At 38.5% G+C, this 288,358-nt stretch overlaps 1 protein-coding gene and 1 non-coding gene across 41 annotated transcripts; one reads left to right on the top strand and one right to left on the bottom strand.

Moving 5' to 3' along the window:
- Positions 1-47,444: 47,444 nt before the first annotated feature.
- CHL1 (cell adhesion molecule L1 like) lies at positions 47,445-276,687 on the top strand. Of its 40 annotated transcripts, none has more exons than XM_060402854.1 (29): positions 47,445-47,606; positions 87,351-87,424; positions 180,255-180,455; positions 181,830-182,006; positions 186,832-186,937; positions 190,006-190,193; positions 201,770-201,892; positions 202,657-202,827; positions 203,791-203,838; positions 205,921-206,041; positions 211,225-211,409; positions 220,012-220,143; positions 230,562-230,702; positions 231,373-231,484; positions 233,298-233,464; positions 237,798-237,963; positions 244,100-244,224; positions 248,190-248,291; positions 248,465-248,662; positions 250,004-250,074; positions 254,739-254,961; positions 256,733-256,848; positions 257,079-257,283; positions 257,428-257,550; positions 262,482-262,661; positions 265,850-266,011; positions 266,624-266,755; positions 268,586-268,658; positions 273,027-276,687. In XM_060402854.1, the coding sequence occupies exons 4-29, from the start codon at positions 181,916-181,918 to the stop codon at positions 273,241-273,243; spliced, it is 3,678 nt and encodes a 1,225-aa protein (XP_060258837.1). In that variant the 5' UTR covers positions 47,445-47,606; positions 87,351-87,424; positions 180,255-180,455; positions 181,830-181,915; the 3' UTR covers positions 273,244-276,687. The 40 variants fall into 40 exon arrangements, with proteins under 40 accessions (XP_060258837.1, XP_060258838.1, XP_014957815.1 ...); XM_060402855.1 differs by lacking the exon at positions 180,255-180,455 and adding an exon at positions 78,485-78,570; XM_060402861.1 differs by lacking the exon at positions 47,445-47,606 and adding an exon at positions 47,907-47,983.
- LOC114109477 (U6 spliceosomal RNA) lies at positions 135,378-135,480 on the bottom strand. The gene has a single exon (XR_003586161.1). It is a non-coding gene; the product is annotated as a U6 spliceosomal RNA (small nuclear RNA).
- Positions 276,688-288,358: the final 11,671 nt, after the last annotated feature.

Raw genomic sequence — 288,358 nt, 5'->3', positions numbered from 1 at the left:
AAAATAGTATCTCTTAGAGACTAGTGTCTAATTAGTCCTTAGCAGAAATATCTGTGAGGTCCACCTCATTGGCGCCTATGCCCTTATGGCAATTGGCATGGCTTTGGTGGATTAAAGAAAACTATTTCTGGGTGACCAGGAAACTGAAGTTGGTGAAGATATACTGGCAAGCCACACTATTTCAACCTGTGGGTTAATTGTAAAACTCTCTCACCATCAATGTAAAATATTTCTTCAATAAATTCCCACATACAAAGAAACAGGAAAGAGAAGGAAACAGCCTTTTTCAGTCCAGGCAATTTGTTAGCATTGCTCAAGTCTGTGTAAGAATGCAAACTAGTGCTTTTGTGAAATGTCTTCTCTTATATTCAGATCAGTTCTTCCAAATCCTTATGTTCTCTCTGAGCTCATTTAGTTGCACATTGCTTCTGGGAAAAAACCAGGAGAGTTTGTGAACCACATACATTTGTAATCCAAATGACAGCAATTTAGTGTGAAATGTTGGACAAATATTGGCAGGCTGATTATTTACCAAAAGTTAATACTGCTGTTGGATCAAAAGGGGACAATTTATTAATTAAATTGGAAGACAAAGGCTTCATCACCCTGCTATTATTAAAATATGAGTAACCACCTGTTTTCTTGCATTTTGATCTAATCCAAGATTCTCATTAAGAATAACAAAAATATTGTAATCAAGCTGCAACAGAATGGGAACCTGGCTATACGTGCCCTGTTAGTTATCGAATATTTGACTTGGTAAAAGGGTGAAAGCTTACTTTGTGATGGCTTTTTACATACTTAAATGTGAGAAATATTAGCTAAAAATATGTAATTTCTAAAAGCCACTATCTGTCCTTACTTTTAATCCATTTTGACTAAATAGTATAATAAAAATAGCTGATATTTATTCCATACATAGGATAGTCATGTTAAAAACTTGATAGGAATAAATGTATTTAATCTTCAAAACAATTCTATAAAGAGCAGTATTATTACCCTCAGTTTTGCAGATGATGAAACTTAGGCAGTGGTAATTAAGTAAGGTCCCAGGTCACATAGAAGTAATTATCAGAGAAAGAGTTAGAAACACTGCCCATCTGATTCAAAGATTTCACTCTTGACTTCAAGTAAAATTTCATTATGCATTTAACAAATATTTAAAGAGTTCAGCTGCTATTTTCTAAACAAGGCATTGAAAGTGAAAGTCGCTCAGTCATGTCCAACTAACCCCATTTTGTTGCAGCTTGATTTCAATGTTTTTCAATGTTTTTGTTATTCTTAATGAGAATCTTGGATTAGATTAAAATTTGTCCTCTGTCCATGGGGATTCTTAGGCAAGAATACTAGAGTGGGTAGCCATTCCCATCTCCAGGAGATCTTTCCAAGCCAGGGATCGAACCCAGGTCTCCCACACTGCAGGTGGATCCTTTACCATCTGAGCCACCAGGGAAGCCTAAATAGGTATTGCTTCAGGCCAGAATTCTCCATGCCAGAATACGAGCGTGGCTAGCCTATCCCTTCTCCAGCAGATCTTCCTGACCCAAGAATCGAATCGCAGTCTCCTGCATTGCTGGCAGATTCTTTACCAGCTGAGCTACCAGAATGACAGTTGTTAAACTTTATTACTTAAGGAGACTGTTTAAACCAATTTTGTCAGCATAATAGTTTGCTTTTTTAAAACTGTATAGTGTTAGCCACTCAGTCATGTCCGACTCTTTGTGACTCCGTGGTCTATTGCCCTCCAGCGTCCTCTGTCCGCGGAATTCCCAAAGCAGGAATACTGGAGGGTTGCCATCCCCTCCTCCAGGGGATCTTCCCAACAGCGGATCGAACCCGGGTCTCCCTCATTGCAGGAGATTCTTTACTCTCTGAGCCAGCAGGGGAGCCCATTTTTCAAATATTTTAAAGTACTTCTTAAATGATGCCAAACAGCCCTCTTTCCAGCTTCTACCTGTGGTGAGGATAACTCTACTAAGATGATCTCCATCTTCCTTTCCTCCTAGTATTGATATCCTCATGTAATCTCCTCCAGTCAGCCTCAGTGGTACCTATAGCTCTACCCAAAAGAAGTCAGATAAAACGTGATGAAACATCTCTCTGTGGTTTTGTTATGTAGGATTGTAATGTTTGTCTTGTTGCAAGACTTTCTTCCTTACTGCCTTTGAGGAAGCATCCTGCCAGGTTGTGGGTAACCCTATGGCAAAGGCCACGCTGTAGCCTTGACCAACAGTTCATGAAACCAGGGTCCTCAGTCCAGCAGGCTAAAAGAAACTGATTTTTCCAACAAACATGATCTTGGAAGTAGACCCTTCCCCTTTGAGCCTTGACTTAAGACCCCAGTCCTGTTCAGCACTTTCATTATAGTTTGTGAGAGACGCTAAAGCAGAGGGTCCGGTTAAGCTGTGCCCAGACTCCTGACTTACAAAAACTGTGAGATAATAAATGTCTGTTGGTTCAAGCCACTAAATTGGTGGTATAATTGTTATGCAGCAATAGATAACTAGTGAACTACCCATCGTGGTTTGAATGTTAATTCCCCTTTTAGAAGCTTCATGAATAATAATTAAATTATATTAGTATTGTTGGTTTTACTACAATAACAATAGAGACTGCCCTTTATAGACTACCTACATGTCCCAGATGCTTTCACTTCACTATGTTATTTACACAAATTATCTCATTCATCTTCATAACAACCTTATTAGAAAGGCTTTATTATTTTCAGTTTAAGACTCTGAGGCTCAGAGGAGGTAAGTAACTGGCTCAAGGTCACACAGCTAGTGTGTAAGGGAAACACAGTCAAAGCCAAGGAGCCCTGCATTTTTCACTGTGCCATCCTGCTTCCTATTTCATGTGGTTGAAAAAGGTGATTTAATGTTTATTAATTTTATTTCTCTATGGCCAAACATGGTTCTAGGAGTCAGATGGCTACTAGCATATCACAGCCATTTGACAGCATGATGGATTTGGTTTTGGGCTACAGTCTTGGGCGTCTCTAAGAGTTGGACGAGACTGAACACCAACGATTTATTTCTCACCTCTTCCATCCCCTTGCAAGTCTTGTCTATTGTAGACTACTAGAATTTTCTGGACTACAACCACTTTTACCATTTCACATATGATGTATTTTTGAGTTATTATATTTCTCTTTGGCTTCCTCTTAGCATTTTCAAGTTTTTAGAACAAAATTTTATATAAAAAATTTTTATATCCCACTGACAATGTGGTATATTTGCAAACACATAAAATTGAAATACTCTCTGTAATGCTAATAGAAATAAAAGAACATTCCCAAATCACACAGAAAGTCATTTTCCTTTTAAAAATTGACATCCTGTTGACATTGAGTAAAGAACGTGAACATGAATAATATGATTAATAAATTTTATAGGATTAATAGGTATATCTAGATATTTTTAAATTTTAAAAGATACATGACACATATTTTTAAACACAACCAAAAAATGCTGCATATTAGGTCAAAAATAAAAACCACAATAGAGTCTCCAAAGCAGAAAATATATAGCATAAATAATTAAATCAAGAGATAATGAAGTTAGATGGGTAGGAATTAAAGAATAGCCAAGCATCACTCCTTGAAAGACTGTAAGAAGCCACACTTCTAAATAAGCCTTGAAAAGAGAATATAAAATAGAGATATAGATAAATCTTCCTCGACTTACATTGTGGTTCCATCCTGATACACCCCTGGTAAGTCAAAACTAGATAAATCAAAAGAGTATTTAAATACATTCAACCTGTTGAACATCATACTAGCAGCTTATCCTAACTTAGATTGTTGTTATTATTTAGAAGCTAAGTCATATTTGACTCTTTTGTGACCCCGTGGACTGTAGCCCGCTAGGCTCCTTTGTCCATGGAGTTTTCCAGGCAAGAATACTGGAATGGGTTGCCATTTCCATCTTCCGGGGGTCTTCTCAACCCAGGAACTGAACCAGCATCTCCTGCACTGGCAGGATTCTTTACCACTAAGCCACCAGGAAGCCCAGCCTAATGTATGTTTAAAGGACTCAAAACACATTAGCCTATGGTTCAGCAAAATCATCTAAAATAGAGCCTATTTTATACCAAATTGTTGAATATCTCATGGAATTTGTTGAACAATGTACTGAAAGTGAAAAACTAGAATGGTTGTAAATGAGTGGGTTGTTTCCCCCGGTGATCATATGGCTGACTGGGAAATATGGCTCCCTGCCTCTGTCCAGCATCAAGAGGAAGTCTCATATTGCATATTACTAGCCAGGGGAAAGGAGCAAAATTTCAAATACAATTTCTACTGAATTTGTATTGGTTTGCACTACTGTAAAGTCAAAAAATTGGAAGTTGAACCATTGTAAGCTGGAGACTTCCTTATATTGCAAACGGTTTAAAAACATGAAGATTTTCTAAAAACTTTATTTTTTATTGAAATATAGCTGATGAACAATGTTGTGATAGCTTCAAAGGTGACCAGCCATGCATATCATGTATCCATTTTCCCCCAAATCCCCCTCCCACGTAAGGTGCCACAAAACATTGAACAGAGTTCCCTGTATGACACAGTAGGTCCTTGTTGGCTGTCCATTTTAAATACATGTCAATCCCAAATTCTGTCTCTTTCCCCCCATGGTTTCCCCTGGCAACTATAAGTTTGTTCTCCCAGTCTGTGAGTCTATCTCTCTTTTGTAAATAAATTAATTGGTATCACTTCTTTTTGATTCTGCACATAAGGGATGTCATATGATATTTCTCCTTCTCCGTCTGACTTCACTCAGCGTGTTGCTGCAAATGGCATTAAGAAATGTGAAGTTTTAAGAACATCACACTGGGCCCTGAAAATTGAAGCCATGGTGACATCAAGAGAAACACTTACAAACCTAAGAGCAAATGCAAATAATATAAAACAAATTTAAATAAATGAAGCAAGCATACATTTCAAGAAGGTAGAAGAACAACATAGGAAAATCAAATAAATGTGCATATGTGTTTGCTAAGTCACTTCAGTCGTGTCTCAACCCTGTGATCCTATGGACTGTAGCCCTGTAGGCTCCTCTGTCCATGGGATTCTCCAGGCAAGAGTACTGGAGTAGATTACCATGCCTTCTGCCGTGGGATCTTCCTGACCCAGGGATCCAACTCACATCTCTTATGTCTCCAGCATTGGTAGGTGGGTTCTTAACCACTAGTACCATCTGGGAAGCCCTAAATAAATAGGGGGATGTATTAATAAGCATAAAAGCAGAAATTAATTACACTATGTAAAATGGGCTATTCCACAAAGCATCTGCACGTTGACAAGGAAAAAATATCAAGTGCCTTCATCCAGCTATTGAATTTGTTGCTACCATTGGTCAAATTTTCATGAGATTTCAGAATATTGCCATCTTGTATCTTCTACACAAAAGCAAATATGGTAACCTCTCAATTGATATTTTTTGTTATGTTTTAATATCAGCATATGAGAAAAGCCTAGAAAGCAACTGTTCTGTGTATTAATGACTTTTAAACCCTGGGGATTTCTGTTGTTAAAGCTCTTTCTTCATTATCGGCCATGGAAATCAGCATTCCAAAAGAAATTTGAAAATCAATTATTAAGCTTGATAATTATAAATTGGAAAATGAATTTTTTAAAAATTGTTGATATAAAGATGCTTCCGCAAAATACACCGGTGATATTAAATGCGTTTGTGTGTCTGTTTCCTTTCTTTGAGCCTTTTTTCCTCTGGAGGCATTTCACTTTCATATGGAAGTCATATTGTATCTCATCTAGAATATTTGCAGATGATTGTCTTCATTTATCAAGAAGCACATATTTAAATAGTTTGCAGCATTTCGGCTTTCTTCATGAAGCAGAAGTATTCATCATACTAGTTAAGGTTTATATTACCCTGTAGCAAAGCAATTTATCATATCCCTACATCAGCAAATTCTTTGATTATTAAAATTCTCTTGCAGAGGTACACGTAGGAGCATACCAAGCTTCTGTCTAATGAATTTTCTTTATTATTTGACCTGAAGTGCAAGGAAACTAGATATTAAGACGTGTGATTTGAAAACAGCGATAGAAGATGCAGAGCCAGATTTATTTTGTTAGTATCAAGGAATGCCTTACCAGAATTTAACGCAATGCATATGACATGCAAACAACCCTTAAGAAGCACCAGCATGAATCATTTTTTCTCCTTTAGAAATGGTTTTTATTTCCCAAATTCAAGCTTCTCTAACATGGTACTTTTGTGAAGCTCCAAAACCTTCAGTTCAGTTTTCAATAGTAATTATACATTAAATCAGTCAGTTCAGTTGCTCAGTCATGTCCGACTCTTTGTGACCCCATGGACTGCAACACACCAGGCTTCATCACCAACTCCTGGAGCTTGCTCAAACTCATGTCCATCGAGTCAGTGATCCCTTCCAAACATTTCATCCTCTGCCATCCCCTTCTCCTCCTGCCTTTAGTCTTTCTTGCATTATACATTAAGGGGACATGTAATTGACTCAGGTTACTAATGACCACTCTCTTCCAAGTTGTTCAACTATATTTCAGTGAATATTTATTAAGTATTTGTCTATCTATTTAACACTGCGCTGGTTTCCTTTAGAGATGTGAAAAAAGTTTATAGAGTGCTTCTGGCTTCAAGGAGTTTGCTGTTTAGTTGGAGAGTGAAGTTTTCTGTCTAGTTGGATAGCAAAGATTTTCCCATGTAAGCTAGGACATAACCACACAAGGAAGAAAGTAACTGAATGACAAAATGTAATCTAATGGGAAGTTAAGGAAAGAATGATCCAAGAATGCAAAATATCCACTGCCCACAGGGGCATTGGAAATAACCTAAACAATAGCAGATGCAGTCCTTGAGCATGGAGGGTAGGGCAGGAGAGGGGATGAAGGCCTGAGCTGGAAGGAGGAGAACAGCTATAAACTGAAGACCACAATATCCATCTGAAGGAAGTTTCTACAAGTAAGTGATTCTGCTTCATTCAGTTTATTGCCTTTTGAGAATGAGAATCGATATTGCCATGACTGGGATTTTTCAAGATCCACAGGATCTCCTGATTTTTATAGAAAGTTCTCAATTTTAGTCAGTCAACAAAAAGTGAGTCTATAGACAATAAAAAGTGAATATTTTTTTTTACATGATAACCATAGGTAGAGAGAATTTATGATTCTTGAGGCTGGTATTTAGCAAGCTGATCTGAAGGCCCCAACCATGCTCACATCAAGTAGTGTTTATGCCAGAAGGGTCAGGATCTATAAACACTTGTGTAAAAGGGGTGTAAATGTGGTGTGTAGAGGGTTGCTTCTTGGCTTAATAGAGCTTTATCTCCTTTTTCGCTATCCTTTGCACTCACGGTGCCTCTAGAATTTATTGTTGTTGTTCAGTCACTAAGTCATGTCCAGCTCTTTGTGACCCCATGAACTGCAACATACCAGGCTTCTCTGTTCTTCAAACTCATCTCCATTAAGTCAGTGATGCTATCCAACCAACTCATTCTCTGTCACCCTCTTCTCTTGCCCTCAACCTTTCCCAGCATCAGAGTCTTTCCCAGTGAGTCTTTCTCTTTGCATCAGGTGGCCAAAATATTGCAGCTTCAGCATCAGTCCTTCTGGAGAGTATTCAGGGTTGATTTCCTTTAGGATTGACTAGTTTGATCTCCTTGCTGTCCAAGGAACTCTTAAGAGTCTTCTCCAGCACCACAGTTCAAAAGCATCAATTCTTTGGCACTTAGTCTTTTTTATGGTCCAACTAACATCTGTACATGACTACTGGAAAAATCATAGATTTGACTGGATAGAACTTTGTTGGCAAAGTGATGTCTCTGCTTTTTGATATGTTCTCTAGGATATCCCACATCCAAGGTAAGAGAAACCTAAGTAAGACAGTAAGCAGGTGTTATGAGAGGGCATCAGAGGGCAGACATACTGAAACCATGATCACAGAAAACTAGTCAATCTAATCACACAGACCACAGCCTTGTCTAACTCAGTGAAATTAAGCCATGCTGTGTGGGGCCACCCAAGATGGGCGGGTCATGGTGGAGCGGTCTGACAGAATGTGGTCCACTGGAGAAGGGAATGGCAAACCACTTCAGTATTCTTGCCTTAAGAACCCCATGAACAGTATGAAAAGGCAAAATGATAGGATACTGAAAGAGGAACTTCCCAAGTCGGTAGGTGCCCAGTATGCTACTGGAGAAGATGGCTGGATGGCATTACCAACTCCATGGACATGAGTTTGAGTGAACTCTGGGAGTTGGTGATGGACAAGGAGGCCTGTCGTGCTGCAATTCATGGGGTCGCAAAGAGTCAGACACGACTGAGTGACTGAACTGAACTGAACTGAACTGAACTAGGTTTTTTACAGCTTTTCTTCCAAGGAACAAGCATCTTTTAATTTTGTGGCTGTAGTCACTGTCCACAGTGATTTTGGAGCCCAGTGAAATAAAATTTGCAAGTTCCCACTTTTCCTCCATTTATTTGCCCTTGTTATGGGACTAGATGCCATGATCTTAGTTTTTTTGATTGTTGAGTTTTAAGCCAGCTTTCTCATTCTCCTCTTTCACCCTCATCAAGAGGCTGTTTATTTTCTCTTTGCTTTTGGCCATTAGAGTGGTATCATCTGCATTTCTAAGGTTGTTGATATTTCTCCTGGCACTCTTGATTCCAACTTGTGCTTTGTCCAGCCCGAAATTTCACATGACATACTCTACAGAAGTTAATTAAACAGGGTGACAATATACAGCCTTTTTATACTCCTTTCCCAATTTGGAACCAGCCCATTGTTCTGTGTCTGATTCTAACTCTTGTTTATTTATCTTCATACAGGTTTCTCAGGAGACAGGTAAGATGGTCTGGTATTTCCATCTCTAAGAATTTTCCGCAGTTTGTTGTGATTCACACAATCAAAGGCTTTAGCGTAGTTAATGAAGCAGAAGTATATGTTTTTCTGGAATCCCCTTGCCTTTTCTATGATCCAGTGGATGTTGGCAATTTGATCTCTGGTTCCTCTGCCTTTTCTAAACCCAAGTAGATGGTTGCATAAGTGTTTCTAAGTATCCATATCAACAAAAATATAAGGGCAGCGATCATCAACTTCTGCTAAAAACTAGAATCACTTGGGAAGTTTTAAAATATTCTGATGACTTGGATACGCCTCTTATCAATTATATCAGACATTTTTAGGGTGAAGCCCAGCCATTAATATTAAAAGCTTTCCAGATGATTCCAATTATGATCATGTAGAAGAACATGTGATTTAATATCAGCCACTGCACGTAAAAAAATCATCATTTTAAAACCTCACACCTTGTATCAGCACTTTTTGCTACATAACAAATAACCCATCCTATAGCTTAGCATCTTAAAAACCATACTTGTTTGCCATTGAGCTTGGCCCAACCAGCTGGTTCTTCTGCTCATCTCACCTGTGGTCACTGGTGTAGTCCTCTGGCTGAGGGACTAAATATGGACTCTGACATATCTGGCAGTTGGCAAATCACCAGATAAGGGTGCTCATTTCCTTTTTGGCATGTCTAATAGCCTCATTTGGGTTTATTCACAATATGATCTCAGGTTTCCAAAAATAGCTGAAAAGAGTAAGCCCTAATGTACATGTCTTTCTAACTCACCTCTTGTGAGTTAAGAGGACGCATTAACTCATTCTCCTATTAATTGTCTGGACAAAACAAGCCACATCATGAAGCCTGGATTTTATGGATGAAGAAATAAACTCCACCTCGTGATAGGTGGAATGGTAAATAGTGTGCACAGGGGCATGAGAGATTGATAAAGCTGTCTTTTAGAACAATCTACGATACCTCTCAGTCCAACTTAACTAGATTTTCTGGAGGTAGAATGCAGACAGTGACATTTTAAAGAAACACATTAGGTAACTCTGAGGAGCAACCAGGTTGAGAACCAGTGATATTTACAGATTTGTGAATCCTACCCCAGAGATGTTGATTCAATACCTCTGTTGTGGGGAGACTGATAATTCACAGTTTTAACATCCTCCCAGGTGAGGTTGATGCTACAATTTTTGCCTCTACATTTAGAGTATGTTAATATAAGCCACAGTACAAATTTGTATTATTAAAATGGTTTCTAATCACTTGTTTGGATGTCTCTTCCTAGTTTATCAGTTCTACTACAGATTGGAACAGTTGGACCCTCCCTACTCTACACTCTTACCCAGAGGTGTGGGAAAGAATAAGTTCAGGTTAGTTACTCTGTGCTGAGCATCATGGAATCCTTGAATCCATTCCTTCTATAAGCTCTTGCTTTGTTGTTTATAACTCACTGCACAACCCCCTCCTCTATATCTTACCATGAGGTTCTTTTATTCTTGGTAGAGCTGATTCTTACCCCTGTTTCCAGTGTAGGAGCTGGGATCTTGCCTTGTTCCCCAAGTTCAGTGAAAGAACTAAGCCTTCCATTTACTCTTGAAAATCTTCCTGCTCTGTACTGCACAATTCAAGGACACATCCCACCCACTTTATACTGTTCTTGCCTTTTGGGTTTCTTCCAGGCACGTTGATGGTCTCTCTCTGTGCTGGCTATTTCCCATTTCTATCCTTAGACTCATACTTCCTCCTCTGCTCTCTGCCTGTTCAGGGAGCGTGATGGCTTGTGCATGGCATTTCCTGGGCTTTCTTGCTAGCTGGCTTCTTGTACATCTGTGCTCCTCAGAGTAGGGACCTTATACCAGCCACATCACCATCATGTGAGAAGCAGTGTTTGGCTAGGGGCAAGCACTGGTTTCTCTGATATCTCAGTTGGTAAAGAATCCACCTACAACACAGGAAACCCTGGTTTGATTCCTGGGTTGGGAAGATCTGCTAGAGAAGGGATAGGCTACCCACTCCTGTATTCTTGGACTTCCCTTGTGGCACGGCTGATAAAGAATCTGCCTGCAATGCAGGAGACCTGGGTTTGATCCCTTGGTTGGGAAGATCCCCTAGAGGAGGGAAAGGCTCCCCACTCCAGTATTTTGGCCTGAAGAATTCCATGGACTGTATAGTCCATGGGGTTGCAAAGAGTTGGACACGACTGGGAGACTGAACTGAACTGGGCAACTTTCACTTTATATTTCCTAGATAGTATATTCAAAAGCAGAGACATTACTTTGCCGACTAAGGTCCATCTAGTCAAGGCTATGGTTTTTCCAGTGGTCATGTATGGATGTGAGAGTTGGACTGTGAAGAAGGCTGAGCGCTGAAGAATTGATGCTTTTGAACTGTGGTGTTGGAGAAGACTCTTGAGAGTCCCTTGGACTGCAGGGAGATCCAACCAGTCCATTCTGAAGGAGATCAGCCCTGGGATTTCTTTGGAGGGAATGATCCTGAAGCTGAAACTCCAGTACTTTGGCCACCTCATTTTAAGAGTTGACTCATTGGAAAAGACTCTGATGCTGGGAGGGATTGAGGGCAGGAGGAGAAGGGGACGACAGAGGATGAGATGGCTGGATGGCATCACCGACTCGATGGATGTGAATCTGAATGAACTCCGGGAGTTGGTGATGGACAGGGAGGCCTGGTGTGCTGCGGTTCATGGGGTCGCAAAGAGTCGGACACGACTGAACGACTGAACTGAACTGGGCGACTTTCACTTTCACTTTCAGGCACTGGCAGGAGACCTCTACACAGACAGAAAGAGTGGCAGGTTTCTCTTTTCAGTGGTTGCTTCTTTGTCCAGGCTGCATTTTCTGCCAGAGGCTGCATACTGCCATGATTACAGCTCATACATTGCTGCACGGTTGTATCTCACTTTGTCTCCGGCAGCATTATTTCCTCCTCGCCTCACCTGGAGCTCAAGTGTGCTAGTGCTTCCTACTGTTGCTAGACTCTAGGCTTGAGCCACCACTGTCGTTTCCTTCAACCTGTCTACACATCTGCAGATACTTCCTTACATGATTGGACTCTGCTTCCTACTGGAATCTTTATATAATGTCACCTGTAGATTTCTATTTCCTAGCCTTCCTTACCTCGAGCCACTTTACGAAAGACATAGCCCAGACCATGAGGAATAATGGAGTTGGAAGAAATGTGATTTACTTAAATGTCTAGGTTCTTACAAAGGCAGTATCAAGAGCAGGAAGGCGTTTCAGGTCATGACACCAGGAGTTCAGGCCCTTCTTACAGTTCTTGAAATCTCAGTGTATAGACAACTTCTCACATAGTGCACACACACTATATGTATACAAAAACACCTATATGTATTTGTGAGTTCGTGATACATAAGCAGCGGATTGGTGTGTGTGCCAAAAAAAAAAAAAAAAAAAAAAAGCTCTTTTGGCAAAATGAGAAATGAAACCTTGAAACTTTCTTGGCAGCTGCTTTGGATGTCAGAATATATTTGTCAGAGAAACAATAGAATCTGGTTTGAAGAGCTTTTCTGTTTAGGGGGAAAAGTGAGATTAAGCAACAATATAAACCAGTTCATAAACCCAACTGGGTGTTAATGCAGATGGTTTGCTTCCAAGTTCAGTGGTCTTGCCTGTTCAGCAACATCATACTTGGTTTGTAGCTTATTGTTTATGTTTTGGTCCATCTGGGCTACTGTAACAACATACCACAGATTGGATAGTTTATAAACAACAGCAATTTATGTCTTACAGTCCTGCAGGCTGGAAATAGTAGATCAGGAGACAGCATGCCAGGTAAGGGCCCTCTTTCAGATCTCAGACTTATCGTGGTCTAATGTGGTGGGAGGAGGGACGGAGCTTTCTGGGGCCTCTTTTAAGGGCAGTTTTCCCATTCGTGGGGTTTCCCTGGTGGCTCAGCCAGTAAAGAATCCTCCGCCCGCAAAGCAGGAAACCCAGGTTTGATCCCTGGTTCGAGAAGATCCCCTGGAGTAGGAAATGACTATTCACTCCAGTATTCTTACCTGGAAGATTCCAGGGACAGAGGAGCCTGGCAGGCTACAGTCCATGGCATTGCAAAGAGTTGGAAGCAACTGCGTGACTAAGAGGGCACACAATCCCATTCATGAGAGCTCCACCTTGAAGACCTAGGCCGCCCCTGTTACTACCATCACCCTGGGCATTATGCTTGCAACATACAAATTTTAGGAGAACACAAAACATTACATCTGTAGCAGTTTTATTTTTAATCTTTTCTGAATGAAATAACACTTACACAGCAAGGTATTTCTCCCAGAGTAGGTAATCAGTGGTAAAAAATGTCCTTGGCACCACATATAGAGGATGGTCTTGAACATACCCAAATTAACCATTACATGTGTGCTCAGTCATGGCCAATTCTTTGTGATCCCATGGACTGTAGCCCACCAGACTCCTCTGTCCATGGAATTTTCCAGTCAAAAGTACTGGAGTGGATTGCCATTTCTGTCTCCAGGGGATCTTCCTGACTCAGGGATTGAACCTGCGTCTCTTGTGTTGCCTGCATTAGCATGACTTTAGTTTACGGTCTAAGTAAGGAAGAACTGTAGGTGCAGAAACATGGTCTTGTAAAGATTCTGCAGTTAAACAGACAAGACAATTTTTTTTTTCCTAAAAAGCATCACAAATACTTAACAATGATAAAGAGCTTTTCTCCTAAGAATATTGGACAAAGTTTTTGCAATTATAGATCGCATTTCATAGATGGACGATCTGACAGTAAGCAAGGAAACTCTAGCAGCAAAAATGTAGCAGGAAACAAGAAGCAAAAGAAATTACTATCAGCATACCAAGGAATCATAACTCTTATATCCTTGCATATGTTTTTTTCTAAACAATCTATATGTTTTTGTTTTAATTTACCAGGGTCTTTTGGAGAAGGAAATGGCAAACCACTCCAGTATTCTTGCCTGGAAAATCTCATGGATGGTGGAGCCTGGCAGGCTATAGCCCATGGGGTTGCAAAGAGTCAGACATGACAGAGCAACTTCACTTGCTCACCAGGGTCTTTATTTTAGTTTTACTCTGCAAATGTTTTTTATTACAATTTTTTTAAAGTTTGTAATTGTTCTAAAAAAAGAAAATTTACCATCATAACCATCTTTAAGTGTACAGTTCAGTAATGATAAGGATATTCACACTGTTATGCAACCAATCCTTTTAGAACCAATTCATCTTACAAAACTGAAATTCCATACCCACTAAACAACTCTCTATCTCCTCTTGGTGTGTTTTTTAAGTGTGCATGTTGAACACCTTTTTTATTCATATTTTATGTTCTTCAGTGTTTAACTTTATCATTTATTATAAATAACCCATCAGAATTAATGTGGATTTAAAGTAAATATTTCTCTCAACTAAGATACGCTTATTTTACAAATATTTTTTAAACCTGAACTCTGTGAGACACTGTGTCTGCAGTGTCGAGCAAAGCAGATGCATTCCTTCTCATGGTAGGGCAGAATCTGTGATGGAGTGAGGATCAAAACATCCAGAATAATGATAATAATTATACTGACTGACATAACTGTATAAACAATAATAAGAGTAACAGCACCATATCCCCCAGGGTTTGTTTTCTCAAGGGATGTTAAAATTGTGTCTCTTAAATTCACCCCTAAAATTTATAATGGAACACATCAAGGATAGACTTTGGCCGTATATTTTAATAGTAGTCCCACCTGTTCTAGAGAACTGGCCCCACATAACCTCCCATCCTCAGTCATTGGCTTCCTTTGGCAGCTCTGCTTTGCAGAGCTATAGCTACAGAACTTAAATTCTGTCTTGGGCCAGGAGGGGTTGAATTTGCAGACAGACATCAGCTCTGCACAGGCATCTAAAGGAGCCCAAGGATGTCGACACAACCCTGAAATGACTCACCCCGAGAGTGCCCCTAATATCACCACAGATAGTTATTACGTTACTTGTTCAGACCACATTTTATCTGTTGTTGTTGTTGTTCACTTGCCCAGTCATATCAGATTCTTTATGACTCCATGGACTGCAGCACGCCAGGCTTCCCTGTCCTTCACCTTCTCCTGGAGCTTATCTACCTATTTAGAAAGAAAAACAAACACAATACAGTCAACAACAAAACCTGTCCTTCGAGATGCTTTAGAATATAGATGCTGCAGTGAGACCTCTCTTTTCCCATTCTGGCTCTCACCATTACTGTGTGACCTTGGGCAAGTTATTTAACCCCAGTTTACCACCTGGGCTTAAGCTAGTTAACATACATGAAGATTTTAGGATAATTCTTGGTGCACTGTTAAGTAACTGGTACTCTTGTAAGAGTAGCGCAAGTATGTGCTACTGGAAGCTCAGTAACTTGGTGGACTATATAGCAATTTGTGCTTTCCCGGCGGCTCACATGGTAAAGAGTCTGACTGCAGTGAGGGAGACCCAGGTTTGATCTCTGTGTCCAGAAGATCCCCTGGAAAAGGAAATGACAACTCACTCCAGTATTCTTGCCTGAGAAATCTCATGGACAGAGGAGCATGGCGGGCTACAGTCCATAGGATCTCAAAGAGCTGGACGTGATTGACCGACGAACACTTTTACTTTCAAGCTTTCACAGCAATTTGTAGTGGACGCCAAGATATAAATCATCATATTCCCTAAGTCCATGTCATGCCCATCTACACATCATTCTGGTGTCTAAGTTTATATAGCTTTTCATACCACCTAGACAAAACTTCAATGAGTTGAAAGACAAAGCTCTTAGCCAGTAATAATATTCTTGAAACCAAAGAGTTTGAAAGAGACCAGCTGCTATCATAAAGTTTGACTACCGTCGTAGGAAGGGCTTTGGAGGAACCACCTCGTTACTTGTTACCAAGTTCACAGACAATGTATTCCTACAGTTTTTTCTAGTTACCCCAGGGGCTGAGCAAGAGGATTCTTAGGCTTTGCCACTCTAAGTCACTTTCTATAACTATGTTCACAGCATGACACTGTCATCAGACAATTTCATCTGAGTCCAGACATATCATTCATGATTCTCTCTACAAAGGATAATATCCACTATTTCTTCCAGTCAAAGTGCCTTTAATTTTAGTAATCCTTCCCTGGTGGCTCAGAGGTTAAAGCGTCTGTCTCCAATGCGGGAGACCCGGGTTTGATCCCTGGGTCAGGAAGATCCCCTGGAGAAGGAAATGGCAATCCACTCCAGTATTCTTGCCTGGAGAATCCCATGGACAGAGAAGCCTAGTACAGTCCACAGGGTCGCAAAGAGTCGGACATGACTGAGCGACTTCACCTTACCTTACCTCATATAGCAAAAGGGGGTCGTGACACCTGTGACTTTCATATGTACTACTATTTCTGTCTTTAGATCTAAATTTAAAGCTCATTCTTCAGAAAGCCTATGCTAATGCCCCACCTTGATTAGGTCTGGTTAATATCTGTCCCTGTAGCCAGGACCCCAAACCTCTTCACAGTTACAATGAACAGAGTTGCGTTATTCATTTCACTTATATCTTCTCATTCGACTCTAAGCTTCATGAGGGTATTAAGTTGGCTGCTTTTACTGATCTTTTCTGTGTGCAGGATAATTCTAGTTTTGGTCGTATGTGCCAATATCTAAAGCCTAATTTGAACTCCATAAAATGTCAGTATTTTCAAGTTTCTTTCAATTAGTTCTTCCTTTGATTTTTATTACTACCTAATGTTCATAACCCTTATTTCTAGATTCATTGTGATTATGACTAATTTCATGATGCAATATCAACAGAATTCAGGGAACTCTTATAGATTGTTGCCTGAAAAAGCTCCAGTGGTTTTGCTATTACTTTGTAATCTAACATCTTACTCTCTACTGTGGGAATCTTGCTTTGGCAGGATCCAAACAGAATGAACATAAATCCTAATACAATATATTCATGGGACTCATTAGACTCATTAGTCCAGCTCCCTTACCTCACTTAAATATATTACACCTGTTAATTCCTACTAGGTTCTTTCAAGCTTTAAAGTACCCATGAATTCTCACCTAAAACTATATATATTGGTTATATACCACCTCCAAAATTCTTCAAGGTTTATGCCCTAGAACATTTTTACAGGGTAATAATTTCTGCAGACATGAATTTTAAAAACATTTTATCCTCCTCTCTTATGTGCTTTCCAGAAACTTAGATATAGAGTTATTATTATTGTTTTCCTTAGAGAGCTAACCATGACATTATATTTTATGTAACTGTTCTTTTGTTTATTAAAAACAAAGATATCAGCAATAGCATAGCAATTAGCATTTACCAAACACTGTCTCAAATGTTTTTGAGATGTGTATTTTTATGTGTAAATTTCATAATAATTCTATAAAGTATTTATTATTACTCTTATATATACATGAAGAAATTAAACAGCATATAAGCAGATTTATTTAACATGAATAAGTTGGTAAATGAATAAGCATTCAAAACTGTTTCTTTTTGGGTCCACAGTTCACGTACTTTCAGTAAGGGCTACATCAAGTATGTAAAAATTATTTAAAGTTAAACAAACCAACTTTGCCTGAATCCTTTGTAAAAATTCATAAACCACAAAACAGTAGCTTGTTTACTGAGGACAAAAGTGGGGCCAAGTATCAGTGTGACTTCTGTGGTGTCTTTTCACAGAGTGGAAGGTAAAGACAGGGTTTTTAATGCAGTTTTAAGTAGTGCTTGATATAGTCCTATTATATGACATTTATTTCTGTATCTATTTTGAAAGTAGAAGGGTAAGAACTTTGACAACTACAGTTGTCAGGGAAGACAATAGGTTTCCTCTTCCCCCCAGATTGACATGTTAAAATTAGTAATAGGTAAAGAAAATTGATACGCTTGTAACGATATATGGCAACAACCAAGATTAAATTCAGCATTTTGCTAAATGCGAAGAGAAAAACCAGAATTAGGTTCAGAAATCATGGGTAACAAAATATTTATATAGTTGACATTAGAAGTCATAACAGGAGTCTGTTCAGCTGAAAGACTCAGAGAAACCAACCAGAAATAGCTTGGAGCAGTTATTCTTAAGTATGACTGGAATCATCCAGACATTGTTTAAAATGATGGCTTACTGGGCCCCAGCCCTCTCTGTTTCTGATGAAATTGTTCTCTTTCAGAGCCATTGCATAGGGGTATTTTTAAAAAGCTCCCTCAGCCATTCTAATGGCTGCTCGTGTGTTATTCTCTATTGCTACATGGTAACTTCAGAATTTAGCAACTAAGAGCAACAAACGTTTATTATCTCACAGGTGAGGGGAAGGCATCTAGGTGTAGCTGAGCTGGGAATCTCAGGCATAGGTTCTCTCCCAAGACTAATCAGGGTGTCAGCTGAGATTGCAGTCATCTCGAGCCTCAACTGGGGGAGGATCTGCTCCTGAGCCCACTCATGTGCCTGTTGGGTAGTCTCATTGGATTGCCATTTCCTTCTCCATTTCCCATGTAAGTCTCTCCAAAGAGCACCCCACATTATGACAGCTGGTTTCTCTTAGAGTAAAGTGATCAAGAGAGCAAGAGAGAGAGCCAAATGGACCTTACCACTGTGTGTAAACTAATCTTGGAAGCAACATCCCATCACTTATGACGTATTCTATTCTTGAGAACCAAGTGCTTAGGTCTCCCACATCCTTAAGAGGAGGAGATTAAACAAGGAATATCAGGAAGGGGGATCGTTGAGGGTCTTCTTAGAGGTAGCCTAAGACAACCAGGAATGAGAACTGGTTTAAAGAAAGAGAGTTTTATCCTCTCACAAAACAAGCAGCCAGAAAGGGGTTCAGTAGTGAAAATGTTCAGGGCTGCCAAGAGAGGAGCAAAATGGTAGTTAGCTGTTCGCATCTGATAGGAAGAGGAGAGAAAACAAGAAATAAGATCTTTGCCAAACAGGCCTTTCCCTTTCAGTATTTCCTTTCCCATTCATCTTAAGTACCGCTGGAAGATTCTGTTGGTCTCTTGAGCCATAATGGGTCACTTGGTCTGTCCTATTTGGAAGTGCAGGTGAGTGGTAGGTATTTAGCTGCAACTTCGGCGTAGGAGCAGCAGGGGAGCTTGGGTTGACTGTAGATTTGGAGTTCACGTCACTAGTGTCTGTACGCACTGCATACAGTTCTTTCTATCTTACTCTTTACTGTATCTTAATTTACGTTTATAAATCACATTATGAATTCTGCTAGTACGATCAGTTTAATATAAAAACTAGATCTCCTCTGGAGAAGGCAATGGGACTCCACTCCAGTACTCTTGCCTGGAAAATGCCATGGACGGAGGAGCCTGGTAGGCTGCAGTCCATGGGGTCGCGAAGAGTCAGACACGACTGAGTGACTTCACTTTCGCTTTTCACTTTCATGCATTGGAGAAGGAAATGGCAACCCACTCCAGTGTTCTTGCCTGGAGAATCCCAGGGACGGGGGAGCCTGGTGGGCTGCTGTCTGTGGGGTCGCACAGAGTTGGACACGACTAATGCGACTTAGCAGCAGCAGCAGATCTCCTCTGGAGATCTTATTTCCTATAACTTCAAACTTATCACAACATACTCATAGACTGAAAAGTAGCAAACAGCTTTGAGTCACTGAAAGAGTTGTATTCAATTTCATGGAGCTAAATTTACAGAAAACCCCTCAGATCTTCATTTTCAGTTTTATTTATTCCTTTTAAATTCATAGCCATAACAGGATTAATGAATAATGCATTCAACAGCTTGAAAAACACATTTGCCTCAATGTTTCTCCACAGGGTAATCTCAACATCTTAGCATTTCGTAAAAGAACTTTTATAACCTGGCCACAGATTGTGGCCTTTGGCCTTGCTCCCCTTTGCTGTTTCTACATGCTTTTCTCTCCAGCAACTCACATCCTCTTCTCTACCTCCCTGCTTCCTCTGCCTGCAATGCCCTTCTCGACTCATCTTTCAAGGTCTACATCACATCATACAATTTCAAATGCCTACAGGGACTAGGGAAATAATGTAAATGAAGGGAAAATGTGCTGGTAGTTGCATATTAAACACATAGAAATAACACTTGCAACAAGAAATGTGCTTTATTCCATTTTTCTCAACATTTTCTCCATTGTTGATCATTTTTTGGTCTTATTTTGATAAAAAAATGGAATGATCAGCTTAGGCTCATCACTGCCATGCAGGATATAAATATAGTACTATCATATCCTCTATTTCCTTAAAATATTTTTTCCTAGAGTAATTAGAGATCTAGATTTTAATATGAAGTGTGCTATTGTGTGTGTGTATATATGTGTGCTAAGTCGCTTCTATTGTGTCCGACTCTTTTTGACCCTATGGGCTATAGCCCTCCAGGCTTCTCTGTCCATGGGATTCTCCAGGCAAGAATACTAGAGTGGGTAGTCATGCCCTCCTACAGGGGATCTTCCCAACCCAGAGATCAAATATCCTGTGTCGTCTGCATCACAGAGAGATGCTTTATCACTGAGCCCCCCAGGAAGCCCATCCTACTCTGTACTGTGACCTATATGTAAGTTCTCATCTGGACTGGGATATTTGAGGGTCAAATATATATATATATTGATTATATTCCCAGCATACCATGTGGAGTACATCTCATAGTTGAAACTCTAAATACTAGTTGCATTGATACATCTTGAATGGAGAAACAAATTTTTTAAAACAGTAGCTGATATGGAGAGGACACAATCTAATTAGAGAATAAATAAGCTTTGACTTAGAAACAAAATGCTTGAAAGAGAGATTTCCTGGTTGGACAGCTTGGATAGACGATTGGATAGTTGAGGTCATGGGAGTAAAGAGACTGATAGAGATCATGGTTTCCAACTTCTTTTGGTTTCTAAAATGAGATCATGCTTGGCAGAGTCACTGGATCAAAATCTCACCCATCAGCTCAGTCCAAGTACATCTTCTCTACCATCCTTCTAATTTCAGTTCCCATTCAAATGTGGGAATGGAATTGCCTCACCACTTGTTTGCACTGCAGACCATGAAACATACTGGGGATTTTCTGATTTTCTCTTATAATCTATTCCCCACTTTGAAGCCAGGGCGATCCTTTCATAATGCAAATCTGATTATGCCTCTCCTATTTAAAACAGTTTAGTATTTTTCCATTTCATGCAGTATAAAACAAAACTTCATGTTATGGCCCAGAGGACTGTTTTGAATCTGGATTCTTCCTGTGATGCTAAAATCTTCTCAGTCTGTGCTCCAACAAAGCTGCCCTTTTAGTTCTTTTTATTCATCAAGCTCCCCTCACATCAGAGGTTTAACCATTCCATTCCTTCTGCCTGGGCTGATTTTTTGCCTTCTTCACCTTGCTGATTTACTCCCTTGTTTCATATTATCACAGTGCTATGTTACTCCCTCTGGGACAATTTCTCTAAGATCTTTGACCATGGTATATAATCTCCTCTTATGGGCTCTGGTAGCACCTGTTCTCTCCCTCACTGCCTATGTCATTCATATATTCGTCTGATGTTTTGATTAATGTCTCCTTTTCCAACCTCCCTCCCCACTAGACTATAAGCTCCTTGCAGGTAGAGACTGTGTCTGCTTTTCTTCACCATTTAGTCACAGGATTTAGCACAATGTCTAGTGTGTATATTGTGTTCGTGAATGAGTAAATGAATGCATAATCTGATTGATTTAAAACATACGTTTTACTCATCTTGTTATTTCTCCTCATTCAGCAATTTGTATTCTTAGAGGCATGAATAGAGAACAATTGCAAGCGTTGATTGCTGCAAATGTGCTGCTACAGAGTGGGCTACAAAGACAGCCATTTTGTCCTGTCTGGGGATAAATAGGCATAGTTTGAGTAATGGCAATTAGAGCCAGAATTCAGCTAGTGAATCACACTGACCACCACTTGAATAAACCCATGGGTTGAAATCATGTCTGTTCCTCCTTTGGAAGCCTGGGGCCTAATGCTTTTGTTTGCCTGTGTTTTCTCCCTGGCACAGTCTGTGAGCTCAGAATGAAAAGATTATTATCTTTAACCAGCATCTCATATTCTTTGATTTTTATCAAGCTTTTCACATTTTCGTGTCAGGAAAGCTGAAAAGGGTTTATGTCTCAGATTGATTCGATGATATTTTTGCAATCAGTTGACTTTTGAAAAATTACACACTAGAGCTAAAGCAAAAGTAAAGTCTTGTGATAATTTCATAATGCATCCATTCTTTCTCTTCCAAAACAAATTAATGCTGTTATGCATATTTTGACTAAACTGATTTTACAAACAGTAAGATAAAATATGTCGCCTATAAGAGCTAAAACAAGATTCCACCATAAATCTGAAACCTAAAAATTCTGTCAAAACTTGATTATCCAATTGAAGAAAGATGTCTTATTTTTAGGCATTCCTCATAAATTCTACCTCTTAATTTTCCTGCAAGCAGGCTGGTGTATTTCTCTATCAAGCAACTTAAACATATATTTTTATAGACTTTTGGCTCATTATTCAAACCAGACTTAATAAATAGTAGAGGTAGTTGATGCTATCAAACCTTACAGGAATAAATATAAGAACAAAGGGAAAAGAAAGTAATGTGCTTCTGCTGGAAGGAAAGATAGTGGCGAATACTGATTAGGAAAGTGGTCTGGGAGTTGTTGGAGAAAACCTCTAAAGCATGCAGCTTAATGTGCAACCGCAGTGAAAGGGCACAGAGAATGCCGGATCATATGGCTGAGGAAAGACAATATAAATCAGATTTGGCATCATTAATCTAAGCTCGAGTGTTAGTGTCATCTAAACAATTGTTCTCTACTTTGCTCCTGGTCAAGAGAGGCGGAAGAGGAATGCATTTGATGCTGAAATGGCTTAGTAACGAGGCAGCCATAGGAATTTAGTGGTCTGAGGTTGGCAAGTAGGAAAAAAAAGAAGATTCACAGCCCTGCTGGTAAATGGAGACTAAGATGGGTGTCACTGCCCTTTCTTTTCAGATGTGCCACTGCGAGTTAAATAAACAAGAGATATCATCGAGTTCACATTAAACTGAACCCCAGGCCACTTGGGCCAGACTTGATGAGGCATCTTCATTTCATAACACCCTCAGATTTCTACCCTGTCAGTTTAGCCCATCTTTTCCAAGAAAGATGCCTTTCTTTGCTGCCTCCCTTGACAAGTATTTCTGTACATTTGTTGTTAATTCTTTTTTGTCCACCTCTTGAATTACTGGTTTGCTATGAGACCTAAACAAGGTAATAAATGTAAAATAACCAACACAATTCCTCATCCATATTAAGTTCTCTATTATGTTTTATTACCCAAACAACTACCCATTCTTGATTTTTCCTTTGTTTCATTCGAGTCCATTTTACTCTGACCATTCTTCCAGTGTACTGTATTATAGAAGGATAGATTTCTGAGCTGAGAAAAAGCACTTACTAATAAGGAGTACATCAAGGCTGCATATTGTCACCCTGCTTATTTAGCCTATATGCAGAGCACATCATGAGAAACACTGGGCTGGAAGAAGCACAAGCTGGAATTAAGATTGCCGGGAGGAATATCAATAACCTCAGATATGCAGATGACACCACCCTTATGGAAGAAAGTGAAGAGGAACTAAAAAACCTCTTGATGAAAGTGAAAGAAGAGAGTGAAAAAGTTGGCTTAAAGCTCAACATTCAGAAAACTAAGATCATGGCATCTGGTCCCATCACTTCATGGGAAATAGATGGGGAAACAGTGGAAACAGTATCTGACTTTATTTTTGGGGCTCCAAAATCACTGCAGATGGTGATTGCAGCCATGAAATTAAAAAATGCTTACTCCTTGGAAGGAAAATTATGGCCAACATAGATAGCATATTAAAAAGCAGAGAGACATTACTTTGCCAACTAAGGTCTGTCGAATCAAGGCTATGGTTTTTCCAGTGGTTGTGTTTGGATGTGAGAGTTGGACTGTGAAGAAAGCTGAGCACTGAAGAATTGATGCTTTTGAACTGTGGTGTTGGAGAAGACTCTTAAGAGTCCTTTGGACTGCAAGGAGATCCAACCAGTCCATTCTAAAGGAGATCAGTCCTGGGTGTTCTTTGGAAGGACTGATGCTAAAGCTGAAACTCCAATACTTTGGCCACCTCATGCGATGAGTTGGCTCATTGGAAAAGACTCTGATGCTGGGAAGGACTGAGGGCAGGAGGAGAAGGGGACGACAGAGGACGAGATGGCTGGATAGCATCACCGACTCAATGGATGTGAATCTGAGTGAACTCCAGGAGTTGGTGATTGGCAGGGAGGTCTGGCGTGCTGCAATTCATGAGGTCACAAAGAGTCGGACACAACTGAGTGACTGAACTGAGTAACATTATTTGCAGACATGGAAATTGAGTCTCAAGGGGAACAAAATGAGCCTAAGATCACGCAGTTGTGTTTATACAAAGACTTGTCTCTCATTTTCCCCAGTGCCCAGACTGAATCCTTAGCTCAGGTTTTGTGTATGTGAGGTAAAGACACGAGGTTCTCCCTATTCTGTCTTTGAAGTGCCATCCCCATCCCATCGTTCCCATCTGGCCATCTTTATCACAGTCATGCTTACCTCATTTCCATATCGTCCTAGCCTACTTTCCAGCTCGTCTCTCTCTTCTAATCCATCCTACTCTCTACTGAAGGTCACATTTCTGGAACCGTACCATTTCGGCTGTTGCTCAAAGCCTTCATGGATTCCCACTTCTAAATACAAATAAATCTAAACTCCTTTCCCTCTCTTTGAATACTCATTGTCGACTGCCTCTCTTCCTGCTGACACTCTTCAATACATTTCTTAAGTCCAAATGGCACACTGTTCTCAATGTATAATAAACAACCTACCATTGTTCCCATCTACAAGGATTTGCTTAAGTGCCCACCAATGGATTGTATGTTATAAATCAGAGTTGCTGTTCCCAATACCTTGATATCTTATCTCTGCTTGCAAATTGATTTTTTAATGAATTGGTGCAAAGCTCCTTTGAATCCTTCTGATGGCATTACCCTTTTACCTTTGCAAATCTAAGTTGACATTGCTACAGGATGCGATGTAAAAGATTCCCATATTGGATATTGGACTCGTTGTCTTGTCCATACACAGACAAATCCAACAACAAGTCAACATAAATCTTTTTTCAGGTACTTTTAGCACATAAGCTTTTCCTAGCATCTTCATAACTCTTTATGGTTCACAGATGTTATGCAAAATATCACTATGAAGGGTACATTTTTAAAGGATTCATTTGATGTTGGTGCATCTAACACATATGTGCTTAGTTGCTCAGTCATATCCAACTCTGCAAGCCTATGGACTGTAGCCTACCATGCTCCTGTGACCGTGGGATTTTCCAGGTGAGAATACTGAAGTGGGTTGCCATTTGCTACTTCATCTAACATGTATAGACAAATCTAAAATTGTCTTTTAAAGTATTGAAAATATTAAAGTTATTGCTGACAGAGACAATTTCACTCCATCTGAAAGCAAATTTTAAAGGTAAAATTTAAGTTTACAAACTCCTCAAGTGTTATAAAGTGTAGTCCGGAATGGTGGGCTGACATAGGGGATTATTGAGTCTTCTAACCTGAACCAGAGCTGATTCTTCAAGTCTACTGCATGTGATACTCCAAGTGCTAACTTGCCAAGTGAATGGGCTTCAATTGTTCTCAGCTCCAGGCTTATAGAGCAAAAGCCCTAACCTGATGACAAATGAATTCTGAGGTGATAAACTGCAGGACACCTCTTTAAAAATTCAAAGTGTGGTTCTTAACATTTTATGACATTAGTGGAGGCGTGCCACAATCTAAATGTAGACCTTTTGGTCTTCAAAGTGTAGGTTTGAAATAAGGTATACATTTCATTCCTACCAACTTAGCAAAATGTATTTTTATTTTGATATATGACCACAATCTTTGGGGTTGTATTTCACACTGGACTGTAGCAATATCACTAGGATTTTATTAATGTGTTCATTAATTTGATTTATAGCTAATATTGTTCTGGGCTTATTTCTTTAATTTAAGGTGAAATACTGAAGAAATTCTTTCTCCTTATGGATATAACTTTGCATGGCTCTGTACATTTTCTGGAATTGGAATTCCATATTACAAGTTTGGATTACAAATTTTAAGACATTAAAATTAAAATTAAAATTAATTTTAAGACATTATTAAATATTATTTAAATATGTAAGATATAAAGAATCTTGATAGTTCAGGGTATATTTTTTCATGAATCAAATTTAGTAAATTTTATCCAGTTCTAATTTTATTCAGAGATTAGAACCATCCATGAGAGAGAGCAGTGTAGACTCTGGAATCCAAGCCCAGTAATTTTATAGCTATGTTACCTTGGTTGAGTCATGAATTCTCTTTCAGCCTCAGTTTCTCCTTCTAAAAAGTTTGTGAAATCTAAGTATTTGCTACAGTGATTAATTGTATGCTGCACATAACAGATTCTTTAAAATGAGAATTACTAAAATTGTTGTTTTTTTTGGCATGGAATCTCATTCTTTGTTTATCTTCGCTTATCTTTTGTTTTTTCCTGGATTTTAAAAATTCAGTGTATGTTTACTTACTATTCTCCTGTGTACTTGTTTAAATCCTCAAACTTAGAGTAAAAGTTATATTCTTATATTTTATGCTTTCCTTATGATGTCTAAATTATGATAGTGAATGATTACTAAATTCAAAACTTGAAGTGTATTAATAGAAGTGGATCGTAACCTGAGTGCCATGCTCCATATGAAGGATGGATAATTTTAGCACATTTTTTCTCTTCTTTAGAACATGTCACATACTTTACCTGGTTATAGAGGTAGAATTTAAACAAAGCTGAGCAAACTGTTATATAAAAGCTGCCTTAGATCTAAATTGTAACAGGAAGGGCATTTAGGTGAAACAAATCAATCAGAAATTTCCCAAATTTTCTAATAGAATTAGCAAAAAAAGAGTTTCTCTTCCCTCATCTACAAAATATGAAGAATAATATTTAATAAAATTATTTTGATTGGTAGATGAATACTAAAGAACTTAGAAATGCCCTAGCATAAAGTTATCAGTGTGTGTTATAACTGAATATCAGCTATTATTATTGTTGCTACTATTGATATTATCTTCCTTCCAGGATTGCAAAAACAGTTTATAGCTACAAAGGCCATTTTGCTCAAGGAGTATAGAAGGAAAAAATGAAGCAAAAACAAAAAAATTAGGAATGAAGGGACAGCAGGTAAGACATACTGCTTGGATCCATGGATCCATCCATGCCTGAAATCCAGTGTATATTATCAGAATTCCCAAAATTTCCCTTAAAGCTAAATTTCCCTTAAAAAAAAAAGCAAAACAAACAAAAAGCTAAGAGGAGCTTGGTGTTTTCTCTTTTCCATCAAAAGAATACTGAACGATCTTTCCACTATACCATGTAGCAAGCAAGTGAGAAATTTCCTGGCAAATTTAATTAATTAGAAAGATAAATGATATTTAAGACTGGATGTCTCTCTCTCCCTTCCTCCCTCTTTCTCTCTCTATCTCACACACATGTACACAAACATACACATAAGCATATGCAAGATTTCTTTTGCCAGATTTATCCAGAAAATTTCTTCAGTTAAATAACTGACTCTATCTGCATGGTCATAATGAATTAATAATGGAAATAATGCTGAGAAAAGAACATTTAGAATCATTACAGTTGTTCCATCTAATTAGGAACCCTAGAATGACCAATGAGGAGGGCAGTTACTGTCATCGTGACTTGACATAATAGATACCCACACTCAGTGTAAACAAAGCAGAGGAACAGGAGCTTCTTTAAAAAAAACAGAATCAAGCAAACAAAACCAAAACTAACCAAAAATCTAAGACTAAGACAGAATTCCAAATCTTAATATCTCTGCTTTAAACTTATGGAAACAAGTGGTCTTTGGGCATGAAATTGTGATTTGTGTCTTCTGCGTATTGCACAGCTTGGATCATTAAACAACTGAAAATAAGCCTTTATTTTCCCTTTTGTTATTTGAAAACTTCAGAATAAATTAAGCCAAGTAAGCTATGCTCAGACATTTCCTACATGAACAATGTTCTTAATAATTTCTACATGAATGTTACTTTATTCGAATCTGAACTTGTGTTGGGTTTATGGCCACTCACAGGGTTAAAAAAGGAGAGAGAAATGACTTGCTCTTAAGTAATTTCCATGTTAACAATGCACATTGTTTTGACTGGTATTCATACACTCAATGAATTGTTAATTAGAAGGTAGTTTTACTAGTTAAGGAAGGTCCTTAAATAGCAATATTTCTATTCTGTGTTATTTCTCAATAATAATAGTATCTTACTCAACATACATGTAATACCAAAAATTTCTTGTCCAAACACCTCTCTTTGTCATACTTGGACATAGTCTATAATTACCAATATTTAATATAATCTGCAACAATAATATTCTGTAATAGCCAATACTGTAAAAACCTAATACTTCTCAGAATTTATCAGCTAAATTTTCTCCAAAATTACAAAAAATTTGAAGTTAATATTATAAAATATTACAAAGTAAGTCTCATGAAGTAAATAAATGAATACCTATTTTTCCCCCAATGATTCTCATTTTATTACCCAAATAGGCATCAGAGCAGCTTGAAAGGTGTTATAAAATACAACCTTGAATTAATTCTTTCACATAACAAATCAACATGAAGACTGTTTCAGATTATTTGTGAAAAACAAGCTTGCATTTAGCTTGCAGATCCCAGGATAGATAGTGTATTTCCTGTGACACGTTGGAGCTTTAGATTTTCTCTGCTTTCTCCCACTGATCCTCCTTTTCAGCTGTTTCTTCTCATTGCTGCTTTATTTCCTCTCTCTTTTCCTCTCCCTCTCTATATCATTTTCTCTTAAGACAGTTGGTGGCATTTGAAGATGAGATTTAACTATTAGCACAATCTTGCCTTTGCGTGGCTGCCTTTCCCCCAAGGAACTGGTTTTCCTTTGAAATTGGCTTTAGATCTGACAGGGCCTCGGCAGTTTCACATTACTGGTAGCCCAATAGAGAAAATGAAGCCAAGAAATTTGATCAGGTTATCCTAGGGCAAAAGAAAAGGGTGGTTTGGGGAAATGCCTAATTTCCATGATTCATCAGGGATTTGCAAGCTTGATTCTCCTGAGGAAATCAGAGTCTGGTTTTCCATTTATCCATCCGGCTTTTCCAAATTACCAGCTCTAGGTGGTTTTAAAGATAAGGCATTGGAATGGATTCTGAATGTTGAATTTCATTCCTGATATGAGGTTATCTTAAAACATAGGTCAGAATAGCAAGCCCCCATGTCCTGTGGCTCCCTCCAACCACCACCACCAAACAATCTGTATCTTTCTGGGGTCTTCACTAGATTTCCTGTTGGAAAAACTTGGAAGAAATTTAAACACTTCTCAGTGAGGGATATTTAACCAAATTTTAGGAGTCAGGCACCTAGTTTAATTAAGGAGGGATTTTCAGAATCTTATATTCTTTAAATTTTTCTGGTTTCAGAGAGGGGGATATTGAATAACAGGCTGTTTCTTTAAGGAATAAGGAACAAATAAATCTGGCATTCTTTCCTTCATCATTAAATATAGGATGAACTACTGTGCTTAGACTCTCGAGGGTTTGTATTGCACAAAGCCTTTGAAAATGACCAATATCCACCACCATGGTTTTTCTGCTCTGTGTTTCTTAATGCTATATATCTGAAAAATAATAGAGTCAAGAATGCATAATTTAATTTTGTACAGGAATTGGATGTGCTATATTGTAACATAGTTCAGCATTCTTATGACTTTGCAATACAAATATGAGATACTTGTGAAATTCTAGGCAACATCTTTTTCTTCATTTGCACAGTACAAATTTAAATTGGTCATTCTCGTGTCCTCAATGCAGAGAGGAGTTCACCTTTTGAAACTTAGCTTTGTATTACTCAGATAACCAAAGCAAACGTGGGGATGTCACACTAAATGCAGGTGAAGAGGAGGATCCTAATTAGGAACCATCATTCAATGTCATTTCTACATTAGATTAAGGAAAAATCCATTAGAACACTCCATCTTATTTTTCTCAAGAGGTCATGATTCAAGCTACTAACCTCATCAGGAAAAAACAGACATAATCACTCTTTATCCATTTCACCCCAGTTCAAGCTAAATTTAGGTCTCGCTTGCCTGTTGCCAACATATTTTCTAAATCCATTGTAAGCATATCTTCATTTTGAAGAACCTCCTACAATAGCCAGCATATATCTTTGCCTGTATGTGTTTTTGTCAAACTGAGACAGTGTATTGGAAATGTAAAGATTCTTTGGGCCCAGAGACTAATTGTCCTTCTATAGACTGCCCAGAGTACACCCAAGGAAAAGAAGGTTTATAAATTGATCCTTTGCATTTGCTAATCTACGGAGAACACAATGGAAAAAGTGAATTTCAGTCTGTGTTTATGCAAATGTAGTTTTGTTGCTTCAACTAAATTGATTTGGATGACCATACTGAGATTTTTTTTGGTAACTGCATTGATCATAAAATTAGTCTTTTGATAGCGTCAACCTCATGCCCACGGCCACTGCCTCATGCGTAATTTCCTTCTGAACTCAGAAAATATATTACTAATTAATGATCTAGACTTAATAGAAATATTGATTTAGAAATAATGCTGTTTCTTCACTAGTAAAGTGAAGTTCAGAGTACAAACAATTAATAGATAGTTCAAGAAGGAAAATTACTTGACTATTTTGTACTAAAATTGATTTGGTCTGAATTATTTGGATTACTATCTCAGTTATTCAGTTTACTGGGTGTAGATATGATTTAAGTCATGGTATTAAAGTGAATGGTCATGATTTTTAAAATAAATGCCAAATGTTACTTAGCTTAGATAACACCAAATTTCTAATTGTTTGAGAAATGTATATATACATATATTATCAACCAAACAGAAACAGTTTATACAACTAGTGGCTTCCCTGGTGGCTCAGATGATAAAGACTCTGCCTGCAATGTGGAAGACCCAAGTTTGAACCCTGGATGAGGAAGATTCCCTGGAGAAGGGAGTAGCTACCCACTCCAGTATTCTTGTCTAGAGAATTCCATGGATAGAGGAGCCTGGCAGGCCCCAGTTCAGGAGGCTGCAAGGAGTTGGACTCAACTAAATGACTCACACTCACTTTCATAAGTACTGTGAAAAAAAAAAAGTGTTTTGTTTTTTTTTTAAACCAGAATATATTTTGAAAGCTGTATATGTCTGACATCCTAAGTAAGAGGAGAGAAATGATCCAGAGGAAAAAATACAACACAAACTTTGATTTTGTATAGTTCTTCCTTTCCTTTCTCTTTTTGAGTGAGTGAAGTCACTCAGTCGTGTCCGACTCTTTGTGACCCCATGGACTGCAGCCTACCAGGCTTTTCCGTCCATGGGATTTTCCAGGCAAGACTACTGGAGTGGGTTACCATTTCCTTCTCCAGGAGATCTTCCCAACCCAGGGATTGAACCTGGTCTCCTGTATTGGAGGCAGATGCTTTACCATCTGAGCCACCAGGGAAGTCCTTTTCTCTTTTTAATAGATGGTTATCCATCATACGTGAGAACAGGGTGATTGTCTTGGTTGAAATAGACAGTCTTCATTTTTCCATTTGATTTGTGCATCATCTTTGTAGTATATACGTATGCAACATGCACTAAGTAGTAACCACTATGTGTTACAAAGGTGACTAAAATATGAATGATTCTAAAGATGGACTGTATGTAAGCACAGTGGCAGAGACAAAAGTGACTCTATACCACATGCCATCTATTGACAGCTGACAGAGCTGATATGTTTCTGTTTCATAAAATGATTTTGACTACATCCCAGGAAGTACATTAGTGAAATGCTCACAGATAGAAAAACTTCTGTATAGATATGCAGAGGTAATATACTGTATGTTTAAAATCACTGGAACCAGAGCAGGCAGACTCAGATTCAAATGTGTGCTCTGCCACTTTTCAGCTGTGTAACCTTAAGGAAGACATTCAACACTCTAATATCCATTTTTGCATCTGTAAAATGGGTAAATAATTACAGCTATTCAGGATGAATGGGGAGATTAATGAAGTAATATATGGCAAGCATTTTGCATAGGATCTAATATAATAATTATGACAGTAATGGTAATACAAAATGGAGTTCCACTAGTGTAAGTGCTAGAAAGCTTAGAGGGGAATTTCTATGAAATAACTTTGGAGATCAGAAGCAGTCTATTGGAGAATTAAAAGGTACATTCAGTTAAGACAGATCAAGATGATAGTACAGGGATTCTAGGAGCAAGAAATAGAGGAATTAAATGCTGAGTATTAAGAAAACAAGACGTGACTTTGGGGAATAAATGTCAAATTTGAATGAAAGCAAGTATTAGGATAGACAGGCAGAAACATAGTTTGACACACAATTTTCCAGGCTCTTGAACGATAGGTCTAAAAGTATGATTTTTTTTCATGAAGTAGTTGAAAACCCTTGCTGACTTTCGAGCAGATAGTAGGATGGTTTGGAGATGTAGGGAAGTGGATACAGAAGGACAATTTACTGAAGTTCTGACTAAAAGAAATAAGGTCATGGACAAGGTGGCAGCAGAAATGGGGATGAAGGGACAGAAGTGAAAGATAAATTCTGGGATAAACTTAATCGGACTTGGCAAATATATGAGGTGATGCAGGGGGAAGGATCAAGGGTCAAATAATGAATGATTCTTGGTGCCTGCTATAGACTGAATTGTGTCCCTTCTAAAATTCATATGTTGAAGCTTTAACCTTCAATATCTCAGGATATGATTATATTTAGAGATAAGGCATTTAAGGAAGTCATTAGTGTCCTTATAAGAAAAAGAAAATTAAACACACAGAGACTAGGGATGTGCACACATAGAAGAAAGATCAGGTGCAGACATGGTGAGAAATCAGCCATCTGCAAGCTAAGGAGAGAGGTCTCAGAAGAAACCAAACTTATTAACACCTTGTTATTGGAATTCTGGCCTCCAGGCCTATGAGACAATATGTTTCTATTGTTTCAGTGACCCAGTCTGTGATATTTTGTTATGGCAACCCTAGCAAACTAATACAGAGCCATTCACAGAAATAAAGAAAGTAGAAACAGCATTTTTAGATCAACGCAGAGAATTAGTATAAGCAAGGGCATGTTACCATGACTCAGGCTTAGTAAAATATCAATAATAATTATTTTGTAATAATCTGATGGTTATGTTGTAAAGGCTAAAAACATAATGCCATTTCATGGAAAAAATATCTTATGAATGTTATTAGAGCAATCGATGCTTGCTGATATAACAAAATTTTTGTCCCTTTTCCAAAATTCTAGTGACTGTACAGAATAAAATCTGTTCCTCATTCCTATATCTTCACTGTAAGTACTCTAGGTTGGATGTCTCTTCTCTTAAAGTTAATCCAGAGAGCCCAGTTTCTTCTCTCTTGAAGCACAGATGTTTCCTCCTTTGCTTCCAGCCACATAGATGAAGAGAGGGAAAACTTGAAAGATTGTTTTATAGCCATCCTTGAAAGCGGTGCATATTTCTTCCATCCGTATTCCATTGACCAGAGTTCAGTTGAATGATTCCATCCGGATGAAAGAGATCCTGGGAAAACCAATTCAATTGTATACAAGGAACAAAAGGGGGATAGATTAACCTTTGTAGTCTCTGCCTTGTGGCCTATCAAACTGCTATTTTGCAGTTATATGAAATGGAAAAGGAGGAAAGGAATAGTTAATTTGTTATATATTACTATCTGGAGCTTTCCTCGTGGCTCAGTGGTAAAGAATCCACTTGCCAAGCAGGAGACTTCATGTTTGATCCCTGGGTTGAGAAGATCTCCTGAAGAAGGAACTGGCAACCCGCTCCAGTATTCTTGCCTGAGAAATCCCATGGACAGAGGAGCCTGGCAGGTTACAGTCCATGTGATCACAAAGATGTTTGAATAGAGGAATAATTTAATAGTATCCATTTTTAATATTTATTATTTGGCTGCACCAGGTCTTAGTTGCAACATGTGGGATCTTTAGTTGTAAAATGTAGGATTTTTTTTTTCCCAGTTTTTGCATGTGGGATCTAGTTCCCTGACCAAAGATTGAACCTGGGCCCCCTGCATTGAGAACGTGGAGTCTTAGCCACTGGACCAGTAGGCAAGCCCCTGGAATCAATGTTTTAAAATAATTTAAAATCTTATAATTATCCCCTATTCCTGTATGCAGGACCCTTATAAAGGTCAATTATATGGTTTATCCCCATTGCATTGTCCCATGTGGAATAAAGGATGAACTGCATATTATTTCAAAGTTTTTATTTTTGGTACATAATAGGTATTCACCAAATACTTGAGCATTTATTGAAATATAACTTATTTGAAGCAAATGCTTTGGGAACATTTGAATCATTTTATTTTACGAAGATAGATTAATTTTGTTATTTTGTCCCTTGGTTACTTTCAGTGCTATTAAATCAAGGCAAATTTACCATTGAAAAGGCATGTGGTGCTTTGTCACAAGACAAAAAAGATGATGGACCCCAGCTAAGCCATCTCTACTGCTTTAAAATTAGAGAAAAATACCAATGGATTACAATTCTGAGGTACAGTCTTCAGGATGATTTGATTATTCTGCTGAATTATGCTTATATATAAGCATCCTCCCTGTTTTTCCTATCATGAGAAAATATCGATTTAGATGGAAACATCTTATTTGGCTCTACTTTGGTGGTTCTGTTGTTTTGATCAAATACTGTGATTTTAAACACCGAGGAGCTATTTTAAATTGTTTACCTCTCAGAATAGAATATATTTGTTTTTAAATGTGGCCAGTTACTATGATAAGCCAGTACTTACAAAGGGCCTTAATGAAATGGCCACTTGGACAAACTGGACTGTAACCACGTTGATGCATGGAGGGAAGACAAGTCAGCCTTAGAGAATGCATTTCACCTGGCATGAGTTGTTTGTCCTTCTAATAGGAAAGACCCCTTTGTTTTTGGAGGCTTGGCATTGGCCTGGCAAAGTGGTGAGGCTCCTGCCTGTGCTTTCCAGCTCATAGCAGGATGCTCCACTTGTATTCACTTCCTGAGTATCCTGCAAGCAGGACTACTATCAGAGCTACATTTGAGATGAAAGGAATCCCCATTATAGCAGATACTGAAAATCTCCACAGGATATCACTTGGTAAGGATTAGGCTGTTATGAAGGCAGGGAGTGAAGCTCTCCAAACTCAGATACAGAAAGGAACTATTGCTTCTCTAAGATAGTCAAGGTGGTCTGTAAAACATACGGAAGTTCCATTTATTCCAAAGTATTGGAAAATTGGCTGTTTTTTCATGTTTACCATATGCAGATTACATATGTATGTGTTGGATGATAATTCAGTAACTTTATAGGCTCTTTACTTTTCCTAAGATAATTTATATGAACAATGGTATCATTAAACAGTTTTACCATATTCTTCACTTGAAGGGCCTCTGAAATGCTCATAAAGTATAAGGTTCACAAATGCATCTGGTTGTCGGTTACAAGCCTGTGTCTAATTTCCAATTCCCTTTTAAACTTTGAATGTTCACTTTACTGCTTTGACCCTAGAATACCACATATTTTATTGATAGGGTTATTTATTTCTCAAGAAATATGAAATAAACTTATTGAATGTGTTTTGAAGCACTTTTAGTATGTACTATACAATTTACATTTTCCCTTTTTCTCTCTCTCCGTTACTCCTGCTTACTTAGGGAAGCAATGTTTGTTTGTGCTTAAGGCTCGTTATTTTTCTGACCTTATTATGTATTTTTTTTCTGATGTTAACATGCATCATAGATACCCCATTTAACAACACTTTCTGTATCCTTTTACTAAAGTCCAATCTCTGGGGAATCAAAAGCACAAACAAAGCCATCCATCTTAACAAGTATCCAAGATTACACCTACTGATGGAAGTAAGCACAAACTTGGCGATGCTCCCCACAACCAGAATTCCATTTAACTACCAATTCCCAAGGAGGCTAATTCATTTGCCAAAGGATATAGGAACAAAACCATAGTCACCGTTTCAGAGAACATCTTTTATTTTCCCTCTTTGAGATAATTCCAACAAGGGCGTTTTTCACCTTACATTTAAGATCACATGATGGTGAGAAAATTCTATAACTTAAAGGATAGCAGTTTATTATGGTAAGGATAAAATAGAACAAAACAGTTGGGCTTCTACAGCGTTTTACGGGAAACCTCTTCTGACCCCTCTATAAACAATTCCTTTGGTAAAGTCCCCATTTTATGTTGGTTTGCTCTGTCATCAGTGTGGAGTTATGGCTTGAATAAATTCTTGTTGAGGGTTGAAGGTTGGCATGGGAATGCCTTTCTTTTCTAGATGTTATAATGGATGTGTGTAATTCGTCAAGTCTGGAACATATGCCTTGCTTTATTCACTAACTTTCAGAGAAGTTAATGACCAGCTATCACCTTCAAAATCTAGCAACAGAATTTGACATTTAAATACTTTGAGTAAGAATCAGTCAGGAAGGCTTTGCAATTCATCTCTAGTAAACTTGTTATTATCAAAATAAAAATATTTCAATAGCATTTTAAGTTTTTCAAAAGATTATTATTACAGTTCACTAGATATCTTGGTGAGCATTTTATATTTTCACTATATCTAAATTTTGGAGTGGGTTCATGAATTAAAGACATAATTAGGCTTCCAGTTAATATCAGTTTATAGAAATTTTATTTGCAATTTATTTCAGTAGCATTTAGTGGAAAATTGCATTTGGATGTACATTAGATTTATGGTATTTTTATTTGTGTTAGAAACATGGTATCCTCTGAATATTTATTTTATAAAAAAAAAAGTTTAGGAATATAAAACAAACTTTTATTTATTCTATCATGTCCTTGTCTTTAACTGACTCTTAATACTTACCAGTGCCTTGAAAACTTGAAGTTGCCTTATACATGATGCTTTTATAATTTCTGATTTTAGATAATTATGAAAAATTAAAAATATCTTCTGCTTATGATATCCAACTGTTGTATGAAAGAAAAGACATGATAAGATACTGGATGAAATATTGAGAGAAATACGTTTCTTTTGTTCATGATAATTGTATCTGATCCTGGAATAAACATCAGTCTAATTTTGAGAAACAAAAACAAAAGTTGCTCCTAAATGTATTTTTCATTGGATGAAGCAAAGAAAACTTGTTTGTTATCTAAGAATTGTTGTTAAGTACCTTGTGTGTAAGACTTTTGTCAATTAATCAGCCCTAGCTCTTTCCACCAAAACCAGGTCTTAAAGCCTATATAGTACAAAAAACACACTATTTTGAGCAGAGTTGTTTCATACTTCCTCTTAACCAGTTCATTCAAATTTAGATAAAATTTAAGCTCTTTCGTCTTAAAGTGGATTATCTATATATATTCCACTTCGTTTCAAATGCAAATGATTAAGTGTTCTGCATTCTAATCAGTAAACAGCTCTGTGACTAAATCATAATTTAATGATCTCTTCCTAGAGAGATAATGATGCAAAATTTAGATCTGAAAAGAAGATTCTCATTTTTATCTAATTGAGCTGATCTTTCTGTAAAATCTCTGCAGGCTTCTGTAGTTGTGCTAATAATAAATTCTGGATGAAATCTACATAATGAAAGATGCTACATTTTTATTCAGGAAATATAAATAATTGAAACATGTCTTTATGTTTGTATATACATGCGATATGTGCATATCTTTTGTGTGTGTGTGTGTGTGTGCACTGTGTGCTCAGCTGTGTCTGATTCTTTGCACCCCTATGGACTGTAGCCTGCAGGCTGGAGTGGGTTGCCATTTCCTTCTCCAGATCTTCCCAACTCAGGGATCAAACCTGTGTCTCTTGTGTCTTCTACATTGACAGGCAGATTCTTTACCACTGGGCCACATGGGAAGCCCACCATTTTCTCTGTAGTTGGGAGAATTGTCTCAGTTTTATTGGAAGTAAGAGCTAGGGCTTTTAGTGTAAACAGTCACATATACTTTAAGAAAATTGAAAGAAAAAAAAAGTCTTATTTTTACTCACATATTTCCCTTTTCAGATTCTTTATTTCTTCCTAAAGATATTAGTTGCATCTGTTATCATTTCCCTTAAGCCTTAATAACTATTTTAAACACTTCTTGTAAGGCAGTTCTGAGGGTGATAACTCTCTTTAGTTTCTTTTATCGGGAACTATCCTTATCTTGCCTTCATACTGGAAGAACATTTTCGCTGGATCTAGAATTCTAGTTTTGCTTTTTTTTTTTTTTCCTTCAGCATTTTTAATTTGCTATTGTATGTAATGTGTTGCTTTTCTCTCTGTCTTCTTTTAAAGTTCTCTTTTAATATTTATTTATTTATTTTAGCAATTTAATTACTGTGTTGCCTAGGTGGGGCTTTCTTTGTGCTTATTCTATTATGGGGCTGAATTTCTCGAATCTATACATTTCTGGCTTTTATAATATTTGGCAAACTTTTATTACCACTATTTCTTATTCATTATTACACTCCATCTTTCTCGCTTTTAGAGGGACTCCAATTAAACACATATTAAGTATTTTGAAGCTGTATTCATTTTTCCCCCTCCAGTTTTTTCTCTGTCTTTGAGGTTGGAAAATTTCTATTGATGAGGTTGAAAAGTTTCTATTATAGTTCATTGACTATTGTTACCTTCAAACTGTTATTAAGCTAAACGAAAATTTTAAATTTCAGCTATTATACTATTTTCAAATCAAGAATTTCTTTGTTCTCTTTTACAAGATTCTATTCCTCAGTTTATATTTCTTCACTTCATATTAATTTTGTGAATATCTTCTTTTATTTCCTTGAGTATAAATATAAATATAATTGGGTTTTAAATCTGTTGTGACTAAGTCCAGTGTCTATCATCTCAGGATTGATCTCCACTGTTTTTGAGTAGAGTTCACATATGTTTATCAAATATTCAGTAGCTCTGGATTGTTTTTTGAGCATTGTAGAGATTCTGGATTCTGTATGTTCTCCAAATAATACTGATTTCTATTTTTCTTAGAAAGCAGTAAAATGTGGCTGAGATCAAATGAGAGTCCCTTTTGGGTAGATGGTTGAAATCTCAGTTCGGTTCTTTTAGCCTCAACAGAGCTGTTTGGAGACTGTCCTACTAATGCATATTTCAGAGGATTACCAGAGGCTGGGCAGTGTTTATACACAGAATTTGGGACTCTTTTCCTTTGACTTTCTCCTTGATGGGTTTTTCCCTTTCATTTTCCAGTCAGTCTGGGTATGCAAAATCTGTCCTTCTTCTTTAAGCCGGTAAGTCTGTAATTTTTCTTTCCTTATTTTATCCACTTAGTATGGACAGACTGAGTCCTGCCCTCTGGTGAAGAGTTATAAAACAGGACACTTACCCAGTGCCATCTCTTTCCTCCAGTGTTTACCCTTTCCAGTATCTGCTTGTTCAGGGAAACTGTCCAGTGCTTTCAGGCACTATGTTTACATTCTATCCATACATTATAGTTTTTATCTATAAGAGGGTTGGTCCTGAAAGGAACCCTAACTAGAATTCCACAACTTTATATTGGAAAGAATTTCTTATATTACAAATCTTTAAAAACACAATTTTAGAACATTGTTTAATCTTCATAGGGTTGCAGAATAATCTATTAGGTTGAACAACATGAAATCACCATCGTTGCAGGATTGGCATAAGGATAGTTTCATATGATTCAACCTAGTAACTATGTTCTCCTGTATTTATAATTAATTTTATCACTGAATATTTATGGGCATATTGAGTTACCTGTATTTCAAGTTATTTACATGCTATAGAATCATAGAAGCAGAAGTCCTGGGTCCAAGTTTATGGACATCCTTAAACATATTGAGTATAATTGCTGATTTTATTATTTATTAATATAATAATGTGCATGCTAAGTTGTTTCAGTCGAGTCTGACTCTTTGCAACCCCATAGACTATAGCCCACCAGGCTCCTCTGTTCACAGGATTTCCCAGGCAAAAATATGGACTGGGTTGCCATTTCCTTCTCCAGGGGATTTGCATGACCCGGGGAGCAAACCTGCATCTCCTGCGTTGGCAGCCATGTTCCTTACCACTAGCGCCATCAGACACGCCCAGTGTAATAACACATAATGAGTTATATTTTTCTGAAATGGTTGCATGACCTCTAAACTGGCATCTGTCCTAAAATTGGGTAATGCAATTATATTTAAGCTTTACTTTTTTCTTTTGTATTGTTTTTTCATTAGCAAAAATATTATCAAGGGCTTTAACTGGCATTGTGCCTTGTGTTTGTTCGTTATTATCTACATTGCATATATTCATTGTACTTGTCGATTCCTATATATTTTCTCTGGATATTGCACCAGAATATTTTAGGGACCCTGGAATATTTCAGACTTTCATCATCCAAATTTCCTCTTGTATGTATATTTGAGATATTAAAATATACTTAATTTGAGGAAACTTTTAAGATGGCTTCTTTATATGAGATAGGAAAAATTTTTAATGTATTTCACATTTGTATTAGTGTATAGACTAAGCAATAGGAAAACTAAACAAGTCAGTAAATTTTGCTTGTTTGAAGGGAACACGGGCAATATAAGTTATGTAATACTTTTATGTATTATTCATGCCCATAGTTATGTGCCCTTAAGTGTTTTAGTATGAGCTGGCAAAAAACTACCTGAGTGAAAAAGACAGTAAATATCCTGTGTTTTAAGTTATTCAAATTATATAGAGTCATTGAAGTGGAAATCCTGGGTCCAAATTTATGGACATCCTTAAACTTACTGAGTATAATTCTGCTGTGTAGCAGAAGATAGAAGAACTAATGCCCACACACTAAGGCAAATCTCTCATGTCAATACAAACAGGGGATTCAGAATCCTTGCTGTGGGCTTACTGTTCTATGGAATAGAATTTGGAATTCCTTATTGAGTTTGTCTGTTTATCATGTTCTGAAAACGGCATGAAAAAATAGATTGATAAGTCTCATTTAACCCCTGAAAGAAAATAAATCCAATGCAATGACTAAATAATTGTATTATGGTTTCTATTAACACAGTAAAACACGTTATTAACAGCAGTTTGTGCTTTAGACACATCTCTGCTAATTAATTTGTTTATTTTGCAGGAAAAAAAGTCAATTGAAAGTATGAGTTATGGCCCCTAAACACTATACGGGAATACTAATTGGTCTAGGGCTCTCTTTTAAAGAGTGAAAAACATGCCCCCAAAGAATATACTATTATATCATAATTAAAAAAAAAATAAGGCCTCCATACATCTAGATTTATGTCAAATTTTAAGAATGCCTTAAAACGAGGATGACAAATACATATGGAACATGAGAATCACTTTTTGTATAATATTAATGTCAGGCATCATTAATAGATCACTTTGTTCTTTCCTGCTGAATTCAGATATAGGGTGGAATCCTTTAGACAGAGTATTTCAAGGCGTCATTGCCAACCAGATAGGTAATGTCATGGAAAGGAGACTTTTTGCCATGCACATCCCTTTTACTAAACAACTTCAGTCAGTTCAGTTGCTCAGTCGTATTCCGACTCTTTGCCACCCCATGAACTGCAGCATGCCAGGCCTCCCCGTCCATCACCAACTCCCGGAGTATACCCAAAGCCATGTCCATTGAGTCGGTGATACCATCCAACCACCTCATCCTCTGTAATCCCCTTCTCCTTCTGCCCTCAATCTTTCCCAGCATCAGGGTCTTTTCAAATGAGTCAGCTCTTCGCATTAGGTGGCCAAAGTACTAAAGTTCCAGCTTCAGCATCAGTCCTTCCAATGAATATTCAGGGCTGATTTCCTTTAGGATGGAGTGGTTGGATCTCCTTACAGTCCAAGGGACTCTCAAGAGTCTTCTCCCACACCACAGTTCACAAGCATCAATTCTTCGGCGCTCAGCTTTCTTTATAGTCCAACTCTCACATCCATACATGACTACTGGAAAAACCATAACCTTGACCAGACGGACCTTTGTTGACAAAGTAATGTCTCTGCTTTTCAATATGCTGTCCAGGTTGGTCATAATTTTTCTTCCAAAGAATAAGCGTCTTTTAATTTCATGGCTGCAGTCACCATCTGCAGTGATTTTGGAGCCCAGAAAAATAAATTCAGCCACTGTTTCCCCATCTATTTGCCATGAAGTGATGGGACTGGATGTCATGATCTTAGTTTTCTGAATGTTGAGCTTTAAGCCAACTTTTTCACTCTCCGCTTTCACTTTCATCAAGAGGCTCTTTAGTTCTTCTTTACTTTCTGCCATGAGGGTGGTGTCATCTGCATATCTGAGGTTACTTATCTCAAGATAATAATCTTATTTGGGCAGTTATAGTGGGAAAAAAAAAGGATTTTGATCACAAGAAACAGGAAACCAATGCAAATTATTTTATGGAAATTTTTTTCCATTCACCTGGCTACAAATTGAGATTTATTTCAATTTTAGCTTTTAATAAACGGTGAACTTTGAGCTTATTTGAAGATCAAGGTCTTCTAATAAGAATATCAAGTATCTGTCTCTCTCCTTTTCTTTCCCCCATGGTGCTTTCATTCTCAGGCATGCTCTAAGTGTTGATAAGAAGCAGTCTCACTTACATCAGACCTGCTGAGCAATCATCACTTTTTATCCCAGTTGTTCAGAGTAAGTCCAAGATATGTCTTTGGTTGACTCCATTTGAATCTGCCTTTCATTGCTCTGAGCAGAGGGATGGAATATATTGGTTGGTCATGACTGTATCACCTGGACCAGAAGTAGAGAGGAAGCATTGGAATGAGCCTCCACTCAGCCAAATAAACATAGGGGGATTTGTTATTCCCTAGCACTGGTTGAGCCATATTAATGCAGATAAATGCAGGGAAATTTTTTAAAAATGGCAGTATCCACTGTACCTCCATTTTTATTTTACTTTACTGCTCTGAAATTGCTCTGATGATTGAGATAACAGTTGTATTACTTTGGAGAAAGGTTAAATAAATATAATACAGAGACCCCAGAAGACACTGGCTCAAACAAGAGATAAAGTCGGTTCATGGTAATAAGCAGGTTCCTAGATGCTCTTTTGTCATCTTCAATGTAAGACTTTAACCATTGCAGGCTAGCTAGAACGAAAAAGAGCTAAAAGAATCTAGATTATTTTTAAGTCGATGACCTGGAAATTGCCAACTACATTTCTCTTCATGTCCCTTTAGCGAGAACCTCGTCTTTGGTTTACACTTTGTCATGAGAGAAACTGGGAAATACAGTCTTTTAGTAGGTGGTCATGTGCCCAGGAATTAAAAAAGAACAGATTTGAGGGGTGAGGCAGGAGGAGAGGGGGGTAAACATCCTGCCATACATAATGTCTTATATTAAGAAGACCCACTAGTTCTCTCCTTTTTCTCTAACGTGGTTACATTATACAGACAGCAGTAAGACTTACTGGCCAAAACCAACAAGACAGAATAGATGAAAAAGATAAACTAAGTCCTTTACTCCAGCTGAACTATGTTTTCTGTAATGATCAGTCCTTATTCTTGTGCTGCTGCTGCTGCTGCTAAGTCGCTTCAGTCATGTCTGACTCTGTGCAACCCCACAGACGGCAGCCCACCAGGCTCCGCCGTCCCTGGGATTCTCCAGGCAAGAGCACTGGAGTGGGTTGCCATTTCCTTTTCCAATGTATGAAAGTGAAATAGGAAAGTGAAGTCACTCAGTCATGTCTGACTCTTCGTGACCCCATGGACTGCAGCCTACCAGGCTCTTCTGCCCTTGGGATTTTCCAGGCAAGAGTACTGGAGTGGGTTGCCACTGCCTTCTCCAATATTCTTGTGCATCACTCACTATCTCACTATTTAGTATACATTTTGTTTGCTGTAGCAAAATTGGAATAAATTATCTTCCAGAATTGCAGTGGCTTGTCACATTCTAAAATGATACAAGATTAAAAACGAGGAGATTCAAAAAAATATTTTCTAGGCCACTAACTAGTTGTACCACCTTGAGAAAACTTCTGAACCTTACCTACCTCAAGTATAAAAAGAAGCTGTAGGAGAATATGTTAGCTGAGGTCCTTACCAGATTGAAAAGATTTTATACTATGTTTGGAGTACAGATTCAGATGAAATTCTCATCTTCCCCAAATATCAGGCTTTTCCCCCAATAAATGTGAATAAAACTTGGTTGCCTAGGACTTTGGAATGAATCACCAATATGAACGTAAGCCAGCCATAATTGACAGTTAGGTGTTTCTAACTGGAGGACAGGAAATCTTTCTGATCTCCACGAGAAACCAACAAATGCCTTGAAGCCTGAAATTTGACAAGATACAAGCAATGTTTTAGCTATATAAGTAAAGTGTTATTAATGACCATAGAATTATTTAGTCCTATTAAAATCCAATGAAAGTATCTGGTTCCATGACCTCCTAAGGGTGAATCACACATATTAATGATCCACAGCACGAAATACAAGATTTTACCTTTGTATTTGTTCCAGAATTATTGCCCTTTGATTTTTAATACATGTCCTTTTGTTCTCACATTAAAGGACAAGTTAAAGGAGTATCGACTCTGTCATTTTAACTCCTCAGAGTTAATATGGTCCTCTTTTGCTTTATTAATATCTAAGCTGAAGGTGGCTGCTTTGTACTTCCAAGGTTGCCTTTGAGGGTTTATCCCTCAGTGGAAAGATCCTGCTTTCCTTTATTACAGCAGTTGGCTGGAAAACCTCTGTCGATCTGTGACTGTTCTGAACTGCTAGACTGAAATGCCATTTCCAAAACTATAGCTCTTCTGCTAAACAATTTTTCTAGGAATGATGCCATATCACTAGCTACTAGCCTTTGCCAAGAGCCAATATTCCTTCAATGGCCCTACTCTGGGAATGATACCAAATGATGGTTCAGGCCGAGGGTAGGTAGTAAATCAGCAGTAAAAGCTGAAAAATACCCCAGCTTTTAATATCCTTCCTCTTTTTTTCCAGATGACCAGCCTATCTCTCTCACCTTCTGCTTCTATTCATGAAAGAAGTCCTTTTCTCCCTTGCATTTGTGATTTGATAGCTGAAATTTTATTTTCCACGATCTTCCTCAATTGTGAGCAAGAAATTCACACCTTTCAAGGCTAATGCAATCACATTTTCATGTGACATAAGTATCCAGTCTTTCTTCAGCACCCACATGCAAAGGTGTGACGGCTGATAGTTAAGGACTGTTTGTAGAGTGAGAAATGTGCTGAATAGAGTGTCAGACCGGAGGATAGGAGCCAAGAGAGGATTTCAGAGCAGCAGCAGAAGGTATCTTCAGCAAACATCCATTCAGGCTGAAGGCTGGCTGCCTTCTGGTGTTAGGTTCCAGTCTTTCTAGAAGCAGAGGCAGTAGATCTGTAAGTTTCTTGGGATGGGAAAAACTGAATTGGTTGCCTGTCCTTGACAATGTATTAAAAATATGAAATTATCCTTGGAGGTAATAACTATGAAGTGTTTCTTGGAGGTGGAAGTTTAAGTCACTGCCTCCATTTTGAATTCCTTAAAAAACAAACAAATTTTATTTAGTTGGATAAAATACTTTCTTTCTCTCAAATTCTATTTTCCTTTCTTGGTTAATCATTTGCCTGTCTTCCTTCCTCCCTCCTTTCCTTCCTTTTCCCTAGCCTACCTTTTCCCTCTCTCCCTAGCTTCTTTCTTAAAATGTACTTGCCTGGGGTAAAGTTTTTTGTGTACATGAGGACTTAATGTTTGTCCTTAAGCCATAGGATTACTCTTGGGCTATTTCCTAGTTTACATGCAGAATCATATTTTTTTCCCTTTTAAGAAAAACTCATGTTTAAGAACTGACACATCATCTTCTTGTTTCAGGTATTATGCCTTGCTATTCTCTTCTGTATCTTTGGGTAGTTAATTTAAAAGCAAGCAACTAGCCCTGCCTGTTGAATTTTCCACTGTACTCTGGCTCCTAGAACAATGACTGCTAATTAGTAGGTGCTGAACAAACATTTTTTTTTTTTTAAATAGGAATCCAAATGTCAAGCAAACATACCATTAAGCAAAGAAGAGCAATAGGTTTCAGTACTCTGTTGCTCTGACCAGGTTGGAGTTCTGAGTCTTCTGCTCAGCAGATGCTTACAAGAAGGTGAGATACTCAGGAGATCAACTTAGCTTTGTGTCTTCTTGACCTCTGAAATGTTTTCTTACAGATACAGTACTTTCCCTGTCGGAATTTTATTCAATATTTTATCTTTGTTTCTACTTTAGAAAACATGCCATGTGAATAATGACGCCTCAGGCAAAGAAATTACTCCAGCAGTTCAGTTTAAACTCAGGACATATCCTGCCCTCACTTGCATTTGCAATTTGCCACACAGTCAGTAAGAGCCATGCCCACACATGAACTGACAGAATTGGAGCTCCAAGGTTAGCAATTATTAAAATTTAGAAGTCCATTTATTCATTTTCAAAATATTTTATTCAGTTGCTTCTGAAGCAGAATCCTGAGTTGCCTTCCCCTTGCTGCTCACTATAGCGGCATCCAACTCTGAGGGGGGCTCACATCTCTAAATGCCCTCATTGTTCAATGGACAAAACCAGACTGTAAGGTCAATCTCACTGCCTTAGTAGAGTAAAACTTAGAAGTCAATGATTCTCTAACCATCAAAGAGAACTTAAATTCAACAAATTTTTTTAAAAAGTGGTACTGTGTGAAATTTTTGGAAAATACGATTATGGTGAGGGAAAAAATGAAAGGGGTATAAAAAATCACTTTATACTGCAAAGATTGTAACTTTCCCAGATTAATTTTGGAAACTTCAAATAAAAATTGCATTTCTGGGGGGAATTAATAAGGCAACAGAAGTGGCCTTTTGTAGTGGAAATAAGTACCCAAGACTTTTTTCTATTTTATAATTGATTAATTCATTAGTGAATTAATACAGAATAAGTAGGAAAAAATGTTAAGGAACAATGTGATAAAATTATTGATCATAAGTAATAGGACAATTAAAAAATGGTAACAGAAGAAGGTGCATACATTCCAATACCAATAATTTGCCAGTTTACGGAAGTAGCATCATTTCTAAATTAGATAGCAAGCCTCATCACGCCTCTAAATGAGTAATGATAGCAAAAAAAAAAAAGGTCCATGGCACCACACCCCTCCAACATGCAGCTCTGGGAGAAAACCAGACTGGCGACCTGTGTCTGGAATATGTATTGAGTGGAGCTATCAGAAGGCAGACGGACTTTAAAATTTCTCTTTTGCAGATAAAAGGGGCAGATCCTACCTCTTTTAACCATAGACGTAGAAAATGGCGAGCAAAGTTTGGGCTTCGTCCCTTGCTTTTCACCGTGAAATAAAAGTCTTAAGCCTGAAACTCTCGCTGTCCCAAGGGAGCGAGGAAAGGGAGGGGGAATAAGCGGCGTGGGTGTGGGGTGGGTGGGCAGAACCACCGCAGAGAGGAGCTGCGCGAGCCTCCCTCTGCCGGGAGGGTGTGGATCCGAGAGCAAGCCAGAACAGGTCCGCGTCCTCGCGGCCACTGCCGGCGGTGGGAGGGGCGCGGCGGCCTCTCCGCGGGCAGACCCGCGTGCAGATCGGCTGGGAGCTGCCGGCGAGAAACTCCCGTGCATCCGCCGGGAGCTGCCGGCGAGAAACTCCCGTGCATCCGCTGGGAGCTGCTGGACTTCCACGCCCTTCTCCCGCTCCAAGCCAGCCTAAAGGAGCGGTTTCCTCGAAGGAAGGTACAGAACGGATCTGGTACTGGGGGCGACTCAGGTGTGCTGGGGGTGGGAGGTGGGGGCTATGGTTAATGTGCTTCTGTCTTGTTAGCCCCGGGGAGCTCCCCAACTCTGAGCGAGATCGAAGGAGGATAATGGGTTTGCTCCAGCGGGGAGGGATTCAACCCATGGTGGGTCGGTGATGGTGCGTAGTCAGGGCTCCGTCATTGCACAAAGTAGGGTGGTCCGAGGTTCCCTCAGCCTTCAGCCAGTTAGAGACACCCCCTTTCCCAGCCCCGCCCCCTGGTGGCCGAGGCTGGATTCAGGAGGTTCTGGTTGGTGGGAAGGAGTAAAGCGGCTCCTCGAATCCTCCAGCTCCCACTTTCTCCTCTTGGTCACGGGTAGGTAGGTTGACTCTGTCTTTTCTCCAGCCTCCCTTACCTGCATCTCTTGCTACCTTCTGGAGGGGATTCCAGACCCTCCTGGAGATTCCAGCCTCACCCGGGTGGGGGCTGCGAAGTCCAGCTGGGTTTGAGGGTCAGTCCTGGCATGACGCCTCCCTACCCACTACCATCTCTTGGGTCGGAGGGCTCAGTTCTCTCTCCAACACAGCCGCCCCACTGTCATGCTCTCACTCTCAAGGGACGATTACACATGCCGGTGAGGTTTGATACGCGCCGTCAGCTTGAAAAGGGAGATTTTGGACACCTGGGTCGGTGAGGCGGGGGTGGGGGACGAGAAAACCGGGAGGGTTAGGGGCTCCACCTCCCCAGACCACCGAGGGGATGAGGGGGCAGGTCGGGGGCGTGGTTGCCATGGCTCCCTGGTAGCGGAGCTGGGGGAGCTACGAGATGCCAGTCACGGATGGTCCCTTCTTCCTCTTTGTGCCTCTCTCCCTCCCTTCTTTTTTTGAGTGAGAATGTGCGTGGGGGTTGGGGGGAGCAGGGAGAAAGTGATTAATCTGGAGAGCTGGGACTGGAGCCGGGAAGCTGGGGAACACCAGCCAGCCCCTTCATTCCCACTCCGCTTGCTCACTGCGAGCCTCACTTTCTCAGCCGGGGGCAGGACTGAGGAATTTCTGCGAAAAGCCGGGGGCTGAAGAAGCCGCCACCGCGAGGGCTCAGGTACCCACACCCCGAGTCGCATCCTGGGGCGAGCGCGGGGTTGGGTGGTCAGGCTGTCAGCCGAAGGGCGGGCGGCGAAGGGGTAGGAGGTGAGCTACTGAAGGCAGGTGTGTAGTGACACCGGAGGGCGGCAAGGCGCGGAGGAAGACAGGTTCATCCATACGCGAGTGGCGCCGGGGTTCAGCTCCGCCGGGGTGGGGGAGCTCCCAAAGAGCCCCCAGAGCTGGCAAGTGGTGCCAGGCATGCGCGTGCGCGATGGCGCGCTCACGGAACGCCCGAGGTGGGGGGCACGTTTGCGCGTGCGCGCGGAGGTGGGCAACTGGTGAGCCACCTGGGCTCGTGCAAGGCAGAGTCTCTCGCCGCACTGACGTGGGTTCATAGCTCTGAGATGTGTGGTGTCGGACGAGTCATTTACCCCCTGCCTCAGTTTCCCCTTTTAAATAATAGGGATAGTATCAATACCTTCTTTTTTGGGTTTTTGAACAAATGGAGTAAGATAATTCCAGTAAACAGTTTAGCTCAGCGTCTGATGCGTAATCAACACTAAAGTTATGGTTGCTGACCCCGTTTCCTGTTATTATAAATTAATCCTTAATTTAAGTAGATAAGGCGTCTTCTCTTTTCTCTGCGTTTTTACTGAAGGCAAAATACTGATGTCTAATTTTGGAGACCATCGATTGACATTAGTATTACTGTCCAGTTTATCTTCTAAAAGCTTTGATTTCCAGCAGATTGGAAGACATAAATTAACCGACTGGGATGGAGAAAGAAGCTTAGAAAGCTGTTTAGGGAAACTTTTAGTAACAGGAGAACAAAAAATTGACTTTACTGCTTTGTGTGTAAAAATGTCTCCTCTCTCATCTGCTAATGTTGCAGTTGGCTTAATTTCATTATTTTTAGGATGGATCACCCTGTGACTTTCAAAATTTAACTTGGTTCTAGAGTCTAGTGTATAATGGGGATTTCTATTTTACGGACTTAAGTACTGCTGTGGATTTCCCTCCAGTATGGCAGGGCACATAGTGTATAACCGTTTCTCACAAACTCTTGAATGTTGTCAGTGAATAAATGGAAACAAATAGTTATTCCTGGGCAAGTAAGAGTACTGGCTAGGACAGTTCATTAAAATCTCTTTCCAGGCATGTTTCTGTTCTTCACTGCAGAAGTTCGGAACTGTGATGATTAATGTATGTTTTCCAGGTTGTTCTCTGTTGCAGCTTATGGGCCCTTTCCTTTAAAGAAAAGGCTATGGATGTTTATTACTGCTCTTGGTTGTACAGGTGCTCCAACATATCCAGTAATGAGCAAGTTATATATCCCCTTTACCTAATTACAAGTCTGCTAGAATTTGATATTGCACATAATATATTTATTACCTTAAAGTGAATTCATGTCATTAAATGAACTAGTATTAAATTCATTTAAAAAATACTTGCTTTTTAGAATATTGGCATATTTTGATGGCTCTGAAGCAAGTGAAACCAGACAGATGTCACCATCACAAAGCTCCTTATGACTTTTACAAAATAGACCTCACCTAGGAAAATATTTGCTGAATTGGAGCTTGGATTTTATAATTAGCTTCTGAAATCTTTGAAGATTGAAGGTTGTTTGACCCAAATTTGCTTTTCAAAATATTTTAGACAGACTCATTTTTTATGGGGAAATCTAAGTGAAAGTAATGATTTAAGGCAGATTTGAGATTCTACCAATTTTTATCTCATAAAAGAAAATTAAGTAATAGAGGGTGGCTAATGGCATTAGATTTGAAGAAATGAATGTCAGGAAGCCCTGTATCAGTTCATATAGTGGAGTATTGCTTCAAGTTTGACTTTTGCAAGACAACCAACGCCCCCTTCTTCACAGTGAATATGTCATCTTTAAAGGGTACCTTGAGGAATTACTGTGACAGCTTGCCTGAAATTCATGTGATCATTTACATATTCTTTCCCAGGAGCATTGGCATTAAATGTTCCATTTATTGGAAATTATTTTGCCCTTTGATTTATGACAGCCAGCAGTGCATAGAGTCTAATACATTTCAGAAACAAAATTTAGCTTTTTACTATTTTATATTTTTCCTAAAAAAAATCTAAAATCTATAAAGTAAGTCTTAGATTTTGCACGTGGAAAGCTGAAGTTAGCCTGAAGACAAAGGGTAACAGTAAAAAACCAATACAAATCTAGATTTGGGGAGCTAATTGACATGCTAAGGTATAACCTAGAGAGGCTATTTTCAATGATGTACTGTATTATTTGATTCAATCAGTGTTCCTTGTTATTTTTTCAAAACGAGACCAAGAATACTATGTTTTCAATTATGAACATTTTGATTACAGCTTCATTCTAACTAACTAATTCAGTCTGAAGAGAATGCAATTATTATGGTGATTTACATACAATATGCTAAGTTAACACAGCTAATGAGTGAAAGCATAATATTCCTTCTATTCATTCCTGGAAAAATATTGTGCTAAGCATTCTTTCAAAGAAAAGATTACATTATTCTCCAGCATTTATGTCTACCTACAGGTAAATTTTGGCACTGAGCCATTTTCTCTGCTTTTAAAATGAAATCTCTCACATTTCGGTGATCCTGTGCCTCTCCCACTTTTGTGGGGGTGGGGGGAGGGTAGGGAATGGAAACAATTCTCAGTTTAATTAGCTATGGTGATTTCTCCTTTCTCTGCATCTTTATTGGGGGAAAGATTCAGTATTTTCTAATTTTGGAGGCTGGTTAACACCTTAAATGTTACTAATTACTGCAGTTTATTTTATGTGTGTTGCAATAGTGTAGTTGGTTAATTATAGCTTTCTCATTAGCACCACGTAGAGAATAATGAATTAACACATCCCTTTGATCAAAAGAACATCTAAGTTTATCTTCTGAGAATAAAAGTGTTATTGTGTTACTGAAAGTCACTATAATTTTCCCAAGAAACAAATTGGTTGGAATTCTCTAGCACTGGGATAAGAAGCTTGATGAATGAGGGAGTAGAGCAGCGGTTGCTTGGCAACCTAACATTATTCTGCAGTTTCTCCTGGTATATTTATCCAGTAAACTAGAAAATTCTGTTTTGTTAACGAATGTTTTTAGTCAGTGCACAAATAGACCATAACTAATTGAGATTTTATGTATTGTGGATAAAAAAATGCTCTTGCTTACATTCCCATTGTGTTTAGATAATAAAAGTACAAAGAGAAAGAATATTCTGTTTTCAGTTATTAAAATTTTTCTGTAAAAATTTTTACTTAATTTTCACATTAGTTTATTACTACCAAAAATTGCAACTTGTTTACCTCTTTGGAAATCACATTAAGAGTCTGTGTGTGTGTGTGTGTGTGTGTGTGTGTGTGTACATGTGTGTTACAGTTGGGTTTGTGTACAATTTTTCAGTAAGAATCAGAAATAAATTTTGAACTGTGGCGAATTCTTCAAAAGTTGTGGTTTGCTGGTGGAGATGATAATTTGGTAAATTTAGGGAGGCATGAACATTTAGTCCAAGTGATACCAGGAGGTGATAAGAATAATAAATGTCTAATATATAAATGCAGTCTGCTCTTTGACCAGTTTTTTTTTTTTTCCCTTGGTGGTCTTATTACAGTCTCTCTTCAGATGTCTGAGTACATCTCATTTCCTCTATAGTTGTGAAGTAGGAGCTTAGTAAAGCCAGGCATTGCCCATTTTCCAATCCACCTCTCCCTCATTCCAGGGACAACAGTGTACTATTTTCCTGTTTAACCTGTGAAGTTTAGTCTGCATCACATTTCCCCGATAAGATGGCAGAATCTTTTTGAGGCCACATGCTTCATTTTACTTACCTTTTAAACACTACAGGTTCTGTCACAGTGGGAAGCAAACAGGGTGTGGTAGTTATTACATAAATATCACGGCTGTAAGAGTCAGGCTGCCAGGGTTCCCAGTCCGGTTCTGTTAATTCCTCAATGCGTGGTCCTGAGTAAGTCATTTTAACCTCTCTAAAACTGATTTTGTCTATGGAGATGTGGAGCACTATCTATACCCAAACCAGTCAGTCCTAAAGGAAATCAACTCTGAATATTCATTAAACTCCAATATTTTGGCCACATGATGTGAAGGGCCAACTTATTGGAAAGACTGTGATGCTGGGAAGGCAAAAGGAGAAGGGGGTGGCAGAGAATGAGATGATTAGATGGCATCACTGACTCAGTGGGCATGAAACTGAACAAACTCAGGAGATAGTGGAGGACAGAGGAGCCTGGCATGCTGCAGTTCATGAGGCTGCACAGATTTGGACACGGCTTAGTGACTAAACAACAACAAATCCATACCCAGCTCACGTGTGTTATTATGAGTGTTATATGCAGCAATCTAGGTAGACAACTTACTAGAATGCATTAAGCACTCAATAAATTCTGGCTTTTTATTATAATAATTTTTATCATGCTCAGTGTGTGAATGGATAAAAGATAGACATGAGGGTGTCTATGTATATGAATAAGTGTGAACTTATTGGTGGCTCAGCTGGTAAAGAATCTGCTTACAATGCAGGAGACCTGAGTTTGATCCCTGGATTGGGAAGATGCCCTGGAAGAGGGCATGGCAACCCACTCTAGTATTCTTGCCTGGAGAATCCCCATGGACAGAGGAGCCTGGCAGGCAAAGAGTCAGACACAACTGAGCTACTCAGCACAGCATGGCGCAGTACATTATGTTACTATTAAAATCATGGAACTTTGTTGATTACATCAATTAGATGTTCATATGTAGGTAGTGATTGTTTCAGGTTTGAAAAGTCCTGGGTAGTAGTTTTCAGGCTTGACTGAAATGAGAATCATCTAGAGAACTTTTTAAAAACTGCCAACCCAGATAAATTCAGTAAGAATTCTTGGAAGTGGTGACCAGGCATGTGGATTTTTGAAAAAGTCCAGTGAAATAGTAATGCCGGAGTTGAGAACTTGGAGAGGTCTTCTATAACATTGTGCTGGCCTGAGGCATTGACTTACAGTTACCTTGGCATCATGAAATGTGGTTGGAAAAGAAGAAAAGCTCTGACAAAACTCTGAGGTTTTTCTTAGTAATCCCTTTGGTTTATACAGCACTTTATTCTCTGAAGAGCTCAAATGTGCTTTTCATTTACTATATATTATTTCATTTTTCAGCCAAATGTCCCTGTGAAGATGGTAGGAAAAAAGTCATTATCCTGATTTTGCGGATGAATGGAGAGAGCCATGCAGAAACTATGTGATTTGATTAGATTCATACATTTAGAACAATCTAGATAAGAATCCTCGACAAGATTCTTGTCACTTTTGGGTTCCAGATAGTTCTGTTTTAGCTATGAAATTTCAAACGAGGGAGAGAAAGTTATTGTTTTTAGATTAATTAATTGTGTAGGAAAGAGTTGTATAGATGAGAATTTCTATGTTTCTTGATATAATTCTGCATTATAACAGAAAGCAGATTTTTTTTTTTTAAGAGGCACCGTAGTCTATTTAAGATCCAGCCCTATGTCCCTTGGACTGAACCCAGGCTACATATGTGTTTTCTTTGGCCTAAGACGTATTTAGAAAATATTTAAGCCAATATTTTAAAACCAGGGATGTCACATAAAATTCGTATTTCTGACTCATCTTGAGAGATGTGATGATCTTGCAGTGTTGGACTTGAATGCCCTGGTGGCAGAGTGCCATCCAGTGGAACAGGGTAGCATGTTCTCTTGGCAGTGTTAAAGGACCCAGAGTTTTTTATCTCCTCTGGGTGAAAGTTGGCACTCTCTTGTTTTCACTTGATTTTTTTTTCCTTGTGTATAAGTGGTACTCAAATGGGGCAATTGAAGGGAGTTTAAAGAAGAAACCAACCACATCTTTTGGGGCAGAGTTGAGGGAAGCCAACAAGGAAAGGCTACTGAGGCAACCCTGATCTATTACTGCCCTTAGTCTAGAGGGATGACAGGAGAAAGAAGTTACTGAAAGGATGGGAGCCGTAACTCTGGGGAAGGTTGCAGACAGAACCTGTGGTTTTAGAGAAACACAGCCATTGTCAAGTCGCAGGACACTGGTCTCCTCCTACCCCAAGATCTCCTGCTTTTTGCTCCCAGTGGCTGTACCCATCAGCAGGCAGAGGACAAAGGAGCCTGGTCCAAGTGATGTGCTGCAGTTGGTTCCCTCTGCCCAGAGCAGCCTGGAGGAAGGTGGAGAATCAATATGAATCTGGAGAGCTCCTGAAGAATATCCAGCACACCCCCAAAGGCTTCACATTTATGGAACTTGTGTAAGGGGGAAGAAGAAAACCCGAACTGCCAAAAGCTGAACAAAAGGGAAAATCCTGAAATCTGCATTCAAGGCCATCATCTCCACTTTCCGTTTGTTATTCCTTCCTCTGATCCTCCTTCATTGCCCCAGGTGGGCATGCTCATGGCCAGAAGTGGGTTTCAGTAGAAGCTTCAAACTTCAAAACAAACTTGCCCTTTCCCTTAAATTATCTCTGCCTTCCAAGAGAAAGCTGTAAAGCGCAGTGAATAATGCAAACAATGGATTCTAGCTTCTTTGGTAACAGGTTTGCATTTTTAGCAGAGGTTCCTCCCTAACAAAAGCTTTTGCTGTAAGTGGTGATTTTAACTCTAGGAATTACAGATGTACCCAAGATGGAGATAACCTCAGATAATACTCTGATCGCCTAAAGTCATTGTGACCTGGATATTTGGATCTCTGAAGGGCTCCCTCTCTGTGGTGCAGTGTTATCAGGATAAAGAGCATGAGAAACTAGATCAGGGATATATCGGCAGCATCCTGATATGATACATTTGTATTCACCCTGGCTAAGGAACATAGTTTCCAAAGTAATAGAAAGTAAACTGGTGAGAAATTTTTGGAGATTTTTAATGATTTGCTGCTACTAGAGCTGACTGTGAGTTTAGTTTGTGACTGTGTTGAAGACCACTAAACAAAGTGATGTGACAGGGTATCACCTTACTATGGGATGTCTTATATATTGATGTGTTCAAAGAAAAACACATCTCCTGTGCAAAGGTTCAAGTGGAAGACAAGTATTGACTTTTTCTGAGACCCTTGACATTCAACACTTGGAAGGAAAGTTATGACCAACCTAGATAACATATTGAAAAGCAAAGATCTTACTTTGCCAACAAAGGTCCGTCTAGTCAAGGTTATGGTTTTTCCAGTAGTCATGTATGGATGTGAGAGTTGGACTGTGAAGAAAGCTGAGCAACAAAGAATTGATGCTTTTGAACTGTGATGTTGAAGACGACTCTTGAGAGTCCCTTGGACTGCAAGGAGATCCAACCAGTCCATGCTAAAGGAGACCAGTCCTGGGTGTTCATTGGAAGGACTGATGCTGAGGCTGAAACTCCAATACTTTGGCCACTTCATGTGAAGAGTTGACCCTGATGATTGGAAAAGACCCTGATGCTGGGAAGGATTGGGAGCGGGAGAAGAAGGGGATGACAGAGGATGAGATGGCTGGATGGCATCACCGACTCGATGCACATGAGTTTGGGTGAACTCCGGGAGTTGATGATGGACAGGGAGGCCTGGCATGCTGTGATTCATGGGGTTGCAAAGAGTCGGACACAACTAAGTGACTGAACTGACTGAACTGAACTGAAGGTTGAATAGTGGGCTGGGCAGTGGTGAAGCCAGAATGAAAGTGCAGATACCGTCATATGTAACTCAGTTCATAATACACTCTACAGCTTTTAAATTTCCTTCTTTGAAAGAAAAGAGAAATATTGTATAACTGATTTGTTTTTAAAAAGCAAATTCAGAGTTAACATATAAGCTGAGGGAATGCAATGAGTCTAGGGGAAATACTGAAAAATTCACCAGTTTTCTGTCCAAGGTTGAATATAACCCTGCCCAAAGATAAGGAGATTTGATTTTTTTTTATAGCTTCCTTAATTCCAATATACATTGACTGATTAAATGATTAATTTATTGGATGTGCTATGAGACATTCACAGTGACCAATCATTAAAGGCTTTTATTGAGTAACTGCTTTGTGCTAGAGACAGAACTGAGGCTATGCCAGGCAAACAGTCAAATTATCTGTCCCTTACTAAATGTTAATGATGTATTTTATAATCTCTGGATCAGTGTTTGGAGGAAGGTACTGTTATGATAATATTCATTTAATGCTAAGTGTCACAGACATAGGATGTCCTTGTCCAGGGTCACACAGTATGACTTGGAAGTGGCCAAGCCAGTAGTACTCCAACTCAAAAGTATCTAATCTCCAGCCTCAAGCTCTTTAACTACTACACTGTGCTACCTTTGAGTCCAAGAGACCCCTAAACACCCCATCTTAGTCAAGACTACTGTAACAAAGTACCACAGAAGGGGAGGTTTATAAACAATAGAAATTTGTTTCTCACAGTTCTGGGGACTGGAAGCTTGACATCAGGATTCCTGTATAGTCTGGTTCTTATGAAAGCCTTCTTCTGATTTGCAGACTGCTGACTTCTCACTATACCTTCATGGTGAGAATGACAAAAAGAGTTCAAGAGTTCTCCAGTATCCCTTTTATAAGGCCACTAATCACACTCATGAGGGCACCACCCTCATGATCCAATTCCCTTGCAAATGCTACACCTCCAAATAGCTTTTCATTGAGATTAGGGTTTCAACATATGAATTTGGAAGAGACACACATTCAGTTCATTACATACCCATTCTCTTCACTCTTGGACTTCATTTTCCACCTGGGCAATATCCATAGTACCAGCACCCCAGGATTAGCAGGATTCTCTAACTATGGTCTTTGTCAAGGGACATCCAGATTTGCCTCTTCTATGTATTATTTTGTCATAGGGAAAGTAGATAATTAAGGGCTCCTCCTAAAGTATCAAATGATATTGAATGCTAATCCTCAGAGTGGTGGCATTTAAAAAGAGGATTTAAAATTCTTGTTGCAAAGATTTGCTGTGAGACACTCCCATGTGGGAGATACATTGGGAAAGAAAGACATTTGTGTTTTCTGCAAAATCATGTCATAAAAGTGTCTGATGTCTGAGTCCTCCTGAAATGTGTCCTGGGCACTACTATATGTAAAAATCAAACTTCACTTTCACCAAACCTTTTGGTTGCCTTCATTACCATCTTTTATTTCTTGGCAGAAATATTTCTGATACTCTGTAATCTCAATATGCATAGATTTCCCTCACATCTGGGTATTATATGTAACCAATTGCATTACACGGTTGGCATTCCCACAAAGGTGTATCTGCCACTCCAGATTAAGATAGACATAGTTGGCAATGGCAGATGCCATATCCCAGGCTGGCTGTTTTTGAAAATGACACCTATCATAATGGTGACACTGTCTTTATTAGCAGCTGTCAATTAAGATAAGGCTTTGGAGGAAAAAACCAACCCTATTCTAGGCATGGTCAATATATTTGGGAATTTTGAGAGGTATTTGATTTTTGGGGTATGTGGTATTTAGAAAAATGTTAATTTTTTAATATGCAAAATAATAATAGCATTCTTGAACACTGACTCCAAAAGACTTTTTTATGTAATAGGTAGTGGCAGAAATGTGTTTGCTTTCTGCTTTGTCTAGACAGTAGATCCCATTTCCTTGGACTATATGGAATGAATTTGCTATAAGGCTTTTGTTTGATCCATGCCTGCTTCTTTAGAGCATAGCACTTGGCTCCTTAACAAATGCATTTATTTTTGTATTATAAATTCAGAGAATTTGTAAACTTGTTCTCTACAATGCATCTAATGACACAGTGGGGAAATAATTTATTCAATTAAAATACTTAAGGCATTGTACAATGGCAAAGAATTGAAAACATTGTCCTTGGTGGCAAGTAAAGAAAGAAAACCAATAATAATTTTACCATCTACAGACAACACCAGAAGGATTAATAGACTGTTTGGGTTGTTCATTATTGTTCATTAATTTGAGACATATAGTATCTTCCGGAAAGGAGATCTGAGTGAATGGTTAAAAATAGAAAGCCAGAATAAAGGTGTTTAAATTTGACCTTGACCCTGTTTCACATTGTGATCTCCAGCAACTCTCAGTGGAGCTAAATTTCAAAGGGTCTCAAGAGACCTTTTCCCATGCATACAAGTTTCTGCATGTAATTGATTTGGGCTGAATAGATTCTGAACACAATTGATTTGCTTGAAATAGTGCTAAAGGACCAGGAATGAGCAATTCAGGTGAATCTCATGTGAATCAAGTTAAAAAAAAATTGAACTTGACCTTAATTATTATCCCCTCAAAAAAGGAATAACAGTCATCAGAGTGAATACCATTCAATTATATATATAAATTGATATGAGTTGTTTGAATTGGAAATTGACCTCCATACACAAAACCTCCTTTTGAAAACTTGGTTTCTGCCTTCTATTTTCCTGTCTCACAAGCTGTAAACTGAGGATAGAAACATTAACACACCCTCCCAGTGGCAGTTAGAGGATTAATGAGCTAATATTTGTAAAGTGCTTTGAAGATAAAAGTGCCAGCTATTATTATTACTAATAAACCATTTTTCTCCAGTGTAACTTTGGACAGCAGCCATTAAAAACCCATTACTGTATTTAACAGTAAAACAGTCTGCTACAGCCTAGTATTTACTGCCTCAGTTGAGCAAGCATTCCACTTCCTTTGCCCCTCCAAATTCTGAACTGATGAGGAGGGACAGCAAGGTGTGTGTCATCATTTCCCAAGTTTAATAGACTGGATGCTTCTGGGATAGACTCCTTTGATTTTCTCCTCCAAAAACGAGAATGTGACCTTAATGGAAGGATACTTTGGCTGCACATTTGGTTCTGTGTCCTGTGAAAGGAACGGAAGACCTAGTCTTGATTTTTATTCAGCTGGGTTTGCAATGCTTTTAGTATGTTTGAAGATTGCATTCCAATATGTTCTTGGTTATTTAAAACTAGTTCCATAAATGAAACAAGATTATGTGGGTGGCTGTAAGTGTATCCGTGCATGGGGTGGGCAGAAGGGTGTGCACTGTTCACAGCTCAGTCTAAAACTGAGGTGGAAGGAAGACTGAAGTAATTATGCAGCTACTCCAAGTACATACATATTTAAGAGATAAAATTGGAGGCCTTGAATTATACAGAGTAATTTATTATTCTGTAATTAATGTATGCTATTAAATCCTTTCAATCCCAATCTATTTTGACCTGTGTAGATGTCCTAAAATACTGAATGATACATTCAGTATTTAATGGTATTAAACACTCATTTTATCCATACTGTTTTACTACTGCAAATAAGACTGAAAATATAGATCAATGACTATAATGATAGGTATTCATTTGGAGTTTACTCATAGCTACCTCCAGTATTTAAATCCTAGGCTGGTATCTAAAAACAAAAAACAAAAACAGAAACAAAAATCATAGCAACCTAAATCTTATCTCTGCAAAAATTCACCAACTGCAAACATTTTATTATGGAAATACCTGCCTCATTCAGTGACTGTTTACTTTTAATTTAGAACCATCTCAATAAGTTCAGTTGTTTTATTTTAGTGGATGATGAAGTGTAAACTGCAGGTTAGAACAGATGAAGGAAATGTTGCAGATTCATTCACAGACAAAAGAATTCACAGCTAACATCTCTTCAGCAAGGGACAAGGATAGAAAGATTAGAAAAAGACAACCCAGAGATCACGGGTATATGGCTGGTCCTGAGTCAGTAAGAGACCACAATACAGTTTAGGATGAAACAAAGAAACATTTTTATGTATCACCTATAGGAGTACAGATCATTTATCTGAAAATCATCCAAAGCCCTCTTAACTAGTGATACAGCTGCTTAAGAATGTTAAATACAAATACAAAACAGCAATGATAAAACCTCCAAACCTTTTACAAGATATCCTTCTAGAAACAATGCACTGGTAACTATCCAAGGTACTGTTGTTTGCAGATGAGATTTAATATCACCTTCTGCAAGGGAATCATCATTCATTTTTGTGTACTCTTGCTATCACTTAGGGAAACTGTGATTTGTAAGTACCCTCACCATTCCGTTGACTTCTGAAATTCAGTTCATGTTATTTTCACCATTTCTTTTCTGAATTGTGTACTGGGAATTCACCATATGTTTAAGAACTCAGTAGATATGTGTTTTGCATATGAGATTACTGGGGAAATGTACAAGCTGCTTATTGTTTGGAAGAAAAATACCTGGAGGCTTATGTGTAGCTAAGAAGGGCAACAATGAAAACTGATTCAGAAATGTGATTATGTATTAATAGCAGTTTGTAAAATGTGAAGGGGCATTGTCCGATTTATCTACTGCTGCATAGTAAACTAACCCATAACTAAGTTAAAATTTCATTCTATTGAAATCTCATTATTTTGTGAGTGGTTTCTTCAGCTCTACCGCATGACAACTGAGGTCACATGGTGATTTTCAGATGGTGGCTAAGCTGGACTGGGGGCTCCAAGGTGGCTTTGCTTGCATGTGTCCTGCTTTGGCCAGTGGCATTGAGCTCAGCTGGTCTCCTTTTCCTTTTCATGTAGCCACATGATCTTTTCACCGGTCTCTCCAACAGGTTGTTGGACTTTACATGATGGCTCAGGGCTCCGAGAGCTCAACTTAGAAAACTGTCAATTTTGTTGAAGTCCAGCCCTGGAGCAATGCTTTCACTGTAATCCATTGGTCCAAGCTATCAAAGACCAACCCCTTTTCAAAGGGAGGGCTCCTCTAACTACATTGCTGGCGGATGCTAGTAGACAGGAAAGGAAGAAATTTTGTAAAAATCCATGCTCATAATAGAATTATCAATCCTGCTGACACTGTTTCCTCCGTACATGATTGATTAGAAAGTGGAAGAAAATGCGGAACAAGTAGAACCATTCTCTGTCCCAAGTGGACACTCCTTTCTCTTCCTCACTTCCTAAATATCTTAAGTCTTCCTAAATATCTTCCTAAATATCTAAATATCTTCCTAACTATCTTAAGCTCAGGAAGAAACCTGACTTTGAGAAGGGAGTGTGACATGAGGATGAACGTGGGCTCCATGGAAGTACCCATAGTTTTGTCTGGAGAGAGAGGCTAGAGCTGAGAGAAAAGAGGGGTAAGTTGGCCAAGAATAGTTTTGGCCAAAGATTCTTTAGTGGGATGGGCTTTTCTGGGCTTTTGTCCTCTGATGCACTACGTTTATCCTTACTCTTTTCCTTTTACCTTAGAAGTGGTTTGGGCTTGGGAGAACCAGGAGGCTCTTCATCTGAGTCTGAAGGGCCAAGGTGAAACTGGAATGCCAGGAATCAAGGAGACTACTTAGATTGTGCAAACCTCCGACTTGAGGAGGGAAAGAAGAGAGCTGCTCCATTTCCTTCTATTTGTCTATTACAGCCACAGATGGAAAAGGAAGTAGGCTTCTTGGCCTGAAATGATGATTATACATTTGGCGGCAAACCTCCTTTACCTGTACCTTTCAGAAGCATGACTGTAATGAGAAGATGCTAACGGGTAGCAAGGACCATTATTCCTATATCTTCTGCGCTCAGAACAAGAAACAGGCGAAGAAGATACAGCAGGGGAGCTTGCTTGGGATATTTCTTTCTCTTCAGATGTTCACTGAGAGAAGCTAAAGAACAGCTACCGCCATGCCTGATGCAGGTTCAATTTGTGTTCTCATTGCTTCTCTATTTTCTCAAAACGTTCCATCATATTCTTCCTTCTATAGTATGGCATTTTTCTCTAAGTGCTTGGAAACCATGCATGCCATTTTTCTTGTACCTGTGAATCCCAGCCTTCTGATAGAAGTGAGTTGACATGTTTCTCCCGCAGTCTTGCTGAAAAGTACTGCACCATAATTTTCATATTGCAAAAATTATTTCCACAGGCAATGTGCAATATACGTAACCCTAAAATGCTGTGCTATGGTGAATTTAATTCTATCCTGGTAATGCTGTGAATTGTCTTTGAATGAAAGACACTGTATAGGTACATCATTTGATTTGATACTCATAACAGCTAGTTATATACGCAAGGTATGTATTCATCCTGTTCAGAAAACTAAGGAAACTCATTAACTCATATGTGTGAACGCAGGACTGGGACTCAGGTTGTATGATTTTGTCTTAAAGGTCTTTTAATGACAAATCATTTGTGACTGATAAAAGGTTTCCTTATTTAAGAAATACAAATTTTCCGAACAGGTTTCATTTTTCAATGATATAACCTGAAGCCTTATAAATGTTAAATTCTGCTCTCTTGGATATGAGAAAAAAAATGAAACAGATGGCAGAAATTCATGGTAGTTGTAAGCTGAGGTTTCTATAATGAGTTTCTATTTTTAAAAATGATTGGGACTACTGAAAGACAAGCATCCTAGGTTTCCCTGTAGTTTCTTTTGATTTAGCAAAATATATTTTTACTGTAGCTGAGAGTGCCTTTTCTCTCATCTCCCTTTAGCAGTTTGCCATTCTCTGTCCTCTGTATTCTTTCTCTACTTTAAACAACTGTAAAACTTGCTTTAGCTTTCTTCTTGACACACCAAGATTTATTTCTCATGAGCCATTCCGGAAAATTCCTTGTTCAATCTTCTAATCACTAGATCACTGCAACCTTTCTCTCACAGGATTTCTGCCTTTTATTGTCATCCTTCTCCACTAAGACCTAAATGTCACAGTTAAAATCCTCTTTCTCGCTTGTCACTTTGACCACTGTGTCACTTACTTCCTAAAAACTCCCCCTGGCTCCCCACTGCTTTGACCGCCAAGTAACTGTCACACTCGCTTTCCACAGCCAGCCGGACTCAGCCTTCATGATTCCCTGTACTTTGTTGTATCCTTAGAGACCCTCTCCTGTTACTGAACAGCTCGCTGCTCCTGTCTGTCTTCTCAATACATTTTCTGCTCTCCTTTCTTCTGAAAGTTACAGGTCACTCAATAATCTCCAGCTCTAAGACTGTACTCACTGAAATGTAACCATCGTCACGGTTTTTGTCCTATCTTTGTGCCATCCACCATAATTCACGTAAAATTTTAGCTAGTCATTATAAAGACAATGACTTAAAATGGAAGTTTGATTTCATTGCTATCAATGAAACACCACCAGGGGAAATAATGAAAGGTGTGTACAAACGTGAATAGAGTGAAAACAGCCCAAGGTCACTACATTCTAGCAGGATCCTGTTGCCTGCCAAAGGCCTCGTACTTCAGTCCTGTTCCTTCTTTATGAAATAGACTGGTAAGGTTAAAGCGCTGGTAATGATGTATTAGGACCTACTTGAGCCTTTCAGGTTTCTGTAGTCAGAAGGATTAAAAGACACTTACATCAGGCCCAAAGCCACCTTCTAAGATCCTCTTGGTACTGAGAGTACTATTCTAGGACATGCAGCTGAAGTCCAGGAGGGTAAAAATATCCCTAAGAAAAATTCATCACAGTCCTATTCTCTCTTCATTCTGTTTCTGCATTTAGTGTTTATGTGAAAATTTAGGAAGTTCTTACTGTGTGGAAATTATAGCGTTGGATAGACAGATTCCAAGAGGAGTTAGACACAAGTGGTGGCCTGAAGATGCTTACACTTTGTTCTAAATACATGCCCATAAAATGTTACTAATCTGAGTATAGATGCATTTTCTAGTGTCTTACATTCCTGCATTGTTATGAACCTCCAGTCCAATTAAAGAGCTGGGACATGTATGTAAATAAGTGCACTGCAAAATAAAGGATCATAAATGCTGGTGTATGTGTTGGAATGCAATGGACGTATTGCATTGTATTGGAATGTATTGACGATGTGTGGTCTAAATAGAGAAAGATTACTTCCAGCTTCAGTCAATCAGTCAGTTCAGTCGCTCAGTCGTGTCCATCTCTTTGTGACCCCATGAATCGCAGCATGCCAGGCCTCCCTGTCCATCACCAACTCCCAGAGTTTACTCAGACTCATGTCCATCGAGTCGGTGATACCATCCAGCCATCTCATCCTCTGTCGTCCCCTTTTCCTCCTGCTCCCAATCCCTCCCAGCATCAAGGTCTTTTCCAATGAGTCAACTCTTCGTATGAGGTGGCCAAAGTATTGGAGTTTCAGCTTTAGCATCAGTTCTGCCAATGAACACCCAGGACTGATCTCCTTCAGAATGGACTGGTTGGATCTCCTTGCACTACTCAAAGATGTCAGAGAAGAGGCAGAACTTGAAAGGTGAAGAAGAAATTCCATTGCAATTATAATTTTTCTGAAATAGAAAATGTTCAAACCCTATTTAATGAGCATTTGATTTTTAGCAGTATTTATCAGTGTATCATCAACAAAATATACCTCAGCATAGTGTAATCTAGTGCTGTTTGAGAAAACCTGATGTGATAAAGTGCGATTTGCATACTTTTCTCATGTTCTGGAAGGCCTTCCCACCCTAATTTGGAGTAGGCTTAGAGAAAGCCAAGCATAGTTGGAAGATGGTGACTTCACAGCATCTGTGTTTAGGGAGCCAGCCAGATGCCTTCTTGATTGGCAGAGAGGTCAAGGGTATGGGCATTCTGAGCTATTATAGGGCTGTTTGGTGCCAGCGACCTTGTGATGTGGCCAGAGAACCAATAGAAAAACAGCACTGTCATTTTTTTTTTTTCCTTTTGGGTTAATATCTTTGTGTTTCAGAGTACTGCTATTTCTAGGACCTTGTTCTTAGTTAGGCAAGCTCAGATACTGCAGGTATGAACATACTGTGGTCAGTTTTCTATACATAATATGCATGTGAAATGAAAAAACAGAGAGGAAAGGAAATTAATGATAATGAATTCCAATATTGGGATCTGACTATGAGCTCTTAACGATTCTCTAAATTCTTGTTTACATTTTTGTATAAACTTACAACTTTAAGGAATTTTACTTTAAGAAAAAGTACAAAAGTAAACACCCACAGTATTGGTTCGTAATGATATTCTTCCTTCTGACAGCTCTTTGAATAATACACCCTGTATTAATTGCTATGAATTTTTCATCCATACCTAGAAATACACAAAAATTCGGAGTTCTATTTGAAGAAGTGCTTCCATTAGTAGAGTTTATAAAGCAATAGTTACAGTGATGTGAAATATTCTAACTCTTCTGAAGGAACTTCTTATAAAGATTAATTACACACATCTAATAAGTAACAGTGGCAAGGCATAATTTAAAGACTAAAAGTTGAAAATTTAAACACACTTAAGTACATGCACACACACAAACAAATGTGTATATAATTGATCCTTTGTATATCCACCAAACCTCACTTATGTTGCATTCACTCGCTTAGGCTATGCTTTCTCATAAAGCATTCATCAGCGAAGTGAAAACCTCTTAAAATTGTCAGTGGATTCGCCTTTGCCACTGCATGTTTATTGAGGGCAAAAAGTGACATCTATTTCTTGGCCACATACTAGGTGATTAATTATAAAACTGTTCTGTGCATTGAAGCATCTCTCAAAAGCTTTACAACTTGACTTTGACAAAGGTGTCATTGACATCTATTGAATGATTCAATGGTGAAATTTACTTCTGAGTTTGCCATTTTATGATTTCTGAATTTGTTTGACTTTCGGTGTTTCCACTCATTTTTCTTTCATTGACTCCATGAATCAGTCATTTTAATCAAATTTGTCAGCTTCCAGCCTAAACCTTTAAAAATGGGTATAATGCATGTTCTGAGTGGGAATATATGTAGTTGACATATTTTAAACCTAAGAATGTAGGATCTGAGACCTAGCTGCCAGAATATGTGAACAAAATATGAGGTTTAAAAAGCATTGCTGTATTTTAGAGGAGCACTATTGATCAAATGATATTTAAAAACTGTGTCGAATGGTACAGCTTGAGACTGAAGTACTGTGAGAGAAATAGCATTACTGGTATTTGAAATTTGACCCAATGAGGGTGAAATCCATTTTTGCAAGTGTATGGCACAATAATTCAAAATACTACAGTTTTATTTTTCTTTTTGATGTCCCATAATTTCAATTTGGCTTTCCTATATGGCAGTTGGAAAGGTCTCCTTGCTTTTTGTATTATTTTCAGTGTTGTCAGGAGTTTAACTATTTTCGTTCATAAAGTTAATGAGAGTTGTTTATGACATAATATACTAGAGAATGCTCTTATGAATAAAACAATGACCTCTGAACCCTAGAAGTCAGTATATGCTGCTGTTTAGTTGCTAAGTAGTGTCTGACTCTTTCTGACCCCAAGGACTGTAGCCTGCCAGGCTCCTCTGTCCATAGGATTTTCCAGGCAAGAACACTGGAGTGGGTTGCCATTTCCTTTTCCGGGGATTGAACCCATGCCTCCTGCGTTGCAGGCGGGTTCTTTACCACTGAGCCACCTGGGAGCTCTAGTTAGTGTATACCAGACCTGTTTATAAAACACAAAAACAAAACAGAAAATTTTGTACTTATAGACACCGTTAGTAAGATGTGAGGAGAAGCAAATGGCAACCCACTCCAGTGTTCTTGCCTGGAGAATCCCAGGGGCGGGAGAGCCTGGTGGGCTGCTGTCTATGGGGTCGCACAGAGTCGGACATGACTGAAGCGATTTAGCAGCAGCAGCAGCAGTAGTAAGATGTGACTTTGCCAGAAGAATCTTAACATCATATTTACCTTAACAAAACTAATTGTCTATGAGTATTGACAATACATTTGGGAGACTATTTCCTCCACAGGCATGTGCCATTGACCACTCAGGAAACATTGCTGGATGTGACTTTGAAACGGACCAAGTGGACTATACATTTTTGGAAAGGGCTTCTAAATATTCATACCCAGATAACTAGCATTTGACCATTTTCTAGCATTTTCCCAAGTTGGCAGTGGTTTCTGGATGCCACACCCAGACTTCCTTTTTTCAGCAGTGTTGATTAATGAAAATGCCTTGACAGAGGCTCCAAAGCTAACACCGAATTCAGCAGTGCAGAAAGACTCCAAATCATATTCTTCTTCTGTGTCAATATTTTCACTAGGGCAATGTAAGATATTAAATCACCTGAAATTAGTTATGTGCCATTTCAGCAACACTTTGAGCTCAATCTGCTACAAGCTGCTTGTGCTGATTAGCAGTTTAAAAGTCTGCAGAGGAAGGGAATTTTTAGTAGCTTGATTTTTTTTTCCTTTCATTCCTATGTGTATCGAGGGAGGAATTACCTTCTGTACAACTCCTGAATAATTTGATCTGACCAGATTGATGCTGGGAAGTAATAGTATCAGAAAACTTTACCTGTGGGGGTATAGCTATGCTACCAGGTAGAAAACAGAAGAAATAATGTCTTCAAGAAAAGTGTGTGTGTGTGTGTGTGTGTGTGTGTGTGTGTGTGTGTAATTTTGATTTCAAGGAGTCATTCATTCATCAAATATTCATCGAGCTGTTTATAAATCACAGGCACTGTGCTAAGCATTAAGATGAAGACAGATTCCCTGCCTCCCAGAATTTGCCATTACTGAAAATGTCAGCCAATAAATAAGTAAACAATGAAATCATTTACAGGGAAGAAACAAGGAGTGTGATAGAGAAAAATGAGAGGAGGAACCTACTTTAGAAAGGGCTTTCTGAGAAGGTGACTTTCAAACCGAGCCTGAAAGGGAAGAAGGCAAATAGAAGAGCCAGAAGAACAGAGTTCCAGGCAGACGGGCAGGGAGCGGAAAGGCAGGGTAGAAGTCACGAACTGACAGAAGGCTGGGATCAGGAGTGTGGTGAGCATGGGAGAGCTTGGCGCAGGTGAGGTTAGGGCAGACCGTATAAGGCCTTGTAGGTTGTGTGTGAGCATACAGATTTCAAATGCAGTATAGGAACTTCAAAGGACTCCAGCCAGTTAAGCAAATTAAAAATTTTATTAATTAAACATTTTAATACAATTTTTAAAGGTTAATTTCCATTCCTAGCTATTATGAAATATTAGTTATGTTTCCTGTGTTGTACAAACATTTTTGAGCCTATTTTATACCCAAGAGCTTGTACCACCCACTCCCCTGCCCCATGCCCTCCTGCCCCCACAAAACCACCCACACTGGTAACCAGTAGTTTATTCTCTATATCTGTGAGTCTGCTTCTTTTGTGTTAAATTCACTAGTTAGTTGTATTTTTTAGATTCCACATGTAAGTGATATCATACAGGATTTGTCTTTCCATGTCTGACTTCATTTAGCATTATATCCACCAAGTCTATCCATGTTGCTGCACATGGCAAAATTTTGTTATTTTTTATGGCCGAGGAATATTACGTCGTGTATATATACCATATCTTAATCTACTCATCTGTTGATGAACACTTAGATTGTTTCCATATCTTGGCAGTTGTAGATAATGCTGCTATGAATATTGGGGTGCGTGTATGTTTTGAATTAGTGTTTGTTTTTTTCAGATATGTACCCAGGAATGGGATTGTAGGGTCAAATGGAGTTTCTGTCTGTAGTGTTCTGAGAAACTGTCATACTATTTTCCACAGTGGCTGCGCTAATACATTCCCACCAGCAATATACGAGGGTTCTATTTTGTCCTCCATCCTTAACCAGCATGTGTTGTTTGTGTTCTTTTTAATGACAGCCATTCTGACAGGTGTGTGGAGATACCTTATTGTGGTTTTGATTTGCATTTCCCTGTGGTGTTGGAGAAGACTCTTGAGAGTCCCTTGGACTGCAAGGAGATCCAACCAATCCATTCTGAAGGAGATCAGCCCTGGGATTTCTTTGGAAGGAATGATGCCAAACCTGAAACTCCAATACTTTGGCCACCTCCTGCGAAGAGTTGACTCATTGGAAAAGACTCTGATGCTGGGAGGGATTGGAGGCAGGAGGAGAAGAGGTCGACAGAGGATGAGATGGACGTGAGTCTGTGTGAACTCCGGGAGTTGGTGATGGACAGAGAGGCCTGGTGTGCTGTGATTCATGAGGTTGCAAAGAGTCAGACATGACTGAGCGACTGAACTGAACTGAACTGATGATTAGTGATGTTGAAAATCTTTTCATGTACCTATTGGGCATCTGCATTTCCTCCTTGAGAAAAAAAAATGTCTATTCAGTTTTTCAGGCAGATAAAACAACTTGATCTGATTTATGTTTGTAAAAAGAAATTGCTATTTTGTGAAGAGTAGAAATTGGTCCTCTAAAATATGAGTTATCTGCACATTTGTATATTACACAACCTGTATTAGTTTTCTATTGTTGCTCTAAACAGTTACCATTAGTTTTGTTGTTGTTCAGTCACCAAGTCATGTCCAACTCTTTGCAACCCCATGGACTGCAGCACGCCAGGTTTCCCTGTCCATCACCAGCTCCCGGAGTTTGCTCAGACTCATGTCCTTTGAGTCAGTGATGCCATATAACCAACTCATCCTTTGTTATCCCCTTCTTCTCCTGCCTTCAATTCTTTCCCAGCATCAGGGTCTTTTCCAGTGAGTCAGTTCTTTGCATCAGGTGGCCAAAGTACTGAAGTTCCAGCTTCAGCATCAGTCCTTCCAATGAATAGTCAGGACTGATTTCCTTTAGGATTGACTGGTTTGATCTCCTTGCAGTCCAAGGGACTCTCAAGAGTCTTTTTCAGCATCACAGTTGGAAAGGATCAATTTTTCAGAGCTCTGCCTTCTTTATGGTCCAACTCTCACATTTGTACTTGACTACTGAAAAAAGACCATAGCCTTGACTATATGAACCTTCGTTGACAAAGTGATGTCTTTGCTTTTTAATACATCATCTAGGTTTGTCATAGCTTTCCTGCTAAGAAGTTATCATCTTCTAATTTCAGGCTGCAGTCACCATCCACAGTGATTTTAAAGCTGAAGAAGAGGAAATCTGTCATTGCTTCCACCTTTTCCCCCTCTGTTTGCCATGAAGTGATGTGACTGGGTGCCATGATCTTTGTGTTTTAATGCTGAGTTTTAAGCCAGCTTTTTCACTCTCCTCTTTCACCCTCATCAAGAGGCTCTTTAGTTCCTCTTTGCTTTCTGCCATTAAAGCCACCAGTTTAGTGGCTTTAAATTTCTTTTCCTACTGTTCTGAAGGCCTACTGTTCTTTAGACTACAAGTCCTAAAATCAAAATGTCAGTAATGCTGTGTCCCTCTAGAGCCCCTAGAGGAGAATCTGTTTCTTACATTTTTCAGCTTCTAGAGTCCACCTGGTTTGTGTTGAGGTTTCTGTGAAGATGGTCTCAATGTTAGTAAATGAATTACTCCTTTAAAAACTGTTAGAACAGTGACTGGAATGAAGCATTTACTAAAAATGTATTTGCTGCAATTGTGAACATTATTAGATTCAGTAAAGCATCAAAACCCATGTTGGTTACATGCAAAGTTCGGTGGAGAGAAAAGTGCAAAAAATCAGTTGAAAAAACTGAAAAGGACTGTATTAGGTACTAGTTGACTGGGAGATTAAGTTTTTAAACCTTTTATTCATTCTGAATTTAATATTGAGCTCTGAGTGTGTACTAAGTTCTGTGTTAAGTTTAGGAACAATAACAAGCAACTGGATGGGTACCGACACTTAGAGACTGCAGTCTAGCTCAGGAGATACACAATTAATAGATCAATAAAAAGTGCTGTGATGGAAACTGCACAGGGTATCACACTGTCTCTTATTTGATCCTTAAGTTAAACCAAATTGAATATCTTTGAAGCCTGTTAATGAATATAAATTAGAGAACCATCCAATAAAGTAGAGCCTGAATTGATTCTCAAAGGATTTTTTTTTTTAAGATAGCACGTAAACCAAAAGTGAAAGCTGGCTCAAACACAAAATGATTACCTTTCATTTGCACCTGCACACATGCTCATAATGAAACTCACGAACACATACACACACCACCACAGTCTAAGAACTAAACAATGATTATACTTCTCTAATATCTAAAATAGAGAGCAATACTTAAGAATGTATAATGAGGGAGTCAGTGCTTTGCTGTCTTCTTTTAAAAGTGGGGATATTTCTGTGACTTCTTAGAGAAAATTTTTACCCTATGGTGCTTATGATTTATGTCTTTCCCTTCGTTTTCCACAGTTCTTCTTCCTTTCCCCAGGACTTAGCAGAAAATTCAGTAAAGAAAAATAATTTTCTGAGTAGACTTCACATGGGAGAGTTTTGAAAACAGTGTAAGAAGCATGTCTTAGTCCTTGTCAAAATATTGTCTTGCTGGAAATTAAAAAAAAATTTTATGAAAACTGGTTATCAGGTTAATTCATGCCTATTATTTCAGGTAAATACTTTCACTAGGAGTCTTCAGAGGTAAAATTAATATTTATATCCTACAAGCAAGTAGCAGGTGCAGATATTCCCAGGATCTATAGGGAATATAAATGTTACCCATCTCCTCTCTACTCCATGTTCATCTTACTTTTTCTTCAATAGCCACCTATGAATGCTCATCTATTAAAACCAAGCAGGGAGCTGTCTTGTAAATCCTTTTTAATAATTTCTGCCTGTTTTTAGAAAAACTGTATGTTTTTAGAAAAGCCATATGAGAAGAAACATGAGACAGGAAGTGATATATTAGCCCTGAGAAGCTAGATCTGAGGTTGGGATCTAGAATAGCGCAGGTATGTGTGCTCCGTTAGTGATGCTGCTGAGCCGTCGGTACTAGTTCCTTGGACCAGATAGGAGAGCACGGTGCTTTTGAGCTAAATGAGAATAAAAAGAGCAAACCAAACCTCTGTCTTTTCTCTTCCGTTTTTGATTCTTATTGTATGAATATAAGAGCCCAAAGACTCATATCATTTTGAAAGACAATAGGTGATGTGTGGCAAGGTGCTACATGTGTGGGTCCTTGCTGCAGTTTCATGATACCATGTCACTGCAGAAATGTCGTCTGACTTTATTGCCTCGGAGGCTTCCAGCGTTTCAGGCAAATGGCTCTCCTTAGCGCACCTACATTCTTTTCTCCTCCTGGATTTCCCTCTTTTTGTCTCTCCCCACTTTCCGCCATCTTTCTACCCCTTAAAATACGCGTACTCATTGCTCCAGCCTCCTGCTGACAATTTTCGTTGTGATATTTGGACCCTCCTCTGTTTGATTCCAGCAGTGGAGGCAAAGGGGAGAAAACCAGCCGATACTTGTGAGTTTTCAGGTGAGGCTTTCCGGGATGTCCACACCGGCTCCAGGAAAATGGTTGGAAAAAAAAAAAAAAAAAGCATTTCCTTTTTTCTCACTTTTGCTTATTGCAATTAAGTGCCTTTGTGTATTTATCAATCTGCAGATGACTAAGCAGACAGATCCATCCATACATCTGTTTATTTTGGCATGCAGTTAGGGGTAGAGGTGGACAGTGCCTAACTGGATTTCATCTATGACTAGATTGTTGTCAAGATTACAGAATCAAGACTCAGAAGAAGTCAAGACCAAATTTAATGATGTTATTGGAATGTTTAACAATAATATGTCTGTGTTGTGCTGTGCTTAGTCGTGTCCAACTCTGTTGACACAGACTCCTCTGTCCATGGGGATTCTCTGTCCATGGGGATTCTCCAGGCAAGAAAACTGGCGTGGGTTGCCATGCCCTCCTCCAGATGACCTTCCCAACCCAGGGATTGAATCTGGGTCTCCTGCATTGCAGGCAGATTCTTTACCATGAGAATTTCAGTTTACCTGAGTATGTTAGGGAGGCACAGGGGAGAGCTTGAAGAATCACTTTGCCTCTATCTAAGTGGCGGATAGATGGAATTACAGTCAATCCTAAGAGTTGAATAAAGTCCCTAAAAGGCTTACCCCAATCATCAAAAAATTTTTGAACTGTTTTTCTGATTAAACTCCGCAGACTTGTCTATTTATATGTTAAATATTCAAAAAAGTACTCTCACATGAATGTCAGCCTCATTGCTTGTACTGTTACGTAAGTGTAACCACATGTGTAACAGTGGCAATATCTTTAAAACGATTATACCTAAGTGGTTTCTTTATTTCTAGTTGTTTTTGAGGTAAAATAAACCAGATTATAATTTACATAAATTGAATGCCCCACAAGACTACATGTCTTCGTATGGTGTATCTTGTGGTAATGCAATTTTGTAATAGCTCATTAGCCCCTATGAGAGCCCACTGACATAGGATAGCAGTATATTACTATCAAATCTAAGAATATAAGTGACGTCTTTTTCAAGTAGATTTCTAAATCCTCTTATTACATTGATATCAGCTTAATAGCATATTTTAGACTGAAGATAGGCTGTCCTCTGGTTCCTGGTACTTGATTTAATGGTGAATTTGACCATATGTGTATCAGATGTGGAAAGTAATGTCCGTTAAGTGGAGTAAAAATGTTCTTTTAGGGAGGAAAAGAACATGATTTAAATCATTAGGTTCTCATGGGATCTCATTAAGGTTCTCTTTCTTTAATACATTGTGCAGCCTAATAGTTATCAGGAATCCTGCAGAGTCCATTGCTGATAGGTTAGTTTACGCAGGATTAATTGTGTAATTTTGCAGGCAACCAGCACAGTGAACATTGATTTTTGTATTAGCCCTGTGTGTTGTTTCTAAGGAGATTCTGCTTTCTGTTTAGGATGGTGTTACATTTCATTGTTTATTAATTATAATTTCTGCCAACATGGTTTGTATCTGATAAAATTTATGTAAAGTCTGTCCTAATCCTTTTTTCTAATTGTTACTTCCTTCAGAAACTTCATTAATTTTGAGAAATGATGTGTAAAAATGACAGAAAAAAGCATAATTCCCAAAATGTCCACTGACCAGGTCCTTTCCCCTCGTGTCCATTGAAATCTCTCCCTAGAACACAGAAGCAATTCAGTGTCATCTGCTCCAGGTATACTCAGTGAGTGATTCATGCAAGAAATAACCTGCAAATATTACGTTTCTCTAACCAAAAGAAGATGAGGGTCCAAAGTGGAATTGGCTATTCTGAAATTGGTCCATTTTTTAGAATATATAGGTCTCTAGAGCCTAGTATTTCCTAAAATATTTGTGAATATGGGAGGATTAGAGGAAACGATGTTTTGCTTGAATTTTCCAGATAATTAGTTAGCTCTCAGCTACTTGTTCCTTCACTCTTTTGGAATTATAAAATGACTTGAGATTTCTGTGGGATCCTTTTAGCTGGGTTCAAATTGTACCTTGTAATCTTGTATGTGGCTTTGAGAAAACAGAAAATAATGTTGATTGCATGTGATTTTCACCTTAATCTGTTTCATCTTGGACTTGCCAATTAGTTACCTGCGTGTGCCCCTCCTCAGTCCACCATCCTTACTTTCCTTAGATAAAATTTCCTGTCTCCGTTTCACCAAGGGCTCACTAAGGGAAGGAGTTGAACCCTTCTTACTGTTTGCTGCTTTTGTTTTGCTTTGCTTTGAATGGATCCTCCCTCTCCCTGCTACCCCTAATTTCTGCAGTAGTATAAAGCTGCAGGAGCTATACAAAGTAAGTACTTAAAATGTGTGCTGAGTGACCCACTGGCCCCTGTTGGAGGAGACCTCTTGAGCACTATGTTGCCAGGGCTTCAAAAAGAAGCTTGTTTCTGAAGGATCAAAGGGTCTCTTGTAAAATAAATTCAGAGCATTTGGTATATAATGAAGAGAATAAAACTTGTCTTTTAAGTTACTGTATGATGCCCAGATTATGTGAAGAGACTAAGGAAGTGGTGCTTCTCTCGACTTTTGTGTTATCACGTTAAACAGAAATAGATAAAAGCAAACACTTAAAACTGACAAAATCCCAAGTAGGAAGCTATGGTCCACAGCTTGTTCACTGGTTCGTAACAAATCACCAGCTGATGATTTGGGAAAAGAAATAGTTTTCCTCTCACAGGAAAAGATTGAGTTTGTTTTGTGCTATTTTAAACTGTGTAACTTCACAAAGTAAAAACCACTTAAAAAAGAAAACATATAAACTAGGTTATAACATTGTCAAGAAAGGACTAGAATTGGAATCACAATATGATGTTGTACACTTGACCTTTGTCACTTGCTGTGTGTGACATTAAAGAAGTAACTTAGCTCACTGGATTGTATTTTTTCTGATTTAGAAAGGAACTTAAAAAAACTAACACAAAAAATTACTTCAAGGATTAGATTTAAAAAATCATGTAGTGCTATAAAATAATGTAAGATGTCATACTGTTAAGTTAGGTAATTTGCAATAAAATTTGATTAAATAATTACGACATATTTTAGTTCCCTATTTTACTGCTGAAAAATCCTCTTTTTAGGTTGAACTTCATCTTGAATAGTTTGAATGACCCAGATCAGAGGGGTCATTGAGACTGTTGTGCGTGTGTGCTAAGTCGCTTTAGTTGTATCCAATTCTTTGCGACCCCATGGACTGTAGCCCACCAGGGACTCTCCAGGCAAGAATACTTGAGACGGTTGCCATTTCCTCCTCCAGGGGATCTCCCTAACTGGGGATCTCCTGCCATTCCTGCATTGCAGGCAGATTCTTTATAGCTGAGCCACCAGGGGAGCCCTGGAGACTGCTGTAATTGTGTTCGGTATATTTAATGCATGAATATGTGTCTGTATTTCTGAAGTCACCTTTCTCCAGATTTTCAAATATGTTTGTGATTCTAATGGTGTTAAAAAATCTCTTAACTGCATAAAAATCACTAATTTTCATTTCACCTTAATGGTAGTCCTCCTGCTATAGGATTAGATATCTGAAAAGTGATTTTAGTATATTAGTTTATATTTTCTCCGAGTTTTTGTCTAACTGAAATTGTGCTTGTTATACTATCTCCTTTTTCTCAGATTCCCTGGGGGATAAAATCAATGCAGATTGGAGATCCAAATAACTTTCCCCAATATGTATAAAAAGTAAAAAAAAAAATAAATTACCTTGGAGATTTCCCATAATTAAGGCAAATTTTTTTTCTTTCCTTCCTTCTTTCCTTCTTTTTTTTTTTTTTAAAAAAAACACCACCATCATTACCACGATTGCTGTTTTCTCTTCATTTTGCTTTAAATGTCTTACGTCACTGCAGATACACACTTTCATAGAGAACTGAAATGGGCCTAACCCTAGGTGAACAAAGCTTGAAATTTTGCAGAATAGGTTTGCATTAAAATTTTTTCTGAATGTTTATTTTTAACATGTTAAAAAGTTAACGTTAATTGAAGTTTTCAACCAAAAGTGTATCTTTCGACTTTATTTCTTATTCTCTATCACCCCAAATGTATCTCACCCTCAATGTACTGGTCTGATCCTCAACTGTACTTTCACCTTACTTAATCCAATATAAATTTTATTTTAATGAATATTTTTAAAAGAATCACTAATGATTTTTCTCTCTCTTCATGTCAGAAATCTCTTATATTTCTGATTGATTTGCTGATCAGTTTTTGGCAGGAGTGGAAATCATGGCAATCACTGCTGGTTGACCAGAAAGTTATACTGAAAATTCACATATTCATCTCTTTAACTCAGAGATTTTTGACATCTCCTGTGTATCTAGTTCATTGTAAAGGGGCACTGAGGAATCAGGGTCTAGGTCTGCGTATTGGTGGGGTTGTTACAAATTATTAATTTGGTCTTTTGGGTGACACAGTTATGTTTGTATATTATAATGCTTGTACACAGTTCCCTGGAGCCCTTCATACAGAATTATTTTGAGTTGGTCCCCATTAAAAGCATTTTGAGAGTTGCCATTGAATTTGCATAGTTTTTCTGCATTACAGTTAATTAGATTACTATTTTATTATAGAAAATTAGTAGTTTGATAGTTCAAATATCATTTAAAGTATATCAATAAATGATAGCGTATTTTAGTCTTTGAACATCTTATGACATCTCTGTAGCAGTTTTAGATTTTTTTTCAGTTATTAGAATAATTTTTCCATGCTCTGCTACTTATTTATTTACGTAGTTTTAGAAGTTAGGTCTTTGCCCTTTGACCTATTTTGCAGAACAAAGTTTCCATTTGCCAAAGAGTGTATATAAAATAAGATCATCATGTTAGACATTATCTCTGTTTTTTAATTGAAATATAACTTTACTTTGCTGCTTTATTGAGGTATAGTTGACAAACAAAAACTGTTTATATTTAAAGTGTACAACATATGGCTTAATATACATATATATTGTGAAATGATTACATTGTTTTAGGCTCATCTCTTTTTTATCTCTTCTCTGTCTTTATCTCCAGCTTCCCCAGACTTCATATATCTTCCTGACTCTACCCTGTTTCCTTAGACTACTTCTCAGCTGCCTCTTTTGCTTTCCCATACCCATCCTATGCCCTAAAACTTGAATGCAGTTTCTTTCTTTTCAGCTTGATAAATTGGGCCATTTACTTACCTAGTTCAAATAACTATGGAGCCTTTGGGAGAAAAGTATTTTCATTTCTTATCATGTTTATTTTGATGCAAAAAATAATTTATGACTATTAAAAATATGTCTATTCAATTGGATCATCTTTAATCTCTTCTTGCCCCTTCCCCCAACAAAGGCAATGCTCATAATGTGTTTTTTCCAGTGTTATTCCCCAGGTAGCTATAGATATAGATCAGTTTTTGGTAAAACCGAGCTCAAACTCTATAAAATTTTGTTGGTTTCACCTAATGTTATGACATAAGCAGTTTCTCCAGCATTCAATATTCTTTGAAAATACATTTGAAAAATACACAAGCTAGATTTCCAGTTATGTGACTATTGGCCCAAGCATATGAACATAAGAGGATGTTAGGTTATTCAATACAGCAAAATGTTCTTAATGTTATGTATAGCTAAACAGTTTATGGTTTTAGATATTAACTAGTATATATACATAGATGAGTATGCGTATATTTGTGTGTATAGCTATATCACTATTTGAGTATTGATATATATTTTAAAAGCAATTTTTATTTATCAATTTATTTTTTATCGTGCTCCGTCTTCGTTGCTGTGTGCAGACTTTCTCAAGTTGTGGCAAGTGGGGGCCATTCTTCGTTGTGGTGCGTGGGCTTCTCATTGCAGTGGCTTCTCCTGCTGTGGAGCGCAGACTCTAAGGTGCGTGGTCTTCCGTAGTTGCAGCCCATGGGCTCACTAGTTGTGGCTTGTGGGCCTTAGAGTATCGGCTCAAGAGCTGTGGTACATCGCTTAGTTTCTTCACAACATGTGAAATCTTGCCAGACCAGAGATCAAACCCATGTGCCCTACATTGGCAGGTGAATTCTTACCCACTGTACCACCAGGGAAGTCCTTGAATATTGATATATTAATTTGGGAAAGGAATGCACTAAATGTTAATAGTATTTATGTTTGATAGATGATATCTATTTTATATGTATGTACATATGCATATGGAGAAGGCAATGGCACCCCACTCCAGTGCTCTTGCCTGGAAAATCCCATGGATGGAGGAACCTGGTGGGCTGCAGTCCATGGGGTCGCTAAGAGTCGGACACGACTGAGCGACTTCACTTTCACTTTTCACTTTCATGCATTGGAGAAGGAAATGGCAACCCACTCCAGGGTTCTTGCCTGGAGAGTCTCAAGGATGGGGGAGCCTGGTGGGCTTCCGTCTGTGGGGTCGCACAGAGTTGAACATGACTGAAGCGACTTAGCATAGCATATATGCATATACACACATGTATATGTATATATGTATATGCACACACACACACATTAATATTTTACCAAAAATCTCTACAGTGAACATTTATTACATTCATAATAAAGCAAAAAGCTCTACACAGTTATCCACTTAAACCAACTGTCATTTCCTACAAAGCCTTTCTAAAATGAAATTCCTGGATGAAAATGAGTTTTTCATGGATGGAGTAGTAAAACCACTTGAAAATTCACTGGTTCACTGTGGTGGACTAAAATACATACCATACTGAAAATATCTGGGAAAGGTGGACAGAGGATTGAATCTTCATCTTATTTCATAGGGGGTTTAGAGAGTATAGCCTTGGGTGTTCTTTGAGTAAGCTGAGAAGGAAGTGGACAGTCTGAGATTCACAAACCAGTGGTATGAGAACAGTGAAGGCCAGTCAAGGCTTGAAAGCCACGTGAGCAGATACTCTGACCAAAGCAGCAGGTGGAGTGTGGGTCATGCAGGAAATTGGGAATAGCATCCTGGGATTGGATTTGTTTGGACAAGTTCCTTTTGGGGGGACATAGGGCTCCCATTCATGGGCGTGACTTAGCACAGTGCAAGACACAGACAAGTAGTAAATACTTGAATGAATAAACAAAGACCCCTTGTACAATGCTTTGGGACAAAAAGTCCTAATAATAGCTATGTTAACTTCCTGTCCTACCTAAATGTGCCTGAAAGACTCTCAAGCAGTTTTAATTCATTTTTCAGTGTGTCTTTTGATGGTTTGAGATTCCTTTCTTTAATCATGATTTGAAATGTTTGTGTCACTAAGCTTGCAGCTCTAAACAACAAGAGTCTGTTTTAAAAGCATTCTGATGCTGCAGTAATGTCTTTGGCAGTATTAAAGCCTATCAAAATTACAAAGCTACATTCTGGAGAAACCGTTCTGTAACCCTACGAAGTATGTACAATTTTTGTGCCTTAGTTCTTCATCTCTGGAATGAGGACCTTAAAAACAAAATGAGGACCTTAAAAACAAAAAAAAACTGTCTACCTCATAAAGTTGTAAGGATGAAATTAATTCATAAAATATGAAGTGGAACAGTGCCTGGTTTATAGCATGCCCCACGTAAGCATATCTTATTATCATCTCTAAATGGGCCTTATTCTTGCTATTCACTTGGTCAACTGATTTGCTCAGGCTTTTGTCAAAGGAGCTTTGCTTCTCTGATATCTGAGGTTGAGCTTCCCTGGTGGCTCAGACCATAAAGAATCAGCCTGCAGTGCAGGAGACCCAGGTTTCATCCCCGGGTCGGGAAGATGCCCTGGAGAAGGGAATGGCAACTCACTTCATTATTCTTGCTTGGAGAATCCCATGGACAGAGGAGCTTGGTGGGCAACAGTCCACGGGGTCGCACAGAGTTGGACACGACTGAGAGACTGACACTTTTTATGTGAGGTTGTTGATACGTGCATTTTGGAGCATATATAACAGCCAAGTGCTCCTCAACCAGTTGTTTTCAGAATTGCTACTGCCAATTTGTAATGGACATTCCTACTTCCTGGGAAGACAATCTCCAATTGCGTTAGAAAGTACTATAAAATCAGATCTAGATCCTCTTTGAGATTGAAAAGATGATCGACTTGATCTATTCTTAAAACATTGACATTTTTGTTCATTGCTTTCAAAACCATTTTAAACATGTTTTCTATTAATATTTGCATGCATTTGACATATTGAGAAGATGGGGGAATGTGTCTGACCATCACACTCCAAGGTAATAAACAGAAGAACAACAGGTCCAGAAGAGAGACTCTGACCTCTGGGAGGTGGGACTTTTAATTCATATTATTTAGCAAAGCTCCAGCTCTTCCTCTGGTGTCATATGGGGCTTGGGTTCAAGGTTTGTGCTGTGACTACGGAATATAGTTGAATGTGGTTGTTTTGCCACGTTGGCGTTCATGGTTGGAAGAGCACAGAGGGAGTGATGAGGAATCTGTGCCTTGTAGATGCACTCTGAGCCTCAGCTCATGTTCCTCCACCTCAGGATTCTGCTACAACAAAATGCCTTAGATGCTTGGCTATTGCTGCTTAGCTGGGAGTTTTATCAGTAAATGTTACCTTTTTGTATTTTTCCTACTGTTTAATAATGTTGATTCTCAGGTCATCAACAGAAGAAATCACAGCCACGTTTGATTGTAGAGAAGACACGAGTTAAGTAGTTTCCTCAAGGTGACACAGCTCTTAAGTGGCAGACCTCATTCATTCAGACACGTGTATTAATTACTCACTGTGTGTTACCTACTGGCATTGAATCAAATGCCAAAGTACCTGAGTGTAATTGATATCATTGGTCAAATCCAGACCCTTCTAGATCAGCCATCCACAAGGGATTCTTGAGAGGGTTTATTGTTCTCCATGATGTTCTCAAAAATAGTGAGATATAAACCCTCCTTTTTGTGAATAAACTATGAGTCCACTTGCCTTGACCTTTTTGGAAACTGTTTCTCTAACATACATGACCTGTTGTCTTAGTAGAATTCTACTGTGTATGAATTGCTTCCCAACTCATTTCTGAGGGATTGTCCCTCTTGCAAATTTTAATAATCCGAGATTGTAGAAAAGATATTATGTTGACTTTCCTGTATTCTCAAGGTTTTATGTATTTTGATCTATATGTTCTGTGTATTCATCTTTACCTGCAAAACACTTTTTAGTTTTCCTCTTTATGAGTCTCATGATCTCAGCCTCTTCAACATTTTAATTATCCTTCTGTGTACCTTCTTCAGCTCCATTATTGGAGAAGTTTTTTCTTGTAATCATTGACTTTTGAGGCAGAAAGAGTCTCCCAATCACTGTTGACACTGTCATGTTGTAGATGAAGATAATGAGCCTCAAAATGGTTAAGAAACTTTCTATTTATAGGCAATGCTAGTAGCAGAGCTAGGAATAATATTTATTAGGTAGCTCTGGGATATTCTTTGCTGATTTCATCGTATTATGCTATTAACCTCTTTAAGAATGTATGTCTCAAAATGTGGCAGAACATAGATAAATAATTACTATGGAGTCTTTTTATCAAACTCATGGCACTTGATGTGAATGATGTGGTAGGAAAAATAAGCTAGCGGAGAAAGTAGGCCTTGAAGAAACACTGGTTGCACATCTTGACTCTGCCACTCATTCTCATTGTGTGTTTGTACAGACTAACCTATATGAATTTGTTTCATCATCTATAAAATTATGGCCAATGGTACCTAACTTAGAGGGCACTCTGTTACGTGAGATAATACATAAACTGCTTATCACAACATCCAGGGCAAAGTATGTTGTCAACTGATATTAGAAAAAATTCACATATGATCCTTAGTAGGACATCAATAATTGGTTTTAGTAAACAAATACTAAAGCTAGTGGTCAAGAATAGGAACTCTTCTTTTTGAGTATTCTCTCAGAAGTGTTTGTAGGAAGAAATGCAACATTTCTATATTGCTTGTGTAAGGTTTTGCTTATAAAGAACTTCCAAAAGCAAACATTTACTGTTTGTTTTTATTTTCATTTTATTATGCATATTGAAGATGTTCCATTGGGTGTTCATTTTTACTGTACCACCAACTACTGTCTATTTCCTAAAGAATATTATATCACTTCCTTTTAAAAAGATACAATTACACAAAATTGAACCAAGCATCTTGGCATAGATTTTTGAGGGCATAGAACTCCATGATTTGAATCAAGAGCTCATTTATTCATGCCAAGTAAATGTCAATTGATAACAGAAAGATGCATTTTCAATCCCAGTGCCTTAAGAATATGGATCCAAATATTGACTAAAAGCTGAAGTGCTCTTAGTCTATTTTTTGTCACCAGATATTCTCCAATGATTAAAGATTGAAATTAGGCACATTTTAAAAGGAAAAGGAACATCAACGACAGTTCCAAATGCATATACTGCCCCCCACACACATACACGCATACAAAGAAGATGCGTTTTCATTCAGGGTATATTTAATAAGCAACCAGTTTTTGATAATTTGACAGCCAATACACTTGAGTATTAGGGAAGCAAAAATTAATAAAACAAGTGTTTTTCTTGGCTTTGAGGAACTCACAAACTTGTGAAAACACACACAAACACACACACACATTGTACAGAAATCCTCTTCTGTCTCATGAGAATGATGTATGTACATGCCCACACAGGTAGCTTATAGAACAGTTGTCAAGGTTCCTATGCTGCCTCTTAAGATAACATGTGGTTTCCACGTGTTGACTGAGTTTGAGTTGGGGACACCGATCGGGTGTCCTTCCCGATTCCTTTACCTCTCTCCTGGTGATGATGGAGAGCTAAGCTGCCCCTCTGGTCACTGAACATTTTCCAGGTCCAGTCCCTGAGCTCAGTGTTTTGTCCATGTCAGTCCTATCCCTCAACACTGTACTGCAAGGTAGATACCTTTATCCCTTATTTGCCAACAGGACAGTTGGAGTTCTGAAAGTTCCTAGCCTAAGATCACACAGTAAGTGCATGCTCATCTTACTCTTTTTTCATAGTCACTTTACTTTTAGCTCCTCGGGCTCTTTTTCCTTATGCTCCTGTGTCCCTTTTGTCAGACACACTGGTTAATGTGCTCCCTGTTCTATCAGAGTGACATTCATACCTAGGACTGTCGGGTTAAAGAACTGAAGTAACACTAATTTTTGATACATGTAACTTTTATACATTCAATCACTCATTCTTCCAAAATTTATTTTTTAAGCGTCATTGCATTGCCAATCAGTGGTACTGGGATTACAGCAACAATCAAGATTTGCCATTTTGGAACTCAAGATTCACTGTATTAAATATAGAGTAGAAGCAATCAGGAATATTTAGGATAGCCATTGATCTGGTTCATATTATCTAAAATGCAGCTTGAAATTTACATATGATTTGTTGTAAATTCAGTGGGTATGGAGAACTCACCTTAAAAATAACCTAGGATGGTGTCATGTAGAAGCATCGCATGTTATTAAGTAAATTTTTCCCTCCAGCATTGGAAGAATTCACTATTTCTTTTGCTGCGTAACTATGGAGTCATAGGTTTGCTTGTAAAGGCCGTATTGTGTGAAAAACACTATTTTCATAATCTAAATAACCTCAGGGCAGCCAAGTGTCCATATCAGGAAGGCATGTACACCTGAGTTCAGCTGATTCAGAGCTCCTGTTTGACACTTGTCATGGGTTTGCTGTTCACCAGGTGGACCCTGGTCCATTTTTTTATGTGCCTCTTACTTTGAGAAAGTTCTGTTTCTCCCTCCGGTGTGCTTTGTTATTTTTTCCACAAGTGAGTAGAGTTTAACTAGTTTGATTTGCATACACTATAGCTTTTTTGTCATCCTTTTTTTTTTTTTTTTTTGAGTAAAAGCGAACAACCAAGAAGGGCTCAAATGCCTGTATGGCTTTAATATGCTTCTAAATTCTTCAGATTCCCTTTCAGTATTCCTCATTCCTCCCATGACATTTGGTAGGTGTGGTTATTCATATCTCATAGGTAGAAAAACAGGGATTTTGAAAAATAAAGGATCAACTTACCTCTAAGTGTGGAAAGACAGACACTAGTATCTGTATCACTGGTGATAGGAGGAAGGGTAAAGGCTTTAAACAAACAAATTCAAAGATTATATATCCTGCTAAATATAATAAAAGTAGGATGAGAAAGACGCTTTCGACTGCACAGTGTAGTGTGTGTGTGTGCGTGCGTGTCTGCTCAATCACTCAGTCATGTCCAGCTCTTTGTGACTCCAGGGACCGTAGCCCCCCTGGCTCCTCTTTCCATGGCATTTCCCAGGCAAGAATACTGGAATAGATTGCCATTTTCCTCTGCCAGGGAATCTTCCTGACCCAGGGATTGAACCCATGTCTCCTGTGTCTCCTGTATTGGTAGGCTGATTCTTTACCACTGAACCACCTGGGAAGCCCGTGTGTGTGCATACCCTTATAAAATAATCTTTAAGCCTGTACCTCCCACCTATGTATATCCCAGATTTGTACAGATTCATGGTCTGCTAATATTTACCATAAGGAAACAAAAAATCAGACAAATTTAAAAGAATTAGATACAATGAGATAAAAATAGCATATATGCTCATATTTTATTATCAGCATATATGCCTTAATATATGTATTTAATAGGAATTATATGTATACATATGCATATATATGTTCTAGTATTGTTGCATTCTAAAGAATTGTCTTCTCATGCCTTTTTGGAGATCATACACCCACAACGTGAAGGAATGAAAGGAGACCTAATAACACAGAAATAACCCTTTATATACACCAACACCAAACAGACACACACAACACACTCACACACAGTGATTGGATTAGCAGCACAGAACTTAAATCCATGATTAATGTGAGTGCCTTCTCAACCAAAGTTGAATGAAGCAGATGAGAGCTCAGCAGGCATATGCTGCTGCTCTGAGCATACAAATCAGTTTGATCAGTAGCTACAGTCTTCATGCCTAATGCCAAGACACTCTTGAAATTGCTAAGTGAAAGTGTGGATAACTTCAGCATGGTCACTGATCCCTATTGTCTTGGGAGTGACTCATGTAGATTAAAAGGTGAGTCCCATTGGGAAGAGCTACCTACAGGAGCTGTTCAAGATGGGTGGATTTTGAAGAGATGTCTTAAACAGGCTTAATGTAGGAACCTGGCTGTAGAATATATCCAATTTATCACTGCTTGTATAAAGGATATCATCTAACTTTAGTCTCAGTAAATGAGCTAGGGCAATCAGCAAACCTCATTTGGAATCCATACATGAAACATTTCATTTTTTCTTTTCCCCACTAGGTGACTATGGAAACACAGAGCACACTGAATACAACAATGATGGCCTGTTCTTATATTCCTGTATTTAGGGGAAAAGTTTCTATTAGCCTATAGACCTCTATAAATACAGTTATACTCAAGCTATGTGTACCATGAACTTACTGGTTAGGGGCCATGTTAAATGTTGTTTTGGGCTTTGTGAGCCATGCATAAATAGTTCTTTTTGTTATAATGAAAATTATAACAGTAACAGTGTAAGAAGTCAGCTGAAAGGAACTAAAATGAGGCCACTAAACAAAAGTATACAGGGCACAGTCTGTGCAGTGTGTCACTTGGTCAGTTGGAAAGCAGTGAGGACTATTCTCATTCTTGCCAGGATGGAATTTTTCTTTTCAGTGTATTGGTGTCAGTTTTTCTCCGGAGGCATTGCAATCTGCTTATAGCATTTTGGCAACAGCTTTTGGAATAAGGCCAAAAAGATCGTCAAATAATGAACAGAAACAAAGTGTATTGCTCGGATAGCTTAACCATCTTTCTTCTAAGGGCAAAAGATATTGTAGTTTTATAAACTGTTAATTAGTAGTTTCCACCGGAATGAGTTAAAATTACTAAATGAATTTATCTCTTTAGAATGATGCTCATTAAATTAAGACAACTGGTATGACAAAAATCTTTGACTCATTTTGACCGTCCTTATGTTCAGCAGAAAAATCTTAGTTTTTCAAAGATATACTCTTGGGAAGGCATTTGGAAAAAGCTTATAAATAATCTTTTAGAGGTTGGGAGCCAATCCACAAATCATTCGGGAGTTAACAATAAAAAGAGTGTGTGTACTGGTTGAAACAGCTCCTTCATTTCACATGTTGGTTTTTTAAAAGATGGGAGGATTGCTGGGAACACACCTGGGTGAGAGATGGCCTCTTGAACGGAAGGTTTATGTTAACTCTAGTTCATAGAGTTCTGATCTCAGAGAGTGCTTCCTGATAGAGCTCTCATCGTTTCAGTCTGTACAGTTTTATACTGATAGATGGGTCACAGCCTCAGACAAAAGCAAGTGGCTATTGTGAAAAACAGTCCATGGAGGACTGCCAAGAAGAAATTCGCGCAATTGTGGTCTGTTGCAAAACACTTGAGTTTGCGAAAGAAGACACATCAATAATTCTATCAATAAGAAGAGTAATTTTGTGGCTGGTTTTTCCATCTCTGTTTCGTTTATTCATAGATAGAAATCTGAAGACTGTATTTTATTCTCAGCAACAGAGCAATGCTGTTGTTTAGGTATCTGGGAATTTTTTCAAGAGTTAGTGAGGAAGAAAAAATAAATCACCTTCTTAAACATGGAAAAGGTAAAAAAAATACTTAAAAATGGTTTCTTAGATGGGGATTATCTCTAAAATTACAACTTTCTAATCTATCTCTAGGTGCTGTAAACTACAATGACCCTGTGTTAATACCACAGACATCATAGTGGAACTGAAGGGAACTTAATTTACTGGTAAGAATATTGTCTTTAATCAGGTGCCTTATGCATTTTCAAAGCATTGGTCACACAGAGCTAGCCCCTTTGTAATCTGAAGGGCTTTCAGCTTTAGTAACTGTCCCTTGGATTTGGGTCAGTGTGGAATCTGACCTGAGTCCTCCTCTGGAGCTTGTTCAAACTCTTTGTGCAATACCAGGCTGAATTGTAACAAATTTCAAAGGGTTTGGAAGAGTGAGAAAAAAGTCTTCTTTTAAGGGCCAGATACACATAGATCTGGTTATGGGGAGGTTACTTGCCTCTTTTAAACTTCCATTTCCTAGTTCATAAAATTAGAATAATAGTGGTAATTTCCTATAGGTGTGGGTTAAATCAAATTATTTTGGTAATGCATATTAGCACTGTGTTGAGTCCATATGTTATTCAGTTAATTTTAACCTTTACTGTCATTATAAGTTTTTAAAGACAAAGTGATTTGAGACAAAAATAGCATTTTTATTGAAGTATAGTCGATAAATAGCATTATGTAAATATAGTGATGATATTATATATTATTGTAATTATAGTGATTCCCACTTTTTAAAGGTTATACAGGTTATACTACATTTATAGTTATTATGAAGTACTTACGCTAGTCCCCGTGATTTATAATATATCCTTTTAGCTTATATACCTAATAACTTGTTCACCTTAATCCTGTATTCCTTTATTGCCTCTGCCTCTATTTTCTCCCCACTGGTAACCACTAGTCTGTTCTCTGTATCTGTGAGTCTGCTCCTTTTTTATTGTTGTTGTATTCACTAGTTTGTTGTATGAGGAAAAAATGGTATTTTTTTCAATGAAGAATAATACTCTTTCTACTTTTTCAAGAGCACATTTTGTAACCAAGAGCATATGCACTCCTGTAGAATTATTTTTGGGTGCATGCAAAATGTTTCTACATACTGGTTGTATATGGGGACCTTAGTAACTATAAGGAAGGCAGTGTGGAAAAAGATGGGACTCCTTGAGTTTTTGAGTCATTGCTCCTTACCTACTTCCTGGTAACCAGGAGGGGCCTTCTAAATGAATGCAGGGCTATTCCAAGAAGAGGTCTATGGGGAAGCTGTTTGTGTGGTTTGGATAGCCTGTGCCCTCTGTCTCATTCAGATGAGGGATTTTACCCCTCTACTGTAGTGTGTAGATCTTTGGAACTCTGTGCAGTCTTTCTAACTCCAGTGAATCTACTGGTCTATTAGAAGATTAAAAAGCATTTGAGATATATTCCTAGAGAAAACTCTTCTTGAAATCTGATGAATAATCAAATCCTTTGATGATGAGTGGTTATTAGGAGTACATTTATTATGTTAAAACACTTTTATGATTTTATCCCAATGAATTTCTAGATCCTAAGAAATCTAGGTAAATCTTTTCAGAAATTAAAGGATGAAATACAATGTCTAGTGTATTAAATTTTAAAAAAAATGTTGGCACGCTGCCATGAGGAACCTTAACTGTGGTTGTGTCACGATGATATATTAATAATTGTGTCTTTTGACCTCATGGAAAAGGATGGCAACTTATAAAACAACTGCTCACTCATGACATACATTCTTAACTTCATTTTATTGTTATGTTTGTTTTCTTGTGTTCCTCTTGATGATCAATCAAATCATTATTTAATTCTACAAAATAAGTTCCCTGGCTGTCCATCCATTTTAGTGCTTGAGAAATTTAACTATGCAGCTTCCAGGAAGCGCTTAGGGAATTATAGTCCCTAAGGATACACACACAGACAGAAGCATGTACACACATATGCAAACATACTTCAGTGTTAATTTTCTTTTGAGAATCTTTGATTTAGAGAGCCCCTCACAATCTCCCAAGAATTAAAAATATGGGGTGAAATAATCCCCAAGAGACTGATAGGCTATAATATATGAATACTAATTTTGCTCTTATATTATTCAACACTAAAATGTGTCTGAACTTGTTCACAGCACAGTCCACATGTTTTAAGTGTAAAAAAAAAATTGAGCTTGAGTTTGTGCATAGCACATTAACATAGTTTTATTTATATGTTTCAATCATTGCCAATCCTATGTATAATTTATCCAGAGATGATACTATCTTTATATCTTAACAGAAGGATTAAGTAGTTGAATGATAGTGTCTGTATTTTTGCGGAAGGTCACAGTAAAATATGTACTCTGATAAAATGATGTATCACATTGGGTCATGTGCTGAGACTGGTTGCTGGTGCTTATCTCTACACATGGCTCCTCCTACTGATTTATGAATTTGAGTGAATTTTTTTTTTATCGGACTCTAGGCTGCATGTCCTGAGAGGAAGTAAGACAGAGTAGTATATTCCTTTTGCATCTTAGTATCATGCTGTTACTACCTAAGAGAAGATTGATTATAGCCAACCTCCCTTGCTGGTCTGTAAAGCTGTCATGAAGGTATAGATGATGTTCCAGTGAAATCCATGCCTACTCTCAGAAAGCATTTCACATGCTCAGTTATATCAGGGCTTGACTCCCATACTCTGGGGAGGACAAGTTATATCCGTCCTTTCTGAAATATTCTCAGTGCAGTGTGATGCATATACTCCTTTTGGTGGTTAATTTTAAATGTAAGTTTAACCAGGCTAAGGGATTCCCAGATAGCTGATGAAACATTATTTCTAGGTTTGTCTGTGAGGGTATTTCCAGAGGAGATTAGCGTTTGTGTTAGTAGACTGAATGAAGAAGACTGCCCTCACCAACTTGAGTGAGTATCATCCAGTTCACTGAGGGCGTGAATAAAACACAGACAGAGGAGGGTGGACTTGTTCTCTGTTCGAGCTGAGACACCCATCTTCTGCCCTCGGGCATCAGCATTCTTGGTTCTTGGGCCTTTGAAAAGAGTAATAGTGAAGTCGCTCAGTTGTGTCTGACTCTTTGCAGCCTCATGGACTGTAGCCCAACAGGCTCCTCCATCCGTGGAATTTTCCAGGCAAGAGTACTGGAGTGGATTGCCATTTCCTTCTCCAGGGGATCTTCCTGACCCAGGGATTGAACCCAGATCTGCATTGCAGGCAGATGCTTTACCATCTGAGGCACCAGAGAAGCATGGGCCTTTGAAATCATACTGATTATTCCACCAGCATTGCTGGTTCTTCAGTTTGCAGAGAATAGGTCATGGGATTTCTCATCCTCCTTAATCTTGTGAGACAATTCCAGTAGTACCTCTTTCTTTATTCCTGTATACATGCTACTGGTTCTGTTTCTCTGGAGATCTCTGGTGAATACACTGCACAGATGCAACTTGTTTGGCTGATCCTGCATCTGTCTTACTCTAATTCTGTTTTAGGCCTTACACTCAGTTTCAATAATTTGTGTACATATTTGTCTCAGTAATAGGTCTTTGAGGACAGAGTACAGTTCAGATATATATTTGCTTTGTTACCACTAAGCATAGAATGTAGCACCCGCTAGATGCTTTATAAAGATGGGGCCTGGAGAAAAAGGAAAGGAAGAACAGTGGGAGGAAAAGATTCTCCTGATAGTTTACTCCTTGGACACCTTCTGGGCTCAATTTAAATTCTCAGATTGCTTTTCTGCATCCTCTAATGTAGGCAATCATGCTGGTAGTTTCTAGTCTCACTAAAACTTGATTTCTGATTAATTCTCATGTCCCCTTAACTCTCCTTTCTCTAACATCCCCAACTGGCTAAGAGACGCGGGTCTTGTTGGCATTGCCTATGTCTAATTCACTTCAGGACCATTCTGAAATAAAAGTGTGAAGAATTGTTGAATGAGTCTTACCCAAAATGAAAGTCTCTCCTCAAAAGATTTGAAGTTGAAACTGAGTAAAACTGATATCCTGAGAAAGCAGTTCCTCTATTTTGAATAAAGGGCTAAGGTTTCAGTATCTTTTAAAATGGAGGCATTCTGAGATGGTAAGATTCCATTGGATGCTAAAATATTTTGCATGAGGAATGAGAGTTGCATATTTTAAATGGATGATACTAGGCAGGGTCCTTTTTCTCTTTTCCTCCCCATCATATAAGAACACCAAAACTAGCTCCATGCTCTTGTCCCAGAATTAATCATTCCTATCCGTATTTGATGTGTACACCTTTTCAATATTTATGGGCTGTTTTGTTCCTTTATTGTTGTTTAGGCACTCTTGAGACATTCAGAAGCCCCACGTTTCTTCCTTAGCCAAGCACTCCATTCCCTTCATCATTCTCGTGTCTGTTTTTTGGATCGCCTCCAGTTTGCATACATAATTTTGGTATCGAGGTGCCAAAAATATGTTTGTTTCAATGGGAGTCTTATTGAAGTTGCTTTTACTCAAATCACACACACAAATAAATGTCATCTCTAAAGCATGAAAATTCAGTGAGGGCTCCAAAGGGAAACTGAGAAATGCAAATATGTTGTTAAAATGCTACAGGTAGATTCTAAATCACTAGAGAAATGGCATCTCAAAATCAAACAATTGTAGAATGAGCATTATGTGAAGAATTTTCTTTTAAGGCCAAGGTTTGCGATCATTTTGCAGGTTTTGTTGTTACTGCCAGTCCACTGGCCTGTAAGATTTTAACAGGGTTGGGTTTGGTCTTCTTAGCCATTTTCTAATCATTTACTTCTTTTTTCTGTCTTTGCACTTTCAGAAGACAGAGTCTCTTTTCAGTGGGAAAAAAAGTTTCTATTGCTTTTCAGAGAAAAGACCAAAGCAAAATGTCCATAAAAATATTAAAGACAAAGAGACACTGAAACCCACCAAAACGTGGGTGATCTTTTAAATTAATAAATGGACATTGTGGATCTTCTATTGTCATTTAAAAAGGCTTTTCAAGTGGCAGCACAACATACTGCATGAATAAAGTGTCCGGGGACATAAGTAGAACAAGCAAACAAATGATTCAGAGTAAAATCCAATGAATAGAGAAAATTGTGTTCCCTCAACAAAATGCCATTTTTGCCCTAAGGCGATCCATGTTGGGGAAAAATACCATGTATAACATTGACACAAATCTTAAGCATCTCCCCTAAATAGCAGATTATATTGAACTGCAGATGTGTGAAAATATTTCAGGCCTTGGAGAGGAAGCAAACCAATGAAATACATCATTGCTATCACTATCTGGACTGGGGAGGGCGATGGAGCAGGCACTTCTGAGAGCCTGGTGATGAAGCAGGGAATTAGGAAGTAAATCAAAGCCTCTTATCACAGGCTAATATAGCCCATCATAAATGATCCTGCCGTGGAAGGAAGCCTTGTGCACAGAGATCAAAGATTGGAGCCTCCATAGAAACCACAACATTCCCTGCCCCAAAAAGAGCAAGAAAAGGAGTGAAACGGAGAAATGCATTGAAGCTCTCTAAGAACCCTGTACAGTATAATCTCCTTTTCTTAAGGGCAGCATTCACTGTTAGAAAAGTGAAAATGAATATTTTTAATAGTATGATTGAGGTCTGCCTTTAAGATAGTGAGTAGCTGGCACCGTTGTCTTGAGTAACTTTCTTGCAGACAGACTCCAGGAAGTGCTTCCTTATATTTGTGATCTTTCCAAGCCTATTTTAATATTTTCTTCACAACTACAAACAGCAGGTATGTTATATTTTATATTTGAGTGACTATTGTGTACTGACCTTGGGTTTGGTCAAGGATTTCATTCCCTGCTAATTGTTAATTTCTTGTTAACCAGTTAATCAACCCTTATGTGATTTTGGTATTTCGTTCCACATTGTGAATATAGGAAGTTCCTTAACTGTGTACAATATCTCTATACATCATACTCTCCTGTCATCATATTTTACATATTTTATAATGTATTAAACTTGTGTCATGTGTAAGATGACCGTAAAAGAAAATGAATCTTATAAATCACTTTACATTTGTCTAATATAGTATTCTTCATTCATTTGTAGGAAGCAAACTTTTTTAAAAAATTAATTCATTCAACAGTTATTTTTGTTTAACTATTAGGAGACACTTGGCTGAGGATACACCAGAAAACAAACAGGCAGTTTTTACCCTCGTAAATCTTATCTCTGTTATGGTAAACACATATTCATTTGATTATCACGCAAACAACTATGAAATTGCACCTCTGAAAAATGCTAGTTAGGAGAGTTAAATGAGGATTTGACTTAGGGGAGGTCAGAGAAAGCCTCTCTGAGAAACTGAGGCCTAATCAGAGGTAGGAAATAAACCCGGCAAGAGGGAAGTAAGAAGGATCCATTTGATTAGAGAATTTTATCACCATGGATTTATTTTTCTTGGAAGGGAAGTGGTGGTAGAAAATGAGTCCAGGTACAAGGCAGATAACCAACCCACTCCAGTATTTCTGCCTGTAGAATTCCATGGACAGAGGAGGCTGGTGGGCTCCAGTCCATGGGGTTGCAGAGAGTTGAACATGACTGAAGCAACTTAGTACACACGCACAGGCAGAGAATGGTGCAGCGGATAGTAAACTGATGAAGAGCCTAGGTTTGGCTAATTAGCCAACCTCTCTGAACCTCAGGCCTCTGATCGTAATCTTTACGTTACAGAACTGTCTCAGTGAGTGGTCGCTGTCATCATCGTCACCATCTTCATCTTGGGTTCTAGCATTGATTTGTAGTATGATTTTAGGCATATTATTTCGTTACTTTGAGTTTCAACTTCATACTTCTATGAAATGGGAGTGTTGGATTAAGATTGCAAGTTTCCTTCTTGCTCCAACTTTCCATGACTTTTTGGGCAAATCTAAAGCTGGAAATTTCATGCCAGATATGGGAAGTTTGTATGCTGACAGGTTGGGGAAAGTGTTGTTTGGGGGAAGTAAATTTTGAAAAGAAGCCCAGTCTCACCTTTTAGCAACTAATATTTCTATAAGTCACATTTTAGGAGTTTCTATTATCTTAGATTAAATTTTATAGCACATATTTCTTCTGCTAAAAAGCCTTTTGGTGGGACATTTAATTTCCCGTTACGGTTGGTTTCTCAAATCATTCCCTTTGTAATTGTCACATTTTTATAGTCCTGCTTAAAATGAATTTAGTTCTCCAACTAAAAATATCAAGCTGAGTTGGACATGGAAATTCTAGGACTGTAAAATCAAATGATAGAAAAATGAGGCTTCAGGCCAAAGTTTTCAACCACTGTAACATCTAGAAATACCTCCAGAATAGTGTTTTCTTATTTCTTATAAAATGCATAGGAATACGTATAAGATTCTTTTGGTCTAAGCAAAATTCTACAACATTTCTAAATCTAGAAGATGATTTATTTTATATCTTTGTATTTAAGTATTAATACAGAAATATGTGGTTTGATTGGAACATCTTCTTCACTCTGTTTATGTTTCACTTACTTTTGTTTCAGCTTTAAAAAGTTTACTTTAAACTTTATTATATCAAACACTTAACCTTGTTTTCTAGTGCTACAGGTATAAGAAAACTCAGATATATGTTTTTTTCCTACTTGGTATTTTAAAAACTCACTCAGATGTTTTGTGTGATAAATAGGCTAAGTGTTTATGTATATTTTGTCTTAATCTTTAAGGAATACATATTAAACATAGTAAATAGGCCAGGGACTATTGTCCCTAAATTCTGGGTTAAAAAACTGGGATGTTGATGCGTTCAAAGTCAAATGCAGGAACTTTCCTGGCAGTCCAGTAGTTAAGAATTCGCCTTCCAATACAGGGGGTGTGAGTTCCATTCCTGGTTCAAGAGCTAAGATCCCACATGCCTTAGAGTCAAAAAAACAAAAACCAAACAGAAAATAGAAGCAGTGTTGTAACAAATTAAATAAAGACTTTAAAATGGTCCACATCAAAAAAATCTTTTAAAAAAGTCAAATGCATATTTACTGAATAAGAATTAGATCTTCTATCTCCTAGCTTCTAGACTAGCGTGCATTTTACAATTCCTCCCTGATTTTCCAATGTAATAAAGACTCCTCCCAACTTAATAGAAGCATGTAAACCCCAACATGAATTAGGTATGGTTAAATTGGCCAATCATTGTCTGATTGGCCTCAATGATTATAGCATTAAATGATATTTCACGTTGATTTCTTCTGCTACTTTTTTCTTGTGCTATTTCCCGTTTTATTGGCCTTGGTATGGTTATGCTTTTCATTTGTGAATGTCCAATTATCACGCCTTCATGTTGGATGGAAGACTGATCAGCATGGATTAATTAAGGTAGTGAAATAATTACATTTATTATTATATAACTATATAGTAACCAGCATTAGCACGGCCTAATTATCTAGTGGTTATGAGCATGTGCTTAGGAGATTTGATTGAAGTGAGTTTGAATTTGACCTTCAGTACTTACTAATAATGTGAGCTTTTGTAAGTTACTTAATCTCTTTGAGCCTTAGTTTTTTTTTTCCTTTAGTAAAAGGAGATAATAGTACTTACAGAATTTATTTTTTATTAGATACAATTATATAAATGCATTGTATTTTATACATGGCAAAGCCTTGATAATTACTAAAAACATTACTTTTATTGCCTTGACTATAAGACTGTGTACATATTGAATTATGACCCTCCCTTAGCACCATGGTTTATATGATGGGATAGGTAGTGCCAATTTGATGATATTCAACATCTTTCACTAGGGATAAATTGTACTCAAGGGGGAATAACAGAGCTAGTATCAGAGAATAATCCTGCAAACAAGCAAGACAGAAGTATGAGTAAGCAGGATGGCTTAATGCTGTTTGGGTTTCAGAATTCAGAGGCTCCTGGTGCTGCTTCTCCCTCTGCTTTTCATATATGTTTTTGTTTGTAGGCTGATAAATTCCTTTAATTAAGTTCATTTGATTTGTGTTTATGTGACTCATTAATGAATCCAATAATACAATTTCGTAAACATGTTTCTTCATCCTTCAGTTAACATTTATTACTCTTTCGATGCCGTTCAGTCACTTGGTTGTGTCTGACTATTGTGACCCCATGGTCACACGGCAGGCCTCTCTGTACCTCACTTACTCCTGGAGCTTGTCCAAGATCAGACCCATTGAGTCGGTGATACTATCTAACCATCTCATCCTCTGCTGCCCTCTTCTCCTTTTGCCTTCGATCTTTTCCACATCAGGGTCTTTTCCTCTGTTTGCATCAGGTTGCCAAAGTACTGGAGTTCCAGCTTCAGCATCAGTCCTTCAAATGAATATTCACACTTGATTTCCTTTGGGATTGACTGGTTTGATCTCCTTGCTGTCCAAGGGACTCTCAAGAGCCTTCTCCAGCACGACAGTTCAAAAGCATCCATTTTTCAGTGCTCAGCCTTCTGTATGGTCCAACTTTTGTATCCATGCACGACTACTGGAAAGACCATAGCTTTGACTATACAGACTTTTGCCAGCAAAGTGACGTCTCTGCTTTTTCACATGCTGTCTAGGTTTGTCATAGCTTTCCTTCCAAGAAGCAAGTATCTTCTATTTTCATGGCTGCAGTCTCCATCTGCAGTGATTTTGGGAGCCCAAGAAGAGAAAAATCTGTCATTGCTTCCACTTTTTCCCTTTTTATTTGTTATGAAGTGATGGGAACGGATGCCGTGATCTTTTTTTTTTAATGTTGAGCTTTAAGCCAGATTCTTTGCACTCCTCTTCCACCTTCATCAAGAGGCTCTTTAGTTCCTCTTTGCTTTTTGCCATTAGAGTATTATCATCTGCATATCTGAGACTTCTCATTACTATTAACAGTGTTCTATTACCTTTTTATTTACATGGTTATTTTCCTTCTTCCTGTTACTAAAAATCTTACCAGGTGGTGCTAGTGGTAAAGACCCACCTGCCAATGAAGGAGACTAAGGTCAATCCTGGATGGGGAAGATCCCCTGGAGGAGGAAATGGCAACCCACTCCAGTATTCTTGCCCGGGAAATCCCATGGACAGGGCCAGGAAGGTGACAGTCCATGGACTCTCAAAGAGTTGGACACAACTGAAGCAACTTAGCATGCACGTGTTACTAAAAAGTAAATTCCTTTTGGAATTTCAACCCTCTTTCCTCTGGTATTGAAAAATCCGTAATACCTAGTAGACACTCAGGTAATATTGGTTGAGTCCATGGATAAAGGGAGAAAGGAGGGAATTTTGAAAAAATGCTCTCTAATCAAAAGTGTTTCCACATTTTTTTCCTGAATAGAGCTGGTAAAGATGCATATTCAGCATTTATTGAGAACTTAACGTTGAGCTTAGTCACCATGGAAGATGTTGGACATCTTTTGAGATCATTAGTGTCATCTTCATTTTATAAATGAGAAAATCGAGGAACAATGAGATAAAGTTATGGTGGTAGATTCTATAATCTACCCAGATCAGCCTTTGAGAACCAGCTATACCTTCTGTTGGGCTTCCCCGAGAGTTCAGTTGGTAAAGAATCCGCCTGCAATACGGGAGACCCTGGTTTGATTCCGGGGTCGGAAAGATCCCCTGGAGAAGGGATAGGCTACCCACTCCAGTATTCTTGGGCTTCCCTTGTGGTTCAGCTGGAAAAGAATCCACCTGCAGTGTGGGAGACCTTGGTCTGATCCCTGGTTTGGGAAAATCCCCTGGAGAAGGGAAAAGCTACCCACTCCAGTGTTCTGGCCTGGAGTCCATTATTCTGGACTGTACAGTCCATGGGGTCACAAAGAGTCAGACACAAATGAGTGACCTTCACGTTTTTCCAGTTCTATACCTTCTGTTGTTTGGGGTGCTTCCAACAATCAATACTCAGGGTCAGAGTTGCCTCAGATGAAGAGAGTACCCCTTTGTGCAAGGTCATGCCTCCTTTACAGGGGGACATCTACTATCTGATGTAGAGGGATGAAGACCCGGCACGCTTGTGCAAATTAGATCAGCTCTAAGGATCGTGCCCACTTCAGAGCTCCTTGAAGGGTGGGCTGAGGGTTCTCTTTAAGCTGAATCCCAGCTCAGCTTTTCCCTTTGGGTGTTTCAGCTTCCTTCCCTCTCTTCCCCATGCACTGATCTCAGATAGCTCATTCATAGACCAGAATGAGCTTTTCAGGGAAATCAACCTGCTATGGTAACTTCTCAAGATCCCTCCTCAGTAGAGAAGAGGCCTTTCTGAGGAGGTAAAGCTGGATTAAACCTTCAGGCTTGGGAGAAGTATAGCTCTTAAGTCGGAGCAGAGAAAGAACTAGATTTTTTCCTTAGGGTCTTAAAAGTGATTGTTGCAGCTGGAACACAAGGAGCTGGGAGGAGAGAGTCTTGGGAGGGTTGTGGGCCCCAGACTGTGCATGGCCTTGTAAGTCAGAGAAAGAAGCTAGACTTGTATTTTCCATTGTTTCTACCCTTCTTTATGCTTTGGCACCAGCATTCTCTTCCCCCTGTCTCTGGCTGTTCTGCCCTGTAGAGCCCATTTCTGTCCTATGAAATTGTACTTGAATTTGTGTTTTCTTTCAGAATGCTATTTTTAGATAGATCCTTTCATTCTTACCCTTCTCACTGGCTTCCTACTGTAATTATAGTCTCAAAAAGCAGTTGTTTTCTGGGAAAAGGATGTTTTGAGCTATTATCTGTGACTTAGTCAATTGTGTGTAGTTTAAGAGATGTCTTTCTTTATCCACTGAAAAGGCTAGACTTCCAGTTGCTATGATTCAAATGCAATGGGCGATATTTCCTAGAGTTTTGTGTGATTATAAAAACCTTCTTAGACATTTTTAATGATTATAGTTTATACCACATTGATTTACGAATGAGAGGTCATTCAAATGACCTCTAGAATTCAATAACTTCTAGGTCATGAAGAGGCACAGATGGGCATTATGCCATCTTTGTATCTGATAACTGGCAGGTATGTGTGGGTGTGTGTGCACTCTCTGGATAAAAGTGTAAATGCTAAAGGTTTTCATTTATTTTGGGCAAGTGTCATTCCTTGATGGGAGAAACTTAGTATCTGAAATCTCAAATCTGGAAAATGCAGAGCAGGCTTTATTTTCTTGTCTTGTTTTCCCCCAGTATTTCCTGACAACCTAGAACAGTAGTTCGCACCTTTTAGTGCCAATAATAATTACTTGTGGCACTCTTTAGATCTAAGGCTGTCTGGGCAGCTATTCTAACTTTGTAGGTAAAGCTCAGATAGCTGGTTTTTGTTGTTGTTGTTGTTGTGGGGGTTGCTCTTTTCAACTTCTACTCATGATTTTATTGACAAGCAGAGTTGAGAAGCACTGGTCTGTTAAAATACCTAACAGGAAGGTATCTGGGAAGTGAGGGTATTTCTTTTTTTGCCTGGTATCACACTCTCACCTTTAAAAAAAATTTTTCTGGGATCTTTGTTCTCGTTTCCGAAAGGACATTGAATTACCTAGAATTTACAGCATCATTCATCAATGAATGTTTTTGCTTCTTCACTTTCTTTGGGTTTCTGCTTAGAACTAATCATATGTTAGACAAAGTAAGAGTTCCATGCCTTAGTTTGTGCATGTGTGTGCATGACAGAAGAAATGAGAAAGAGAAGCAATATTCATGAATGCAGTTTGAAAAAAAAGATAAAACTTTGATAAGTATTCTATATCCTTGTCTTTTATTAAATCTCTAAATTCATGGCTCCTCTGTCCATAGAATTTTCCAGTCAAGACTACTGGAGTGGGTAGCCATTCCTTTCTCCAGGAGTCTTCCCAACCCAGGGATCGAACCCGGGTCTCCTGCCTTGAAGGCAGATTCTTTACCGTCCGAGCTGCCAGGGAAGCCCAGTGTATACCACCAGAGCATGTAATTTCACCCATTATACAGTAAAGCAGCAGAGCTTCTCCTTTTGAGGGATGTACATTTGTTACACAGTTTTAAGGAAGAAATTCACATGGAGTACAAATGAATGGTGTTCCCTGAAGTTGTACAAGGCGGCGCTGTTGCTTTGCATATAGGGAAGAAGGACTTAGCCCAGTGGTTTTCAACCAGGGGTAATTTTGTCCTCCAGGGGACATCTAGTACTATCTGGAAACATTTTTACATTTTTGGTTGTTACCTTTGGGACAGAGGTAGAGAAATGGGCTGCCACTAAACATTCTGCAACACAGAGAACAACCTCCCATAAAAAAGGAATTATTCTGCCCCAAATGTCATTCACACTGAGGTGGATAAACTCTGACTTAGAGACGTAGCTATCCTGCATCCACAAAATTCCCATGGAAATTTGGAGGTGAGCGCAGGAATCTTATGTATCAAGTGCTGTATTCTCAGTGCCTAGCAGAGCAGTTGGCATACAGTGGTTGCCCAGTTATTTTGGGATTACTGAATGAGTCAACGCTTTGGACTGGACAGCCTTGTATTGCCAGACCTAGAATCTAGGCAAAAGGATTACAAGCAAGAACTGAGTCCTGCCTGTGTCTGTGGTTGTCCTTACATGGAAACTACAGTTCAAGGGAGACTTACTATGTAGGTGATTAAAGATATTTCCATGGATTTTCCATGGTGCCTGGCATTCTCTAATTCATTATTCCTTAAAGTTTTGTCCACCTGGGCTGCTTTAGGGGTTAAGGCTTCATTTCTCCTCTAACATGGGGACATTAGTTTTAATTAGTTATGGGGTGAGTACCACTGATGGAATATAAAATAATCATAGGTAATTTAAGATTAAATAGCAGGCATATGCATCAAACATTTTTCATTTTTAATTCTCTTTCGGTTACTTCAGATTAAGTAAAAAAAAAAAAACCACATAGATTTGTGCTTGTATGAGTTTATAAATTTTAACTTTCTACTATCTCTTTCTCATAAAAAGAGATCAGACTTCAAAATCCAAGATTCAGCTGGTTAAAATGTCTGTGTAGAACTTAATTGTTGAGGTTTCAATGTATCTATTTTTTTATGGAATGTGGTACTTAGGTCCCATTTTATAGTAGTGAGAGAACATTTTATCTTAAAATACTTTCAATTGAAAAGTCAGTTAAAAATAAGTGCAGTAATCCATGCATATGAAAAAAATCATGAACATATCACTTGAATGACTTGAAAAACTTTGAATTTGTTTTTTGTTAATTTGGCATCTCCCCTGGAGGAAGATGGACTCTTGAGAACACCAGGCTGGGTGGTTCCGACAGAGGCAGCATGTTCTGGGGATGTGTTTATATGTCTAAGGGACCAGGTGGGAGAAGTTGATGGAGGCTGGGAGAGGGCAGCCCCCAAAAGAGGGAGCAAGCCCTGGAAGGACACACTGTCCTTTTAAAGGCCAACTATATCAACTTCAAACGTTCAGTTCTTCCCACGAGGCTGTCTGTCAGGGCAGCACCGACATGCCTCCTGGTTTGAGAGGCCTGTAAGAGTAAGAGGGGCTATTGTTTCATGGGGCAGTCAGTCCTACTGTTTTGAGTCATGGAATTCTGAATCATGAGTCATAGATTCTCTTAGTCAGCAGGACCTCAGCTGTCCTTTAATTCAACCATTCCTTTGGGCTTGAAGGCATTTGCATTCCCATTGCCCTAAGTGGTCATTGACCCCTACTTCACCTCCTCTGACACAGGGGCTCCTTCCTGAGGCTTCCAGGCCCATGTCTGTGTAACTCTAAACCTAGAGCTAAGTTTGTATAAGCCTCAAATATCTCTCCCAGGAATTTTCTTTTGTTTCTTCCAGTTCTGCTCTTTAGACCCCACAAAAAAAAAGTCTTATTCCTTTTCTATGACCCTCTTATGTTTGAAGAGAAAACTTATATCTCACTTGAGTCATCTTTTTTCACAGGAAAACATCCCCAGGTCCTTCTACTCTTCTTTCCATGGGATGCTGTCTGTCCCACCTCTCATCATGGGAGCTCACTTCTGAATGAGCTGTTAGTATGAATCCATTAAACTGAAGCACCTAGACCTGTATAAAAATTCCCGAGTGTCTCTTGGGGGAGAAAAGTAAAGTGTGACAATCACATTCTTTATTCTAGATCCATTAATATTATTATTATTATTTTACTATATTCTAGGACTGCCAACGTTTGGGCAATTTTATCACATCATTCTTGAACAGTCTTTTTATTTTTTATTTTTATTTTTTAAATTTTAAAATCTCTGGTCATCCCCATGTACCAGCCCCAAGCATGCTGCATCCTGCATCAGACATAGACTGGCGATTCAATTCACATGATAGTATACATGTTAGAATGTCATTCTCCCAAAGTCCGTTATACACATCTGTGTCTCTTTCCTGTCTTGCATACAGGGTCGTCATTGCCATCTTCCTAAATTCCATATATATGTGTTAGTATACTGTATTGGTGTTTTTCTTTCTGGCTTACTTCACTCTGTATAATCGGCTCCAGTTTCATCCATCTCATCAGAACTGATTCAAATGAATTCTTTTAACGGCTGAGTAATACTCCATTGTGTATATGTACCTCAGCTTTCTTATCCATTCATCTGCTGATGGACATCTAGGTTGTTTCCATGTCCTGGCTATTATAAACAGTGCTGCGATGAACATTGGGGTACATGTGTCTCTTTCAATTCTGGTTTCCTCGGTGTGTATGCCCAGAAGTGGGATTGCTGGGTCATAAGGTAGTTCTATTTGCAATTTTTTAAGGAATCTCCACACCGTTCTCCATAGTGGCTGTACTAGTTTGCATTCCCACCAACAGTGTAGCATTTATTGCTTGCAGATTTTTGGATTTTTAAAGAAAAAGACTATAACTGTGCCACACTGTCTTCATTTTAAACATCTTTTTAATAAAAATATGTGTGATTTGTGTTATGTGCATGTAGGAGGACATAGGAATTGCGGGGAAGTAGACAGCATATTGAAAAGCAGAGACATTACCTTGCCAACAAAGGTCCGTCTAGTCACGGCTATGGTTTTTCCAGTGGTCACGTATGGATGTAAGAGTTGGACTGTGAAGAAAGCTGAGTGCCAAAGAATTGATGCTTTTGAACTGTGGTGTTGGAGAAGACTCTTGAGAGTCCCTTGGACTGCAAGGAGATCCAACCAGTCCATTCTAAAGGAGATCAGCCCTGGGTGTTCTTTGGAAGGAATGATGTTAAAGCTGAAACTCCAGTACTTTGGCCACCTCATGGGAAGAGTTGACTCATTGGAAAAGACCCTGATGCTGGGAGGGATTGGGGGCAGGAGGAGAAGGGGACGACAGAGGATGAGATGGCTGGATGGCATCACCAACTTGATGGACATGAGTTTGAGTGAACTCCAGGAGTTGGTGATGGACAGGGAGGCCTCAGTTCAGTTCACTTCAGTCCCTCAGTTGTGTCCGACTCTTTGCGACCCCATGAATCGCAGCATGGCCTGGCTGCAACCCCAGTTCATGGGGTCTCAGAGAGTCGGACACGACTGAGCGACTGAACTGAACTGAACTGAACTGAAGAGTAAACTGTTCAGTACCAAGAGAAATTAGAAATTTGAAGACATATGAGATATCTGACATCATATGCAAGCTGAGAAGCAAGACATAAGTTTTATTTTTCTTAGCCCGTTTTTACGGAGAAGGCAATGGCACCCCACTCCAGTACTCTTGCCTGGAAAATCCCATGGATGGAGGAGGCTGGTAGGCTGCAGTCCATGGGGTCGCTAAGAGTCGGACATGACTGAGCGATTTCCCTTTCACTTTTCACTTTCATGCATTGGAGAAGGAAATGGCAACCCACTCCAGTGGTCTTGCCTGGAGAATCCCAGGGATGGGGGAGCCTGGTGGGCTGCTGTCTATGGGGTCGCACAGAGTCGGACACGACTGAAGCGACTTAGCAGCAGCAGTAGCAGCAGCCTGTTTTTAAACTTATACATATATATGCACACACACATACATATACATATATGCATACATGCTCAGTCACTTCAGTTATGTCCGACTCTTTGCAACCCTATGGGCTGTAGCCTGCCAGGCTCCTTTGTTCATGGGATTATCTAGGCAGAAATACTGGAGTGAGTTGTCATGCCCTCCTCTAGGGGATCTTCCCAACCCAGGGATCAAACCTGCATCTCCTGCATTGTAGACAGATTCTTTACCACTGAACCACTGGGGAAGCCCTATATGTGTGTGTGTGTGTGTGTGTGTGTGTGTGTGTGTGTATAGTGGTTTAGTTGATAAATGGTGTCCGACTCTTTGTGACCCTATGAACTGTAGCTGGCCGGGCTCCTCTGCTCTGGGATTTCCCAGGCAAGAATACTGGAATGGTTTGCCATTTCCTTCACCAGAGAAGCCCATATATATATATATGCGTATGTGTTATAGAAATAGGAAGTGGCAACCTGCCCCCCCAACATTTATATATATAATAGGAGCATAATTGCTTTACAATGTTGTGTGTATACATAGCTATATGTATACTATATCCCCATCCTTAGCCTGTTTACAGGGAGTTTTTCCTCCAACTTTGGTCCTTGAACCACTTATATCAGCAATATCTTATCAGGGAGGTTTTGCCTGAATATCCCATTTTGCTGTCTCATTCATCATTCCCTGCAATTGCTTTCCCTATTTTATTTCTACTCCTGGCTTTTATTGCTTCCAAGCATTTTATTTATACATTAAACCAATGGATTAAAGCAGGGACATTGTTTTTCACCAGTGTATCCACAGAACTGAGCACACAGCATAATATCTGTCACAATAAGATTTTGTTAATGAATAATTGAATAAATGAGTAAAATAATTTCTTGGGATGTTAATTACATATGTAGATTCCTGGGCTCCACTCTGGACCTGCTGAATTAGAATTTCTGACTGCAGGGCACAGGATTCTAATAATTAATCTGTGTTCTAAAATTTCAGCAGAAGTATTTTTGAATGAGTGCACACAATGTTCAGTACACTAAAAACTGAAAATAAAATACAAGAAATGAATCTTTGGAATGTCATAAAATGGTTCTTCTCTTTTACATTCTTAAAAGACATGAATCTGTACCAAGCCATTAGAAACAACAGTTTCCATCTTATGCTTTAAGTCATTTGCCTATTGCTGACCAATTTGGGATCACTACCTCCCAAACCATAACATATGCTATAAAGTATGCTTGTCATTTAAAGAGGTAAAAAGGACTTAATAAAACCTGTTTTGCTGTATAACAGTGAGCTCAGCCTGGTGCTATGTGATGACCTAATGGAATGGATTGGGATTGCAGTGGGAGGGAGCTTAAAGAGGGAGGGCCTATGTATATACTCATGGCTGATTCATGCTATTGTATGGCAGAAACCAACACAATATTATGAAGCAATTATCCTCCAATTACCAAAAAAAAGAAAAAAAATCCCTTTTTGACTACAATGCCACTATAGCTTGAGGAGTCACTCTTACTTCCTAAATCACATTCTCATGCTATTACGATAACAAAGATCTATACTTATATGGGAACTTGTAGGCTACTGTAACTTACCAGACAGACAGATGGGAAGATCATTTTTAAAAGGTAACTCATTGGCACTGGGGTATAGTTTGTGAAACTTGTTCAAGATTCTGACCTCAAAAATCAATGCATTGGATGGTAGAAATAAAAGAGCTACCTAAAAGCTTCCTATGGAAGGAGACACTCTTATTTTCCTATAAACTTCATTGCTAATAAAATAAGGGGGGAAAGCAGTAAGAAATAAATAAGATTAGGAAACCCAAAATGGTTTTTAAATGAAATTATTTTCCCCAGACATTTTCATGAAGTCTCAGCAGCTTTGCAACCACCAGCTTGTTGGAAATCAGCCTGGTTTTTGACAGTTTGAGAAACCATTCTGTCTGCCCCCTTTTCTACTTATTAAATTAATTGTACTGAGTTTGTTTTTCAGAAATAAATGAGAATCATCTGAAGGATGAGCTAAGCTGTTAAATCCCATGGTGGTTTGGTCGCTTAGTTCTGCCTCCCAGGTCTCTGGACTGGACAAAACCCCTGTTTTTACCCTTGATCATTGTACAAAGAGAAGGTCTGGCATTGCGTAATACAAGCAGAGTGAAACAAAATCGCACACAAAAATTACTCAATGCTGCGATTCACCGAAATATTATCTATTTAACATGATGTTTGCTTAATTTTTACCTCCGAGTAAACTGCTGGGTCTTAAAAAAAGGTAGAAAGAAAAAAGGGGGGGAGGAAGAAAGGAGGAAGAGAGGGAGGGAGGTGAGGGAGGGAGGTAAGGGAGAGGAGAAAGCATTCAGGCTCCTCTGTCCTTCACCATCTCCCAGAGATTGCTCAGATTGGTGTCTGCTGAGTCACTGATGCTATCTGTCTCATCCTTGGTTGCCCTTTTCTCCTTTAGCCTTCATTTCCCCCCAGCATCAGAGTCTTTTCCAATTGGGTAAGGCAATGGCACCCCACTCCAGTACTCTTGCCTGGAAAATCCCATGGACGGAGGAGCCTGGTAGGCTGCAGTCCATGGGGTCGCTAAGAGTCGGACACGACTCAATGACTTCATTTTCACTTTTCACTTTCATGCGTTGGAGAAGGAAATGGCAACCGACTCCAGTGTTCTTGCCTAGAGAATCCTGGGGACAGGGGAGCCTGGCAGGCTTCCGTCTATGGGGTCACGCAGAGTCAGACATGACTGAAGTGACTTAGCAGCAGGCTCTTCACATTAGGTGGCCAAAGTCCTTAATGACAATCCTTAGTGACAGTTTTATATAATCTCATTTAGATATTTCAAAACTATTCCTCCCCATAGTTCAGAATGGTCCTGAAATATGAGGACTGAATAATGTTTAGTCCAAAACATGGTGCAAAGTGAGGGAAATTTGGAAAGTAGATTCTTCTGTCAGTTTCCCTGCTAAATGCTTTGCATGCAAGTAGAATCCAGATGCCCAAGCAGCTAAGTTTCTCAGAAATAGGATTGAGCTGCCCCATCGACCCGCTTCTGTCCACTCTAGTGCCCTGAGACTTGTAGTGATTCATCAAATGAACTCCTCGCCATCTGAAAGAGCTAATTTAGTGTCATCCCCAGGGTGGTGGTATTGATGCATTAAGAGGTTATAGCTCTTGGAGTAGTTAATGAAAAAAAAAAAAAGTACGCAATGGACGTAATGAACATTTAACTGAAAATTTGTCATGTATCCTATGGCTCTGAATTTCAGCAACTTCTTCACTGTACCACTGTGACATGTTTCCTGTTTGTTCTTTTGTTTTCTTTTAAGAAGGAATAATGTTAGAGAAAGGAGATGAGCATTTGTTACCAGAAGCTTCCAGTGATGAAACGTGCTAGACAAGATGTAAGAGGTCCCTTGTTTCCACTTTCATTTGTCACTGCCCCAGATCGCTCCCTCTAGCTAAGATTTATTCACATAATTGATTTATTGAGTCAGCTTCTTAAAGACAACAATTACGTTATGTTTATTTATGCATATATTTGCTTTTATATATCTTACTTTCAGATTTTTACAGACCTTGGAACGTAAAGAACATTCACCCCATCTGTGATGGGTTAGTAGTGGGTGTTGAAAGAGTAATTTTAAGGATGCCAGTTTTTGCTTTGTCCTTAGCTCCATACACTTGCATAAGCTACTTTGATTATATCCATGTGCAGAGTCACAGGGTGGTAGCGCAAAGGGCTAACATTGATTTGAAAAGAATGACCTTTTCCTGTGTGTTCCTGCCCAGGGGTCGGCTTTTCTAAGATGGATAGTGTCCATAGGCTGCACTGTCACTGTAGATGGATTTACAGAAATGCCCTGTAGTTTTTTGTTCTAGTTTCTTTCTCTATTGGATGCGTCAGTCTGGTGCTGTCATTCAGACCTCACTCTAAGGATAACCAATGAGCAGTTAAATGAGTTGAATGATTCTTTTTATGTACTCTATTTAAATGACACTAAACTCATTGCCACATGAATAGGACAGGTGAATTATTTCTTTGTGCACTTTAAAAAAGTCCAAGCAGTAAATGATACTGTTCATAGCCTCCACCTTTATTGCTCTCTTTCCTACACCAGGGAATCATTTTGAAAATGAACTTGTAGAGGTCCTATTTGTATTCTAATGGAAATAAGAACTTGGTAGTATTAATACTAAAATTGCATAGGCTTTTGAATAAACAGATCATGCAGAAAGGGAGAAGTAGTTTTGAAAACAACACTATAAAAGATCAGTGATGAGAATACTGGCAGTTTGCACCTTTGATAACTCAAGACTGTCACACTTTCACAATGTCCCTGACGTGTATCATTTATATATACTATGGAAATATATTGTAGACCTACTGCGTGCCATACATGAAGCCTGCAGAGGCAAATATTCACTTCCTATCTTTGAGATATTCTGAATTGGGGGTTTGGGGACTGCTCATTATCTCAGAATGAATGATACTTGCTCTTTTAACAAAGGGCATTCTGATTAATAAAATAGTCTTGGGCTTGTAGGGAAAATGTGTCATTCTGTTATACAAAGACCTTCTTTCTTTTTTCATAATGGATTATTTGCATAAAAGTCCAGAAAGCTAAGTGAATTAGACATCTACAACTCTGCCTAAACATTTCTTTCCAGTCCTTGCTTCCTGGTTTATGATTCCAAGCGTTTTTGACAGAACTTTGGCTTGGACGTTGGGAAAGGACTACAAGTGAGATACAGACTTTCATCTATTTTTAAAATGAGATATAGATACTTTGTAAATTTACTATTGTGATACTTTTATATCACTTACTGCTTTCTATAACCTAAAGAATAGAGCTTTTTCTCTATCCTCATTTTATAAATAAGGAATTGAGGTTCACACTGAATTTCTTTTAGTCAAAAACTACTGAGTTTCTGAGTTGAAATACAAAATCTGATTGATGTGATCCCCAAGCGCACAAGAAGGATAACATTATGGAAGGAAGGAAGAGGGTAGCTCCTACTCAGAATGTTTCTCAAATTTCTATACAGTAATATATTTTCCCTACATTCATTCAAAACCTTTGTGAGAGAGGTGTGGGAAATACAGTGGCAGGAACATTTAGGTATGCACAATGAAGCAGAGGGTTTAATGAGGTGGAATTTTAAGGTTTTTAAACTTGATGGTTGCTGTAAGGAAAATGAGGTGGTAAATTTGGATAAACATTCCAGGGATCTTCGAGAATAAAAGAGGTTTCTCCTCAGTATTCAAAGTTTTTGAAATCTCTAGTGCCTAGTCAAAATAACAAGCCTGCTAAGGAAAATAAATAAAAATGAATAAGTCATTCCATACAGAGAAATAAATGGTGCCAGCAGGTATTTAAAGGGGGTGGCAGTTCTGGGTCTCTGCACCTCGTCCACTCAGAGCAGATCAGTTTCTCAGTGGCCGTTGTGGAAAAGTCTATAAAATGTGATAAGGTTAGTAACCATGGCCAATGTTGTTGTGCAGCATCCTTGGGTAAGCATAAATGCCTGGAAAAAGAGCCTTCTTTCTTGCATTTTGAAAAATTAGGTGGCCTAGTTGGCACATGTTACCAGCAGCTGTGGCAACAGCAGCAATCTGGTGAGGAGCCGGGTAGGCGCTGACCATGAGGCTCTATCTTCATGACAGGCAGACTGTTTTTCTCAGATTGTAGGTTTCTTTGGGATGTCTTGGAGTTGATGGAACTTATGGAAGAATTAGTCCCTTTCCTGAATATGCAGGCTGGCACAATACCTCTTTATTTGTAAAAATGTTAAGCTCTGGCTTTGGCATCAGTAACATTAGGATAGAGGGTTGCTCTCTGATGGGGTGCAAAACTTCTCCCTCCTTCTCTTCTAGGTTCTTTGGTTGGTCTAATAATTAAATTAACGTGAGACAGACTACAGAAGAAAAACAAACTTAATTTTGGATTCAGGGAGCTCCATAAAAAAGAAAAGAAAGAAAGAAAGAAAAATAGGAAACTCAAGGTCAGTCAGTCACTTGTGGCTTATATACCATCCTGAGTTAAGGAGACAGGAGTAGGAAACTTGGGCTTCAAAAATGTAGAAGCAAATCCATAGGAAGGTGAAAAGAGCATGTTTGGTAATCAGATGTTTGCCTTGTCATGCAGATATGTCTTCGAGATATAAAAATTATCTCTGATAATAGCTCTCTTCTAGGTACAGGCCCTCTATCTAAATTTTTATAGGCAGTTAAAGTGAAAGTGAAGTCGCTCAGTCCTGTCTGACTCTTCGCGACCCCATGGACCGTAGCCTACCAGGATCCTCTGTCCATGGAATTTTCCAGGCAGGAGTACTGGAGTGGGTTGCCATTTAGGCAAAAAGCTTTACCTGAGTCTGCTGGGTCTTAATTGGCTTCAGCTGGAAAAAAATCCACAAGGCGAAATGGCACACTCTGGGGTGGTGGTGTGTGTGGCTCCCCGCTCAGCAGCAACCTATCTCAGAGAAATTGTGTAGGTTTCATGCATTGAGAAGTTAGGATGAGAGATAGTGTGGTTTTCACTTAGAACAAATAAGCTAACAGCACATGGGATAGTCCCGAAATACCTGTGAGCACAGTGCGGCTCCCTGAAGCTCTCAGGTGGGAAGGGAGGTTCTTAAATCAGTGAAGCAACACTTCAGGGTGCTACTCTAGGGCACTCCAAGACACAGTTGTTTACCATTCATATGATCACAACAGTAGTTCTTAGAGCAATAGTTATTAACCAAAGCTGTTCCCTGATTCTCTTAGGGTCCGGTGCTATAGAATGAATATTTGTGACTCGTTGAAAATTGCTAAGCTGAAGCTGAATCTCCAGCGAGATGGTGTTAGGAGGTGGGGCTTTGGGAGGCAATTAGGACTTGAGGGTGGAGTCTTCATGAATGGTATTAGAGCCTCTAAAAGAGCCCCACAGAGCCCTTCACCCCTGAGAGATCCCAGCTAGAAGACTGCCGCCTGTGACGCCGAAGAGGATTCTTACCAGGCACTGAATCTGCCAGCGCCTTCATCTTGGACTACTGCCCAGCCTCCAGAACTGTGAGAAATAAATTTCTGTTGTTTATAAGCCACACAGTTTACGGTACTGTTATGACAGACTGAACAGACTAAGACATCCAGGAAATCATCTCACCTGCCCCCTGACTTGAAATGCTAGGAACTAAGTCTGCGGGAAGCTGGTTGGTGACTAATCATGGGTCTACACCTCCATAGCTTTTACCAGCATAATTTATCCTCATTATTTTTCATATTGGTGAGTCTGCTCCCTTGCCTTCATCTGCTATTTGCGATATGTTTTTCATATTTCACAGTGGTAAGGATCCTAGGCTTTTGTTAGTCTGTGCCCCTTCCCTGTATACATCAGGTTTTAAACAAATACCTATAAAACAGCTGAAAAAAAATAAGTGATACCATTTTTAAGGCAGATTTACTTGGTAGCAAGATCCCTTCTCAAAATTACTCTAAGAAGCTTCATGCTATCATTTCCCTCATGACTTGTGGCTCCAAATATAATGAGAATTTGTTTCTTTGGCCTGGTAGCAACTTCCTTTGCATAAAATTCTAATTAACCACTATGAGGAGATTTAGGCCTTAGGTTGGAATTATTCATTTTCTTCTATTTTCTGTTCACATTTTAGTTTTTATTTACTTCTCCTTAAAATTGTATTCACTTCCTAAGAACTTTTAGTGCTTTCAAGTTTCCAGTGGCTGATATTACCTTAAATTATGAGAATTTAAATTTTTTTAATTTTGCCAAAGGAAAATTTAAATGTATCCCATCTGTAAAGTTTCCCCTCTTGAGAATCTAAAATCACCTTATACATATTATATTCATGATCTTCAGTGATTTAACATTAACACCTAGTTAAGTTCTTTTGTGCATCTCAAAGGCAAGGCCAGCTTCATGTTGATTTTCTCCTTTGAGTTCTATAAAACTCAAGAAAAATGCTAAATACAGTATCACTTGCTGGTAACTTCTGATTTATGAGATATTTTGTTAAAATAGATTTAAAGTATGAAATCTGATAAAACAATAAGAGCAAATTGAACACATTTTCATAAGAAGTTCTAACGATTTTCATAAACATGCTTTTGTCAGTATTCTCATCTCTAACCATGAGTTTGGTCGGTTGCGCTGGTGATGGTCAATTTTAAAAGGGTATATCTTTCCTATGAAGAAAAACTTGTTTGGTTTTTAATCACAGCTGGTAGTTTATTCAATTCATATTTGTTGACATTGTCACGTTTTTTGTTTATTCTTGCTCTAAATGTGTTTTGTCCCAACACCTGTTCAATAGATTTAATTCTCTGCATGCAGATCTTGGTATATTCCACAAGCATCTATGTTTTGTTTTATCTCAAACAGTGAGTCAAACACTAATTTTGCAAAAATGAAGCATAAAATTTTCTAGAAGCCATAGCAGTGATATGAAAAAGTATTTTCAATGATGACGAGTTGGTGCTTTGGATTCAATTTCATAATTAATGGAATTGTTTATACATGTTCCTTTTCCTTTACCCAAGATTGTTATACATGTCATAAATATATGTTGCAAAGTTTAGTAATTATTCAGACACAGCTATGAATTTTAATTTTATTTAGTGGACTGAAAAAAACTAAAAAATAGTATTTGGAGTTTGGCAGGTTTGGATTTAGATGCTGTGTTCATTAGTAGGACTCAGTTTTAGGAAACCATTCACTTTGCTCCTCTTGAAATGTTGTAGAACATAGGGTTTAAAGACAAAAGTGATTAAGGTGGTGGCCAAAAATTGATCTAATTTAGACTTATCTGCTAATGAGTCTTAAAGGAGTATTGAGTGAGATGTTGTGTTTTTATTGCTGTTGTTGCTCTCAAATTGGTAGGTAGAACTCACAGCCCAAATCAGAGATGAGCCTAGTGTTGCTGAAACTTGGCCTTTGTTTACTGGTGCCTGATAGAAACGTGGAGACAGAGTTTTGGGTGGAGTAGGAAAGAGCAGCTTTATTGCTGCACCAAGCAAAGGGGGTCACAGCAGCCTAAAGCCCTCCTAAATGTGTGCCCCACCCTGTAGAGGGTAATGAGGAGTCTGACAGTATTCACAGAGCAGGGTGAGATCAGCTCATGGACATGCTTCTGATTGGCTAGTGGTGAGGGACATGGGAGTCAGCATCATTAATCATCAACCTTCTGCGTCCAGCGGGTCTGGGGTCTGCGTGCTTGTGAGCAGCATACAGTTAACTTCTTCCACCTGTTCTGGGTTTCGGTATCTGCAAAAGGACGTGGCTCAGGATATTGTCTATAGTCCTTGAGTAAGAGCTCAAAGTCTTCACCTTTGTTTAATGGCTGAAGTATTTTGTCTTGTTGACTGTTTTACTTTCTGCATTTTCTCACTTCTCGGATTGAATTTATTCTTTGACTATAAGTGTTTTTTTTTTTTTTAACAGATAAAAGGCAGGTGGAGGACATGGATGGGGAGTCTGTTCTGGGATGGCCTCATAGGGTCCTGCTTGCTCACACGAGGATACCACTCAGGGGTTTCCCAAGAGTTGAAAGAAGAAGCCAGATTACCCTAACCATTTGCTTAGCTGCCCAGTTTGTACACAGAAAGATTTGGGGCCAGGAAGGTGAGAGTGGCTCTTTGAAATGTTCTGGCTTTGTGCCAGAACAAAGATAAGAGGTGATAAGAGGGGATTCTCTTTTCCCTTTGCAATGTCAGGGAAGGAGTCCAGTCAAACATTAGCACAGATTGATGTGCCTGAAAGATGGGAAACTGGCAGTTTGTTCCCTGTTTACCTGAATCAGTGATGACTTCTTATGCTGATGTGAGCAGGGCAGAAGAAAAGTGGAAGGAGAAAGTAGGGTGGGCCAGTAGAGCAGCCCAGACGCTCACCATTGGGCCCAGCAGGGGTACCTGAAATGTCCCGTCTATCAAGCAGACCTGGTATTAAGTATCTGGGCTCCAGCTGTCTTGCTGGTACCTCACCTAGGGGGTTTCTCAGAGCAGCGACAACACGAGCAAGATGCTCTGGGCCCTGCAGTTGTGGGTGGGAGCGGGGAACTGCACAGGAGCTGATCCAGCTGAAGATCAGGCTGTAAGAGTGGGTTCTAATTCCAGGATGCTAGAGAGAGAAGTGGATACAAGAAGCAATGACATTGCTCTCCTCATTCCAACTACTTTCAGCATAGTTCTGGCCAAAAATAGTGAGGAAGGGAGCATTTTAAATCAGCCTGATGCTTAGTGATAAACAGTGACTTGAGTCTTATGGAATAAAACAGCGTAGAATGGTGGGAACGGAGAAGTTGAAAGCAACATTTGAAGGAAAAAAATGAAATCATTTCAGGCTAATGTTCCAACTGGGGTAAGAATCTTTGATCAACCAGTCACAACTGGATTAGAGAGCTCCATGAGGCCTCCTCATGGAGGAGGTTGTGCCCACTAACTTTTTTTTCCCTAGTAATAGGCAGAGTGGTTGATGGGGAGATTATGGAAGACTGCTTACCAAGGAGAAATTGCCATGAGACGAAATACAGGGAATTTGTGAGGGTAGAGAAACTGTTACAATTTTAAATTTTGAATGGACATTGCCATAAATAGAAATCCAGAGAGGCAGAGCTGCAAAGGCTGGTATTTTCATTCTACTGTGGAAATCAGGAAATGTGTGATAATGTTATCTGACAAAGAGATTCAGAGGAGCAATGGAGACAGGAAAGGGAAATCAAAGTGAACATTGATGAATGTGGTTGAGAGTACTGGGTGTTGGGTATGCACTGTGGTTCTTCCTTTCATACATATGCTAGGTTCGAAGCACTCTTATGAAAAGTCATCTTTCATGTTAAGTGAAGATCATGTTTTTGTGACATATCTATTTGGTAGTCATATCTCAAGCTATTAAAAATCACATTGTGATAAAATACTATTTTGATATGTGCTCACTGTGAAATCATGTATAGACATTTTCTGCAACATAGCAAAATTTCAACAGAATAGGGTAAGTGAAATTTTTATATTTGTAAATAATATAGACATAAATAATTTTACCAGTTGCCATAAAAACATTAAATTCTTATACCTATTAATTACTATAAAATTGTCATTTTTTACTTTACCATAATATTGCTACTGTTATTTAAAACATATTATTTTACAAGACTGTATAGCAGTGCCAAAAATATTGGGGAAATTTATTCTTTTCAAAGCATCAGAATGTATTTATTTGTTGCTATAGATGTTTTATTTCTCTGATAACCTTGTTTTTCTGTGAAATTTGTGAGTACTCTTGTACTATTCCAAACTCTAGGGGTAGTGATAAATGTATTTCCAACTCATAAGTTTGTTTTTACTCCTATCGATAACAGTCGTCTTTGTCATTTCTGAATGGACTTTATGGTCTTCTTCAAAGTCTTAGGTATAGTAAGGGATGTATTTTTAATTCATAAATTTCAAGCCTTCTCTCATTTTCCCATGGCACTTTTCCTCTCAGAAACATTTCAAGAAGACAAGCTCCTTTCATTACAAGATACTGTGTTTTGGTTCTGTGGACATAGGAAGATGAGTTAGACACTGATTCTTCCCTCAGGTAGTTAATATCAGAAGTTAGCGGTTTAACCGTGACACTTGAAATTGCAAGAAGCCTAAGGCAAGGGAGACTTTTCATGCTCCTAACTAGAGAGGCTGTGGAGTTGTTCACATTGTGGCAAAGACACTGCAAAATCAGGCAAGAGTTTTCTGAACTAGTTCAAAGTAGCAGTTGGCACATTTTGTGATAAACGTTCCAAAGATGACTGACTGCTGGATTCGTACTGTGACTTGATTCATCTTTATGAGAAGTAAAAACAGGGACGTGGGCCACTAGTATATTCGTGTATAGTCTGGGGAGGCCTCTCTGAAGGGGTGACATCAGATGAGAGATGGGAAGGAAGTGTAGCTATATGAGTATCTGGGAAGGAGCCATTGAAGTGAGAGGAAGAGCATCTGCAAAGACTCTAGAAAAGAGAGTTTGGCATGTATCCTAGGAACAGTGAGGAGATCATAGTAAATCAAATGCTTCCTGGAAGTCCTGTGCATTTTGCAGTCTCTTTGGTATCACTGAGTGTACCAAGCTGGAATTTGCTTAGCAGCTTTTTCATGGCCAAAAAGAGATTGCTTCTCCTGTGACCACGGTTCAGAGTTCCTCATCCAAGAACCTGAATTAGTATGTTTTAGTTTGGCAGCCTTTTTTCCACAAGTATTTAAACTTTTGAATTTCTTGGAGGTAGTGATCACTCCCAAACTTCATTATTTTCTCCTTAGCCCCCATCATCTCCTTTAATCTTATTCAGGAGCTGGGTCTTCTCTGGACCTTTATTGTTTTGCCATTAAGCCTCAGCAATACTCGTTGGAGTTAAAGTCAGCACATTCACGTTATCCCCTTTTGCTTCTCTCTGCTGTTGTCTCTGTGGATGGATGAAATTGTGTATGTTAAGATATTATCAGCTTCATGAGTTTGATGTTAGGTTTATGTTTTCAATTATAATATCCTTCAAAAATTTAGCTAAGCATGATATAAGTATCTTTCATACTTAACAGTTAAATTTTTGAATGCTTCGTATGTTTAAATTATAGTCTGCCTGCCTATATTTAAACTTGAGGTGGCAGGTGGCAGATGAGAATATGCACCGATGTGTCTGCTAACTATTCTTGTCTAGTCTTGCCCATATGGTAGTTTTTCATACTCTACCCAGAGATTCTTTCTGAAATATAAATTTGATCATACCATCTTTCTGCTTAAAATTACTTTCTGTTCCTTAAAATTGCTTTCGTTTATCTTGGATGAAGACCAGCTTTTTACACAGTTTACAAAGTTTCAGTAATGTCAACCTAATTAACTTGCAGGCCCAACGGGGAACACAGCACCCACCCCCCTTCACCAGCTCCCATTCACTGACCTTTACCCTCCTCATTTTCTCCAGGCCTTCCTGACCACAGAGCCTTTGCACATGCTCATCTACCTGTGCCCTCTACACAATCTTGCCTCTTTGCCCAGCTGCACATTCTCCCTGATCTCAATTCAGTTGTCCCTTCATCAGTCATTTTTGCTGGGTGCATCCATCTCCTCCCTCTAAATAGCACTCCTTCCCTCCTCCTTTGCACTTAGCATATTTTCAATCTTATCTTTATTCATATGATTTGTTAATGTCTTTTACCCCATATGAGTATAAGCTCCATGGTAATTGGAACAATATCTTTATTTGCTTATCACTGTGTCCCATGGCTTAGCCCTGGGCTGGGTGTATGGTAGGTAACTGATCAATATTTGTGATACGAAGAATCAAAAATGAATGGGCAAAAATAATGGATGGGTGAAATACATGAATGTCCATAGCAGATCTGCTCAATAAAACTTTCTTCAGTGATAGAAATGTTCTGTATCTGCCTCATCCAATATGTTAGCCTGAAACCACATGTGGCTATCGAGTACTTGAAATGTGACTAGTGTGACTGAGAAACTAAATATTTGATTCTATTTCAGTGTAATTAATGTAAATGTAATCACAACATGTGGCTAGCAACTGCCATTTTGGAAAGAACAAATCTGGACAGAGTACTGTCTCACGTGGCATTTTTGATCCCTATAAAACATATACACATATATTTTGGATACTATTCAGATATATTACTATCCCGATGTAAATGAGTTTGCCTAGGTTAAACCATACTCAAATTAATAGGCAAAACTATTAAGCCAACTAAAGCTGTCTTTAGCAGAATAAATAAACCCACTATTCAAATATGGGACTTCCCAGGTGGCTCATTTTCTCTAGGCCTTCCTGGCTCAGTGGTAAAGAATATGCCTGCCGAGCAGGAGACGCCAGAGATGTGGGTTCAATTCCTGGATCAGGAATATCCCATGGAGGAGGAAATGACAACCCTGGTATTACTGCCTGGAAAATTCAATGGACAGAGAAGCCTGGTGGGCTACAGGCCATGGGCTCATAAAGAGTTGGACACCACGGAGCACACATGCACTGTGGAATGCATTATTCAATTAAGTTAAATGAGGAAAGAACTGATTTTAAAGTTCAACAACTCACAATCTTCTAAATCCAGGCACTGAAAAAAAAATTTCTGGTGAAATTTATTATTACTATTATTATTATTTTTACTCTAGTGTAAAGTAGGCTGACATACACACTACCAATAGCTCCCTTTTACTGTAACAGCTCATTACTTAGTTTTAGATTCCCCTTTACCATGGGTTTCAAATTTTAAATAGAATATTTGTGGCCATTTTTAGGAGTATCTAAGACATTTCTAATTAAAAAAATCTTCTCCCAGTATGGGACATTACAAGCTATAGTGTGCCTCAGTCAATGCACAGTTTTTTCTCTGTTTCTTTTATTTATATGAGGATTTATCCGGTTGCTAATGTGCAAGAAATATTGATATTTACATTTTTATATTTTCTATATAAACCACTGTGATCCTTGTAGCATCTTCGTTTATCATTCTAGTGAACCATAACTTTTCATTGACATTTTTATGAGACAAGCAATATCTCCATTTTCTAACTAAGCGATTTAGATAGTACCTTCTGTTAAAATGGGCTCCAGGCTGGTTTTGCTCACCACTGTACCTTAAGTGTCTAGCATGGCACTGTGCACACAGTAGGTGCTAGATGGGGTCATTCTACATATTTGCTAATAATTAAACTGCCTCTTTTGGGGAGAGCAGGCAGGATAGGGCTTCCCTGGTAGCTCAGCTGGTAAAGAATCTGCCTGCAATGCGAGAGATCTGGTTTCAATCCCTGGGTTGGGAAGATAACCCTGGAGAAGTGAACGGCTACCCACTCCAGAATTCTGGCCTGGAGAATTCCATGGACTATTCCATAGGGTCTCAAAGAGTTGGATACAACTGAATGACCTTCACTTTCCGACAGGATCAGTGAGCCCAAGTTTACTTAGCTATCGAGTGGCCGGGCTGTGCCTGGTTGTTGCTCATTGCATGACTCATTATGTAATATCACATTAATATGCTAAGAATATATTTTGCTATCTTAAAAGAATTTGTTACTTAAACTTACTATTCATTGGTCAGATTGAGAACATAAATCTATCCTGCTAATGTGTATTAAGGCAAGAGTGGGTCCAAATTTGCTTCATCTCCAGCATAAGAAACATATCTTATGAACTGCTGTAGTTGCTGTGTAGAATTAGTATCTGTAGAGAGTGCAGATAGCTTACATGATGTCATAATCAGGGAACAGCAGACACCTGGAGACTATCTGTGTCGCCTTTTTTCCCAATAGTCTATTTTTTTCTGTATTCATAAGACTGTTGAATGGGGGCATTTAATAAACTTAATGTTTTATAATGAGAAAACTATTTCCTGAATTTGAAAAAAGGCCTTTTTTACTATTGAAAAGGGTAGTTCTTAGCCTGAAAGGAACACTTGTATAAAGACAAGCTTACATCAAAGGACGTGTGTGAAATTTAAACATTATTAGCAATGATATAAAGATACTGTTAATTGAATATACATATTGTGTGCCTAGCCATTTTCTAGCATTAAAAATAGCATTTTTAAATGTCATTACTCCCTTTTTATAGTGGAAAAAACCTGAATTTGAAAGTTCAAGAAAGTAATTCAAGTTCTACAAACTAGTAGTCAGAATTGAAGACCTACTGGACGCTGAACTTCATGGTGTGGAGGTTGAGTCTGAATTCTGCCCACTACTGGGCATCTACTCTGGGAAAACCACAATTCCTTAAGATGTCTGTTGCTCAGTATTTATTGAAGCATTATATACAATAGCTAGGACATGGAAGCAACCTAATTGTCCATCAAATGATAATATATGTGGTACATATATACAATGGAGTATTAGCCATAAAAAGAATGAATTTGAGTCAGTTCTAGTGATGTGGATGAACCTAGAGCCTGTTATACAGAGTGAAGTCAAAAGAGACAGATGTTGTATATTAACACATATATATGGAATATAGACAAATGGTACTGATGAACCAGTTTGAAGGACAGCGATAGGAATGCAGACATAGAGAACAGACTTGCAGACAAAGCAGGGGAAGGAGAGAGTGCGATCAACTAAGAGAGTAGCCTTGACACATATACATGACCATATGTAAACTTGATAGCCAATGGGGATTTGCTGCATGACACAGGGAGCCCAACCTGGTGCTCTGTCACAAGCTAGAGAGGTGGGATAGGGTGGGGAGTAGGAGGGAGACTCAGAGGCTGATTCAAATTGTCGCATGGCAGAAATCAACACAACACTGTAAAGCAGTTACCTTCCAATCACAAATTTTTCTTAAAGTCTGGATTTTGGTTCAGTTGTAGAGTATTCCAGAGATTAACTGTAGACATTTTTTTTTTTTTTCATCTTTGGTTGCACTGGGTCTTTGTTGCTGCCTAGGGGTTCTCTTGCTGTGGTCAGCGGGGGCTACTTGGTAGTTGCGTTGTACAGGTTTCTCATTGCAGTGACTTCCCTTGTTGCAGAGCATGGGCTCAGTAGCTATGGCACACGGGCTCAATTGCTCTGCTGCAGGTAGGATCTTCCTGGACCAGGGATTGAACTCATGCCCTGTGCATTGGCAGGTGGATTCTTGACCCCTGGACCACCAGGGAAGTCCCTAGACATGTTTTACATGACTTACTCTGCTTCCATGTTAACCTCATCCAAAAGTTAGAAATAATAATAATACATACCTCACTGGATTGTTTTATTAAGATTAATTTCTTATAAAGTTCTTAGAATAGTCCTGAGCACATAATATGTATTATATAGTGTTTGTCACATATATAGCCATTCAAGGAAATTGTTTATAATGGGTTAAATGCTTATTGATCTTAAAATGTATTAAACATCTGCTTGGAAATTGAAGGTTATTATTTGATACTTCAAGTATTCCCAGTCCTAGAATTAAATGGTAATGTCCACATGCTAGGATCAAAAAGTAATTCTGAAGAAAATTTAAATTTAAAAAGTAAAATGAGGAAATAGGAATTCGTAACTAGTGCCCAGATTGTGAAAGCAGATTTTAATGGTCTCTATTTGTACACACATTATATTAATACACTTAATTTGCCTGTTGGCCAAAGAACATAGCATTCAATCCCATGTAATTTCTCACTCTCTACTACATTAGTATTCATGCATTCCTTTTATGCTTTTAAGACCAAACATTGCTTGAATTTCAAACAACAGTCACTGTGCCTATGATTTTGTTTGTTTTAAAAAATACTATGAACATTATGCAAAAAGTGTTGTTTTGTACTGGAAATTCAAAGAAAATAAATCCTGTGTTTAGATGGCTGTATTTCTAAATGCTGAATTTGCTTACTCTGCTTACTCCATATTTGCCCATTTCCACCTGTTATCTTTGATATGACATTTGAAATTGATGTAGGAAAGGGAACTAACTCAGAAGTCAGTAAAGCTGTGACCCATTCATTTATTACATGATGCAAGTGTTTCACTTTGTTCTTTTAGCATCTTTATTTTCTGTAGCAAAGTTTCACTCCTACTGTCTAGAAATTTTACTTTTGCACATAAAATTATGAATGTTCCAATGTGAGCGTGTATGTTTTACTCCATGTGTCAGAGAAGTGTGTGTTTGTGTAGGTTCATTTGCACACGTGTGTGTGTTGGGAAGAAGTGTGGTTACTTCAGTACTTCCTCAACTCATGACTGAATCTCTTGATCTAATTCAAGGAAGAAATAAAGAGCTCTTCACAATTATAATACTGAGTACTTTATTTATCTTTGTGAAAATTAGTCCAGGAAGCAAATTGAAATTATGAGGCTGTCCCAGACAGAGTTACTTTGCTTAACTTAATGTATTTGCCCAATACCTTCTGTGATTTTAACCTTTCTAGGTGGGCTGCCGTCTCTGGGGTCACACAGAGTTGGACACGACTGAAGTGACTTAGCAGCAGCCGCAGCAGCAGCAGGCATTCTCTCTGGGGATGTCTTCTGTTAAGGCTCACAGGGGGCTCCACTGAAATCATTTACTAGATGTCGAAGTTCCTCCTACAGTCCCCACTGCGCTAACTGGATACTGATCTGGGAGCTGTCATGTTTGGAAAATAGCATGATGCCACGAGTTAATTTCACACCCGTCATGAGATCTTTGCATGAGATCCCAGGGGGCCATTCCGCGTGTCACAGTACTGCAAGCCATTCGTTAGTTGCTTTCAAAGCAATGACCCATGGCTAGGAGATCTTGTCGCAACATATGGCAACACCTGTCACCAGGTTTCGTGATTGGCATAAAATTAACCTGTTTTCCTTTTTGATTTGCTGCTTTTTTTTTTTAACCCTATCTATAAAAAGGATGAGTAGAAATCGCATTTGAAAGCAATTTTCCTGTCAGTTCAAGAAGCGTAATGGTAGATTTGGGATACTGGACCTAAGGAATAGACCATTTGCTTGCAGAAGTACACACATAGTTACTCGATAAAAGGCGTATTTTACAACGTTATAAATGGCAGTCTGCAAATCTCAGACAGGAAGTAATGCTTTAGTATCTGAACTCTATCAAGGATAGGAACAAAGAAAGAAATGTTAGTTTGAGTCTTGTTAAGGAAGAAAAGGCAGGGTGTTTGGTTTCCAGGTAGAAGTTTGCCTTTGGCTTTTAAATTATTTCAAGCAACTTGGAATTACTCTGATTTCTCTGTGTATCTCTTATGCCCAGATCTTCGTATTCTTAAGGGGCTATGCATAAAACAGACCTATATATTAGCAACATTCAGAATTATGATGAGTATCTGAGAAAAAGATAGATCAACGATGTTTGACCTTTTAGATCCTTAGCAATTTTTCAGTTACTTTTAAGGATGAAGACAGGGGAGAAAATAGCCAATCACTTACCTGTGACTTTCCACTTTAGTGAAATAAAAAGAATAGATTTCTCAGTGGAGATTATACCTGGGTCCTTTCACCATCCTACTGTTTTTCTTTTTTAATCTTACATATATCTTGCATATATTTAGCTTCTTAAAATGTTTATTTTCATTGAAGGGGGGTCTATTTGCTATAGCTGGTCTCTTTCCTGATTAACTGTGAGTTTTGATATTCAAATACAATAAATAGCAAAGATAAATTTAGTCCTTTTTCCATTTTTCCCTCTCCAGTTGGGGCTGGTTGCTCTAAATTCTGAAGTGATCCATTTTTTTCCTGACATTTCTTAAATAATCTTCATTACTTAGTGAATTCCCTTTGAAAGTATAAATATTAGTCCTTGTATGGTTTTGGAAATTGATGGCTGCTGTGCTGAAAGGATGGTGACTTGGGATGACGGAAGGAGTAGGGTGAAGAGCTGAGGTAAAACAATAGAGAAAGAGGAAGACGCTGCTAGAGACAAAGGGAGAAGAGGACAGCAGTTGTGAAATAATCTTAAGTAGGGGTTGGGGATTTAAGGCTCTTAGACTTGATTAATAGATGCCGTAAAAATGAAATGCTGAGCCAGGGGGAAAAAATTGAACTTGAGAAGTCCCTTGAAGCTGTGTTAAAGCCTTTACTTGGCAAACAGGTTTTTTGTTTTTTTTTTCCCCTACTGAGTATAAAACCATTGCATAAAAATAGCCTTTTTTTTTTTTTTCACATAGTCCACTTTTTTTTCTAAACCACTGATTATGCTCAGGTTGGGATAAAATCAGATTTCCACTAAACAAAAAGAAAAGATAAATGACAATAGGACTCTACTGGTCTATTTGCCACACATATGGGTGAATGGAATATCTTCACTAAGTCAGTATTAAGGTAAATTTTTTAAATAGACTTCGAAATATTATTGGTAGACTAAAATATTTAATTTCAGCAACAGTGAAGACAATTTAAAAAGATGGGAGATTTTCCAGTATTTTTTTCAAGAGAATGCTGTGTTGACATGGATAATACATAAACTGTTTTCTAACAAAATTTACCTAGAAATTGAAAATCAATCTTAAAAGAAGAAAATAATTGGTGGCGAATCATTTTATCATTAATGGCAAACTGGAGAACCTCCAAAATAGATAAGAAATGTTGATAGTTTCTTCATTACTGGTAAAGCTGGTTGACAACTGTTTTTGGTATATTTACTACATGTAAGCAGAATCTGAGAAATACAACTTTAATCTGTCAAAAGGCAAGCATACAAGAATGGCACAAGAGGCTAGAGTTAGAGGGTAATAAAAACTATCACCTTGACTATAAATGACTAAACTATAACTATAAAATAGTCCAAACTATAACCATAAAATAGTCAACTAAATATTTCTTTGAGGGATCAGTGAAGGATAAAGAAATGAACTACAAGAACTTTCAGGTGTTGGATGGTTAGTTTAATACATACTGTTTTCTCTTGGGTTATAGATGGTAATCTTTTTCCTCACTGGTTTTAGTAGTTAACTATTAGCAAGTGTAGACTTCCCAGGTGGCTCAGTGGTAGAGAATCTGCCTGTCAGGCAGGAGATATGGGTTCGATCCCTGTGTCAGGGAGATCCCCTGGAGAAGGAAATGGCAACCAAGTCCAGTATTCTTGCCGGGAGAATCCCACAGACAGAGGAACCTGGTGGGCTATAGTCCATGGGGTTGCAATAGTCAGACATGACTTAGCAACTAAACAATAACAGTTAGTGCCCCTCCTCCCCGTCACTCATACATGCATGCACACATGTACATGCAAAGATGCACAGGTGTACACAGAGGTGTATACACAGAGACTTCACAGAGATGTACACAGAGACGTACACAGACAGATGTACACAGACACAGACGTACACGGAGATGCGTAGACATATGCACACACGTACACAGATAAACACATATGTAAAATTGTTAGCCAGAAAATTTTCCAGTTAAGAATATCACCTTCTTTAACCTAGTGGTTCTCATCTGAAGTGATTTTGCCTATCAGGGGGCATCTGACAATATCTGGAGAGATGGTTGACTGTCACAATTTGGGAGAAGAGGAAGGGCGTTACTGGTCTCATGGTTCAGATGTCAGTGATTCTCCTCAACATCCTAGAATGAGCGGGGCATCTTTCCACAGCAAGGAAATATCCATTCAAAATTTCAGTAGTGTTCAGGTTATAAAAACTCAACTGTCTTGAGTAACTTAGTCTCCTTATTAATTGTTCAGTATTTTAGAGTTAGTCCTTTTAGAACTTCTACTCCCAAAGAAATTGCCAAGGAGCCTGGGAATTTACATGACTCCATGAGTGCATTTAAAGGGCTCACACCACAGAGCACTGAGTTCCCTGCGCTATAGAGTATGTTCTCATTAGTTATCTTTTATATATTGTAGCAATAGTGCATATATATCAATTCAATCTCCCAATGTGAACCAATTTCTCAAAATAAATATATACACCTATATGTTGATGAAAGAGAAGAGTGAAAAAGTTGGCTTAAAGCTCAACATTCAGAAAATGAAGATCATGGCATCTGGTCCCATCACTTCATAATAGATAGATGGGGAAACAGTAGAAACAGTGTTAGACTTTATTTTTGGGGGCTCCAAAATCACTGCAGACGGTGATTGCAGCCATGAAATTAAAAGATGCTTACTCCTCGGAAGGAAAGTTATGACCAACCTAGATAGCATACTGAAAAGCAGAGATATCACTTTACCAACAGAGGTCCGTCTAGTTAAGGCTGTGGTTTTTCCAGTAGTTGTATATGGATGTGACAGTTGGACTGTGAAGAAAGCTGAGCACTGAAGAATTGCTTTTGAACTGTGGTGTTGGGGAAGACTCTTGAGAGTACCTTGGACTGCAAGGAGATCCAACCAGTCCATCCTAAAGATCAGTCCTGGGTGTTCACTGGAAGGACTGATGCTGAAGCTGAAACTCCAATACTTTGGCCACCTCATGCAGAGTTGACTCACTGGAAAAGACCCTGATGCTGGGAGGGATTGAGGGCAGGAGGAGAAGGGGATGACAGAGGATGAGATGGCTGGATGGCATCACCGACTTGATGGACATGAGTTTGAGTGAACTCCGGGAGTTGGTGATGGACAGGAAGGGCTGGTGTGCTGTATTTCATAGGATCGCAAAGAGTCGGACACGATTGAGTGACTGGACTGAGCTGAACTGATGCATATATACATATCCTTTTGCTTCTGTTTCTCTGAAAAACTCTTACTAATACATACAGGTCTGTTCATCTTAGAAGAGTGGCCCTGATGTCTTCTGGTCCTTTCTTGGTTTTACCATCCTGTCCCGTGATTAGTATTTAATATCTGAATCACACAGTCATGACCAGCATTCCAAATTATGAGGCTGGTAAATAGTGATTCTACTGGTTATTTTGCATGCGAGGGACCAGAATTCCTCTGCTTTTGATTGTCCACCTTAAGTTTCATTAAGTGGTGTGTTGGAGAACACTGGGAACAAAAAGAGCCCACCAAACTGGGCATGCATGGTGAGACTGAATAATGAGGCACTCAGTTATTATAGGGTAATTTAGGCTCCAGGTGGGATTGGCAGACAAAGATCTGGAAGCATTGGCAGCTGCATTCAACACTGACTTGAGGCCACTGGGCCAATTTGATTGTTAACCTAGGGTATAAAAATAGGTGGTAGGAAACAGGACATGCATTCTTATATCTAGATTTATGAATGGATATCTATTTTTGTGGATGGGGGGAATAGTGAAAATTGTTCTTATTGTGTGGGAACTAATGGGACAAACCAGCATAGAAGCTACCTGGTCCTAATGATTATTAAACCATATCTATTAACTACAAAGCCCTTGATAACAGAAGTGATTCACTGCCCAGTATAGTTACATGTATGCAGAGTCCTAGGTAGGTTCAGTGGAAGGACATGAAAAAATGTAAGGGCCCAAAATGACATCAGCTATGCCAACAGCTATATGTGGTGCTGGGCCCCTCTGAGACTTAGCCACCTATCTATCTTATCATTGGAGCCTGTAGTGGTTAATTTTATGTGACAACTTGGCTAAGCACAGTGCCTAGATATTTGGTCAAACATTATTGTAGGTGTTTCTGTGAAGATATTTTTTTGGATGTATCATACATGCTCAGTCACTTAGTCATGTCTGACTCTGCAACCCTATGGACTGTAACCTACCCGGTGCTCTGTCCATGGGATTTCCCAGACAAGAATACTGGAGTAGGTTGCCATTTTCTTCTCCAGGGGATCTTCCCGACACTGAATCCACATCTCCTGCATTGCAGGCGGATTCTTCACCCCTGAGCCATCTGGAAGCCTTTTTGGATTACATGGCATTTAAGTTGGAGACACTGAGTAAAGCAGGTTGGCGTCTGTGATGTGGGTGGGCCTCATGCAGGCAGTTGAAGTCTTTTACAGAATAGAGTCTACCTTATCTAATGCCAAGAAGGATGTCTCCCAGCAAGTCTGCCTGTGGACTCACACTGCACCTCTTTCCTGAGTGTCCAGCCTCTTAGCTTGCTCTGCACATTTAGACTGAAGAAACCCTGCAACTGTGTGAACCAATTCCTCAAAATAAATTTCCATATCTACGACTGTACAAATATATACATATCTTGTTGGTTTTGCTTCTCTGGAAAGCTCTTAGTAATATATAAGTCTGTTCCGTCTTGGTATAGTGGCTCTGTAGTTTTTGGTTCAGCCATTTCTGTGTCCTTAAACAAGAGCCCATGGAAACTTCTGAATCTTTAATTTCCTTATCTTCTGCTTAGTTGTTTTATCCATTATTGAAAATGAAGTATTGAAATTTTTAGCTATTATTGTTTTTTTTAATAGAAAAATTTATTTATTTATTTATTTTTATTTTTTTTTTTAATTTTAGTTTTTTATTTTTTAAATTTTAAAATCTTTAATTCTTACATGCATTCCCAAACATGAACCCCCTCCCACCTCCCTCCCCATAACATCTTTCTGGGTCATCCCCATGCACCAGCCCCAAGCATGCTGCATCCTGCATCAGACATAGACTGGCGATTCAATTCACATGATAGTATACATGTTAGAATGTCATTCTCCCAAATCATCCCACCTCTCCTCTCCTCTGAATCCAAAAGTCCATTATACACATCTGTGTCTCTTTCCCTGTCTTGCATACAGGGTCGTCATTGCCATCTTCCTAAATTCCATATATATGTGTTAGTATACTGTATTGGTGTTTTTCTTTCTGGCTTACTTCACTCTGTATAATCGGCTCCAGTTTCATCCATCTCATCAGAACTGATTCAAATGAATTCTTTTTAACGGCTGAGTAATACTCCATTGTGTATATGTACCACAGCTTTCTTATCCATTCATCTGCTGATGGACATCTAGGTTGTTTCCATGTCCTGGCTATTATAAACAGTGCTGTGATGAACATTGGGGTACATGTGTCTCTTTCAATTCTGGTTTCCTCGGTGTGTATGCCCAGAAGTGGGATTGCTGGGTCATAAGGTAGTTCTATTTGCAATTTTTTAAGGAATCTCCACACTGTTCTCCATAGTGGCTGTTGGTGGGAATGCAAACTAGTACAGCTATTATTGTTGAACTCTCTATTTCTCCCTTCATTGTACCCATTTTTAATCTTGTGTATTTGAGAATGATCTAAGGTAACATTTATTTTCATAATTGTTATATCTTCTGATGGGTTGGCTTGCTGGCATTGTATTTAAAAAAAAGTCCCTCTTTGTCTTTAAAGTAACAATGTTTTTCTTAAAGTCTATTTTGCCTAATGGTAGTATAGCCACCTAAGATCTATTTTGGTTACCTTTTCCAAGGTATTTATTTTTCCTTTTACTTTCAGCCTATAAGCATCTTTGAATCTGAAGTTATGCACTTCTGAACACCATATAGTTGGAAATTTTTCTTTAAATTCTTTTGCCAATCTCTGCTTTGAAATTAGTGTTCAATCCACATACATCTAATGTAATAACTGTTAAAGTAGACTTGACATCTAGCATTTTGCTATTTTTCTACATCTATTTTTTTTTATTTTATTTTATTTTTTTTTTAGTTTTTTATTTTTTAAATTTTAAAATCTTTAATTCTTACATGCATTCCCAAACATGAACCCCCCTCCCACCTCCCTCCCCATAACATCTTTCTGGGTCATCCCCATGCACCAGCCCCAAGCATGCTGCATCCTGCATCAGACATAGACTGGCGATTCAATTCACATGATAGTATACATGTTAGAATGTGATTCTCCCAAATCATCCCACCCTCTCCCTCTCCCTCTGAGTCCAAAAGTCCGTTATACACATCTGTGTCTCTTTCCCTGTCTTGCATACAGGGTCGTCATTGCCATCTTCCTAAATTCCATATATATGTGTTAGTATACTGTATTGGTATTTTTCTTTCTGGCTTACTTCACTCTGTATAATCGGCTCCAGTTTCATCCATCTCATCAGAACTGATTCAAATGAATTCTTTTTAACGGCCGAGTAATATTCCATTGTGTATATGTACCACAGCTTTCTTATCCATTCATCTGCTGATGGACATCTAGGTTGTTTCCATGTCCTGGCTATTATAAACAGTGCTGCGATGAACATTGGGGTACATGTGTCTCTTTCAATTCTGGTTTCCTTGGTGTGTATGCCCAGCAGTGGGATTGCTGGGTCATAAGGTAGTTCTATTTGCAATTTTTTAAGGAATCTCCACACTGTTCTCCATAGTGGCTGTACTAGTTTGCATTCCCACCAACAGTGTAGGAGGGTTCCCTTTTCTCCACACCCTCTCCAGCATTTATAGAAAGCCCACAGATAAATCCACACACATATGGACACCTTATCTTTGACAAAGGAGGCAAGAATATACAATGGAGTAAAGACAATCTCTTTAACAAGTGGTGCTGGGAAAACTGGTCAACCACTTGTAAAAGAATGAAACTAGATCACTTTCTAACACCACACACAAAAATAAACTCAAAATGGATTAAAGATCTAAATGTAAGATCAGAAACTATAAAACTCCTAGAGGAGAACATAGGCAAAACACTCTCAGACATAAATCACAGCAGGATCCTCTATGATCCACCTCCCAGAATGCTGGAAATAAAAGCAAAAATAAACAAATGGGATCTAATTAAAATTAAAAGCTTCTGCACAACAAAGGAAAATATAAGCAAGGTGAAAAGACAGCCTTCTGAATGGGAGAAAATAATAGCAAATGAAGCAACTGACAAACAACTAATCTCAAAAATATACAAGCAACTTCTGCAGCTCAACTCCAGAAAAATAAACGACCCAATCAAAAAATGGGCCAAAGAACTAAATAGACATTTCTCCAAAGAAGACATACGGATGGCTAACAAACACATGAAAAGATGCTCAACATCACTCATTATTAGAGAAATGCAAATCAAAACCACAATGAGGTACCACTTCACACTATTTTTTGTTTTTATCTCTCCTTTAGTAACTTCTATGTTAAATAATTGGCAGTGTACCATTTTACTTCCCTTGTTCTACTTTCTGTATTTTAAATTTCATTTTCTCAGTGGTTGCCTTGAGGATTACAATTAGCATCTGACATAAAACAACTTATTGGGTTAATGCTAATAATATTAATAAGAATTAAAGATCCCAATGCATTCCTGTTCTTTCTTTCTTCTTTTTTTAAAAATGGTAACATCTTTTATTTTTTCTGTTTATTTTTTTATGAAGTATAGTTGCTTTATAATATTGTTAGTTCCTACTATACAGCAAAGTGAATCACCTACATGTATAGATATATCCTCTCTTTTTTAGATTTTCTTCCCATATAGGTCACCACAGAGCACTGAGTGGAGTTCATGCGCTGTGCAGCAGGTTCTCGTTCAGTTCAGTGGCTCAGTCATGTCCGACTGTCTGCGACCCCATGGACGGCAGCACAGCAGGCCTCCCTGTCCATCGCCAACTCCCGGGGTTCACTCAAACTCATGTCCATCGAGTCCGTGATGCCATCCAGCCATCTCATCCTCTGTCGTCCTCTTCTCCTCCTGCCCTCAACCTTTCCCAGCATCAGGGTCTTTTGTAACAAGTCAGTTATTCGCATCAGGCCAAAGGATTAGAGTTTCAGCTTCAGCATCAGTCCTTCCAATGAACACCCAGGACTGATTTCCTTTAGGATGGACTGGTTGGATCTCCTTGCAGTCCAAAGGACTCTCAAGAGTCTTCTCCAACACCACAGTTCAAAAGCTTCAATTCTTTGGTGCTCAGCTTTCTTAAACTCTCACATCCATACATGACCACTGGAAAACCATAGCCTTGACTAGACAGACCTTTGTTGGCAAAGTAATGTCTCTGCTTTTTAATATGCTGTCTAGGTTGGTCATAACTTTGCTTCCAAGGAGCAAGTGTCTTTTAATTTCATGGCTGCAGTCACCATATGCAGTGATTTTGAGCCCCCAAAATAAAGTCTGTAACTGTTTCCACTGTTTCCCCATCTATTTGCCATGAAGTGATGGGACCAGATGCCATGATCTTCGTTTTCTGAATGTTGAGCTTTAAGCCAACTTTTTCACTCTCCTCTTTCACTTTCATCAAGAGGCTTTTAGTTCTTCACTTTCTGCCATAAGGGAGGTGTCATCTGCATATCTGAGGTTACTGATATTTCTCCCAGCAGTCCTGATTCCAGCTTGTGCTTCATCCACACCAGCATTTCTCATGATGTACTCTGCATATAAGTTACGTAAACAGGGTGACAATATACAGCCTTGACATACTTCTTTCGCAATTTGGAAACGGTCTGTTGCTCCATGTCCAGTTCTAACTGTTGCTTCTTAACCTACATACAGATTTCTCAGGAGGCTGGTCAGATGGTCTGGCTTTTCCATCTCTTTAAGAATTTTCCACAGTTTGTCATGATCCAAACAGTCACAGGATTTGACATAGTCAATAAAGCAGAGGTAGATATTTTTTCTGGAACTCTCTTGCTTTTCCAGTGATCCAGTGGATGTTGGCAACTTTATCTCTGGTTTCTCTGCCTTTGCTAAAACCAGTTTGAACACCTGGAAGTTCATGGTTCATGTACTGTTAAAGTCTGGGCTTGGAGAATTTTGAGCATTACTTTGCTAGTGCGTGAGATGAGTGCAACTGTGCAGTAATTTGAGCATTCTTTGGCATTGCCTTTCTTTGATATTGAAATGAAAACTGACCTTTTCCAGTCCTGTGGCCACTGCTGAGTTTTCCAAATTTCCTGACGTATTGAGTGCAGCACTTTCACAGCATCATCTTTTAGGATTTGAAATAGCTCCACTGGAATTCCATCACCTCCACTAGCTTTGTTTGTAGTGATGCTTCCTAGGGCCCACTTGACTTCACATTCCAGGATGTCTGGCTCTAGGTGAGTGATCACACCATCATGATTATCTGGGTCATGAAGATCTTTTTTGTATAGTAGTTCTATGTATTCTTGCCACCTTTTCTTAATATCTTCTGCTTCTTAGGTCCATACCATTTCTGTTCTTTATTGTGCCCATCTTTGCATGAAATGTTTCCTTGCTATCTCTCATTTTCTTGAAGAGATCTCTAGGCTTTCCCATTCTATTGTTTTCCTCTGTTTCTTTGTACTGATCACTGAGGAAGGCTTTCTTATCTCTTCTTGCTATTCCTTGGAACTCTGCATTCAAATACATGTATCTTTCCTTTTTACTTGTCTTCTTTTTAAAGCTATTTGTAAGGCCTCTTCAAACAACCATTTTGCTTTTTTCCATTTCTCTTTCTTGGAGATGGTCTTGATCCCTGTCTCCTGTACAATGTCACAAACTTCTGTCCATAGTTCTTCAGGCACTCTGTCTATCACATCTAATCCCTTGAATCCATTTTTTTTACTTCTACTGTATAATTGTAAGGGATTTGATTTAGGTCATACCTGAATGGTCTAGTGGTTTTCCCTACTTTCTTGAATTTAAGTCCGAATTTGGCAATCAGGAGTTCATGATCTGAGCCACAGTCAGCTCCTGGTCTTGTTTGCTGACTATATAGAGCTTCTCCATCTTTGGCTGCAAAGAATATAATCAGTCTGATTTTTTGGTGTTGACCATCTGGTGATGTCCATGTGTAGAGTCTTCTCTTGTGTTGTTGGAAGAGGATGTTTGCTATGACCAGTGCATTCTCTTGGCAAAACTCTATTAGCCTTTGCCCTTCTGCATTCTCTACTCCAAAGCTAAATTTGCCTGTTACTCCAGGTGTTTCTTGACTTCCTACTTTTGCAGTCCAGTCCTCTATAATGAAAAGGACATCTTTTTGTGGTGTTAGTTCTAGAAGTTCTTCTAGGTCTTTATAGAAGTCTTCAACTCAGCTTCTTCAGCTTTCCTGGTCAGGGCATCGACTTGGATTACTGTGATATTGAATGGTTTGCCTTGAAAATGAACGGAGATCATTCTGTCGTTTTGAGATTGCATCCAAGTACTGCATTTCAGACTCTTTTGTCGACTATGATGGCTACTGCATTTCTTCTAAGGGATTGTTGCCCACAGTGATAGATATAATGGTCATCTGAGTTAAATTCACCCATTCCAGGCCATTTTAATTCAGTTTCCTAAAATATCAATGTTCACTCTTGCCATCTCCTGTTTGACCACTTCTAATTTACCTTGATTCACGGATCTAACATTTCAGGTTCCTGTGCAATATTGCTCTTTACAGCCTCAGACTTTGTTTTTATGACCAGTCACATCCACAACTGGGTGGTGTTTCTCACTAGTTATCTAGTTTATATTTAGTAGCAATAGTATGTATATATCAATCCCAATCTCCCAATTTATCCTATCCCCCCTCCACCCTTGGTGTCCATACATTTATTCTCTATTTCTGTGTCTCTATTTCTGCTTTCAACATCTGTACCATTTTCCAAGATTCCACATATGCACTTAAAAAATTTTTTTAATATGCACTATTCAAAATTTTAAGTTATTTTAATACGCAATATTTGTTTTTCTCTTTCTGATTAATTTCACTCTGTATGATAGTCTAGGTCCATATAGCTAAGTAATGCTCCATTGTATATATGTACACATTGTCTTTATCCATTCTTCTGTTGATGTACATTTAGGTTTCTTCAATGTCCTGGCTCTTGTTAAATCATGCTGCATGGAACATTGGGGTTCATGTGTCTTTTTGATCTATGGTTTTCCCTTGGTGTATGCCCAGTGGTGGGATTGCTGGGTCATATGGTAGTTCTATTTTAATTTTTTTAAGTAACCTCCATTCTGCTCTTCAGAATGGAGAACAGTGGCTATATCAATTTACGTTCCCTCCAACAGTACAAGAGGGTTCCCTTTCCTGCACACCCTCTCTAGCATTTATTGTTTGCAGATTTTTAATGATGACAGTTCTGGCAGGTGTGAGGTGATAACCTTTGGCGGGTATGAGGTGGTACCTTATTGTGTTTTTTATTTGCATTTCTCTAGTAATTAGTGGTGTTGAGCATCTTTTCATGTGTTTGCTAGCCATCTGTATGTCTTCTTTGGAGAAATATCTATTTAAGTCTTCTGCCCATTTTTTAAATTTTAAGAATGTATTTACTTTTTCTTAGGCTGGTTCTTTGTTGTTGCATGAGCTTTTCTCTAGTTGCGGCAAGCAGGGGCTACTCTCTAGTAGTGGTGGGATCTTTGGGATCAATAACTGAACCCATGTCTGCTGCATTGGCAGGCAGATTCTTTACCACTGAGCCACCAATGAATCCCCCTCTTATTTTTTTGGTTTTGAGCTGCATGAGATGTTTGCGTGTTTTGGAGATTGATCTTTTGTCAGTTGAAAATATTTTCTCTGGTCCTGAAAGCTGTCTTTTCATCTAGTTTATGGTTTTCTTTGCGTGAAAAAAGTTTTAAATTTAATTAGATCCCTCTTGTTAATCTTTGTTGTTATTTTCATTACTCTAGAAAGTGGGTCAAAGAAAATTCTGCGATTTGTCAGAGTTCTACCAATATTTTCCTCTAAGAGTTTTATAGTCTCTGGCGTTACACTCAACTCTTTAATCCATCTGAGTTCCTCTTCTCTGTGCTGTTATTGTCATACAAATTACATCTTTATACAATGTAAGCTCACCATTGTACAGTTTTATAATTATTGTTTTATGCCATTACCTTTTCATCAAGAGTAAAAAGTTTACAAAAATACACTGTCTTATATATTTTCTTTTACTGGTGTTCTTTATTTCCTTGTGTAAATTCAAGTTAACATCTAGTGTCGTTTCATTTCAGTTTGAAGGAGTCACGGTAATATTTCTTGTAGGACACATCACATATGCTAGCAACACATCAGTCTTTGTTTACCTGGGAATGTCTTAATTTCTCGTCAGTTTTGCAGAATTGTTTTGAGTGACTTAGACTTTTTGGTTGACCATTAGCACTTTGAATATGTCATCCCACTGTAAAACATAGAAAACTTCATAAACTTGCATGTTATCTTTATACAGGGGCCATGCTAATCTCTGTGTTGTCTTAGTTTGTATGCTTCCAAACCATACACTATGGATCCCTGCCTACTACAGTGGAAATGCGGGAGACTTGGTGAGGTAGAAGCTACTTCTACTCCCTGTTTTTTTCATAAATCCTGCCTTTGCTACTTACAGTCTGATCTTTGGGCTATGCTATGTAAAATGTAGGACCTCCAGGGAAATAAAATTTTTATTTTCTCTTCAGGGATCTAAGTATAATCTCCACTATTTGAGCCTCTATTTTCAGAAAGCCTCTGCTCACACTCTTTTCCTAGATTCCAGTTTGATACCTCCTTATATGCAGAACGATTCCATCTACATAGTTAATGGATTTCTCACTTGTCACAGTGATTCTCACTTTTGGGAAAGAGACATGCCTTTCATTTGAAGAAGGCATTATTATATTTATTTCATGAGGTACTTAACTAAAATCTGGTAATTAGTTCTCACAGCAAATCTATCCACAAATATCATTACCATTTAAAGCCAAAATGACCATACAGTCTCACCCCAAATTCATGAGTAGCTTTCTATTCAGTCCAGTATTTTATTGTTAAAAAGAACAAGTTCTGTGGAGATGCAGTAAGATGAATAAAAAGAATTTAAATGTCCTGAAATTAGCAATTACATGTGGTTTATTTAACTCCTACACAGAGCATTATGACTGCTTTAGTTTGACGTATGTATGCATGTATGTCAATGAAGTATCCATTCACCCATCTATACCCCTCATCCATCCATCTGGCAAGTCAACTATCTATTAATCAATCCACTTGTAATTCATCTATAATGTCTTTTTATTCATAAGAAATCAACTTGATTCTAGCATATGGTAGTTATCTAATAAATATGTGTCACCTTGAATCCTTACAAGGAATAGAGAATAGAGTACAACATTGTAATTCTTAGCATTTGGGACTGGATAATTCTTTTCTGTAGGGGACAATCTCCTGCAATGTTGGATGCTTAGCATCAGTATCCCTGGCCTTCCAGTAGATGCCAGTACTACCCTGCCAGTTGTGAGAAGTCAAAACACCTTCAGATATTGTGACATGTCCTCAACCCCTGTCCACTCAGGTGAGAACCACTGGTATAAAAGACATTATTTCGTTTATCATAATATACATGTCCTTTAAAATCAGTATTTAACAAAGATGGGGGTCTTCCCTGGTGGCTCAGAGGGTAAGGAATCCACCTGCAACGCAGGAGACTCAGGTTCAATCCCTGGGTTAGGAAGATCTGCTAGAGAAGGGAATGGAAACCCATTCCAGTATTCTTGCCTGGAGAATCCCATGGACAGAGGAGGCTGGTGGGCTACAGTCCATGGGGTTGCTAAAAGCCAAACACAACAGAAGCGGCTTAGCATTGAGCAACTAACACACTTAGGGTGAGTTTGGTGCCCTCAAGAGGCCAGGGTGGGAAGGTGGCAAAATGCTCTAAGGATTAAGCCATGGGCTCAGGAAATGTGCATCAAAAAGATGGGATATTTATTGGATGCATGAATGGATTTCTTTGTTTCTCAGATTTACATTCTCTCACACATTGATTCATCCACTCACATATCATACCACAAGCACTTATTGGTTACCTTTTATTTGCCAAGTACTTTGCTAAGTACTGGGGATACATTAGTGAAATATAAGTCTCTGTTCATATAGTGCTTTGCTGCCTTTGGTTAGAATCAGGGGGGAAAATTGTCTAAACAAAAGATATTGCTGCTAAGTGTTCTGTGGATCAAAGCAGAAGGTTATGAGAGAATGACGGGGTTACATTAGTGAACTACGAAGGACTCTGAGGTGGCATTTAATGTGAGATCTGAGTAATACAGGACAGCAAAGCAAAGATGTGAATGAATTATTCATTCATGTTGACTTATTTCTATCCACACAAGGTTTTATGTTAGGAGTGTAAAGAGATGATCATTTGCTGGCATGTTGACTTTACATATACGTGTGAACAACACTAAAATGTTTGTATGGAAATTTTTATACACTGTTCCAAATGAATTGAAGTCTGGCTCATTTCTAAATGAAACTGTGTAGCCCTACCAGTGAAAAGATAGTCACACTCATAGCAATGCCATGAACACTGGACCATTAAAAAGGAAATGTGAGATATTAAAACATCCTGTGAAAGAGTTGGAAATTATTCAGAGAACATGATAAATATGGTTTCTGCCTTCATGTTAATGTATATAACTGGGGAGATGGGAGTGACTAGAGAAAACTGCTAAAAGAAAATCCTGCTCTGATAGATTTATAAGAAAGTAGAAAATAATATTTATCTTTAATGGCTTCTCTCTTACTTCATTCAGTTCAGTTCAGTCGCTCAGTCATGTCTGACTCTTTGTGACCCCGTGAATCGCAGCACGCCAGGCCTCCCTGTCCATCACCAACTCCCGGAGTTCACTAAGACTCATGTACATCAAGTTGGTGATGCCATCCAGCCATCTCATCCTCTGTCGTCCCCTTCTGCTCCTGCCCCTGGTCCCTCCCAGTATCAGGGTCTTTTCCTCAACTCTTCACATGAGGTGGCCAAAGTACTGGAGTTTCCGCTTTAGCATCATTCCCTCCAATGAACATCCAGGACTGATCTCCTTTAGGACGGACTGGTTGGATCTCCTTGCAGTCCAAGGGACTTTCAAGAATCTTCTCCAACACCACAGTTCAAAGCATCGATTCTTCGGTGCTCAGCTTTCTTCACAGTCCAACTCTCACATCCATACATGACCACTGGAAAAACCATAGCCTTGACTAGACGGACCATTGTTGGCAAAGCAATGTTTCTGCTCTTCAATATGCTATCTAGGTTGGTCATAACTTTTCTTCCAAGGAGTAAGCGTCTTTTAATTTCATGGTTGCAATCACCATCTGCAGTGATTTTGGAGCCCCCAAAATAAAGTCTGACACTGTTTCCACTGTTTCCCCATCTATTTCCCATGAAGTCATGGGACCAGATGCCATGATCTTAGTTTTCTGAATGTTGAGCTTTAAGCCAACATTTTGCTCTCCTCTTTCACTTTCATCAAGAGCCTCTTTAGTTCCTCTTCACTTTCTGCCATAAGGGTGGTGTCATCTGCATATCTGAGGTTATTGATATTTCTCCTGGCAATATTGATTCCAGCTTGTGTTTCTTCCAGTCCAGCGTTTCTCATGATGTACTCTGCATATAAGTTAAATAAGCAGGGTGACAATATACAGCCTTGATGTACTCCTTTTCCTATTTGGAACCAGTCTGTTGTTCCATGTCCAATTCTAACTGTTGCTTCCTGACCTGCATACAGGTTTCTCAAGAGGCAGGTCAGGTGGTCTGGTATTCCCATCTCTTTCAGAATTTTCCACAGTTTATTGTGATCCACACAGTCAAAACTTTGGCATAGTCAATAAAGCAGAAATAGATGTTTTTCTGGAACTCTCTTGCTTTTTTGATGATCCAGCAAATGTTGGCAATCTGATCTCTGGTTCCTCTGCCTTTGCTAAAACTAGCTTGAACATCTGGAAATTCACGGTTCACGTATTGCTGAAGCCTGGCTTGGAGAATTTTGAGCCTGACTTTACTAGTGTGTGAGATGAGTGCAATTGTGTGGTAGTTTGAGCATTCTTTGGCATTGCCTTTCTTTGGGATTGGAATGAAAACTGACCTTTTCCAGTCCTGTGGCCACTGCTGAGTTTTCCATATTTGCTGGCATGTTGAGTGCAGCACTTTCACAGCATCCTCTTTCAGGATTTGAAATAGCTCCACTGGAATTCCATCACCTCCACTAGCTTTGTTCATAGTGATGCTTTCTAAGGCCCACTTGATTTCACATTCCAGATGTCTGTCTCTAGGTGAGTGATCACACCATCGTGATTATCTCGGTCATGAAGATCTTTTTTTGTACAGTTCTGTGTATTCTTGCCATCTCTTCTTAATATCTTCTGCTTCTGTTAGGTCCATACCATATCTGTCCTTTATCGAGCCCACCTTTGCATGAAATGTTCCCTTGGTATCTTTAATTTCTTGAAGAGATCTCTAGTCTTTCCCGTTCTGTTGTTTTCCTCTATTTCTTTGCATTAATTGCTGAGGAAGGCTTTCTTATCTCTTATTGTAGCACCTCCCTAATTTTTCTTTAAATTTGTATTGGACTGAGATACCATTTTACAATAGGGATAACTGAGTACGTGGATTTTATTTGAGGTAATTATATGTACTTGTGATAATAGAAAACTATGGACCTGTATGTGGATCGATTTATAATTCCATTGGTGTAGGCAATGAAATTAAGTATAAAATACTGTAGAATCCGTTGTCATTCTTTGACCAGTCACAATAATGTAGTCTGATTTTTATGGTCCTGTTTCCTGTTTGAAGAAAAATCCTTGATAAATCTTTTAGGGTATATTTGCCTTTTAGAAACAGGTTTATCTATTGAAAGTAAAAGGTTGTTTGCAGACATGATTGAAATATTAATTAGAATAATGAGTTTGTTACCACATCTTTACCTCTTATACTAAATGCTAAATCAAGTCAAAACTGCAGCTGCCAGTCAAACATCTTGAGGAAATGTGGAATTCTTTGCAAAAAATACAAACAACAAGTTAGCTCTTATTTGAGGAAGATATGGTTACAGCTGAGTGATTGGGCATTTCAGAGAAATCTGAAGTCCCTCCCACTGTTTTCTCTACAAGTATCATTGGCATGTAAAAGTTGTGTCGCCAGAGAAGCCAAAGTCTATTTTTATACTGCAATTAAGTAATTGAGTACAAAATTCAGTATAGTCAGTGAGGACATGCACTGGATGAACAAGGGAAAGCCAGAGAGAGGATAATCACTTCAATTCTTTCCTTAGTTTTGCTTTCTACCCTAGTACTTAAGAATCAGTCTTGACAGGTCCAACTGTGCTTCAGAGTACAACCCAACTCCTCCACAGCTGTGTAATCGCAGACAAATTATTTAGACTCTATGCTAGTTTACTGAACTGCAAAATGAAGTTAATAAACACTTACCTTCTTGATTTGTGAGGATTAAATGAAGTATTATACATAATAGCATGCATATAAAATAAGCAAGGCTTAGTAAATAATAGCCTTACTATTAGCAATTTCCTGCAGAAGTGACAACAACAGGAACAACAGAAACCCTGGAATTTATTTTTCCCCTTGCATTTGTGGTCACCGTTAATTATGAACCTGTGTGAGTCTTCATTGACCCTTGAGATAGGGAAGAAAAGAGGTTGCAGTGAGAGGAAGCAGTGTTTCCAGACTTGTGATGTTTTTTATTTAGTTTCCCTCATTATGTTTTGCTCTGGCAAGTTTTTCTCCTCACACTTTTATAATTGAACATAATTATAATAATGAGCAACACATGAAAAAAATTCACAATGAACATAATTCATAAAACTCATTACCCTGCTTTTCACAATTCTGGTCCAAGATAAATATCCCAAGGGAGACCTCCTTGAAGCCCCTAAGATGTCCATGCCCTCCCTTTTCTCAGGTACATCACCCAGTTTGTCTCTTGCATGGCACTTACCGTGACCATTACTTTCATATGTGTTTCTTTTGCCATCATTAAAATATGAATTCTAATAGATGAGTTAGCAAATCTGTCTTGGTTATCATTGTATCTCGGAATGCTAGCTCTGTGCCTGGCACTCATAGACACTCAATATGTTCAGTTCAATCACCCAGTTGTGTCCGACTCTTTGTGACCCCATGAATCACAGCACACCATGCCTCCCTGTCCATCACCAACTCCCAAGCTTACCCAAACTCATGTCCATCGAGTTGGTGATGCCATCTAACCATCTCATCCTCTGTCGTCCCCTTCTCCTCCTGCCCCGAATCCCTCCCAGCATCAGGGTCTTTTCAAATGAGTCAGCTCTTTGCATCAGGTGGCCAAAGTACTGGAGTTTCAGCTTCAGCATCAGTCCTTCCAGTGAACACTCAGGACTGATCTCCTTTAGGATGGACTGGTTGGATCTCCTTGCAGTTCGAGGGACTCTCAAGATTCTTCTATTAGGGGTTAAAGATCTTTGCTTTTCCTTCAAACCATATTTGCCACTTGGAAGACTTATATCTTGGATTATTTTATTACCTTCTCTTATATAAACTTGAACAGAGATATTAAAAAAGCATATGACTTTGCAATTATTATTGTAATATATTACAATAAAACTCTGCTTTGGGGAAGAAGAGGGAGACCTCTCTTTGTAATCTAGAATCTGTTCTAAAGTTTCTTCTGTAGAGATTTATAAGTGCTACTCTCTAATTTGATATAATTAATCCTTTTGGTAATATTTTCAATGCATGGTACTAATTGGGCTTAATAAGAAATTGTTTAATTTACTTACAGCACACTTATATTGTGATGTGCCTCCAAATGCCAGATAAATTAAAAAGTTTTGTTCTTGTGGAACAGCATGATATCTTGTATTTTACTGATATCATTTATCTAGATTCATTTTACTTTGATTCAGATTGAATTACCTCTTCTTCAGAGTAAGGACAAAGCTAAATTCAGGTGACTAAGTCAATAAGCTCTGTACAGTTAGTATATTTTCCACCAGAAACTTCATCACTACTTTAAGATTTAACCCTCGTTTTCCATTAGAGGCTGTTGGTTAATCTAGTATCTTGTCTCCCTAACTTAAATCATATTAAATCCTTGCAAACGTTAGGTGCCAAACGCATACCAAGTGTGTACAAGTTTACACACATACATGATTTATATACAGACATACACAATTTACATATACATGTTATCAGTTTACAATGTAGCCATAAGGTAATTAGCAATTGGTTACTGTTTACTGCTAATGAGGTCAAGGTTACAGATTTAGTGTTCCTCTATTTTTTGGCCCAGTTCCATTGCCACAGATTTTACCCTGACCCCTGGGCTGCTGTTTCACAAATGCTGTTTGTCACCCGAGGGGACCATGTTGGAGATGTGAGCAGTTCCCTGCCAACCCTCCACCTCTACTGGTCAAGGCTCTCACCATTTTCCTGACAAATGGCATGTGGGCACCAGAGAATGGGGGTGGGACGGGGGTGTCTTCATCTTTGCATTTTCTGTATGTCAGGTTTTGTTCATAGGAATGCCCCTTAAAGTTTTTTTTTTTAATCAACAGGACCATAAACACCATCTTTATATGGAGAAGACCGGTTATTAAAAAGAGCTGGGGATAAGCTCAATTGTGAAACAGAGCAGCATTTTAGAACACCTACATTTCCCTATTCTATTCTTTGGAATACCTTTAATCAATCTCTCTTCCATTGTAACACAGATCAAATGATACTGAAGTACAATCTAGGGGAAATATGTCAACTGAAAGTCTAGAATTCAGGTCTCTCTCTCTCTCTCTATTTATATATATGCACACACACACATGCAGACATCATTTGTTTTGCATTCATTTTGTGGTCTGAAACATTTTTTTCATTTAAGAAGGAGTTTTGTACAAAACATGTTTATATGATACTTTGAAGATTAAAAATTCACTGCTGCAAAGTTCATTTCATTTTACCTTAAAGATATGAGAACTTGGTATAGTTAGTACCGTGAATGAAATCATGGAAAATAGGTTACTTGGTCCTTGTATTTTTTGGTTTAATCTTTCATTATGGATTAGGATTATTCCGAAACTAAAACAAATATGAGAGATGGTATAAAATCTAAAACAATAACATTGACAACTGATTTTAATTATCTACCTAGTCAAGGCTATGGTTTTTCCTGTGGTCATGTATGGATGTGAGAGTTGGATTGTGAAGAAGGCTGAGCACCGAAGAATTGATGCTTTTGAACTGTGGTGTTGGAGAAGACTCTTGAAGGTCCCTTGGACTGCAAGGAGATCCAACCAGTCCATTATGAAGGAGATCAACCCTGGGATTTCTTTGGAAGGAATGATGCTAAAGCTGAAGCTCCAGTACTTTGGACACCTCATGAGAAGAGTTGACTCATTGTAAAAGAGTCGGATGCTGGGAGAGATTGGGGGCAGGAGGAGAAGGGGACGACCCAGGATGAGATGGCTGGATGGCATCACTGACTCGATGGACGTGAGTCTGAGTGAACTCCGGGAGTTGGTGATGGACAGGGAGGCCTGGCGTGCTGCGATTCATGTGGTCGCAAAGAGTCGGACACAACTGAGTGACTGAACTGAACTGAACTGAAGGTAGTTACATTCTATAAAGTTGCCACAAATACTGAGTGAATATGAACCATTGTTCCTAAGGGGAACCACAGGGTTAGGTTTCTTAGAGCTTCTGACTACAAATTTTTCATTAACTAATCAATACATAACTTTGCTGTATGTATGTTTCTGTTCAAAGACATTGTTGTCGTTCAGTCACTAAGTCATGCCCAACTCTTTGTGACCCCATAGCCTGCAGCACGCCAGGCTCTCCTGTCCTTGACTGTCTCCCAGAGTCTGCTCAAATTCATGTCCATTGAGTTTGTGATGCTGTATGACCATTTCATCCTCCCCCACCCCCTTCTCCTTTTGCTCTCAATCTTTCCCAGCATCAGCGTCTTTACCAATGAGCTGGCTCTTCGAATCAGGTGGCCAAAGTATTGGAGCTTCAGCATCAGTCCTTCCAATGAATATTCAGGATTGATTTCCTTTGGATTGACTGGTTTGATATCCTTGCTCCTTGAATCTCCTGTCCAAGGGACGCTCAAGAGTCTTCTCAAGAACCACAATTCAAAAGCAACAGTTCTTTGATGCTCAGCCTTCTTTATGGTCCAACTCTCACATTTGTACACGATCACTGGAAAAGCCATAGCTTTGACTACAAGCAGTTTTGTCAGCAAAGTGATGCTCTGCTTTTTAATATGCTGTGTAAGTTTGTCATAGCTTTCCTTCCAAGGAGCAAGCATTTTTTAATTTCATGGCTACACTCACTGTCTGCAGTGATTTTGGAGCCCAAGAAAATAAGATCTGTCACCGTTTCTATTATTTCCCCATCTATTTGCCATGAAGTGATGGGACCAGGTGCTTTTGTTTTTGAATGAGTATTTTAAGCCAAATTTTTCACTCTCCTCTTTCACCATCATCAAGAAGCTCTATAGTTGCTCTTCACTTTCTGCTTTTGGAGTGGTATCATCTGCATATCTGAGGTTGTTGATATTTCTCCCAGCAGTCTTGATTCCAGCTTGTGGTTCATTGAGCTTGGCATTTTGCATGATGTACTCTGCATGTAAACTAAATAAGCAGGGTGACAATATACAGCCTTGATGTACTCCTTTCCCAATTTTGAACCAGTTATTTGTTCAATTTCTGGCTCTAATTGTTGCTTCTTGACTTCTCATACAAGTTTCTCAGGAGGCAGGCAAGGTGGTCTGATATTCACATCTCTTTAAGAATTTTCCACAGTTTGTTTTGATCCACGCAAAGACTTTAGCACAGTCAGTGAAGCAGTAGTAGTAGTTTTTCTGAAATTCCCTTGCTATTTCTTAGAATATATAGTTCATTCATTAACATTGATCTCAGGATCAACAGCACTGTAACTATTCCTAAATGAAACTTACCAAATACATCTGTTTTCCCTGCAAAGCTTATCACAGCCTTTTTGAATTTAGGATTGGTAGACAGTACACTTTCAAATACATGCTCAGTCACTTCAGTTATGTCTGAGTCTTTGTGATCCTCTGGACTATAGCCCTTCAGACTCCTCTGTCCATAGGATTCTCCAGGCAAGGATACTGGAATGGGTTGGCATTTCCTCCTTCAGGGGATCTTCTCCACCCAGGGAGTAAACTGGAGTACCCTATACCACCTGGATTGCAGGCGGGTTCGTTACCACCAGTCCATTTGGGAAGCCCCACGCTTTTAAATAGTGAACCATTTTATATAGTGAAAGCATAAAAATGAAGCAGTTCCCTAGTGGTCCAGTGGTTAGCTCTCTGCTTTCATTGCCAAGGACATGAGTTCAGTCCTTAGTTGGAAAACTAAGATCCAGCAAGCAAGCTGCATGGCACAGCCAAAAAAAAAAAAAAAAAAAAAGCCAAAAACAAAAGATATAAAAATGAGAAAAACTAAATAGACTGTGGAAAGGGCACTCCAGTATGAAAACTGCAACCAGAAGGCAGAGCAACTCATTCAAGGCACCTAGAAACAAGTGTATCAAGCAACTCAAATCTTCTCATGCTTTGTATATGTTTGTGAATGACTGCAAATTTGGGGGCTATAGATAAATTTTAGTAACTATGTTAATTTGCAGATAGAGTCTGCCAATAATGAGGGCCACCTGCATATGCTTGTTAGGTTAGAAAAGAGAAAATTAGTTCCCTTAGTCATTTAATGAGCCCTTGAAATACTTTGGTTTAGTATTTCCGTCTCTTGGTTCTTTTTTTGCTTAATTGAGTCACAAATTCTAACTTGCCATCCTTGATAACAGAATTTTGGAAGGAGCCATGTGTTCATCACTTTTTCCTTCCCAACACATGGCCCTGTTTCTGGAGTATGCTGTGCTGTGCTTAATCACTCAGTCATGTCCAACTCTTTGCAACCCCGTAGACTATAGCCCACCAGGCTTCTCTGTCCATGGGGATTCTCCACACAAGAATACTGGAGTGGATTGCCATCCCATCCTCCAGGGGATCTTCCCAACCAAGGAATCAAACCCAGGTCTCCTGAGTTACAGGCGGATTCTTTACCAGCTGAGCTAGCAGGGAAGCCGAAAAGTTGGCTTAAAACTCATCACTCAAAAAACAAAGATTATGGCATCTATTCCCATCACTTCAGGGCAAATAGATGGGGAAACAATGGAAACAGTGACAGACTTTATTTTCCTGGGCTCCAAAATCACTGCAGATGGTGACTACAACCATGAAATTAAAAGATACTTGCTCCCGATTATACAGAGTGAAGTAAGCCAGAAAGAAAAACACCAATACAGTATACTAACACATATATATGGAATTTAGGAAGATGGCAATGACGACCCTGTATGCAAGACAGGGAAAGAGAGACAGATGTGTACAATGGACTTTTGGACTCAGAGGGAGAGGGAGAGGGTGGGATGATTTGGGAGAATGACATTCTAACATGTATACTATCATGTGAATTGAATCGCCAGTCTATGTCTGACGCAGGATGCAGCATGCTTGGGGCTGGTGCATGGGGATGACCCAGAAAGATGTTATGGGGAGGGAGGAGGGAGGGGGTTCATGTTTGGGAATGCATGTAAGAATTAAAGATTTTAAAATTAAAAAAAAAAAATAGCAAGGAGAAATAAAAAAAAAAAAGATACTTGCTCCTTGAAAGAAAAGCAATGACCAACCTAGACAGCATATTAAAAAGCAGAGACATTACTTTGCTGACAGAGGTCTGTATAGTTAAAGCTATGGTTTTTCCAGTGGTCATGTATGGATACAAGAGTTTGACCATAAAGAAGGCTGAGGGACAAAGAATTGATGTTTTCAAACTGTGGTGTTGGAGAAGACTCTTGAGAGTCACTTGGACTGCAAGGAGATCCAACCAGTCCATCCTGAAGGAGATCAGTCCTGGTTGTTCATTGGAAGGACTGATGCTAAAGCTGAAACTCCAGTACTTTGGCCACCTCATGTGAAGAGTTGACTCATTGGAAAAGACCCCGATGCTGGAAGGGATTGGGGGCAGGAGGAGAAGGGGACGACCCAGGATGAGATGGCTGGATGGCATCACCGACTCAATGGATGTGAGTCTGAGTAAACTCCGGGAGTTGGTGGTGGACAGTGAGGCCTGGCGTGCTGCGATTCATGTGGTCGCAAAGAGTCGGACACGACTGAGCGACTGAACTGAACTGTATACTTGGGCTTCTTTGGTGGTTCAGTCCATAAAGGATCCACTTGCAATGCAGGAGAGCCGGGTTCAATCACTGGGTCGGCAATATCCCCTGGAGAAGGAAATGGCAACTGACTCCAGTATTTGTGCCTGGAAAACCCCATGGACAGAGCAGCCTGGTGGGCTGTAGAGCATGACGTCACAAAAAATTGGACACAACTTAGCCACTAAACCATCACCATAATGTACTTACGTATTGCTATTTTGCTTACAGAAATAGTCATCTTTTTGTTATTAATTCAGTACATCTTTTTAAAACTTTTCTAAATATAAAATTTTTATATTGGAAACATTGCCTACAGTACTGTAATAGAAATTAATGCAGTGAACATAATTAGAAAGTTTGATTCACTATGTCCCAGGAGATAAATCTTGGGGGGAAAAATTGATACTCTGGTATAAAATACCAACGCTTTTTAATGATTTGTATCAGCCTGATTTATGGATCTATGGTAAAACATTTATTGATTGGTTGTTTGGATATAAAAATATAGGTACAGCATAGTGCTTTAGGTTAGTTTATAAAACAAATGCCGCCTTTAAATAATGAGTAATTGATTCATTGTTAAAATTTAGAAATGCTGAGGTAGAAACTGGTAAAGGAAACTTTTTAGCTGGAAGAGAAATGGATATATAATCGGCTGGCTCTTTCCCCTGTTTTTTCTGAAGAAAGAAAAAGTAACAAATGTAAAATACAACTCAGTAAATACTGGATATTTATTTAGAAATCAGAGGTCAAGCAAGATATGTTCTCATTTGTGAGATACTGGCCAATCCTCTTCATCTTTCTCCTATGCACTCCTGTCAAAGATTCCAGATGGTGATTCTGATTTGAAGATATCATTGAATATCATTGAATTCATGTGTGTGTGCTTTCTAATGTTGTTAGGGGAAAGGCTATACACGATTTTTAACAATAAGCATAGAATCCAGGAAGTCATTTTTGAATCCACTGACTTCAATTAGAAACAGAAATGTATCAGAATTCACATTACTCGTGTGATATTCCGTAACTACATATGCTTAGAATAGAAAACTAGGATTATATTTTTTGACTGATACCCTAAAAACAGTGACCAAAACCGAATGAAACCAAGATTCTTTCTGATAGATTTGGCATCTAAAAGAGAAGCTGTTCTGTTTTGTTTCTTCTCTTTCATGTTGACTATTGTTACTGTATGTTTAAAATAAAAAAGTTAAATAATAATAATTTTTTAAAAATCAATGTATCAAAACTTAAACCCCCCAAAAGAAAAACATTTTCCCAAATTCCCCATATTCTCCATATCTATGGGCTTGTTATTTTAAAGATTCCACCCATGGGAGACCACACAATATTTGTCTTTTCCTATCTGAATTATTTCATTCAGCATTATTCTCTTGAAGTCCATCTATGTTGTCACAAAAACAAGATTTCATTTCTCTGGGCTGAATAATACTGCATTGTGTGTATATATGTGTGTATGTGTGTGTATACATGTACATGTGTGTGTGCATATGTGTGTATATGGGGGTGTGTATATGTGCATGTGCATATGTGGGTGTGTGTATATGTGTGTGTGTATATATATGTGTGTGTGTATATATATGGGTGTGTGTATATATATATGTCTGTGTATATGTGTGTGTGTGTGTGTGTTTGTGTGTATATGTGTGTGTGTGTATAGATAGATACACACAAATTTTATCCATTCATGCTTTAATGAACTTTTAGTTAGTTTCCATATCATGCTTAATGTAAGTAAACTGCAGTGAACCCGGGGATGTGAATAATCTTTCTTTCTAAATAAGGATTTAATATATTAGTAATAGTACACCAAATAGAAACTAAAGTCAGCAGAGTTAATAAGTTCAATTCACCACATTCCAGGATGGAACACATCTTAACTTTTAGAAGTGAAGTTGACCAGAATTCAGCTTGCAAACTACTCATGATGGAAATGCATGACCATATATGTCTAAATGGGAGGGAGTTGATGCCATAGATTTATTCTTTTTTGTTGATTTCATAGTTATTTATGGGATGTTTACTGTGTGCCAGACTGTAGTGCTGTTCTATGATATTTTAAGTTACTTATTATAATTCTACTTACTAAAATGATACTATATAGATAGATGAAACTTTGACTTTTTTCCTTCCTTCCTTTTTAACTTGAAAATTCAACTGAGTAAATTTTAAAGATCTATTTGGCTTTAATGAATGATTCATGAATCAGGCAGTATCCCATGTAGTCTATAGAGAAGAGCTACCTACTAAGAAAGGAAACTGTTTCTAATGGCAAGACAAAGAATCAGTTCAGTTCAGTCATTCAGTCATGCCTGACTCTTTACAACCCCATGAATCACCAGCACGCCAGGCTTCCCTGTCCATCACCAATTCCCGGACTTTACTCAAACTCATGTCCATCGAGTCGGTGATGCCATCCAGCCACCTGATCCTCGGTTGTCCCCTTCTCCTCCTGCCCCCAATCCCTCCCAGCATCAGGGTCTTTTCCAATGAGTCAACTCTTCACATTAGGTGGCCAAAGTATTGGAGTTTCAGCTTCAGCATCAGTCCTTCCAATGAACACCCAGGACTGATCTCCTTCAGGATGGAATGGTTGGATCTCCTTGCAATCCAAGGGACTCTTCTCCGACACCACAGTTCAAAAGCATCAATTCTTTGATGCTCAGCTTTCTTCACAGTCCAACTCTCACATCCATACATGACCACAGGAAAAACCATAGCCTTGACTAGATGGACCTTTGCTGGCAAAGTAATGTCTCTGCTTTTGAGTATGCTATCTAGGTTGGTCATAACTTTTCTTCCAAGGAGTAAGCATCTTTTAATTTCATGGCTGCAGTCACCATCTGCAGTGATTTTGGAGCCCCCCAAAATAAAGTCTGACACTGTTTCCACTGTTTCCCCATTTATTTCCCATGAAGTGATGGAACCAGACGCCATGATCTTCATTTTCTGAATGTTGAGCTTTAAGCCAACTTTTTCGCTCTCCTCTTTCACTTTCATCAAGAGGCTTTTAGTTCCTCTTCACTTTCTGCCATAAAGGTGGTGTTATCTGCATATCTGAGGTTATTAATATTCCTCCTGGCAATATTGATTCCAGCCTGTGCTTCTTCCAGCCCAGTGTTTCTCATGATGTACTCTGCATATAAGTTAAATAAGCAGGGTGACAATATACAGCCTTGATGTACTCCTTTTCCTATTTGGAACCAGTCTGTTGTTCCATGTCCAGTTCTAACTGTTACTTCTTGACCTGCATACAGATTTCTCAAGAGGCAGGTCAGGTGGTCTGGTATTCCCATCTCTTCCAGAATTTTCCACAGTTTATTGTGATCCACACAGTCAAAGGCTTTGGCATAGTCAATAAAGCAGAAATAATGTTTTTCTGGAACTCTCTTGTTTTTTCCATGATCCAGCGGATGTTGGCAATTTGATCTCTTGTTCCTCTGCCTCTTCTAAAACCAGCTTGAACATCTGGAAGTTCACAGTTCACATATTGCTGAAGCCTGGCTTGGAGAATTTTGAGCATTACTTTACTAGAGTGTGAGATGAGTGCAATTGTGTAGTAGTTTGAGCATTCTTTGGCATTGCCTTTCTTTGGGATTAGAATGAAAACTGACCTTTTCCAGTCCTGTGGCCACTGCTGAGGTTTCCAAATTTGCTGGCATGTTGAGTGTAGCACTTTCACAGCATCATCTTTCAGGATTTGAAATAGCTCCACTGGAATTCCATCACCTCCACTAGCTTTGTTTGTAGTGATGCTTTCTAAGGCCCAGTTGACTTCACATTCCAGGATGTCTGGCTCTAGGTAAGTGATCACACCATCATGATTATGTTGGTCCTGAAGATCTTTTTTGTACAGTTCTTCTGTGTATTCTTGCCATCTCTTCTTAATATCTTCTGCTTCTGTTAGGTCCATACCATTTCTGTCCTTTATCGAGCCCATCTGTGCATGAAATGTTCCCTTGGTATCTCTAATTTTCTTGAAGAGATCTCTAGTCTTTCCCTTTCTGTTGTTTTCCTCTATTTCTTTGCATTGATCACTGAGGAAGTCTTTCTTATCTCTCCTTGCTATTCTTTGGAACTCTGCATTCAGATGCTTGTATATTTCCTTTTCTCCTCTGCTTTTCACTTCTTTTCTTTTCACAGCTATTTGTAAGCCCTCCCCAGACACCCATTTTACTTTTTTGCATTTCTTTTCCATGGGGATGGTCTTGATCCCTGTCTCCTGTACAATGTCACGAACCTCTGTCCATAGTTCATCAGGCACTCTGTCGATCAGATCTAGTCCCTTGAATCTATTTCTCACTTCCACTATATAATCATAAGGGTTTTGATTTAAGTCATACCTGAATGGTCTCATGGTTTTCCCTACTTTCTGCAATTTATGTTTGAATTTGGCAATAAGGAGTTCATGATCTGAGCCACAGTCAGCTCCTGGTCTTGTTTTTGTTGACTGTATAGAGCTTCTCCATCTTTGGCTGCAAATAATATTTCAATCTGATTTCGGTGTTGACCATCTGGGGATGTCCCTGTGTAGAGTCTTCTCTTGTGTTGTTAGAAGAGAATGCTTGCTATGACTAGTGCATTCTCTTGGCAAAACTCTATTAGCTTTTGTCCTGCTTCATTCTGTATTCCAAGGCGAAATTTGACTGTTACCCAGGTGTTTCTTGACTTCCTACTTTTGCATTCCAGTCCCCTATAATGAAAAGGACATCTTTTTTGGGTGTTAGTTCTAAAAGGTCTTGTAGGTCTTCATAGAACCATTCGACTTCAGTTTCTTCAGCATTACTGGTTTGGGCATAGACTTGGATTACTGTGATATTGAATGGTTTGCCTTGGAAACGAACAGAGATCATTCTGTCGTTTTTGAGATTGCATCCAAGTACTGCATTTTGGACTCTTTTGTTGACCATCCTGGCTACTCCATTTTGTCTAAGGGATTCCTGCCCAGAGTAGTAGATATAACGGTCATCTGAGTTAAATTCATCTGTTCCAATCCATTTTAGTTCACTGATTCCTAGAATGTCGACATTCACTCTTTCCATCTCCTAGTTGACCTCTCCAATTTGCCTTGATTCATGGACCTGACATTCCAGGTTCCTATGCAGTATTGCTCTTTACAGCATCAGCCCTTGCTTCTATCACCAGTCACATCCTCAACTGGGTATTGTTTTTGCTTTGGCTCCATCCCTTCATTCTTTCTGGAGTTATTTCTCCACTGATCTCCAGTAGCATATTGGGCACCTACTGACGTGGGGAGTTCCTCTTTCAGTATCCTATCATTTTGCCTTTTCATACTGTTCATGGGGTTCTCAAGGCAAGAATACTGAAGTGGTTTGCTATTCTTGTCTCCAGTGGACCACAGTCTGTCAGACCTCTCCATCATGACCCGCCCGTCTTGGGTGGCCGCACACGGCATGGCTTAGTTTCATTGAGTTAGACAAGGCTGTGGTCCATGTGATCAGATTGACTACTTTTCTGTGAGTATGGTTTCAGTGTGTCTGCCCTCTATTGCCATCTTGCAACACCTAGCATCTTACTTGGGTTTCTCTTACCTTGGACGTGGGGTATCTCTTCATGGCTGCTCCAGCAAAGTGCAGCTGCTGCTCCTTACCTTGGACGAGGGGTATCTCCTCACAGCTGCCCCTCCTGACCTTGAACGTGGAGTAGCTCCTCTTCGCCTTCCTGCGCCCACGCAGCCAACAGAAAAAATTCTTTCAGGCTTTGTAACCTGCCTGTGGGCTTCCCAGGTGGTGCAGTTGATAAGAACCTCCTGCCAAAGCAACTGATGCAGGTTCGATCCCTGGGTTGGGAAGATTCCCTGGAGGAAGAAATGGCAACCCACTCCAGAGTTTTTGTCTGGAGAATCGCATGGACTGAGGAGCCTGGTGGGCTACAGTCCACAGGGTTGTAGAGTTGGACACAACTGAGCACACCTGTACACATATTTCCTGCATATATGGCAGGTATCCAGGAAAACTGAATAACTCTCCACAGTGGCCCAAGTGATCATCTTAAAAACATTATTCAGCAAAGACAAAAGAAAGATCTTTGGTGGCAGGAGAGGAGGCCAGTTAAGGAAGTTTATCAAGAAAAATCACAGTGAACAAGGGTAAGGTTATCATGTCTATTTAAATCATTGCCTTCTCCATGAATAAGAGTTTCTAGAGATTTAGAGTCATCTTTCTCTTCCTGGTGTGGAGAGGGAGACACCCTTAGAAATGGAGATTTGCCTCACAAGTGTTAACAGTGTAAACATCTCTCACAGATGAGTTACTTCTCAGTTTTCAGAACTTTTCCTGTATCTGCTGGTTCTTAAAAATAATTGTCCTAAAATAATCCTTATTTGAGAGAGCCATATTTGGGGCTGGCAAATTCTCCCCTTCAAAAGGAAGGTTTTTTTTTTTTTTCTCTTTTGTTCTGAATCATCCATCTCTACCAGAGTTCCTGAATAAAAAATAAATGAAAGTGTTAGCTCTATTCTAAGACAATGGGGAAAAGAAAATCCGTTTTCTGCTTCTGGATATCCAGTATTCTTGACCGGAAAATTCCAGGAACAGAGGAGCCTGGTGGGCTACAGTCCACGGGGTCCAAAGAGTCAGCTGTGACTGAGCACATAAGATCAGTTAAAAGTAGTTAGATAAGAACATGAAAAAGGCCTGTAAAGCAAAGCAACAATGGGGGCTTTTCTTCTGTGTTTACTGTATGTATGTATTCATTCGTGGAAAGTTGGGTATTTACTAGTAAGTATTTGCTGTTTCAGGTGGTAAAGCATCTGCCTGCCAATGCAAGAGACACATTGGTGTGCTACAGTTCATGGGGTCACAAAGAGTTGGACACACTTGACAGCGTGTGCACACCGTGCACACACACATGCACACACACAGACACACACATTTGCTGTTTATCAAATGGCAGACTGCTTATTTAGTGAAGAGGTATGCTCTGTTCTACTGATTGAGACTTAGGTTTTAAATGGTGACTGGAAATCTATTTGTACAATCATCTGCCAACTCTAATTCTTCCTCTTTCGGTTTGAGTTTAGAAGACGCAGCCATAGCATGTTTCCTACCTGGGGGAGAATGGAAATTGAAATCACTGCCCAAGTCTTTCCAGAGAAATAATTTCTAATTCCCAGCCAGCTCTCTATCTTTGTTTTTGTCATGAGGAGGTTAGGCCCCTTTTTAGTGAATGCTATGCTTTATCATATTCTTTGGAATGTGTTTCTAGAGTCTCTTGGCAACTGAAATTTCTATTTTAGCAACTCTTTATGCACTTACTTACTTACTTGGTGAATATTTACTTTGTTTTTCTCCAGACTGGAAATTACACGTGTCCTATCACTGAATTCAGATCTATACTCCAATATATAGATTTACATATTTTTAGAGATAAATTGCAAGTGGCAAAAACTGAGCTCACATTGTTCTGGTTTAGTCACTAAGTCATGTATGACTCTTTGTAACCCCATGGACTGTAGCCCTTCAGCCCCTGTGTCCATAAGTTATTATTTCTTCTCCACGGGATCTTTCCAACCCAGTGATCAAAGCGGTGTTTCCTACATTGGCAGGTGGATTCTTTACCACAGAGCCACCAGGGAAGCCCAAACTCACATTACTTAATGTAAAATAAGAAATTTATTATTTTATAAGTGAAAACTATGTGAAAACATGGATGGATCTGGCCTCACAGATACTGGTACAAAGACTTAAATGCTCTCATGTCTCTTATATCTGTCTATATTTTTCTTTCTGTTTATGTTTCATTTTTTTCTTTAAATTACTTTCTCCATGAATTTATTACCATGATCACTGTTTTTGACCCATGCTTTAATAAATTCATAACCACAGAGGAAGAGAGGCTTTGGACATTCTCAGGCTATCGTTTTCATTACTCACACTTGGGTCACACATTCACATATCACAATGACCTGGAGAGGTTAGATATTGGGGATGCCCCACCATAGACCATGAGCCCATACCTGGGACAAAATGGGTGGGAAGTAATTTAAAATAAAAAAGAAAGGTGGGATGCAGACACGTGGTAGCTATTTATCATATCATGAACAAAAAAACCCTGTAAGAGGGGCTTGTAGACTTTAGAGCAGAATAGTTAAGCTAATGTACATAACATTTTGTAAGTTGAAATATACATGCATAATGACATCCCTAAAGTGCATGATGAAGTCAAGGGGGCAGGGTGAATGATAGGAAGCATGGGGAGGAGAAAACGTGCATTGGGGAAGAATAGAAAGAGGTGTGGGGAGTCCTGAAGTTAATAAGTGAGGAGAGCACAGATGGGAGAGGTACCAACTGAAAGGACTAGGACAGAGAGCTAGTTAGAGGATGGAGAGAGAACATGAGGGAGAAAGACAAAGATAATGAGAGAAAAAGACTGAAGACTGACATAGTGGAAGAGAGAAGAGGTCCTAAGAGCATAATTTGTGGTTGAGAAAATTAGTGATATCATCTTTGTATTTGTTCTTTTTTGCTGAGTAGAACATTTCTGCATTATTAGGCATATTATACTTAGGGAATTGTGGGTAACATTGATTTCATATTTGTAAAATGCCTTTCAGTATAGTATGAACCAATGTAATGACAGTTCTCAAATAGAGGTACTTTTAATCAATGGGCGATAGAACACTATATTTTTAAATTGTACAATACTTCAGACACTCAAGAGAGAACAAAACTGTACCCAGTCATGCATGAATGGTGTATATTTTAGCAATACTCATTCTAACAGAACATCTCAAATACATTTGGCTATTATTTCTCCCTGGGTTTGCTTTGTATCCCATGGAGATGATCTGACCTTAAGCATTTGTTCGCTTCAAAGAGAGCTCCGTTCTTGCCTCATCTCTGCAGGACTGAAGAAACAGACCCTTGGTTAACAACAGGAAACCGCATTGATTTTAATATTGTGAATTCTCTACTCTGATGCAGGAAATGTTTCTGGACCATCACAGTGGGCTGGTGGTTATGGAGCTGAATGAGACTGAATTTCAAATTGGAGCTGAATTTCAAAATATAAACCAACTCTGTAGGTCTTGTATAGTTGTAAGGTGCAGAGGCAGTGTATTAGCTGGCCCACTTGAAAATCATCTGTGATTATGTTAATGGGCTCCTGAGTGGGCTTATTTCCATCTAAGCATATAAAACCAAACTTGACTGTTTTCTTTGCTTATAACTCCCCAGAATGAAACAATGTCAGCATATGTGTGTTGGTTGGATAAATCCAGTAAGATCTCTCTCAGAATTTCAGTCCCATTATGCTCAATAGACATGAAAATATGTTCTTTTAGGAGATAATCCTATTGGAGGTTGAGATAATCCTATTGGAGTTTGAGATAATACAGACGGTGAAACAGATAATCATAGATCTCACCCAATATAGCTTGACTAATAATTTTTTAACATTTTTATATATTTGTTACTTCTTAGAAGAAAAAAAAACAGCTATCTGAAGATCTAATTCACATATCACACACTTTACTCTTTGAAGTGTACTATTTAGTGGTTTTTAATATATTCAGAGTTGTGCAATAATCAGGAATCAGCTCTAACTCCAGAACATTTTAATCTCCACAAAAAGAAACTTTGTAGCTGTTAATAGTCACTTCCCATTCCTCCCTTACCTAGCCCCTAGCAATCAGGAATCTACTTTGTGTCTCTGAATTTAATATTTTGGATATATCATATAAGTGGGATTATACAATAACCATACAATATATAGTTTTTGTGTTTGACTGTTTTCACTTAGCATGACAATTTCAAGACTTATCCACGTTGTAGCATGTTTCAGGACTTCTTTCTTGTGACTAATAATTTTAAGGGTACAGAGAATCCTAGGGCACAGGTGAAACCTTATGTAAAACTGGACCCCTTGAATGCTCTGACGCAGCAAGAAAGGACTTGGGAACGTCACTGGAGGTCAAGGACTTCTTCCTGCACCTCCATGATTTCCTGAGGGAGATGTACTTGACCTCTGAAGTTCTAAAGTCTTTTCATGCTGCTTTGGAGCATGCATGGGGCCCAGTTTCATGTAGGGGGTCTCTAAGTGATGTGTGCTATTTTCATTACTACTACAAAGCAATATTTAGATCATTAAAATCTGCATTTTATGTTCATATAATATAGCTTTTTTCAATAGACTATGTCCCACTAATGTTAGATTCTGGGTTGTTTTACCATAGGCAGTGCTAAAGACGGTCACTTCATAGAAGAGGGCTATCACTAATCAATGCTATTAACTTACTTGCCAGGAAGTCTGTTACTACCATGTTTAACCAGAGATTTGACTGGATCGCTGTTTTTATTTCTGAAGGGCGGCCTCTTGGTGAAGGGAAAGAATTTGAATGGCAGATCTGCTGTTTAAGCATGTTGTTGCTCAGTTGCCCAGTCATGTCTGACTCTTTGCAACCCCATGGACTGCCGCATGCCAGGCCTCCCTGTCCCTCACCATCTCCTAAAGTTTGCCCAAGTTCATGTCCATTGCATTGGTGATGCCATTCAGTCATCTCATCCTCTGATGCCCTCTTCTCCTTCTGCCCGCAACGTTTCCCAGCATCAGGGACTTTTCCAATGAGTCAGCTGTTTGCAAAATGACCGAAATACTGGAGCTTCAGCTTTAGCGTCAGTCCTTCCAATGAGTATTTAGAGTTGTTTTTCCTTAAGATTCACTGATTTGATCTCCTTGCTGTCTAGGGCACTTTTAGGAGTCTTATGCAGCACCACAGTTTGAAGGCATCAATTCTTGGTGTTCTGCCTTCTTTATGGTCCAGGTGTCACAATCATATGTGACCACTGGGAAGACCATAGCCTTGACTGTATGAATCTTTGTCGGCAGAGTAATCTCTCTGCTTTTCGACACACTGTGTAGGTTTATCATAGCTTCCCTCTCAAGAAGCAACTGTCTTCTGATTCCATGGCTGCAGTCACCATCTGCAGTGATTTTAGAGCTGAAGAAGAGGAAATCTGTCACTACTTCCACCTTTTCTCCTTCTATTTGCTGTAAAGTAATGGGGCTGAATGCCATGATCTTAGTTTGTTTAATAATATTTAGTTTTAAGCCAGCTGTTTCACTTTCCTTCACTTTCATCAAGAGGCTCTTTAGTTCCTCTTTGCTTTCTGCCATTAGAGCGGTATCATCTGCATATCTGAGGTGGTTGATGTTTCTTCCACCTGTCTTGTTTCCAGCTTGTAACTCATCCAGTTCATTATTTCTCATGATGTGCTCAGTAGATAGGGTGAGAGCAGACAGCCCTGCCGTATTGCATTCTCATTCTCGAACCAATCAGTTGTTCCATACAGGGTTTTATCTTTTGCTTCTTGATCTGCGTATAGATTTTTCAGGAGACAGGAAAGATGGTCTGGTGCCCCAATCTCTTTAAGAACTTTCCACAGTTTGTTATGATGCACACAGTCAAAGGCTTTAGCATAGTTGATGAAACAGAGGTAGATGTTTTCTGGAATTCCCTTGCTTTTTCTCTGATCCAGCAAATGTTGGCAATTTGATCTCTGGTTCCTCAGCCTTTTCTAAACCCAGCTTGGATATCTGGAAGTTCTTGGTTCGCATAATGCTGAAGCCTATCGTGCAAGATTTTAAGCATGACCTTACTAGCATGAGAGATGAGTGCAGTTGTCCCATGGCTGGCACATTCTTTCACAATACCGTTTTGGGGAATTGGGGTGAGGATTGACCTTTTCCAGTCCTGTGGCCACTGTTGGGTCTTCCAGATTTGCTGACATACTGAATGCAGCACCTTGATGGCATCATCCTTTAGGGTTGTGAATAGCTCTACTAGAATTCCATCACATCCACTAGCTTTCCTAGTGCTGCCTAAGGCTCAGTTGACTTCACACTCCAGAATGTCTGGCTCTGGGTGGCTAACCACACCATCGTAGCAAACTGGTTCATTAAGATCTTTTTTTGTATAGTTCTTCCATATATCCTTTTCATCTCTGCTTGATCTCTTCAGCCTCTACTAGGTCTCTACTGTTTCTGTCTTTTATTGTGGCCTTCTTTGGGTGAAATACTTAAGTATTGATTCTTCCTAATTTTTTCCCTCAGTGATGTAGATACAGAGATTATTGAAACAGCCCCTGATCATAAATATTTTTACAATATAATGAGAGGAGTTGGAGAAGGAAATGGCAACCCACTCCAGTAGTGATGCCTGGAGAATCCCATGGACAAAGGAGCCTGGCAGGCTGCAGTCCATGGGGTTGCAAAGAGTCGGACACAACTGAAGCGACTTAGCAGCAGCAGCAGCCTGGTAAATAAATAACACGTTGTGGCATTACATGAAATAAGACAAAGACAAATGCTATTCTTACTTAAATGTGTATATTCTCACTTATCTGTGGAACCTAAAAAAGCTGAACTCACAGAAATGAAGAGTAGAAGAGGGGCCGAGGTGTGGGTGCAATGGGGAGATGCTGGTCAAAGGGCACAAACGTCCAGTGAAAGGTGAGTAAGCTCTGGGGATCTCATGTAAAGCATGGTGATTATAGTTACCAATACCGTATAATATACTTGCAAGTTAAGAGATTAGATGTTAAATGTTCACATCCCACAAAACTTTGGTAATTATGTGAGGTGATGGGGGTGTTAAAAAGTACACGTACATTATGATATGTGTGCTTTAGCTTTCAGAAAAGCAACAAAGTTAGTCTCTAGAAATGTAAAATCAATGTATAAGTTAAAATCTTGAGACATGAGTAAGTCATTACTGGCTAAAGTAGGAAGATACAGCTTTTCAGGGAGAGAGAGTTAGATGGGCAGAGCATGAGGGAATACAGTGGGCCCAAGGACTTGTAAATATTTGTAAATACCACTGGTTCCTTTTTGGGTGAGGAGGGGAGAAAAAGGTGGTAGGATAGGAGGAAATTACAACCAAAAAACTCCACCATTGCTACCAATTTTAAGAACTTGTGATGTTCCAGGTACAATATTAGGTAGAAATGTTGCCTCACTGAATTCTTGTACCATATTTGGAGGATGTAATATCTTGGCTTTATACATATCAATCTAGTTATTTATAAAATATGTAGAACTGTTTTATGAAAACCTATTCTCCTTCCATGAGTTTGCACAAGGAGAAAAGATGAGTTTGTATATTATGTTCCGAGATTTGCACATTATACTAACCTGATGGGGAAGCAATGAAACCACATCAGCACTTATGCGTGGCTTCAGGACAGTTAGTCCCCACCTATAGTTTGCGTCTGTGTGTGTCTTCAAACAGGGTAACACAGATACCTATGAAGAGTGAACTTCCTTGGAAATACCATATAAAAAACTCCACTTCCCTTTTACTTCTATCCAGGTTGCAGATCCTGGCCCCACTTTAACACTAAGTATTTAAGCCCTTCTACCTGATTTCAGTACGGGAAGAAAAAGATCATTACTGGGTTTCAGAAAGATACTGGTCAAGAAACTGGTCAAGAATTTAAAGAAAGAAATGAAAACTTAGAGAAATGGTTAGAGAAAAGTTTTAGAAGCCTGCTGTAATATGACAGCAAGTGAAATCATGAGAGAATCTAGAGAGGCAATCAGAGATTGCATGACAGCAACAAAAATGAGTAAGATTGTTGAGGACACTGAGGGGACTCAAGCTTTTAGCTCTGATCATGGTGGGTTGTGTGTGTGTGGCAGGGGATTGATGGTGCTGAGATGGAAATTGCCATAAGAGGAAAATGAATGCACCTCTAGATTTTCTGTTTAAGGAGTCTAAATGTTGAGGTTTGAGTCTTTCTGATAGAGATAGCTTATAGGTAGGCAGGAATATGATCTGAAGCAGAGTCGATGGGGCTTCCCTGATAGCTCAGCTGGTAAAGAATCATCCTGCGATGCAGGAGACCCTGGTTGATTCCTAGGTCAGGAAGATCCCCTGGAGAAGGGATAGGCTACTCACTACAGTGTTGATGGGCTTCCCTGGTGGCTTAGATGGTAAAGCATCTGCCTGCAATGCGGGAGACCCAGGCTCAGTCCCTGGGTCGGGAAGATCTCCTGGAGAAGGAAATGACAACCCACTCCAGTATTCTTGCCTCAAAAATCCCACGGATGGAGGAGTCTGGTAGGCTACAGTACAGTCCATGGGGTCTCAAAGAGTTGGACATGACTGAGTAACTTCACTTTCTTACTTTGTTTCAGGATATTCCAATTGTTGATTGAGAAAAAGTGCACAATGTAAGGGTTAAGTTTTATTTGGAGCAAAATGAGGACAGTGGCCTGGGAGACAAGATATTAGTTCCGAGAAACTGCTCTGAAGAGTTCAAGGGGAAGTTCAGTATATGTATGTGATTTTGGTGAAGATGGTACATGCAATCAAGTCCACATTTTTTGCAGAAGGTTATTGCTAGTCATGAAAAGCAGATGTCACCATTTATCATGTTAGTGCTTTTTTAGATATGAAGGGATGCAAAAATTGGGCTCATAAAATCTCCTGAAAGTATCTAACTATCTGAAGTCCTATTCTGCTAGTTTTTCCCAGAGCACAGAGTGCCTCATTTCTGATCTCTACGCTGAGGTGGCAAGCAGGGTGTGTTGGAGGTCAGTGGTCACAGCAGCTTGTGATTTAATCCTTATAGAGGCAGAAGGCAAGTACCAATTTTAAGTTGGCACAATGCATATAGTATTGTCTTTGGAGTCACAAAATAATATAAAGAAGATTTCTATAGTAGAGAGAATGTTCTTTGTACTTGGAAATATCCAACAAATGAATTAATGTTTTAATGAACTTAAACGTTTGTAAAACTGGCAGCGACACAGGTCCTAAGTATAATTTTTAGCCAGAGAAGTTTAAAATCTTTCAATTTTTTTTCCAATCATTTTTTCCTAAACAGAAATGAGCAGAAAGAAATATCTTGCCCAGGAAAAGCCTCATGGTCTTTAGGTGTTAGTTCTATAAATAGGACTTTATAATTTTGTTGCCTTAAAGACACACAAGATAAGACTCTTGGGTATAAGTTTTATTCAGCGACCTTACTGAGGACTATAGCCCTTAGGCAGCCACTCACTTAGCTATGAGAAAACTACTCTGAAGAGGTAGAGAAGAAGCAATCTCTCTCTCTCTCTCTCTCTCTCTCTCTCTATATATATATATATATATATATATATATACACATTACACACACACACACACATATATATATATATCTTGTGTGCACATAATTTCAGTTGTGTCTGACCACATGCAACCGCATGGACTGTAGCCTGCCAAGCTCTTCTGCCCACTGGATTTCTCAGGCAAGAATACCGGGATGAGTTACCATTTGCTTCTTCAGGGCGGCATCTTGACCCAGGGATTGAAACTGCGTCTCCTGTATTGGCAGGTGGATCTTTACCACTGTGCCACTTGGGATGCCCATGCATCAATCTAAGGGTCCGTCTATCCAAAACACAGAGTGAGTCATCAAGACAGTATGGTACTGGCACAAAGACAGACATATAGATCAATGGAACAAAATAGAAAGCCCAGAGATAAATCCACACATATGGACACCTTATCTTTGACAAAGGAGGCAAGAATATACAATGGAGTAAAGACAATCTCTTTAACAAGTGGTGCTGGGAAAACTGGTCAACCACTTGTAAAAGAATGAAACTAGATCACTTTCTAACACCGCACACAAAAATAAACTCAAAATGGATTAAAGATCTAAATGTAAGATCAGAAACTATAAAACTCCTAGAGGAGAACATAGGCAAAACACTCTCAGACATAAATCACAGCAGGATCCTCTATGATCCACCTCCCAGAATTCTGGAAATAAAAGCAAAATAAACAAATGGGATCTAATTAAAATTAACAACTAATCTCAAAAATATACAAGCAACTTCTGCAGCTCAACTCCAGAAAATAAACGACCCAATCAAAAATGGGCCAAAGAACTAAATAGACATTTCTCCAAAGAAGACATACGGATGGCTAACAAACACATGAAAAGATGCTCAACATCACTCATTATTAGAGAAATGCAAATCAAAACCACAATGAGGTACCACTTCACACCAGTCAGAATGGCTGCGATCCAAAAATTTGCAAGCAATAAATGCTGGAGAGGGTGTGGAGAAAAGGAACCCTCCTACACTGTTGGTGGAATGCAAACTAGTACAGCCACTATGGAGAACAGTGTGGAGATTCCTTAAAAAATTGCAAATAGAACTACCTTATGACCCAGCAATCCCACTGCTGGGCATACACACCGAGGAAACCAGAATTGAAAGAGACACATGTACCCCAATGTTCATCGCAGCACTGTTTATAATAGCCAGGACATGGAAACAACCTAGATGTCCATCAGCAGATGAATGGATAAGAAAGCTGAGGTACATATACACAATGGAGTATTACTCAGCCGTTAAAAAGAATTCATTTGAATCATGAGATGGATGAAACTGGAGCCGATTATACAGAGTGAAGTAAGCCAGAAAGAAAAACACCAATACAGTATACTAACACATATATATGGAATTTAGGAAGATGGCAATGACGACCCTGTATGCAAGACAGGGAAAGAGACACAGATGTGTATAACGGACTTTTGGACTCAGAGGAGAGGGAGAGGTGGGATGATTTGGGAGAATGACATTCTAACATGTATACTATCATGTGAATTGAATCGCCAGTCTATGTCTGACGCAGGATGCAGCATGCTTGGGGCTGGTGCATGGGGATGACCGAGGGAGGGGGGTTCATGTTTGGGATTGCATGTAAGAATTAAAGATTTTAAAATTTAAAAATAAAAAAAAATTAAAAAAAAAAAAAACACAGAGTGCCTCATCCTGTTTTTCATCCTGAATTCCTTTTGGTTGCACAGAAGGTGGGCAAAGGCAGTGGGATATGACTTAAACCTTGTGGAACTGTTTGGTAAACCCACATTCTTTGGTTCTTCTTTGTTCACAACTTGCCTTTTCACTCAACAGAATATCACAGATACATGATAGCATTTGTGTAAAAATAGATAAATTATACATTATTATATATGTTTCCACAGAAAAATATCTGGAAGTGGTCATACCTTAAGTGTTGGCTGGGGTGAGGAAGAAGAGATATGTGTAATCTTTTCATCTAATTATTATAATTACATATTATTTTAATATTTGTCATATTTAATAATTTTCTATAAAAATTTCATAAGGGTATATTTTTGTTATAAAAAAGGCAAAAACCAAAAACTTTAAAATGGTATATGATAATACCCACTGAATATAATTTAAAAAGTATTAATATTGGAATCAAATGGCATAAGATTATTTCACATTGTTAACATATGTGTTACAGAAGCCATATAACTCTACCACAGAAAGTTGTATCTAACTAGTTATAGTACGGATAAACAAGGTAATCAGTTGTGAATGATGTATAAGGTGATGATGTTTTCTTGTTCTTATTTCTTGTTCATGAAAAACTACAAGATAAAAAGGGGTTAGAGATCTAGGTCATCAGCCCAGGACGCTGCATTAATTCTTCTCGTAGGAGCAGAAAGGATTATCAGTCAACTTTGTCAGCTCTAATGCCATCTAATGTTTATAGTGCCATAATAAGAGTAATTGATAAACCGAAGGAAATTGCAAGCTTTTTATAAATTTCTCTTAAGTACCTCGGAATCATACTTTGAATTTTATGGCTTGAAGAATAGGATTGCTTTTTAGAACTTGTTTAGTGACCAGCTTTAAATTTCTAACATAACTAGGCATTTGTACATCTATTAGACTTTTGTAAAAAATACTTACACCTTTTTATAAACTTGAGTAAAGAAATCCCACTTTTGCAACCCCTAGACTGTGACAAGGCATAAATATTATTTCCTTACTGTGTCCCAGAACTCCCTGATCATAGTTGATTTGCTTCATTATATTGCACCTAAAAGTTTTGAATTGACAAGAATACTTTATGAACTACAAATTTAAAGAGAAAATAAGTTGAAAGTTATAGTATTACTATATGGTTTTCAGCATTTTTAACCAATAAATTGCCTTGGATGCTTTTGCCTCAGAGAATGGAAAAAGAAATGTGGGAGCAAAGCAGAAACGATGCAAACAATTAACAAGCGCTTGTGAGATGGCTGGATGGCATCAACAACTCAATGGACATGAGTAAGCTCCAGGAGTTGGTGATGGACAGGGAAGCCTGGTATACTGCAGTCCATGGGGTCGCAAAGAGTTGGACATGACTGAGCGACTGAACTGGGCTGAACTGAACTGTGAAATAGTATAGAGAGAAAATAAGCAAGATACCCCAAATTGTGGTCTAGTCATCTTCATCATCCAGTCTGTCCTCCCTGAATGACTTAGTAATGACTTGTCCATGTGCTTGACAGTCATTATCAATTATTAACAGCGATGACCCTCCCAATCAGTATCAGAACCTTAAGTGCTTTTTGAATATTAAAGGAAAAATAAGACCATACTCAAGTGCCAGTGGTTGGAATGTATTCTTTATACCTTTGAAAGAATCCAAGGTTAAGGTTAATGGTATATAACTTCTTCAGATTTATGAGTATCTGTTGAAAGTGCCTCTACATAGGAAGTTCATATCATATAATAATTTCTTGCTGTTTGCATCTTGACCCAATCCATTTTTTTTTCATCATTTTTGTAGATACTGATAGTTTCCAGGACTTAAAAGAAGATGAGGGTTTTCATTCTTCTCTCTCTCAATGTGGTTATCAGGTGCTTTGGGACATGGACAGTCTTAGGCGGAAGTTTCCCAGGGAAATAAATATTTATTAAGCATCAAATGTACACATGTGCTCATATATATGTGTGCTCACAAGCATGCATACCACATTCAGTTATACCCTCTACTCTGTCAGCTCAGTGGAGTCCTGGGCACTAAACTTTTCAAGGCATTGTGTTAGAATTCTGCAGGAAGGGTCCATAGAGGTGTTGAGTTGCTGTTCTAGTTGCTGTATTCAGCTACTCTCTAAATTGGAAAGAGGAAAAGACGGTCAATGCAGGAATGAGTAGGATTCTTAGCCAAGAGTACAGTGGACTTGTAGGCTGTAGGGCTTGCTTGATTTTTATATCCTGTTTATGTAGGGGTGCTTGTTTCTGGACAAATATTTCAAGTGAGTCCTTCTATATCTTGAACACTATTTGTTTTACCATGGAACACTCTTGTAACATTTTTCCTGGTGATGAACAAGCCATCTGATACTTAAAAAAATAAAGATAGCTGAAGCGCTTATAATGGCCAATTCTATATTTGATTAGAAATTGAGAAGAGTTTTGATTAAAACCTTTCAAATATTACCTAAACTATGCATGCATGCATGCTTAGTTGGTAAGTTGTGTCCGACTCTTTGCGACCCCTAGCCCGCCAGGCTCCTCTGTCCCTGAAATTTGCCAGACAAGAATATTGGAGGGGGTTGCCATTTTCTTCTCCAGGGGCTCTTCCTGACCCAGGGATTGAACCTGAACCTCCTGTATCGTAGGTAGATTCTTTATCACTGAGCCATCTGGGAAGATTATGGGTTAGAGGTGGCACTATGGTAAAGAACCCAGCTGCCAGTGCAGGAGTCAGGAGAGACTCCAGTTCAATCCCTGGGTCAGGAAGATCCCTTGGAAGGAGGGCATGGCAACCCACTCCAGTCTTCTTGCCTGGAGCATCCCATGGACAGAGGAACCTGGCAGGCTACAGCTTATGGGATTGCAAAGAGTCGGATACGACTGAAGCAAGTTAGCACACGCACATCATATCTATGCAACTCTAACATAGTTCATGTTGAAGTATTCTAAAGTAAATTTTAGAAAATGTAGTACTTCACTTCTGTTGACAATTGTCAGAACCACTAAAAGCTATGCAAATAGTTGGCCTCAAATAAACCCTGATAAAAATTAGTCATATTCATTGAAAGTTCTACTTCTGTTAGCAGTTGTTATTGAAACAAGCCTAGCAATGTTTACATCAATGTTTTACATATACAAATCCTTGCTTAGTTTAATGACTAGTTAGGAAAATTTAATTTCTGAGTTGTCTTTGAACGAACAACAAAAAAGATGTATTTAGAGTTTTATCAACATTGTACATTTATGCAGAATATATCCTTTTGTGAATGAGTGTATGAAATTCATTCATTCATTTATTTATAAATGTTTATTGAGTGTCTCCTATGGTTTTGACATGCAAAATAAGGATGGATAGGATCTGGCATGTACCCCAAGGTGTATAAAATCTCTTACAAATATGTGCATGAAGCAAGGGCAAAAATAACTTGAGAACCCTTATTTTAGTTTTATAAGTAGAGCATGCACATGAGAAACATTTCACTAATACAGAAAACTAAAAAAGGCTTATTAAAACCATCTAAAACCTATGTATGTTTTTAATAAATTTTCTTTTTTTAATTAATAATTTTTATAATATTGTATATAATTTATTCTTTAAAATTATAAATAAAAATTATAATTATACATGTCCCCCACCCCACATAACCCAGATGCCACCCTCATTTGGATGCAGTAGGCTAGAGGAACGCAAACTGGTTTGCTCTCTTGGGAACTGCTAATCTGGAGTACCTCTAGGAAGGAAGCTAATATAATGCTTTGTGTCACTAGAAGTCCCTAAACGGTTTGAAAAGTGGTGACACAAATTTATACATATGCAAAAATTCACTGAGCTGCACACCTAAGTTTTGTATACTTTAGAACATCTGTGTTATTCCTCAGTTTTTAAAAAGTTCACTAGGTGATTATCACTGTGTAAAAGCTTTATGAGAAATGGCTCAGTACATGAGTTACATGTTGGGGTATAAAATAGATCATTTTCTCCATCGCTGTAGTCAAGTGACCTTGAGATCTGGTTCTCTTTCTTTTTCTCCGTTTTGAAAGGATTTGAATTAGATATTGTCTCAGAATACTGCTTGGTAAGAATTTGGAGTTTATAGGTAAATAAAGGGAAAACAGACAGAAGATGTTAGGTTCAGTTCTACTCCTGTCAGTGTTCAAGCACAGTATTTTGCTCTTTAATCAAACAAATGGTATTATATTAATGATATTAGTTTATCCAACATAATTATTAATTAATGGTGACATTTTCCCAATAAAATCGACTCGCTCATAGTGAAAATCTACATTTCTGTCATCTCCTGCAGGGAGGGTGAATTATAACTCCAAACAATTCTTTTGTCTTGTCACTTCAGTGACATGAAACAGTTTGAATGGATTTAGCTGTAATGTACAATATTTCCTTTGTTTTCAGAGCAAAAAGCCCATTAACAGTTATTTCAGGATTACTGTGTTTATGACACTTGTAAATTGATTTATGGTATTAGCCAAGCATGTGAGTGAACAAAAGCCTTTTCATTTTCTTTGTGTTTATCCTTTCCCAGTTTCAAGGTGTTGAGTGATTCAGATCACACTTTAGGCTTATGGAAATATGCTGGACTTCCTCCCTATAAGACCTAATTTTGGAATGAAGGGAATCGTTTAGCTTGACAAGCACATAAAATGGAGTTGTGTAAAGGGGCACTTGAGGTCCTAGGGAAGTGAGGGTGACATCCACCCCATCCTGAAAATGTCAGATTGCTTTATATAAGACACTTTGTGTTACAAAGTGTCACTAATTCTCAAGCCCTTATTTTTGAAAAGAAAATGCAATTTACATAATTCTATGATATGACACCAAGCCAGACTATTACACAAATCTATTGAGTTATTTTTAAAGCTGTAATTTGGATACCAATGTCATAATATATCTCTTCCTGATGATTATAATAAAAGTTGCTGATCTATTTCAAGCTTCTTAGTTGAAAAATGTTATTTAATGATTTAGCATGCGTGAAGTTAATTCCGACCCCTAGAAATCATGGTGGCGGCAGCAACTTCATGCTGTTTCTCAGTAAAGAGGAATGTCAACACAGCACTTTTGGGGGCTGATTACCTTCTATGCCTTCTTTAGAAATGGCAGATGGACAGCCGCCGACATGGCTGCTTTGTGTAGCTGCTGCAGTAGAAATAAGGCTTTTAGAAACAGTGATCATGAGAGGTTTTTTTTGCTTTTGAAGCTGATTTATTATATTTTCTCTTTAGAAATTTGACCTGAGCATGTTTGTGAAAAATTAGTAACAGAAAATAGCAAGAATGTGAAAAATACCACCAAGATAAATTTTAGTATCTTGAACTAGCTGCCTTCTAAGCTGTTTTTGATCCGTTACCTCACTGGTCAGATTCTGGTTCATTTTAAAAGGAAGTAGGAATATCCGTATTTTGAGATGAAATTATATGAATTTGTGTTACATTATTTCCTTCAAGGAAGAAAGTGCTTATAATTCAGTAGGACCTCTGGAGAACAATAGTGTCAGAGGTTTTTGAGTAAACATGACACCATTACTGTTAAGTGTAAAAAACAAGTGGCTGTTAGGAATGATTATTATTCAGAATATATTAACAAAAGCAACAAGACATTTAATTTTAAAAAACTTGTGTTTGTCTTCAGTTTAGAAAGGTAGCATATAATAGTTCAGTGTAAAAATGTAATCTTGATTTATTCGATTCCTTTTTGCCTTTCTTATACTTCATTAATGGAATTTAAAGCAGACCCCAATAGAAACAATGCAGAATCAGTGAGTTAAGACTCAAAGCATGAAAGAAATACCAGAAGGCATCAAGTATTCTACTAACACCTAACTAGATTAAAATAAATACTATATTTGGGGTTTATATTTTCTTTAGTTGGACCATGACATTACAAACTCATAAAGCAATAAGAAACAAGCATTGTGTTATATTATATAATTGTTGTTCAGGATGTGTGGAATAGAGATACACTTACCCTCAAAGGGATTCCAAATTTTACGAATCTAGTTCAAACAGAAGAGGTCTGGATAGCATGGTAGCCTTAAAGGAACCTTCCTTCCTATTGTCTTTTGTTCTACAGGTAAGCAAGTGGAAGTTCTCAAGACTTTGTTTTGCCTTAAGGCATCTCTTTACTGCTATTGGAATACTTCAGGATAATCTCTGATTTCCATTGATTGAATAACCATTAAAAATGTCCTTATTGTGGAAATATTAAAATATACCTCAAAATAAAGAATTTCCATAGACATCTATTGCATGGCTTCCGCATTTATCAATACTTTATCGATTCTTTCCTTCTTTCTGCACTGTATCGGTTAGCCCTTTCTGCATTGCAACCATGCTAAAACAGATTGATTTCATACAATAAACATTTGTTATTGTTGCTTAGTCTACCGTTTGTTCCAGTATATAGAGGATGAAACATAAATATATATTTTTCTTTTACTCCTCTTGAGTGGGTCTCTGAAACAAAAGGCATATTAAATAAAGTTGCATGTTTCTGTTAATCTAAGTTTTATGTGATACGGGAGCCCTCAAAAAGAAATAAAGACCTGAACAAATGGTTATACCTGAGTTTTTTTCATGCTACATTTGAGAAAGAGCAGAAAGTTGTAGAAATGTTTTAGGAAAAAAAGGCATCTGAGCTAAGTGCAGTGACCTGCAGGAAACTTGGCAAGGTCTGTTTATTTCGGTTCTTGGCAGCATCCCTCCATCTTCAGAGATAAGGATGTTCCTTTTCCTCGTGGTAGAGGGAGGGCAGCTCTTACGTGAAGGTTTTATGAATTTGCTTCAGGGGAAGGTCAAAGAGTCCTTCAGGCCTTCCCATTCCTAAAATTCCTTCAGCTTAAAATAGTCAATACGTCAAAGTGCATGTTTAGGGGTAGGGTGTCCTGAACCCCAGGCAAGACACAAGCAGTTCTGCTGATCTTAACCAGTCTTGGACGGATACTGATCAGGCTGGCTGTTAGACGTGTGTCCAACTGGCAGGTCATCTTGGGGTGGCTCATTTAGGGTGGCTGTCCTTCCACATTGGTGGCTGGCTGGCTGTTGGCCAGGATTATAGAGGGTGATGGCAGAGATGTCACTCATCTTCCGGTAGGCTAGTGCAGTCTATACTGAGCAGAGTTCCAAAAGAGAGAATAAAACATGCATGAGTTCTTGAAGCCTCAACTCAGAGCTCACACTGTTGGTCAAAAGCTGACCAGATTGAAGAAGTGAAGAAATAAATGTAAAATCATCTGCCAAAGCATGTGGATGCATGAGAATGGAAGCTGTTTTGTTATTAATCTACCATGGTCCACCCACACCTAAAAACAAAAAACCTCTCCTATTTAGTAGAGTGTTTAAAATCTATTAATATTGTTTCACCAGTAAATACAGTCAGCACAAACAAGACTGGGAGCTGACTGTGGCTCAGATCATGAACTCCTTATTGACAAATTCAGACTTAAATTGAAGAAAGTAGGGGAAACCACAAGACCATTCAGGTATGACCTAAATCAAACCCCTTACAATTATACAGTGGAAGTAAAAAATGGATTCAAGGGATTAGATCTGATGGACAGAGTGCCTGAAGAACTATGTGCAGAGGTTTGTGACACTGTACAGGAGGAAGGGATCAAGACCATCGCCAAGAAAAGAAATGCAAAAAAGCAAAATGGCTCTCTGAGGAGGCCTTACAAATAGCAGAGAAAAGACGAGAAGAGAAAGGCAAAGGAGAAAAGGAAAGATATACCCATTTGAATGCAGAGTTCCAAAGAATAGCAAGGAGAGATAAGAAAGCCTTTCTCAGTGATCAGTGCAAAGAAATAGAGGAAAACAATAGAATGGGAAAGATTAGAGATCTTTTCAAGAAAATCAGAGATACCAAGGGAACATTTCATGCAAAGATGGGCACAATAAAGGACAGAAATGGTACAGACCTAACAGAAGCAGAAGATATTAAGAGAAGGTGGCAAAAATACACAGAACTGTACAAAAAGATCTTCATGACCCAGATAACCACAATGGTGTGATCACTCACCTAGAGCCAGATATCCTGGAATGTGAAGTCAAGTGGGCCTTAGGAAGCATCACTGTGAACAAAGCAAGTGGAGGTGATAGGTTCCAGTTGAGCTGTTTCAAATCCTAAAAGATGATGATGTGAAAGTGCTGCACTCAATATGCCAGCAAATGTGAACACTCAGCAGTGGCCACAGGACTGGAAAAGGTCAGTTTTCATTCCAATCCCAAAGAAAGGCAATGCCAAAGAATGCTCAAACTACTACACAATTGCACTCATCTCACATGTTAGCAAAGTAATGCTTGAAATTCTCCAAGCCAGGCTTCAACAGTACGTGAACCCTGAACTTCCAGGTGTTCAAGCTGGTTTTAGAATAGGCAGAGAAACCAGAGATCAAGTTGCCAATATCCATTGGATCACTGAAAATGCAAAAGAGTTCCAGAAAAACATCTGCATTATTGACTATGCCAAAGCCTTTGACTGTGTGGATCACAGCAAACTGTGGAAAATTCTTAGAGAGGAATACCAGATCACCTGACCTGCCTCCTGAGAAATCTGTATGCAGGTCAAGAAGCAACAGTTAGAACTGGACATGGAACAACAGACTGCATATTGTCACCCTGCTTATTTAACTTCTATGCAGAGTACATCATGCGAAATGCCAGGCTGGATGAAGCCCAAGCTGGGATCAAGGTTGCTGGGAGACTTATCAATAACCTCAGATATGCAGATGGCACCCCTCTTATGGCAGAAAATGAAGAAGAGCTAAAGAGCCTCTTGATGAAAGTGAAAGAGGAAAATGAAAACGTTGGCTTAAAACTCAGCATTCAGAAAGCTAAGATCATGGCATCTTGTCCCATCACTTCATGGCAAATGGATGGGGAAACAATGGAAACAGTGAGAGACTATTTTTTTGGGCTCTCAAATCACTGCAGATGGTGACTACAGCAATGAAATTAAAAGACACTTGCTCCTTGGATGGAAAGCCATGATCAGCATACTAAAAAGCAGAGATATTACTTGGCCTACAAATGTTGGTGTAGTCAAAGCTATGATTTTTCCAGTAGTCATGTATGGATGTAAAAGTTGGACTATAAAGAAAGTTGAGTGCCGAAGAATTGATCTGTGGTGTTGGAGAAGACTCTTGAGAGTCCCTTGGACTGCAAGGAGATCCAATCAGTCCATCCTCAAGGAGATCAATCCTGAGTATTCATTTGAAGGACTGATGCTGAAACTGAAACTCCAATACTTTGACCACCTGATTCATTTGAAAAGACCCTAATGCTAGGAAAGATTGAAGGTGGGAGGAGAAGGGAACGACAGAGGATGAGATTGTTGGATGGCATCACTGATTCAATGGACATGAGTTTGAGTAATCTCTGGGAGTTGGTGATGGACAAGGGAAGCCTGGGGTGCTGCAGAACATGGGGTCACTCAGAGTTGGACATGACTGAGCGACTGAACTGAATTAAATAGTGAAAAGTGTTTTAAGTCATTATGATTTTATTACTCTAATAGAAGCCCTACAAGTTATCTATACTCTGAATCAAAATATTATTACTAGAGGCTATATCCTAGTTACCACTAACAACAAAGTTACCATCAGTGTCACTAGTAGTAAATTGCATCTATTATCCTGTCATGTACGCTAGGGCTTCCCTCATAGCTCATTTGGTAAAGAATCTGCCAGCAATGCAGAAGGCCCCGGTTCGATTCCTGGATCCTCTGGAGAATGGATAGGCTACCCACTCCAGTGTTCTTGGGCTTCACTGGTGGTTCAGCTGGTAAAGACTGCCTGTAATGTGGCAGACCTGGGTTCGATCCCTGGGTTGGGAAGATTCCCCGGAGAAGGGAAAAGCTACCCACTCCAGTACTCTGGCCTTGAGAATTCCATGGGCTTTATAGTCCATGGGGTCACAAAGAGTCGGACATGACTGAGCAACTTTCACTCATGCACTCACTCACTCATGTATGCTAAACGTATATTACCTCACTTAACACTTGCTAAGGATGCTTACAGGGCGGCAACCCTTATATTCGTTTATAGAGGTGAATGGTAAAGGTTAAGTGAAGTGCCCATGGCTACATAATTAGTGAGTGATTGCTTTGAAGTCATGATAAACTGACTCCATTCTCCATGTTCTTATTTACTACATATTGCTCTCTTTTGTGGCTGGTTAGCAGGCTGCAGTATCTTGACATTTACTTACGGAGGCCAGGTGGAATGAAAAGGCTAAGCCACCTCTCCTCCAGTTCCTAAAGCAGAAAATGAATTTAAGTTAAGGGAGTAAGTTGTTCACAGATACACAGTGAAGCTGTGTTAAGAACATGAGACAGATCTATGGGTTCACTTTCTAATGTTGTTGATGCGTGTATGTTAGAGGCTGCTGTTTTGGAGAAGCAAAGACCTTCATTTTCTTATTGCTGTATTAGAAGCGTCTCATGTATGCGTGCCTATCCATGTTTCTGATTCTGTTGAAACCAATGTGTTCTTAGTTGTCATGCTAGTCATTCTAGAAAAGTTAAGGAAGTCAGGAAGGGTCAATTTAATAACAGTGAGACATCCATTTCCTTTTGAGTGAGATGTCATGAATATTTTGTTTCTTTCTGAGCAGGATCTAGTATGGCAGGAAGGTATAACCCAGTTGGTCCAGAGTCCTGAAAATTCGTTGGTTCTTTTTTGGATCTGAGTTAATGTCATTTAATCAGCTTTATGTACCTATGCCTCAAGAATAGTTTAGTATTTTTTTATTGTCTTAGTGTCAGCACCATCCTGTGTTGCAATAATGACTTTTATCTTGAGTTCTGATGTAAAGCGTTAAATTCATATTCTTTCAAAAATAATTTTTTTTTAAATTTATGGCTGTGCTGGGTTGTGGTTGCTGCATAGGCATTTCTCTAGATGCACAGAGCCAGGGCTGCTCTCCAGCTGCAGTGTGAAGGCTTCTCATTGCAGTGGCTTCTCCTGTGCAGGCCTCTCACTGTGGTGGCGCACAGGCTCTAGGGCATGCAGACTTCAGAAGCTGCAGCAGGTGGGCTCAGCAGTTGTGGCTCCTGGGCTCTCGAGCACAGCCACAATAATTGTGGTACCATGGCTTAGTTGCTCTGGGGCTTGTGGGATCTTCCCAGATCACAGATCAAACCTGCTGCTACTGCTGCTAAGTTGCTTCAGTCGTGTCTGTGCTACCCTGTAGACATAGACGGCAGCCCACCAGGCTCCCCTGTCCCTGGGATTCTCCAGGCAAGAACACTGGAGTGGGTTGCCATTTCCTTCTCTAATGCATGAAAGTGAAAAGTGAAAGTGAAGTCGCTCAGTCGGGTCGGACTCTGTGTGACCCCATAGACAGCAGCTCAACAGGCTCTGCCGTCCCTAGGATTCTCCAGGCAAGAACACTGGAGTGGGTTGCAATTTCCTTCTCCAATGCGTGAAAGTGAAAAGTGAAATTGAAGTTGCTCAGTCATGTCCGACTCTTCACGACCCCATGGACTGCAACCCACCAGGCTCCTCCGTCCATGGGATTTTCCAGGCAAGAGTACTGGAGTGGGATGCCATTGCTTTCTCCAATCAAACCTGTGTTGTCTTCATTGACAGGCGGATTCTTTACCATTGAGCCACCACAGATTCTCTAAATTTGTATTCTTTGAATAAAGGTAAATGAGAATGTGCTTTTATTGTTACTGTACTGTTGTAAAACCTAATTACTAAATAATATGCCCTTTTATGCCTTCTGACTGTGAGGTTATGACTGACTTTCCCTTTTAAGTATGAAAGCTGTTTGGCGCTGTCATCATCATCACATAATGGAGTGTTGCTTGCAGGGGTTCATATTTTAACTTCCAGTGACCTTTATGTAACACCCTCTTTACATATAAGTCTCAGGTAAATTGAAGCTAGTCCCTGCAGGTGATAAGGTCAGATATAAAACTAACCATTACCACTATTCTGGAAACTAAGGATGTCATCATTGTTTGTTATGGGGCTGAATTTATATGCTTATTTTAAGCTAGGGCTTCACTGTGGCATGCTTTTATGGGAGAGAATTTCTTGTATCAAGACCATGTGGTTAAAATCATTAAAATTACTAAAGTCATACAATCACTGTAGAACAATTCATATCTATGAGATATTTTACTATGGCAATTAGAGACAGTTGAGCTCACTAACCTAAATCAGTAATTAATTGAAATTAAGCCTGTTCTCACTTATTTGGCTGTCTAGTATTTTTATTCTCTAATTTAGGATAGGATGATAGATTAATCTGGAAATTTGGTCTCACAATAGCATTTGAAAGCCTCACCTTCTATAGATAGAGGACCGCTCAAATACATAAAATACCTTTAAATCAGCATTGACTATTGATGGAACAGAATATTAAATAATAAATTGCAGGTAAATGTTTATATATAACTATAAACAATGAATTTAGATTACCATTTTCACAGTACTTCAAGAGAAGGAAAAGGAAAATTCGAAGGTCAAGGAATTAACATTTTCATCTTACTTTTTTACCTTAGAAATAGCTAAATGATTCATTCTCTCTCTACAAATAATGTAGAACTGAGTTTTTGTCCTCAGGCAATGTTCTGCTTTTTATATAATGAAATCAATTTTTTCACATTTTATTTTGTTGACTGGGATAATTCATTTCACCAGGAAAATGGTGTCATTGAACATAATAACCTTTTTGAAAATAACTTTTAATTACCAACGTAAGTTATTTTTCATTTTAGGAAATATTCTGAACCGCGCAAGGGTAGTTTTTTTTTTCTTTTTTTTCCAATTTCTATTATACAAATGGGTCAAATGATATCAGACAAAGTAAAACTGGCATTACTCTAAGAACAAAGATTCATGACATTTTGTGGGGAGGTTGGGAGTATTTTCCTTCATGATCAATATAACTTTAGTCAAAATATAAATGTATTGTTGTCGTTTTAGACTTTCTGTTTTATAACAGTAACACAGTAGCATTAGTTACTACTTTGGATTTTACCTACTTGCATAAATGTGTGGAGAGCTCTAGTGCATAATATCCTGAGGTACAACTTGATGGGAATTTTTAAAAGTCAAGATATTTGAAGTTAAATATAAATTAAATTGCTTATCTGACTCTACTTACATTAATTTTTCTACTAGTTGTAATGAATAAATAAGTAAATTATTTTTACAGAAAAAATTAAGTACCTGGAAAAACTGATTATCACGTTTTAAAGCAAATTCATTTTTAGGGCTACATTATATCATTTGCAAGTTTCCTCTCCCATTTAATAGATTGCCTTTTCATTGTAGCAGTGGTTTCCTTTGCTGTGTAAAAGCTTTTAAATTTAATTAGGTCCCAATTGTTTAATTTTGCTTTTGTTTCCTTTCTTTTAAGAGACAGATCCAAAAAATTATTTTAACAATTTATGTCAGAGAATGTTCTGCTGATGTTTCCTTTTAGGAATTGCATAGTATCTGGTCTTACATTTAAGTCTTTAATCCATTTGAGTTTATTTTTATATATGAAAAAATATTATAAGTTCATTGTTTTACATATAGCTGTCCAGTATTCCCAGGACCACTTTTTGAGTATTCTTGCCTGCTTATCATATATTTTTTCCTTCTTCGTTGTAGATTAATTGACCTTAAGTGACTGGCTTTATTCTGGGCTTTCTATTTTGTTTCAGCGATCAGTGTGTTTGTTCCAGTACCATACTGGAATCTTCTTAAGATTGCTTTGGCTACTTGGGGTGTTTGTGTTTCCATACAAATTTTAAAATTATCTGTTCTAGTTCTGCAAAAATGCACTTGGTATTTTGATAGAGATTGCATCGAATCTGTATAGTGCCTTGGGTACTGTGGTTATTTTAACAATATTAATTCTCCTGATTCAAGAACACAATATATCTTTCCATTGGTTTGTTTCATTTTTAATTTCTTTCATCAATGTCTTAGTTTTCTGAGTAAGGTCTTTCACCTCCTGTTGTTGTTCAGTCTCTCAGTCATGTCCAACTGCTTCCCCATGGACTGTAGCCTGCAAGGCTCCTCTGTCCATGGAATTCTCCAGGCAAGAATACTGGAGTGGGTAGTCATCCCTTCCCCAGGTGATCTTCCCAGCTTAGGGATTGAACCAGAATCTCCTGCATTGCAGACAGATTCTTCACCATCTGGGCCACCACGGAAGACCATGTGATGGTCATATATGGCCTTTATTATGTCAGAAAAAGAATACAAAAAAGAACACAAATAACATATTGATGAGGATGTGGAAAAAGGGGAACCCTCATATACTGTTGGTAGGGATATAAATTGGTGCAAGCACTATGGAAAACAGTATGAAGATTTCTCAAAGAGATAAAAATAGAACTAGCATATGACCCAGCTTTCTGCTCCTTGGTATATATCTTTGAAAACCCCAAAAGACTAATTTGAAAAGACACATGCACTCCCAGCTTTCATTGCAGCACTGTATACAATTGCCAGGGTATGGAAGCAACCTAAGTATCCGTCAACAAATGAATGGATAAAGATGTGGTACACACACATACGCATACATACATCCATACATACACACAATGGACTACTCAGTCATAAAAAGAATGACATTTTGCCATTTGCAGTAATATTGATGGACTTGGAAGACATTAAAGTGACAAATACTGTATGATACCACTGATATGTGGAATCTAGAAAAACTACAACTTGTCAATAAAACAAAAGCAAGAAGCAAACACAGATATAGAGAACAAACTTATGGTTATCAGTGGATAGAGGAAAGTGGGGGAAATGGCAATCTAGGGGTAGGAGGATAAAAGGGTTATTAAGGGATTACATGAAATTATGTGTGAAAAACTTTTAAAAATTGGAAATCACTGTAGAAGTTAAAGAATCATTCATTCAATAAAACAATTCAGGTCAGTTCAGTTGCTCAGTCACATCCAACTATTTGTAACCCCATGGACTACAGCACTTCAGGCTTCCCTGTCCATCACCAACTCCTGGAGCATATTCAAACTCATGTTCATTGAGTCGGTGATGCCATCCAACCGTCTCATCCTCTGTTGTCCCCTTCTCCTCCCACCTTCAATCTTTCACAGCATCAGAGTCTTTTCCAGTGAGTCAGTTCTTTGCATCAGGTGGCCAAAGTATTGGAGTTTCAGCTTTAGCATCAGTCCTTCCAGTTAACACCCATGACTGATCCCCTTTAGGATGGACTGGTTGGATCTCCCTGCAGTCCAAGGGACTCACAAGAGTCTTCTCCAACACCACAGTTCAAAAGCATCAGTTCTTCGATGCTCAGCTTTCTTTATAGTCCAACTCTCACATCCATACATGACTACTGGAAAAACCATAGCCTTAACTAGATGGACCTTTATTGGCAAAGTAATATCTCAGCTTTTTAAAATGCTGTCTAGGTTGGTCATAACTTTTCTTCCAAGGAACAAGCATCTTTTAATTTCATGGCTGCAGTCACCATCTACAGTGATTTTGTAGCCCAGGAAAATAGTCTGTTGTGGTTTCCATTGTTTCTCCATCTGTTTGCCATGAAATGATGGGAACAGATGCCATGATCTTAGTTTTTTAAATGTTGTATTTTAAGCCTGCTCTTTCACTTTTATCAAGAAGCTCTTCATTTCCTCTTAGCTTTCTGCCATTAGGGTGGTATCATCTGCATATCTGAGGCTATTGATATTTCTTCTGGCAATTTTGATTCCAGCTTGTGTTTCATCCAGCCCAGCAGTTTGCATGATGTACTCTGCATATAAGTTAAATAAACAAGTTGACAGTATACAGCCTTGACATACTCCTTTCTGAATTTGGAACCAGTCCATTGTTCCATGTCTGATTCTAGCTGTTGCTTCTTGACCTGCATACAGATTTCTCAGGAGACCGGTCAGGTGGTCTGGTATTCCCATCTCTTTCAGAATTTTGCACAGGTTGTTGTGATCCACACAGTCAAAGGCTTTGGTATAATCAACAGAAGTAGATGTTTTTCTGGAACTCTCTTGCTTTTTCAGTGATGCAACAGATGTTGGCAATTTGATCTCTGGTTCTTCTGCCTTTTCTAAATCCACCTTGAACATCTGGAAGTTCAGGGTTCATGTACTGTTGAAGCCTGGCTTGGAGAATTTTGAGCATTACTTTGCTAGTGTGTGAGATGAGTGCAGTCATGCGGTAGGTTGAACATTCTTTGGCATTGCCTTTCTTAGGGATTGGAATGAAAACCGACCTTTTCCAGTCCTGTGGCCACTGCTGAGTGTTCACATTTGCTGACATATCAAGTGCAGCACTTTCACAGCATCATCTTTCAGGATTTGAAATACCTCAACTGGAATTCCATCACTAGCTTTGTTCATAGTGATGCTTCCTAGGACCCACTTGTCTTCACATTCCAGGATGTCTGGCTCTAGGTGAGTGGTCACACCATTGTGGTTATCTGGGTCATGAAGATCTTTTTGTACAGTTCTTCTGTGTATTCTTGCCACCTTTTTTTTTTTTTTGCCACCTCTTCTTAATATCTTCTGCTTCTGTTAGGTCCATACTGTTTCTGTCCTTTGTTGTGCCCATCTTTGCATGAAGTGTTCCCTTGACCTCTCTAGTTTTCTTAAAGAGATCTCTAGTCTTTCACATTTTACTGTTTTCCTCTATTTCTTTGCATTGATCCCTGAGGAAGGCTTTCTTATCTCTCCTTGCTGTTCTTTGGAACTCTACATTCAAATGCTTATATCTTTCCTTTCCTCTTCTGCCTTTCACTTCTCCTCTTTTCTCTGCTATTTGTAAGGCCTCCTCAGACAACCATTTTGCCTTTTTGCATTCCTCTTTCTTGGGGATGGCTTTGTCACTACCTCCTGTACAGTGTCAAGAACCTCCATCCATAGTTTTTCAGGTAGTCTGTCTACCAAATCTTATCCCTTGAATCTATTTGTCACTTCTACTGTATAATCATAAGGGATTTGATTTAGGTCATCCCTGAATGGTCTAGTGGTATCATAAAACAGTACATTATTATAAACTATTAAATAATAATATATATTATAAATATTATACAATAAAATTAATATAGAACAGTAAAGTATAATAAAACAGTGCATGAGAAATAATGTTTGAATATGTATTATCATGTTTCAGAATAAAAACAAAATCAAGAAGGTAAGGAGAAATTTATATTTTACCCTTAATATATTTCTGTCAACATGGAATGAATAAACTTTCTGCTGAAGTGGAAATTAACTGATGCGCTTATGTTTTCTTGAGGCAAGTCTAGATTCATGAATTTTAGTTGTAGTGGCTGGTCCTTATCCATTCATTCTTCCTTATTCCTTTCCCTGTATCCTGCTATTTACTTTCTATTAGTGTGATAATTCTGAACATGAAAAGTTATTTTGCCAGGGAAATAAAATATTAAATTTCTGACAGTGAACAACTCAAATGAGGTTAAATGCTTAAAATAAAGATTGAAAAAGAGTCACCTTTTGAAAGAAATTACCTAACTGAAGTTACTCTCAAAGCCACTGACATTCATTAGAGTGTACTAGAGTACTTTCCAAGTAAAATTTCCTCTGATCAAAAAAAAAAAAAATTATGGGAGTAGTTTATGGTTTACCATATCAACTGTCCTTTATTTTAAATACAAAGAGGAAAAACTTACATTTGTATGCAGTTATTTGAGAACAGTCTGATAAAGAGGTAATTATTGCCAACAGAAAAGTATATTCAACTTCTGTTGACCATTTACAGTACATGAGCTTAGGGAATGTGTTACTGTTTTGTTTGTTTGTTTCCAGGTTTGTTTGTAACCAGCTTCCGATCAAAAGTAAGAAAAGACATTACAATTTTCCTTCTTTCTGGGCTGCCTCCTTCCTGAAGAGCAATGGAGGTATTGTTAAGTGGAAGAGGATTAATCACATCTCTAATTTTCTTCCTGTTAAAATTCTCAACAGCTGTTGATATACCACTTTCAGGTAAAGTGACAATATTCAATATCTACTTTGGAAGTCCATATTTGCATTTTGATTTTCAAGTTGAATAATTATATATTGAACATATGATTTTTCTGCCATATTTCTACCAGTCTTATAGCAATTTACATGGAATTCATGTTCTCCTTTTAAATTTTTCAGAAGGCTTATACTTGGCTGCTTGCTATAATCAGTTATTTTGCAGCTCAGGCTTTTATACTTGTAGGCAAACTTGGCACATAACAAGAAATATAACCTATAGATCAGGTGGTATTTTACCATGTAAGGTAATCTGCAATATTAGCAACAGTTATTTCTTTTAGGTGTTTGATTAGTTTATTTTAGAGAGAGTTGTGACTCAGAAGTTAATGGAATTCAACCAATCAGGACAGAAGAGGAACTGAATGAACTTTGTATTGTTTCTCACAATAATTATTCAAGAATGAAAATAATTAGAAAAATATTGAAAATGCATTTTCATAGTACACAACTAAAAGTGTAATATAATAATACCTCTGCAAATTTAAAGCATTCTATGGAGTGAATTCATATCAAAATGTTAGTCATTTTGGGGGTATATGTCTTAGCATATGTTGGTATCAATAAAAATGGATGCAAACCTTTAACCATTATAAATCAACTTGAACAAGTTATAGTAACTAGAAGTTGAGAAATAGTGTACCTGGAAAAACAGTTTATGTAATAATGTATCAAGTATTTAAAGTACAGTTTAGGAGAATTTCTCTTGTTTATAAGCACTTGGGATTATTTACGTATTTTTATGCATAAAGTTCAAGTATTGATCCCTACTGTCTTCTTTTATATCTAATTTGGAGAGTCATAAAATAAGATATATTGATCATTATAATCTTAGCATGGGAAATATTCTTTGCAGATCTTGTAAACTTCAAAGGATTAGTCTTGACCTCAGACCTGTTGTACAGATGTACAAATTTAAAGCTCTGTTTTATTCAAAGTGAAAATCTGTTAGCCTACACATCATATATATTGGCCTATATGTACAAACACTGGTTAAAAACCTGAAATGATACATCTTTAGTTGATTCTTTGGGTTTGAATATGCAGTGCCAAATTAAGAGCAAGGTTCTTAGTGATCCTTATGGAAAAGAGGTTAATAATTACATTTTCTTCCCAGTAGTGCCAAAGATGTACTGGGATTCCTGATTCAGATTTCTGAGCAGAGACTATACATTTTCCTTCCATCTTTTCTCATTTAGTTCATCAGTGGTGATAGGAAATGTTGTATTAGTACATAAGACACATTTTTTAAAATTTCTGGTTGTCTCAGTTACTTATGCATTTTCATGCTGTAATGTCCTTAGACAACAATTGTTATAAAATATTAATGACATGTTTTCAGAACATCTGAAAATTACCCATTTATTTCAGTACTCTAGAGCTCTCATTGGCAAATGAAGTAAGGCAGGTATTCAGTTTGAATGTCAATGAGTCTGGTGTCTCTGTAATTGGCCTAATTATGGAGGAAAAGATTTATAATGTAGAATATATATTCTTATAAACACCCAAAGGTTATTAGCTTCATTCCCTGAATAATTAGTTATGGCTGAGACTTTACAACCTTAGCAAATTTAACAAAGAATAATGTTCTAATAAACAAGTTGTTCACAAGTTACTAGCTGATATCTTAGGGACCGTTGCTATTGTGCATCACTCCTCATCAGTTATAACTGTAATAACATTTAAATAATAGGAATTTGCAATATGCTCAAGACCTGCTCTACACAGAAAGAGGTGGTAGTCAGAACCAAGTAAATGTCAGTGAAGATTTGAATGTTTTCCACGTGTTATTAAAGTGTTTATAAATGTCCAGTTAGAGAATCCTGAACTTGGGCTAATGCCGCTAAAGTGGTAAAATTCCATTATCAGATTCATTAGGAAAAAGTAAAGAATTTTAGAATTGGAAATGGCTGAGTTGTTATACTAGGCTGGCCATTGGTGTTCAAAATGTGATTCATGGACCACTCAGAGTCACAGAGATTTGTTCAGGCAGTCCATTGATCAAATGTTTCATAATAATACCAAGATGTCACTTTTTACTTTTCCACCATGTTGATGTTCCACTGTGCACTGATGTTGCAAAAGCAATGGTGCTAAACAGGCACTTGCCCAGCATAGATCAAGGCATTGGCACCAAACTTATGGAATTCCCAGGACCATATACTTACACTAAAATGACAACAACAAAAAATCTTAAAAACCACCAAAAAGTAAAGTTTTGCTTAAGACTGTCCTCGTTGAAACAGTTAAGTGTTATTGATTTTATTAAATCTTCATCCTTGAGTACATTCTTCTTAATATTCTGTAGGATGAATTTGGAAATAAATATAAAATAATTCTGCTATGTAACAAAGTACTATGACAGTCTGTCTTCCTTGATTGTGTCATTATGTGAGTGCCAAGCCAGATATCATTTTTATTGATAGAAAAAATGGATTACTTTGATGGATATTTTCCCCAAAATGAACCATGGGAGCTTGTCACTTCAACAGAAATAACTGATAAAATATATATTGTCAGTGATAAAATATGAGTGTTTAGGCACATATTGGAATTGTGGAAAGCTTGTATCGTCTGTGAGACTGACAGCATCTCCACATTTAAGGCATTTCTAAGATCAGCGATATTAACAAATGTGAAATTTTAATATTGTGTAATGACATGTGTCAGTATTTGGAAGATTTATATAACTCAGTTAACTGATAGTTTTTCCAGATGAATATTACATGTCACAAAAACATGCATGATTTAAAAAGCACCCGTGGATAAAACATTTTAATATGACAGAATATGAAAATATATCCACAGGGTTTCCGATTTCATATTGCAAGAAACCTTTAAGAAATTATGCTTGGTGAGTTTTGGGGTACTATCCAAAAACAGTGCCCACAGAAATCAGAAAGTGAAAGTCTCTCAGTCATGTCTGACGCTGAGGTCCCATGGAATGTAGTCCATGGAATTCTCCAGGCCAGAATACTGGAGTGGGTAACCTTTCCCTTCTCCATGGGATCTTCCCAACTCAGGGATCGAACCCCAGTCTCCTGCGTTGCAGGCGGATTCTTTACCAGCCGAGCCACAAGGGAAGCCCACAAAAATCAGAAAGAACTATAAAATATCTCAGCCTTTTTTTAGGTACACATCTATGTAAGGTTGGCTCTTCTTCATTTATTGCAACGAAACATAACATATGGAATACAGAGGTAGATAGAATCCAGCCGTTGTCCATTAAGATATTAGAGATTTGTAATAATGTAAAACAATGCCACTTTTCTAACTACATTCGGTATTTTTGATAAAATGTTGTTTAATGAATAATAGGATTGTTTTAAGTGAATAAATATTTAGAAGATTTTTCACTTTTAATTCTAATATGGTAAATATTGTTAAATACAACCTACCATTACAAAACCACTTGAAGATATAATATTTACGAATGCAAAGGGATCCAATGACCAAAAAGTCTGTTTACTTGGCTCGAGTCTCTAATTTTACAAATGGGAAAAGTAGAGTGTGGCTCTGGGCCTGGCTTAGGGTCACAGAGTTTGGGGCCTCTTTGTATCCACTGTGGAATACCACCTGTGTGTGTCGCACAGAAAATGCTTTCTCAGAGCCTATTTGCCAAAGTCAAATTTCAGCTACTGAACCATTTATACTTTCTTAGGAATTCAGTCCTGTTTTCTTACAGAGCTTGTTACAAATGTACTAAAATTGTAGTTTCTTCCTTTGAAAGCTCTTGAATGCTCTATGACAGATTTTTAACGTATATCATGATTGGTGTCTTGTTTTAAAACTTAATCCAAGTTTGAAACTTCAGCATTAGGACGTTTATTTTATGGTCATAATGCTCAGAAATGCCATCCCTCTGCCTGAATTGGTGAGATACAAAGCTATCCTCTACTTTTTAAATTTGTCTGGAGGGTATTTAACATGCCAAAATGAAAAAAAAAATCGTCACAAGATGAAGGAATATCGGAATTTGAGGAATCCTCTTTAAAGAAACTATTCTATATTAGCTATCATTTTCATCCTAATGATCATTAGTGTTAAATTCTGTAAGGAGGAGAATACCCTCAAGTTCCCAAGGTGGCAAAATGTATTTAAAAATTATAAATTGGAAGTGACAAATGAAAATCAAGCTCAGGGGAAATATAACAATAAATGGAAATAAAACTAAAGTGGAGGGGGTTATTTTGTGGTAATAATTAGCAAAATGTTTCATCATTTTAAAACGCTGTTATTCATTCATGGCATGACTGTGGGAAACTGCTATACTCATAGGTTGTTTGTGGTAAATATCCTCTTAGACATGTTTATATTTATCCAGGGTCATTACCATTAGTATCCATGCCTAGAAATTTATCACAGGTAACTAATTCAATAAAGGAAAAATCGATATACTTAAGGAATGAAGAAATAGTCTAATTTCCAAAAATAAAATTATTAGGTAAGTTATCAAATATGGTCAGTGACCAAACATTGTCAATTGTCAATGACCAAACCAAGTAAAAATGCATAAACACATCAACATAGATGAAATGCCAATATAAGTGGATGTTTTAAAATTACATTGTTACATGATTGTGGGTTTATAAAAAATATGACAACATAAATAGATGCAGTGAAGTATATTCCCTAGAGCTAACTACATTTTGCAAAGGGGAAGTCAGATTTGTTCTCTGGTTGTACTTACTAATATAGAAAGTGTGTTGAAATTATTTTTGTTGTAGCTAAACTAACTTCAACCAGTTTTTGGAGAGCACATTATTTAAATACTTATTTTAATATTTAGTTCAACAGGTTCCAACAATTGTGAAGCAGTCAACAGTGCAAGTTGCCTTTCCTTTTGATGAGTATTTTCAAATTGAATGTGTAGCTAAAGGAAATCCAGAACCAAAGTGAGTATTTTTTTCAAACTAAGTAGTTGTTTAAAATTACACAATCCTTTATAGTGAATTTTATTCTAATCTTTATAAGCTTGCTAAACTGCTAAGTCACTTAAATCTACACATTATTGAAAGTAAAAATTTCCAAGTGAATGATAGCTATGTCTATAAAAACAAAGCTTGGTTATTTTATGCATGTTCTTTTGCCAGCTAAAATTACTTTTATCATAAATCATCTTATGTTAAATTTTTAGCATAGGCTTTGGCATTGTGGAAACATGCACCGATTATTTATGAGTGAACAAGCTAGATAGATAACAGAAAATACTTTATTCTATTTATTGAAAGGTGGCATTTATTAAATGAAAGTTAATATATTTATAAATGTTATTCTATACATATTTATTATTGCATGTCTTAATTGTGACACATATATTCAGTGAATAGGTTGTTACTTGATATTTTTAACTTTGTTATAAAGATGTTAACTCAGATGGCAAAATAAAAATGACATGGTATATTTTATCTAGTATTTTATTATTAATGAAAATTGTTACTATAGGTAATTATAATCTCTGAAAGTTTCTTCTAAGTACCTACTAGTTTGGAGAGAAAGAACTGTGTGAGTACTGAAATTGAAGAGGAAAAGATACGAAGAGAATTCAAGATTTTAAAGTTCTAAATGATTCTAGAATGATAAGCAAACCTACAGACTTTCATTGATTTACCTGATCATTTTGTATCCATTAAAGATGAAAGAATGGAAATTAATTATTTTAAATTGTTTAAAATGTGAATAACATTTTTATGGCCTGATAATTTGATATTTTAAAAATTATTAGTGAATCATTAGCATTCTTAATTGTCATTTTTCTGTCTTTTACCAACTATAATATAATTCATATATGTGAATATGGATAAATTATAATGGAATAAAGGAGAATGTATTAATCACTGCAAATATGGATCAATCAATATTATTATATATAAATATTGGTTAACTTGATTATATCAAGAGATACACCATACAATCATGGGAGATGATTAATGATGAGTTATATTTATCATGTCAATATCCAGTATCAAGTTTAATTATGAACTACTAATTCAGAAAATGAATAGAGTACCTGCTATTAGCATTATTTATTCTTCTCAAGTCATATCTAATATAGTTATGTAAGAATTTTTTAACGACTCTAGATACGGAAAGAATATTTAATACTACATTATTATTATCTTTATTAGATAATTGATATTCTATCTGAAAACTCAATAAAATTCAATGGACAAAAATAAAATTTTATGCATATGAAATAAGTGGTCAATTTTTCTTTTTTTAAAGGTATAGTTAAATACCTTATTATATAAAACAGAAAATAAGTAGAAAACAAGAAGGGAAAAAATCCCATCATGATAGTAAAAGGAACAAATCCAGAAATTCCATTTGTTAGTAACAGCAATATCACTGAAAGTGATAGCAAAAACTACGTAGCATCAATTATGTAGCATGTATACTGGGTAGCCGGTTTAGAGAAACCTTGAATGAATGAAAAGCTGCAGCATGGCACAAATTAGAAGTGTTTCATTTTGAATATATAGAGTTATCCTAGTCAAGGTATTAGAATTTTAAAGAAAAGATTCTATATGTTATTTGCACCTAAAACCAAAAAGATATGAAAGATGCAGAGAGAAAAGAAGTAAGAGAAGTTGTCAGGAGACAGGCATGCTCCTAAGAAAATTGTGTCTCATAAGATTTTGCTATTCTTTTTGAACAAGCGTCAGACTGTGTTCCTGGAGCATATTCAAATTGGTGTGCATTACTAATATATAAAATAGAATCTAATTGGGAAGTCACTGTATATCTATTATATTTTTACAGATTAAAAAAAAACAAAACTTTTTATAACCATGTCCATAGAATGGATACTGTTACATATGGGAGTGGGAATTGTCTGTTTTTTCTGGAATATAATTCTTCAGTGCTTATCAAAAATGATGAAATATTTTTTATATTATGGGTTTATCAATCTGACTTGTAAGGAATTACCATAATAAAATATTTGTACCACCCAAAATAAATATGTAGAGTTTTTGTAACAATATTGTTCATAAAAGAGAAAAAGTAAAAATGGTTAGATAAATTAATTAGGAGCCATAAGACAGAAGATAATGTCATAAAATTATCTTTAGAGCATTGCAATAATTGGAAAACCTTAAATGGAAAAATCATACATTCACTGTGGTCTCAATTATGTTATAAATATGTCTAAAAATATTGATAGATTATGTAACCCAGTTTGATAATAATTGCTTGTGTGTTTTTGAATTTTGAGTGAGCTCTCCTCAAATATACACACACACACACACACACATACATGGACATATTGTATATTTATATTTTTTAGTCTCCAAATACTGTAATGTCTGAAATATTAGTAAAGATCCTACATTATCTTTTCAATTGGATAAGTTTTAAAATATATCTTTAATTTTTAAAAAACAGAATGAAACCTATCTTTTCTTCCCCTTCCAATTGTCACAGCTTTTTCATGGCTTGTGTCTCAGTCAGTTCTGGCTGCTACAGTAAAAATGCCATGGACTGAATGTCTTAAACAACAGACACATATTTGTCACAGCTCTGGTGGTGAGAAGACCAAGACCAAGTCACTGACAGATTTAGTATCACCGGCAGCTTTGGTGTCTGGTGATGACCTACTTGCTGTTCACAGCCAGTCATCTTCTTGTAACCTCACATGGCAGAAGGGAGCAAGCATGGGCATGACATAATCACCTCTCCAAGGCCCTACCCTCAAATACTATTATAATATATGGGGAAATAGACTTCAACATAGGAATTTTAGGGAGACATAAACAATTAAGTCTATAGCAGTTTATAAGATTTCTCAGATTATTTTAGATACCTTTTTGTATTGTTATATTCAGTTAAAAAGATGTATATATATATATATATATATATATATACTTTTTATTTTAAAATGTCTCAGTTTTATTTCTGTATATTTATTTGTAAATAAGTTATGGTTTTTTTCAGGGTTGATAACTTTAGTTTTGTCTTACAGATTCTTGTGGAATAAGGATGACAAGCCTTTTAATCTCTCTGACCCTCGGATAATTGTATCTAACAATGGGGGAACTTTCAGGATACCAAATGATGGGCACATATCTCACTTTCAAGGAAAATACCGCTGCTTTGCTTCTAATAAGCTGGGGATTGCCATGTCAGAAGAAATCGAGTTTATAGTTCCTAGTAAGTATTTCAGTGCTTCCCAGGTGGTTCAGTGGTAAAGAATCTGCTTGCCAATGCAGGAGACATGGGTTCAATCCCTGGTTGGGGAAGATCCCCTAGAGAAGGAAATGGCAACCCACTCCAGTATTCTTGCCTGGAGAATTCCATGGAGAGAGGAATCTGGCTGGGCTACAGTCCATGGGGTTGCAAAAGAGTCATACACAACTTAGCATCTAAACAGCAGCAGTAACAGTAAGTATTACAGAGGAGATTTCATTTAATATTTTAGTGAAGTTTAGTAGGCGTTTTACTAGGCTGCAATGAAATAAGATTATTGATTTAATTAGCTTATAATTGCTTTATATTTTATTTATAAGGGAAATTATCTTCCAGGTTTTGATATTTAGAAGTTGATGATCTTGACAGCGACATACTTTCGCTGTGTTTCACTAATAATACATGTAACATGAGGAAAAATAGTATTTGTTTTGCTTAATCCAATGAAGTTAAATAGTTAGATTTGGCTGTGTTATGCTGCAGTCACAAGTAATCCCCAAGCCCTTGTGTTAATACAGGGTTGTTCCTTGATGAGGCAGTTTGCTGTAGTTCTGGCAGCTCTTCAGAGCAACTGTTCTCCATGTAGATTTTCAGAGATCCTAACTGATGGATATACCATCATCCTATCTCTGCACCATGTGAAACTTATACCATCTGGGTCAGAGAGTGGGGGTATAGAACACTGCTTCCTGCAAGAAGTTACACAGGCAGCTTCTACTCACCTTGTTAGGTGGGGCAAAACAAATGGCATAGCCCCACCTAACCTCAGTATGAGTGCCCAGTGATAATAGTATATGTTAGTAATATCTTCCATAGATCATAACCATGGGAAACTACAAGTTCCCTTACCATTAAAGCTGTTATTTATCAATAATTATCCCCAAGAGTAAGCAACTTCTTTATTACCAGATCTGATCTCTGTAGCATGGGATCTTTGATGACTGACTTTCACATTTGGTCATTTATTTTCCTGAATTTTAAGGTATCCAACATTACTCGATTCAAACCAAAGGCTTTGAAGGAAAAATTCTTGGATATAAAACTGCCGAGAGGTTCTATTTTGCAATTTCTTCTTGCAGAGTTCTAGACCTTTCAGGATATGGACACCTTATGCTGGGGGAATAGAATGTACACAAACCTGGGGAGAACAAATAATGAAAAACATGTGTGTCATCCTTGAAGCTGGAACAGGAAACTGGGTTTAAATTTTTTTAAGTTTTATGTATTTTCTAGAGGAGAGACTATAACTCAAATTTAAAATCTTAACAAGTATATGTCTTAAAATGTATAGAATAGTTACAGGATACATATAGAACAAAATATGAGTGATTATGAAACTCTGGTATCAAGAAGAAAAAGAAAAAGGCAAGAAAGGAGAGGGAAAAACTATAGAAATAAATCTAAACATATCATTAATTAAAGATGAAAGTAAACTAAAAGCTCCAAAATTTAAAAAGTTATAAGCTATTTACCACATTACACATTTAAAGCATGAGCAGATAGAACTGTTGAAACTAAAAGGGGGAAAAGATGTTCCATCTTTTAAATAGATAAATAGATATCTTAAATAAATGCTGTTCAAAAGAAAAGTACATATGGCTCTATTAATATCAATCAGAATAGACTATTTTATAAAGGCTCCCTGAAGATTAATGTACCAGGCATATGTAATATGAAGGTGTATGGAGAAGAAATAGAAGTTAAGTACAAGGAGAAATAGACAAATCTATCATAGTGATGAAAGATGTTCACATGCGTGTTTCATTATTTGGGAGCTCAAGCAGAGGAAACATTAGAAAAGCACATGGAGGATTTAAAGAACCCAATCACAAACTCTAGCTAATCCGCATGTTTAGAACATTATACCTGAAACTGCAGAGTGTTTTTCAGTATTTGATAATACGTTAGCTATAAAGTAAATATGACCAAAATACAGTTGAGAAATGGGTTTTTAAAAAATAATCCAGAAAAAGCATTACCAATGGATATAACTGAAGATGATATTAATGTATTTATAAATAATTTTACAGATCTCTAAGTTGGAGAAAAGAGCCTGATGCTGGGAAAGATTGAGGGCAGGAGGAGAAGGGGATGACAGAGGATGAGTTGGATGGCGTCACCAACTCAATGGACATGGGTTTGGGTGGACTCTGGGAGTTGGTGATGGACGGGGAGGCCTGGCGTGCTACGGTTCATGGGATCGCAAAGAGTCGGACACAACTGAGCGACTGAACTGAAATTGGAGAAGGAAATGGCAACCCAGTCCAATATTCTTGTCTGGAGAATCCCATGGACAGAGAAGCCTGGCAGGCTATCATCCATGGGGTCGCAAAGAGTCAGACACAACTTAGCGACTAAACCACCACCACCGAGTAAAGAGCACAAAAGGAAGTGGCAAAAGATATAAACTTGCACCTCAGACTGCAATGGCCAATACAAATGTAAACATGCACTTAATATAATTAGTAATCGGAAATAGATCTATGGTAACCTAAATAATACAAGCATTTGATTCCTGCAAAATTGGGAAATACAGCAGAGTCTGAAAGTAGCAGTTTTAGGTGGGACTTTGCGGCCGGCATAACAGGTATCCACTGTGGAGAGTCCAGTTTACTGCTTGGACTGTGGAGGATATTGGTCGCTGCCTACTTAGTTAAAGATACTCTCTCCAGTGACCCAGAAATTCCTCTTTGCTCATGTGCACGTGCCCCTTACCTGTGAGCGCCAGGAATAGCTGTGGCAGCATTGTTTGTGTTTTAGAAATATACTGAACAAAAACACAAGTTCATTTGTGATATAATGAAATAATTGTGGCATGTTCATACAAAAATTACTCAGCAGTGAAGACTGATGAACCTTAGAGATGTGTTGAACAATGAAAGCAAATCTCTAAAAGAAACATAAATGTGACTTCATTTATGCAAGGTCAGTATATGTAAAAATGAATACAATATTGTTTAGGATTATCATTTCATATGGTAAAATCATAATGCAGAACATTAAAGAGAATGATGAAAACAAAGTTTAGGATGGTAGTTACCTCTAACGGGATGTGGAACAGCTAGGATCTACACCAATAGAAAGGTGACGGTGCTTTTATGTTTCTCTTACGATGGGTGATGGGTCAAGAGTGTTGCATTTCTTTCTTTTTATTCTTTATACTTATTTTATGCGGTCTTTATGTATACAAAGTTAATTAGTATGTAGCATACTGATTTGTCTTAGGCATACTGAATTATTAAGTGTGAGGTTAGAGCATAGTAGTGGGCACAGTAGTGACGTACAGACTTGAAAATTTGCCTCTGGAGTTTGGGTTTAAAATGACGGTAGGGAATATTCTTGAATTCTGGGTCAGAAAATTGTAATCGAGAATCATAAAATCATATAGATATAACTAACTATACAGCTATAGTTATCATTCTATATTATAGAGTATATTATTATAAACTATAATATAGTGTATAATATAAATAAGTAAGTATATAATAAGTATAATAAGTATATAATATAATTAACAAATAAGATGAGGAAGTAGGAGACAGAGGGAGAGGAAAGGAAGATATAAAAAAATCTGTTGTACAAGACAAGGCATTAGGGTGATCCCTAACCTGAATTCTAGTGGTTGCTATGGAGACACAAAGGAACAGGCAGTTGCTAGACCTATAGCAGAGAAATGGCACATTTTAGTATAAGGTTCTGCAATTAAAGGATTTTGAAAAGAAAATGTTCTCTGTCATTATCAAAGCAGACCAAGTGAAGGCATGAAAAATGTAAGGGTAATTCTGGCCAGAATTGGCTAGTATTGTAATTAAGAGATGAGAGTTGAATCTGAGCTGTGTAGTGGATAATTGTGCCATTTTTTCTGCTGCTGTAGAAAAGAGGAAAGTAAATTAGATTTCTCATGCATCATTTCCAGCTCCTCCTAAAATTACTTCATCATCTAACACCTTTCTGCAATTATTTATATGTTGAATAGGACCATCAGCCCAATTCTTAGGAGTTTATAAATCAGAGACCATTAAAGGCTTCCTACAAGTTTTATCAATTGATTCTTCTCTTAAGGTGCAGAGAATTGATTCTTCATTTATATTACACTCTGATATGATATGAGAGTGATATGAGTTTTAAAGTTTGTAAAACTTTAAAGTTTTAACTCTCATTTCTTAAACTTTTCTTTAAAAAAACCTAAAGGCTAGATTCTAAGTTTGAACATAGGTACAGTAACTGAAAATCTGGCCATTACCCCTTACAGACAGAAAAATCTATACACTGTGTTTAGTTATCTACCCCGATGGCTCAGTGGGTAAAGCGCCTGCCTGCAATGCAGGAGACCTGGGTTCGATCCCTGCATTGGGAAGTTCCCCTGGAGAAGGAAATGGCAACCCATTCTAGTATTCTTGCCTGGAGAATCCCATGGATGGAAGAGCCTGGTGGGCTACAGTCCATGGGGTCGCAAAGAGTCGGACACGACTGAGCAAGCTCACTTAACAAAATTGCAGTTGACTTTGCCAGGAAAAGTGAGTAAAAGAAAAAAACAACCAAATACAATGTACTGTTTTCAAATATGGAGAAAATCATTCAACTGAATGGATTTTCCAAGATATGGCATGGTAAGATAGGCCGTGAATTATTCAACAGATCTTCATTAAACTCCCTTCATGTGTCAGACACTTTTCTAGTAATTTGAGATACAACAGTGAACAAAAGAAAGACTGTACCCAAGAAACCTAAATCCTGTGGGTGTGGTCACTGAGTCTGGAGAGAAGGTAAGCTATTTTCTTGCCTTCATTATGACAGATATCAGTGAAATTAGAATGATGCTGTAAATAATTCCGTTTTGGCTGTTCAGTTTTATTTATCCTGAGAGCACAGATCAGCCTTCTCCACTTAACATTCTTAGTCTATCTTCAGTTCAGTTCAGTCGCTCAGTCGTGTCTGACTCTTTGCGACCCCATGAATCGCAGCATGCCAGGCCTCCTTGTCCATCCAACTTCCAGAGTTCACTCAAACGCATGTCCATTGAGTTGGTGATGCCATCCAGCCATCTCATCCTCGGTCATCCCCTTCTCCTCCTGCCCCCAGTCCCTCCCAGCATCAGGGTCTTTTCCAGTGAGTCAACTCTTCCCATGAGGTGGCCAAAGTATTGGCGTTTCAGCTTCAGCATCAGTCCTTCCAATGAATATTCAGGACAGATTTTCTTTAGGATAGACTGGTTGGATCTCCTTGCAGTCCAAGGGACTCTCGAGAGTCTTCTCCAATGCCACAGTTCAAAACCATCAATTCTTCAGCACTCAGCTTTCTTCACAGTCCAACTCTCACATCCATATATGAACACTGGAAAAACCATAGCTTTGACTGGATGGACTTTTGTTGGCAAAGTAATGTCTCTGCTTTTTAATATGCTGTCTAGGTTGGTCATAACGTTAGCCTATACTAATTTTTCTTATAGATTGTGTGTATTATTTACACATCATAAATTTTACCAGCTTCTGTACACAGTGGTTTCTTTTATCATAAAAATTTTCAGTTCAGCTATCATTAGAAGCCAGTATTAGAGCATTTCCCTCATCCCTGAAAGATTAGGTGCTCTCTGTCCCCACGCCCAGGCGGTCGCCAGTCTGATGCTTGCCTCTAGAAATGTTTTTTTCTGAATATTTCATGCAAATGAAATCATACAATATGTGATCTTTTCCATCTAGCTTGTTTCCACTTAGCCTGATTTTTGTGATTCATTCATGTTCTAGGATAAATCAGTAGTTTGTTCATTTTTATTGCTGAATAATATTCATATAATAATGATACAGATATACCACATTTTGTTTATCCATTCACCAGTTGATGTCCTTTTGGATTGTTTCTAACTTTGACTATTATTAAAAAAATTAGTAATAATCAGTAATGTTAGGAATATCCATGTGTAATTTCTGTGGAATTTTAAAAGCATTTTTTGTTGTTTGGAAGAGACTTTGACTGTCAAATATATTAATCAGGATATTAAAGGCGAGAATGATATCATCCTGTCCTGTTCTTCATTCTCTATATTGTCTTATAAATGCTGTGTGAATTCTTATCATCAGTGATTGATTTACTGGCTAAAGATGAAAAGAATGAATAAAGGTAAAAATGCGGTATACATTACTCGTAAAGTAATGCAAGGAATAGCAGGTTTAGGGGTGAAATCATCCGTATGTTGTTTTCATAGAAACTACCTAGAACTTCTAGTGTGCTGGGTTTCTACATTTGTATGAATTCCTCAGGTCAGTTTCCTTAAGACATATCTTGGCTATTTACTGCTCTAATTTGGGAAGGGTAGAATAGCAAAAGTTAGGGGTCCAGTGGTATACGCTAATTTCTTCTACTAATATATGTCGACTAACCTTAGGAGGATCAATTTGTTCAGGAGAGAGTGCAACTCAGAGTTTTAAAGGTTTAATTAAAGCCGAGGATTTTGCCCTCACGTGTCCCAGTATGTGAGTGACTAGAATGAAATGGAATGCATTGGTCGTCCTTCCTTAGTGTGAATTCATTACCAGTTCATAGACTGAAAGGCAGTGCTATTTCTCTGTACTTCTAAGTGGGTTAATAGGGTACTCTACAGGAAATGGGAATCAATTAAATCTCTTTGCAGACAGAAACTGGAGTTCAGGGTGATACAGCATGTGAGCTCAGTGGCTTGCATTCTTGATAATGATGCCAGACTGTCAGCAATTTGCTGAGCACATACAAGGGAAATGGAAGGCACTCAAAAGCTCCCCAGGCCAGTCCTGTAAACAAAGTGAGAAGTCAAAATAGATAAAGCTCTTTGGCATAGGAAAGGGGACAGAATAATTCATTAAACAAACCATAGATTCTCTATAAGATACAGTCTTTCATCCCTCAGGCACCCTCCCTACTTTCTTTGATAAAGTTAATTCCAAATAGTTGAATGAAATGTAGAAGTTGTTATGATATAGGCTACATAAAGATCAAAAACAATAGCAAAGGAAAGCCCTTTGTCCCTTTGCCCATCTCTATACAATGTGGCTGGGTTTACCATGTAAAGTGAAAATATTTGAATAAGAGCCACCATATTGAGTGATTTTTAAGTGCCCGACACTATGTTAATTGATTCATATGAAATAGTTTATGTAAACTTTGCCACAAATCAATGAATTAGGTGTCATGTCGAATTCCATTTTATGAATGAAGAAACTGAAACACATTAAGTAATAGGTTCAGGTCACATAGTAAGGGATGAAGCCAGGATTCAGCCCTAAGCAACTGGCTCCAGAACACATGTTTATATCCGATGCTACACAGTGTTGCCTATGCTTTGATTATTCTGTTAACACATCCTCTGGATGAGCTAAAAAGCATTATCCTTCTTTGTTGGAAATAACCTTGGCAATAGGTTATCAGACTCAGAGAGAGACAGAGAATATAGGGAGACTTGATTTTATTCTTTGGGTATCAGAGAAAAGATACTCTGTAGGTAACATAAAGATAATCTGTAGGTAATGTAACTTGGTAATGATTAGGTCACCAGTACCTTTTCATTGACGTGGTTAGTCAGAATTACTTGTATTTCATTAAATTTCTCTGAGGACATTTCATTACCAGTTCTTTACTGTTGGTTTCCATGTGGGACTGTGCAACTTGTCCTTAAGAAAAGCCTCTGAGGGAGGCTTTTGAGGAGACCAGAGAGATGAAGTCCATGGGGTCGCGAAGAGTCGGACACGACTAAGCGACTTCACTTTCACTTTTCACTTTCATGCATTGGAGAAAGAAATTGCAACCCACTCCAGTGTTCTTGCCTGGAGAATCCCAGGAACGGGGGAGCCTGGTGGGCTGCCGTCTATGGGGTTGCACAGAGTCGGACACGACTGAAGCGACTTAGCAGCAGTAGCAGAGAGATGAATTGAAAGGATTCTAAGATACCAGAGAAAAGTAAAAAGGGGGCACAGAAAGTAAGGATAGTGGTCTGAAGCAAAATAGCCAGTTAGTTTTAGTGTCCAGGCCAGAGCTATTTATAGGCTAGTCTGTAGATAAAAAAATTGTTTTTCACAAGTCTGCTTTATTTCAAATATAAAGATGTTATTTTTTTTTAGTATATTAGTTGAAAGAGTTAAGATGATGAGTTTCAAAATTGTCAGTACCTCAAGTATAGAGCCCCTAGAGATTTTGTATTTGCAGGTTTGCTGTGTGTTGATAGCTTCAATAAGAAGACTGCTGCTGATAAGTCGCTTCAGTCGTGTCCGACTCTGTGCAACCCCATAGACAGCAGCCCACCAGGCTCCCTCGTCCCTGGGATTCTCCAAGCAAGAACACTGGAGTGGGTTGCCATTTCCTTCTCCAATGCAGGAAAATGAAAAGTGAAAGTGAAGTCGCTCAGTCATGTCTGACTCTTTGCGATCCCATGCACTGCAGCCTACGAGGCTCCTCCATCCATGGGATTTTCCAGGCAAGAGTACTGGAGTGGGGTGCCATTGCTAGCATGTAGCTAATTTGTCTCTCTGAAAGGCTTTTCATGCTAGGTGGGTTTTTAGGGAATTGGGCCCTTCGAGTTGTTACTAGAAGTTTGTCTGCTACACTGAGTAATGAATGTGGAAGCCTATTGAAAATAGTAAAGGGATCGGTGCTATGCTTTGCTTGATTTTCTGATGAGGTAGACTGATAGGGACTTAAATGTTTATGGCTTCATCTAGACTTGATATGGGATTCCAAACATTCTTCAAATCCTAGTTAGGTAGATGCTAATGTAGACTTGGATGCTGATCCCTTTGCAAAGACACCATTCCATGATCAAGTCCAGTCACAATTAAGTGATACACAATTAAGTGATTTTGCTTTTGGTGTTAATAGAGCACTCATTTGAAGTGTGTTGGTGAGCTCCAGCAGTGTAGTTGCCTCATACAAAAGAAAAATGACTGTTTACAATTCATGTTTTTAAAGTATTGCATCTGTCCAAACTCAACAATGCTAATGTTTATCACCAGAGAAATACAGTTAGCAAAAGTCATTGGTTGGAGTTAAATAGTCATTTTTTAAATTGAATTGAGGTAGATGTCATGCTTGCAGTTGTTATAATAATTAAATTTCACATTTATTTGTGGATGTTAAAATATTCACGTTTTTGCTTTGCATCAAATTTATAATATAGTTTGAAAGTCAAAGAGTAAGATCTAAAAAAAACCCTGACAAATTTATATCCTTTACAGTGTTTATTCTCGGGCATTAAATTATTAAATATATAAATATTCTTCCCAGTTTCCAGGTATTAATTTCACTCTTTGGTTACAGCTGTTCCAGATTTATGGTATGTGATAAAGGCTTTGGTAGACTTCTAAATCTTATTTTATCTTTTTTATTATGAATGCCTTGGAAGCCAGTTGAGTAACATAGTTACACTTTTGTAATTAGAATTTTATAATCTAGATTTAATTAATGCAAGAATGATAGTGCTTCACTGGCGATACTATCTGTTTGAATTATTAAATTTTTTCTAAAGAGACAGCTCTCCAATTAGGGCTTTATACAACTTAATTAGCGACTTTACATTAGATACCACCCAGGGAACTGTGTATTCATATTTGGCACTGTAAAGTTTGCTAGTTGCAAAACAGGATTACATGCGTCTTTCATTTCCTAATCTGTTTCCCTTCCTCTTTTGCTTCTATCATCTGAGTATAAAGAGATCTATAAATAGATTCAATAACTACCAAACAACACTGCTAACTTCAATAACAAATACAGAGCTTTAGTTAGAGCGAGTTTCACTAAACAAGTGATTTGAATTTGGAGCTTAGGGTACATACTAGTTCTGTAAGTTACTGCACTTTACTTGCGTAAGGTATATTTCTGCAAAATGACTTGTTTAACATTTGCTGTCAGTCAAAGCTAAGGCTTTACCAAATAGGTGGTATCGATAATTTATCAACAAGGTACATGTAGGGGATATACTCAGATGTTCTTCTGTCTTTTGTTGGAAGTTTCATTCTACCTAAAGCAAAAGCATGATTCTAAGATGGTTCAGTTCAGTCACTCAGTCGTGTCCAACTCTTTGCAACGCCATGGACTGCAGTGCGCCAGGCTTCCCTGTCCAACACCAACTCCCGGAGCTTGCTCAAACTTATATCTATCAAGCCCTAGCTTTGACTGACACCAAATGTTATACAAATCATTTCGCAGAAAATATACCAAATTCGTGTCCAAGATGGTTCCTATCTCAAATTTTATTTCCAGACTTGCCAGGAGAAATTTTAGAATGAGTAGACTGCGAGGGAATCCAGTGAGGACTGTCACATGCCAGCGCCTGTCTTTTGAACTGGCAAAGGCAGTGTAATAAAGACACTGCCCCCTGCAATGTTAAGCTGTGAAAGGTCCTTGAATTTAGACAAAAAGCAATTCACTGTAGCTAGTGCATCAATAAGAAATGTCAGTGAGTTCCCTCAATCACTGAGGAGTTACAGTAGGGGGTGGGGGTGAGGAGCAAGGGAACGGCACAAAGCTTCTCAAGAGGAAAATTGACAGTAAATGAATATATTTTTAGACTCTCAGGAATAATAGTAATCTTTTGTGAGCCATATTTTAAGAATGAAATATAGAGATGGATAACTGCTAATAAATTCCACCAGGTCAGGAAGGCTATAAATACCTCATATAAGACTTTTCTCATCTATCAAACCCTAAGTAATTCTATAGTGCAGATGTACAAGGAATGTTGAGGTGGAATATATTTTGAATATTCTTAAAACTTTTATAAATAACTTCATAAAATATCAAACTTCAGTGTTCTATTTCAAATTCTGCACTGTTGTGACTTACATTCTCAGTAATTGCATTGACCTTTTTAGGAAATTGATTCCAGCATGGGAAAGAAACAATATTTTCAAATACTGCAAAGTCTCCTGTCCTACATCCATTTCATTTCACTTAAAATTTTATTTACTGGGAGTGATTCCACCAATGTGGATGGCTCTCTTTGCAACTTCTAGTGGTCATGTTTGGCTTTTCATTGTATTCATACCATTTTTTCCCCATGTGGGCTTTGAATTGTGTATTTTGTTTGATTATGATCTGAATGGAATATTTGCCAGTCGCATTCAAGGGCTTCAGAATAAAGCAAAAGACAGAAAATAAATATTTGCCTAAAAATAAATCACAACGTTTGGAGAAAAATGACACCAAATCTATGAAAACTTAAAACAAGCAACTCCTGTGACTCAGAGCTTATACCTCGTCACTGAGAAATGTGCACAAGCGTATTGTTGCCTTATTGATGTCAAAGCAAAATTATTTGTTATCTCCAGTTACAATGCAGAATATTGTAAAAATATTCTGCAGAATGCAGAAATATTTTTAAAGTTGTATAATGATGCAGCACAGATTGTTAACCTTATTTTCCTCTGCAGGTCATAGACAAGAAGATTTAGGGTGTTGAATTTACTAAAAATGTTCCAATTTCTACAAGAAGAATGCTTTAAGATAATACTTGTAACATTAAGCATTACTTGTAAGATTAAAATTTTTAAACAGTGTCTTTAAATGTTTTTTTATATCAGATACTCCAAAATTTCCTAAAGAAAAAATTGACCCTCTTGAAGTGGAGGAAGGTGATCCAATTGTCCTTCCATGCAACCCTCCCAAAGGCCTGCCACCTTTACACATTTATTGGATGAATATTGGTAAGTAATGTTCTGTTCTATCAATAAGGGGACATTTTAATTTGATGCATTGTGTCAAATGACATACTGAAATGAAGGATACAAAATTAATATGAACCTATGAATGTGAAATCAAGTATAGTTTAAAAACTATTTCCATCTATAGTCTGCTCTAAGTTGTGAATATACACGAAAGCACTAGAAAACCACTGAATATGTGTTGATTTTGTCATATCTGGAAAGAGCAGAGTCTGTTAATACGATACAGTATGTCAAATTGAGAATGGCTTGTATCTGTGTTGCTAGCTGTATATTTCTCTTTTAATATGTTGCACCTACTTAATACAGTGCTGCACAAATTATTATTAGTATTAGAAATTAGTATTAACTTCTGTGTTTAATTTTCCAAAAGCTATTATCAGCTCTTGCATTGGGATTCCAGCTTCTTGTAAACCCTACCTCTGGCATGTGCCTTAGCAGGTCTATCTAAATCTTTTCTCATTATGACCCACAGAGAAAAGTAATAATCGTACAGTATTTGGAAGAAAGCAAAAGAAGCTACTCTTGGTTGTAGCCAGAGTTCCAGATTCCACCCATCCTAGAACCTAACTAGGCTGTATCATGGCAGAGGGATTAATCACTTCTATAGTAAGACCAGACTTGGGAGGAATAAGAAGAGCCTACATGAAAAACAAAATAATGTGAAAGAAAGGATGATGAAAAAAGGTGACGAGGCATAATAAAGGACAATTGCCCCTTTTAATGAAAAGATATTTCTCTTCCAGAACTAGAACACATTAAGCAAGATGAGAGAGTATACATGAGCCAAAAGGGAGATCTGTACTTCGCAAATGTGGAGGAACAGGACAGTCGGAACGATTACTGTTGCTTTGCTGCGTTCCCGAGATTGAGGACTATTGTGCAGAAAATGCCAATGAAGCTAACAGTTAACAGTTGTAAGTTGAAATAATTTACTGTGCCAGCATGAATGTGGAAGACAAATGTGTCTGTAATTTTATTCTGGTTGAAGCCAGTTAAAGCTGGATTGATATTTTCCAGCATTGTTTAGTTGAACTCTGGAGACTCCTTCCAGATGAAAGAAACATCTGCAGCTGCGCATCGACAGTAGCTCTGTCTCCTGCAGCCAGAAAATCAAATCTCAATTCACAGGACAAGTGATTTCACTTGAGGACTAGAGAGTCGAGTCACTATCCTTGTGTGAAATACAGAACAAAATTCCAGGGTTTTCTCAGCAAGTCTCAGGCTCAGAATCTCTGTGATTTTGGATAAACTGGCAAGGCTGAACATGTGGGAGAAAAGAACAGAGTCAAAAGCAACAAGAAGTAATATGATCATTTTTATCACATCGAATTTTTCTGTATTTCCCAAATTGGCAAAGTTATTTGAATTGCTTCTCTTTCCTACTTGATTATGCAGATGGCATTCTGGGTTCTTAAATTTGAAAACTGTCATTATTAGTCGAAGAAATAACCAAGATTCAAAGGGCAGAGATAATCTCCAGAAATTCATTGACTGAATAACTGGCTCTGGTAGAGTCAAAAGTTGGCATGACCATTCCATTGTCTAACGTGGTTCATAATTTTTTCATAATTTGGTTCATCAGTTTGTTGTGTGTTGATTCTCTATGCCAGCGCTTCACTATAGCATCCTTCAGTAACGTCAGTTCTCTTTAATGGAGCTCTAATTTGTGTCCTTCCACCTGGATTTCGTCTATGGTAGCTCAAGATTAAGCTCTTTATAAATATTTTTCAACTATATTCCCAAAGGCGCTGTTCTAGTGAAGTATGCTTATACCTCATTTTGTAATTTTTGTAGGAGAAAACTATGGCTTTTCATTGTTTTGATGTCAGCATCTACCATTATGTTTGTGAGTTTTTTCTTCCATTTTTTTATTTCAGTAAAGCATGTTAATGACTCGAGTTCATCCACAGAAAATATTTCCAAGGGTAAGTTGATGACATGTAGAATGTTTACATTTATTTTCACCTGTGGTCTCTCATTGTCATCTCAGAATTTGAACTTTAATACCTTCTGAGTTTATTAATATATTGATACTCTTAGTAAGGAAAGGGTTAACACAGAGGGTTCTATTTTCTATGTAAAAGGGGGTAATATTTACGAATGCATAACTATATAAATACACCTATATACTTATTGATGATATAATTACCATAAGTAAATACATATATATGTATAACATTTTTTCATGTAGTAATTATGACGGATCTCCCAAAATGCCCCTTATGGTTAATCAGCAGTTTGGCAGAGAGCTGCTACATGAAGAAAGGGAAAAAGCAATGGTTGAGTGTAACAGAAGTAGCGAAGGCATTGAGTGTAAGAAAGTCAAATGGTTATTTTCCTTTCTAGACCTCTTGAAGTACTTACTACACAACTGTCCATTGTGATTCAGTGAGAAAGAATATAAGTTGCAGCATTTTCCAAGCTCACTTGTCTATGAATGGTTTTTATTATTAAAAAAAAGTTTTTCACATAGAACATTTAACCAAATTATATAGTAAGTAGTTTTTCTACAGAGAAAAGAATCATTTGTCTGAATGCAACAAATATTTCTTTTATAATTGGCACCAGCAATGAACCCTCCATGATAACTTCGGTAATCTAATATACTGATAACATCACCAGGGCTGGATGAGGGCTCTCCTTGCTGTACCCTCAGTTTGAAAATGGACTGATTAGGTGTATATAGGCAACATCTTTTCCTTTGATGTCAATAACACAAACATATATTGTTGTATCTTTTCAGCACTCAATAAAATCATTACACATGGATGGGAGGGGAGTTTGGGGGAGAATGGACACATGTTTATGTATGGCTGAGTCCCTTTGCTGTCTATCTGAACCTATCACACAATTGTTAATAGGCTGTGCTCCAATATAAAAGTGTAAAAAAAAATCACACCATATAATACATGTTCATATTTTTCAAAAAACAAATAAACACTTGTAAGGAAGCTATGGCAAGGTACACACTGCTGTTAGTACCTTTATTCCTCTACTCTGATAGCAGCCTCACCTCTACACTTCGCATATCCCATCAACTCACATTGACATTGGATGTGAAACAAAATTTGTGTGAACACTTGGAACGGAAATCAGAATCTGCATTGAAAATGGAAGCTTCCTCATTTTCCATTGTATTTGAAAGGCTTCTTAGGAAAATGGGGCTTCTCCGGTGGCTCAGACAGTGAAGAATCTGCCTGCAATGCGGGAGACCTGGGTTCGATCCTTGGATTGGGAAGATCCCCTGGAGAAGGGAACAGCTATCCATGCCAGTATTCTGGCCTGGAGAAGTCTATGGACTGTATAGTCAGTCCATGGGGTCGCAGAGTCAGACAGGACTGAGTGACTTTCACTTTACAAAAATTAGAAATGGAACATTTCCTCACCAGTTACTGAGATGGCTTGTGAATCTTTTTGTACAACAGTGTCTTTGAGGATACAAGACTGAAAGTAGAATCATCTCATTGATAAATTCATAGATGCCTGATGTGTACCACAGGCTTCTTGAATCAGAGTTTCTGGGTGTAGGGACCAGGAAACTGTATTATAAGAGGAATCCTGTCAGATACTTAGGCACATTCAAGTCAAGAAAAATACACACGGCCATCAAACATGACCAAGTATGATTAAAATGTGGAATATAAAGCTATTGACTGTCAATGAACTTAAGACTTTCATCAAGAAACTAATTATCTTGAACACTGTTTGAACTTCTGAATTTGAAGATGTGGTTTGAATCATAACCTTTATAAAACTTGATGCAGCACTTAGTTAATGTATCTGAAGGGCAACCCATGCTTCCTGGTAAGAGTGAAATCTATTTAAATAGGAATATATTAAAATGTGTCAAATATATGTGAAATAAATGTGTGAAAATAAATATCTGTATGTAAATATACATACATACACACAGGTCCATATGGTTAAATACGTTTTAGGAAGGATTGAGTGCCAAAGGAGTTTCTTAGTTTGAACAAAATCTGAGTCTTTTCTATTCTGTTCTGTAGCAAATTCAATCAAGCAGAGAAAACCCAGACTATTGTTGCCTCCTCCTGAAAGTGGCAGTGAGTCTTCTATCACCGTCCTCAAAGGGGACACCCTGCTGCTCGAGTGTTTTGCTGAAGGCCTGTGAGTAACTTGACCCTGTTCATGACTCTTTCCTTTCTGTTCTGTAAAGAATCAGATAGCAGTGAAGAGTGTGCCTGCGTGCATCTTTAAGAAATGATTTCTTTAGAAGAGAAAATCCTGTTACTACATTTCTGGGGAAAGTAATTTGCACTTCTCTCTGCAGATTTCAGGCTGTGACCGAGATTGATTTATAATTAGATAGCTCTGTCAGTTGGTGAAAGTGTGAATGGAGGTGGCAGGGACAGTGCCCTCCTTACCTCGGTCAACGGGGGATGCATCCTGAGAGCATGAGGTTGTGAAGAGTCAGCCTGTCACTGTTGGTGCCAGGTTTATGTCTTTCTGCTGTTATTATTTGTCCTGCTTCTGCTTGTTATGTTTCCCCAGGTTCTGTGGATCTCTCTTATTTTACCCACATGTCCTTTGCACACAAACAGATCTAGATCATGCAATTTGAATTAATTTTTTGTCTGCACTGGGTCTTTGTTGCTGTGCATAAGCTTTCTCTAGTTACCGTGTGTAGGCAGTGGCTTCCCCTGCAGCAGAACATGGGCTCTAGGCACGCAGGCTTCAGTAGTGACACACGTGGGCTCAGTAGTTGTGGTTCCCGGGCTCTCGAGCACAGGCTCAATAGTTGTGACACATGAGGTGTAATTGTCCTGTGGCATTGTGAAATATTCCTGGACCAGGGATCAAACCCATGTCTCCTGCATTGGCAGGTGGGTTCTCAGCCACTGGATCACCAAAGAAGTCCCAGATCATGCGATTTAAGAGAGTTTCACATCAGAAACAATGAACCAAAGTTGTTTTCACACCTAAAGTACAGTGTTGCAAATCCTCCAAGAAAAGACTTCAGTTGGTCACCTCTTGAAATTGTAATGCTTGTTAAGTAGCTATCATAAGTCTATGTAAACAAGGATCATCTTATTTAATACCTGCTCATACAAGATTGTCTCTTTGCTATCATCACCCTTCTTTACCACCACATACCCATCCCTGCCATTGGGAATACCATGGGAAAATATATCCCACCTTCCTAGCACCTGAGTTTATATACTCAGTTTGTAAACTAAGGGCTTTTTATAGCTGGTCATCTGGTTCATGGACTAGAATTTGAAATTCATACTCATTCATTGTTCAGTGTATATTCTGAATGAGTGGTTTTAAATTGGACTGTGAACAAAAGGAGCAGATTTTAATGGTTTTATAACCCCTAACCTTTGTTTTTTTTTTTTATAACTCTCTTTATAATTAACAGCTTACATAGTAGTAACATAGGTAAAAATGGATAAAATCCTTCTACAAGCATAAATAGCATTACCCTTTATTTTATTTTATTTTATTTTATTTTTTAATTTTTACCCCTAACCTTTGTAAATTTCTCTTTCCATGCTGCAAAATATTCAGGTTGCTTATCTGTCTTAAACTGCCCAAGTATATTTCCATAGAGTAATTAGATGTGCAGTGACATGTCCTCTGTTCAGATAATTTATCTCTGTATTATGTGAAGAGATGAAAAGCATCAGGTTCGTTTGGATCATGTTGGTAACTGCCCGCATTTTTACTCTTATTCATACGTATGAATACGTGTGAATAGTGGTAGAAATTACATTCTTCCATGGTTCATCACTGTTCTTGGTTGACTCTGGGCAGGGAGAACGTGTCAGTAACTCTTTTCTCCTGTTGCCCACAAATGCCATAACTTACCTCTTGAGTGGGCTGCCAACTGCATGGATGGTCTTCAATAAAATAGAATCTGTGGGCTTTTCAGAAAATGCAGTGTCATGAGCCAGTAGAGAAAAAGTGAGCACTGGCATGTGTTGTCTTTGGGACTTGAGGATTCCTAAGGTCTTGTCAGAGAAGTTCATCTGAAGGGTTTTCTTTGTAGTCATCATGGATTTGGACTGAGAATCCTATCTGGTCTAATTCTCTTCCAGGTGAATGTGATACATAGTAAAATTTGTAGAGTACTTGAAAAAAATGTATTCTAAGAAGTTTTATTTGAAAATTTAATTTATCTAATTATTTCCTTTTGACAGTGCTGGGTCTTCATTGCTACATGGACTTTCTCTCTAGTTGTGGCAAGTAAGGGCTGCTCTCTAGTTGCGGTGTGCAGGCTTCTCATTGCAGTGACCTCTCTTGCTGTGGAGCACAGGCTTCAGTAGTACTTCCTGGGCTCTAGAACACCAGTTCAATAGTTGTGGTGCTCAGGCTTAGTTGCTCTATGGTATGTGGGATCTTCCCAGACCAGGGATTGAACCCATGTCTTCCGCTTTGGCAGGCAAATTCTTTACCACTGAACTGCCAGAGAGGCCCTTTAAGAAGGTTTAAGCACGAGCCTTCTACTGCAATAAGTATAATGAAGATATTGTCCTCTTTATTATGTGTCCGGCACTGTGTCTTGCCCTTCACATACATTAGCTCATTTTATCCTTGCCACACGCATCTCATGACTCACTCCTATTGTTGGTTAGGCAAGTGCAGGCCGGAGAGTGGACTTCACCTCTCTAGACTTAGTACGCACTGGAGGCTGGGATTCCATCCTGTCTGTCTCCAGAACCCTATACTACCTCTAAATTTGACTTCTTCAGCATATTTCAACCAAATGAACTGTTCTGTTCAGTTAAAGGCAGGGTGGACAGAGGATGGCACTGTGCCTGAGTCTAAAGGAGTGGGGTATAGTAGATGTTTCAGAAAATGGCTAGTAATAATGAAAATGTGGATACTATTAAGTAAAATGGGAAAGCTTTCAGAGGGAAAGGTTGAGGGGTTCAGATTCTGTAAGGTAGAAACTAAGAATAGCTAAAAAACAACATTGTGAATTTTATTCAGAAAAGTGTTCACTCCCCAAAAGGAGTGCAGACGGTGAGTCCTTTGGTGGAAAGAGCACATTCATGGACCAGTTCACACTCACTCACATCCTGTGAAAGCTTTGTTAGGCTTAAAAGCAAATTCCCTCTGCTGACTGTTGGGCTCAATTTTTCTGTCTTTTCTCTGTTTTGTGAATTCATGGGTTGAAGCTAGATACAATTCTCTTGCAAACAAAGGAAGTTTAGGAATTAAAGTTGGCTGGGCAAGGATCTAAAGAAAACGTTGAGATGATGGTATCGTGTGGATTTATGTATAAAAATGGATTAAGCAGTATATTTTCCTTTGAAAATTTATTGTTCAAGTGCTGTTAGTAAATGTTTACTAAACTTTTGAAAAAGGAAAGAAAAACATTAGCAAGACAATAGCTGGATGGTCTTGCAGTGGTACAGATGTGTCCTGAGATGAATTTGTCTTATAGTCATATGATACTTATTAAATAATCATTTTATCCTATTCTTTCAAAGAATAGGTATTAGAAGATTAGGCTGGTTTCCAAGGACTGGCAAAAAGGAAAAAAAAAAGATTTTACAGCAGGTGAGATGCTTGTACCATTAAAGTATGAGCTTACAAAAATCCCCTGATTTGGAGGAACTAAGGTCCAGAGCAGCCTGCACTTTGGCAAATTGCCGTTTTGACAGATGGAGTGCAAAGCAAGCAGTTAGGAGATACGGGTTATGCATCCTGTTGGGTGGTGTGCTCAGGAAGCCAACAACTAATACACTGTCATAGCCACCTATCTGAGCATCCTTACTGTTCTCTACAGAAGTCAGTAGTATATCCTGTATTTTAAGCCTGGTGAAATGAACGGTAGTGGTGGTTCCAGACAAGTACTTATGCAATGAGGGAAGAGACTAGATGTGTGTAAAAATCATCGTTTTTACCTCTATTTTTTTTTTTTGCATAATAACTGAATTATTTTAACCATTGCCTAACAATACAATTTAAGAAAATTGATGCAAACAGTATGAATTGTTCACTTATTAACTAGTAACTAATTAATCTGCCTATAAGCATATATTCTCAGAATTCATGGTTAGGAAGGGGAAAAAAAAAGAATGGGGAAAGCACAAATAAAATAGAAGACTGATCAAAAGAACAAGTTTAGTCAGACAATTTCAAGTTCTAATGTGTCATTTATTACCCCAGTGACTTTAAACAAATTAACTTCTTGAACTTTAGAATCCTCACTGGTAAAATGATGATAATGATGCTCCCATTTAGAACATACTCAATAACTTTTAGGTATTAATGATAAAAAGAAATGTAGTGAGAAGAAAATAGTCATCAGTAAAAACAGCAAAAATACTTCTTCCACTCAGTCATACAGCTCAAGTGAAGAGGAGGAAAAAAAATCATCCATTAGTTAAAATCAGGCATCACTGTTCTTCATATCATTTTTAAATCATAAAAGTCATAGAGTGTCCCAGTTCTCCACTTGTCTGGTTTGCATTCAAAAATTTTCATTTCAAAAATCCCAACAGATGGGATTTTTCTGTTTTAAACCTAGCTGGCTTGATTCCTCATTCCTGTTTTCCACCCAGATAAGGTGGAAAATGTCATTGGGTTGATGTGTGACAAGTTATCAACTTGGGATTTGTTTTGTTCTTGCTTTTACCATTTGTTGTTTATATTGGGCAATCTGATTTTTCTCATCAAGAGAGATTTGGTTCATTCCTTGGTTCCTGTATTCCCTACTAGGCTAACAGTCTGCCTGGGTGACCCAGTCTATGCCTCAGAGCCCACCTTGGCCTAAAATGAGCTATTCCCCAGTCTAGCCAGTACACTGGGCACCCACATTTGAGTCTTATTCTGCAATAGCAGCCTCATAAGGATTAAGAGGGTGTCACAGCTACCCGCTGCTATCATAAACCTTGGGTCTTAGTTTATGGTGTTTTTTCAAACTCATATGGGGAAGACGGCTGTTATTTCTGGCCCCTTCAAAACCACCCGCAGGGAGATAGCACACTTGAAAAAAAAATCTTGTGCATTTCTATGGGTCCAGTCATCCATCCTTCATCTAACCATCCATATTCAGCACTCCCATGGAGCTAGCCCTCTTAGTAGAGGAAACAGAAGATTTCTGAAGAGGTAGCCTATTAAAGGAGTTTGCAATGAGGGAGACATGATCCAACCCTGATCTTCACTACGGATGGTGGATGGTGGTGTGCAAATCTGTGCACTGGGAAGGCTGATGTTTTCAGTGGAACCCTTGAGTGCAGGCCTGAAATTAGCACAGTGAGGGAAGTACCCTGTGGATTTCTTTATATTTTATTTTTCACTTAAAAAGTGTTTACCATTTATGTATTGTTTCACAGACCAACTCCAAAAGTTGCCTGGGACAAAATGGGAGGTGATTTACCAAAGGGAGGAGAATCAAAAAATAATTCTGTCGACACTTTGAAGATAGAGAATGTCTCCTATGAGGACAAAGGAAACTATCGCTGCACAGCCAACAATTTCTTGGGATCAGCCACTCATGAATTTCATGTTACAGTAGAAGGTACATTTCCCGTGTTGATTTACTTTTCTATTAAAAAGTGAATTCATATGTATAGTCCACCTCAAATGAATATATATATATAAGTGAGTAAGCTGTTTCAGCATTTAATTGTAGAGTGAGCAATGGAATATATTAGACTTCAATTAATCAGGTTTGTCATTTACCGCATGAAACCACATAGAAGGGACAGATGACAAGAAAAGATCTTGGGTTAGGGATTGAACACAGATGCCTTAGACTGTTTGGTCACTAAACCTGATCTCTCGTATCATCTTATTATAAGAAAACATTTAGTGTAACATGTGTGTAACACTGCATAATATGAAATCTTAAAAGAAGAAAGCATTACCATCATAGAAAGTATTACGATAGGCCTGAGAGAAGCTTGGAGTTTCCCAGTCCTGGCATTAACTTCCTGGGTCCTTGCCCAATTTACTTCACCTTTCTGTATCTCCATTTCTTACCAATGAAATGAGGGAGTCAGACAGATTACTGTCTTAACTGTTTCCTATTTGGGGGGAATACATCGCTTGGATTCAGATGATATTTAGTATGTTGCTAGTGGGAAAGAAAAATAGTATGATGTAAGCATTATTTCTCTGCCAAAAGGTGCCAAAACCACGTTATATTCATGTCCTCTTTCTGTAAACTCAAGCTTTTTGATCAACAGAGCCTGGTATATTGTTTGTGGTATTCACAGAAATAAGTAGGCAGTGATGTCACCATTGAAAAAGAAGGTAAGCCACAGTATTTGTTATCAGGGCTCTGGCTTCTGGGCACATGTAAAGGTTACCTAGTCATCCTGTGAATTTGACTGATGCAGACCTATTGCCGTGGTCCTGATAACACTGCAGTTTTTATGTATGATTTGGTTGACTGTATGGATCAAATTAATGGGATGATTACTGCATTTGTGCTTTTTTAGTGCTGTGCAGGCTTAACTATTGAAAGAAATGATCTCTTTCAGGTTTCTATTTAGTGAACTGGTGCTGTAAGTCTTTCATTTATATTCCAATGAAGTTCCCCTCTTAAAGCTTCATTCTGCACAAGGAATACCTAAGTGAAGGCCCACTGTTTTAATTAATGGAAAAAAGAAAGGCTCAAATGGAAGTTATATTAACAAGTAAATGTTAAGATAACTTTTAATCATGTTGCTATTTGGAATAGCGGCATATTTCCAAAACCCGTCTCTCAGTGTGGGCTTCCCAAGTGGCACTAGTGATAAAGAATTTGCCTGCCAATGCAGGAGATGCAAGAGACGCCAGTTCAATCCCTGAGTTGGGAAGATCCCCTGGAGAAGGAAATGCAACCCACTCCAATATTCTTGCCTGGAGAATCCCATGGACAGAGGAGCCTGGCAGGCTATAGTCCATGGGGTTGCAAAGAGTTGGGCAGGACTGAAGCAACTTAGCACATCTCACAATAGGAAGAATGGAAGACCAAAGATGAGAGTATCATTTCCCTTAGTTCAACAAAAGCAAAACCTGTTATAAGAGGAAGCCTGTTGTTATGCATAAATATCAACAGTTGCCAATAGTGACATATTCCTCTGACAGTATTCACCAAGGAATTCAGAGAGGAAGAGTTTGAGAGATTTTTTCCATAATTTTAGTCAGTGTTTGGTGCCTCTGCATAATACAGCTAGACCATACAACAGGGATGTTTTTCTGTAACCCTCTGCCTCCCCACCCCCGACCCTCATCGGAGCACCAACACATACCCACGAATCCGACAGGTCTAATTGTTAGCTGCTCTTACTCCAAGTTGCTGACTATTAGAAATCCTTCCAGATGGCTGGAACATCGCTACGGTAGCTGAATATTTTAACAATCTGGCCACGGGTTTTCTTGACTGTGAGACTGAAGCTTTCAGAAGAACTGCAAAGGTTGCAAAAAGAAAAAAATAAATCAAGGATGTAAAATTAATTATGCAATTTAAAATGTTGACTATAGGGCTCCAAAGGAATACAGGTTTCCTGAACAAATTGTCCTTGCTATTCATAAAACAACTATTAGCAGTATTGAGATGTAAATAATGTTTTTATGGGGGATATTTACTCCTTTATCCTTAATGAGAAACTACTAAACGTGCCCTCAGTTGTATGTTTTAGGAGTTTCCCTTCACACATGCAAGTGAAAAGCAAGCCCAGCTGAAGAAGTCTTTCTTTTCTTTAAAGTGTGAAGGCAGTGAATACATCTTTCATTAATCATATGGATGGATAAGTTCACTTTCACTCAATTTTATTCCGCCTTCCTGCACTTTCTTCTTTCCCTTACTTTGTCTCTTGCTTGGAAACTAATTAAATAACAGGATTAGTCATATGAGAAAAGAGCAATGTTAGTATAAACTTTGACAATGTAGCCCATTCTGAAAACATCCAATGTGCTTAAGCAAAAGCATGTATTTTACTCTATTCTCTGTATCTGTGATATTTATTCTTTATTAATATAATAAACAACTAAAATCTGTCATCACTAGCTGGGGAACTAAAATTTCACAAGCCCACCACACTCCTCTGTCCATGGAATTTTCCAGGCAAGAATACTGGAGTGGGTCCCAGTGGGTTACTGACCCAGGAGTCCAACTGGCATCTCTTTCCTCTCCTGCATTGGCAGGCAAATTCTTTACTGTGCCACCTAGGAAACCAAAATGGCCTCTAAAATTTTCTAAATAGAAAAATCAAAGTATGATCACAGATATGTTTCAACTGCATCCAACTAACAGTGTGTTGTAAACTTTTGCATCATGTAGGGCTTTTGAAATTTAGTAAATGTAATAGGCAAGTATTTGTACATAATTTTATAACCATAATTGTGGTGCATTTTAAAAAGATGTCATGAATTCAAACACAATTTAGTAATTGACCTATTTGAGAAAGTCTCATTTTCAAGTAACAAATCTACTTCTAAAAAGTTGCAGTGAAATCCAAGTTTGCTGAACCTAATAATTTTTGATCTGTTAGAATATAGATATTTAATAGAAATCTATTACTAAGAAAATAACCTCTGTGTTGTATATTTCATAGGTACCAAGTTTTCTGTTTTGTTTTCCTTCTAGTGATAAACATCTCTAATTAGCTTGCTTATAACATTGTAAACATTCAGACATTTGCATCTCAGTTTTGATCATCGTGAGAGAAATTTATCATCTTATTTTTTTTGTTTACAATTATAACTAAATGAGTAAAATTTCAACATAAGTCATTTTCATCAGTTACCAGAGATTTATGGATAATAGATGAAAGACTGGGATTTAGTGATGATGCTTTCTCTCGGAAATTTCCATTTTAATCATTCTTTCTTCTCTCTTAAGCCTTCCCCCCCCCCCCATCCTTTCAAATAGGTCTTACCTGTCAGGAATACAGTTGCATGTTCCAACCTTTGAAAAAATCTGTTCTGGTGTTCCTGCACGCCCATAGCCTCATTGCAACCACCAGATATTTCCTGTCCCCTAGCCAGTGTCCTCAGGCTCACTGTGGTACCCACTAAGTCATTTCAGTTCAACTTAAAATTACACCACACACATCTGTTCTCCTTTGTGCCAGTATCAGGGAGGAAGAAATTTTCCTTTTTCTCCTGGCTCATCTAAAAATTAAATTGGCATGAAACAAATTAACAGGAGAAAAACAAAAGGGTAGTAACATGTATACATGGGAGCAAGCCAGGAGAACTGAGTAACTGACCAAAAGGGCCAGAGCTTAAACACCATCTTCAGCTAAAGACTAAAGAGGATATTTAGGGCTTCAGAGGAGAGGACAGCATCTCCAAGAAAGACTGGAGATGGAAGAGCCAATGTTGGATTTGTCTGTGTTTGCAGGGCTGGGCAGACAGGGGGACATAGAGTGGACTCTAATGTCTAGGCCCTGCAGTTTCCCCCACCAAACCTAGCCCATGGAATTGTCCAGGCAAGAACACTGCAGCCAGTTGTCATTCCCTTCACCAGGGGATCTTCACGACTCAGGGATCGAACCTGGGCCTCCCACATTGCAGACAGATTCTTTACCATCTGATCCACTATGCTAGCTGCTCTTGGCACATATTTCTGCAAGAGCTGTATTCCAGAAACAGGCCTTCTAACTAAACTATTTTATGCAGTTAGTGGCTAGATCAGAGTTTCTTCCTGAATCTTTTGGGCCTTGATTATTTTCAGCTCAAAACAATCTACATGGCAAAGAGATGTTTTGGGGTGGCAAATTTTTGCTCCCCTATACTAAGCAGAGGAGACATCAGAGAGGATTTCTGTCCTGGCTTTTCACAGATCACTAACCTAAGAGATATAGTCTAGGTGCTCTCACTGCAGATGCCAGGTGTGAAAATCTCAGCCCGGGCAGGTATTGAGAGCAGTGTCGCAACAGACCCAGGAAGATATGCTTCTAAGAAGAACAGTGGTCATGTATGTATGTGAGAGTTGGACTGTGAAGAAAGCTGACCACCGAAGAATTGATGCTTTTGAACTGTGGTGTTGGAGAAGACTCTTGAGAGTTCCTTGGACTGTAAGGAGATCAAACCAGTCCATCCTAAAGGAGATCAGTGCTGGGTGTTCATGGGAAGGACTGATGCTAAAGCTGAAACTCCAATATTTTGGCCACTTCATGAGAAGAGTTAACTTATTGGAAAAGACTCTGATGCTGGGAGGGATTGGGGGCAGGAGGAGAAGGGGATGACAGAGGATGAGATGGCTGGATGGCATCACCGACTCGATGGACATGAGTCTGCGTGAACTCCGGGAGTTGGTGATGGACAGGGAGGCCTGGCGTGCTGTGATTCATGGGGTCGCAAAGAGTCGGACACAACTGAGCGACTGAACTGAAGAACAAGCCTGAAGTCCCTTTCAAATCGCATGACCAAACATACCTTTGCTCAGGACTAGCTTACTTCTCTGGAGAAGGCAATGGCACCCCACTCCAGTACTCTTGCCTGGAAAATCCCATGGGCAGAGGAGCCTGGTAGGCTGCAGTCCATGGGGTCACAAAGAGTCAGATCCGACTGAGCGACTTCACTTTCACTTTTCACTTTCATGCATTGGAGAAGGAAATGGCAACCCACTCCAGCGTTCTTGCCTGGAGAATCCCAGGGACAGGGAGTCTGGTGGGCTACCATCTATGGCGTCGCACAGAGTTGGACACGACTGAGTGACTTAGCAGCAGCAGCAGCTTACTTCTTCAGGAGAAACAGGGATGAGAAGCATAAAAACAAATGTCTAAGCATTTATAAAGAAAGCTTATCAGAAAGGGTTCAGGTGAAGTTTAGTGGGGGCTTCCCAGGTAGCTCAGCCATAAAGAATCTGCCTGCCTGTGCAGGAGATGTGGCTTCGATCCCTGAGTTGGGAAGATTCCTGGAGAAGGAAACTGGCCACTGACTCCAGGATTCTTGCCTGGAGAAGTCCATGGAAAGAAAAGTCTGGTGGGCTACAGTCCAGGGGGTTGCAAAAGAGTCAGACACGCCTGAGCAACTAAACAACAACCAAGTTGATTGATGATGTGAGTGTGCACAGATGATAAATGTTGGAGAGCTTGGATCTGGAAGTACAAAATGAAAGTTGGTACAACTGTTTGGCCTTTGTTCCTGTGATCCAAATTAATGAAATAGTAATGAGTTAGAAATAACACCACATTCACTTAGGGGTCTCAGTGCTTCTCACTCAGTAGGTCTGCTGGTCCATGGAATGGCAAGAACAGAAAGTGAGGCTTCTTTGACTGGTGACCCTGGGCAAGTTGAATGACTTCTCCAGAGCTCAGTTCTCTATCTGTAAGGTTAAAGGGTTGATTAAGATGGTCATTTAAGTACCCTTTACCTAAGATCTGACAGTGTGTATGTGAGTGCAGGCTGTCACTGGGTACTGTCTGATTCTTGCGACCCCACAGACTGTAGCCTGCTAGGCTCTTCTGTCCATGGGATTTCCCAGGCAAGATTACTGGAGTGGGTTGCCGTTTCCTTCCCCAGGGGATCTTCCTGACCCAGGGACTGAACCTGCTTCTCCTGCATTGGCAGGCGGTTTCTTTACCACCGCATCAGCCGGGAAGCAATATCTAACAGTAGTATATCTTAATGCTGGTACCAAAGGATTAATGAAATTTGTAGGATGAGAATAGAAACAGAAATCTTGATTTTACTACTCAGAAAGATTTAGAGAAGGGTCATCATTGCATGACATCCTTTATTATTTTTATTGAGATATAATTGACATATTACATCATTAGTTTCAGTTATCCAATATAATGATTCAATATTGGTATGTATTGTAAAGCAGCCACCACAAGTAGTATAGTTTACATCCATCAGTACATAGTTACAGTTTTTTTCTGATGAGAACTTTTCAGATATATTCTTAGCAACTTGCAAATAGGTAATACAGTATTATTCATAAATTATAGCCACCATGTTGTATATTGCATGGCCATGATTTCTTTTACATGTTCTAAAAGCAGTAGTCTTAGTTTTCTACTGTAAATATGAAATCTTTCATGGTTTTTCTGTAGCTCAAGTGTTTTATTTTACAGTGGTTGTATGAAAAGATCAGAAGAAAGGAACCATGACGTAAAAATGTAGACATACACACCGAAGTAAAACTCTTCACTTTAAAAGCTCATATGCAGTTTATCATTTCGACAGCTACACTTTAAACTATATGAATAAATATTTACACCATGTAGATTATGAACACACATATTTAACTTGGAATTTAACAAGTCTGTATCCTGTCGAATAATTACAAAGGCATGTCTCTTGCTCAAACTTGAACTTGCCAGGGATATTTGTAGTTCTTTGTTTTTCCTGGTGAGTTTATGGACATTTTTCCCCACATAATCCCCCTTTTCCTCCTTTGTTTTGTAACACATTCTTCAAATGACACTTTTGTTTTACACATGTATGTATCTTAAAGAGTTTCCTTTTTGACTTAAAATGTAAATCCAAAACTGTCTTGGGAGAAATAACCAAGCAACACTTGATGGGGATTACTACCTGTAGGTGTTGTGCAATTTTCTCTGAAATCAAATTATCCAAACCATCCATACTTTAATATTAATCTTTTATTCGCTCCTGACATAGTAATATACTAAAGGTGACACAACATGACAGTGATGTTTGCACTTAAAGAAAAATGTCTCCTTCTATACTGAAATACCACTTAGCATTATAATATTGGTGTATTATGACATGGAAAGATGCAAGTAATTTGAGTATATCTTTTCCTCCATTGTTCTGAGGGCAGAATGGTAAATGTTGCTTTTAGGATTCCTTCTCCTACCCCCTTGCAAAAAGAATTTATCTAGGAAATAATGTTTTCCAAATTCCTAAGATGGACTTTGGGATATGGAGATATAAAATGCTATAAAGTCATTAACTAAGAAATATTTAAAATAGTGGCTGAATGTTTTAATTTCATTAAAAAATTTTCAAAATATGTTACTTGAAAATCAGCCATTTTGGATGCCTTGCTTCAGCCTGAAATAAGCTGTGGTCAGCACTCAGTAAACTTCACCCTTCCTGCATTTTTCTGTAATGAGATAGATAGTGTAGCTAGATAAAATTGAATGTAGATAACTGTTTTTAGTGTGTCGATTTTACTATACATGCTAAGATTCCAAATTACAACACACACACTCATAAAAACGCATGCCTACACACAAACCCCATTCCAGGCGAATAACAATGACTGTCTTACCTCAGAGAAGACTTAATGTGAAACACTTTGTTGTGTCTGCCATCTGCTGGTGTATAATGGAAATGCAATGCCTAACATTTCTCAGTTCAGTTCAGTCGCTCAGTCCTGTCCAACGCGTCACGACCCCATGAATCACAGCATGCCAGGCCTCCCTGTCCATCACCAACGCCCAAATTTCACCCAAACTCACGTCCATCGAGTCGGTGATGCCATCCAGCCATCTCATCCTCTGTCGTCCCCTTCTCCTCCTGTCCCCAATCCCTCCCAGCATCAGAGTCTTTTCCAATGAGTCAACTCTTCGCATGAGGTGGTCAAAGTATTGGAGTTTCAGCTTTAGCATCATTCCTTCCAAAGAAATCCCAGGGCTGATCTCCTTCAGAATGGACTGGTTGGATCTCCTTGCAGTCCAAGGGACTCTCAAGAGTCTTCTCCAACACCACAGTTCAAAAGCATCAATTGTTCGGCGCTCAGCTTTCTTCACAGTCCAACTCTCACATCCATACATGACCACGGGAAAAACCATAGCCTTGACTAGATGAACCTTTGTTGGCAAAGTAATGTCTATGCTTTTAAGTATGCTATCTAGGTTGGTCATAACTTTCCTTCCAAGGAGTAAGCATCTTTTAATTTCGTGGCTCCAATCACCATCTGCAGTGATTTTGGAGCCCAAAAAATAAAGTCTGACACTGTTTCCACTGTTTCCCATCTATTTCCCATGAAATGATGGGACCAGATGCCATGATCTTCGTTTTCTGAATGTTGAGCTTTAAGCCAACTTTTTCACTCTCCTCTTTCACTTTCATCAAGAGGCTTTTTAGTTCCTCTTCACTTTCTGCCATAAGGGTGGTATCATCTGCATATCTGAGGTTATTGATAAAGCATTTCTGGACCTTCTGAAATAGATAAAACACTGATGAGCTCTTCCCTTTATTTCCAGAGCCCCCTCGCTGGACCAAGAAACCTCAGAGTGGTGTATATAGCACTGGCAGCAGTGGCATCCTGTTGTGTGAGGCTGAAGGACGGCCTGAACCCACGATCAAGTGGAGAGTCAATGGCTTACCAATTGAGAGTAAGTGAAAACCCCAGTTATGAGGCGATGCTGAAGGCAGTGTTTGGCTGGGACTCTTAATGATTAGACACCCTTGTTATGGCTAAAGTGGAGTTGGTAAGTGGTCCTTACTGTCAGACAGATCTAACCAGAGAATCCAGAATTGCATCTTTCAAAGTAATTCTATTTGTGCTTACGTTTATGGAAAAGCCATAAATACTATCTATTTGGCCGTTATATTACTTTAAATAAGACAATTGAATGACATAGAGGATGCATCCAAGGAGGAAATTTCTCTGCCTGAGAAGGAACAGGCACAGGGACCCAGTGGTTGAGGGTGTGGCTGAAATTCACGACTTGCCTTGGATCCAGGCAACCGTAACTCCTCACTGGGTTCTGCTCTTTATGAGGACCCGTTCTGGCACACCTGTCTCCATAATCTGAGAAATCCACAGGGCCAAAGAGGCATGCAAAGCTGGAACCTGGCTCACTTCAGGTTCTTAACCAAGCTTGAGTCCCCAAGACCAGAAGAATCCCCTGTGCAGTCAGCTCTGAGCCCTTCCCAGGTGGCCTTGGTGTGGAAAAGCAGAGATGGACCTAATCTGCCCACTCCACCATGTTCTAGCCTAGGGCTCCAAGAAGCCCCAAATCCTCAGTTTGAACCTAGAGCTCTGGTCATTTTGAATGTCTTTGTAAAGGTTGGATAATAGAACAAGTCTTGTTTGTCAGTTGATTAGCTTAATTTAGAGCATTTACAATATTGAGGCATAATGTGTGATGCTTCTGTTAGTTCCTTTTGCCTTGGACCCACTCATGTCAGGGTGGGCATCCTAGTGACATGTGTCTCTGGGGTCCCAACCAGGCTGTGCACTCAAGCTTGGGGAGATTGATCAGGCAACTCCAATACAGCTGGGAATCTCCTGAAGTGTTTAATTACAAAATGGTGCTAATGGTAGTTGATTATAATTGCATGAGATCAACATAGTCTACCACCTAGGATAATGCTTATCTGTAGAACGCTGTGACAGTTGATACACTGTGGATCCAGAGGGTCTGTGTTTGCATTCAGGCTCTAGCATTTACTGTGATTTGGTGTCTTATTGTGCTCCATAGCCGCTTCCCACCAGCTATCCATTTTACACATGGTAGTGTGTATCTCAGTGTATCCTCTCCATTCATCCCACTATTACTGACCCTCTTTAAACTTGTTTCATCGTCAGTAAAATGAAGATGAAAATAGCACTGACCACCGGGGTTGTCATGTAGATTACAGGAGGCACACATAGAGACCGCTTCACAGGGGCTGCCACCCAGAGAATACTCCCAAAATACTGTTTAGTATTGTTTTCACATAGCAAATACTCAGGAAACTCTAGTGCTTATTACTATTATTTTTGAGAAGCGCACTGTTTTCTTTTTCTCTGTATGATCGTAAGTACAGTGTCAGTGACAAGCAGATAAACTGAACACATTTGATGATGAGATTGAAAATTAAAATAATTATTTAAAAATACCTATTACATAGGCTTGACTATTAATCTAGAATTGTGCAAAAAACAGTATGGCCATATCTACTCTTTCAGAAAGTAACTAAACAAAATTGCTTTCAATTTTGAAATTGTTATAGCTTTCAATGTGCCTACTTATTTAAAATACAAATACTTTGACAAAACACTGAACAGTTCTGAAAGTTAATTTTTCTTTCCTTTTCATATTAAGGTATGCTTTATATTAAATTGAGGTATATAGCATCATAGTTTGATATTTATATACATGGCATAATGATCACCACAATAAAACTAGTTAACATCTGTTACCTTACAGAGTTTTTCTTACAGAATTTTCGTACAGAATTTTTCTTCTTGTGATGAGAACTTTTAAGATCTATTCTCTTAGCATCCTTTTTTTAAAATTTTGGCTGTGCTATGTGGCTTGTGAGATTTAATTCCCCAACCAGGGATCGAACTTGGTTGGACCCTTGGCAGTGAGAGATTGGAGACGTAACCACCAGACTTCTAGGAAATTCCCTATTAGCAACTATCTACTGGACCACTAGGAAATTCCACCTTCAGTTCAGTTCAGTTGCTCACTCATGTTAGACTCTTTGTGACTCCATGGACTTCAGCATGTCCAGCTTTCTTGTCCATCACCAACTCTCAGAGTTTACTCAAAGTAATGTCCATCGAGCCAGTGATGCCATCCAACCATTTCATCCTCTGTCTCCCCTTCTTCTCCTGCCTTCAATCTTTCCAGGATCAGGGTTTTTTCCAATGAGTTGGTTCTTTGCATCAGGTGGCCAAAGTATTGGAATTTCAGCTTTAGCATCAGTCCTTCCAATGAATATTCAGGACTGATTCCCTTTAGGATTGACGTTTTAGATCTCCTTGCAGTCCACGGGACTCTCAAGAGTCTTCTCCAATCCCACAGTTCAAAGGCATCAATTCTTTGGTGCTCTGCTATCTTTATAGTCCAACTCTCACATCCATACATGACTACTAAAAAACCATAGCTTTGACTAGACGGACCTCTTGGCAAAGTAATGTCTCTGCTTTTGAATACACTGTCTAGACTGGTCATAACTTTTAATTCAAGGAGGAAGCATCTTTAATTTCATGGCTGCATTTACCATCTGCAGTGATTTTGGAGCCCAGAAGATAGTCTGTCATGGTTTCCATCGTTTCCCCATCTATTTGCCATGAAGCGATGGGATGCCATCATCTTAGTTTTCTGAATGTTGAGCTGTAAGCCAGCTTTTTCACTCTCCTCTTCCACTTTCATCAAGAGGCTCTTTAATTCTTCTTCGCTTTCTGCCAGAAGAGTGGTGTCATCTGCGTATCTGAGGTTATTGATATTTCTCCTGGAAATCTTGATTCAAGATTGGGCTTTACCAGCCTGGCATTTCGCATGATGTACTCTGCATATAAGTTAAATAAGGGTGACGATATACAGCCTTGACATACTCCTTTCCCGATTTGGAACAGGTCTGTTGTTCCATGTCCAGTTCTAACTCTTGCTTCCTGACCTGCATACAGATTTCTCAGGAGGCAGGTCAGGTGGTCTGGTATTCCATCTCTTTCAGAATTTTCCAGTTTGTTGTAATTCACACAGTCAAAGGTTTTGGAGTAGTCAATAAAGCAGTAGTATATGTTTTTCTGGAACTCTCTTGCTTTTTCAATGATCCAACAGATGTTGGCAATTTGATCTCTGGTTCTTCTGCCTTTTCTAAACCCAGCTTGAACATCTGGAAGTTCACGGTTCACACTGTTGAAGCCTGGCTTGGAGAATTTCAAGCATTACTTTGCTAGTGTGTGAGATGAGTGCAGTTGCATGGTAGTTTGAACATTCTTCGACATTGCCTTTCTTTGAGATTGGAATGAAAACTAACCTTTTCCAGTCCTGTGGCCCCTGCTGAGTTTTCCAAATTTGCTGGCATGTTGAGTGCAGCACTTTCACAGCATCATCTTTCAGGATTTGAAATAGCTCAACTGGAATTCCATCACCTCCATTAGCTTTGTTCATAGTGATGGTTCCTAAGGCCTGCTTGACTTCACATTACAGGATGTCTGACTCTAGGTTAGTGATCACACCATCATGCTTATCTCGGTCATGAAGATCTTCTTTGTACAGTTCTTCTGTGTATTCTTGCCACCTCTTCTTAATATCTTCTGTTTCTGTTGGGTCCATACCATTTCTGTCCTTTATTGTGCCCGTCTTTGCATGAAATGTTCCCTTGATCTCTAGTTTTCTTGAAGAGATCTCTAGTTTTTCCCATTCTGTTGTGTTCCTCTATTTCTTTGCATTGATCACTGAGGAAGGCTCTCATCTCTTCTTGCTCTTCTTTGGAACTCTGCATTCAAATGGGTATGTCTTTCCTTTTCTCCTTTGCCTTTAGCTTCTCTTCTAATTTCTCAGCTATTTTTAAGGGCTCCTCGGACAACCATTTTGCCCTTTTGAATTTATTTTTCTTAGGGAAGGTCTTCATCCCTGCCTCCTGTACAGTGTCATGAAACTCCATAGTTCTTCAGGCACTCTATCAGATCTAATGTCTTGAATCTATGTGTCACTTCCACTGTATAATTGTAAGGGATTTGATTTAGGTCATACCTGAATGGTCTAGTGGTTTTCCCTACTTTCTTCAATTTAAGTCTGAATTTGGCAATAAGAAGTTCATGATCTGAGCCACAGTCAGCCCCTGGTCTTGTTTTTGCCTTCTGTATAGAGCTTCTCCATCTTTGGCTGCAAAGAATATAATCAATCTGATTTTGATATTGACCATCTGGTGATGTCCGTGTGTAGAGTCTTCTCTTGTACTGTTGGAAGACAATGTTTGCCATGACCAGTGCGTTCTCTTGGCAAAACTCTGTTAGCCTTTGACTTCCTTCGTTTTGTACTCCAAGGCCAAATTTGCCTGTTACTCCAGGTATCTCGTGACTTTTGCATTCCAGTCCCCTTTAATAAAAAGGAAATCTTTTTTTGAGTGTTAGTTCTAGAATGTTTTGTTGGTCTTCATAAACTCTTCTGCTTCTTCAGCATTACTGGTCAGATTACTTGGATTACTGTGATATTGAATGGTTTGCCTTGGAAATGAGCAGAGATCTGTCTGTCCTTTCTGAGATTGCATCCAAGTACTGCATTTCGGAATCTTTTTGTTGACAATGAGGGCTACTCCATTTCTTCTAAGGGATTCTTGCCCACAGTAGTAGATACATGGTCATCTGAGTTAAATTCACTTATTGCAGTCCATTTTAGTTCAGTGATTCCTAAAATGTCACTGTTCACTCTGACCATCTCCAGTTTTACCGCTTCCAATTTGCCTTGATTCATGAACCTAACATTCCAGGTTCCTATGCAGTATTGCTCTTTACAGCATCAGACTTTACTTCCATCACCAGTCACATCCACAGCTGGGTGTTGTTTTTGCTTTTGCTCCGTCTCTTCATTCTTTCTGGAGTTAGTTCTCCACTCATCTCCAGTAGCACATTGGGCACCTACCGACCTGGGGAGTTCATCTTTCAGTGTCCTATATTTTTGCCCTTTCATACTGTTCATGGGGTTCTCAAAGCAAGAATACTGAAGTGGTTTGCCATTGCCAAAATATTTGACCACGTTTTATCAAATATATAATACAGTATTATTAACTGTTATTGCTATGCAGTGCATTATATCTCCATGACTTACTCATTTTATAATTGGAAGTTTATGCCTTTTTTTACCTACCTCACCCATTTGGCCCATCCCCCTGTCCTCCAGTCTCTGGCAACCATGAACTGTTCTCTGTATCTATGATCTTGTTTTGTTTTCTATATTTCACATATAAGTGTGATCATATAGTATTTGTCTTTTTCTGACTTATGTCACTTAGCATAATGCCCTCAGGGTCCATCTATGCTGTCATGAGTGACATGATTTTCTCATTTTTGTAGCTGAATAATATTCCATGGGGGCTTCCCTGGTAACTCAGCTGGTAAAGGATCCGCATGCAATGCAGGAGACCCTGGTTTGACTCCTGGATCAGGAAGATCCCCTGGAGAAGGGATAGGCTATCCACTCCAGTATTCCAGCTTACCTGCTGGCTCAGATGGTAAAGAATCTGCCTGCCATGTGGGAAACCTGGTTCAAATCTGGGTTGGGAAGATCCCCTGAAGAAGAGAAAGGCTACCCACTCCAGTATTCTGGCCTGAAGAATTCCATGGACAGAGGAGCCTGGTAGGCTACAGTCCGTGGAGTCGCAAAGAGTCATACATGACTGAGTGACTTTCACTTCGTAATATTCCATTATATACATAATGGAATATATGTATATGCATATGTACACACACACATATATCACATTTTCTTTGTTCATGTGTTGATGACACTTTTGGCCTCATTATTAATACCCTCAATTTGAGACTTTTTCCTCATCTTTTTAGAGAACAGAATAGGAAATGAAAAATAAGAGTTCTGGTATATCTGAGGGAAGTGAAGACAGTTTTTTTTTATAAAGAATGTTAAGGACGCTAAAAGAATGCAGAACCTCTGGAACATAAAATCATAAAATTTTATATTTGAATGGCACCTGGCTATATATGAAGGATATTCGCATACTACTTTGTCCCCAAATGAGCTTTTAAAGGAAGTACAATTATTCATATTTAACAGATCATTTCATTCAGTAATAGTATTGAATGGTGCTGCTAAGTCGCTTCAGTCATGTCCAACTTTGCACGACCCCATAGACAGTAGCCCACCAGGCTCCCCCATCCCTGGGATTCTCCAGGCAAGAATACTGGAGTGGGTTGCCATGTCCTTCTCCAACGCATGAAAGTGAAAAGTGAAAGTGAAGTCGCTCAGTCGTGTCTGACTCTTAGCGACCCCATGGACTGCAGCCCACCAGGCTCCTCCATCCATGGGATTTTCCAGGCAAGAGTACTGGAGTGGGATGCCATTGCCTTCTCCGAATATTATTGAATACCTTCATCTTAAGAGCCAAGCATTCACCTTGTTGCTTGGGACATAGCGGTGAATAAAATGAACGATTCCTTTTCTCATAAACAGATATTCTGGTGTGGAGATATGTCTCCACACCAATAGATATGCAATAGATAATCACATATATGCAGTAGATAATCACATAGATGTGGCAAAGTGAGAACTAGCTGGGGAAGGGGATGGATGTAAGGGAAGTTCAGAACCTAGAGTTGCTATCAGATTTCAGGATAATACTAATAAGACCATTGTGGTTATTTACCTTTGAGTAGAGATTTGAAAGAGGTAAGTGATGTTGACATGCCAGTACCAGTGAAAGAGCTTCCAGGGTGGAGAAGTCGGTACGTGTAGAGACCCAAGGTGTGTTTGGAGTGTTGAGGAAAAGCAGGGACCGCAGTGTAGCTAAGCTGAGTGAGTGAGCAGGCCATGCTGAGAGAGTCTAGTTTGGAGGTGCTGGGGCCATGTCGCATGGAAAGGGGAAGGTCCCAAAGGGACTCGGAATATTATTGTGAATCAGATACGCAGCTCTTGAAGTATTTACAGCGGAATAGTGACAGGCTCTAATTTATTAAGAAAGACTTCTGGACTCTGAATGGAGAAGCAGTTGTAAGACTCCACGTAAGAGCTGCCTTAAAGATAGTGGGCCCTTGGGCTAGGTTGCTGGTAGTAACAGTTAGGTTATGGATTTATATCCACAGTTCAGCTAACAGGTTTGTTGGTGGATGACCACATGATCGCTGAAAATAAACTAACACGAGAGAGCCTGGCTGAGAAAGGGCAGAGCTGGAACCAAAGCCTCATCCTCATCCTTGGAGCCCTTGCTCCCTGTTCCTTACACAGCTTTCCTTGTTCCCCTGCCAACTGGTCGTAACCATTTTTAACTGGGATGTCTGATGACTGTGGGATTACTGAAGGGTTTGGAATCTCTGTAAGCATCTATTTTTAGCAATTACTTATCCTTTATATATAATGTTTTTAAATCAAAACGATTACTATTATTGACTGCAAGCCTAACCTTCTTCAAACGCTTTACATCCAATATTTCTGGCCCTGAAAGACTTTTTTTTTTATTCTCCAGTTTGTACATATGTCAGATGAGGCCCAGAGAGATTGCATTATGTACTTAAGGACACACCCCAAGTGAATTTAGAGCCATAAATGGAACAGAAATGAAAAAGTCCGGAGCTGAAGCTTCTCCCCTTATATTGCATTTTTGCCCTTTTGAACTGATCAAACAACCTAAGTCAGGAAGAGTGGTTTTTGGTTGTTAAATAACTTGAGTTTTTAGAATTCTGGGAGCTCCCGGTAGCCTGTTTGCGACAAGTACTCCACAGTTTCCATACCTATCCCAGAACGCAGCTTTGAGCAGTGTTTGTCACTCAACCATGAGGCCAGAGTTTCATTTCTTCTTTTTGTAGCACAGTGTAGACTCAGAATTTACCATGGGGCAGATGGTATAAGGAGTACCGAATAGGCTGAAGCTTTTAAAACTTGATGTAGAGTGTGAGACTACAGAATGAGATCAGAGACTTGATTCTGTGTAGCCTTGAAAACTTAGAAGCGCTACTCATCCTGATGATTCTTGACAGATACACTGTCCTACAGGACTCTATTAAGTTTCTATTGTTGCTATAACAAATGACCACAAATTTAGTGGCTTAAAATAGTATACTTTTTAAAAAGCTGTATTTAACTGGAGGATAATTTACAATGTTGAGATAGCCTCTGCCAGACAGCAACATGAGTTGGCCACAGGCATATATGTGTCCCCTCCCTCCTGAACCCTCTTTCCACCTCCCTCCCCACCCATCCTCCAGGTTGTCACAGAGCACTGGATTTGGGTTTCCCATGTCATACATCAAAAAGCAGTAGACATTTATTACTTCACAATCCTGTTTGTTGGAAGCCCAATGCAAGTCTCCCTCGGCTAAAGCCAACGTGTGCTCAGTGCTGTGGTTCTTTCTGCGGGCACGGGGAAACTCTTTTCTTGTCTTTTCCAGCTCCTAGATGGTAGCCACTTCCCTTTAGTCACAGCTCCCTTCCTCCAAACTTCAAATCAGCAATGCTACATCTCCCTGATCATTTTTTCATAGTCACTTCTCCCTTTGGTTGGTCACAGCTAGGCAAGGTTCTCTGATTATAAACAGCCATGTCATTCCATTGGGCCACCTTGGAGAATCCAGGATAACTGTCCAATCTTGAGTGCTTGACCTTAGGCACATGTGCAAAGTTCCTTTTGCCACAAAAAGGAAACTTCACAAGTTGTAGACATGAGTCTGTGGCCATCTTTCACGGGGCTTCTTATTCTGCCTACCCCAGGGACCTTCCAGGGATAAAATGCCATACAACAAAACTGTTTTTCAGTCTTCCCAAAAAATGTTCACTGTCTCCTCCACTGTGGCTACTTTCCAGGCACCAGGGACATAGTGATTGAAACTCTAGGGCACACAAGATCTTGCTCCCACGGAGCTCACAGTCAAGTGTAAAAATATATTCCTTTCTCACTCCCAGAGGGACAAATGATGCCTAACAAAAAGCCTCTATTTTCTTATTCAGTGTTTTCTATAACCCCATCCTTAGAATAGTGAGACTATTTTCTATAATGGAGACACCATAAGAAAAAAAACAGTACTGGAATATAACTGCTTGACAATGCTGTGTTGATTTCTGCTGTACAATGAAGGGAGTCAGCCATATGTATACATATATCTCACCCTTCTTGGACCTCCCCAGCCATCTCACCCCTCTAGGTCGTCACAGAGCACTGAACTGAGCTTCCTCTGCTTTACGGCAGCTTCCCGCTAGCTATCTATTTTACACACGGCAGTGTATATGTCAGTCCCAATCTACTGGTCTGGCCCACCCTCCTCATCCCTCCCTGTGTCCCCATGTATTACTTATCTACAGCTACATCTGTATTCCTGTCTTAGAAATAAGTTCATCTGTACCATTTTTCTAGATTCCACATATGTGCATTAGTATATGGTACTAGCTTTAAAAATTAGATATATTACTAACTTTGAAATGACGTTGAAATGAAAAATTTTACCGTGTGTGCTCCTCATTCAACATTCCTAGCTAGTATATATATTTTTTCTTCCCAGTGCTGCTTTCGAGTGTCCGAGTGAGACATGTGATTTGGCACATGGCCAGTTGCTGTGGGACGTGGTATTTTCTGAAATACAGTCCCCCTGGCCTGCTCAGCAGCCATGTTGGTGCTGATCTAGCAGGTTCTGAGCAGAGTTAATGAGATAGCACATGTGGCGTATCCAGCAGAGTTCCTTGGCCCCTAATTAAAGCAGCATAAATGTTAGATTTTCTCATTTCCAAAAGATATTTCCAGAATTATACTTGGATAACTAATGGGATAGGGATTTATTGCCAAGAAAGGGGAAAAAAGCTGGCCTGTGCTCTCAAGAAGAATTTAGTCTTCCTGGGAAAGTGAAATACATGAGCTCTTTATCTGAAGTGGTAAAATAGCAAATGAAGGCAATTGAAACGAATGGTTTAGATCGGGAAACTGCAGAAGGGCAGGAAAGTGAAACAAAGGAGCAACCTGTCAAGAGGGAAAACAGCAGCCAATATTGGTGGATTGGGGGATCCAGCTGTGTTGATCATCTGGTTATGCTGGGCAGTAGCCGGACCTCAATGTATAAGAGTAAGTGAGATTCAGTTCCCAGTGGGATTTCAGTGCTAAACAGAAAATCTGGAATCTTCGAAGAGACTTTGGGCTAGAGATCAACGGATATGTTGGCCGTAAATACTTATTTGGAGGAAGACTGAAACTGCAGAAGGGATTGAAAGAAAACTCCATGGTTCAAGTTAAGAAATTCTAAAGAATTGGCTTTGATGAACTATTCACCCTAAACTGGTCTTAAAATATAAATACTGTGTGACACGTTTAATGAATGGCATATAAATATTTCAGATTCTATTTTTTATCAAGCTGACATGTTTTTCATCTCTTGTAGGAAATCCATTTTCTGGTGATGTCATCTCTCCTGGAGAAATCAGTTTTACCAATGTACAACCGAATCACACCGCTGTGTACCAGTGTGAAGCTTCAAATGTCCATGGCACTATCCTTGCCAATGCCAACATCGATGTTGTAGGTAAGCATGTGTGTGTCCTCAGTCACTTGAGTCATGTCCTACCCTTTGTGACCCTATGGACTGTAGGCAAGCATACACAGGAGCAAGCTATCTATCCATTCTTATCTTCAGGAAAATGATCAAGGTCATATTCACAAATCGACTGAATTCTCAGTACATGGAAACATCGTGGAGGGAGTTCCCCGGTGGTCCGGCGTTGGGACTCAGCACCTTCACTGCCATGACCCCCAGTGCAATTCTTCGTCAAGGAACCAAGACCCTACAGACCATACAGCATAGCCAAAAAAAGAAAAAAACAGTGGTGGGGGCAGGGGGAGGGTGGAGGGGATCGAAGTACCTTTCGCCTTACATTTGAGTATTAGGCCCCATACCAAATTTCCAGAAAGGTACTGCATTGGGATACTTCCTAATTCAGGAATGTATGCTGTGATTGGAGAAGGAAGTGGCAACCCACTCCAGTATTCTTGCCTGGAAAATACCATAGACAGAGGAGCCCGACGGGCTACGGTCCATGGGGTCGCAAAGAATCAGATACAATAGTGACTAAACAACAATGGTGTGATACTCAGCTGTTTTCTATTGTTATTAATATGACTAGGATATTGAAAAAAATTAACTTTCTTGTATTATTTCTTACACAAAAGTTTAAAATTGTATTATTTTCACATAGATGTCCGTCCACTGATACAAACGGCAGATGAAGAAAATTATGCTACAGTGGTTGGATACAGTGCTTTCTTACACTGTGAGTTCTTTGCTTCACCGGAGGCAATAGTGTCCTGGTAAGCTGTTACACAGTTTTCTTAAGAGAACATCGGTTGTAAATTTCCCATGTTCCTCCAGCCACCATTTGACAGGCTGCATTGTGTCAGTGTTATTACATGTAGCGAGTGTCTCTGAGAAATAAAGTAGCAAACTTACTTTCCTGCCTCTCCTGGAACTATTGACTAGATCTGGATTCTCCCACATGGGGAAATAGGGAGAGCCATTTCTGCTTACAAAAGAAAGCGAAGCCTTGAAGCAATGATGAAGACAATTTTACAAGTAGATTTAGGTTTTCATTATGAGTGTATCTAAGTCATGCATTGTTGTTTTGTTTTGGATATTATCTACGTTATTATTAAGCCTGCATTCCATTACAAATGCCTGTGTTTAAAATGTTTTCAATGTGTATTTTTAATCTTAGTTTCAGTTTATAGGTTGGGATAGTAACTCCAGACACATCGTTCTGTTCATCTACCACACTTGTTCCTTCTCTAGGAAAGCTTGCTTAAATGGATCTTAAATTATTTTCCCCAGTGCTCTGCGGGGCTGAGATTAGAGTGAGGTGAGCAGGGCAATGTCATATAATTTATAGGACCAGATTCTGTCTTTATTTAAAAGGTAGCTATTTTGTTCATTGTGGATTTTTTTTTTTGCATTATTTTTGATTTGTGCAAATATCACATTAAAATATTACATACCTTGGGAATTCCATGGTGGTCCAGTGGTTTTTCCAAAGACAGGAATTCCAAAGACAGGGAATCCCTGTCCCAAGACAGGGTGCAGATTCGATCCATGGTTGGGGAAACAAAATCCCACATGCCCTGCAGCCAAAAACCCAAAACATTAAACAGAAGCGATATTGTGACAAATGCAATTAAGACTTTAGAAATGATCCACATCAGAAACAAAAGAAAAAATACTTTGAAAAAAGTATTTATCTGGATTACTGAGATTTGGGGCAGGGGTGGGGGAAACCCTTAAATTTTTTCTCTTAGGCAAGTGCCTCCCTTGCCTTACCCTAGTCCCAACCCTCTAACAACCTCTTGTGTGAGCAGCAGCCAGAATTTGTCCTTTGGCTGTTTTCTCTCCAGCAGCCTCTTATTGTGAAATGTAGAAGGTGAATCAAGTTGTGGCAGAAAAAAGCTTGGAAAATGGATGAATATTGGAGAAAATGACTTTGGGCTGATAAGGGTAAATGTAATCCATGTTCACAGGACAGGGATGTCTTCCTGGCCTATAATATTTCTGAATGACCAATGTTCGCTCTGGATAGCCGGAGGTTCAGAAGGTTCATTATCTCTTTCAATTACTAGCTTTCCCATTTAGTACCCCGCAGCAATGATTAACTAAAGAGTTCACTATCAATAAGGCAGAAACAATTTATTAAACTCTGAGGACAGATGCAAAGTGGTACTGAGAGCTATTATAAATAGAGCAGAGGCACAGAGCTCAGACTCAAATTTCCTCCAGTTACAGTCTATTCGGGCAGGTAAGATATACACTTACCACCTATTACCAAAAAAAAAAAAAAAAATTGTAAGGATTTCCCTGGTGGTCCAGTGGTTGAGATCTGTGCTGCCAATGCAGAGGGCCCAGGTTCAATGCCTGGTCAGGGAACTAGATCCCACGTGCCACAACTAAGACCCAGCAACCCAGTACAACCAAATGCATAATATTTTAAAGAATTGTTAAGTATAATGGAAAATCTTGTAAGGTTTGCTGAGTTTGTGAAGAAGGGATAAGATTGAATGACACCAGTGGCCAGTTTGGAAAAAAAAAAATTACGATTCAATCATAGCCTGAATTAATTCATGCTTTCTATGTCCATAGGCAGAAAGTGGAAGAAGCAAAACCTCTCGACGGCAGCAGGTATCATGTCCATGAGAACGGTACATTACAGATCACCGAGACCACCGAAGAAGATGCTGGTTCCTACTCTTGTTGGGTAGAAAATGCAAAAGGAAAAACAGCAGTCACAGCCAATCTGGATATCAGAAGTAATTTTATTTTGATTTTACTTTGCATAAACGGTCACATGGCTTCAGTTTTCCATTTTCCCTAGGTCAGATTTAATCTAAAAGACCATCACAAGAATTAGAGGCTATGTCAGTGATGTGTCCATAGCTTTATACCATTATAAGAGAGAGCTGGGTGTTCTTGGTGATGGATGACCAGCAACACTTTAAAATCCCCTATTTTGGTATATTTCTGTAACTGTTTTTTTCAGTAACCAACTCAATGAAATATCATCAGTATTCAACTCTTAGAACTAAAAATTTCACAAATAAATTCATAAGGGATCTGTTTTGTAAAGACTAGGGCATAACAGAATGGCAAAGGTTTTCGTCGTGTTTTCAAATCATAAACAGCTTTGTGTTTTTTCTCTTGTCCAAGCAACGTATTTTATTTCTAAGTGCTCACAAAGGTTAAGTATGTGCCAAAATATATCAGTGTCCCAAAGAGGAGCATCTCTGCACCTAGACTCAGGCTAATTGGAACCCAGACCCAAAGGCACCATCAATATTTTGATTTTAAAATTGCTCAGAGAACCCTTTTCAGGAAAACACAGAGAACTGTGGTTCAATGGTAAAGAATCTGCCTGCCAGTGGAGGAGACTGCCTGCAGAATTCCATGGACAGAGAAACCTGGCAGGCTACAATACACGGGGTCACAAAGAGTCAGACACGACTGAGCTCACACATACGTGTGTATAGTAAATGTAGGGAGGACTTGTGTTTCTTGTAGCAGGTCACTAACATGACCAGCTACTACCTCTTCTTAGGTGACTGGGTGCATATTTGTGTAATCATCTGTGTTAAGTGTTACCTTAGCATTTCTCTCTCTCTCTCTCTCACACACACACTCCTTTCCTCCTCTTATTCTTTCATTGCTTCTTTGCTGTCTTGTATTTTCTTACCTTTTCATTTTGTATTTTGTTTTCTATTTATTGTAGCCGATTAACAAACAATGTTGTTATAATTTCAGATGAATAGTGGAGGGAGTAAACCATACATATACATGTATCCATTCTGCTCCAAATTCCCTCCCATCCAGACTGCCAGATAACATTGAGCAGAGTTCCCTGTGCTAGACAGTCGGTTCTTGTTGATTATCTGTTTTAAATACAGCAGTGTGTACATGTCCACCCTAAACTCCATAACTACCCTCCCATCCTTCCCTCTGGCAACCATAGACTCATGCTCTAAGTCTGTGAGTCTGTTTCTGTTTTGTAAGTAAGTTCACTTGTTTTTAGATTCCACATATAAGGGGTGTCACACAATACTTCTCCTTCTCTGTCTGACTGGTTTCACTTAGTATGGCACTCTCTAGGTCCATCTGTATCTTATATTCTTTTATTCTTTTCTTGTATTTTTTTTTTCTGTACCCAAAGTTACCCAACCCGCCAACCCCATGAACTATATTTTTAAGGAACATTAATATTCTGTGATGTCAACTTATATTGGGTGTCTCTCTGCATTTTCAAATGATACATATAATTTTTAAAATACTCTGATAATGTCGATGAGGATGATTCTTTTTATACTTTATGTGTTGTTGTTGTTTAGTCACGAAGTTGTGTCCAATTCTTTTGCAATCCCATGAACTGTAGCCTGCCCGGGTCCTCTGTCCATGGGATTTCCCAAGCAAGGATATGGGAGTGGGTAACCATTTCCTTCTCCAGGAGATCTTCCCAAATTACGGATCAAACCTGCATCTCCTGCATTGCAGGCAGATTCTTTACCACTGAACCTGGGGAGCCCTTTATACATTATAAAACCTGAATCAAAGTTGAGCAGCTCTGCCAGGTGAAAGGCAATGAGAGTGAAGTCTGGAATCCAAATAAACCTTGACCCCCCTACTGTCCAACACAGTGCTTGGCCCAAAGTGGACCTCGAAACTGCTAGTGGCTGGAGAGAAGGCCAAGTTCATAAACTTCTGGTCTGCTCTAATGTCCATTGTATATGTAAGGGGTATATAGGAACCATATCCATGAGAGTTAAGGGCATATTTTTTTTAACCCAACAACAATTTAAAAGCATCATGATAAAGTGGGCTTTATCCCAGGGACACATGATTCTTCAATATAAGCAAGTTAGTCAGTGCAATACACCACATTAAGGGGGTAATTGTTACAAATGAAAAAAGAATGTCAAGAATGGAGTTGATTAAGAGGCTATACAGCAGAGTGATTAAAAGCATGAGGTTTTTTCTTTTCCTATTGTCTCAATTCATCCCACCTTCATCTTCTCCCACATAGTCCAAAAGTCTGTTCTTCACATCTATGTCTCTTTTAATGCCTTGCATGTGGGATGGTCATTACCATCTTTCTAAATTCCATATATATGCGTTACTATACTGTATTGTTTCTCTTTCTGACTTACTTCACTCTGTATAATAGACTTCAGTTTCATCCACCTCGTTATAAGATTCCATTGTGTATATGTACAGCTTCCTTATCCATTCATCTGCCGATGGACATCTAGGTTGTTTCCATGTCCTAGCTATTGTAAGTGGTGCCACAGTGAACATTGGGATACATGTGTCTCTTTCAATTCTGGTTTCCTTGGTGTGTATGCCCAGCAGTGGATTGCTGGGTCATATGTCAGTTCAATTTCCCTTTTTTTAAGGAATCTCTATACTGTTCTCCATAGAGGCTGTACCAGTTTGCATTCTCGCCTATAGTGTAAGAGGGTTCCCTTTTTCTCCACACCTCCCGAGCATTTATAGTCTGTAGAGTTTTTGATGGTGGCCATCCTGACTGGCATGAGATGATACTTCATTGTGATTTTGAATTGCATTTCTCTAATAATGAATGATGTTGAGCATCTTTTCATGTGTTTATTAGCCATGAAAGCATGAGTTTTGGTCTCTTCCAGTCTTGAGTTCAAATTACAGTTCAGTCCCTTACTAATTAGAAAATATTAGTATCGTTACTTGATTTCATTTTAGCCTTTAAGTTATCTTCTCTGTAAGGCAGAGATATTTTCAAAGAATTGTTATAATTATAAAATGTCACAATGAATATGAACTTTAGAGTCTTGTTAAACAAGTGCTTATCATACAGTATTGGTTATCATTCAGTAGATTTCTGACTTTCAAATTAGGAATAGGATGTTTAGTAATTTACTTGGAATTAATTCAGTTTGATAATCTCTTCAAATTTTGTGCTTGGGATATCAAATAATTAATATTACTACCACTTTCCCATTTTAATCAGCTTTTTGAGTAACATATAGATAGCAAATACTAGGAACATGATTGTGAAATTGGAAGTCAGCCTTATTATGGTCCCTAGGAGTAAGGATTATATGTTTGGAACAATTATAATAAAACATTTTTCAATATAGCCATGGTACCAATGTTTGAGCTTTATAGTATTGATATTACTACTTTATTTTCAAAATGTGACTCACTGTAACTCATTCAACAAATACGCATTGAGTACCTACTGTATACAGGCTCCCTTCTGGGTTCTGTGAACACTTGAATGTAGTAACAGATACAGCCTCTGCCTTCATGGGGCTTGTGTTCACGTTCTATACCTTCATGTAGTTAGTTCATCTCTGCATAGGCTGCACCATTTAACCTCAGGTTTGAGCCAATAATAAGCATGATAATAGGAAATTATTTTATTTTCTTCTTTTCTTTATGGTATTTTTATCACATATCCAGAGCACTAGAAGGAAAATTTATATTATTTTCAACATCTGGATGCATTTGCTTCCTTCTTATTCCCTTTGTCTAGGAAGTAGAAAGGGATAGTGCTATTAATTAATACTTCCACTGAGGTGCCCTGGCCGGGATGGAACAAAATTAGTAATGATATGTGATGTTAAGAAATGACAGTGTGATAAATAGTGCATGAAGATTTGACAATAACTGTTGACCATTTTGATTGATTAAAAGACAGGCACTTGACAATAATCCCACCATTGCCAAATTGTCGATAACTTAAGTTTCAAGGAGAGTTCAGTTGGTAAAGAATCCCCCTGTAATATAGGAAAACCCTGCTTCAATTCCTGGGTCGGGAAGATCCCTGGAGAAGGGATAGGCTACCCACTCTAGTTTTCTTGGGCTTCCCTTGTGGCTCACCTGGTGAAGAGTCTGCCTGCAATGCAGGAGACCTGGGTTCGATCCCTGGGTTGGGAAGCTCCCCTGGAGAAGGGAAGGCTACCCACTCCGGTATTCTGGCCTGGAGAATTCCATGGACTGTATAGTCCATGGGGTCGCAAGGAGTCAGACACGACTGTGAGTGACTTTTACTTTCACTTTGACAATAAAATAAGCTGTTCTGTACTTCTGACTGGTATCTTTGTTTTATAAAAACAGATGCTACAAACCTTAGAGTTTCTCCCAAGAATCCTCGGGTCCCCAAATCACATACACTGGAATTACACTGTGAGAGCAAATGTGACTCACATCTGAAATACAGTTTGAAGTTGTCCTGGAGTAAAGATGGAGAAGCCTTTGAGATTAATGGCACTGACGATGGCAGGTAAGCACACCATTACCATATCTCATGATATTGGCTTGGGATTAAACCTTGCATTTGAAAGAAAAATAGTGGTAAAAGTACTTACACTGCATTAAGATATAAAAACTGATTATTACAGTTCAGTCTTTAAGGCAATATTTAAAAGGTCATATAATGTACTTCTTTCACTTTGCCCTCAAACATTTGCCCCTTTTCATTTTTACTAGCTGTTTTTCATATAAGAGATTCCCTGGTGGCTCAGAAGGTAAAGCATCTGTCTACAATGCGGGAGACCCATGTTCAATCCCTGGGTTTGGAAGATCTCCTGAAGAAGGAAATGACAACCCAGTCCAGTGTTCTTGCCTAGAAAATCCCATGGACGGAGGAGCCTGATAGGCTACAGTCCATGGGGTCGCAAAGAATCGGACACAACTGAGCGACTTCACTTTCATATAATGTGTACCATTCTGTAAGGACAGGAAATGTCCTGTTACTATACTTGTGCACGGGCTTGGGTGCTCACCAAGCCATGGCAAGACTGGAGGAGTTAGGCTAAGGGCGCTGTTTCCTGAGCTTTTGGGTTCTCAGTGGTGTGGTCCTGCAGCTGCAGTTCACATGGCTGATATTGCTGCTGCCTTCACTGCCCCCTCAGCCCATTGGTGCTCCTGGTGACCCCAACACTGACAGTTCTGACTTGTGCCAGAGTCTCTGTCTGCTCACAGGGCCCTGGTAACTCAGACAGCAAAGAATCTGCCTGCGATGCAGGAGACCTGGGTTCGATCCCTGGGTCAGGAAGATTCCCCTGGAGAAGGGAATGGAAACTCCAGTATTCTTGCCTGGAGAATCCCATGGACAGAGGAGTCTGATGGACTGCAGTCCATGGGCTCGCAAAGAGTCAGATGCAACTGAGTGACTCACACGGCCCCAGGGGAGGAGCTGGTGTCCTGTCCCTTCTCCCTCCCAGTCTCACTGGAGTCTATCTCATGGGCAGAACCTCAATCATATCTTGAACCCTTCCCATAAATTAAGTGTGGACAAGTACATTTTTGAGCCGTCCACTTTCATTGTAGATAATATATAAAAATAGAGAAGAGAATATAGAATAATGTATGAATAGATGCTGACTAGTTCTAAACATTATTAAGTACATCTAAGAAAATGTTATTTACTGAATACATATGCTATCTTTTGAAAGCAGAGGACAGTTCTCCTTTCTTTTGCATTGTTGCTGAGTTAGGTATTAAACAGTGACCATGTTTGATCCAAGTCTCACCTGCAGGCTTATTTTGTTATCCATCATTCTGAATGTCTAACTCTAAAGATCCTTAGACAGGACTTGCACGAGGTGGTGGCAATGTCATTATTAAGAGCATGGGCTCTGGAGCCCAGAGGCCTGGGTTGGAATCCCAGCGTTGTTACTTACTGGGTTTGTGACCTTAGACAAGGTGCCTAACTTTTTCTGTATTTTTAAAATTTTTATTGAAGTAAAATTTTTACAGTGTTGTGTTATTTTCAGCTATACAGCAAAGTGAATCAGCCATCCATATACATATGTCCCATTTGTATTTTGTCCTTCCTTCCCATTAGGTCACCACAGAGCAGTCAGTAGAGTTGCCTGTGCTGCACAGTAGGTTCTCATTAGTTATCTGTTTTACACAGTACTGCATACACATCGGCCCCAATTTCCCAATTCATCCCACCACAATGCCACCTTTGTATACACACATTTGTTCTCTACATCTGTCTCTATTTCTGTTTGGCAAATAGGCTCATCTATACCAATTTTTTCTATATCCCAATACATGTGTTAGTATTTCTGACTTACTTCACTCTGTATGAGAGTCTCTAGGTTCATCCACATCTCTGCAAATGGCACCGCTGCATCCCTATTTATGGCTGAGTTTATTCCATACGTGGCACATCTTCTGCATCCATTCCTCTCACGGTGAATGTTAAGCTTGCTTCCACGTCCGAGCTGTTGTAAACAGTACTGCAGTGAACACGGGGGTTCATGGAATATCTTTTGGAATTACGCTTTTCTCTGGGTTGCCTAACTTTTCTGTGCCTTAGTTTTATATTCTATAACATAGTTTAGTTCAGAAAAGTTCTTCAGGGTAAGTTCATCATAGGATTATTGTGCATTAACACCAAGTACTAGAATATACTCACTACACAGTTCAGGTTAGTTGTGATGACCCATTCTACTCATTTCTCCAGTACTCTTGTCTCCTTTCTGTTACCTGGTTGGTCTCCTTTGGTATTTGTGAGTGTGTGTGCTACCTCTCTCTAAAGGCATTGATTGGTCTTAGCCTAGGTACTTAATTTATTCTATCGCATCTCTTCTGTAAATGTAATGATTGTGGAAAGACAGCATACGTACTGCAACCAGTTGTCAGGGGCATAAAAGAAGAATAGCGTTGATATCTAATAGGCTACACACTGCAGCAGAGATCTTCAGCCTTTGGTTAGGTGTCAGTCGATTCATCAGCTGCTCAGATATCCCCAAATTCTCCCTCTGTTTTCACTACTGCCTAGTTATCTGGGATCCTCCATATAATCTCTGGGTTATAGCTGAGAAGGAAATCAGCCCCACGGCTTGTTGGTGATGTTACCCGCATATTTAGGCCCTGAATCCAGACATTTGAAATAGCCTCTTTCTGTGACTCAGTTTTACAGCTTCTGCAGAATGCTGGCTCTGGCTATCTGGTCACCTAAGTAATGGAGATATTCTTCTAGTTTTCTTTAAATATGGGTAGGGGGAAGGACAATAACCTTAACATAGGAGGGATATCTGGGGTGGGAAGGGCTGGGAGTGGCTGTTGCTGGCTAGTCTTGACTGGAGACAGGAGCAGGTGTGAAATTTTAGCAGGAAGTTGAGATCACAGCTGTCCACTAAATTTCTGTAGAACCATTAGTAGGCTCCTCTCTCCCACCTTCTGCTGAGGTGCCTTTTCGTCACTAGGCTGGGAGTCAGCTTTTTACCTAGAAAGGGGTTAAATTTCTGATCCAAAGACACATAGGGGGGGAAAAAAGAAGTGAAAATACCTGCTTATCTTTCTTCCTGCCTCCTGTCACATACAGGGGTGTGATGAGTGTTGAAAACTGCCACCCTGGGCCTTTATACCTGCCGGGTGCCTCATGTTATTTTAGTGCCTCTCATCCTTGCTTTCTCTTGATTATCCTCACAGCAAACCTTTTAGGAAGGCTGGAATGATATCAAGGCATTTTCTGTGGATTTCTATCCTGCAGGAGGCTCTAGACAATACAGTGTTGTTAACATAGGAAAATGAAATGGAAAATGGATGTGATATCAAACCATTTGTAAAATTTCAACTGTGCTTAACAAATGTAATGCAGACTATCATGACAACAGAGTGAAGGACTGCCCTGCAGGGGAGATCACAGTGGGGTTTGGGATGTGTCTATATGTCTGTGAATAGGAGGATGAGAGGGGAAAGGTATCAAGAGCACAAGTGGGAAGGCTTTACCTTGGCATCATGGAAGGGGTACTTTTTCCCCTTGAAAATTGCAGCAAATGAATGGGGTAGAACTTATGGCTGGAAGATAAGAATTCAGAGCTATAAGGCGTTAGATTAGGCAGAGATTATAAGGATAGAAGGGTCCCTTCCTAAGAAATGAAGAACTAAAGTAGTTTGTTCAAGCAGAAAGGCAGAAGGAATGGGGAGTTGGGGACATTAAGAAATGTGATGAGTTATGAGCCAACAATGAATTAAATCAATTTGATTAATATTAGTAACACTCTCTGAGCATGTACTAAGCCAGGCTCTGTACACCAATCATTTTGTGTGTTTTTCCCTCATTTACGTCTGCTGAAGAGAAAGAAAATACTATTATACCCATTTCTTAGATAACATGAGTTAGGCTCCAAGTTTTGTTCAGGATTACACAGTCATAGTTGGAGCCTCAAACATAGGTCCCCAAAGAGAGCACCATGTTGTCATGTTGTCTGGAGTGAAGTTTGGCTGTTACACAGACAGACTGGAGCAAGAAAACAGTGGAGGTTAACATGGGTTGGGGACTAGCAAGCTAGATGTTTCAGATGAGGGAGGTGAGGCATCGCAGGTGATGGCAAGGTTCTCAAGGAAGATGATTAAACAGGCAAAACCAGGAGGAAAGACTAGGAGGGACAGAGATGGAGATGAAACCAGAGAGCAGGTTCTATAAGTAGAGTAGAATCCATTTTTTAAATGTATAATATGCTGAACAAATGTAATGAAAGCACTTCTTCAAGCAGAATACAGTTGACCTCTGATGGAAACATAAGAGAGACCTAAAGTGTTGTGTTCTTATGCACTGAGAAATTGGAGCTATTTCTTATTTCTGCACAGCAAAGTGCATCCTTGCTAACACAAATAGTCAAATTTTGATGTGAGCGAGAATTCCCTAGTTATCTTGTTCAAATGCAGAGGCCCTTGCCCTGTTCCTAGAAGTTCTGAATCAGAACCTGGACTGAGGCCAATGCATGGAATTTTAATAACCTCCCTTGGTACATCATAGCTACCACATTTCAAGAACCAGTGGGTCATTCTACCTTGATTAAAAATAGGCACATTTCTGCATTCTTAAAACACAGAGCATTACAGAAAAGTTGCCCTTTCTTTCTGGCCTGAAGCAGCTGCGCACTAGGGGATAAATCTTGGCCAAAAGATCGTATATTTCAGCTTATATTTCGGCTTCTCTGGGCCCTCGTGGATGTGCAGGGCTCAAACAGCCCTCCTGAAGAGGTTATTAAATCATATTTCTTCATCTAAGCAGGTAAACTTTTCAAGGTTGTAAGTTTATGTAATATTCTGATATTTGTACCAAATGGACACATAGCTAACATGAACTGAGAAGCTGATTTATATCAAAGCTTCTTCATTAGAATTATAGTGAGTTTCTTGACTAGCAATAACAGGTAGTATCAATTGGCAAATTGTTCAGTTATTGGCATAAAGCTAAGGGGCTGACGTTGTCTATCATCAAAGGGAAGAACCATATTTAACTTTACTACACTTTTAAGTGGCTTCTTTTAACTCAGAATTTTAAACAGTTTATATGAGTTTTATATTTTTAAAAAATTATGTAAGATTTTCTCTCCTTCTCCACAAGGAAGACATTGTTTATTTCAACCAAATAACAAACTGCTGTGAACATATCTCAAATTTAATGGAACTTTATTTTTTAAAAATGACTTGAATAACTAGGCTAATAATACATAGGCATAGAATAAAAGGTATAATTTATTTTAAAAAATCATGTAAACTCAATTAAAAATTGGCAAATGGCACCCCACTCCAGTACTCTTGCCTGGAAAATCCCATGGATGGAGGAGCCTGGTGGGCTGCAGTTCGTGGGGTCACTAAGAGTCAGACACGACTGAGCGACTTCACTTTCACTTTTCACTTTCATGCATTGGAGAAGGCAGTGGCACCCCACCCCAGTACTCTTGCCTGGAGAATCCCAGGGACGGGGCAGCCTGGTGGGCTGCCGTCTATGGGGTCGCACAGAGTCAGACACGACTGAAGCGATGCAGCAGCAGCAGCAAAAAAGCAGCAAATAATTTTCAAAAAGAAGTCCTACTCTGCCATCTAGTGTTCAAATGAGTCACAGTTTAATTTGTATCAGATCTTAATGTGCATTCTATGTGGGAGGTTGGAAGGATGGAGAAAAGGGAAAGTTGTCAAAGATAGATTACCACACTTGAACTGAAATATCCTGGCTCTGTAGAGCTGAGGTGTGACTCAGGAATACATCTTTGTAAGAAGCACCCTAGTTGATCCTGTGTAGGTGGTTTCCCAAACGTGCATTACGAATTATTCAAATGTATCCTAATTATTGTACAGTCTTTAGACATACCGGGCAAGACAGTTTCATCACTGACCCGTGAATCACAGATGGTTGGAGTTCATAAATTAAAAACAAACAAACCTGATCCCTTTCATGCCTTGTAGACATTTTTGTGCTTTTTAATAATGTTTTATCCCCAGTTTTCAACTATTGAATTCTCCAATAAGATGCATTATGTGACAGGCTTTTTTTAAAAAAATTCTTCCTTGAAATATTTTCCATGGGGAATATTTATTTTCAACAGGATTACATTTCTTTTATTTCTATTATTTTCATCCTCATCACAGACTCACTTTTTTCCTGGTAGGATAATTATTGATGGAGCTAATCTGACGATATCTAATGTCACCATGGAAGATGAAGGTATATACTCATGTTCAGCTCACACGGCTCTGGATAGCATTGCTGATATGACGCAAGTAACTGTCCTTGGTAAGTGTACTAACTAATAGAGAAATCTTGGTTCATTTTTTTCTATATTACTGATTAAATTCACTGTTCTTGGCAATTAAGCCAATGATTATTAAGCCTGTGCATGTTTGTTAGTTTGAATTTTTCAATTAGTTACCCTACTTTAAAATGCTTTTACCTCTTCTTATTCTAAAGAAGTTAAGTAATGCTTAATTTCTTTTTTCTGCTTGGGTACTGTTGCCAGAAGCAGTGGGAGGTGATGCTATCAGCAGAAAGAAAACTGAAGTATGCTTGAGTTCCCAGAACCCTTGAGCTGTATGCAGAGAAATGTGGCTGAGGGATAGAGGTGGGCTAGGGTGGAGAGCTCAGGGTGGGGTCCAGTGGTGATTAAACAGTGGTCCTGATCTAAACCAGAGGCCGGACCAAGCTCAATTCCCACGGCCCCATTCGGAAGCAGAGGGAGGGACTTGAAGGGTTCTTATGCAGAGAAAGGCTTCTGATTTTTTAAAAAATAATAATTCTAATTAGAAAGCAATGTGCATGCCCCTTTGGCATAATCAGTGCAATTATGCTTGCAGTCATCCATGTTTACAGCTTGTAGACTGCTGGATAGCTCTCCTAGTTTCCCTTCTGGATTCGGTCTCACCTGCTCTCTGAATCTGGAAAATGGTGGCCATCGATAAACCGCTTACCCTCAAGCTTTCATTTGCTTTGGCCAGTGGGGAGCCATGGCAGGAGAGGTGGTGGGTGGAGGGTGTGTCCTCCGGATACTGCCTCCCTGCAGGCTGGCTGTGTGCCTCTGCCATAGTCATCTGTGCTCTGAGAGGCTTTGTCCACACAGCTCTCCCTGGTGGAATTCTAGTAACTGCCCGCGCCTACCCACCACCCCTCACCCCAGATATTCTGCTCATATCTTTTGAGTCTTTAATACAAACTCATTGAATCACCTTAAGTGGTATGACCTGTTTACTTTCTGCTGGGAGCCTGACAAAGACATTTTTCAGTTCAATTCAGTTCAGTCACTCAGTCATGTCTGACTCTTTGCGACCCCATGAATCGCAGCACGCCAGGCCTCCCTGTCCATCACCAACTCCGGGAGTTCACTCAGACTCACGTCCATTGAGTCAGTGATGCCATCCAGCCATCTCATCCTCTGTCGTCCCCTTCTCCTCCTGCCCCCAATCCCTCCCAGCATCAGAGTCTTTTCCAATGAGTCAGCTCTTCACATGAGGTGGCCAGAGTACTGGAGTTTCAGCTTCAGCATCATTCCTTCCAAAGAAATCCCAGGGCTGATCTCCTTCAGAATGGACTGGTTGGATCTCCTTGCAGTCCAAGGGACTCTCAAGAGTCTTCTCCAACACCACAGTTCAAAAGCATCAATTCTTCGGCACTCAGCCTTCTTCACAGTCCAACTCTCACATCCATACATGACGACTGGAAAAACCATAGCCTTGACTAGACAGACCTTTGTTGGCAAAGTAATGTCTCTGCTTTTCAACATGCTATCTAGGTTGATCATAACTTTCCTTCCAAGGAGTGAGCATCTTTTAGTTTTCTCTTTTTACTGTATTTCAGTGGCTAGCACTTAGTTTTTGCTTTAGCTTGCTGACAGTCCTTAAAAGTGGTTTGGTGAGAGAAAGTGTTAATCACTCAATCATGTTCAATTCTTTGCGACCCCATAGACTGTAGCCCACCAGGATCCTCTGTCCATGGAATTCTCCAGGCAAGAATACTGGAGTGGGTTGCCATTCCCTTCTCCAGGGGATCTTCCCAACCCAGGGATCAAACCCACATCTCCTGCATTGCAGGCAGGTTTTTTAGTGTCTTAAGCCACCACGGAAGTATCTTAAATGCCATGACCATGTGTTTAGATAAATCCTTACTATTAACAGGCATTTGTATCCTTAGCACTCTGGTCACTGGAATTCACAGGGAGGTTGCCTCCCTTGGGTATAGAACGAGAGGAAAGAATTCAGTCCCTCTTGAGGTAGGCTGGTGGAAAATGAGTTAAAGAGGCTGGATCTTTACTAGTGAAGCCAATGACCACTTTATCTCAAGTGAGATAAACGACCGTCATGTCTCAAGAGAAACAAATGACCACCTAAAAATCCCCCACAATGTTCAGTTTTTACCTATCAGATGATAAGTGGTATGGACTTGGTTCAAAAGAAACCTTTTTAGGAGATGTATTTCAGCTACTTCAGGGAACTAAAAGCAGAAAGGTTCAGTCCTAAGTAATCATTCCAGTAAGTGATTCACTGGATAAAATGGTTAAAATTTAGGTAGACTGGAGTTTGTCCCAGGTACAAGTTTAAATGTCAATGTCAGGATCCATGGGCTTTGCCCTCAAGTATTTTGAGCAATGGCAAAGAGGCTGGCGTCCTTACCACCTGATACATGCCACGTAAATTTTCTTGTGGAATTTGATGTGTCAGTCTTGTAATTAGGCTGCCATCTTCTTGAACTATTAAAGTTTGATAATTTTAAATAGTGACTATGAGTATATGTACTATTTATTGATGAAGCAATTGCCAGATGTTTTTAGAATGAAAATAAAATAATGAATATTTAATGAGATAGGGGGCATCCTCTTACCACTTCTTGGAGTTTATACCTTCTTTTTTCAGGTCAGTCTCTGATTTTAAGAAGCATAGCCCCATAACTGACAGTAACAAATGTCAAATCCATGTATAGTTTCTAAAAGACTTTTTTTTGCTGGACAGTCATTTTTTAAAGCATATGGTTGACCCTTTTCAATCAGAAGTTACTTTCAAAAGCCCTGCCAGAAGCATCCTTTAAGAGCAACATTTTTTTAGGTCTCAATTGCAGTCCATCTATCATAGTTCTATGTGATTCTCAGAAAGAGCAGATTTTAATATCAGACAAAACAGGCTGCACTGGTTGTTTCAAGAAATTTGAGAAATAGTAGACTTAGTAAGTGCAGAAGACAAGCTTAAATTCTCTGAGTTCAGATATCCTCAAGCCTGTGGAGGAAATAAATTCTTATTTAGGGCTCTACAGTAAATTATCATTTAGGATTCTACAGTGTGAACGTAGTCACTGACCACATTTTAAAAATAAACATGCTGTCTCCTGAAGTGAAAAAACAATGTTTGTCAGTATCAATTCCCAACAGTTGTTAAATACAGGGATAATGGATGTTTTTTCCCACTTGGAGAAGAAAGCTCGCCTAAGAAGGTGTCATTAAATATGACTTTGATTGTCTCCTCTGAAAAAAAATCTGTTCTTGAATTTACGAGAGAAGTCAAACCAAATTTTAGAAGTCAGGATCATTAGTGATACACTTTTTTTCCTTTTACTGTTCCTTTTATGTTTAAAGTGCCAGAAATTTCCGCGTCTTTAACACACTTAAAATTTGTCATTGCCTACTCAGGTTTCTAGTCTGTCACAACATTTATCAGCTCAATATCTTCTTCCAATATAAATCCCTTTCCTACTCTTCTTTAGAACTCCAGGTATGATATGCTGATAATTCGTTGTTATAAATGAAAAATCCAAAGCATGTTGAAAAGAAAGCCTACATTCATGTTCTTATTTTCCTGTACTTATAGGACCTAAGTTTATGATGCTTATAGGATAATTATATGCATGATTTAAGTGATAATACACTGTTTACTTAGTCACAAAACATTTATGTGCAAGGCACTGGGGATGTAAAGATGAATAAAGTATGGTACTACTCTGGAAGATGTGTTTAGTCCCATACAAGAGAAGAACCAAGCATATAAATAAGTGTATGAGCTGTATTAGTCATAGTAAAGGGAGGTAATACTTACAGTCGGGAACAGATGTGGATGAACCTGCATTTGAAAGAGAACCAGCAGGTCAGGTGAGATTTGGCGGGTCAGAGTGGAGGCAGGGGCATGGAGGGGAAGCAGAGGATTGCAGTGTGCCTGAGTGAGGAAGTGGGATTGACAAGGCACTGATCTGCCTTTTCCTTACCTTTATTTTTCATTATTAATCAGATGTTCCGGATCCACCAGAAAACCTTCACTTGTCAGAAAGACAGAACAGAAGTGTTCGACTGACGTGGGAGGCTGGAGATGACCACAATAGCAATATCAGCGGTAGGGAAGACTTGGGGTAGCTGCGCTCTCCAGAGTTAATATTAAAGCCATCGGTGCATGAGTGGATTATCCATAAAACATCCTTTAAAACATTTAATATTGTATATAAACCTTAGTATAACTTAAACATTCTCAGTCTTTTCTAATGTGTGTTTCTGTGTTCCCACTGCCAGAATATATTGTAGAATTTGAAGGAAACAAAGAGGAGCCTGGAAGGTGGGAAGAACTGACTCGAGTCCAAGGAAAGGAAACAACAGTCGTGCTGTCTTTGGCTCCATACGTGAGATACCAGTTCAGGGTCATAGCCATGAATGAAGTTGGGAGAAGCCAGCCTAGCCACCCATCAGGCCATCATGAAACACCCCCAGCAGGTATGGACGCTCACACCTCAAGTTTCTAACAAAATATTTTAGTTTGCCGCATCCTTGAATATCTTTTTAAAAACAGGATTGATGGCATGGTGTAGGATTTTAGATTTCCTCCAGTAGAGAATTAACAACACAGAAAATAGTCAAAGGACATCAATCTTGTAAGTTGTATATAAATGTTTGAGGAACATGAAAAAGCATTATTCTGAACAATTTCTGATAGCTGAGTATTATGTTAAAATCAGATACTATAAATAAGTTGTAAACTAAAGTTCAGTGTATATTAAAGTCAACTTTCTCTTTATTTTTCTCCTCATTTCAACTTTCTGAAGTAAAACTCTTGACATGTTATAGATAGTGCATTCAATTTTTACTGCATGTAATGCCATTTTATGCATTTAGTGTATTTTTTATGTCTCAATAGTGAAATAGATAGATATTTAGATATAGATATCTAATATCTACCTAAAATCTCAAGAACCAACATGCTGTAGTATATACAGAATTCAAAATATAATATTGTAAATGTGAGCCTTATATAATGTTATAAATCAATAAAGCAAAATATTGATAGTGCTAAAATTTATATTACTGAATTGGAAATGATGAACAATGTGGTCATAGCATGGTATTTTTTCCCTCTCTGAAATAAAAATGCTAGGATATAATTCCCTTTGGGGATTGAGAAAATATAAGCAGAGATAATAATCAGGTACTTGTATGATTTTAGTATAAGTTCATCTTGGCACTAAACTGCATGCTTAACCCTTCTTATAGAATAGATTCATCCAAATATATTTCACGGGGGCATTACCTGCTGTTTCCCATTTGATGCCCCTAAAACTCAGCTGTTGATATTAATATATGACCTTTAATTTTATTCATGTAGAGGCAAACATTCATATCACATTTCTAACAATAATTTGAAAAGAAAAAGTAAAGCAGATTTAAAACTAAAATGTGTATTTAAATAGTGTGTTTAGAATTTTAAGAGCAGGTTTAAAATGAAGATGGGTAAAGTAAACCTTCTATTCTCCAATGACTAATAATTATATCAATCCATGAACATGATTTTACTCCATATATATATATATATGAAATATGCTTTATGTGAGGTGAGATGTTAACTATTGTGATCATTTCATAATATGTATAAATATAATATGTGAAATATATACATTCTAAAATCATTATATAAAAGTGCTGTGAATCTTTTTACAGACTGGGCCAGATATAAATACATGTAATCAAAGTTATGTATAAATGTTTTTTATGGGCAGAGGGATGATATATCTATAGATCATACAATGGGGAAAAGTAATTTTCATATTTATAATTTTTCAGCTCCAGACAAGAATCCACAAAACATAAGAGTTCAAGCTTCTCAACCCAAGGAAATGATTATCAAATGGGAGGTGAGGATTCTTTATGTTTTACTTATTACCTTTGTGTTCTTTTTTTTTTTTTTTAGGTCCACATCCTAAGTATAATGATAGAACAATATCCTTTAAGAACAGATGAAAACTATTTATATATTTTATAAATATATTTTATTTGTATGTTTTAAAAAGTCATTGTGATTAGAGTGTTGTAAAATAGAGTTTAACTGTGGTAGATAATTTAAGAAAGTTTTACAGGCTGATTTCATTATAATCGATCCCCCAAAGTTTATGATTCCTAATATTTTTATTAGCAATATTCTTAATCCTCTCCCATTCAAAAAAACAAACAAACCTACTGATAATCTTTCACTGTCTTTTGGTGCATGGCCAATAAAGATTAAGCATATCAAAAGTAGACCCCCTAATGAACAGTCACCGCTTACTAAGCACTGTTAGGCATTCTGTGTACTCATATAAAATTCTGAGACCAATGTTGTCAAGAGAGCATCATTAATACTGTATCCTAGATATAGAAACGGGTCCACGGATAGACTGGCCCATCACTATACAATTAGAAATCAACAAAACTAGGATTTCCACATGAATATCTTTGAACTTACTCATTTTCTCATATATATATATGTATATAATATTGAAAGTTACTAAAATAGACTTTCCTCTTTGAATTTTGCACAAAAGTTTGTATCTGCTCAGATGACTTGAATTTGTTTTAATGCCATTTCTAAATTTCTTCTGTAACAGTGGAAGATGTTACACTCCTCTATTTTGACATGTTTCATGAACAAGTATTTTAACTTACTTGAAAGTAGGTTACCATTTAGCGATTCTAATTAATAACAGATTTCTGATACTGAAGTCACTGAATTTTACAAGCATTTTTTAATGTATGCTGGAATATATTAACTTATTTCCACAACTTATTCCACATGTGATTTTTGGAAGAATTTTAGAAGGTACAAAGTTTGATTTCCTTTTTTCTTCATCATGGATTGGTCTTATATGAAAACATTGACCATACCTACAAAATATGTAGTCAGTATTTTTATATAAAACTAACCCTTTATTCCCATTTCAGTGAGAGTAACCTTTGCAAACTTAAAATTTGAGAAATAATTGGCAATATACAGAAGTTAAATATAGTCAAAAATAGTATTATTTTCTTGAACATATGGCCACAAATAGCTGCTACCACGTTTAAAATTATGTTAGGATCTTATCCTTTTAGAGTATCTATTGTCTTTTAAATTCCATAGAAATTTCTATTAGATAGATGATATAACTGGATTAGATGACAATAATAGTGTATAATTATCAGGTCACTTCCTCAGAGAAGTGCACCATTTTCCACTAACGTTAGTTCATTAATTGTCATGACTCCTCTGGGAGGCCTGTAGTAGCTCCATGCTGTCAGCATCACATTCAGAGAAGCTGGGGCTACAGCTTTGTGATCGTACCCAGATGCCCTGACTCAGTAATGAAAAGCGAGCTGGGATCTGCAGTCCTTCCTACTGACCATCCTGTTCATAAATCACTCTGTCCCCACCCCCAAAGATGCACAAGACTAATTACTAGTGCTCTCTTCTTGGAAGACTGGGATTAAACTATGAAAGTGTTTACAGTTTGTCTTTGAAAAGTAAATGACATGTAATTTAGTAATTAACTGATCAGAGGAAGGAAATAGAGATTTGGAACTAAGCTGACAATTACCTTCATAATATATTCCATTGTGTTTCATGTCATTTTGAAATGTCAGAGGCCTAATAACTATAAGCATAACCAGTGAAGTTTAAGAACATTTACTCATCAGTTATTCTTTTGCATGAATTATCTTATAAACTGGAGTTAAATGCCAGCTATTTCCCCAAGTTGACAAGCACACAGTATAAATTGATTACCAGATCCCCTCCGAAGATTGACTTACAAAATGATTCCTATTTACAAGATAATGATCAGAGAGGAGCAATTTGTCTTAAAAAAAAAAAAAAAGGAAGTAAACATTGATCTTTCACAAAAGGATTAAATAGGAACAGACTGGTTGTCCCTAATGCTCTTTTGGTTTATGTTTTCTTTTTAGCATTAACTATGAATAAAAGTATTATGAGGTCCTTAGTTTATATATGGCAGTCAAAAATAGTCTTTGTTTTCCTGAATGTATAATCTAGTTCGAGGGACAGACAATAGGCAAATACAGGAGAAATAAAATAATATCATTATGAAACAGTCAATGGAGAAAAATAATATACAAACTTTTATTTGTAACTTATTAGTGAATGTGCATTTACTCATTGATAAGTGAACCTTATTTTATAGTCAAAATGGATTTCAGTTATCTTATTTAACTCATGTTCTATTGTATATACATTATCTTTATAAATTTGGCACAGTAAATATTAAGAACTCACTTTTTTTTAAAGTGACATTAAATTTTAACTTAATGATAAAACTACTCTTTTTAGTTAACATTATCTTCTAAGATAATGATGAGTTTATACTTTATTCTTAAGTATAAATGTATGTATGTTGCATTTGAACTTCAATAAAATAGCAAATATCTAATCTCACAGATTCCAGAAAATGATCAAAACAAACAAAAACCCATTTCATTAATGTTTGGGAAATAGCAGCTTCTCCAGTTACCTGGTTATATGATCACAGCCAAGTGGTTTAAGCCCTCTAAAGGATGTAGGACTTACTGTTTCTACTACAATTGTAATCAGAAAACCACCAGCCTTAAAATGAACTTAGGCAGTACAAAAATATCGATCCAGTTTCTAGTCAGTATAAACTTGCTTTGTTCATAGATCTCTTTGAAAATACAATAGAAGTATAGTTTTGTTCTACAAAATTATACATAGAAAGTGTTACTAGCAGTTCCATGGGTTTTCAGATCCTTTGAAGGGCATCCACAGACCCCATCTAGAGATGCCTAGACATCAAATTAAGAACCTCTAATAGAGATGCCTTTCTTAGGAGCAGCTTCATGAGGGGAAGGAATGCTGGTGATCTTCCCCCACTCCCCACCCCACATCCCTGGTTACTATGGTTTGTTATCTTTGTTTGGGATCTATTTGTGAATTTGTTGAGGTTTTGTTGTCCACTGTCTGAAAGCCAAATATGAAGTATCCCTGCAGTTTCTTTGGGAGTCTAGGCACCAAGGAGGCTGACAATTTAGGTAAGATTTCTTTCTTAACAGTGTTACCAGGGTGGCACAGTTTAAAATTTTTCAGAGAGCTTTATCAAATGCAACTATTTTTCTTGAAGCAAAGCATGCATAAACTGAATAGTAGTATTTGTACATATTTATTGTCAGTTGGGACTGAAGGTAATTGTAATTCCAGATTGTAGAACTGGAACTAAAAGCTTGTGGCCTGACTTATCTGGGCAATGTGACAGCCTCTGGTAAGTTTATCTATATGAGAGTAGGAAATATCTTGGAGCAAAAGTTTGAAAGCAAAATATAAACAGTGACTGTGAAAATCTCAGAAAGCTTTTGATTTCATATTTTTTCCTTTTAGAGAATTTAACTATTAACCCTAGAATAAGCACCAGACTTCAAATTATTGTGCTGATATACTACTGTTCTTTTAACTTTATTCCATCCAATCCCTCTATTAAGTACTTATAAATTAATCTGAGTCAAGAAGTATTGCAAATTCTATAAAAACATTATATATGGTTATTGAATCACTTGCATATACAGACAAAATTATTAGTTATATAAGTGACTCTTATCAATCTATGGCTAAAATCAAATTTTTATGTGTTGTATATAGTTGATTCATTTAAATGCATATTCCCATTTTCGTGATATTAAACAGATGGTTTAAATCACATTAATGTTTTTTAATTAAAGTATTTAATTAAAAGCTAGAGTGGAAATAACCAATCTCCTATTCAAGAAATTCCTCCAGTAAATATTTCTATACAGCAAAATAAACTGGAGGATGGGGAGCACTTTCTCGTAAAAGAAACAGAATGGGCAAGGAGCTGGGAACTATTGTATTATAAAGAGGAGCTACATCTTCTGGGTACTGGTGCACACAAATACATATTATCCAAAAATATTTACTTGCTCTCTCTCTTCTCTTGGAAGGAAGATGGGGGATAATGGATGGAGTCAGATGGAAAGAGTTTTGACTGAAAAGCCATGAAAAAATCCCATTTATATTTAGGGATCCTGGAGTAGGAAGTGGCAGCCCACTCGAGTATTCTTGCCTGGAGAACTCCATGGACAGAGGAGCCTGGCGGGCTACAGTCCCTGGGGTTGCAAACAGCGACTAACTCTAAGGGAACTCATAGTCATGTCCTTTTCATTTCTGCAGTTCTTTAGGAATGAAAAAATTAGAATATAGAAGAAAGTGTCAAGAAAAGCTAAAACTTTCTATGGAAATTCTTAGTAAGTTCTTTCATATATGAACAGTTAGAATTAACCACAAGGGCATAATCCAGACATCGAAATTGTGGGATTCTTTCTACTTGGGGAAGGGAAGGAGCAGCTCTCAAGCTTAAATGAACAGAATGACAAAACTTTTCACAAGCATTTCCAAACCAAAGAGGGGGATTAAAGATCTCACCAAAAATGATCCCTTTTTTTGCCACATTTCTTGTACCACTTAGGGTGGCTTCTCTGTCCCCTAACCCAGCATATCTGTGATCATGCCAACCTTCTGTTTTAGCCTTTGAAAGCCATGGAGCAGAATGGACCTGGACTGGAGTACAGAGTGACCTGGAAGCCACAGGGAGCTCCGGTGGAGTGGGAGGAAGAGACAGTCACCAACCACACCCTGCGGGTGATGACACCTGCTGTCTATGCGCCATACGATGTCCAGGTCCAAGCCATCAATCACCTGGGCTCTGGCCCTGAGCCACAGTCAGTGATTCTCTATTCTGGAGAAGACTGTAAGTGATGTACCAGCCAGCCACCACCTCTAGAATAGCTTCTCTCAAGTACATTGCACCCCTGTCGAGGAGCATTTTTGAGCAAGTACTGCATGCAAAGAGGCTATACTTACAGGGGGAGATAAAAAGAAATTGAACACATGGTTTCTACTTTAGAGCTGAAATGTGGGAGAGTTGTCAGAGGGATGGTGAGGAAGAACATTGAAAGGTTTAATTTTATTCAGTTTCCCCAAAAAAACTACTTCCATAATGAACATCAAAGACCTGGAGCCATCAGTGCACACAGTTCAGCAGCATGACTCTTAGAAGGTGTCCAATCATATGTGCCCTTACTTGTCAAGGACCTCCTAACAGCTGCCTGCTGCCACAGCCTGGCCTCAGGGCTGGAGCCTTTCTAAGGAAGGTGAGGTGCAGACGCAGATTTCCATATAGCAGTACTCACACGCAGAATTTTGAGGTACTAGTGACATGATTTTATTATTAGATATTTATACCATAAGAACTGCTGCAAATTTTTAGAAAAAGGAAAGACACTGCATTGCAAATAACTAGATGCTGCTGCTGCTAAGTCACTTTGGTCGTGTCTGACTCTCTGCAGCCCCAGAGACGGCAGCCCACCAGGCTCCCCCGTCCCTGGGATTCTCCAGGCAAGAACACTGGAGTGGGTTGCCATTTCCTTCTCCAATGCATGAAAGTGAAGTTGCTCAGTCGTGTCTGATACTCCTAGCGACCCCATGGACTGCAGCCCACCAGGCTCCTCCGTCCCTGGGATTTTCCAGGCAAGAGTACTGGAGTGGGGTGCCATTGCCTTCTCCGAAATAACTAGACAGTAGGCATTATTCTCATTGTTCTTACAGTATCCAAAGTAATATTTTGATCCAAGAAAAGAAGAAGGGCAGGAATGTGAAACGACTAGCTCCTCCTTTCCCTGCTACCTGTGTTCTCACCGGGACTTCCCTGGTGGCTCAGACGGTAAAGCATCTGCCTACAATGCGGGAGACCCGGGTTCAATCCCTGGGTCAGGAAGATCCTCTGGAGAAGGAAATGGCAACCCACTCCAGTACTCTTGCCTGGAGAATCCTATGGACAGAGGAGCATAGTAGGCTCCTATAGCCCATGGGGTTGCAAAGAGTCGGACACGACTGAGCGACTTCACTCTCACTCTCTCTCTCTGTTTTCACTACTCAGATCTCCTCACTGGGAACTAACACATTAGTCTTGGCTGCAGTGGGTTTGGTTTACTTCTCTGTAGTTAGCTCCCCTGTAGAATGGGGATAATAATGATAATATCACTTTATGGGACTGTTCTAAGGATTATGTGAGCCAATCCAGGATAGGCTCTCAGAACAGTGTCTGACACACAGAATATGCTCAATTAATGTGAACATTAATATGCTCAATTAATGTTATTCATCAAACTCCCAAGTCATTTAAGTTATAATATTAGTCTAGTTCACGTTTCCAAGGCAAGATGCCCACGGAGGATTTCATTGTCCACTGTTTTCAGTTACCTTGCTTATACCATATCCATCTGGACAGGGGCTTTTCTCAGTGTGGTACAGGCCCTCCTTTTCTCTAGAAACATATTAATATTGGGGCCCTGAAACTCTTCTGTAATGAGAAACCCTCTTCATTCCATTTGAAACTGATTTGAGAAAAGTGCTTTTCTTAGATTAAAAAAAAAAAAAAAGTGAAGGATCACCTTTAGAAAAGGATCCTAATAATTGTGTTTGGATTATTTGAAAGCTAATCCTTCTTATGTGCCCAACAGATCCTGATACAGCTCCAGTGATTCAAGGGGTGGATGTTATAAACAGCACATTAGTTAAAGTTACCTGGTCAACAGTTCCAAAGGAAAGAGTACACGGACATCTGAAAGGATATCAGGTTTTTATCATAGCTTTTCTTCTTCTCATTGTTAAATTAATATATTTCCTGTAAGTAAGATTGATTTCAGAAGAGAAATCTTCTATCACTGGTGATACGCTGTTGTTCAGTCCATAAGTTGTGTCCAACTCTTTGCTACCCCATGGACTACAGCACACCAGGCTTCTCTGTCCTTCACATTAATGTCCATTGAGTTGGTGATATGTTAAGGGTTCCTATTCTCATTGCAGGTAAACTGGTGGAAGACAAAAAGCCTGTTGGATGGAAGGACACATCCCAAAGAAGTAAACATTCTGAGATTTTCAGGACAAAGAAACTATGGAATGGTTCCTTCTCTGGATGCCTTTAGTGAATTTCACTTAACAGTGTTAGCCTATAATTCCAAAGGAGCTGGTCCAGAGAGTGAGCCTTTTATATTTCAAACACCAGAAGGAGGTGAGACAGTTTAGGATTAATATCTAGTTTATAAATACCAATTTAAAATAACAAATATCCCAATGGTCAAAACATTTCCTCCCTTATTAATAGCTTTTTAAAGAAATTTACTGGAGTGTCTATTGTTGGTTTTGTGTTTTCCAGTACCTGAACAACCAACTTTTCTCAAAGTCATCAAAGTTGATAAAGACACTGCCACTTTGTCCTGGGGGCTACCCAAGAAATTGAATGGAAACTTAACTGGCTATCTATTGCAGTACCAGATAAGTGAGTACATATTTGAATTAGATTTGCCTATTAATGTTTCATTTTTTTTTGGTTGAGTATTTGGTTTTCCATGCTGAGAATCTAATTCATGGTTGGTAGGCTGGCATACTTACTTATAGCACAGGGCTTTGTAAACTGGCTTAGAGATCAAATCGAGCCTGCTGCCTGTTCTTACAAAATTGCAACATGGCCATGTCCACTAACTTATATTTGTCTATAGCAGCTTTCTTACTACAGTGGCAGAGCTGAGTAGTTGCAACAGGGATCACATAGCCCATGAAGGCTAAAATATTTACAGTCTAGTCCTAAACAGAAAGGTTTGCCAATTCTTGTTTTGAGGGGAGAAAAGCAGTGTTAATAGATACCAGAAAATATGCATTTTAATATGTATATAGGTATTCCTAGGTGGATCAGTGATAATGCAGGAGATGTAGGAGACACAAGTTTGATCCCTGGGTTCGGTAGATTTCCTGGAGAAGGAAATAGCAATCTACTCTAGTACTGTTGCCTGGAGAATCCTATGGACAGAGGAGCATGGCGGGCTTTAGTCCACAGGATCACAAAGTGTCAGACATGATTGAGCACGCACACACTCATATATATATATATCATTTATATATATATATAAAAGATACCTTGAGAATTAGGAAATATGCAAAGAAAAAATTAGTAAATGATGTAGTGGATAGAGAATAGATTGGTGGTGGTGGTGGTAGCCCCAGACTTGGAAGCTGGGGAGGGGTAGGAGAAACGGGTGAATAGCTTGTTTCTATTTTTAGTGTACAATTTTAAAATTTAATTTACTTAAACAGAAAAAGCAGTGATGTAGTGAAGATTCAGAGCACACTGACTTGCAGCCTGCCCTGCCTCTTCTGTCTCTGAGGCACGTTTCCAGTCTCAACTCTGCATATAGTTGTATTCATAGAATCCTACTTCTGTAGCCCACTGCTCCAGTCATGTCACACTGAGAGAATTAGAGTTGTCTTTGGACCACCACACAGGCTCTCCCCATATGCTGTTGTGCCATTAAGTTAAAAACAACATGTTTAGATGAAAGCATGTTGTTTAGATTAGATTAATCATAGCACCATCCATCTGTTACAGTCTTCAAATCTAAGTATCAGCTCAACATGGAGATTAGGGGACTGAGCTTATAGGAAAATGTTAGAAGGCATGAATTCCTAAACAGCAGACCCATCAAGTCTATGGAAGCCCAGTCTACACTGCTTACATAGGTCAACTGGGTCATAACCCTGAACTGCCATCAATCCCTTGAAGGCCTGCAGCAGTTCAGGTCAGGTATCAGCTTTAGCTTCTGCTTTGAGTACCTATGATTAAACAGGTACAGGCATAACCCTAATAGAGGCAGCGGTTTAGCATTTTTGAGTATTGGCTAGTTAGCAGGATCAGTAAATATTGAGTACTCTCCCTTCATTTTTCATGAAAACAGGAAGTCTATGAGGTATGTACCATCACTACTTTATGGATGAGAAGTATACAGAGTTCACTTACAACGAGTCATGCGGTAAAACAAGTGTTACGAAAACACTGAAACCCAGCTCAGTCACTCTAGATGCTGAGCTCTTGAAAGTGAAAGTTGCTCAGTGATGTCTGATTCTTTGCAACCCCTTGGAATAGTCCATGGAATTCTCCAGGTCAGAATACTGCAGTGAGTAGCTATTTCCTTCACCATGGGATCTTCCAACCCAGGGGTCAAACTTCGGTCTCCCATATTGCAGGCAGATTCTTTACCAGCAGGGAAGACTTTGTCTCTTAATTCCATAAACTGGATTTCAAACATGTAGGAAGCACTGAAGAAATACTTGAGAACTTTTCAATGTCAACTTTATTTGGTAAAGATAGATCTTAACTTTATTCTAATAATAGAAAAACTGAATATTAAATAAATTCCTACCCTCATGTTGATCTGTATATAATATCTAAACTTATTTTAAAAACAAGTGTTTAGAATATATATAGAAAAAGCTGAAATATTAAAATCGCTGTGGTTACTGTACTACTTGATATGTGGACTTTCAGTAAGATAACGACTTTATATTTAGTTCAGTTCAGTTCAGTTGCTCAGTCCAGCACGCCAGGCCTCCCTGTCCATCACCAACTCCCAGAGTTTACTCAAACCCATGTCTATTGAGTCGGTGATGCCATCCAACCATCTCATCCTCTGTCGTCCCCCTTCTCCTCCCGCCTTCAATCTTTCCTAGCATCTGGGTTTTTCCAGTGAGTCAGTTCTTCGGATCAGGTTGCCAGAGTATTGGAGTTTCAGCTTCAGCATCAGTCCTTCCAGTGAATATTCAGGACTGATTTCTTTTAGGATGGACTGGTTGGATCTTCTTGCAGTCCAAGGGAATCTTAGGCGTCTTCTCCAACACCAGAGTTCAAAAGCATCAATTCTTTGGTACTCATCTTTCCAAATCTCACATCCATACATGACTACTGGCAAAACTATAGCTTTGACTAGACGGACCTTTGTTGGCAAAGTAATGTCTCTGCTTTTTAATATGCTGTCTAGGTTGGTCATAGCTTTTTTTCCCAGGAGCAGGCATCTTTTAATTTCATGGCTGTGGCCACCATCTGCAGTGATTTTGGAGCCCAAGAAAATAAAGTCTGTTGCTGTTTTCACTGTTTCCCATCTATTTCCCATGAAGTGATGGGACCAGATGCCATGATCTTAGTTTTCTGAATGTTGAGCTTTAAGCCAACGTTTCCCTCTACACTCTTATTTTCATCAAGAGGCTCTTTAGTTTTTCACCCTCTGCTATAAGGGTGGTGTCATCTGCATATCTGAGGTTATTGATATTTCTCCTGGCAATCTTGATTCCAGCTTGTTCTTCATCCAGCCCAGAGTTTCTCATGATGTACTCTGCAAATAAGTTAAATAAGCAGGGTAACAATTTACAGCCTTGACGTCCTCCTTTCCTGATTTGGAATTAGTTTGTTGTTCCATGTCCATTTCTAACTATTGTTTCCTGACCTGCATATAGATTTCTCAAGAGGCAGGTCAGGTGGTCTGATATTCCCATCTCTTTCAGAATTTTCCACAGTTTGCTGTGGTCCATAAAGTCAAAGGCTTTGGCATAGTCAGTAAAGCAGAGTAGATATTTTTCTGGAACTCTCTTGCTTTTTTCGATGATCCAATGGATGTTGGGAATTTGATCTCTGGGTCGTCTGCCTCTTCTAAACCCAGCTTGAACATCTGGAAGTTCACAGTTCACATACTGTTGAAGCCTGGCTTGGAATTTTGAGCATTATGTTACCAGCATATGAGATGAGTGCAATTGTGTGGTAGTTTGAGCATTCTTTGGTATTCATTTTGATTGGAATGCAAACTGACCTTTTCCAGTCCTGTGACCACTGCTGAGTTTTCCAAATTTGCTGGCATATTGAGTTCATCACTTTCACAGCATCATCTTTTAGGATTTGAAATAGCTCAACTGGAATTCCATCACCTCCACTAGCTTTGTGATGCTTCCTAAGGCCCACCTGACTTGGCATTCCAGGATGTCTGGCTCTAGGTGAGTGAGCACACCATTGTGATTATCTGGGTTGTGAAGATCTTTTTTTGTACAGTTCTTCTGTGTTTTCTTGCCACCTCTTCTTAAGATCTTCTGCTTCTGTTAGATCCATACCATTTCTGTCCTTTATTGTGCCCACCTTGGCATGAAATGTTCCCTCGGTAGATGGCTTATCTATTTCTGTGGCTATATGTTCTAAATAGTTGTTGAGAGTGTATATGAGAGCTTTCTATGTACTTTGCTGAATTCTTACATTGATTGTGGTAGTTTTTCAATTGACTTGGTGGTATTTACAGGAGTGCTCTCAAGTAATCTACCAAGAGTGATTATTTTACTTCTTTCCTATGTTTGGATTAGTAATTTTTCATTTACATTTATCTCACTGCATTATATCTACAATGAAGGCATTTATAAGTTAAAGAATAAATATATTTTTATGGTCTCTTGGACCAAGTGTTTATTCTAGCCCTTTTCTTACCACTAATGGTTGCACAATCTTGAACATACCATTTCACCTCAGATTATCCTTTTGGTAGTCTTATAGCACTTCGTGCTTTTGCACAAATAGCAAGATCTTGCTATGCTGCAGGTTCTTTGAAAGGCACTATCTAAATCATATTTTTCCATACAGCACTTTACGTAGTGCTAAGTATACAGTAGACATTTTAAAATACATTGTTATCAGTTTCTTGAGTCTTTATATCTGAATACTTGTTCAATGCTACATATTAAACCAGAAACTATAGAAGACTCTGATAAATCACTGTTCAAATTTTTACAATAAAAGATTAAAAAGTACTTAGCTCAGATGGTGGCGAATCTGCTTGCAATGCAAGAGATCCGGGTTTGATCACTGGATCGGGAAGATCCTCTGAAGAAGGAAATGGCAGCCCACTCCATGGGTTCTTGCCTGGGACATCCCATGGACAGAGGAGTCTGGCGGCCAAAACTCCATGGGGTCACAGTCAGTCAGACATGACTAAGTGACTACTATATAGACACGCACACACACACAAGTCAAGGATACAATGAAAATATATCAATGGGGGAAGCTCATCATTGTTAACAGGTATGGTAAAGCTGGAGTGGTTGTCCAGTGTAATATAGTGATTAAGAGCATGGGCTTTGGAGTTAAAAGTCTGTGGTTTAGATTCAAATCCTAGTTTGCCAGTTAGTGGCTCTAGATCTAGGCAGTGTGTTTATTCTTGCCAGATCTTAAATTACCCATGGATAATATGTCATAATAATTATATCTACCTCATAGAATTGAGTTGATAACTATGAATAATTAAGATGGCAGGCCACAAGCATAAATAGAAGCAGAAATAAGGCATAACATAACTTGAACGGTTAAGACTACAAAATCCGAGGTGTTGATGTCCATGTTTCTTTCTTCAGTAAATGACACTGATGAAATTGGAGAGCTAAATGATATCAACATTACAACTCCATCAAAGCCCAGCTGGCGTCTCTTGAACCTCAATGCAACTACCAAGTACAAATTCTACTTGAGGGCTTGCACTTCAAAGGGCTGTGGAAAACCAATCACTGAGGAGAGTGCTACATTAGGAGAAGGGAGTAAGTACCGGAGGTTTATGCATGCTCCGTTTTAAACTGCTCTGAAAGGAAGGCACCATGGTAGTCACTATAAATCAGAAATGATTGTGCTCTCAATCTGTCTGACCTTCTGTTTTCCACTGATGTACAGAATTTATTTTTCTTGTTTCTAAAGTTCACATTGACTCAATTTATGGATTTCTGCACAGCAGTAATCAAACTGTAGCCTCAGTGTATATAAGGTCAGGAACTATCATTTTAATTAAAATAGGGGGCTATAAGGTCACAAAGTTAGTCATAAGGTTAGTACAGTGGGTATTTTTCTTTTGGAAATGTTTCCTCGCAGAAAAATGTTTGCCTCTTGCACTGGTAGACATTTTGCAACACTGATCTAACACATTTCACCCTCATGTCATGACTCATCTATACAGTGATTCATATACCAATTCTATTTTACTGTCTACTGGATGATGCCAAGTAGTTAGCTTGAAAATGGCTCATAACTGTATCATTTCATTTGTATAGTTCACCTAATTCAATTTTACTTTTCTATTTTTTTTTCCAACTCGGGCCATTTCCCTTCAAAAATTATTTCTCCAATTATGATTTTAGAAGTATTTTTACTAAGCTTTCTATGTTATCAACAGGGCATTAGGACATGAAATAAGGTAAAACAAGAAAGGGAAGTGGGTTGGGGGAAAGGATAAGCACACTTTTAAGCTTAAAAAAGAGGGCCTTGCATTGAATTCAAGTTGATGGGACCTAGAGGGTTACTGGAGGCAGGCAAAAGGAAATGGGAGAGAGCAGGAAGGGAAATATAAACAAGTCATTAATGTTTCATGTACTATGCATCCACTGTTCTGGATGGTTTCCCAAATTTTAGATTAAATGAAAGGTAGAATCCATGGGAAAAAGAGAAAATAGTAATGAAGAAACTTGAACTATCATTTATATAAGATATATATTGCAATGTACTTAAGTTCATGACTCACTATGAAATGAATGTGTAAGTGGTTATACTGGGACCGTGGTGAGTTTGTTTCTTCCTCTCATTTTGTTCCTATTCAATGTAAATACTGAAGAGCTTATGTTTTCCTAAGAGTTCCTATATATTCAAAACTTTCTTTTATGGGGGAATGTGTATATATACATATGTATATACACACACACATATATATCCAAAATAGTTTCTCTCAAAAACTCAAATTGTTCCCCAGGATGAACTGGACACCAAGTGAATTGAAGAACTTATTTATCTACTTTTAATGGTGACTGAAAACACTCAGTAACTAAAAGGTTCTTATTCCTCTAGAGTTCAAATGGATGGTTAACAAGTGTCTGACACCAAGAAAATAAGTCAGAATAGTGGTAATCTAAATATGCAACTGTAGTATTTTCTAAAACAGAGTTTAAGGGCGGGGGAGGGTTGCTTTTATTTAGGGACCAACACTATAATATATATCAGAAATGCTAGTCCTATTCGTGGCGATTAGCAGCATGTAAGAAAAAAAATCACAAAATGGTCTTATAATAGTCATGCATTCTCATATATATGGAAATATTGGCAAATCTGGGCTTGGTTGCATTGACAAGTTGTTTTCAGAGGGTGGAAAATGCTGTTTATGTGACTATACAAGGGATGCTACTCTCTTCTGCAAATGCAGAATATATCTAATGTGCTTGAGTGTCTTATAGCATATTTCTTCACTCTCATGTGTCATGATTTGAAAGTGTTTCTTACTAGTATGTTTGTGCTCTTTTTCAGGATTCTGCAATGTCAGCTACTGTCCCCTTCCCCTGTTGACACTGAATTTTCTTCTACAGGCCTATATGGCCATATTTACAGAAAAAAATAGTCTTTTCCATAGTTTTCAGCATGATCTTTGGGGAAAAATGAAAAAAATATATATTTCTATTGAGAATATCCATCCTGCTATTACTAAATACTCTAAAACTGTTAACTTTTGTGCAAATTGGAATCTGTTTCTGTGTATCTTTCTTTTCTTTGCTCTGCCTGGATGGTGCATTTTAAGGACATCTGGGATTAAATCAGAGAATGGGATTTGATACACAAGCATTTTTTCCCCCATCATTTTCTGGTTGTCACTGATTTTCAGGTGGCTTGCATTCCATAATCTAAAAGGGGGAAAAATCGAGTTAATCAGAAATATTCTTTTTTGTGTTATTACTGGTTGCAATAAAATACTTGCTTTGCTCTGTTTTTCAAAAGCTTGTGCTATTTAATGGAGCACTAAATTTATGTTTTTTAAAGGCAAAATTGTGTTTTGTTTCAATAGCGTTCAATCTTGAAGGTTTTCTTCAACTAATATAACGTCTTATTTTTCTCACGGTGCCATTTTTAATGATGTCTTTGTGTTATCAGTAACTATATAATCAATTTTTACTCTGTGTTGAAAAGTTATACCTAAATTTTAACATGTGACACATTCTCATTTAAAGCCTTTAAACATTGTTAAACCATTTTATTAATTCTTAGCAACATTATGGATCAACAGCAAAATTATTTTATATATTTTGTTATAAGGTCAGAAATTAAATGTATATTTTAATTATACTTGTCATATTTTTATCTACTATGATATTCTACAATTAATATATTGACATACATTTATTTTGAAGTGTAAAGTTCTCAAACACTTCAAAAATTTCATTTCATTTAAAATACCTATAAACCTGCACTTTTATGTAGCTTAAGTTTCTAGAAATTTCAAGCATTTAATATATGAGTATATTATGCTGTTCTATCAATACTTATGAAAATGGACCAAGGCAAAGGAAGTAATGTAAAGATTTTAATGCCATATACTTTCAATTATAAGCCAAAATCTCCAAATCTGGTTCCTACGAGGTTTGTGAAAGTCCAAATTGCACAAAGTGACATTGTATAATTTTCTGAAGTCTGTGTTTGGTTTTAAACCATTCATATGACCACGCAAATTTATAGCATCACTTCATCAACCAATGTATCATTTTTAAAGGACATGAATTAAGTTCATTACTCCATTTCAGCACATTAAAAAAGAAAATCTTGAAATGTTCATTTTCTTCATCTTCTGATAATTCAGAACGGAGGAAAAAATGCTACAAATGGCCCTCTTATTCATCTCAAATAACAGTACTTTTTTGCTTTTCATGTCCTACTTTTCAGTGATTACAATTCATATGAATTAACTGTGTACATTTCTTAGGTAAAAGTGTCGGGAAGATATCAGAAGGAGTAAATCTTACTCAAAAGATTCACCCAGTAGAGTCATTTGAGCCGGGAGCTGAACATGTAGTTCGCCTTTTGACTAAGAATTGGGTTGATAACAATAGCATTTTTGAAGATGTAATTGAGACAAGAGGGAGAGGTGAGAAATGAGATTCTGTTTGGAGCCATCTTAGACAATATATCTATGTTCTGTAGATTATTTACTTTTACATACTTCCTATGTTGAAAATGTGAAGTACGGTAGTTGTAAAAACCATAGTGTCAATTTGTTTTGGCATAGCATTTTAAAAGTATCAAAATGAAAAATGTCTCACCAATGTCCAGACTTACCTCTCAATTGTTTTTACCAGAGTAGTTGCCTAAAAATGTCTGTGGTCAATTAACATGTGTTAATAACAAAAACTAAAAACCCCAGAATCTCCTTGGCAATCTGCATGTAACCAAGGCAGCTTATGCTTTTGCTTGCGTGCTGCTGCTGCTTTGTTTATCTTGATCTGTCTCTACTGTTTCTCTTCGGTTTTCATCCTCAAAGACAAATGCAGTTTGAGAGGGCCCTTTCTGAACAATGAATTAACGATTTATCAGGATTCTCCTGATGAACTGTACTTCAAATCACATACCCTCTAGGGGCACTCCAGGGACAAAAGTGATGCTATTCTGTATGTTTAAAAATGATGTTTAATGTTCCCAAAAGGGGCTTAATTTCAAAGACTGTTTCCAGTACTCAGTGTGCCTTCTCTTTGTACAACAGAATATGCTGGTCTGTACGATGACATCTCCACTCAAGGCTGGTTTATTGGATTGATGTGTGCAGTTGCTCTGCTCACACTAATACTGTTAACTGTTTGCTTTGTGAAGAGGAACAAAGGTGGAAAGTATTCAGGTAAAGTTGTTTCTTACGATGACTTTAAAGTTTACTAGGTAAATTCTACTTACCTGTTTAGGACATCCCAGGTAGCTCAGATGGTAAGGAATCTGCCTGGAATGCAGGAGACCTGGATTTGATTCCAGGGTCAGGAATATCCCCTGGAGGAGGAAATGGCAACCCACTCCAGTGTTCTTGCCTGGAGAATCCCATGGACCGAGGAGCCTGGCAGGTTACAGTCCATGGGGTCGCAAACAATCAGACACGACTGAGCGATTTACACTTGACATTTAATTTCTAGGAGAGCTTTGTAAGAGACATCTTCAATTGTTTTAATTACACATTAAAGTCTATTTATATTAATACATTAGTTATATACTGTACTGAGAGGAAAAGAAAATTCCTCTATTAACTAACCAAAAGGTGTATGTATGATCAAGAAAATTATTTCTAGATAGTTACTTGTTTTATGAATAAAAGTATTCCATCTTTTTGAAAATGAAATATTCATTTCTAGTATATAAAATAGGCTTTAGAGAGGCATATAATACTTCCATGCTTCTATTTTCTGTCTGTAAAATATCACAGATGTTAGAGAGACTTGTTACTAAATCACACACATATATTTTAATAGTATGCCTCTCTACAGATTCATGACCCAGAGATATTTTGCACTACTACATTCTAATAGTATTGGGTTCACTAGTCAGCTGTGTTAACCACTGCTGGGAATGCATCCCTTATTCCTCTGATATATATCAGGTATAATACCTCTTGAATTCGTGGTACATAAAATAAAAATCATCCTAGTTAATAGCTGGCTTTAACTTCATTCAATTTTCAAATGTATTTTATCTTTTTAGATATATATATATATATATATATATATAGTTGTTGTTACTATTATTTTTGCTCAGTATTCATGATGCTTTTATAGAGGGGGAAAGATTGACATTCCAGTGCTATTTGTTTGCTGTTGATCAGATCAGTATGAAATTCTTTACTGGCTTCTGATTCATCCAGTATATGTTATGGGGAGCCCATTAGGTATACTGAACAATCAAACCAGAGAATAATTTCTAAATTTTTGTAACATTCCATAGAATGCTTATGCAGTTATACCCCTTTTCTTGTGAATATGGAATTCTTATGAATCAGAGTTTCAATGACTAATGGATATTCTAGGTAAGTAACTGAAAACTGTAAAGAGAATATGCACCAAATTGTCCTTTGTGAAGTGTTACCTTATCCAAATTCTGAAGGAGTTTCTTCAAGTTGTGCTCTTAAACACAAGTCAGCATTTCACACTGTAGGAAAACCAAGAGAAATTCTCATCTCTCTGCAAGTAAATAGTAAAAGGTGCCACGATGGGATTTTAGTTCGCGTTTTCTGAGCACAATGACGCAACATCTTCGTGTTCTATATCCCACTGTTTAGAATAAATCTTATTTAACCTATGGTGTTATAGACTTGAATATTCTGATTATTGAGGCAGTTTGGAGTAAGAAGAGAACAGCCAAATGATACTTTTTAGTCCTTTGGTTTAACAACATAGATCTGATATCAGCCAATGTCATTTTCAGGAAGTTTAGCATTGTAAAATGTACACACAGTAATTTGGTCTTCACTGAGAGACTGTAACCAGGTTTGACTCTTTCATTAAGACATGTTGCCCACATAATACTAAATTCATGTATAACTGCACCAGGCTGTAACTCTGGTAACAAAGAGGTGAAAGATGAGTGAATAGGTACAGACACAAAACACTTGACGTATTAACAGTGCTTTGAAGAAATATGTCTTTAAAAATGACTTGTATTACTCCTCTACCTGTGTGTGTTTTTCTAGTGAAAGAAAAGGAGGATCTTCATCCAGACCCTGAAGTTCAGTCAGCGAAAGATGAAACCTTTGGAGAATACAGGTAAACACTACACTCCATTTTAAAATGCATCAAAGCATATATCCAGCAGGCTAAATAAACTTTGAAGTATTAAAAAAAAGCATTTCTACTTAAAGCTTACAGGACTACATTTTAAAACCCTTATAAAGAATAGTAATACAAGTGATTGATAGCAACCAAATGTCTGTGTGAGGAGGTGTGAGGTGTGACTGCTATCTAGGTAGACTCTGTGTGCTTGGACACTTTCTTTGAAAGGTGTTATTCACAGGACAGTATTGTTATTTAGAGACTATCTATATAACATAGGTAAAATATCTTGTAGTCACTCCTCACCGTAGCCATTGTGAACTCAGTTTGTATTCAGTGTATACCCATAAACACGTATCTTGTGTACCTGCGGTGTGCACCTACAAAGGTGATTAAGTCACAAAACATGTCCTCAAGATGAACCTAGTCTGTGTGTGTGTGTCGGGGGGGGGAATTATCTATGCAAATAATTGTAATTAATTAGAGTAAGAGCAAAAAAGGGAGCAGCTATTGCTGTCTAAGATGAGCCCTGGTAAAAGTTCATCCAAAGAAGGTTAAGACAGCCTTTAAAGGATGAAAAAGATTGTGTCACTCTTAACCCTTGGACCAAACTTACACAAGTGTGCCAAAGTGGGAGAAACTGCAAGAAACCTGGTGGGAGGTAAGTACCTCTTGAGGGTGTGCTACCCGTCTCACCCTCGTGTTGCCACTGTGCATCTTCACCTTTCCATCACCCTCTGCTTTACTTACCTGTTCCTGCTGAGGACTCTATTGCTTTCAGCCAGGCGCTCTGTGTACTGCAGCCAGGGGAGCTGTTGCAGTTTCCAAGCGTATATGACCATTAGCACACAAGACCAGGAGCCATATTACGGAGCAGACTCAGTTGGCTCTGACTGGCCCCTGCCCTGGATCCATCATTATACACAGAGTTGTGGAATATTCTCACTAGCTCTCCTGCATTAACTTATGCGGGCTTCCCAGGTTGCCCAGATGGTAAAGAATCTGCCTGCCGATGCAGGAGATGTGGGTTCAGTCCCTGGGTAGGGAGGATCCCTGGAGAAGGAAATGACAACCCATTCCAGTATTCTTGCCTGGAAAATTCCATGAACAGAGGAGCCCAGCGAGCTATAGTCCACGGGGCTGCAAAAGAATCAGACACGACTGAGAGACTAAGCACACACACGCACACACACACAGGCACACACACACACACCGATGTACATCTGAACCTCATAGTAAGCTCTCCTTGCCTCTATACTTATTTTTCTTTCCTCCATTTAGTAAATATTCTTTATACTGTGATATTTCCTGGTAAATGACTTCAGATACTATCTAGGAAAAGGAGCATTAAACGGTGAAAGGAGGGAGAAAGAAAGAAGGTGAAGTCGCTCAGTCGTGTCTGACTCTTTGCGACCCCGTGGACTGTAACCTACTAGGCTTCTCCGTCAATGGGATTCTCCAGGCAAGAATACTGGAGGGGGTTGCCATTTCCTTCTCCAGGGGGTCTTCCTGACCCAGGGATCGAACCCGGGTCTCCCGCATTGGAGCCAGACGCTTTAACCTCTGAGCCTCCAGGGAAGCACAAACTAGAAAACTGTGCCTCAAATCCCACAAGGCAAGGGTCATTGAGGATCTATGGCAACTGTTTAAAATGCTATTGAAAGACGTATTACTTGATCAATTTTATAAGGAAAAAAACTAAAGACATGCCTTACTCAAAACTCATTGCCTCATGTTTTGCGGCTGCTCTAAAAAGCCAGGTAAAACCACCCCCTGCGCTATTTCAGCTGGCATCTTGTTTAGCGTAGTTAATAGTTCTCATCACCTTTCCTCAAAACTATGTGTTTTCAGGAAGATTATTCCAGGGGACAGTAACATACCATGAATTCTCATCTTTCCAGCTTCTGGTAATAGTTTCTTCGCTATCCCTTTGCCTGATCTGTAAGGTAATGCCACATTTGGTCTTTTAGTTTTCTTCATATTTGTTTCTGTAACTGTAGCATCCTGGTTCTGGAAACAATTATTGTAAGAGTCAGGACAGTCTGAGTTATCAGTTCAGTTCAGTCGCTCAGTCGTGTTCGACTCTTTGCAACCCCATGAATTGCAGCACGCCAGGCCTCCCTGTCCATCACCAACTCCCAGAGTTCACTCAAACTCATGTCCATCGAGTCTGTGATGCCACCCAGCCCTCTCATCCTCTGTCGTCCCCTTCTCCTCCTGCCCTCACTTCCTCCCAGCATCAGTCTTTTCCAATGAGTCAATGTTTCACATGAGGTGGCCAAAGTACTGGAGTTTCAGCTTCAGCATCAGTCCTTCCAATGAACACCCAGGACTGATCTCCTTGTAGTCCAAGGGACTCTCAAGAGTCTTGTCCAACACCACAGTTCAAAAGCATCAATTCTTCGGTGCTCAGCTTTCTTCACAGTCCAACTCTCGCATCCATACATGACCACTGGAAAACCATAGCCTTGACTAGATGGACCTTTGTTGGCAAAGTAATGTCTCTGCTTTTCAATATGCTATCTAGGTTGGTCATAACTTTTCTTCCAAGGAGTAAGCACCTTCTGATTTCATGGCTGCAATCACCATCTGCAGTGATTTTTGGAGCCCAAAAAAATAAAGTCTGACACTGTTTTCCCATCTATTTCCCAAGAAGTGATGGGACCAGATGCCATGATCTTCGTTTTCTGAATGTTGAGCTTTAAGCCAACTTTTTCACTCTCCTCTTTCACTTTCATCAAGAGGCTTTTTAGTTCCTCTTCGCTTTCTGCCATAACGGTGGTGTCATCTGCATATCTGAGGTTATTGATATTTCTCCCAGCAATCTTGATTCCAGCTTATGCTTTTTCTAGCCCAGCGTTTCTCATGATGTACTCTGCATAGAAGTTAGATAAACAGGGTGACAATAGACAGCCTTGACATACTCCTTTTCCTGTTTGGAACCAGTCGGTTGATACATGTCCAGTTTTAACTGTTGCTTCCTGACCTACATATAGGTTTCTCAAGAGGCAGGTCAGGTAGTCTGATATTCCCATCTCTTTTAGAATTTTCCACAGTTTATTGTGATCTCACAGTCAAAGGCTTTGGCATAGTCAATAATGCACAAGTAGATGTTTTTCTGTAACTCTCTTGCTTTTTCGATGATCCAGCGGATGTTGGCAATTTGATCTCTGGTTCCTCTGCCTTTTCTAAAACCAGCTTGAACATCAGGGAGTTCACGTACTACTGAAGCCTGGCTTGGAGAGTTTTGAGCATTACTTTAGTAGCATGTGAGATGAGTGCAATTGTGCGGTAGTTACACGGCTAGTGAAAACAACTCCAGATATTTTTCTCTGTCAAGTTCTGTGTCCATGTGCCTGTGTCCACCATGGATGGCTCTGGCCATCTTGGTGCTTAGGAGAGCTGGCTGGCAGGTGAGTATGCAGGTCACCACAGCAGTGAACTGGAATATGGCACGTGGAACAGCAGCTCTAAAGTGATATTGTCATTCCTGCTCACCTTTCTTTGGCCAAAGCCAGTCATACGGCACTTGCTAACACAGAGGGCAGTGAAGTACCATCCTGCCCTGCTTCTAGAAAAACTGAGCTAATGGAACAATTTGATGGACACCACCAGCTACTACCCCATTCTATAAAGTGCTCATCATGTGCTAATTACCTTTTCCCCCAATTTTTCCTTTTTAGAATTTCATAAAATCTTCTCATTTGGTATACAGCTTTATAGTGTGAAAGAAGTTGGTATTTTTAAAAAAAATCCTCAGGTAGAAATTAAGAAAACTGTGTCATTTGAAAGACATTTTACTAACTCAGAGTTGGATTTGTTAAAGAATAAAACTCAGAGCATAAATGCAGGATACTTGTAGCATTCCTATTCTAAAAATCCAGCTATTCTTTTTCTAATTTAACAACTCTGAGTTTATAAACTGTATTGAAGTTCTTTGGTTACAAGCAACAGAATTTGATTAACCCGGATGAGAGAGACATTTTTGGAAGGATCTGGAAAAATACGGAGGCTCAAAGGTGAAGGCAGAAGATCAAGCTTTGATGACCAGGAGTTCTAAAAGTTCCTGAAAGTGAAGGAAATAACTTTTGTTCTCTGTGTACATAAGCAGATTGAATATCTGCGTGTCTCAGTTTTAAAGGGAAGCAGGAGTGTTGTGAATAGCAGAAAAGTTTCTCAGTTACTCAGCGTAACACAAATTGGTAATGACTTTCTAAACATTTCTCTATGAAAGGGTCATTTAGTGTCTTCAGCGCTAACATGATTATCTGGAAATTTTTAAAACCTATTAGCATTTTGGCATGAGTCTTGCTTTCCATGAATATTTCAGATTTTGTCAAACTATTCTTTTTGATTTTCTAGTGACAGTGACGAAAAACCTCTCAAAGGAAGCCTTCGGTCCCTTAACAGGGATATGCAGGCCACAGAGAGTGCCGACAGCTTAGTGGAGTACGGAGAAGGTGACCACGGTCTCTTCAACGAGGATGGCTCTTTTATTGGTGCCTATGCTGGGTCTAAGGAGAAAGGATCTGTGGAAAGCAATGGAAGTTCCACAGCAACGTTTCCACTCCGGGCATAAACAGAGCACGTAGCAACAAACCAGTGGTTCACACCAACCTTCCAGATTTAACTGTTCAAGGGAGCAAGAACTTTCATATAGAATAGAAACATTCTGGCAGAAGCTTTCACCCAGAATTCAAACATCCTGCAACTCTGTTAAGAAAAAAAGCACTGCCTTGAAAAAGTGAAACTTTAGCACTATAGGCCTGGAGTTTTTTTGTTTTTTTTTTTTTTCTTTCAGGTGCTCAAAATGCAAACCACAAAAACAAATCCTGTATTTAGGTTCACCGCAACTGAATCCAAAGTCTCTATCCGGTGAAATGCATACCTGCCTGGTCCCACTCTTCACTGTGTTTGCATAGATGTTGCTGCCTTGCGGGCTTTCTGCGTATGCACACGTGTACTCACTCTCGGAGAACTGGCTCAGTGATTTCACTTCATGAATGGTTAAAAGATGGTAAGCCACCTGGTTATTTAAGCTGTAAAGAGGAATATGAATGTCTTATTAAATAACACTTCATTGAATATATATAGTCTGAATTTATTATTTAAAATGTTACTAGCAGAAGTCTTAGGTGAACAATCAACTAGTATTTATTGAGCTCCTAACTCTTTGCCCAGAGACGGTCTTGTTTAAATAGAATTCTTTCAATTCCAACATGAACTTAGTTTCTATCAGTTAGGACACCTAAAAACATTTTTGTTTATATATATTTTTTTTTCTGGACTCAATTCAGCTGCAAAAGAAGCAGTGGTCAGAAGATTATCTTACGAAAGAACAGGCAAGAGAGGTGTCTGTGCTGAGGTCTGATAACTGTATCTATTTGATATCTCCATTTCTAAATTGACTGCTTTTACCTTTTTTCTATGTTTGTATAATGGTATGTTCCATATATTTCATGAATGCATTGTACATATTATGTTAATATTTACACAATTTAAAATAGAGATTGTTTTATTTTGAAGTGAGAAAGAACATTAACAGGCATGTCTGTACAGCTAGAGTATATAGTAATATACCATTTTTCATCAATCCACAGCTGTGACCAATAACATGAGGTTCCCAAACTGAAGACTTTGTACAAAGCATTTGGATTTTGTTCTTATATGCTTTTCCAACAATCTCAAAATAAAATATCATATAAATATTGAGGGGAATGTTTTCATATTTTTCAAAGTAGATTTTTGTTTTTGAGTGTACTCCTACCCCAGCCCGCCAAAAAGAAAAACCATTTACAGCATAAATTAAAATTCCTATACAACGTTTGCCTATATCACATTTTAAGAATCTTCAGGGTGGGATATTTTTCTGTGTTCTCCTTCTATCAAAGCTAGTACAAATTCAGAGAATTTATTTCCTGGCATGTGAGCTACTAGTCCTTCTAAAATTGTACATGAGAGCGGTTTAGAAATACTATGAAGGGCTGTGCATGTGTGTCAGTAAAATTCAGTGTTGAGCCCATTTTATGGAAATATTTCTTAACCTTACCATTACATCCTTAAGTATATTTCTGAATTATGTTTATGTGAAACCAACTCACAGATTTTCATTTTTGAACTCTACCCATGGGTATATATTGTTCAAGCCTGGACTTTTATTCATATAGCCCACTCTCTTTCTTATGGACCAAAATGAGGAATTGTGTATAATAGTCAATTACTAATCCACACTGAATAGCTAATTATCATTTTAAACCTGTGTGTCCTCCGAAATGGATAGGAAGCAGAAAAGAATGTCTTACTTACAACAAAACTTGGTGGGCTCAGGACTTGACCGCACTTCTGATGGAAGGATTACCAAAGTGGGAAGGCACTGTGGTCCTCAAGCTGGGAATGAGGAGCCACACACCCCTCCAGCACTTGAGCTTGATCCCCATCTAATTTTAAGGCAGAGCTTTTCTCAAGGAAGAGTCATCATGTTCTGACTTACCTGGGGGGAATTTCTGGTACTCAGCTATCAATGAGGCCAAGGTTAGGACTTCTGAGTTTAGTTCCTCTAGTATCCCGGTTCCTCATCTTTGTCATCAGCTGAAAAGGTTTCTGCAGGTTGGACATAGTCTTAAAAATGCATTAGGATTAATATAAATTTAATCACCTTTCAATTAGAAGTGAACACAAATAATGTTTTATTTTCCTGGATCACAGAGTTCTTTAACTTGTGAGCAATAAGCATGTACCTGCTCATATTTTCTGAATGTCCCAAACATATGGATTTGAAAAATGAGATTGCTATAAGATTGCCTTTAGCTATGACTCTTCATTACCCTGTTTCAATAGCATTTGGTTTCTACTGGGAATCTGCACAGAAGGAATAGGTCTATGACTAACTTTCTCTAGCCTACAGCCAATATTATTTCAATGTAATAGATTGTATATAATCTCCAGGATTAATGGTGGGGATCAGTTCCTAGGGAGCTGTTCAAGGGTTAGGAAAACGCAAGTTCTCTTCCTGGTTCCAGCACTGATGTTGTACGTAAACCTTAGGCAAGTGGCTTGACTCCTTTGCTTCAAACTGTCTCAACTTCAAAGTGCTAACGATGATCTCAGTTACCTTATCTCTGTCACAGGGTGTTCTTTTGTATGAAGAAAAATTTGAAAATGATAAAAGCTAAGATGCCTTCTAACTTCATAAACAAACCTATAATCTAATGATACGTCAAAAAGTCACTCCACACATACCAACTTTTTTCCTGTGAACACATAAATATATTTTTATAGAAAACCAAATCTACAGGAAATAAATCTACTGTTCAATGAGCAGTATGGTTTGCACATGCCATCCAAAATTATTAATCAGAAGGAAATTAAGCAGGGTCTTTGCTATACAAAAGTGTTTTTCACTAATTTTGCATGTGTTTATAAGAAAATGTGAATTTGGTGGATTTATTCTGTTGGTAAAAAGGCATCTGATATTTTAGATGTATCCATATTTATAAAAGTGTAAAGCACAATGGAATTATGCTGGAAGTCTCAAATAATATTTTTCCTACTTTATATTCATGGAAGAGATGAGCTAAAGAGAGAACAATAATGAGAAATGGTGGTGTGTTTTTCTAAGCATTTAAGACATAATTGCCAATTGAAACCCTAAAAATGTTTACATGTCATTAAGGTTTGCTTCTTGTAACAATTTTAAATTGATTATGAAGGGATTGGGTTTGTAATCTGTGGTAGTATGTATCCTAGTACCCATAGTGAAATAAGTAGGGTTGTGCCAAAGCTTACTTTGTTTATATCTTAAATTGTTGGATTACACCATCAAGGCAGATAAAAGATACGCAGAACTGGTTTACCTGATTTTCTTTTGGCTAGAATTAATATTCATAGAGAACCTTATTAAAATGTGTTTGTATTGTAGGTGGTGTTTGTATTATGCCTATGAATATGTATGGTTTAAAAATATTTTCAGTATACAAGAAATTCAAGTTTCCCAATAAACGTTCAACTTCACGTACTCTAAAAATGTTTCCTTTTTTTTCTATCCACATAAGGAGAGTCAGAATTTCCATATCAACCTTACCTTCAGTTGCCTCTGATCCTGGGATATCTGTAAATGAAGTATAAATTAGTAGAGCATAAAGGTATAAATAAGTAAGGTATTTTGAGCTGAATGATAATTTTTACAAATAGACCATTTAATATCATCCACATCTACAAACTGTAATATGCCAATAAACTCTATAGTTATGATAAATGTAAAATTAAAGTGAATGTATATTTATCTGATTGGTTTTAGAACAATGTAGAAGTGTCCCTTTGCAAGAAAACATCCAATAGGCTGTACTTTCCACCAAGGCTAGTGGGTAATTGGAACACCTGATCTGGCTCAGCAGAAAATCAACTGAAAATTGTGATTTCTAAAAAGCAACTTCCGTGCACTAAGCAGTTTACATACAGTATATACTTTTTTTATTCCCTCACTCCTCTTAGAAATGCTTTAGAAAGGTGGGTTTGAGTTTAAAGCTCACTTATTCATGGTTAGAAACTTCTTGGTTTTAATATAGTATGGTCAGAACGTATACTAGGGGAAAACAGACAAAACTGTGTCTATAAAACAGTTCAGTGTATACAACCTAAAAAGCAGTCATTGAAAAGTTGAGAAATCTGCTACAATGCAATTCTCCAGGAAGAAAATATGGTATACAAGCTTACTGGATCCTGAGGTTCCTGGCAGACTCAATCCTAAGTCTCTTTCTCACTCTACCATCTCCCTGAAGTATCTCACACCTCCAAGACTTTGATTGTCACATCCGGACTGCCAACTTTGAAGTATTTTCTATTCCAAAATCCTTACACCTGAAGTTTTCCATAGATGACTTCTTACTTGATGTCTGCCCTGTGACGACAGGAGGAAAAATGTTTCGAAAGTGGATGCATAATTTTCCCCTGCTAAAGCTGTTTAACTCCCACCCCCTACCACAACTGGACAGTTCAGTGATTTTAAGCAACAGTAAGTACTCAAGCCATTAACCATCATCCTTCATATTCAGTCTTCTCCTGTTCCCCACGCTCAACCTGTCACTAAATTCTGTTGATGTTATTGCTTGCGTATGTCCTGGATTGGCCCAGGAGCACTTCAGCTAAACCAACTTCATCCCTACTCTGCTCCACCAAATGACTTTCCATTGTTCTTAAGAGAGAGCAGAAAGTCTTTAATTGCTCCTCATTATCCAGTATGGTCAGATTCCTCCTCAGGTCCTGAATCCCATTGTTTACCATCGGTCCCTTCCTCCTTTCCTTCCTATTACAGTGGCTGTATCAAATGCTTCAGATTCTTGAGGTGCTGTCAGTCTTGTACCAGCCGCACTTGGAGTGAGTGGCTCTCCATGAATGAATGACAGACGAAATCCAGGTGGAAATGAAGGGGAGTGCTCATGATGAAACTCTTCCAGAAAGCTCTTCCCTTGCTACTATGGCATGAGATGCCACGGAACCCTGCCTGGTCCCTATTTCTGCTCATGGAGGAATTAAGACCCCACAGAGTAAGGGATTTACAGTGATACAGGGAAACTGGTAGGTAAATTCCAACCTTCTTTCTTGTCTCATGTCCCTTCCCACATCCCTTATACAGGATCGTCCCATGGATTAGATCAATCATTTGCATTCAACAGGGGCCAACTGAATAGAATCTATTAATTGTTTTTTTTTTTTTCCTGCCTCATTCTCCCTTTCCCTTGTGCCTAATACTAGTTTATGGGGACTGCACTCCCTCATAAATTAGTAGTCCATATACTGACTGCTGCAGGCTCTTTTAAGGAATTCAGGCTAAGACTCAGCTTTTATCCGCTCTGAGTATTTGGTCAATTTCTTCCTGTTGTGAGCCTTTTAAACTTACTTCTTCACAAAATCACTGATCTGTTTCAAAGTTTAATGTCATTTCTTTAGAGAAACCTCCCCAAACTTCCATAACTCGGTCAAATCACACTTTTTTAGTGTATCAGATTATTACTTACCTCTCAATATTTGCACCAGTCACTGTTGCAGTTTTATAGTAATTACCATGTCTATTACTTTGATTAGTCCAGAAATTCTATGAGGGCATCTTCTTTTTTATGAAGCATCAACTGTCTAGCATAATCTCTGGCATCCGAGGGACATTTTTTAAATATTTGTTAGTCACAGGAGATATTCCAAATAACTAATGCGTTTGAGAAAATGCTAGTCCAGATACATGAAACAATCTCCACTAGCACCTCTAAACTGTTCTTTCTCTGGGTTCTCTGTCTTAATAAATGACCCTATTATCACTATGTCACTCAAACCAAAAGCCTGAAAGGCATTCCTGGCCCCACTGTTTCACATCATCTATCAATTGTAACTCTAAAATACTCTTTAACTCAGAGTTCACCACTATCACTACCACTCTAAACCAAGACATCTATTTCCTAGGGCTGGTCTTTTTGCTTCATTTTTGTAGTCCTCTGAAATCTGTTAAACAATCCCAAGAAGACTTACAAAGTATACATCAGATTATAGTAATGGTTTCTCAGTGAATTCAGCCAAGATTCTAAAAACTCCTAACCACATGACCATATGTGAGGTACTTTACCGACCTGCCTAGTGTTTTTCTGTCTGAAATGTCCCCCCGAATCTTCTATAAACTGGCTTATAGTCTATTTAAAGGTCACTTATTTGGAGATGTTTCTGATTATTAACTCTGAAGTAGTCAGGGCTGTTACATCACTCCTTATTTCTTCAAAGCAGTCATTACTAATTTATATCCTTATTTAATTTTTGTCTTCTCTGCACCTACTACAATGTGAGTTCCATGAGAAAAGCAACTTTGCCTATCTTGTTCCCTGCTCTGACACCCAGAATTGGCCCCAGCATGAAACAGTTCTCAAAAAATAGTTGTTAAGTGAATGAGCTTAAGTACCACATGGGAAATAACAAATAAAAGTAAGCAAAAAACCAATTAGTCTGCTCATTAAAACTTACTGATCTGGGAGAGATTGGACAAGACGGAGGAGTAGAAAGACCCTGGGCTCACCTTCTCACAAGGTCACATCAAAATCACAAACATTTGCAGAAATGACAACAGTGAAAGACTGGAACCTACAAGAAAAAAAACTCTTCTATAACTGAAGATGAAGTACACACCTCAAGGAGACAGGTAGGAAGGGTGGACTGGTGATATAGTCAAGTCCATATCCTGAGTGTGACCCACAGATTAGAGAGTAATTACATTGCAAAACACACACACACACACACACACACACACTTTTTTTTTTGTCATTTGCAGCAACATGGATGGACTTGGAGGGCATTGTGCTAAGTGAAATAAGTCAGAGAAAGGCAAACATTGTATGGTATCGCTTACATGTAGAATCTATAGACCAAATGAGTAAATATACCAGAAAAGAAAAAAATTCAGATATTAAAAAATGTACTAGGGGTTACCTTGGAGAGAAGCAACCTAGGAATAGGATACTCAGAGTTACAAACTAGCATGCACAAAATAAAGACGCATTGAGGATATATTATACAATACAGGGAAGGCGGCCGATAGTTTATAATAGCCATAGATGGCATTTAACATTTAAAAACTGTGGATATCAATGTTGTACACCTGTAACTTACCTAGTATTATATGTCAGTTCAGTTCAGTCACTCAGTCGTGTCTGACTCTTTGTGACCCCATGAACAGCAGCACGCCAGGCCTCCCTGTCCATCACCAACTCTCGGAGTTTACTCAAACTCATGTCCATTGAGTTGGTGATGCCATCCAACCATCTCATCCTCTGTCATCCCCTTCTCCTGCCCTCAATCTTTCCCAGCATCAGGGTCTTTGCAAATGAGTCAGTCCTTTGCATCAGGTGGCCAAAATGTTGGAGTTTCAGCTTCAGCATCAGTCCTTCCAATGAATGCCCAGGACTGATCTCCTTTAGGCTAGACTGGTTGGATCTCCTTGCAGTCCAAGGGACTCTCAAAAGTCTTCTCCAGCACCACAGTTCAAAGGCATTATATGTCAGCTATACTTCAAAATAAACCTGTTTACATTTTGTAAACATGCCTACATTTAGAATATGTTCAGCTTATTTTGGTGATAATTTCAATATACATATAAAGCTAAGTCAGATGTTTTATATATGAAAATAATGTCATGTCAATTGTATCTCGATTTAAAAAAATAATATACAGTTACCTCAATAAAAATACAGAACTGCACACAGCAGGCCTGATCATGGGGAAACCAATCTTTTCCAAAGCTGCCACCAGGTCATCCTCCCTTCCGCTTTCAGGAAAGGAAGTTGTTTTGTATGTGGCTAAGTAATCATTAACTCAGTAATTGCAGTTATAAGAGACAAGACAGATTTGGCCAGGGGGGGGGAGGTAAATTTCAGCAAGTTACATACAAAGAACTGTACTACAATCTATATTAGAATGATTTTCATGGTGAAGATATTTATAATTTCATGCAGCAAATATTTATAATTTTTACATTCTATTTTGAAATGTATTACCTTAAATTTAATTTATAAAATACCAACACATACTTCTTTGATTTAAACAGTGGAAACATTTAATTGTGCTATTTTAATAAAAGATGTAATTAAAAGAGTCAACCACTAGATGGGAGTGTTTTACAAGGATATAAACATGTACAAAGCCCATGCTATATACATGCAAGGTATCTTTTTTTCCTTGAAGGCAGTTTTTGAGATTGAAACATATATATGTATTACTTAGATTTTACTCTTTCATTTCTTTTACTTCTTTACTCTTCTAAATCATAGTCATTACTGAACTTCATTAATTCAAGCTTTGTCAGTTACATAGGTCTTTTCTAAGGGATTGGTATTTTTCAAATCTTAATTTATGATAAAATTACAATAAATACTTAAGACATGGGGAAAATAGCTTATTTTCATTTTTCACTTTTTGGTAGAAAGATAAGTGACTTCTGAAGTGTTTGCATTATTATCAGTTTCTAAACAAATTGATATTTTGTTTGCTGGGCTTCCCTGGTGGCTCAGTTGGTAAAGAATCTGCCTGCAGTACAGGAGACGGGGGTTCTATCTCTGGGTCTGGAAGATCCCCCAGAGAAAGAAATGACAGCCTACTCCAGGATTCTTGCCTGGGAAATCCCAAGGACAGAGGAACCTGGCGGGCTGCAGTCCATGGGGTCACAAGAGTAGGACACAACTTAGCAACTAAACCATCACCAGACAAATTGATAGTTCTTCCTTCCTTCTGTAATTAGAAATACCCTCAGTATAAGGATAAAATATTTTCTAGTGAACATCTGCATAGCTAAATTAATAATACCTCTATCATCAGTCTGTTGTGAAGATAAACATGACTTCCAGTGTGTAAATAGCCAATATGCAAAGTACAAATCACACTATAACATTATTAAACACTTTTTAAAAAGTGTTAACTGAAAAGAGGTACTTATGATCATGTTGATAATTCTGCAGTAAAAGGTAAGGTGTTGTTTGAAACAAATTATTTTGTTAAGAAGGATGACAAGGTGAAACCTGCGTTGACATCTAATACAAATAAAACAATTTCAAACTCAGGTTAAACTTTACCTTCAGTACACAACAGTTAAATGCCTTAATGGAATTTGCCACCTATCATATTATTAGTGTCAACCTGGGGCAATACTGAAGGGCTTTGTCAGCACATGAGTCCTGGGTTCCATCGTTGGAGTTTTGTGTTCTGCAGATCTGGGGCTGGACCTAAGAATTTGCATTTTTAAAAGTTCCCAGATGCTGCCACTTCACCTGCTGGTCAGGTGATGCCACCTGAAGAATAACTGACCTACAACACTGCTGAAATTTGGAAAACAACCGATTAAAATTGGGAAAAATTCAGAAATAATAAAATCATATCAGTCATTTCTCTGAATATGCTTTTCATAGTACTAAATTGACTTTCAGAATGATAAGAATAGCATACCCCCTTGATGATTTATGGTCTCAAATCCACAACACAGTAATATAAAATTTCAATGTTTTATAATATCTGACAGTTGTTTTCTTTTTTTTTTATACCAAGAAATGCCAATCTAGGAAAAATAGTTCTACTTTCTATTTTAAATATATATATATATATATATATATATATATTTTTTAATTAAGCAAATGAAACTGCTAATCTTCACGGTCTCCGAGAAGTTCTAAAATGGTTGGAAAATTGCTTCAGCATCTATTCTGGTTCTTTTGCAGAGCAATCTCACAGTTCTTTGCTCTCTCCAAGTCTAAAGAGAAAGTCTCTTTGCACTGGAATACACAACACGAGCCTTTCGTAAATCCTTCTAAATCCTTAATCCATTTCTAACCCAAGCTATATGCCATTTCTTTATCTTCCCAGCAACCACAGAAGAGTATGTGTACAGCCGATTACTATGGACCATTTCTAAACTCTCCTACTTCTCAGGATCCTCCAAGCCTCTTGTTTCACAGATCTTTAGGAAGATTTTTAGTTAATGGGGACATCTAATGTACATGCAGATTGTACCAACATAGAACTTTGTTAGAGTTACACAAGAGAGAGTTACTTCCAGAGAGAAAGCATCTACATTCCTACTTTTTCCTGAAACTGTAACTTTTCAGAGGGGTAATATTCTTCATTCTCAGCTTTTGCCATGATGTTAGAAGTATTTACAACTGAGGGTGTAGCTTTGGTAAATTCAAATCTTTGACCGGCGAACAGTGTGCAATAATAGTAAAATTAAAATGCAGTGAAACAGCACAATTAATCTCCATAGAATTGATAAAGATGAAAAATGATCATCATATTTACAATTGGCAAGGGGGATGGTGAACTGGTCATAACTCCTGCTAACACTCACTGGTAAAACATTTTAAAAGCAATTTGGCAGTATGTGTCAAAATGTATAAAAGGTCCCAAAATATCCTCTAGACATATTAATTAAGAATACTATATTCTTACAATTTATATTAAACTGTAAAATAAAAAGATAGAAATATAACTGTAATTTTTTAAATGGTCATTTTCAAATAAACCCATTTTGAAGATAGCACTTTATAGTGATAGAATGTCAAACCTTTGTATTTCATATTCCAGGAGTTAAGATTCTGACCTATATAAAAGCCTAGCATCTGTTCGCATAGGTTTATTTTTGGGGGAAATCTGCAATAGCTTTAATCAAATTCTCAAAGCAGCTCATATACACAATTTTGCATTTAAACAGGGGTTTGGAGAATTTGCTGAAACCCAGTTTATTCACCATTCTTAGGAACTTCTGATCTGGTCACCTCACATTTAATTCAAGAAGAAACTGAAATCTAAGAAAAAAAGTTCCACAAAGTCACCATGCTAGTTACAGCACATGGCCAAATTATATAGATACAGCATAGTTTCCTATCTATATTTAATCTATATATCTATATACATACGTACTTAACATATGTATATATGCAACTGTGGATATAACGTATGTGTGTAATCTCATTAATGTGGTTGGTTTGTGCCCGTACATTTGTCACTGTTCAGGATTAGAATCTCTTCGTAAAAAAAAAAAAAAAAAAGTATCTAGTTTAAAAATCATTATTTTATATAATAGATTCAGAGAAAGGTACTTGCCCAAGATCACATCGCTTACCTATAGTGGTGAAGGCAAAAGGTAGCCTCCAATACTGTAAGCAGGCAGGCATCTGGTCTTTCAGATTTCAAAACCTGGCTCTCCTACTTTACAGTTGTATGATCTATGTGTCCCTTGAAATTCAGTTTTCTCATCTGGAATGATACCTAACTGTTAGGTTTGTGGAAGGAATGAATAAGAAAATTTAAACTAAAATAACAAGGAACAAAATAGGTTCTTGACCAATGGTTGCTGGACATGGAATACCAAATGTAAGTATTTGTAAGATACAATGATTATCATGTGTGGAAGCAAGTAAGATAATGGCTAGGACTGTCAGCATAGAAATAACCCTAACTGCTGACAATAAATATAAATCCCTTATGATTTATGTTGGCGGCTGTGCAGCGCTGGAGCGGTGATGGACAGGCAGTTGGTGATGGACAGGGAGGTCTGGTGCGCTGCAGTCCATGGGATCACAAAGAGTCGGACATGACTGAGTGGCTGAACTGAACTGATGATTTATGTTATGGAAAATATCTCAAGGTCTTAACTACTATCTGTACCACGAGTTATAGGAAAACAGCTTTTGAGTGGAACTATTGAGCTTTTCATCTCACCAGAGGTCTCACATCTTTCCACCCTGCTGGACACAAAGCTTCCCTAATGGCCATCACGACTTCCTCCATCCTCCCACTGAAGTCATCATGTCAAAAATGATAATTGTGTGCAGCCTTTCTCACAAAAACGTCTGGGACTCATTATAAGTAAAACAAGTGGCGGAGAATTCTGCACACTCGCCTCTAATTGCAGTCCACTGCTGAGCTTCACTTGAGTGGATAGTTCTCCATCTTTTATAGTTTAAGGATTTTGAGGAAACTAATGAAACACAGAAGACCTGAACCTCCTTCTAAAGATGTCAGGACACTTACACTTTCTTTGGGTCTATGGGCAAATGACCATAGCATTCAGGACCCCACCCATGAGAAGTACGTATCTGTGTTTATCCTTTTTCCTCACAAAGTTCTTCCTTTCTCTGCCAGTCTTGGTAAAATCAAAGAACAAAGAGACAGCAACTAATTGCTTGCACAGCTCCCAACTGTATAGTTAAGTTCACTGGAACACACATTATACTGGAACCCTGCAGATGGTTGGACACATGGTATGTAAAGTGTTGTTTATACTTTGGAACTGGTAGCAATGAGTCACTTGCCCAAATAATTAAAAATGCATATAACATACAAAACAAATTCTGTAATCATCACTGTGGCAATATGCATTTTAGTCCAAATGAACAATCCTTCACTTCTTTTCTGACCTGTCACCAGCTAAAATACATATATATGCATCCCTATGTGATATTAACAGTGACACAGTAATAATAATTGATGATGAAATACATTAGCTATTTTTTCTCCTCAAAGTGTATCTCAACGCCTTAGAGTTTGAATGTTGAAGTCAGTATAGTTGGTGGAAGAATGGCAACTCACACTGCACACCAACTCCAATCATATGCTAATAGCGGTGTGGGAAAGGTGAGACCCACGAGGTGGTCCCGAAAAAGTGCTGGAATAGATTAACAACGCCTGCAGTGGATGCAGGAATAGGGACTGGCGGCCGTACACAGGGTATTTGTCTTTCCTGGGTTTGCGGTTATGAACTCTAGGCTTTAAGAATCAGAACAAATTCTTTGATTTTGTTTCTGGCATCACCACTCACCAGTTAAGTAACTAAATGGCCTTATGGGAGTTCTTTAATCTCTCGGAGTCTGTATCAGTTTAATCAACTGTAATTGAGGAAACTAATATTTTCTCCTTCTCTCCCTCCCTCTCTCCCCACCTCACTCTGTCTTGACGGTTATGATTTTTAAATGCATACAAGGTGGCACCAGGCATATAGCCACATATTCAATAAACTAGGTAGTACTATCACTGCTTTTACTAATAATATTTTAAAGAAAGAATTTTTCACAGGCTCATCACACACTGAAGAAGTAACCAGACCACAGACATACTAAGAATTCACAGGAATCCCTTATCTGTCCTCCTATTTCTCCAAAGTCCTGCCTTTCAAGCAGTAACAAAAGTAAATGCCTGGAAGCATAAACTTTGCAGGAGATGCCGTGCACCATGGAGGGTGAGCTGATTTTTGAAACATCACAGCCTCAAGGGGGACCCAGGCTCTGCCATTTTTGCCAGTGCTTTGGGGCCAATCACATGGCTGGGCTTCAAATACTCACCCCATCTTCCTCACCAGCTTCTCTCTCATAAGATTTAACTGTGATACTGCAATCAAAGGCAACTGCTAAATTTAAAAATACTATATGTATGTAAAATAATGGACTTTTAATGTCATTTAAAATTCAGAGAAAAACAGGGAATAGTATGCCACCCATTTACCCAATATCTGAGATTATCAATGTTAACATCACTTACTTGAGACTATATTGTTACTTATTTAAACAGAACTACTTAATTCCTTTGGTTGGAATCTCTCATATTCAGGGCTGAAGCACTGATGCTCAGAAGAAATCCCAGGAACTACTTCCACACAGAATTAACAGGAGCTTTGAAAGCTAATGATTTCAGGGTTTGCTCAAACAGTAGGGTTATCCAAGAAGATGGGGGATGGCCCAGTGACTTCAGAGGTAGCTTATCAGGGTCACAGCAAAAGGTTGTTCCCTCTCTGAGCTATCAGCATGAATCCGAGACAGGTGACAATTTTGTTGGGCTCAGCCATGTGAAAAGAGGGTCTAGAAATAAAGGCTTGGAACCCAGTAAAGTCAGTTTCTGTGGAAGACCTCCATTACACTGTTCACCAAAGCAGCATGAAGAACTACCTTCTACCAGAAGAGCTCACTCCTAATCCTCTAATGCAAAATGAGATTGGTATCACTGCTTTAGCACTGTGCGACGTAAAATAATGGATAAATTAGAAAGCCCCCTGACAGTCCCCTTGCTAACATCTGCGCTTCGCTGGTTCTTCCTGAAAGAAGCTGCATATGGTAACCCCGGTGCCCTCCTCCTGTTTATGCTCCGTTTGCAGATGGCAGAAGGAAGCTGATCTGTGGGGTACGGTCTGCGCATATCATTATGGTGAGTTATTTCAGCTGAGAAATCAGTATCTAAAAAAGACCGTGGCTTTTGGTGCCAAAAATAAGCATTTGTCACTTAAAACTTTCAAAGAGAAGCCTGAGCCTTGCCATCCGTCTCAGGGCACGCACATCAGATGGCGGGTTTGAACGTGCGGCCTCATTATGCAGCGTCCCTACCAGTGACACATCTGACTTGAGCACACTCCCTCTCACCAGAAAACCATGTTGACTTTGTGTCTTAGGAGAAAAGACCCCTGCAATTCTGACTCAGTCTCCCTTCCAATAGTCACAATGAACGAAGCTTGATTAGAGCAATGGCTTCCTTCCTGCGGTCACAAAGACCACCATTTCTCAAAGGAGCATCCCTGGAGCCCTGACGCTTGGTGATACCTGCTCCTTCTGAGGGGCGGGTGAATGGAGGGTGAAGAAGGCTTCTATGATCAAAAGGGTGTGAAACGAGACTGCGTCCCCTGCTTGGAGAGCTGAGACACGTGCTAAAGGCTGAGCGACTGCAGCATAGCTGCTGCTGGTCAGCCACTCAGTTGTGTCTGACTCTTTGCAGCCTCTTGGACTGCAGCACACCAGGCTTCACTGTCCTTCACCATCTCCCAGTGTTTCATCCAGTGTCTCACAAGCGCTTGTTCTTAGAACGCTATCACAGACCCGCATGAACATCATGTGGGACCTTGTGAAAAGCAGAATTTAGGAATGATGATCTCAATTATTTTCTCTCCAGCTCCTAAATGTGTTGCCTTCTCTCTCTCCCTCTCTCTTTTTCCATACCTCCTCCTCTCTTCCTTCCTCCTCTCTCCCAGTTGTTCTTTCTGTAAACTTAGATGTTTATTGCATAATCTGTACCCCTCTATGGAGAAGGCAATGGCAACCCACTCCAGTACTCTTGCCTAGAAAATCCCATGGATGGAGGAGCCTGGTAGGCTGCAGTCCATGGGGTCGCTAAGAGTCGGGCACGACTGAGCGACTTCATTT

Source organism: Ovis aries, chromosome 19 (genome assembly GCF_016772045.2).
Source record: "Ovis aries strain OAR_USU_Benz2616 breed Rambouillet chromosome 19, ARS-UI_Ramb_v3.0, whole genome shotgun sequence".
Classification (NCBI taxonomy): Eukaryota; Metazoa; Chordata; class Mammalia; order Artiodactyla; family Bovidae; genus Ovis; species Ovis aries.
Note: the sequence above shows the minus strand (reverse complement) of the source record. Positions and strands in the feature narration are given on the sequence as shown.

Excerpts from the sequence above, each read along its gene's own strand:
- CHL1 (XM_060402858.1), top strand. The coding sequence starts at position 181,916 with ATGGAGGTATTGTTAAGTGGAAGAGGATTAATCACATCTCTAATTTTC. Across the intron at positions 220,144-230,561 it reads CAATGGCTTACCAATTGAGA|GAAATCCATTTTCTGGTGAT; the intron begins GTAAGTGAAAAC and ends CATCTCTTGTAG. Across the intron at positions 257,284-257,427 it reads ATTTCAAACACCAGAAGGAG|TACCTGAACAACCAACTTTT; the intron begins GTGAGACAGTTT and ends TGTGTTTTCCAG.